The sequence below is a fragment of the Dreissena polymorpha genome, chromosome 4 (assembly GCF_020536995.1).
Source record: "Dreissena polymorpha isolate Duluth1 chromosome 4, UMN_Dpol_1.0, whole genome shotgun sequence".
NCBI classification, from domain to species: Eukaryota; Metazoa; Mollusca; class Bivalvia; order Myida; family Dreissenidae; genus Dreissena; species Dreissena polymorpha.
Window position 1 is genome coordinate 4,447,043 of NC_068358.1, and position 287,500 is coordinate 4,734,542.

A 287,500-nucleotide genomic window follows, 5' to 3' on the forward strand; every position below is an offset into this window, starting at 1 on the left:
ATTACCATGAATTTATATGAAGTAAACTTTAAACATCAAGGTAATAGTCGACTGAAGCGATAACACATATTCATATTCTTTTAATATTTATAGTGTCAGCTTGATAAACCATCCCCATTAGTTATAGTTGTACCACTTGCATGTCAACTTACATGACTTACAGTCATAAAAAGCACTCAAGTCAAGGCGAACAAACTGTATGTATAACATAAGGACAACATTCAAGACATTTCAAAAGCTAAACTACGTTTTACACCAACACAGTATATGTATCCATGATACATTAAGATAAATACGTTTGAAATATTAGAGTTTCATAGTTAAGGTTTAAACTTCCTTAAGCTATACTAACACTATCCATCAATAAGTATTTTATAGTGGGTTGATTTTCAAGTCTCGTTTTTATCAAAGCTAACTGAAATATTATTTATACAAAAAAAAGTCATTAAGAAACAGTTGTCATGGAAACACTTCAAAAGGTCCTTTAAATAAGTGAAAATAGTGCAATTGTTATACTAAAGTACCCCTACACGAACGTGCACTTTTAATAACTGTAGTATTGAATAAATCTCTTTGAAGCGCGGGATGTTTGTAATATATCTCAATAGCGAATTTTTCAAGTGTTATCTCATATTACACTAGAGGCGGAAAATATGTTTTATAATGTACATGTTTTTCTTTATGATTCATCAATATACCATTTTTACCAGATACATTTATACATGAAAAGTGGAATATGGATTATGCTAGTACATCTAATATGTATATAAATTATAGCTAGTAAATAAGGACTTCCGCACATATACGAAGGTTACCTCATGAGATACACTTCAACGGTTTGGCCTTGGTCGTTGATACCAATACATTTATGATTATAATTATGTTGTTTTTCATTCTTTGCTAGTCTCACACACAAAGCGAAAGGTAAACTCATATATAGATCGAATAAGCTTATATTGATGGTCGTCATCGTAACGCTGAATTTTGGGTAGTACTTTTTTTCTTGGCACAAACCGAATACATTTTATTATAATTGAGACTGGGATTATGACTCCAATTTGTCAGTCTTTTGAAATCTTGTTTGCATCTCAACATTCTTGAGTTTGTTGGTTTATGATTTTAAAACATCTATGCCCGTGTCTATCCTAATTGTTAATTTCTGGGTTAATAATTTAGAAAACTAAATTGTAAATAAAGAAATTTAGTATTTACGTGCGTACCTCGCGCTTGGCGCTTGTAACATATTCTAATAGATGTTGACAAAATTTAACACAGAACTGATACTGTCAAATAAAACATTATATTAATTGTTTTGCTATACACCATATGTGCATGTTCTAATTGTCAGAGCCTCTGAATATTTCGTGTGTGTTTAATTTTTCAAAGATAAGGTAACGGATATCCTTCAATAAAGCTATTACATTGAACGACACATATAGTGTTCATAGTAAGTGTACACAAATCAAACAAATGTCACATTTAATAATCCTTTGTAATCCTTAAAGGAAAGCATGACACAAGTAAATTTATCAAGTACAAATGATTATCATAAAAGCACAAAGCAGCTGGTATGATAGTACTTTATATTACAAGTCAGTTAGAAGGAAATAAGATTATTTAAGTACTAAACGACATATTCGGAATTGATGTACGTGATGGCTTGATCTGGCGAGGTTTATGTCCTGCTCTCATTTATATACATGTATTAGTATACACACATAAACATTTACATGGTGGTACAAGACAATTGTTAAAATATGCATTTTTTACATAAGGAATAAGAAGTTAATTGCTTGCTTTGAATGTGGATGTAATTATCAAACATGCAAAATTGTATGAATGAGCGCGTATGAGTTGCTTGTTGTTAGGTTATATGTTTATTAAATAATACGTTGTACATAATTATATCTGGCGATACATTGTCAAACAACGTAGCTTCCAATGAAAATACTGATTATATGCGTATGGAGAATTTTGAAAGTTACAAATCAATTGATATTAAATGAGGTTTATATAGTTTGTTTACGCGTGTATTTGTTTACAAGTAACATGATATGTCTTTGATACGTATTAAAACATTTCTAGCGGGATGTTCGGTATCTTGAAATCCCGGATCTCATTATGTACTATCTACAATATGTGCAATAAGTATTGCATAAAGTGTATTCACGCTACACAGATTTATGAAACATGAATACAATGTCGATGCATAAGAAACTTCTTTTCCTTCATAATACTTGCAAAAGGGTTTTTTATAACGTTAAATATTTTTTGAAATCAATTAAAAACAGAGAAAAATATAAGCAATTGGGTATAAAACACAACCACAATTCTTAATTCTTAATACAGCAATATAAACAATACGGTTAAACAATTGAAAATCCGCAATTTTTGAAACTCATGGAAAATTAGTATTTTGTTTTGTATGATGAATTAATTTCTTGAAGGCTTGCAAGTCGGTTATGACAATTATATAGTAAAATAGTCACTCTAAGCTCAGTCGACTTCGCCGCTAATATTTCTGCTTTTTATGAAAAGAATAACTAATTAGTTTCCACTTGTGAATAAACAACAACATGAACAAAGTGACATACAATCGTGGGCTCATCGTGAACAGTATGTTAGTATCGATTTGTGTCAGCATCGTCATTGTTATTTGTGCCACGCATATAAGCAAAACACAAAAGATATTTAACTATAACATTCAAATTACTCTCTAAACAGATCATACATTTTTTTTTAAACTTCGTTTACAAGTATGAAATTGTTTTTGTATACGAAAACCTACTGCTGCAAATGTGCCTTCCCTTAATCTAGAATGTGAATTTCTGCAGCAGATATTATCTAAAGAAATCTTTGGCAAAAGTGAGCCTAAACAACTACTTGAAAATATGCACGGCGCAGTTTTTAAATCCTTCTGTGGTCTATTTATATATTCATAATGTATATGTTTTAATAAGGGATTAAGAAATAAAAACAGGTATATTGAAATATGATGTTTTTTATTCCATTTTAATTCAAATGACGGATACAATTTACTTCAAAGTCTAACTCGTTCTTGACTAGGTGGCATTACTGTAACCCTGAAAGACAGACAGAGAAAATCACACACACATGAAATAGTTTATACATATACAACATGCATGTATTTATTTCAACATGCATGCATATATTTTAATTTTTTATCGAGACATGCTTAAAAAATCAACCATGTAAAACAGTTATATCTCTTCATCACAACATACTTTAAATATGCAGTTAAATATAATTCAACTTTCTCATCATGCTATATTTCAAATAGGAATGTAGGGGGGAAAGTAATTGGTATTTTGTAAGCAAACTATAATCACTCTAACATTAAGTGGGAGCGTTTCTGCGATGCAGTCCACCGTTTTGTGTGTGAACTGTAAAGGCAGTTCTTTTGTAACACTGCTGATTGGTTCTTTCACTTCCTCAATCCACGAATCGCACAAATTGACCTTCAGGCGTTTGTTAGCTTCATCGATTAAGTCAGCAATATTGAAACTTACACCACATGACATTTCTGACAACATGTCATTAATACAACAATTATATTTATTATAGAACTTGCAAATGTGAACAAACTTTAACACGTGTGGTAATCGATAATAGACGTTATTTGTTGGATTTGGTGGAATATAGATTTTAATTCAAAGTGATCATACAAAAAATACTTTCACTAGAGGCGAATATTTTTTTCTGTGATCATAAGTAATTTAAAAGCGATATTCCAACACAATTTCTATTATTGTATACCTACAAATGATTATATTTGTATTTTAATCATGCTACAATAATGTCGTCATAACATAGCAAAACAACGTCATTTCACCGTAAAGCAGTGAAAAGTATCGATAAAAACATTGAATTATCAGTTTTAATTCACTTATATTTTTCTCTATAAACCTACGCAAAACATAAAATAAATCTTTAAAAAAACGTAAAATCGCAAAATATTGCTAATTTATAGTAAAACGAAAGGTGCAAAAATACTGTGAAATTTGAAAAAAAATTCATCAGCAGCTAAATAAAAACGAAAATAAATATCAGTATTGTTCCGTATGTTTTTACCTTATTGCATTTCAGAGCAAATTCGGCTAAGCGATAATGAATAAATGTTATTGCATGTAAGAATCCACAATAAAACATATTCGTACCCGATATGACGTATTTTTTTCCTTTTTCAAGGGTGACTCCAAAAGCGGCACTGTTGTTAGCTGTATACACTTTGGTGAGATTTATACCTGCATACGCACCTTTAAACTGAATTATAGACAAATAATATAAAGGCGTATTACTTAAAGTGATATTATGGGCATCTAATAGTATATAGGTGTCTATCGCAACCGTTGTTTATTTTTGGTGTTTTCACTTCATATATACTTATATTTGTTAATGCAGCATCAACATACTAAAACAATATCCCGGAAAGGGAAAAATAATCCATTTGAATATCAACCGTACTTTCGTTTTGACAACTTTTGACAGAAAAGATATTATGTACGATGCGAGTCTAAATGCAGTTTTCATGCAGATTCGTTCATATGACACAAAGACACAGTTTTTTTTACGGATCATTTCGGCTAAGAGGACTGGGTGATTCATGTAAAATATCGACAATAATATATATTATTTATAAACAACTGGTAGCAAGATGAGTTGTAGATAATTGGTCAGTTACCACATATTTAACTATTTTGACCTGTTAATTCTTTTCAGTTCAATTCAACAGTGAAAAATGCCCATAATATCATTTTAAGTTCGCTAAATCACCTAAGGCAAGATTTTTCCTTAAATTTTCATCCTCAAAATTACTTAGGAAGAAGATTAGGTACGTTTTTGTCTCGTGCTTATTTTTTCCTCAGTCTTTTATTTCATGCATACAATGCTTGTGAGTTTAAGCAGCATTAAATGCCATGTTTTATTTGTCATTCCCCTATCGGCGTTTGGGTCTTAAAATAGCACTGAAGCGAAACCGGATGCTTAAAGCAGACGGCAAATGTCAAAACTGTCAAAAAAAATGGAAACGTAATCCGTACTTTTTAATACAAGATTCCTTGTTACTGACGAAGAAAATGGGGGAGACACATCCCGATTTTATAAACATGTCTATCCTAGTTTCTCAACTTCTTGGTAAATCATGTAGAAAACTAAATTGTAAGTAAATAAATTGTATATTTACGCACGGCTTTGTGTGCGCACCTCGCGCTCGCAACATATTCTTATATATTTTAACAAAATGATATAAATTTAATACGGATATCGAGTAGATAATTACAAATGAAAAAAATAACTGATACTGTTAAATAAAACATTTGTTTACACAAATATGTGCATGCTCTAATTGTTTGAGCCGCTGAACCTTTCGTTCTTTGAAAGATAATGTGGCGGATATCATTAAGTAAAGCTATTACGTTGAACGACAAAAATATTGTAAATAGTTAGTGCACAAAAATCAAACAAATGTCACATTTTAAGGAGCTTTGTAACTCTTAAAGGAACACATCGCAATAGAAAATTAACCAAGTACAAACAATTATCATAAGAGCAGACACCAGCTGGTGGATGAAGTACTTAATATCACACGAAAATAAGAGCATTTAAGCACTTAACGACATATTCGGAGTTAATGTACGTGATGGCTGGATCTTGCGAGGTAGTTGTAATGCACTAACTTGTGTAGATGTATAAATATTCACACATAAACACTTACATGGTGGTACAAATACAATTGTTAAAATAGGCACTTGTTTACATTCGGAACTAGAAGTTTCTTGTTTGCTTTTAATGTGAATGTAATGATCAAACATTCAAAAGAGTATGCACTAGGTCGCATGAGTTTTGTGTTTTAAGGCTTTCGGGAGACACATTGTTAAGAAACGTAGTTTCTTTTGAAAATACTAATTGTGTGCATTTGGATGGAAATGTTGATTGATGTTGAATGACATTTATATAGTGTGTTTACGTGTTTCTCCGTTTACAGTCGACAATAAGTCTTTGCTAGGTATTAAAACAGTTCTGCAATGGTAAACTGTTTATTAAAGAACCCAACGGTATACACTTTTGAACATATATAAAGAAAATATTTCCTCTAAGATTTAATTTCTAACTATGTCCAGTTAACTTAATATACAATATAATACACAGTCGGCGCATGAGACTATCATTTTATACTATATATACTATTATACTTTATATTAGTATATACTATCTATATAATAGGTGCAATTAGTATTGCATAAAGTGTATTCACGCAGATAAATGAAACATGAATACAATGTCTATGCACAGGATACTTCTTTTGCATCATCAAACGATTTTGATTATTATCGTAAATATATTTTGAAATCAACAAAAGACATTGACAAAATATAAGCAATTGATGATAAAACACAACCACAATTCTCATATAAAGCAATATAAACAATACAGTTATACAATTGTAAGTCCACAATTTTTTAAACTCATGGGTAATGAGTATTTTGTTTGTAATATATTCGTTTTAGCGCAATTTTGTAGGATAAAGTGATTTTTTCAAAGGTTGCAAGTCGGTTATGACAATTATATAATAAAATATTCACTATAAGCTCAATTGACGTTGGTGTTAATATTTCTGCTTTTAATAAATAGAAAGCCATACATTTGAGCGATTATTCAAATTTATTATTGATATTGAATCCAAAAACGGGGAAAGGGCTAATTTAAGCTGTGTGTGTCGGCTTGAACTCTCATACTTAAGATTTGCCTGATTTTGTTGAAAATAAAAATATTATTAATATAGAATTTTCCCGGACGACTTTATATCTGACGTTTGTATGCCTCGCTACTCGCAAGATAAAGGGCGGATAACACATATGGTTTAATTCTTCTTGGTTTGTGTCAAACAAACGGGTTTGCGTGTACATAATGGTCGAATAGATAAAGATGTGCCCGGTAAATATTTACTAAGCCGTATTTATTTCAGTATATAAGTACATTTTGTGTGCATGATCCAAGTATTTTATCTAATCATTGTTTGGTAGATTTGTCATGGTCTGTTAATTAGCTTGTTAATAGTAATTCATGTTTCAATGTTGATCAGAATGAGGCACATAGATACGTTTGAAATAGGAAAAATAAGGATAGTTACAAAGAAGTGTTGTCATCTGAGTATGTCATTGATCAAATGAGTGCATGGAATAATGCTGATAGTAGTTGCAGTTCTGCAAATAATATAGATTCGTGTATTTTACAATGTAGTGATATTATTTACGAAGTTGTTTCCATTTTATTCAAGCGCAAACTGAAAACACTAAATGCATATTGTGTCGGTTCATGTCCTAGTATGATTTACTTATGAGTGCTTTAAAAAAAAAGATCGACTTGTTATAAACATTTAAATTTATTTAGGAAGAATAACAGATAAATATCGGTCGTCATTAACTAACAGTAGAACTGAATATACAAATTTTATTAAGCAAGCTCAACTAAAATACGGTAATATCAAACGCAAAAATTGTTAGATGCAAGATGTTAATCTGCCAAATTGTATTGGACAGTATTAAAACAGTCTGCTGGCTCACAAACACCAAACATAACGATGGGAGAATTTTCATATTGATTTGAAACTGTATAAAGGAAGTTTCAAATGTCCTCTCTAACGTAAATATGATAAAGCAAGGCTGAATGTAGATATGAAGTGATGTTCACCAATTTGGGAATTAAGTGAAGAATACCCAGAAGTGCATAATTTTATTGCAAAACGGGTTTATTGCAAAACGGGTTGTTACAAAGCACTCCATGAAAATTATTAACTAAATATTAAATAATAGACTGCCTGAAAATACCTGTGTATATATAATATGTAGAGGCACAGGCGGGATTCAGGCCTCACATGAGTACAGTGTGAAAAACTTTGTGTTAAGTGGACTCATAGCTTACATTTCAAATCATGGTTAACAGTTGTATTGTGCTTTTATAAATTTTACTAAGGCATTTGACTATGTTGTCCGAGCTAATCTATGGTATAAATTGATACAATTAGGTATTCGAGGTCCAACACTGGATATAATAAGGTCGATGTAAAACGCAATAAAGTCCAAAGTAAAAGTAATGGAGATAGCTACGAATGCATGCTTGGAGTGAGACAGGGTGAATGTTTGTTTCCATTTTTATTTTAATGTATTTAAATAACTAAGAGTGAGAATTGCATCATAAAGGAATAGAAGGCATTGATGTTTATGCTTTTAAAATGTGTCTTTTACCTTATGCTGATGATATGATTATTTTCGGAAACACGACAGAAGAATTACAAAACGGCTTAAATTTACTTTAAAATTATTGTCAGCGTTGGAAACGTATTGTAAACACTGATAAAACTAAAATTATGATTTTCAGGAAAGGTGGGCGATAAACTTTTTCAAAACGGTAAACTGATTGATATTGAAAGCAAATTGAAATATTGCGGAATCGTTTTAACGCCAGGGTTCCTTTTTGGAAGCAGAAACTACGCTTTCAGCACTAGCATTAAAAGCAATTATTAACATGAATTAATATTTGTATAAATTTACTGATATCTCTGTGAGCTACATATTAAATCTCTTTGATAGACTTATAAGTCAAATTTTGAAATATGCCAGTGGAGTTTGGGGCTTTGTTTATGGTATGTCCGCTGAGCGTGTTCATGTGCAATTTTATACAAAATGACTTAGTGTAAGGTGAGCTTGGTCGTCTTAATTGTCCATTTGACAGATATATTAAAATTATTAAATATTGAATTAAGTTGATAAGAACATCAGAAAATATATTTACTAATTAAGTTAATTTAATGGCGGTTAATGATTGCAATATTCTTCCTAATATAAGCAACTGTAGCCATTGGTATCAATCTTGATAACTCTTATTCAGCGGTTAACTTATGGTTATCTTTTCATGAAAAATTAAGATAACCAAAAGTTATCCGCTTGATTACAGTAATCCGATTTATACAATTGGCTACAGGCGTTCGTTATTCAAGATGTCGGAAATGATACGGATTTTATCTCGAATGTTAGATAAAGATTAAATGATAATTTTATTCCAAATTTGAATGAGAGTTTGTTCAACTCAAGCAGAAAAAATTGGTATAAAAACATCCCCACTTTTAAATTTCAGCTTTTTTGAGATATATGCTTTTCAGCTAGATTGTTTGTAGATCGTGGAAGATGGGCCAATAAGCGAAAGATAGTGTTATGTGTGTAATATATAAGAAGATGAATTTCACTTTGTTTTAGAGTGTAGAATGTATTCTGAATTAAGATCTCGGTATATACCGTTTTCTTTTATACCTTATGATAAAGTATGACATTTCTGCAGTAAAATAACAGCAGTGAAAATAAACGAATTATTATTTTCACCGGTGAAAATAACACATTTTCGGAGGTATTTTTTCTATTTTTAGATTATCATATCAAGATATACTTCCATTGTTTGACCCACTTAATATATATTTTTCATGATCACGAGTGAATTAAAATCGTTATTCCACCGAATCCAACACTTCTTTTTATTTTATGCTTTTTTTTCACCGTTTATTTACATTGTAAAAGAGTTAAACTGGAGAATTTCGCTGGAATAATGCGGAGGATGTTGCAAGCACTGATGAAGTCATTTTGTGTATTGAAATTTATTAAGGCAAGCCACGGGAGAAAAGGGTAACTTTTCAGCGAAAGGGAAACAGCTGTAAATTATTTTCTTGAAAAAGTGGCATAAAAGTGCGCCACTCGTGAAATTATATTGTCTATGATCATTCGTGAAATAACAAACGATCTTACACTGACATGAACAAATCTCCTCTACTTATTACGGACATCGACCTAACATGCACAATTTAATTGAATTACTAACGCTGAATGGGTCAAGGTCCACCCGTGAACTTCTTCCCTGTACCCTGGGTATTTTGAAGTATACTTCACCGTACACCGATTTTCAAATAATACTTTTGGGTACCCCGGTATACTTACAGGTACCCCCATCTTTCCAAAAAATGCGTTTGAATCAATTTGCGATTATAGCGCTTGTTCCCGATTCTGTACATCGTACCTCACGTAAAAAACGAAATAGTTGTCAGGTATCCATTTAAAATGAATAATCGGAATAATATTTACTGTTGAAACAGCGTTATTTGAAATTGGTACGCGCAGTAAATACATATCCCACTAAGCGTTTACCAGTATGTGTAAGGCATTTTTTCTACCATATATTATGGTCCTTTTGTAACCGTCCATTCACGAAACGAATATTTAGTTTGGTAGCTTTGCATATATCAAACAAATAGTCTCCAAACAGGTTGTCTCGAAATAGATTCGTGATCGGGTCACTACATTGATTCGTAACCGGGTCACATGTTGAGCGTGAGATAAGGATTTCAATATCTGGGTCAAAATCAGTATCGCGTATCTGCATATCATTTTGATGTCATCGTTATCTGAGACAGCACCATTCAGAACATAAGTTTCCATGCATGATTGCTTTATCGTTTGTTGCATTAAAGTTGGTCAATGCGAACTATTTTTATATACTGCAAACTACCTGTTTGTTGTTTGTGTTCTATATGTTGTGTAAGAGTGATGCTTACATTGACTTGACTGACCAAAAATGAAGTCTGGAGCTTGCACATTGTGTAAGCCTAATCCTAATACAAATCTCGGTGCATTATTGCATTCCAAACATAATTTATTGAGCTAAAACTACTAGTTCTCCTCTTAGAAACGGCGAACTAGTACTGAACACAAATTATAAAAAATAGTTGCAAACCAAATATAAAAGAACACAACTCAGCTTACAAAATTAGTTGTATATAAACTGTAATTGTTGCTCCAGAAGAATCCATTGAAAGTCATTGATCTTCATTTAACTACTGAAAATATATACTAACGTAAGTAAAAAATAATATAGCTGGTACCAAAATAAAAGTTAAATACATGTAGTTTAATATTGATCGTTAAGTTAAGATCGTTTACATTCAAACGCTACTCAAACTCAAACTCAAACAATTGTATTTATGTAAATACAGAACACCGGCCCATAAATACACAATTTCACTTATTTTGCACCACTTAAAATGTTCACATGGGTCAATTGCTTGGTATTGGGGCCTAAAGTTACAATATATAGCGACCTTTTCAATATAACTCGCAGTGTGATTACAATGTATATTAGACGATATATGATAATCAGGACATAAATTGAACGATATATATCGACTACCCTTTTAAACATGGTCAGTTAAAGGTCCCTAGCCTCGTTTGACAATTGCATCCGTGGATGGTAAAAGGCAATATGCCGTTTCCGTTGTTCATACTCGCGGATTCATTGAAAAACACAGTTTACACGTTACTGTTACGCAGACGACACCGTCGATAGCCCTTTTCTTGCCGCTGACGCCTGTTTTGAAAAAAATATACACATGATATAAATAAATTGGACTCGGGTGATTATTCAAGTAGTAATGCTGACGTTTGCATCAAACAATACATGTACGTAAGCCATATGCAGGTGAAAAGGTTTATGACCCATCTATGATATAATGCCTGTATTGAAATACATGTATATGTTACTTATTTATTTTTACACTTACGATACGGGTTATTGCCCCTTGCTTCAAACTCGTGTCTCCATTTAAAAACACGTACATGTTACATATTCGCACCTGACGCCGGTGATCGCCCCCAGCTTGCGGCTCATGTCTACATTGAAATACATGATAGCATTACGTATTTGAATCGAAATGAACACTAACACGTCTAATATATGTAAATATACTAAAACAGGTGAGTTATCCTGAATGAAAGCTTACCTATGAAACGATAAATACCAACATTATATACATAACGAGCCCAAATCGTTAGTGTTTCTTTTTTTTTTGCAAATTTAGATATATGTTTCAATATAGTGACGCTTATTATAGTTTAGAAGGTATCATGAGCAACCGTTTTTATCTTAAACCATGCCTGTCAGTGAATTGCGCTTTGCTGCAATGCGTAGAATAACCAGCACGGTTTGAATGTCGAATTTACTTAAGGCACTATACAACTAACAACATCATCCAACAAAACGTTAAAGTTTTGAACTGTTTGAATTCAAATTTTGAGTTCATGTTCAACAATCTGAGACATGTATTCATGTCCTCAAGGAAACTTCTTTTATTTAAAAGTGACGAGTTAGGATAATTTGTAATCGTCACGGGAATTGTTAGATGTGTCTCTTCAGTTAACATTGAACGTTCTGTGTCGATGTTAACTGTTTGTCTTCTTTAGAAAACATATTGGTTAACAATTGTGGTCCGTTTAACCTTCATTAAACACGTGTTTAAAGCGAAAAACATGTGATCAGTTTCAAACACACGGGGCTTTCGTGTTTATTTTCAAGAATAATATGAATTTTCATTATTGAGTTTGCTTAACCTCTTAGAAGTATTAGTTGCTTGTGGTAAGCATTATCTTTTTTCGTCCACCCTATTATTGTTTGGATTGAATGATGAGTCAAAAAAGGTTTGTTGCAAACGATGTTCATAACTCATTGTCTTTATTTTCACATGACATCCAGCAGTAGATGATACAATTTTTTAATGGTGTTCATGTTCGCAAATAATATTAATTGAATTATGTATTAATCTTGAATATCGGGTTTAAGTTCTAAAATGTATTTTGTATTACGCGACTAATATTTCGTTGGCTTACGTGATATCATATACCTACTCAATATATAAAGAAGTGAAACTCCAGCTGCTGGAGCAGTATTGAATTCTCAGTATACACAATTAGTTGGTCCTTTATTTAAGGCAAGTTATGGATAAACCATTAATGTAGATTGATTTATTTCAAAAGTCATAATATCAATACCGTTGAAACATATGTACTTGGTCTACATGTGCTCGTAAATAAAACATTGTATATGGGTAAGCAATTAATACACTGATATGCATTATTTCGATATACTTAAGAACAGTTTATGTGCCCACAAGCATTGTATCATGTTGATTTGTTGATATTTTTTTTTAAACAACGTACATTTTTACAGATACAAATTCGGAAACTGATTTTAATTCTAAAACGTATTTAAACTCTAAATTAGTAAAAAACGTGTTGTTTTTGGAGATAATATAAGTAACATGAGTATCGTGGTGTAATCATGTATAATATGTAGCATATATAACAGCAACATCAGGTCTTTGTACCGAAATAGCGATCGCCTGAAATAAACATTATTTTTTATATTTTTGACATTAATGTGGACCCAGTCCAATACAAGCACGCAACTAATAAAGCACGTGCCTTAATCAGAATTGTCACCAATCACACGTAGAAATGCTAATTTCAAACAGTACTAATAATGATTCAAACAACACATCAGACGAACGTTTTTTATTGTTTGTTTATCAGCTTGTTTTCAAACAAATTACGGTAGGAGGGGGTTATAAGAATAATTTTCTTGCAATTTCATTGTTTTGTGCCCTTGTCACTCAATCAGTTACTTTGATGTAGAATAAAGTCTATAAAAATGCAAAATAAGTGAACAGTTTCAGTTGTTGTGTGCGCTTGTTAGAACATATTTGTTGTATGGAAGCAGAAATTATGTTCCATGTAAGTTAGTTTCAAACCGCGTTTCACAAAACGAACACATGATAAAAGTTGATAGATTATATATACTATGCACATTTACGTTAACGTTAAATAGTCGATTGGCATGTTGTATCCCCTGGAGAGCAATTGTTTTCGAAGAAATGTGCATGATTTTTATAAAAATAAAAATTCGAGGTTTTGGGATATGAATAAAAAAGTTTCGAACATAACTTAATTTATATATAAATACCCAGTCAGACCGACTAACGAATATGTAACGGAGAAAAAAGTGACACAATAAGCAGATTATGGTTATCCGGTGATAAAATTTACCTGCTCTGCCGCTCAAGACTCTCGCCATTGGTGTGTGAAGCGTAAGAAACACACAATGACCGCACACGTACCGGTGATGTAACGGGAAAAAACGTACGTTTAACGAATATGTACCGGATAATTAACGGTCGGCTTACGGACTTATACCGGATACAACGGCAGTGTAACGCATTAGGACAGGACAAAACGTTCGTTCAACGTGAGAGGAACGGAAATGTACCGAACTTCATCGGATGAAGCACCACGGCCTCCAATGTCAGCCTAGACGAACGTGTAGTCAGAATCCACCAGAGCTAGCAGGACAACAGAAAAGTACTTCTTTTAGTTAAAATACGTAGACCCGGACCTGGACATTTGCAGGCAATAATTATTTTGCCATTAATAGCACCAAGAGTATGGGGGAAATTCCAACTGTCCCTTAAGCCGTCCGCTATTCGCGTCCAATGGGCAGCTGTTGTTGGCAATGGCATCACCTCGTCAGCATACTCATCTATTACTGCTCTACAAACCTGACGTGTTAAAGATAACAGTATGATAAGCTAGCGTGGATTATAAAGAGAATAATAGGTAAGTGTTGATTATAGATCAGGTTAATCATGCGAGGCTTAGAAAACAAAAAGCACGAGCCTTTGCGAGTGCTTTTTCGTTTTCGTGCCGAGCATGATAAACCTGATCTATAATCAACACTAACCTATTATTCTATTTATCCCACTTTTTATTCGGTAAACCTTTTTATTTAAACAAAAAATTAGTTAACTGGATTATTTCGCATTTTCACGAGTGTTTGTCGTACTTTGATAATGACTGTAGTGTAACCAAGGTCAGTGTATTACTCCGCGTTCCAAAAATAACCGCTGATCAAATTATCTTTTTTTTTTAAATCAGAATATCGTTCACTGACAAAGAGTCGTGCGCTATTAATTAAAAAATTTTCATATTGAATTGCAAATCTAAAAGTTTTATAACATCAATATAACATTTAGTTGTTATATACAAGGAACTACATTTGTTTACAATGTAGCCTAACAACGTAGCACGTGCCGTTGATTATACCAGAAATTTAATCAACACGGTTTTAATCAACCGAATCGCTGTAAAAGTGGGATTAAGTGTATGACCCAGCAGATAATACATTAGGGAAAAATATACTACTTGATAAACAGTGTTTATAACTGGGTGCATTTCAAGACATGCGCACAAGACAGTACTTATGGTAATATTCAATTTAGGAGGTTAGTGTTGTAGTGTGCGCACTCATCTATTTGCCTTTTATCCTATACCAATAACTAAACACACTGCAATTCATATAAAATAATGAAAGAAGCAGGCATTAAAATGTATAAATATATAAAAATGACTAACAGAAGCCTTTTTAAATTAATTTTAACACAAAAGTAAATTAAGCGGTACTTACTTCTGCCACGAGAAGAGAAATAGTATTGCGGGGTACCCTCCAGCCGAATCGCTTACCACGGTACTTTGAACCAGACACAAGATGCCGCAGCGCAATTGCTAGCTTCATCCCTGGTTCAATTGGAAGTCTATAGTTGTTGCGCTGTTTCGTTATCCTTGGGCCCACTCGTGCGAGAATCTCATCAAACATCTCGGGTGGCATTCTCATGAAGTTGATGAATGCGCGTTTGTCCTCTCGTCGTAGTTCGACCATAAGTTGGTCATACAGACCGAACTGACGCCTCCGCTCGGGGCCCAGCCAAGCCCTGATCCACCAACTGCGCTGCCTCCGTTTCCTTGCTCTCTTTTGAGCAAGACGAGGCATGGCCAAATTAGCATCCAAAAGACCAATCTGGTCCTGCACGAGGATGGCTTGACACTCTAATTGAATGCGAACACGAGACTCAATTGCACATGTCCTTCTCACAAGGCGTACCAAAATAAAAGGATTTTTCGACACACAAGCTAATAACGGTTAAATGTATTTTAACAGTTTTGTTTCGCTACACTTCTCGCACTTTTGTATACGTTAGCTGTCCGTTATAATCTGTTGAGCATGCGTTAGGTGTCCGGAACGGTGCCGTTTATCCGTTGCAAGTCTGGTATTAGTCCGGTAGTTGTCCGGTGGTGGGCCAGGACAATCGGACATTAACGGACATAAACCGGATACGTACAGAAGGTGTAACGCACGAGTTCCGAGCAAACTGTAAACTAACGTATGAAGACCGCGCATCAAACGGTGGTCTCTGTCCGTTTTATCCGGTGGAAAATTTTTAACATGCTCAAAACTTCCCAACGGACGGAACGGATTCACCGGATATGAAACGGACATTAAACGGATAAGAACGGACACGAACTGATAAAATGATTTTATGTCCGTTTCTCGTCCGTTATCTCGGTGTGAGCGGGCCTTAAAACGTTGGCTTAGAATTTATTAATCTTACATATTATATCTCACCCAGGGGCGGGTGATTTAATGTCAAAGCGCCTCAAGATTCTATCGTTATCAGAAAAGCTTATTTGTAAGTTTCAGCCTTGTCCTCAACGATGTTTAACCGTTTCATTAAGTGAATATCGTAGAAGGTTTTTACTTTGTTACTGCAAAATATGTATGATCTAGAATGTTCATAGATTTTAATCTTCATGACGTTCACACTGTCACTGGCTTACATATTCTTAAGATGTTTCAAGATGTTCGGAAAATATATGAGGCCCAAAGAGTTTGTTCGTATTCAAGCATACGCTCGGCAAAACAAGGCATTCACTAAGCGTATTATGCTCAGGTAAGATAAAGAGCATCGATGCAATGTTGATCGTTTCGCCAAAGGTATATGTTTGATCAGATTGCGGGCACTTTTGGTTTCGTGATAAAAAGATGACAGAGCTCAATGTTTTGTCAAATGACTTTTTAAAGACAAGTTTCACATTGATATACTAATTTATTGCCGACGTCCGAAGTCGTTAATGCTTTAGATACAATCAAGCATAACACATCTTCATCTCGAATCTCGATCAACTTATTATATCATAACATTGTTCATCCTCAAACATGACTTTCTCTACTGTACAAGTATATTTAAGTACAGTTCCGTCAACAATGTTGTCTTTCACAACACAATCTTGTACACTAAGTACTATTTATCACTAAAATTAACACAGCCTTTCAATGACGAAACGGAAAAATCTCTTACATTCCTTGACCTGTCTGATCCTGAAATTCGTTCTGAATTGATTTCAATTGTTAGTCTTCTGACAGAAAATTAGGATACACCCCAGACACCGAGACAAAAACTTGAAAATACCCCTTAAGACGATAAAAATATCAGTGAGTTGTTTCTGCTTAAAACATCGAAAAAAAAGAAACCAAAATTAATGCCGACAGGTTACTAGTTTTACAATTTTTACTAGCAATGACATTGCTGAAAATATTCAAATTTCCTTTTTCAAGAAATACTGCACACAGAAACTAAAATGTCTGCAAAAAGAATACAAACTTTAACGAACAAAAAAAAACGTTTGGAAATTGTAAAGAGATCCATTCATAATCATGGCATTTGTTAATTGAAGGTGCTTTACAGTATCAGATTATCTTTCAAGACAGGAAGATATATAAATAGAAAATAGAAAAAGAAAAACGGCTCGACAATAAACAAGTGTATGCGTGATTTGAAAACAATCTATTTTGACATAAACAATCATAGTTGACTAACACCTATAAAACATAATAACTGAATAATATTGGTTCTTAAATTTAAACATTTTTTTAAACCGCAGAACCCGCTTCTTGCATGTTTGGTATGCAATATGAGCAAGAGGCCGTCTTTCAATTAGTTCACCTCGTGTCGAAACTTCCCGGGCAAGGGGGTCCCCAGTTTTATATATACTTAAATTATGAATACATCAAAAATCTTCTTGTATAAACTTGTAACTCAACCGGCTTCATGTTTGGTTTGTAGCAGCATCTAGAGGTCCCTTACACAGTTTTGTGAAAGTATTTCCCTGGGGAATAATATTATTAGTATTATTTATAATATTACTGTTATAATAATAATAATAATAATAATTATTATTATTATTATTATTAGTAGTAGTAGTAGTAGTAGTATTATTATTATTATTATTATTATTATTATTATTATACTAATTAAAGTAATAATAAATAGTATAGCTGGTTTGGTGGTTGCCATTTTATGAATTTTTATTAAATATTGAAACAGTAAGCTACCGTCAGAAGAAAACTTTGTTGATTAAACTCAATTATACATGTTTATTAGCGCCAACACTTTTGATCAGTATTTAAGCAAAACCGGTATAGGCATTGAAGTGATTTATTCTAAATCTGATTTCGCAGTGATCTTTCTTGCTGACAGTTTTGTCCTCCATATTCATGTAGATCGTAATTGGTTCGGAAACAAATTAATTGATCATGACTGCCGAATTCAACGAAAATAGAGCTGTTCATATGTAGCGCACATAAAGCGGTAATTATATGTTGCTGGTATATTAACTTCCCAGTTACAACGGTATTTTCCGTTTACGATGGCTTTCTCAGCATACAATTTGAATCCTATTAATTACCATCTATCAATTGATATGTGCGGATGTCTCGATGGAAAACGCTAAAGATGACAATGACATTATTTGGAGTTATTAGTGTCTTTATACTGAATCATGTCGCTGATGGTACGTAAATGTATTACTTTTACAGATAATAAATATGCAGGACATTAACAAATACATATATTTCTTAATCTTTTTTTTCATCGGAACTCTGTCAAGGAATATCATATTTGTTGCTTTCCATAGTTGCGTTTTAAATCATTATACAGCAGGAAGTTTTTTTTCAAATACAAACGTATACATTCTGCGCTATTTAGCTGTGTGTTGTTTGTAAAAAAAGTAGTATGACACCTAAAGCTTGACTTTAAATGATAATCGCTGATCTAATCAGCGATGCAAAACTAAACTTGTACACATCTTAAACAAGTCCCAAACCAAAGCAAGGCTCCACTAAAATAAAGTTTGCATTTAAATTTGGCAACTACTAAAAAAATATGTTTGCATCATTGTTTATCAGTCAGTGAACCACTCTAAATTGTCTGAAGGTTGCTGTACAAAACTCCGTCTAAGATCATCGTGATTTAATTCCATAAGTATTCTAAATCATAGTTTTATTGAAAAGAAAATTAATACGAGTTATAGTGACAGAATTAAATGCATTTTCGATGGTGCTTTTCTTATTGATCTTATTCAAAAGATAAATGATTGTGTTCATCATTAATTAATGACACACGTTGCTCAGCATATCTTGCATGTGTATACTGCTATATTATGAGGTCACACTCTTCTGTTATATAGACTTTATTTTGAATTGTTGACGGGTAGCTTCTGTTAAAAAGTAACGTTTTATTCGTTCTGTCAGATAAACAACAGTAAATGGAACCATAAAAGTTTATCATGTCATGAAATATCTATAGCGCACTAGATAGATAATTCATCCCAGCACGAGATGATTGAATGCCTAGTTCAAAATTCTCGTTACTCGTTACTGAATGAATCCCTCCCAGTGTTCAATCAATACAGGTTAAGAGCACTGACTTATATGTATAGCCGTATGTTTGGCTTCTAGAAGAATTTGACTTTTATTTACCAATTTATAAATTTATTAGCTTTATCCAAATACTTGCAAAGAAAAAGAAATGATTTCAAGTATACCAGTGCGGTGCTTTAGCTATAAGCAAAAAAGCGAATATTTCGTATGTGTGCGTTTTAAACTTAGAATTACAATAACAACAGTTATGATATTTTACTCGATATAACAAAACATTAAAATACATTGCGGCAATGAAACGACTTGAATATTTCAATGTCATGCAAGTGTTTATTTAAATTGATGATGGTCCTGTCTTGAAGAAACATATGTGCACTAATGAAATATTCTCAGAACATTTATCCCAATTATATCTCGGAAGTGTCTAATGGGGTCAAAATATGTCACTTGGTCAATAAAAGTTAAAGCTTGTGAAATCTAATATAAAATATTTTTTAACAATGGTCAAAACATTTCTCCAAAATGATATCTCGATCGAATTTTACACTGGGGAATGTATTGTCAAACACAAGAAAAAAAAATAATAACGTTTGAACATGCTTGACACCACAAAAATCGCTTAATCTTCATCAAAACAGTTGGCTAAGTTTGAAACTTGATCAAGTAGGGTCAATAACAAGGTACTATGTATTTACCAATCTTCATGAAACCTGGTCAGAACATTTGTTCCGCTATAAAATGTGTGCTAAAAAGATAAGATGTGTATCAAACATATTATAAATTTTATATAAGAAAACTATGTGAAGCTCTCTTCATGCGGTGCGTAAAGGATTATATAATCCAATAAAATTCTAAAAAATACGCAGTTATCTTAATACTTTAGCGTTTGAATTACCCATGACAAAGTGTATTTCGAAAAACAAACAAACTGAAATGCAAACCGGCCTCTGCAATGTTAATTGTTTCATGTCGCAATTATTTTTCTTCTTACACATACATTTGCCAAGACGAGGAAAGATTTTTTTCAACAAGGGATATATATAAATAGCTCGTTTGAGCTATTGTAAGACCTAAACGTATTATTTATAATTTTAGTATTCAACAAAATCAACATACTCATAATACTTATACCCGTATCAGTGGTTGATGAAATTAATGTCGTTATAATAACTAAAATTAATTAAATTGAACTTGAGAATTGTCTCTATTGTATTGTTAATTAAGAAAATATTCGAACTACTAGAGTGTTGCGCAAAACACATTATCAATTCTCTTTTGTTTGCTTAAATAAAGGCTTTTGGTGTTATCTTTCAAATGTGTTAAAATAAACAATGCATCATATGTGTTGATTGACCGATAGATCACTTGTAACGTATATGAATGTTGATCCATGTGTTGCGCTCGGACAAATTCAAAGTAAGGTCTGTTCTATACTTAATTTACATTCAGATGCCTTCTGAAGTGAAAGCGTATGGTTTAAGTTGTTCTAAATATTAAGCCATGTTTTATTCAAATAAACATTTTTGTTAAATTTGCAGAATTTCGCATGTTTGACATGTTTAAAGTTGTTGAAACTTTCTCAGAACGTTAAATATAAAAAATAACTACAAATAAAAATAAAAATAAATGAATTAATAAATAAATAATTACATAAATATAAATATAAATAAAAAATATATTATATAATTTAGAAAATAAATAAATAAACATATATAAATATATTAAAATACATTATGTATATATACTTAAAAATATATATATATTTACTTTTTAAAAGTGTTTCTTTGTGTAGCATAAGTTCTAGTATTATATTAATAAAGATTATAATAGATTTGTTTGTGTCCATAAATGTTGGGCATGAGGCTTATTTTTCTGTATTTTATAGACTGAAAGTAAGACATTATTAAGAGTATTAAACATTCATTGAATGCATTTTTTTCAATTAATTGGTTGTTTACCTAATTTTATTTTCCAAATTTATGCGAAGGAATTTCGGAATTTTGATATGCAGACTTCAGTCTGATGAACAACATTGCTTTTACATGGAACATTAAAGCTAGAATGTATTCAATTTCTAAGACGTTTTGTAATGGTCACTTTCAGAAACCTGTCTTTAAATAATTTAATATTCAGACTGGAGGAGGATATTTTATAGTGATAGTGTTATGTGGTTTAATAAAGAGGCAAGTATGCACACTTCAACCACTAATTAATAGCAATTAGTGACATCCTTAAACAGGACATATTTAGGCTGGCTAGTTTATTCATTATTAGAAATGTTCATCTGACAGTACTTGATTTCTGAAGGACGCACTCAAATAAACAATACAATTCTTGGGACTAATTACTTAACGAAGTATTTTTGTATAGAAACCCATCAATGGTTAAAGAGTCCACAAAATAGGCTGTTCAAAGAATTTGAATTGTCATTGTCTAACATTTATATTTTGTTCGTACACAACAATGTATACTTAAGAATACACTTAAGTGCTTTGTAACATCCTAGTTCATAAATTTATAGTACATGCATACTGTTTCATACACAAATTGTATCATTATCTTTCAATACTTCCCATAAATCAATATAAGCAATTATGTCCACTTTGCCTTATAATATTAACTTGGGTTGCATTTTAGTCCAATCTATATATCTTTTATTGATTTTAATTGGTTCACTATTCAACAACGTCCAGCATCATAATAAACTTAAATTAACGCTTAAATGATGCATTCATTCTGAAAAATGTAACACCCTCATCATTACTAAGAAAAATAATCCTCTTCTCCTACAAACTACATCACCACATTCTTGAAAAAGTAAACAACGTAAAAAAGTTAGCTCTTACTACCCAAAGTAACCTCAAATGGGATAAACACAATAATTCATTTACAAATAATACAAACCAGGCTTTAGGATTTCTTTGCCGCAACCTCAAAATGAACTCATCAAAATTAGAAAATTCCTTCACTGTCTGGGACCCAAATACATAAGTTCCAATAAATCTACTGGACAAAGTACACAGACGCGCAGCCATATTCATAACAAACTTGTACTACAATACGAGTTCATTAAACAATATGATAAACACCCTCAATAAAGTTGCCCTCCATTGAAACACGTAGGACAAAATTCCGTCTCACCATTCAATATAAAATTATGCATCATTTATTGCCACCACTCCTCTCAATAACTTGCTCCTCAGATCTCAGCTCAGCAGTATCCACTGATTTAAACATGTACACAACTTAAAAGTTTTTTAACATTTTCATTCTACCAGAGACCAGTCATTTAACAGAATTAACTTCCTCCTCACATACATAAGCCGGCAACAATCGAGATTTTCAAAACTCTTACTCCTGTGTTTGTCATTGTCCGCCTCATCCACGTGTAGGTAAATGTCATGTACATAATTAAGTGCATATAAACGCCAAACTGAGCACAATTGTATAGTTGACACCTCTTAACAAATAGGTGCCGGCATCAAATCTTCTATTTAGAATGAGTATCTGAAAAAGAATAAGATTTTAATCTTGAACGGAAGAGTGAATTTCCCAAAAACCGTCGACCTACACAACAAAAAAACACAATCGGATGTTAAAACATGCAATGTATGACCAGTTAGATTCTTGACGATGCTGCGAAGTATCGTCTAAGTTATCATATCATAAAAAAAATTCTTCACGATGGCAACCTGTGTAAAAGACCGTGCCGGTCCTAATCGGCATACCTCGCTGATTATCATTGATAAAGGTATAGGAAGCTCAGCTATAAATAGGACAGCATATTCTGTGAAAATATTTAATAATAGTTTGAAAACGTTAATTTTAAATCAGTTATATTCAATCCAAAATATGTTTATAGATCAATGAAACAATTATGCATTTTCTGTATTGTATTTGACATTTGTCGTGATTCAGTAAATACATTACGAATTAAAACGTATATAATTAACTTTCAATGCGATCATGAGTGTAAATAAAACGAATTATTTCGAACCTGTCATTTGTAAACGTTGTAGCGACTATGGTATATAAACAGCATAATAGCCGTATCATATCTGCGATACTCGCTCTTCTGCGTGCTTTCTCAATTGCCTATTTTATAAACTGTTCAAACATAAATTACAGAGCCACATCAGTGCACATACTATGTTTGACAATTCATTCGTTTGTTGGATATTGTTTGCTGTTTTAAACACATATTAGGTCATATCGCGGAGATTTAGTTAACCTTACCATGTGTTCATGGGCGAACTCACGTATTCAAGTGCTCTTACGACTATGTGCTCATACCCACTTTCGATCGGGAATCATCATGAAATTATTGCCGTACTTAACGAACAAACATGCCTAAGCGTTTTGAATCAGAGAAAAAGAACAATAATCAAAAGAGAAAAAGTATATGTTCATGCACATGATATTGTGAAATCACGTCCGTACACATAACATCATTAACTTAGGAAAGGAGACAACGAAATATAAAGTTTGGTATGATATACATGTGAAATTAAAGAGCATGGTGTCATTAAAGAGCATGTCAAGTTTTGAATTTATATGCTGAAACGTAATGTTATAACCCACAAACGTTTTACTCTTACAGACAGTTTTTTTAAGATAAGTGGTACAGAAAATACACGTCGAATACCTTTTTAAAGATATTTCTTGTTATATTTGATCGAGAATGTAACCCGCCTCCCAGTTTCGCTGAAAGGATCAAGTTCCCCACGGGTACTACTTCCCCGTACCCCCAATTTATTTTTCGTACCCTACATTTTTCGTACCCAATTGTTTTCGTACCCAATTTTTTTTCCGTACCCAAATTTTTGCTCGTAACCAAATGTTTTTTCGTACCCAATTTTTTTCCTACCCAAATTTTTTTCGTAACCAAATCTTTTTACGTACTTAATTTTTTTTGCATAATTGTTGTACCCCAAACTTTCGTACCAATTTTTTTCCTACCAAAATTTTCGTACCCACATACACAGTTGTGGTGATGTAGATAAACTTAAATAGATGCTTTTATATCAATCCTGTTCAAAAGCATCGTCACACCAGTACTGTCAGTACTTTGATTTTTAATTGCAATAAATGCCTTTTCTAAAAGCATATTTATTCCGAAAGTGAACTCAAACATAAACTATCACGCACTTTCGGACAACGTTATACTGGTATTGGATAGAAATAAATTTACCATGAATAAACAAATTTAAATGAATTAAAATAAAAGTCATGGTCATCATTAACAACGAAAGTGATGTAATTGATCTTATTGGTGTGTGAAGCAATTTTACCCAGTAATCTTTTTCAGCCAACTCGATGACCGTTGTGTTTTTCATCAGTCTTACACTTCGTTTCTAGGTGAAAAATCAGACATAATTAAAAATGATGACACTTTATAGGTTTATCACTTTTTACGAGTTATATCTCTGTCTTTAATTTTAAAACATAATACATTGACTTTGTTGTGGGCAAAAGCAGATTATTCGGTAATTCCGAATCAACGAATTCTCAGGAGTCATTACCCTTGGGTAATGATATGAAAGTTTCATTTGCTACCGCGTAAGACTCAGGAACTTCCCGTTATAATCCGAAATTTAAAATAATATATATGCAGTACCTTTACAGCTTATCTAGCTCGCAGTTTTTTGGTATTATGCTCTATAATTTTCGGAGAATCATTGCCCATTGAGTAATCATTAGTTTCCGCGTAATATTTCAGATACTTGTGATCCCGTTTTTATAAAATCTTAATATTATGACCTTCTGATAGGTTAAACATGTTCGTATTGCTTTATTGTTCCGCTTAATTATTTATTCAGGAAATCATTTTAATTTAATTACATATATTACTTATATTTAATATGTGGTTTCTTCTCGAACTCGGAGCGTATTATGAACCCAAATTGTAATACTTCAAATTCTGACCAGTAATATGGTTGACCTGCGCATATTGCCATGCTGTTCCTCATTGAGATGTTCAGGCACTTACTAATTATATGTAATTAATGAATAATTACAACGGTTAATTGTAATGAGATTATTTCTAATATGGTGAGAAAAGTGGGACATTGAGGTTAAAAAAGTCAGAGATGTATAATTTTACGTATAAGTTATCACTTGTACTCCATATATTTAAGTATGTTTATCTACAAAATGATACTATACTAGACCTTTAATAAGGTCAACATCCTGCGAAATTCAAGTTTTAGCGAACCTGAGCACTTGAGCTTTTGTGAACATCTTTTGTCCGTCCTTCATTGCGAGTTGTTTAACGCGGTTGTCAATATTGACATTGTGAATACAATAAAGAATACAAATATTGTCCAATTTTCAATGAACAGTGTCAGAACATTTTCCTCGACAAAATTCGAAACTAGGTCACGTGGTGCAAAAATCAAGGTTGCTATCTGTTGTAAAAAATTGACTTCAGGGTGCGGGGCAGTTGGTTATATTTGGCCATATTTAAACTTTGTCTGCACTCCACAGGTCACATACTGAGTCAAATCTTTATGATACTTGATCAGAACATTTGTTTTAATGTCATAGTGTAACATTTACAGTTACAGTGTTTTTATAGTCGGTCGATCAAGGCTTAAGATCAATTTAACAAATCATCATTCCCCAATACTAATCCCATTGTGATCAGCCTGTAACGCATGAGTGAACATACCATGACCAATATTCTTCATAACACTTTATGAAGTTGATGAATAAAGTGATCCCCATGTGTTACAGGTTAGTTTTACTCTTTATAATTAGTTATCATATCTTTCAGAAATGTTTATTAGATATGTTGTTATATTACCATATTACAACAAGCTTTAATTTGTTTATTACCAGTAATCATGTATAAATGTATGAATAGTTGCTATCTAGCTATGGATTATAAATAACAATATGAAATGTATAGATTTTATATATAAATAAATATATATATATATAACACTTTATGAAGTTGATGAATAAAGTGATCTCCATGTGTTACAGTTATCCTTGATTTCCCACATTACCGAACCTAAACAACAAGAAGAAAAAACCCATGACATTAATGATACATCGGCCGAGTTCGATAATGTTCCCAGGCCGTTGAACAAATGAGAGCTAGTAAACATTCTTAAAGTCACATTTGGTGTTTAGTCTTCATGAAACAAAAGCAGAGACTGACTAAATTAGGTTATTTTATATGCTGAGTTAATACTTCCCACAGCTTTAAAATACTTGACCACTAGGATGTTAGCAATGTTCCATATAAGGCTATAATGAATACATAAGAGCGCTCTAGAAGTCACATGTTTTGTCCGATCATCATGAAAATTGACACAGGACCTTTGATAGTATATTATTACGGTTGAGTGTTCCGGTTTACTATAAAACATGACCGCCAGGGGTGGGGCCTTTATCCTGTAATATTCAAAGTGAACCACAATGAAAACTCTAAATGCCACATGATTTTCTTAAATTTCTTGAAACTTTCTTACAGTTGTTGTTCTAATTATTTTGGGGCAGATGCTTGCGGTCATTTGTAAAACATGGTCGCAACGAGGATTTTGCCATTTTCCCCAGATAGATGTAGTAAAAGCTACACGATGTGTCAAATTTTCGCGTAACATGATCCGAATATTGTTTTTCGGACAAGTTTGAAAAGGGTGCTGGTCCTTTAAAAAAAAATGGCTACAACAGACTGGACAATATCCTTATCACGGTGTAGAAGCATATAGGTCGCCTTTCTGTGAAAATGCTGCCTATCTGTGCATTCTTCGCTGCCTCTCTGTCATAAACAAGAAAAACTGATGCTCGGAATTCACAAAAAGTAAGAAAATCTAAAATTAAAAACCGTAAATAAAAAGAGGTGGTACATGAGTTAAAGCATATATCCAGCTCCAGGCTCACAGTATTCCGCAGGTCCTAATTTATTAATTTTTATTTATGTTTTCCGATTTTTAGTCTCTGTTCGTTTCGATTACACCAATCGTTTATTCTACTTTTCAAGCGCCCTTGATACTGGTTTATAGTTATATGTTCCTTTAATAATATTTCGCAAATATGTATACGTTTCTTTAAACTCCATCAGAGCTCAAAGATAATTATATTCGCCGCCTATTGATTACTACGCCATGTTTGCATTATATGAAAATCGGGTGCTTCTGAATTATATGCCTATGACGTGTTTATAGGCGCTTGAGTAAATAGTGTTTATTAAATTCGTACTACAACATGGCTTTAAATAATTTATTAATGTTGTGCTCTTCAATGAGTGGCTTTATGTACCAATATATCATTTAAACTATACGGAGATTTATTTAATTTCTTTACTTCCGAGAGTGATCCACTACTTCTTAAGGACAATGTTTTTCATAGTGCAGATTCAAATACATGTTTGTTCACATTTGATAAATACCATAAGCCCATTAAAACAATAATGGAATATTCTGAGACAGCCATGTTATTCAAATATTTCAATGCATTGTTATTATACAAAACAAAACAATGTGCAACATCACCAAATGTTTGTCTTTATATGGGAACGAGGAACAAGTCCATATCGAGCTAGTAATAAACAATCCTCATTAACACTTTTGAAAGACTAAATAGTATTGAAAAAAATGCGTCTTATTAATTGCACGATTACTCTACAAACATGGATTAAATAATGTGTATTTGTAATTACCAACACAATCGTGAAAATAAAAACTCAAACAAATAAAAAACAAAAACGCAAAGGTCGTTTTTATGACGTGACCATCAAAGAATTAAAAAAAATCCATATATACGACCGCTTTATTGTTGTTCCAATCCCAAACTGTTCTTTTTGCATTCCAAGTTGAGTTTTCGATCAATTATATTTTTCTTATTATCTTGAATAATTATTGAAGTAGCGATACATTTGTAACATTCTATGGCATTCTATAAGCTGAAGAAATAATAGTGATGGAAATTTGGATTATTCTGCATGCAATCGGAAACATGTATTTTTTAATAAAAGGTTGAAATCGTAAAAAATTAAATAAAACTGTAATGATACAAACGCGAAGCCGATCTACTTATCCTACTTTTGGATTTGCTTGTGAAAATATACGTTAACTATTACGTTAAAATGTTTCATTAAACCGTATCTTCATCAAAAAGTGTGTTTTTCAATTGAGAAAAAATCTTTACCCAAATGAAAAAACGCGTTATTTGCTTTCAATTTCACTTAATGAGTCGATAACAAAAAGATGATACATTACACACAATTTCAAAATACTTTACATTATATGAAATAAGATATATTATATAAGAAAATCAAATGAAACATACAATTTAACTTATTTTTGAAATTCGATAAGTGGAGGAAGGGCTTTCGCAAGTTTAGTACGTGGACTCGATTACACGTGACTGTTGATATTGTTATAATAATGTCCTCCGTAATATTTAACAACCATGTATCCAATTATATTTTTGTGTTCAATATTAAACATACATTTGTTTAGATATGTGCATTTTGGGGAGTTATACACTAAGGTAATAAATCAATAACGTTGATGCTTGTACTAAACAATGTTTGTGAATAAATGGAGTATTTTTCGATAGTTTAAGAATGATTTTACTTATGACATTACTCTTAATAATTTATAAATAACTACAAGTAGTGTTTTCATCCGAATCTGTGTATTCTATCCCACAATTCATAATTTAAGTACGAAAAGCTGTTCTCAATAGTTTTAGTGGAACAGATTTCAACCGAAATCTGAATCTTACGTTTATTAAAATTATGAAATAAATTAAACTATTTTAATGGGCGCTTGTATAAGGTGTATGTATTTAACAACTACTTTGCAACGAGGTTTGCATACATGGGGCCCGAAGATTAAATATATCATTTAAAGAAAACATTGCACAAACCAATATATAACCAAATAATTATTTAACACATACTAAAGAACTACGATAAATTTCAAATACAGTAGATTAACCGAAGTATAATATCGCTGAATTTAAATTGAACATACTCAAATTATGAAAAATGTTAAATAGCTTCAAACGCTGCTTAAAGTATGTCAGTGTAGGTAAATAAGAAACAGATACTACTAACTTAATGAAAACTTTCGAAAGACATAAACATATTTTACTGGAGATTTTTATTTTGTTCATTGCTTTAATATAACAAAGATGTGACAGCGAGGTCTGCATACATATAATTGGTGTGGAACAAATAATTATATTTGAAGTATGTGGTATTAATTTGTTTATATTCATTTCAGTATTTGTAGCATAACAATCACATTCATAATATAAATATTAATATTTATTGTGTTTATATGATTATCTGTGTAACTATGTTGAATAGAAGTCGCATGTGTTAGGTTCGTAATTAATCGACGCTGATACACGATGTCGTCGAGAAAAAAAGTCGTCTTCTCTTTAATTTAAATGCATAATACATAACTAACTTTGAGTCTAGAATATCTATATAAATTAAACAAAAGTATTAATGGTCAACTTTGGAATCAATAACATATATTTAGATACACCAAACGCACGCGTTATCTTGATTGATTATAAAAAGCAGTTTATGAATAGCTATACATGCCCAGAAATATCGCATACACTGGTGTCAGACGTGAATTATTTATGACAAACCTCACACAAATAGTATTGCTACAAAATGTGTACATTGATTTATCCAAATGAACGTAAATGTTTGAAAAATAATCTGTAATATGTCTTCAGCTTAGCATGAAAAGGAATCACTTTCAAGATATGGGTACTGTGACTCATCTTAATCCACAGTTACAAGGGTTATCTTTATACAGTCAGGCGGATTGTAATTCTGTATTACAATTATGATAAATTGCTGTATAATAAGAATACTTTGAATTATAAAATAAAGAAATAGTGCACTTCACACTGATTAAAAATCGTTCAATTTATCAAATTCATTAAGAGTACGTTCTGGTGACTAAATGCATTTGATACGTAATAACGTAATTGTAATTTTCATAATATGTTAAAGAATATACTTTACTTTCATTTAGACTCATTTGTACATTTTCGGCAACAACCCCGTTGATTATACGTGTCAACGGATTCTACAAATTCGTCTTATTATAAAAATGGTTTTACTCATATATATATATATATATATATATATATATATATATATATATATATATATATATATATATATATATATATATATGCTATTATATTATAAACGGAGGAAATTGTTCGCGGTATAAAACCCAGAAACTCTGATGCCCGCACTTTGAAATAAATATTGTTTATAACTGATATTGTTTATTATTTAATAACAGAAAGGCAATGTCACCTTCATTTTTCACACATGTATGATCTAGTGAACGATGATTAGTTTAAGTTAAGCTTACCACGGAACGTTCAGGGGTTTGCGCTATTAACTTGTGTAAAGAAATCACATTCAAATGAATATTGTGTTAGCTCTTTACAATAGTGTGTATATTATCCAATGAAGAGTTTAAAGATCATTCAATTTGACCTTGTGATAACCTGAGTCTGCGTTCAAAGAGATTTATACGTGAAGGGTGTCGAAAGATTAAATCAATAAAAAACTTAATTTTAACAAAAGATAAAAATACTCAAAATACAAAACAATTAGTAAATACATAATAATCAGACTATTACAATTGATTATAATTTAGTATTATATTTTTATTTAAGACTGATATATGTAACACGAAACCAAGTTATTTAACAATTTCAGTGGCACTAACAGCTGCTTGCAATATTTATAGTGGCTTAGACCAAATTAAAACCCTTACCAGTGATTTTGTTTTACTTTCAACAAGTTTGAAGTTTTCATCAGTTATGTTCTAATTCTTTATAAATGGTATTTCTTTAAACAATAAAAAGAGAATTTAAAGACCATATCAATTTTTATTTCCACATATAGATTTGTATCATCCGTTGTATTTTTATAGAAAATAAGTGAGAGGCGTCCTAGCATACAAAAATGTCAACCGCAAAAACGGTTACTCTTATCAATTGTAAAGTCCACTACAATCTGCAAGTTAGTAAACAAAAAGCTCGTTCTGACGAAGCAAATCAATCCAATTAAGGCAATTAAAAATGGGAAATCTTGGTAAACAAAGAATTAGAAACAAATCCATAGTTTATTCAACCATTTAGACTGTCTTGTGGCACAAAGCTAGTAACTTTCCAGCATAAATATTACATGCGAATTCTTCAAAACAATAGTTATTTATTACTGTGTGGCTTAACACATTCGAATATGTGTAACTTTTGTAGTATGTAAGAAGATTCATAATATGCATATGTTTTGGGAATGTCCCTTGGCACGGAGCAAAGGTGTATATCGGGCAAATTGCGAATTTTCCGAGCATTTTATATTTTGCTTATGTAACTATGCACTTTGTAACGTGGCAGTTGGTCATTCAAAACGTCACAGAATGTTATTGGTATCACTTCGTGGTCATAATTATACATTTGTAAGAGATAAGTATCAGAACTGATTACCCAATATAATTAATTTTAATACAAATATTTAGAATAGGCTTAAAATTGAGGAGATAATTGACTTCAGTCAAGATCAAATATACACTTCAAGTACAATGTGAAAAAAGCTTTTTAAAGAGAGTATGCACGATTTTGTCAAATATTTATGAATTTATATCAAATGTGTAAAAAAACATATTATACACATATTTAAATATAAATAAAAATAAAAATTAAGTAGAACATGTGTCGAAAAATGCGAAATAAGCCAGATATTTAATTTTAAAATCGAAAATCGACCCACGAACACTTACTCCGATCCTAATAAAAAGACGAATGCTTCGGTTATTGTAGGAAAATATGTACGAAATATCTTCGTCACAATCGGCTCGGGGGCTTATTTGTCTTAGCTGCATTTTATAAAATTCGTCTTCAATGTATAATTGTTTTTGCCTATATTGGGTTATTGTATTATATTTTAATAAATATATTACAATTTGACACATATACAAATCGTATAATATCACTTTAACATAAATAAGTATAATTGTTTTTTCCTACACTAGGTTCCTTTGTTAACTTGCAGAAAAGCGATTTCGATTAGACGTATTTTGATTATGTTTTGTTTGTCAGCAAATGCCTTCATGGTCATGAATAATTATTTAAAAGGAGCAAACTGAGAGAAAGCAAAAGAAGAACACTGTAATCCAATAATGGCATGCCTCGATGAGTGTCAATTTTTACCATAAATAAAACATAAAACAATAGAGCAAAAAAGAGGTAATACATATTTGAGAATGATACGAACAATGTAATAACAAAACCGTCAAAAAGCAATAAGTTTCCTTAAACGGTATATATAGCTTAATGTAACAAATGTATTTTTTATGTAAATATGTTAAAAAATAAATAAACAATGGAACTTGTTTGACAGAAACAATAATTATTGCGAAGAAGTACAAAATAGATCCTGAATTAAGTCCCTATCTCCGCTGAAGAGAGTTCAATGACTCCCTTGTGCGCTGTTATGTTGCGTATTGCTCAAACCGGAAATTGTCAATAACATTTATTTGTTGTTCTTATCGAGTTTTATCTAAAATATATTAATAATGACATGAAACACAATTATACAACCATATATTGTTTTAAGTAATAATTCATAAAATATGTTAGCTTATATCAATACTTTCATTAATACAGCGTCGGGCTAGCGCAGTGGTTGGTACACTCGCTTTTACCGAAGGCGACTCGGGTTCAATTCCCGCACCTGGTTGCATGTAAGTTTTGTGCGTAATCACCATATCGGACAAGTAAGGTGTCTTTTGGGTACTCCGGCTTCCCACCACACATCACATAACCGCACTAAAATTAAAAAGAGCTGGAAATTGCAGCTATAAGAATCCACACATAATGTAGCGTCTGTCTCAGAACGGATCTCATATAATTCGAAATACATATAGACATTCGTAACAACAGCATGTATAATACAACATGGAATGGCAAGTTACGTATTTTATTATATTGAGTCAAGCATTATGCACGTGATAATAGAAGAGCATTGTAAGATATTAACACATAGTTTTACGCCCAAGTTAAATAAAATAATGGTTTAGTACGAACAGCTCAGTAAATTCCTTAATATGTGTTTGTCACTAGAAAATACAGAACGTCAGTTGCGTTTGCACGTGTTGTATATTTACTACGCACTAAATACTCTATGCTCAGCGTGAAATATAGGAAGCATCAATAAATCAATTAAGTAAAACATATCGTGTCGTTAATGTATAAAGCAAATGTGTGAACTTATAAGTACACACATTTATATCAAATGGGAAAATTGTAATTGTGACAAAAGTTTGTACCGGTTACATCATTTTTTGTTCAATATTGTTAAAGATGTTAATAGCAAAGAGATGTTTGAATAGCTTCGTCGTCACTGGTCCATATGATATATTTATTATAAACATATTTGCACTTTGAAAAACGGCAAAGTATTGTATAGCCCGGCGCCAATGTTTATCTACCTTTATGAATTAATATACTAGAGTACCTTAACATAGAAAAAATAAGTTTCGTACTAGAATTGATTTCAATCGGTACAATCGTTCCTATAAACGAAGTATTGTTTTGTCTCACTAAAGTCGTGCAAACAACCAAATGAAAATATACACACAAAAACGATGGTTTAAATTAATGCTTATGAGTTCAGACGGGCTAGGTCAATGTTGTCAGGCTATAAATAGCGTTAAAAGTAAGTCAATCTGTGGAATTAAATAAAATATTTATTTTTGTGTGATGACATGTGCTTTGGACCACTACCATCATACACAAGCTTAGGATGCATGAAAGCAATTATCGTTTGATGATCAATGAGAAATAAGCCGATAATCATTCACAATCAAAGGTATGATATTCCATGGAAAAAGGCGACAATCAGTGGTACATAAAATGCCTAACCTGACTGTGTAAAATAACGTCACAACGATAAAGCATGACCTTTCGTCAGTGAACACGCAATGGACTTAATTCAATTAGATTTACGGTTATAGGAAGACTTACCAAACAAAAGTGAAAGCTAGATTAACACTTCTAAATATAGTTTCATAAAAGTAAAATTGGTACCTGTAAGGACAGTAAACAAATTAAAAACGGACAATATAACAGCCGCAATTATTTTCATGTTTGTTTAAATTTATGCATTTTAGAACTTAAGATGTACATCCATATATAGGTTCATATGACATAAATGTTTCCAAATGTTGCTTCAAAATGTATCTAGCCCATTACTCTACAGGATAAATTTATATGCATTATGTAATGATGATGGTACAACTAAACAAATCCATTATACAAATAAAGCAAGACACACAAAGCTGCATTATTGTTTATACTATATTTGAGATTGTTTGCGTTGATACGTTTGTCTAAAGCCGAGCGAGAACACGAACACACGAATTGCAGAAAACACTTTGTTTTGATTACTTAAAGGTGCACTGCAATACGTGTAACTGATGCGCAAACTCTACGAGCATCACAAGTACATTTGTTTTTGCGAAGACCTCAAGTGAACATCGCATTCTTCCTATGAATTCAGCTTAACAAACATGCGTGAGAAATTGGCCCACCAAAAAGAACCAAACGTAACTAAAATAATAATGATGTTATGAAGTAATATAAAAACTCTTCTCCATGCACAATAAGTGATATACAAGATGAAGATTGTGTGCATGGAATGATTTGTATTGATTATATATTTCAAGTTCAGGTCAACTTTTTTCATGTCGTGTAAACATTGCATTCTGATTGGATTATCTGCCTTGTTACACGGATTTTTAGTTTAACGAACTATGTATGCATAGTTAAACGTAAGAGTGTTAAGATTGCGGCTCAAATAGTTTTGGTCATGATATAAGTGTATGAAACTTAAGCATAATTTCCAAAAGTTAAAACCCTGCTTAAATGCAGAACAATTTTGTTCAATTCTTAAGTAAAACAACTGACACAAAGGGCCAATAGTTACATTTTCGATTCGCATTTTTAAAACTTACAATACAAGATTTGTCGTTGCTTTACCTGGTCAAACAAATGGTTTATAACCTTTTCATACATTGCGGACTTTGAATAATGTGATCATATGTTTAACAAACAAGTTAACATGTCTGTGAAGTGTCTGGTGTGTCAATATCGGTCGTGATTACTTATGTTTCCACTCAACAATCTCAATCTATTAAAAAGACCTTCTTCTTATAAACATAGTTAAGTCTGTAATATATGATCACAGTTTGATGATCGAACAAATAACTGTAGGAAAACTATATATAAATGGCAAGGTATGTGTCCTCTTTATATTTTACACAGGAAATATTTTTCGAAGATGTTTAACAAGGTCATTGAAATTTAATTTAACTATCTAAACTAATTGTATACGTTCGGTTTATAAACATAACCTCTATTTATGTGGCAGAACTAGTTCGTTTTATTTTGGTTTTCTATGATAAACTTTCGTTAGAAAAGAACTAACATAATTTTTTTGGTGTTTGGTATTTTAAATATTTTCTAGTGTATGTGTGCCTCATTCAACATGTATTTACAGCTATTTGCCATTTGTTCATTCAAATGTTCTGTTCAAAGTTTAGACTGTGAATTTAACCTCATGCAATCCGCACTGTTGTGAACAGGTAGGTGTTGGCTAATGTGCTTCATTGTGCGCAGACCAGCACAGCAGAAAAGGTCTCACTGGGAAATTAGTATTTCGTTTCATTTTTTAGCTTTGTTTAACCCATAATAATCAAACTATAGTCCTGATTGTATGTCATACAATGTAAAAGATAGATAAACTGACCGACTTGCTTGGTCAACTTTGAATAATGTGTTCGCTCTACGACCCGAGACTAGTCGCTCTCAAACTAAGATAATTGTCAATGATAGATGTTTGGTGGTTTGTAACCAACACGATTTTGTATGTAGGGTAGTATAACATTTCTCGCAAGATGTCGATAAATAGACTAAATTGTGTAGCACAAGTACCTGCATTTATTGTTCGTGTGCTTTTAATAGCGATGAAGAATAATTTGTTTCTTTTCAGTTCAAAAATTTTATGGTATGTAATCAAACAAATTGTTTAATTCTTCAAACAAATATATTGACATTAAATTGTTGAGCTGTTGCTTAACGTAATATTATAAATGATTTGTCTTTGTCTTTTACTGGAATAACATACTCAAATAATGATAAACTGTTTTTTAACAGTACACACTTTTACATAATACAGTCATTTATTGGGTTTCGTATCCTAGGAACTATCAGATGATATTACAAATTAAATGTAATTGAAATACCTTATAAGCACTTATATAAAGATTTATGCTTTTCAACTGAATTTGAATAATGTTTTAATTGCTTAAGACATTTCATGGATGCTAAAATGAGAGAATATTCTTCAGCGTCTTTTGTCAAGCAGTTTAGCATATTTCTATTGAAAATTCCCGTATACGGATGACGAACACGGAACAATCCGCGTTTTCCTAGCATTTAATACATGTGGTTGATTTTATTTATACCTAGCTATCAAAGAAAATACAAAATTGCGTAACAAATAAGCCAAACCCAAATCGGGTTAGGTCGGACAGGACATAACTGGGTCCAGCTATAAACTTACCATAGGAAAAAATTTGACAACATTTTTATTTTCAAACTTCAGAAAAATATGATTAGTATCGATCGCCTGGTACCTTGGTACTAATGACCAATTAACAAAAGAATAACATGACATAAGTAATATTTTAGATGCGTTTATCACATTAAAATGTTATTGCGCAATATGGAGAAATAAAATCAATTAACTTGCAAACATAATAGAAAACGATCTACATACGCGTGTGCTCGATGAAAGAACGTTCATGCATTTAACCTGCCGAAGTTCGTCATTTTAACATTTCTTTTGTTTTCGTTTACTTGTTTAACAGCGAAATGTGCCTCGCGGAAGCATGTACAAATGTAAATGGGAAACAAAATATATGAAAGAAAATTCAGGTGTTATTTTAAATTTGAAATTGATTTCAATTTGAATAATGTGTATTCTTATTGAACATCTGCTTTTTGGGCGGAAGGGAAATTAGAAGTATTTGCAGATAAAATTATGTAAATTATATACTACCTTTATTTTTTCTTTACGTTTTCTTAAATGTTTGTATCTTAGTATTACGCGGACCTTATGTAAAGGTTTAAAATAAAATTTTGTTTTGGTTTACTTGTAAAACAGCGAAATGTGACTCGCGGAAGCATGTAAATGGGAAACAAAATATACAAAAGAAAATTCAGGTGTAATGTTATTTTAAATTTAAGATTGATTTTAATTTGAATTATGTGTATTCTTATTGAAAATCTGCTTTTGGGGCGGAAGGGAAATTAGAAGTATTTGCATATAAAACAAGATGTGTTTGTGAAACACTATGTCCCCGTATATGACGTTTGACCTTGAAGCATGACCTTGACCTTGACCCTTCACCACTCAAAATTTTTAGCTCCATGAGATACACATGCATGTCAAATATAAAATTGCTAGCTTCAATATTGCATAAGTGACATTACATGAGCAATTTTGACCCATATATTTGACCTTGAGGGATGACCTTGACCTTGACCTTTCACCACTCAAAATGTGCAGCTTTATGAGATACACATGCATGCCAAATATCAAGTTGCTATCTTCAATATTGCAAAAGTACTCATAAAATGAGCGATTTTGGCCACATATATTTGACCTCTGACCTTGAAGGATGACCTTGACCTTGACCTTTCACCACTCAAAATGTGCAGCTCCATGAGATACACATGCATGCCAAATATCAAGTTGCTATCTTGAATATTGAAATATTGCAAAAGTGTACATTAAATGAGCGATTTTGACCCATATATTTGACCTTTGACCTTGAAGGATGACCTTGACCTTGACCATTTAACACCCAAAATGTGCAGCTCTATGAGATACATATGCATGCCAAATATCAAGTTGCTATCTTTAATATTGCAAAAGTTATTGCAAATGTTAAAGTTGGCGCAAACCTACAGACCAACCAACAGACCAACAGACAGGGCAAAAACAATATGTCCCCACTACTATAGTGGGGGACATAATTATGTTAACTATATACTACCCTTATTTTTTCTTTACGTATTCTTAAATTATTGTATCTTAGTATTACGTGGACCTTATGTAAAGGTTTAAAATTAAAAAAATTAAAATACACTATGCCAGTGCATTTACTCGTGTCATTGAACAGAAGGTATTCATATAGTGAATGCATATCCTTTAATAAGAAGGTCTTACATAAAGTTGTTACTTGTTTGTTTTATATCAATTTTCATCATTTTATACAGATTAATTAATAATTTGGTTTTACTGCAGTTATTAAATACAAAACATATGGTCATTCTATTTCATATTACTGTCAGCAAAAATTTATAAGTACTCAATACTGAAGTAAAGTCAAAACTGTTTTTCTTTAGTGGACCTACATTGAGGAGAGTATAAATCATCCTGTAAAGACATTATATTTTTCGTACTTTGTTGGAGATTTTTATTATGTTCACACATTTAAAGATTGTAATTTTTTTAAGATGAACAATTAAATTGTTAAGAGTCATCTTCGTAATACTTAAATTGTATATGTTTTACTCTTATTTTGCTCAGGCTATTTGAGAAGAACGTTTGTGCCTCCGTCAGTGTATCCTTGAGCCTTTACTTTTAACGTAAACGCTAGGAAGAATTTGACGAAACTATGCAGAAATGATCATTGCGTGGTCCATTATAAAAATCTTTCCAATTGTGTCAGTTGGTTGATTAATAATATTACGGGTTCCAAGACTCAGTGTTAACAATGAACAATAAAAACGTATTATCATCTGAGTTCTTTAAAAAAAAACTTCAATAAGTATGGAACCGTTAAACATATTTCTTTCTCACTTTGCCTGTGTCCTCTGCAAAATCTGTTCATGTTTAATGCCTGGAGTCAACATAGGTCTCGCCAAGTGTGTTAATACGTTTACATTTATTTGTATGGGTAAAATGTCTAAAAATATTATTAAGTGCAAATTAAAATGTCCCTTTCCCTTTGAAAGAAGAATCATGTAGATGTTCAGGGTTCACAAACATTACACAAACATATAGCATAATTTTTATAAAATTTATGAAACAGCAAACCCTAGATGATATTCAATACTAATAACCAGCCAGAAGTTATCCACAAAACCCATACCTCTGTGGTCAAAACTGGCCGAGACACAGGACTTTAATTATTTATAAAGACATATATATATATAGTTTAATAACGTGTGAATCCTCTGTAATACCAAGGCTCAGGGGTGTTTATATTGCTTGGTAACATTGTATAGGGGTCAAAGCTAAGTTTCTTCAGTTGTTAGCTCTGTCGTCAAAAAAGACCCAATTCAAATGTTTTTCAGAATTATAACTTGTTATTGTGTTTATATATTTATATTTGTATTTTCAAATGTATCATAGGAGTATATATCTTTGTCCTCAATGTACACCCAAGCAAAGGATTATCTGTAGCCAAAGAAACCTTATGATGTCGGAATTTCTTTAAAGTGTGGTTGTTGTTATGAACATTATTGTTTAAAAATTATAGCCATCTACAACATTATATAAGCCAACTATGCTGAAATCTAGTCATTGGTTAATAATTTTGTGAAGATTAAATGTGTGTCCGTCATTTCGTATCATCTTAGTGAATACAACATATAAATTGTACAATTTTGTTACGTTTAAGGCATGGGGCCTAAACAGACAGCAAAAGTTCCGTTTTGGGCCAGACGAACATTCGTTTGAACTGCTTGGGTGTATTTCGATGATAAACCGAATTTGGAATCCAGAACAAAACAACATCAAGTTTTTTGTATTAAATGAAGTAAAGTAGGCGTGTTGATAACCGTTTAATATATGCATGCATCAATTGCTGAGAGTACAAATTAATTAAGTGTTGTACTCGTATGCTGTTTATGGGCTTTTTTACTATTATATTGAATGACAAAATCAAGAATGGGTTTGTATATGTAAATTATACATTAACATTTGTTTTGTTTTTTATAAAATCAAAAAAGACCCTATAATTTTATTGTATTTCATTTTATGGGAAACAAGAAAGGAATTAAATCGGTATTTTTTCCCGCCATCATTGTTCAGTAGTATTCATATATTGATATATACACCTGAACACAATAATTTTTACAATTTATATATTAATGGTAGCTACTCAGAATAAGTTACAGCATACTAATGTTAAATCATATGTTTTATTGGTTTTACATGTGTTTTTTTATGTTATAACATTAAGTGTTCTGTCAAATGGACACAGTTTTAACATTTACATTTAAAACATATTTTATAATACTTCTTACTTACTGTGTTTTTACAATGGGTCGTTTTCATACATGCACAGTATACACTTATAACAATATACATGTACCATGCTCTTACTTTTAACGAAAAGCTGAAATATTAAAAGCACATTTTCATAAGAAAACCTTATAAAGTGGGTATTCACGATTTTGTCAAATATTTATTAATTTATATAACATGTGTAAAAACACTTATTAAACATTTATGTCAATATAAATTAAAATATAAGTTAAGAAGAATATGTGTCGAGAATGCGCAACAAGCAAGATATTTAATTCTGGAATTGCAAATGTCTGTACAGTCGAATTCACTCTTATGTATATAATGCATGTTCGATGTGAATCTAAATTTAGATTTACGAATCATTTTAATTTCCTGCAACGATATCTATTCATACGACACACGAACACTAACTCCGATCCTAATAAAAAGACAAAGGCTTCGGTTTTTGTAGGGAAATATGTACGAAATATCTTTATAACAATCTGCTCCGGACGCTTATTTGTCTTTGCTACATTTTATGAAATAAGTCTTCAATGTATAATTTTTCTTGCCTATTTTGTGTTATTGTAACACATTTATCAATATATTATAATATAATACAATTAAACACATAGCATACCCCCTTTAACGAAAAAAACATTTCCCCTAACCTTTTAATGTTTTAAGCTGGAAAAAACAATTAAACAAAGAACATGCTTTTTGGGGGAAGTGAATGCTTCTGAAAATTACAGGCTAAATGCTTTATATAGAGTTATTGGTACACAGTGTATAAACCAATTGTATCATACCCGGATGTTGCGATGTGATTGCCATGGCGAAATAAATATTTGGCATACGTGCTTTGCTAGAAAAGTAAATTATTTTCCCCTTTTGTCATTGTGATGGTCTTCAAACAGTTATTAATATTCGAATTTGAATGCAGATTTCTCAGGCATGCTGTTATGAAATATATAAATTGAAAAAAGGATGAAATGCGTTACTGATCACCGAACATCTCGTCAAATTGTCATGATCTAGTTTTGAAATCTTTGTTGTACTGGCGTTTTAACAAATAACAAGAACTATTTATACATCACATGTTATATTAAGAATGTGCACTTTCGATCAGAACAACGTATTTTTAGGGATTCTTTCTAAAATCAGATATATACAATTAATACTTCACACGTGTGCTTTTACTTCTGTATCAATTATTGCATAAACTGAATCAATCATTTGTATGATTATAGCGAGTATTATGTATCAATTATTGGGATTTTCAATATGTGATTGAAGTTAAAATGTGATTATTTCGTCCTCCTAAATGTTTTAAACAACTACGAAACAGTTTCATTCACTTCGTTGATTACATATGTTTAACACTGGCGGTTAGTCTTGGTAAGAAAACAACGTTAGAATGGGTTATCTATAAAAATATAGCTGGCACACACATGCATGTACAAGTGTTGGATAATAAAAGTGAAGAGACTATGGAGATTTTGTAATACTCTTTCCGGTTTAAGGAATATAATTTGCAGGTATTTCTGTCCGTTATTTATTTCAAATTTATTTTAACGGAAACTTCGTTCTATTAATAATATGCATTCATGATATAGCCACTGTTGCATGGCCTATAGTAATACGGGATTTCAGTTATTCGCACACGTAAGTGTACATTATATACATGTTCCTATGTATTGGAAAAATAATGCACATTCTAAATCATCCAAAATCAAGGTTACCTTTTCATTATATTAAAAGTTGAATTCTTAATCATCCAAAATCAAGGTTACCCTTTCATTTTAAAGTTGAAGAAAATATCGTTTCTTGTTTCTCTCTCAGGTTGTAATTTAACACAGATTGCCAGTACGAACAGTTTATGCGGCTGGTGGTGTTGTTGTTGCTAATGATGATACCAACTTTACTGATGATAACGATGATGATCATCATCATGATGGGAGTGATAGTAATGATTATTGTGGTGATTTATATGAACTCTCTTCATTTCTTGGGAAACATTAATATAGAACTAAATTATTGCTATTTTACAGACACATGGCGGAAGAGTAATTAAAAGTTCTTGGCTTGAACGGTAGTTTTGCTTCGGTAAATTGCACGTCAACCCCTATGAAAACTATCTCTACTGAAACACCACTAAAAATGCGTAAAAACATGCCCCCATCAGCCCACCAAAGGACAGCAATAACCAATGTGCTGGACATGAGTTACAACGATGATTTAACTGGAATAAGTTTAAGCTCTCAAATTAACCACAATCAATGATACAAAATCTGCAAAATCGGCATAGATTTATCGCAATAATTGATACAGAATGCATATAATGTAATCGCTATCAATGATATAGTATCACTGCAATATAGGATACAGTCATTTTAAAAACAATCTTGTTTATTGTAATTTATATCTTAGTATATTCAAAATGTCGATAGATTATATGCATCATAACAGTTATTTGACTTCAATTGCAATATATTACATACAAAAATATTTATACTTAGAAACAGATTTTAGACAAAAAAGGATATTTTGGCATAGAGCAACATGTGTATTCCAGTTTTCTTCGGTGATTTTCAATGTTTTCATAAACAACAATTTCTTCTAAGCGGATTATACGTTCTAACGGGAATCTTATCTACGACATCTAAAGAACAGAGTTTACTTACTTGATTGCAGTATTAATCCATTGATTTGTATCAAAATTAACAGCGATATGTAAATATTGCCGTTACGCCATGGCAATCACATCGCAAAATCCGGGTATGATACAATTGGTTTATACACTGATGGGGTTAGCAATTTAAATCTTGTTTAAAATATGATATGAGTGTTTAATCAGCGTGATCATGATACCTTCTTATGGATCCAAAATAGTCTATGTTACGCGTGTGTAATGATTTGCGTTTGGTTGTGCAACAACAGCAAAGTGTAATCGTGATAGCAACTACTTTCTTAAGTAGCTGATGTTCTGATTACATTGTTGTCAATACATTAGAAAATATGTTAATGTATATTAAGTCATACCGTGAATGCAGTCAGAGATTCGGAATTCCTTAAAGAATGATAAAATATTTACTATATAAGTCAATGTATGTCTTCTAAAATAGTTATATGCATTTTCGAGGATGCAACATGCAAAACAAATCTACAACCCACTATTACAGTTTCTACTGATCCTCCGTGCGACATCATTATGATACGTTATCTCATGTTCCAGGCCTGAATATTCGACTAGTAAATGGGACCAGACCAAGCGAGGGGCGTCTGGAGGTCTTCTACAACAACACGTGGGGTACAGTGTGTGATGACGACTTCGACAGTTTGGATGCAAAAGTTGTTTGTCGCATGCTTGGATTCACTGGGTTTGTAAAATTACTGTTATAATGTTTTTGTCAGCTCACCTAAACATAAATTGTGTATGGCGAGTTATAATTGTCCTGTGTCATGTGTTGTGTGTCTTCAACAATTTGATTCAAACAACATATTATTCTTTAACGCTAGCAGTTTTAAATAGCTGTTCGAATCGTTCCGGTAGGTCAACGGAGCTACAAATATAATATTTTATTTCAAAAAAATATTTGACATATAACTATGTAGTTCCTTCAAAGTTTGTCGAACTAATTGTGCTGGTATTGTTCATCGGTATTTATTTCAAACATAAAACAAAACCTTCTAATATGAAACGAAACAGTTTGAAATTGTTTTATTTGTAATGCACCATGATGGTGTAGTCTATTTGCTTCAAATAATGCATTCATGTTCAAAATCGGCCTCGCCTTCTTTGCAACCTATTGTCGTTATGTTTATATTGAAATAGTCAAAAGATTAGTATTTGTTATTTACAATCATAAGATGGTTCTCATCCAACTTTTTACCATTATTCCCTTTGGATAATAATTTGCCATGCCAAGAGGAACATTAATCCCTATCATTTATCTACAAATTAATACACATAGTACTTATACTGAATAATAACGCGCAGAGTTTGATGTTTGTTATTGAGCAACCAACAGTGGTCCTGCACATGTTTTTTTTTATTTAATGCTCCTGGAAAACATAGTAGCTTGCAAGACACTAGGGGTTACAAAGTTGTGCATTCAGAATTCAATAGAATTTTCACGTTTAAAATCTCTGAAACCACGAAGATTAGAGGTGTGTACAATCATATTTAACTTATTTAAATTTAACGTCTGAATTTATTTCAATCTTGAAATTAGGTGTAAATTGGCCCTCCCAGGGTTAACTGGCTTTCTTAATTGTACTTAATAAAAAAAATTAACTGCCAGTGTAGATTTTCTAACATATGAATATGAATTCAGGTGAGGAACTGTTAAAATCACCATGACACTCGTGTTCTTGTTGCCAGATTTTTTTTGGGATTCTGGCAACAGGAGTGTATCCTTTGTTTGGTTAAGTTTTATTTATTTTGTTTTAAAAGATTGATACCATAAACTGAAACATAAGACCAGTAGTACATTGCTGCTGATTGCTGTTCTGCTTCTGTCCTTCTTTCCTGTTAATGTTGCCGCATGTGGACAATACACGTAGCAACATTTTATGCTTATAAATCAAAGGTCTTCCTCAATAGATAATTGTAGCAGCACCCACGCTGAAGCTGAATAACGTAAATCACATTTAATAAAAACAATGTCTACGGTATGTATGTTAAGTTTATGAATGCATACACATAAATTATACATAAAATATAATTTAGAAAACACCAAATAACAATTACAGCTGTCTTCGATGAACATCATTTCCCGATAACATTTCAGTCAGAATATTTTCTTATCGCCAATTCTCCTTGTATAAGTACTATTTTTGAAGAATCATCCGTTGATTTTGTGATAAAAATAAATGATTATTGACAGTTACTTTTTTATTTATATAACTGCGAAATGCAAAAACGGAATTATTCATATCATGTTGCAGAACTACCCATTCCAAAACTTTCTTTCCTAACAGTTTTCACTTTAACTGAAAACATAACCAATAGCAGGGTCATATTGTGGAGGTTAACAACGCGCCTGGTTCGTTATCCAATCGAGTATCTGTAAATTGACTAGTCCATTGACTAAACAACAGAATGGCGTGGTTAAATATTTGTGTCAACTGATTCTTACATCTCAGTGATATCCTAAAGTTCTAGTCCGAAAGATCAGCATTTGAAACTTTGGAACAAGGCTCGCTAAGAATTTTAGTTAAACATTTACAGGCGTGTTAAATTTTCTTGAAATTACGTAATAATAAAACAACTTGAGGATGATCTGTCGATTTACTTACTGAAATGACTGCTATTTTGGTAGAAACTTGATCACAGCTGCAGCCAAGCCTGGGGCCACTTACGGACAGGGTACCTAGTCCAATATTGCTGGATGATGTGACGTGCGGCGGTACCGAGTCGAGTTTGTCCTACTGCCAGGCCAACTGGGGCACGCACAATTGTGGTCATAGCGAAGATGTTGGAGTGGATTGTAGTGAGCTTCTACATTTGTTTTTTAAATATTGTATTTATGTAGCGAAAACATGAAGGAAAACCTGCTTTTCTCATTTAATCTATTGAAACTACTGGTTAGATAGCAATTTTAGATTTACCCTGAACGTCTGTTCGTTATAGAATATGCCAAACATTATTCTGCTTAAGTGTATGAAGCAAATATTTTGCCCGTAACTTGTTGAAGAAATTTAATTAATTCGATGAACACTGACAATAGTATTATATTTTACTTTTAATATTTACGAATAAATTTACGTATCTAAACTCACTGTGCTTTCATAATTGACCATTAAGACAGATGTACAATATACATTTTAAAGCAAAGCATACACTTTACATTAAACCCTCAAGTTAATGTTAAAAAAAACATTTTAAACAAATGAAGCAATCACTTTATTGTATATTGCTGAACTATGATAATTTTGTTAATAAAGAATAAGTTTGTGAGGCTCATTTGGGTTAAGTTACTGTTTCTTAAAATGAAATTCTACTAAATATAGTAGCATTAAGGTTCATTGTATAGCTATAACTGTGTGTATTATGCAACAACAGACATATTATATTGTGATAGCAACAAGTTCCGTCTCATCTGATAACATTATAATCAAAACACTTTGATTTGTGAACAGGTAGCTGTTTATGGCTTATGTGCTTCATTGTGCGCAGACCAGCACAGCAGAAAAGGTCTCCCAAGGAAATTAAAAATAGAATTTCTTTTCATTTTTTAATCTGTGTTTACTTAGTAAAGTGGTACTTTAGAGGCCAAAAACGCATAATAATCAAACTATAGTCCTGATTGTATTTCATACAATGTAAAAGATAGATGCAAATCGTAAACTGAACGACTTGCTTAAGATAATTGTAAATGATAGATGTTTGGTGGTTTGGCTACATGTCGATAAATAGACTAAATTTCGTAGGTAGCACAAGTGCCTGCATTTATCGTTCGTGTGTTTTTAATAGCGATGAAGAATAATTTGTTTCTTTAAAGTTCAACAATTTAGGTATGTAAGCAAATAACTTGTTGTCATTCTTCAAATAAATTTATTGACATTTAATCTTTAAGATGTTGCTTAACGTAATATAATAAATGATTTGTCTTTGTCTTTTACTGAAATAACATACTCAAATAATAATAAACTATTTTTTAACAATACACACTTATACATAATACAGTCATTTAATGGGTCTCGTATCCTAGGAAGTATCGGATGATATTACAAATTCAAATGAAATGAAATACCTTTTAAGCAATTCAATGAAGATCTATGCTTTTCAACTAAATTTTTATAATGTTTTAATAACTTTACGACATTTCATGAATGCTTAAATTTGAGAATATTCTTCAGCGTCTTTTGTCAAGCAGTTTAGCCTATTTCTATTGAAAATTCCCGTATACGGATGACGAACACGGAACAACCCGCGTTTTCATAGCATTTAATACATGTGGTTGATTTTATTTATACCTAGCTATCAAAGAAAATACAAAATTGCGTAACAAATAAGCCAAAACCAAATCGGGTAAGGTCGAACAGGACATTACTGGGTCCAGCTATAAACTAACCATAGGAAATATTTGACAACATATCATTTCAAACTTCAGAAAAACATGATTAGTATCGATCGCTTGGTACCTTGGTACTGATGAACTATTTACAAAAGAATAACATGACATAAGTAATATTTTAGATGCGTTATTCCCATAAAAATGTTATTGCGCAATACGGAGCAATAAGTTCCATTAACTTCAAAACATATTAAAAAACGATCTACAAACGTGTATGTCAGATATTGCTCGATGAAAGAACGTGCATGCATTTAACCTGCCGAAGTTTGTCATTTTAACAGTGCCATTGTTTCGGTTTACTTGTTTAACAGCGAAATGTGCCTCGCGGAAGCATGTAAATGAGCAACAAAGTATATAAAAGCAAATTCAGGTGTTATGTTATTTAATATTTTAAATTGATTTCAATTTGAATTATGTGTATTCTTATTGAAAATCTGCTTTTTGGGCGGAAGGAAAATGAGAAGTATTTGCAGATAAAATTATGTAAATAATATACTACCTTTATTTGTTCTTTACGTATTCATAAATTATTTTCCATTAGCATTAAGTGGACCTTATGTAAAGGTTTAAAATTAAAAATTGAAAATATACTATGCCAGTTCATTTACTCGTGTCATTGAACAGAAGGGTACATACAAGAAACGGTATAATATACTATGATGACTTAAACACAATCTGTAAGGTATTTTATCTAGTGGCCCTATATAAACAAGAGTATGAACAAATCACGGTTGCAAAGGTACAATGCTGATCAAAAGGAATCATACGATCAATAAATTTAATTTAAAATTAATTAAACACACATAAATATATATATATATATATATATATATATATATATATATATATATATATATATATATATATATATATATATATAATAAGATATATAAGTATTCATGTAGTGACTGTATATTCTTTAATAAGAAGGTCTTACATAAAGTTGTTACCTGTTTGTTTTATATCAAATTTCATCATTTTATACAGATGAATTAATACCTTGGTTTTACTGCAGTTATTAAATACAATATATATGGCAATACTATTTCATATTTCTGTCAGCAAACATTAATAAGTACTCAATACTGAAGTAAAGTTAAAAGCTGTTTTGTCTTTAGTGGACCTACATTGAGGAGAGTATAAATTCAGCCTGTAAAGATATAATATTTTTCGTCTGAAATTGTTGCAGAATTTTTTATGTGCACAAATGTACAGATTGTAATTTTTTAAGATGAACAATTTAAGTGTTAAGAGTCATCTTCGTAATACTTAAATTGTATATGTTTTACTCTTTTTTGTTTAGGTTATATGAGCAGAACGTTTGTGCGTCCGTCAGTGTGTCATTTAGCCTTTTCTTGAAACAAAAACGCTAGGCAGAATTTGACGAAACTTAGCAGAAATGATGATTGCGTGATCCATTACAAAAATCTTTCAAATTATATCAGTTGGTTGATTAATAATGTTACGGGTTCCAAGACGCAGTGTTAACGATGAAAAATAAAAAAAATATTATCATCTGAGGTCTTTTAAAAAATCTTCAACAAGTATGGAACCGTAAAACATATTTCTTTCTCACTTTGCCTGTGTCCTCTGCGAAATCTGTTCATGGTTTATGCCTGGAGTCAACATAGGCCTCGCAAAGTGTGTCAATACGTTCAAATTTATTTGTATGGGAAAAAAATGTCTTAAAATATTTTTGTGTGCAAATTAAAATGTCCCTTTCCCTTTGAAAGTAGAATCATGTAGATGTTTAGGGTTCACATACATTACACAAACATATAGCACAATATTTATAACATTTATGAAACAACAAACCCTAGATGGTATTTAATACGTATAACCAGTTAGAGGTTATCCACAAAACCCGTACCTCTGTGGTCTAAACTGACCGAGACACAGGACTTTAATTATTTATATAGACGTATATACATGTTCATAGTTTACTAACTTGTGAATCCTCTGTAATAACAAGGCTCAATGGTGTTTGTATTGGTTGGAAACATAGTATAGGGGTCATCTTCTAAGTTTCTTCAGTTTTTACCTCTGTCGTCAAAAATAGACCCAATTCCAAGGTTTTTGAGAATTATAACTTGTTATTGTGTATATATATTTATATTTGTATTTTCAAATGTACCATATGAGTTTTTTCTCTTAATCCTCAATGTTCACCCAAGCTTAGGATTATATGTAGCCGAAGAAACCTTATGATGTCGGATTTCCTTTAAAGTGTGGTTGTTGTTATGGACAGTATTGTTTTAACAATATAGCCATCTACAATATATTATAGGCCAACTTTGCTGAAATCTGGTCATTGGTTAATATTTTGTGAAGAGAAATGTGTGTCCGGCATTTCGTATCATCTTATTGCATACAAAATATAAATTGTACAATCTTGTTACGTTTAGGGCATGGGGCCTAAACAGAAAGCAAAAGTTCCGTTTTTGTCCAGAAGAACATTCCCTTGAGCTGCTTGGGTGTATTTCGATGATAAACCGAAATTGGAATCCAGAACAAAACAACATCAAGTTTTCTGTAATAAAATGAAGTAAAGTAGGCGTGTTGATATCCGTTTAATATATATGCATGCATCAATTGCTGAAAGTATGAATTATTTAAGTGTTGTATTCGTATGCTGTTTATGGGCTTTTTTACTATTATATTGAATGATAAAATCAAGAATGGGTTTGTATATGTAAATTAGACATGAACACTTCTTTGTTTTAAATAAAATCAAACAAGACCCTATGATTTTATTTTATTTCATTTGATGGGATACAAGAAAGGAATTAAATCGGTATTTATTTCCCACCATCATTGTTCAGCATTATTCATATATTGATATATACACCTGAACACAATAGTTTTTACAATTTATATATTAATGGTAGCTACTCAGAATAAGTTACAGCATATTAATGTTAAATCATATGTTTTATTGGATTGGTTTCACATGTGTTTTTTATGTTATAACATTTAGTTTGCTGTTAAAATTGACAATGTTTTAACATTTAAAATTACAAAATCTTTTATAATACTTCTTACTTACTGTGTTTTTACAATCGGTCGTTTTTATACATGTACAGTATACACTTATAAGAATATAATATACATGTACCATGCACTTACTTTTAACGAAAAGCTTAATATTAAAAGCACATTTTCATAACAAAACATTTTAAAGTGGATATTCACGATTTTGTCAAATATTTATGAATTTATATTCAATGTGTCAAAAAACTCCGAACCTTGAAAGCGTCATACGACAACATACAGTGCAAAATACACGTGCGTGGCTCCACATCGGAACCTATTAAGGTAGTACGCAGCGTAAGGCAAGGAGGGGTACTGTCAACATTTTTCTACCTAGCCTATATAGATGAGCTATCACGAGAACTACAGTCAAGTTCTTTTTGGGGGCAATAGTACTAGGCATAGATGCGGGCATTCCAGCGTTTGCCGATGATGTCACACTGGTCGCGCTTAACCCTCTTCTACTCCAAAACCTCGTAGATATCGTTTATCGGTATTGTAGAAAATGGAGAATTGATATGAACGTCGAAAAATCAAATGTTTTAGTTTTTCGAAGCGCCGTCAAAGCCCGCAAACAGGTATCTTATACGGGGTCGAGTATATAGAACAAGCCAGGTCTGTCTCGCACTTAGGTATATTACAAGAATATGACCTGAAGCTACATAACCGCATCGAAGATAGACTACATAAAGCTAAAAAAATCATTTTTTGCTATGGCAAGTCAGGGTCTCCACCCAAGGGGTGTTAATCTGATTGTTCCAGTAGAACTATACAAAAAAATTATTTTACCATGCCGCTTTATATGGCGCCGAATTATGGAATGACATGACACAAAGATACATACTTAGTATAATTCGCTTCCAACATTTTATCGCCAAGCAGATTCAAGGACTACCCACGAGAACACGCTCAGATATGGCCGAACCGATAATTGGTCTTCATAAATTATCAGCAGCTATTGAAATAAAGAAGTTAATGTTACTACATAAGATATTGTCACTACCCGATGACACAATCACCCATAAACTTTTTATAAACAAATTCATATTGTATAAGTCTGATAATTAATAGGTGGAAATGGGTTTTATTCCGGATATTTGTAGTCTTTTAAGAAAGCACTATCTCTATTTTATTGTTCATGAATGTATAGAACATGGATTGACTTTGCCTCTAAAATCAATTTGGAAACGCGTTGTGAAGCATTCTGTTCTAAGGCATTAATACAAGATGCAACGACTCTCCAGCGACAATGAATTCCTTTTTTTTCGTGTTTTACACCCATTATTTAAACCGGCCGTCTTATATTCTGTTTCAAAGACGTTCAGCTTTAGAGAAACGCTGACTAACTATAGCAAAACTGTGGTGTAGGCCCTTTCAATTGGCCATGAACACATGTGATCTATGCAAACACATATATTACGACCATCTGGCACATGTGTTTTGCGAATGTGAAGTGTCGTCCTCGCTGAGACACAGTTACTTCGACCAGATAGGCACAGCTCTCGGAAATGACGTTAAACATCAACTCGAATCAATGAACAGTATAGACATGAGCTTGAGAATGCTCGGGGCTCCAATAGAATCCATACTAGGAGTAAGAAAGAACAATGTATTTCTGAAACTGTCATACATTTTTATTGTAAAATGTATAAGATATTGCTTGTAAAATATGTCTATGTTAAACGTCCTTAACAAGTACTAAATTTTGTAAATAGTATTCATGGACTTGAAAAAAAAACGCACTGTGTATCTATCATACACTTCAATTGTATCACATGCAGATGTCTATTTATAATGCACTTATATCATAATTTGTAGATAACTGTTATTATAACATGTTCAAAATCTCCATTCTGGGGGAAAGGAATTTGACTTTGACTTGAACTATAGAATCGAAAATGTCTGTACAGTCGAATTCGACAGTATGTATTTTATGCATGTTTGATGTGAATCTAAATTTAGATTATGGATCATTTTAATTTCCTGCAATTATATATATTCATACGACACACGAACACTAACTCCGCTCCTAATAAAAAGACAAATGCTTCGGTTTTTGTAGGAAAATATGTACGCAATATCTCTATCACAGTTGGCTAATTTGTCTTTGCTGCATTTTGTGAAATTAGCCTTCAATGTATAATTGTTCTTGCCTATTTTGTGTTATTGTAACATATTACAATACAATTACAATTTAACACATACCATACCCACTTTAAAGAAAAAAACATTTCCCCTAATCTTTCAACTTTTAAGCAGAAACACAAACAAAGAACATGCTTTTTGGGGGAATGTGAATACGTCTGAAAATTAAAGGCTCAATTCTACCAACTGTATAAGCGTTTATGTTTATTATATAGAGTCGTGGGTTGCAACTTAAATCTTGTTTCAAATATTTTATGGGTGTTTTATCACGTGATCAAGATACCTTATAATGGATCCCAAATAAGCTAGGTTACGCGTGTATAATGCTATGCGTTTTGGTTGTGCAACAGCAGCAAAGTGTAATCGTGATAGCAACTACTTACTTAAGTAGCTGATGTTCTGATTACATTGTGGTCAATACATTAGAAAATATGTAATGTATTTAAGTCACACCATGAATGCAGTCAGAGATTCGGAATTCCTTAAACAATTATACAATATTTAATATATCAGTCAATGTCTCTCTTTTATAATAGTTATATGCACTTTTGAGGATGCAACGTGCAAAACAAATCTACAACCCACTATTACAGTTTCTACTGATCATCCGTGCGACATCATTATGATACGTTATCTCATGTTCCAGGCCTAATTATTCGACTAGTAAATGGGACCAGACCAAGCGAGGGGCGTTTGGAGGTTTTCTACAACAACACATGGGGTACAGTGTGTGATGACGACTTCGACAGTTTGGATGCAAGAGTTGTTTGTCGCATGCTTGGATTCACTGGGTTTGTAATATTACTATTAAGTTTAAATCGGCATCTTATAATGTTTTCGTCAGCTCACCTAAACATAAATTGTGTATGGTGAGTTATGGTTGTCCATTGTCATGTGTTGTGCGTCTTCAACAATTTGATTCAAACAACATAGTATTCTTAACCGCTAGCAGTTTCAAATAGCTGTTCAAATCGTTTCGGTAGGTCAACGGAGCTAAAAATAAAATATTTTATTAGAAAAACAATATTAAACATATAACTATGTATTTCATTCAAAGTTTGTCGAACTAATCCTGCTGGGATCAAATTTTTTTTGTAATTTATTTCAAACTTTAAACAAAATCTACTTTTCTGAAACGGCACAGCATCTAGATTTTTTTATTTTTAATGCACCATGATGGTGTAGTCTATTTACTTTAAATAATGCTTCTTGGTCAGAATCGGCCTCGTCTTCTTTGCAACTTATTGCCGTTATGTTTGTATTGAAATAGTCAAAAGATTAGTATATGTTATTTAAAATCATAAAATGGTTCTCAGCCAACTTTGTTCCATTACTCCCTTTGGATAAAAATTTGCCCTACCAAGAGGAACATTAATCCCTATCATTTATCTACAAATTAATACACATAGTATTTTCCTGAATAATAACGCGCAGAGTTGAATGTTTGTTATAAGCAACCAACAGTGGTCCTGCGCATGTTTGCTTATTTAATGCTCCTGGAAAACCTAGTAGCTTGCAAGTCACTAGGGGTCACAAAGTACATTGAGGATTCAATAGAATTTCACATTTGAAATCTTCTCTGAAACCAAGAAGAATAGAACTGTGTACAATCATATTCAACTTATTTAAATTTAACTTCTGAATTTATTTCAATCTTGAAATTAGGTGTAAATTGGCCCTCCCTGGGGAGAGTAACTGGTTTTCTTAATTGAAGTTAATAAAATTAATTAACTTGTGTAGATTTTCTAACATATGAATATAAATTCAGGTCAGTGAATATTAAAAGTACAAAGTACATTAAGAATTCAATAGAATTTCACATTTGAAATCTTCTATTAAACCACGAAGATTAGAGGTGTGTACAATCATATTTAACTATTTTTATTTAACTTCTGAATTTATTTCAATCTTGAAATTAGGTGTAAATGGCCCTCATAGGGGGTAACTGGTTTTCTTAATTGTACTTAATACAAAAATAAATAAATGGTGTAGATTTTCTAACATATGAATATGAATTCAGGTGAGGAACTGTTAAAATCATCATGACACTCGAGTTCTTGTTGTCGGATTTGTATTGTGATTCTGGAAACAGGATTGTATCCTTTGTTGGTTAAGTTTCATTTATTTTGTATTAAGAGATTGATACCATAAATAGAAACAAGACCAGAAGTACATTGCCGCTGAGTAGTTGTTCTGGTTCTATGCTTCTTTCCTGCTTAATAGTTGCCGCATGTGGACAATACACGTAGCAACATTTTATGCTTATTAATCAAAGGTCTTCCTCAATATTAGATAATTGTAGCAGCACCCACGCTGAAGCTGAATAAAGTGAATCACATTTAATTAAAACAATATCTATGGTATGTATGTTAAGTTTATGAATGCATACACATAAATTATACATACAATATAAATTAAAAAAAAACATCCAAATAACAATTACACCTGTGTTCTATGAACATCATTTCCCGATAACAAATGTTCAGTCAGAATATTTTCTTATCGCCAATTCTCCTTGTGTAAGTACTATTTTTGAAGAATCATCCGTTGATTTTGTGATAAAAATAAATGATTATATTGACAGTTACTTATTATATATTTAATACGAAGGGCAAAAACGGAATTATTCATATCATATTGCAGTAAATACCTAATTTCAAATCTTTCTTTTCTAACACTTTAACTGAAAACATAACCAATAGCAGGGCCATATTATGGAGGTTAACAACGTCCCCGATTTAGTATCCAATCGAGTATCCGAAAATCCATTGACAAATAACCAAATGTCGTGGTTAAATATTTGTGTCCACTGGTTCATTCCATCTCAGTGATATCTAAAAGTGCGAGTCCAAAAGACCTGCACTGCTAACTTTGGAACAAGGCTCGCTAAGAATTTAGTTACACATTTACAGGCGTGTTACATTTTCTTGAAATTACGTAATAATAAAACAACTTAAGCAATGCTGTGGCGATTAACTTACTAAAATGACTGCTGTTTTGGTAGAAACTTGATCACAGCTGCAGCCAAGCTTGGGGCCACTTATGGACAGGGTACCTAGTCCAATATTGCTGGATAATGTGAGGTGCGGCGGTACAGAGTCTAGTTTGTCCTACTGCCAGGCCAACTGGGGCACGCACAACTGTGATCATAGCGAAGATGTCGGAGTGGATTGTAGTAAGCTTCTTCATTTTTTTTTTTAAATATTGTATTTATGGATCGCAAAATGTATGGAAAACCTGCTTTTCTCATTGAATCTATTGAAGTAAATTTACGTATTTAAACTCACTGTGCTTTCATAATTTACCATTTAGACAGATGAACAATATACATTTTAAAGCAAAGCATAAACTTTACATTAACCTACAAGTTAATGTTAAGGAATGCTGACAAATAATTTTTGTAATAATAAAACATTTTAAACAAATAAAACAATCACTTCATGGTATATTGCTGAGCTAGGATATTTTGTTAATAAAGAACAAGTTTGTGATGCTCATTTGGGTTAAGTTACTGTTTCTTAAAATGAAATTCTACTAAATATAGTAGCATTAATGTTCATTGTATAGTTATACCTGTGTGCATTATGCAACAACAGACACGTTAAATTGTGATAGCAACAAGTTCCGTAAGTAACTGCTCACCTGATAACATTATAATCAACACATTTGAAAATGTAATTATGTCTAGTTTAGTAACACCCAGCATGCAGTTAATGATTTGAAATTCTTCAATCAAGGGTACATTTTTAGTTGTTGAGTCAATGACTTTCTTCTAAAATTGTCCTAGGCAGTGCAGATTATGCCACGTACACAACAATGCTCAGAATCCACCATTTGTGTTACTAATGCTCTCACCAGTATAATTTTCATAGCGATTCCACTTCCGACATTATTGAAATGCATCTTCAACAATTTCAAAATTCGGCTTGTAAATGGTTTCATGCCTATTTGTCGAGATATAAGTGTATGCAACTTAAGCATAATTCGAAAAAGATAAAACCCTGCTTAAATGCAGAACATTTTTGTCCAATTCTTAAGTAAAACAACTGACACAAAGGGCCAATAGTTACAGTTTTCAATTCGCATTTTTAAAACTTACAATACAAGATTTGTCGTTGCTTTACTTGGTCAAACAAAAGGACATATAACCTTTTCATACATTTCGGACTTTGAATTTGTGATTATATGTTTAACAAACAAGTTAACATGACTGTGAAGATTGCTGGTTTGTAAATATCGGTCGTGATAACTTATGTTTCCACTCAACAATCCCAATCTATTAAAAAGACTTTTATTTTATAAACACAGTTAAATCTGTAATATATGATCACAGTTTGATGATCGAACAAATAACTGTATGAAAACTATATAAATGGCAAGTTGTGTCCTCTTTATATTTTACACCGGAAATATTATTCGAAGATGTTAAATAAGATCATTGAAAGTTAATTTAACTAGTCTAAACTAATTGTATACGTTCGGTTTATAAGCATAATCTCTAGTTATGTGGCAGTACTAGTTCGTTTTATTTTTGTTTTCTATGAAATACTTTCGTATGAAAAGTACTAACATAATTTGTTTAGTTTTTTCAGTTTAGTATTAAAAATATTTTCTAGTGTATGTTTGCCTCATTTAACATGTACTTACAGCTATTTGCCATTTGTTCGTTCAAATGTTCTGTTCAATGTTTAGACTGTGAATTTAACTTCATGCAATCCACACTGTTGTGAACAGGTAGTGGTTTATGTCTTACGTGCTTCATTGTGCGCAAACCAGCAGAGCAGAAAAGGTCTAACAAGGAAATTAAAATTTGTATTTCAATTCATTTTTTATCTGTATTTACTTAGTAACGCAATATAATCAAACTATAGTCCCGATTGTATGTCATACAATGTAAAAGATAGATGCAAATCATAAACTGAACGACTTGCTTGGTTAACTTTGAATAATTTGTTCGCTCAACACTGCCCTGTATGGCGACCGGAGACCAGTGGCTCTCGAACTACGATACTTGTAAATGATAGATGTATGGTGGTTTGTTACCAACTCGATTTTTGCTGTAGGGTAGTATAATATTTCTCGCAACATGTCGATAAATAGACTAAATTTTGTAGCACATTTGCCTGCATTTATCGTTCGTGTGTTTTCAATAGCGATGAAGGATAATGTGTTTCTTTAAAGTTCAACAATTTAGGTATGTAATCAAATAATTTGTTTTCATTCTTCAAATAATTTTATTGACAATATATTGTTGAGCTGTTGCTTAACGTTATATAATAATGATTTGTCTGTGTCTTTTACTGAAATAACATACTCAAATAATAATCAACTATTTTTTAACAATACACACTTATACATAATACAGTCATTTAATGGGTTTCGTATCCTAGGAATGTATCGGATGATATTACAAGTTAAGTTTAATTGAAATACCTTTTAGGCACTTAAATGAAGATCTATGCTTTTCAACTGAATTTAAATAATCTTTTAATTGCTTTACGACACTTCATGAATGCTACAATTTGAGAATTTTCTTCAGCGTCTTTTGTCAAGCAGTTTAGCCTATTTCTGTTGTAAATCCCCGTAAACGGATGACGAACATGGACCAATCCGCGTTTTCCTAGCATTTAATACATGTGGTTGATTTTATATATACCTAGCTATCAAATAAAATACAAAATTGCTAAACAAATAAGCCAAACCCAAATCGGATTAGGTCGGACAGGACATTAATGGGTCCAGCTATGAAATTACCATAGGAAATATTTGCCAACATTTCATTTTCAAACTTCAGAAAACATGATTATTATCGATCGCCTGGTACCTTGGTACTAATGAACTATTTACAAAAGAATAAAAACATGACATCAGTAATATTTAAGATGCGTTATTCCCATAAAAATGTTTTTGCGCAGTACGGAGCAATAAGTTCCATTAACTTGCAAACATAATAGAAAACGATCTACTGCTCGATGAAAGAACGTTAGTGCATTAAACCTGCCGAAGTTCATTTTAACATTACTATTGTTTCGGTTTACTTGTTTAACAGCAAAATGTGCCTCGCGGAAGCATGTAAATGGGAAACAAATATACAAAGAAGATGCTTTTTGGGGGAAGTGAATGCTTCTGAAAATTAAAGGCTAAATGCTACCGAATGTATAAGCATTAATGTTCATTATATACAGTGGAGTAAGGGATTTTGTTCCGGGATTAATCATTTTATATCCCTAAAAAATAACCCTCATTCAGCCGATTTTAGGGATAAATCCGTTTTCACCCCGTGTCATCCGAATTCATCTGTACTAAACCTTTTCCAGCGGTTTTTCGGTATAAATTGCGATGAATTAAGCCCTTTAAGGGATGAATTCATTGCAAGGGATGAATTCATCCCTTCAAGAGATGAATTCATCGCAATTTTTAGCAAAGAATTAATTCATCTCTTCAAGGGATGTCATCGGGGAATACGGATGAACAGGCGGAGTTATTCACTGGCGTAAACGACTAGGCGGGGCGTAGACAACTATTTTTAGATAAGGATTTAATTTGGTCGGTTTATGCATAACACAATTTATTAATTGTCTACCAGTGCACATTAAGGTCTCATTGGCCATCGTGCACTGGTCTATTTTGATCAAAAGTATTTCTTTGGTGAACACCCGGGCAGCCGAGGTGAATTTGACCAGCTTTTGCTCAAAATTAATTATTTTCTCCTGAAAGGGCACAAACTGTAAAACACACACGCATAATACAAGTTATAAGCTGCCTACAGAACAGTGTTTCATAGCCTAAAATACACGTCATTTGTAAACTCAACAAAGAATTTGTTTGTAGTAACACCGGAAGAATCGAAAACGAAACTGTGTGTGTTTGTAACACGGTAGCAAGTTGGATTATACGTAATATTTGCCGTGCTGCAACAAAGATTCGTGTCATTGCGGCAACCGATATTTCAGTCAAGTGATAAAGATGACGCATCCTATCGTTATAATCTTATCTACACATGTGCCGGCATGTGGTGTCACAGGCATACCAGTAAACGTTTAATCAGAACGGGGACATTCACCTTGAAGAGAATGCTTGTACGCCTCTATCGCAGATTTGAATTCAAAATCTTTATTGTCTTTCTAATATTATGTGTCCTGTAATAAGTGAAAGCAAATAATGTTTTATATTTACCGTTAAATAAAAATTTATATATTTTATTTGGAAAATTTAATTAAGAAACAGATCAGTTTAGAAATATAGAGAACATTGCCTGACAGTAAAATATCAATAAATAATTTTTTGTTCAACCTTAAGATATATATATGTTTTTATCAGTCGGGGATCTTGCCCGATTGGGAAAGTTGGGAAATCCCCTTTTTACTTTCCCGATCGGGAAATATTGATTGAAAAATTGCCCGATCAGGCAAGAAAACAACCATTTTTCATATACCTTGGCAAAACGTGTTCGGGCATCACACAACTCATCCAAAGAACAACTTAAATAACTGAATCCAATCTAAAAACAATTATCTTAAATTTGACCGTAGCGATTTTTTTTTAATTTCGTTGTTCGTCAGATATTCAAGCCCACAGTTGAGCAACTTTTAGCATCTAACAACATTTTCCGCACTTGCATGTTTTGAACACAAACTTGCCAGAAGGAGCAAGTCGTCGAAGTTACATTATTTCATCTCTTGCCCGTTTTGAATTTGAATTTGATGAACGAGCAATAGAATGCGCTCTGTTTTCATGTGGATTGGTGTATAGTGATCAGGCATGACAGAAAACACCAAAGAATCGAATTTAACAAATGAATTCAATCTTAAAATAATAATCTAACATTTTACCTTCGCGATTTTCTATAAGTGCTGTTGTTTTTCTAATTGTCAAACTCAAAGGTGAACGATTTAAGTATTATGCGGCACATTTAACGATGTACTTGAATGTCTATTTAACTATGAACAACCTGTTAATGTATACACTCTTATATTGGATCGATTTTCGTGAATATACTTACATCTCTTATAATTGTACAATCACTTATAACTCGTGACCGAATAAACACAAGAACTCTTTCAAGCACGTGGCAAATACTTTGCAAAGATAACGAACACAACGATGAAAATAAATGCATTTGGTGTCTTCTCGTTTAAATATAGAATTCTTTTGCGTTTCGTGCGTGCTAACAAGAACAAGATTTGGATTCCACGGATGCCTCCTTCGGAAAATCACTTATTTGATGGCAATCAGGGAAACCCGCTCCATTTCATGATCTGTTTTCATAGCTATATTGAACTACAAAAACTCTGTTGCAACACCTTGCTATGAAGCACTAAAAGTATCCACGATTGAACAGATAGTAAAACTCAGTATGCTTAGTGTGAGGTATAATGTGTAGGTGCATATAAGACCAAGAAATGCACTATATGTATATATTATAATAATATCACAGTATAATGTATTCATTCAGACAAAACAATTTGCCTAGACCCCAATTTATGCCAATCCCAGTCGTCAATCCTGTTTGGCAGCAACTCTGATATATTATTTAAAAATGTCCACTATTATCTCGTCGTCATTACTTTCGTCTGCGGTTTGAATATTTAAGTCGTCTGCTTCATTGAGAACGATAAGTTTATCTGCAATCAGACGCCTATCTCTCGTAAAAGAAATATTAACGGATCAAATCATCTTCGCGAATCAATTGTTATCGTGTGTGTGTTTTTGTCTTTCTTTTAAAATTGGATTTAAATAAGATCGCTCTACCAATTTTTTTCAATGAATAATGTAAGCTCACCTGAGCACAGCTTTCTCATAAGTAAGCTATTCTTGTCAGTCGGCAAACGCTGTCGGTCAACAATTGACCGAAGCTGATGTTGCAAAATTTATACAAATTGTGCAGACATGCATCTGGAATAATACTTTAAACATGTGTTCAACATTCGTGAAATGTGTTGTGCGCTTACATTTTTTTAATTAAATCAATATGATTAGCCAAAAAAATATGGCGCAACAGCGTTGTATCAGTTTGCATTGTATGGCATTATTAACATCATGAACATTTGCTTAACTTAAAACGTTTACCCCGAGCTGTTTACTTTATGATTTTCATATTGCTTGTATTTATTTTCATTGTCAAAACAAAAACGACTTTCAGTGGTCCAACGTTGTATTGCAAATATTTGTTTGAAACAATCAGGTGTCATTTTGGTCTTAATGTACCAAATATTGTTACAAAAGACAAACTACTTATGCAATTGAAATTGGCAAACGAACATTACGTTTGATTAGTGCAGCATGAGCAAAACATAATTTTGAATGTTTGTGAATCAACTTTTAATTAGTTCGTCGTGCGTCGTAAATATTTACCTTGTGGACACTATAGGCCATATTTATTAATCACTTTTCATGACATATTGCAAAAAAAATCTCAATAACATCAAGGCCGAGTTCAAAATTAGGTCACGTGTGTTTAAATACTTGGTCAAATTGAAAGCAACACCTGAATGGTCTAGCATTAATATTGTTTGTCCGATCGACATGTAATGTGCTTAGAACATGTGTTAAGATATATCGAAAACGTTACCAGTCGGTCTAAAACATAGCCAACAGGAAACGGTTGTGTTTTCGTTATATGGCTACAGTGAATCCATAAACAATCTAGATGTCCAATCTTCATGAGAGATACCCAGAACATTGTTCTCATATTCTTGGCTCAGTTCAAAAATGGTTCCGGTAAATCGGATAACAGGACCGCCCCTTGACAGAGCAATTTCCATTATATGACTATAATGAAACGGTGTGAACCTTCTCAAAGTCACATTTGTTTAATCTTCATGAAACTTGTTCAAAATATTTGTTATAATGATTTCTCGGTCGATATGGAAAACTGTTCCAGTCAGTTAAAAACATGGCCTCAAGGGTTGCGATGTTATCGCATTGCTGTTTATACATCTACAGCTACCGTAAAACTTTTGAACACTAGAGCCATCATTTTTGTCTTAATGAATCTGTTTCAGAATATTTGTTCTAATATATCTAAAATATCTTTGTTGATTAAAATGTGACCACGTTTAATTTAAAAACATACCGGTAAGGGTACGGGGCATTTTTAGCATAGCTTTAGAAAAACATTGTGAACAATCTATAAGTCATATGTTTATCCAATTCGAGATAGACAAACAGCTTACCCCCAAAAAAAATTCTAATGATATCGTAGGCAAATTCAAACATTCTGGGTAAAAGCCATGTGACATTTATAACACAACGATCACAGACTCTTCTTAGAACAGTTAAGTGTTTTCGATTCTCAGGTGAGAGGCCCGTCACCCTCTTGTTTGTATCATATCATGATTTATTTATGTTTATTTATTTCAATGTAAGAAACAATTTTCCGGCATAATAATTTGTGGTGTTTGCCTTTGCTAAGGGTCTTGATATGTATATATATGCAATACATATAACAACGCGCATAACACAAGCCAATTCGACTAACATTTGAATGAATATGTTTATGTCGAATTTACGAGTAGTAGGCGTCTATTAAAGATTATCGTTTGATTCCTTGTTAAAGCAGACGTCTAACAATATGCTTACCACAGCCGTGATTTAAATGCAAATGTTTATTTTCATGTTATCTTGATAATGACGGGTTTTTCGTTTTATAAGCATCCTAAACAATGCCAATGGAACAAAACAAGTTGTTGCCGATTTTAAGTTTTTTTTAAACTCACGTTATTAAACAAACACGTTTACGTTTTAATTAAACTTTTTATATCATGATTTAACTAATCTGGTGTTATTGTTTGATATTATGATAACGTTTCGAGAAGATATACGTTCCGAGAAGAAAAGTATTACCGTGTAACAGATGCATCTTTTTGGTTTTCGCAAAAAGGAGAAAATATTAATTTGAGATTGACCCTGATAAATTTGACACTGTGTCGTTCACAAATTCAATGGACTGAATGAAGGTTTCGTTTATATATATCTAAGTAATGTACTTCACAAACCGAATAGGACGTAGAATTCAATGGTGCAATGATTGATGGGGGAATTCAGTTGTAACCCATATTGCCCAAACTAGATAAAGTAAGTAATTCGCGTCTTTCAAGGACCTGAAATGACATATTATATGTTCCGTCATTATTTTAGTCACTCAGATTTTTGTCACACCTAGGTGTATTTGCGTTTATCACAATATTTTATTATCGACTTATAATATGTTCATGTCTACTTTGAGTTTACTTTATGACCTTCCGACTTTTATTTAAATATCATGGTTTGGAAGTATGATAACGGGCTATATGATCTATTGGTCAGTAATATCATATCCACAAATGGACACCGCATAAACCTGTTATTGCCTGATGCATGTTTATAACCGTAGCGTGGACGATTAGAAGTTTATCCAACTACGACAGGTGTTTCCACGATTGACACCTGTTCGTATTACATACGGACCTGTATGTGTCGAATTCCATTTATGACCATAAAGTTAAATCTTTGTGATGGAATTGATTGACGATTATCCGTGCTCCCAATATACTTTTTGATAAGATGTCAAGCACTGATTGTATTTAGACTTTTCTTAACAAAAGTCACTTTGTCTCCTAAACCATTCTATAGCTCGTTCAGGAAATTCAAATTCAAATCAGGTAAGAGATTAAATTATGTAACCTTGACGACTTGCTCCTTCTGGCAAGTTTGTGTTCAAAACAGGCAAGTGTGGAAAATGTTGATAGATGCTTAAAGTTGCTCAACTTTGGGCTTGAATATCTGACGAACAAAGATTTTTTTTAATCGCTCCGGTCAAATTTAAGATAATTGTTTTAAGATTAGATTCAGTTATTTAAGTTGTTCCATGGATAAGTTGTGTGATGCCCGGACACGTATGGCCAAGGTATATGAAAAATTGTTGTTTTCTTGCCTAATCGGGCAATTTTTCAATCAATATTTTCGCTTATTCTGTGTGTGTGTGTTTTGCACGACAATCGTTATTCTACTGTTAGTGTGTTTTTTTCGGGTGAAAAAATCGTGCGGAAAGGGAAACAAGGGTCTGTTCGGTTTTGGCAAGGATGATGTTACTCGTAAGAAATGGATTCATAATATATTATACGCATGTAGGTATTAACGGCTTAGTTGCAAAAATAAATAACAACCATGCTCTTATTATTAAGAACAAATAGGTTTATCAGTGGAACAGCAAAATTCAAAATGACAAATACATTTTATTTGATAAATAAACAAACAAAGCTACAGCTAAATAACAACAAAGTACCAAACATAGCATTCTTGTTCTGATATTGAACTCAAATGAATTACTGTCTATTAGACATACTATAAAAAGCCATTTTAAAATTGAATTGGAATGGTATTACTTAAAATAGTAATATTATTTACTAACATCATCCATTGTTATATTCAAATATTCATATAAAAATGTAAATTGAGGAGGGTTTGTGCAAATTGTAATTATTAGTACAATTTATTGATTTCATAAACAATAACAGCTTGGAATTCTCTGTAATGGGTATCCGAACAATCGCTCCCACAGACAATCGATCTAACGCTAAGTTTGGCAGGGCGGACGTTCGCTCTTATATAATTTGACACCACGGCCATTGTTCCATACAAGTAGATGAAAACCTTATAACATAGTATACGCCGATCAAAGGCTAACACCTATAATTAGTCTGTTCTGTTCTTTGTTCTGTTCGGTTAACACCTATAATTAGCCGAAAATTAAATTTACTTTGTGCGTATTATCATAAATACAAGTTGAACACTATTTCAACTTCTCAATCGTTTTTTGTAAACAATGTAAACAATGTAACGATCTAGAAGATCACTTTCATTTTTTACTCGAATGTCCAGTTTTTAATAGCCTCAGACAATAGTATATACATAGACAATGATTGATTTCTAAGTTTCTTATGTTTCAAGAGTTTCCATGGCTACCAGTCAAATTGACCCCAGTTACCATTGTTGTGTATTAGTCCATACAAAGTGTCATGGAGTTTATGGCTATTTGGCTGATGAGACTTATATGTGGATATATCACAGTTGATTATTGCAGACACAGCATGATTTTAGATAAGAGATAAGCATAACCCCAATTATATCAACAAACAATCATAACATGTATTTCTATCAGACCAGTGGTTAGCTAACCAAGGGGTGCAGTTCCATGTCATACAAAAGTCCCACTCTGTCCACTTGGGCCTACACCATGCTATTATTTTGATTGTCATGTGATTCTAACGAAAGTTGTATTTATCAATGAATTAATATAATTGTTCACACTTACACTCTTTTATTGTAATTAGAAATACTAACATTCCTTCCCATTCAGAACCGGTGCAAGTATCCGCTCTATTTAATTATTATTTACCAGTGCTTTGTGTAACCAAGTCATATTCAACAAGCTTGTACTGTAGAATAACAATCAAAACATTATTTTTCCCCCGACACGTGCATGAAACACAGTTATGAATTTCTAATCCGTGTTCCCAACACGATAATTATCTTGAGCATTGACAAAATAAACCTCGCTGTCCGAGTCAGAATCATAAAAAATCTGACAAACTGTCGATTAATTATGACTCATACATGCACGGTTGAACGGAAAACTCATCATAATCTCTATTTTCCATTTTCCATCAATTTTTCTAACTTAACTTTCGAGAGATAATACATCCTTTCGAGAGATAATTCATCCGAAGCTATATAGTACCGGTTCGTTATTGAGTGCACGTGACGTCACTCCCGGTTTGAATGAAAATGGCGAGAACATCGGAATGTGTGAAAAATCGCGACTTTGATCTATTCGTTCTCGCTTCTAACACCGTATTTGAAATGAAGGGAGGTGCGAAATAGTTTAGATATGCACTAAATTCGATAAATAAAGGTGTTTTACGCGTGAACTTTAAAGTCGACAGACAACATAAGTTCAAAGAGGGAACCACCATTTAAAAAGATCCATTTTCGCATGATACTTGTTGTATAGTAAGCAATACATTTATTACTGACACATTATTCTAAAAGTCGACTTACAACATAAGTTCAAAGAGGGAACCACAATTAAATAAAATCCACATAAGTTATAGCTTGCATTAGTTGCAATAATTTTGTTATGTGCGCGTGCCATTGAACGTTGCGTTAAGTGAGAGGTGTGTATTAAATTACACATAATTAAAAACTATTCTGTCAGCTTGTATTCTCACAGTTCACTGGTTCCTTACCGCTGTATTGATGCAGTTGATAACGAGCACCCTGCCGGAACTACAGTAGGGTGCTATTACACACGTGTATCGTGTACAATTCCCGATCCATGCAGCAACGTGTCAGAACGGGGATTTCGGTACCTTTTTTTTAAAGATGCGCTCGCTCGGATATCGAACTCACCGTTACTCCGATAAACGATCATAATAAGGCGTATGTATTAAGTTATAGGACAGCTGAAAGTTTCCATTTTTTTAACAATAAGTAAATGTTTGCATCGAATCCATGAAATCACGAGTTAGAAAGGGAATCTCGGTGATTCTACATTTTAACAATACTGCTAGTTGTCACTACTATATTATGCCAAAGCGATCATATAAATACTTATTTAAATAGTTACAATACTCGTGAAAGGTTCATTTTAATCAACAGAAGACAATTTTAGCAATTGTTGCCATGAAACCCATTTTACCCTTTGAGGAATAAACATGGGGGATTTCGGTACTCGGCGGGCAAATGTTGAATTACCGAAATCCCCGCTATAAGTCATTATTTTTCAAGAGAAGTTAGTAACTAGGCGTATTTAGGTGGGGGGCTAGGGGGCTAAAGCCCCCCCCCCCAGCTGGCTGGCTAGATATGATTTTTTTTTAAATGAGCCCCTTACAGTTCCAATCCATTTGTGTATTTCCTGTCATATGCCCCTAATTAGGCCATTAACAGCTGTCAATTTGTGTGATTAGCCCCAGGCATGTGTACAGACGATCTAACCTTCGCCAGCTAAACTGCACGCTTCATTGATTGATAAACTGCGCTATTTGATTGGCTGAAGGAGATACATTCAACTTATGAAATTCATCGATACATTTAGCTATAGGTTAATGTTTACAAATGGCTGCCGCATGGGACTTGTGAAAAACAATATCCTCCAATTATCTTCAGTCGAGCGGTTAAGGAAACAACTAAAATAATTTCTGAATGAATTCAAACATTGCCGCAATAAACGATGTACCTAAAAAGATTTATTTAATTCCTGTTAAATCCATGTTAAAATTGTTTATTTAGAGCGTGTTTAACCACAAACAGCCGATAGTTCCACACACATCCGCAAATGACATACACTTCGCGCGTTGTTTACCTTGAGTCGAGAGGTAACATCCGAAAAGCGAGAGTTCTCGATTGCAATAGACATGAGGTCAACAAAACTTCGAAAATTCGATTTACTGAACAAATTTAGAGAAACCGAAAGATTAATTTTACTTTTTTTATAACTTTTATTTACCATTTAACAAGTTTCTGTTTTAACGGTCGATCTTCTTTTGAGCAACATTGACATGAAAAAATGCTCAAGAACTGAAAAAAAAACGTTCGCAATTTGTTCCAATACAATTTCGGCATATATATTACTATTAAAAGATTTGATAAAATTATCATCAAATTGGGACAGGGTATACCCACTGAACATGTGAATATCGGCATGTCTCATATTTTCGCGATGTGCGCGCACATTTTTTTTCCATGCAACAATTTCTGGGAATGGTGAAAAGTAAACGAATTTTCTTAAAAAAAAATCAAAAACTTGAAATTATGTGTTTACACTAGCGCAGTGGTCTGCAATTTATGCGCATGTTTAATGAAGAGTACCGAAAAAATGCATCGAAAAGGCATAAATTTGGACTATTTCAGTTGAAGTAAGATTTTTAATGCGATTAAACTGTTGTTTTTTTCTTATTTTAGTCGTGTCTACAATTATTTTAAGCGTAGTAATGTTATTATAACAAAATACTGGTTTGAGAGACATTTGATTTACCCCTGTGTGTCTGTCTGTCTGTCTGTCTGTCTGTCTGTCTGTCTGTCTGTCTGTCTGTCTGTCTGTCTGTCTGTCTGTCTGTCTGTCTGTCTGTCTGTCTGTCTGTCTGTCTGTCTGTGTGTCTGTCACACTTGATGTCTAAACTCAAGTTCTTGTTTTACATGCACTTTTATCATGCAAAATGCTGATAAGATAACATGAAATTGCATCAGTTGAAGGTACCATTAAAAAAAAAAATCAACGACGGAAGGGGACACCCCTCCCGCACCCTCCCCAGTTGAGCCCCCCCCCCCCGGAAAATATTCTGGATACGCCTCTGGTTACCAAATGGGAGATTGTAGGTATCCCTGATTTCTACTATAAAAAGCACTATAATATTATTTTTTTTTTCACTTGAAGGTGTGTACAGCGGTGATTTCTGTACCGGAGCGCGTTAAAGGTTTTGAATAGAATTACCGAAATCCCCGCTAAGAGGCAACACATGCTTGCTTAATAATTAATATTACTATCATTATGTGCACATAAACATTCATGCAAAGCCAAAAACCAATCACATCAATTGCCTTTTTTACCCTTTAAGGTGATTCATGGGGTATTTCGATACTCTGCGGGCGAACGTACAATAACCGAAATCCCCGCTATAAGTTATTATTTTTATTTGAGATGTTACCAAATGGGAGATTGTTGTTAGGTTTTTATATGTATCACTGATTTCATCTATAAAAATAACTATAATGATTTTGTTGACACTTGAAGGTTTTAACAGAAGGGATTTAGGTACTGGCGCGCGTTTAATTTCTTGTGTACAATTACCGGAATTCCCGCTAAGAGGCAACACATGCTTAATAGTTACCAAAAGGGGAGATTGTTGTTATTTTTTGTCTGTATCACTAATTTCTACTATAAGAAAGCACTATACTGATTTTTTTACACTTAAATGTTTGTACAACGAGGATTTCGGTACCGGCGCGCGTTTATGTTCTTGTGTAGAATTACCGACATCCACTCTACGAGGCAAAGTATGCTGTCAAGAGAGCTTAATAATTAATAGTAATATCATTATTTGCATATTAACTTTTATGCGATGCCTAAAACAATCATACCGATGACATAGTCACCCTTTAAGGCGTGAATATGGGGGATCTCGGAACTCGGCAGGCGAATTACGGGGATTTCGGTAATTACGGGGATTCCGGTATTTCTACGCACCGGAGAAAGTCGATTGGTGTATTTGTAATTAAGTCTGGAGCAGCTAATTTTTCTTGATTATTTTAATTAATCTTTTACCTCATATTAAGTTTCAATGTGGTTTTTTAAGGTTATGTGTTTTATGTTTGAGACTCACACTTCCTGGAGTATACTTCCAGCATATTTATTGAAATATTGGTGTGTTTAAATGTCAGTGTTATAATTTTTTGTTTTCTTACGTAATACACGTTAAATTTTCAAAGATGTTCTTCTTTTTACGATTACTTATTTTTTTCGTTTTGGTGTAACTGGTTAGATGTTGACGTAGGTTAAGTATAGCTGTTAAAAAATTTCGTCATATGCAGTTAGGATTGCGTATCCCGCACGCGGTTTTACCTGAATCGTTCATTTTTTTCGATTATTGTATGGGGTGTACGTGACATCATGTGCACTTCTCTTGATTGGTGGTGGTGGATGAATCTTGCAGATAATAGCAGCTTCTTGAAACAAATTAATGTTTCACAACTGTAACCTTCCGTCGAACAGTTATGAATATATTTGTAATTTTCATTTGAGCGGTGCCATTGAGGTCGATCTCCGTTGGACATGGAACACATACGGGCGTCAGAAGAATTGTTTTTTGCATTTATATGTCGAAGTCCTGTCAAATACAAGCAATCATTCCTATTTTGTATTTGGGTTATTATGTGTACGATAATGATAATAATGTTGATAGGATGATGATGATATGGTTGATAAAGATGAGGAGAATTTAATAGAATTTTGCGTAAAGAGAATAATAAATTTACTCATAACTTTGAGTAAATTGTCACAAGTAACATTTACAGCTTGTATACACCAATTGTTTGCAGTAAAAAGGTGTGATGATGATCAAAGATTTATAAATAAACAAAGATTAGTGTTATTGGGTATTCACGCCCGGCGACGAGAATTCAATCATCCTATCGTGACAATCTTATCAACAGATGCGTAGACATGTGGTGTCACATACATGAACACACTTAATCCGCATTGGGGACATGGTCTCTTTTGAAGAGTAGTCTAATCAAAATGTGTATTGTCTAGTTAATTATTTGTACGTAATAAACGAAACTAAAATGAATATATGTGTTGCCTGTTTTATAGTTTATTCTAAAATTAATACTTTATTTGGAAAATGTAATGAAGAAATATATCAGTTAAGGAAATAGAGAGAACATCACCAGAACAGTTTAATATAAATAAGTTTATCTTCGGCCATAGCTTTTTATAATATGATTATAGGTGCTACCTAATTTACGGGCAAAAGCTTTTTAAGTTTTTTTTGATAACCATGCATTTTTAATTAATATATGGACATGATTGTGTTCAAAATATTATAATTGTTGCAATAATTAAGTAATGCATCCAAAAAAATCAATCTTAAAACGAGTTACATGTTCCAAGCTTAAAGATCTAGCATCTTATATTTTTTTTGTTTTCTAGCCACAGGAATATATAGCTGGTTCGGTGTCTGTGGTATAGTGGATGGGGTGTCTGCTAACTGGCTTAGTCTCTGGGAGGTCTCTGTATTGATCCCTTAAGTGGGAGCATTCTTTAGATAACCCTAAAGACATACTATGGCGTACCATTGGGGTTGAAAGTCAAGAAGACCTACAAGGTAAAAAGAGAAATGTACGTCGAAGTACAATAATTGTACGCCAACATAAATATACAATACACTTCGAAGTATATAATTGTACATCAAATGACAATATGTACTTCGACATACATGTTTGTACTACGACGTACACATTTTCTGAACAGCCAATCAAAACACTTGTCCTTTGAGCCGCTTTTCCTTCAGATTTATTCATAATACATGTTTAAAATCTCTTTTTAAATTGAGGACAAAATGAATAAAAATATCAGAATGACAAAAAAAAAACAAGTCATAGAAGTTTCAAGTATTTAATGCATTGAAATAGATTACATAGAAGATTCAATTGTTACCTTTTTTAAATTAAAATTATTCAGCATATTGTGAGTATTTATTGATCACGCGGGGCGGAGTATCACGACCGTCCAGCGCATTACTGTGTAGGAAATTCCCAACGGTAACCAAACAGTTGCCAAGCATTAACGAGATAAATAATGTATAATAACCTCCCCGTTGGTCGTATTTTGTGATAACCATAACTTGCATAAGTCAGAGGTTAATTCCACCACGCCAGGTCAATAAATACGCACAATATCTATGAGTTAGCGGTCGATAGTCGCATAATTTGGTATAAATTATAATAATAATAATGTTTAATAAATACGCACAATATCTATGAGTAAGCGGTCGATAGTCGCATAATTCGGTATTAATAATAATAATAATAATAATGTTCAATGTCAAATATCTCTAAAAGCAACAGACGTAAGGTGTCTTCTGATTGGCTAACACTCATGGATTAACACGTAACAACCAATTTATTAATTACACAATAGAACGGAAATCATATTAATTGCATTATGCATTTACCAAACAAGCCATTTGCTACTGTTTAGAATTACACTATCTTACTGAAAAATGATCCCAGGTACTTAGTGCTTTTACATACTTGTGGTAAGTTTTGTTTTACTAGTTTGACAATTATCGGCAGACACTTGTCGATATACAGACAAAATTTGCATGGGAACTTTCATATTTTTTTTCAGCATAATTGCCTTCAAATTGTTAATATAACAACCCTTTGACATTGTTTTGCACATCTGATCTTATTATACCATAGCTGATTTTTGTTTATAGATAGACATATATAGACTTTTCAAAGTTCTATAAAAGTTCACACATGTTCCATCCAAGTAAACAAACAGAACCAATAAAGATCACCACAGATAATAACTGTGTGTATAGCTTGATATTTTGATAGTTCAGGAATCCCTCCTTTGTTGATTTCTGTAAACCAAAACAGTCAGTTTTGCTGGATAGAATGGCTTGTATGATGCCCAGCTCTTGCCTTGGCAGAACAGCTTCTAAAAACGGAAAACCAACAAATATCTTAAAATATGACCAATAATGCCGACAATTTATAAATGTCTTGTTTTTTGTTGATTTCGATTCTGGAAGATTTTTTACGTAAGATTGTGGTACGAAAATCCAACGGTATCGGATTTTGTGGTTTTAGGCCTAAACTAATTATAGTGATATGTAACCTTTCGGGTTATCGGTAAAGTGCGAGCAGACAAGGTGTAAATACGTTAAAAATTAAAGCTAAAAGACTAAAAAGTTAGATCGGAATATCTTTAAATTTTTTGAATATATGTGTTTCTGGTGGATAACAACGACAACTTACCAGAATATTGCTCATGATCACACGTAAAACTTCTTTCTGAGAGCGAATGAAAAATGCGTCACAACTTCTGACAAATAAACAGTAGGGTGTCGTTATTAAAAAATACCGCGAGAATAATTGAAGAATAGAGATGCCAACTATAATGTTAAAAACAGATATTTTTTTTACAAGCGTTTGTGATTTGTCAGGATAATAATAACAATAAGATATCGAAAATATCAAAGAAAATAAATTCGACAGAAATCTGAGATTCGGCAATATATTAAAGACGGGTTATGTTCACCTAAATTGTGTTTGGTAAAGACTGTCACTATATGTAGTGAACCAGTCTTCGGCTTATAACCACTGAAGAAGAGCATTCAGGGGAGAAAATTGAGTAATGACTTAATTCTGGAACGGTTGCGAAGAAAAACAAATAATGCGAGAATATTTAGTGCAATACGCTACACAATTATGATGTCATTGATATAATTTTTCCTGAGGTATGCATTTACATGTGATTTAGCATATGTCAAATCGTTTTTGATTTGTTCAAGGTCAGAAATAGCATCGCGAAAAAATAAGTCGCGTGGCAAATTTGTTTGAGACGTATCCCTATATGGTATTCTTATGTAACTTTATGGTCTAAATTTCCATATGTATGAACGGTCAACGCCCGCTTCGCGGGCTTTTGCCCGTATAACCTCTAAATGTAACAACATGAAATGTTAATTTAGAAATAGGAAAGTTTTAGGCAAAGGCGGATATGTACTTTTCAATAAGAAAAAGCTGCATCGGTAAAGAATATCTCCAAGACTGTTCACGTTAAAATATAAAAAAAAACTTAGTCTTTTACAGTTTATATTACCTTTAAAATTATATGTACATCGGAAGTATCTATATGCTTTTAAATAGTCCAACTCGGCCGATAACCTCTCAAAGTATTGTTATTTAATATCCGCGAAAATATTAAAGTTGAAGTTATAGACTGTTTGAGATCACTTTCATACCTATTCTTAGTTCATTATTTCCAGAAGGAAATAAATAAGTTTACGGCAATTGAAAGGTGTACTGTAAAAAAGCTAACTCGCCCTAAAGTACCATTATTACGTTTCATTACTTCCAATTGGTTCAGAGACGCATATGTTTTGAAATGTATTATGTTTTATTTTAAATCACGTTTAATTTATCAACGCTGCTATTAATAGACAATTTTTCATGTTTAAATAGTTTTCAAATATATTGTGCGAAGTAATAAAATGTTGTGTAATGGAATCAAGCGGGCAGACACGCTGCAGTAGCGAATGATAACGCCAGATAACAGAGTGAGAATAGCGGCTGCTCGATTGATGTCACGTGATATTGATCTTGTTTTCGTTGTGCGAATTTCAGATACTTTCCATTGGTCCGAATGGATGTTTCCAATCTTTGTTTATTTATATATCGTTGCTTTAAATACATGAAAGTACTGCGCATGCATAGGACTGAAAAGGCGTAGTTATTATCGCGAGTTATAGCTGTCCTAGCAAAAGCTCACATTCTTAACTCCGCCTTTTATCCCGTACGCATGCGCAGAGTTCTAGCATCTCTATTCAGCCCTTACAATCCCAAATAATCCGTTTTCAACCCCAAAGATCCCTAAAAAAAACAGAAGGGATTGTTATGGATTAATCCCTAAAAAAACGGATTGTTGGAGATTAATCCCCAAAAATATTCATCCCTTACCAACCCCTCATTTGCGGAACAAAATCCCTAACCCTATTGTAGAGTCGTGGGTAAGCAACTGAAATCTTGTTTAACATATTTTATGAGTTTTTTTTATCACGTGATCAAGATACCCTCTTATAAATCCAAAATAATCTAGGTTACGTGTGTGTAATGCTATATGTTTTAGTTGTGCAACAACAGCTAGTTATCGTGATAGCAACTACTTACTTAAGTAGCTGATGTTATGATAATATTGTGGTCAATACATTAGAAAATATGTTAATGTATATTATGTCACACCGAGAATGCAGTTACAGATTCGGAATTCCTTAAACAATTACAAAATATTTTTTAATTTTTAAGTCAATGTCTATAACTGTTATATGCACTTGCGAGGTTGCAACATGCAAAACAAATGTACAACCCACTAATACAGTTTATACTGATCCTCCTTGCGACATCATTATGATACGTTATCTCATGTTCAAGGCCTGAATATTCGACTAGTAAATGGGACCAGACCAAGCGAGGGGCGTCTCGAGGTTTTCTACAACAACACATGGGGTACAGTGTGTGATGACGACTTCGACAGTTTGGATGCAAGAGTTGTTTGTCGCATGCTTGGATCTACTGGGTTTGTAATATTACTATTAAGTTGAAATCCGGCATTTTATAATGTTATTGTCAGCTCACCTTAACATAAATTGTGCATGGTGAGTTATAGTTGTCATGTGTCATGTGTTGTGTGTCTTCAACAATTTGATTCAAACAACATAGTATTCTTAACCGCTTGCAGTTTCAAATCTTTCGGGTAGGTCAACGGAGCTAAAAAGATAATATTTAATTTGAATTTGTTTTATTCTGTAACCGAAACGCGCAGAAATTTTAATTTGATATTGAACTATGTAGTTCCTTCAAAGTTTGTCGAAATTATTCTGCTGGTATCAACGTTTTCCTGATATTTTGTTATAGTGATAACTTTATACAAAATCTACTTCTCTGAAACAAAAATGCACGAAATTGTTTTATTTATGCACCATGATGGTGTATTCTATTTACTTTTAATAATATATTTATGTTCAAAATCGGCCTCGCCCTCTTTGCAACTTATTAACGTTATATGTTTGTATTGAAATAGTCCAAAGATTAGTGTTTGTTATTTAAAATCATAATGGTTCTCCTCAAAATGTGTTCCATTACTTCCTTGTGATATAAATTTGCCATGCCAAGAGGAACTTTAATCCCTATAATTTATCTACAAATTAATACATATAGTATTTTCCTGAATTATAATGCGCAGAGTTGGATGTTCGTTATTGAGCAACAAACAGTGGTCCTGCACATGTTTGTTTATTTAATGCTCCTGGAAAACATAGTAACTTGCAAGACACTAGGGGTCACAAAGTACATTGAGGATTCAATAGAATTTCACATTTGAAATCTTCTCTGAAACCAAGACGAATAGAAGTGTGTACAATCATATTCAACTTATTTAAATTTAACTTCTGAATTTATTTCAATCTTGAAATTAGGTGTAAATTGGCCCTCCCTGGGGGGAGTAATTGGTTTTCTTAATTGAAGTTAATAAAATTAATTAACTTGTGTAGATTTTCTAACATATGAATATAAATTCAGGTGAGTGACTGTTAAAGCCATCATGACACTCTTGTTCTTGTAGCCAGATTTTTATTGTGTTACTGGAAACAGGATTGTATCATTTGTTTGGTAAAGTTTTATTTATTTTGTATTAAGAGATTGAAACCTTGAAGAGAAACATACGACCAGTATTACATTGACGCTGATTGTTGTTCTGATTCTATGCTTCTTTCCTGTTTAATGTTGCAGCATGTGGACAATACACGTAACAACATTTTATGCATACCAATCAAAGGTCTTCCTCTATATCAGATAACTGTATGAGCACCAACACTGACGCTGAATAACGTGAATCACATTTTATAAAAACATTATCTATGGTATGTTTGTTAAGTGTATGAATGCATACACATAAATTATACATAAAATATAATTTAAAAAACACCAAATAACAATTACAACTGTCTTCGATGAACATCACTTTCCGATAATAGAAGTTCAGTCCGATTATTTTCTTATCGCCTATTATTTTTGTATAAGTACTATTTTTTAAGAAACATCCGTTGATTTTGTGATAAACATAAATGATTATATTGACAGTTACTTTTTATATTTTTAATTGCGAAAAGAAAAACACGGAATTATTAATATCGTATTGCAGTAAATACCAATTACAAATCTTTCTTTTCTTTCACGTTAACCGAAAACATAACCAAGAACAGGGCCATATTGTGGAGGTTAACAACGCGTCCGCTGCATTATCCAATCGAGTGTCTGTAAATCCATTAAAAATAACAGGATGGCGAGGTTAAATATTTGCGTCCACTGGTTCATTCCATCTCAGTAATATCTAAAAGTGCGAGTCCGAACGACCTGCACTGCTTACTTGGAACAAGGCTCGCTAAGAATTTTAGTTACACATAGACAGGCGTGTGACATTTTCTTTAAATTACGTAATAATAAAACAACTTGAGCATGATCTGTCGATAAACTTACTAAAATGACTGCTGTTTTGGTAGAAACTTGATCACGGCTGCAGCCAAGCATGGGGCCACTTATGGACAGGGTACCGGTCCAGTATTGCTGGATGATGTGAGGTGTGACGGTACCGAGTCGAGTTTGTCCTACTGCCAGGCCAACTGGGGCACGCACAACTGTGGTCATAGCGAAGATGTCGGAGTGCATTGCAGTGAGCTTCTACAAAAAAAATTATATTGTATTTATGCAGCGCAAAAATGATGGAAAACATGCCTTTCTCATTGAATCTATTGAAACTACTCGTTAGATTGCAATATTTAGATTTACCCTTAACGTCTTTTCCTTATAGAATATGCATATCACTATTATGCATAAGTGTATGAAGCAAATATTTTGCCCGGAACTTGTTGAAGGAATTTAATTAATTCGATGAACATGACAAAGGTATTCGATTTTAGTCATCATTTTACATTTAATATTTTAAAAAAAATGTACGTATTTTAACTCACTGTGTTTTCATAATGGACCATTAAGACAGATGTACAATATACATTTCAAAGCAAAGCATATACTTTAAATAAAACCTACAAGTAAATGTTAAGGAATACTGACAAATCATTTTTGTTAATAATACAACTTTGTAAACAAATAAAAAACAATCGCTTCATTGTATATTGCTGAGCTAGGATAATGTTGTTAATAAGGAACAAGTTTGTGATGCTCATTTTGGTTAAGTTACTGTTTCTTAAAATGAAATTCTACTAAATATAGTGACATTTACGTTCATTATATAGTAATGACTGCGTGTATTATGAAACAACAGACACATTTAATTGTGATAGCAACAAGTTCCGTAAGTAAATGCTCATCTGATAACATTATAATCAACACATTTGAATGTAATTATGTCTGCTTTGTAACACCCAGCATGCAGTTAATTATTTGAAAATCTTAAATCAAGGGTACATTTTAAGGGTTGAGTCACTGATTTTCTTCTAAAATTTTCCAAGGCAGTGTAGATTATGTCACATACACAACAATGGTCAGAATCCACCATTTGTGTTACTAATGCTCTCATAAGTTTTATTTTCCAAGCGGTTCCACTTCCGACATTATTATAATACGTCTTCAACAGTTTCAGGCTTCAATATTCGGCTGGTAAATGGATCCAGGCCTAGCCAGGGGCGTCTCGAAGTATTCTACAACAACACCTGGGGTACAGTCTGTGATGATGACTTCAACAGTTCGGCGGCAATAGTTGTTTGTCGCATGCTGGGATTCACCGGGTTTGTTACATGATTGTTGAGTTCTATCCGGCATCTGGTGATCTTACTATACCTTACATGAAACCAACGTGTATATGGTGATCGATTGTGGTAGATGGCTGTCTGGCCTTTGCGTTGCTAATGTTGATGGTCACACAATCTAAATAAGAGTTCAAATTTTAAATACGAAGGCCAAATGACTATGTATTTTGTATGTTACGTTGTAAAGAGGTACAAGTATTTTCTGGTTATCAACATTGGGCTAGGGAAAACTAATGTTCCTTATATGAGAGAAATGAAAAAAATAAATTATCTTCTTCTACTAAACCCTAAAGCTCAGAGGTGTATTTTTTAAAATATAACATCATATTGTGACCACCGATCAAATTACGTCAAATGTGTTAATTTTCGAGTTTTAATTTGATTGGCCTTCGGGTAATTTGTGTCTCTTTTAGTTGTGTTGTTTTATTTATTTTTTTAACATCGTGGAATGATTCTCTATCAAATGCGTTCAAATAATGCCCTAGGGTCACAATTAGCTGTCCCAAGGGGTAACGTGTTACTGTTTTGAGTAAAGCCTGAACACTCTAAATAACAAATCTTATTCTCTTAAAACCCAATGCCCAGTGGTTTCATGGTGTATGGTATAGCCGTTTTGTTTTAACAAGTGTCTTCAATTCTGTTGTTCTCTTAGTCGAAACAATACGCTCGTTTGAAATCACACTGTCCAGAGGCTTATTATTGTTTCAACATCGTAAAGATTCATAAACTAAGTTTATTCTACACATGTCACTGGCGGCAACATGACCCACCTTAAAGATAACGTTTCTGACTTATATGTAAATAGTTGAACCTACAAAAATCGTCTTATCTAAAAATGTTTGGTCCAGAGGTTTTGCTTCTAACACGTTTGCTAAAATCATGCTCAATGGGTAAACGGCCCCAATAAGTTTGGTATTATTTATATGATGTGGCGATATTCCCCAAAGTTGATACAAAGCATGCCTATGCTGTCAGAAATGGTCCATGTAGACTACAATCCATTGCGAGAAACAATATGGAGCTATGTTCTCAGAGAGTAGATGTATGCGATCATGCTATATATTTATATATTATATATAGTTGATCTGACAATGACGAATGCCACTTTTGTAATGCTTCGTTCCCTTGCAATTATTTCAACGGTAAAATGATAATAAAATAATTGCATGTTTTATATCTCAACATTAAAATGTTACTTTATCTTTTAAAGTTATAGGAATTACATAGCCAAACATATTCCAAAATGAAGCGTATGCATTTCAATTCCACACATAATGAATACGTGTACAGCAAATTAGATTCATATAAATATATTGGAACAACAATGTATGGCCGAACTTTATTGAACAGCTTTATTTTTATTATTCAAAGATCCATATTGTTTTACGATAAACATGAGGCACAAACCGTTAATCTCATAACTTGAAAAAAAAATGTTATTATAGCAAACCACAATTGCAGCTCAAACTGGTGGTTTGAAAATCTCAAGAGAGCGGAAAAAGTATTTTCTGTAAAAAATAAAGTTTTGTTTTGTGCATATGTGCCCATACATGATTTTAGGCTTCCGTATTAACAAAAAAGTCATTCTAGTGCTTACAGCCTCTAAGACTGAAATATGAAAACACGCACCTTTACAGAGATATGAATACATGCAACCACACTGCACAAAACAAACTATTGCGGGATAAAAATAATAAAAAAAGAACCTCAAGCATCAGATATAGATCATCCATAGTACCAGACTTTGAGGTCTTTTATTTAATGCAAGTACTTAAAACTGAGGTCACCACTTTAAAAAATGCATTCGTTTCAATGTATTGACAATAACTAATGGTCAGTGGTAAGGTTTTAACCGTTTAAAGAGGATTGTTTACTTCTAAGCCACAATAAAACGAAAGAAAAACACATCGTCCACCAAGAAAGAAAGACCGGCTATTGGCAGATGAAATTTTTCAGTATAATACATAAGCTTTAGCGTACTGAAATTGAATTTTGATTTTGATTTTTTTAATTTCGATTTTACGGTCCGGTTATTGAATTATTAAAAAACTATATTAAACAAACAATGAATTCGGAAACCCAAACTTTGTATTATGTGTAGCATTTTGTAAGTAGAAAACAGTTGAATTGGTTTACAACAAAGTTTTAAGTTCTCCTCTCAATCGTTTATTAATCAGACGCGTAGCCTCCAAATAAACAAAACAAGTGCCGTCTCTAGTTTTTTCTAAAAAGTAAAAAAAAAGAAATAGTCCGTAGGTTTTTTTTGGTTTTTAGCAAAAGTTTTTTTTTTCATTAAAACAAAATTTGTCATAACAATTAAAATAGATTAAACGCTTAAAAGTTGGCTTTATTATAACTGCAACTTCACATACTGTGCGAATCACAAAAAATAAAGTTTGTTTTCATTCCAAGAAAAACACAATATTTGTTAAATGCAACTGACTAACATATCATTGCTTAAAAAAAATCGAAGTTGTTAACGTTTTGGTTTTGTCAGCGCCCAATTATTCTGTTCAGCTTTATATAATTGGTTCATTTTTGTATTGAAATAAAAACGTGGGTGAAACTTATAAAATAATTATATTACGAGGTTTCTTTTTTAATTAACGAAAACTTCGAAATTACACGCGTTATAAAGTATTATTGACATGGTGGTATCGGTTTAAACACTCACCTCTCATATATGGGACTAGAAATCAATATACGTACATTATCATGCATTTTTTCAATCCTAATATAACAATCTTATGATATGTGTCGACACAATACAAGGTATAACGATATAAATCAATCAATAAAATGTCGTAAATAATGTCTGTAACATATTTATACAGGTGTGTTTATCTACGAACAAGAATTCCATTTGAGATATCAAAACATATAAAAAGCCGTCGTTATGTTTAAAAAGGCTTTCCCCCAAAAAATGTTGAGCACGGAATTATTTGTATTTTTATTATATATTACAAACATATCTTGTCTACACCATTTACATTCGTACCACCACCATTTACGTAGCTATGCAGCTGACGGCAGCTGTTTCCGACTGAATCCTTGTTCAATGGATACAATAATATGCTCATTTAAATGCAATTATCGCATTATAAGATCAACTCTTTATTTAAAACAATGTATATCTACCAATTTTTTTTTTAATCCCGTCTTTCGGGCAAAGTTGTCCTCACACTGTGATAAACTGTTTTCTTTATATGTAAAAAGTAAAAACTGATTAATTCTTATCTGAAACCGAAATGCCTAAAAGATGAGTATTTTATGTAATATCCTAGGATTTTCGTCTATCAGGTTTGTTCCAATAATACCTTGGGGTAAAATTATTCTTTCCCTGGAATAGCGAGTTTCCCTTATAAAAATATAATTAAAAATTAAAGAATAACTTCCAATTAATGAAAATATTTAATGCATAGGTATTTGTAGCAGTCCTAAATAAGTTTATTCAAAGTATGTTCCTGGGATCCAAACTTGCAGAACATCTATAGGGGTCACACAGAATTGTACGAGATCAATAGAAGTAATGACTTGTAAAATCGTCATGCTTTATTTCGCGAGGTGATATTCGTTTTGTAGAAGATAGTCAATCGATATAATTCAAAAACAAACATTAGTCTTTAAGTACAATAACACGTATTCTTTGTCTTCTTGGTATTTTACTTGTTTTGTTTCCAGATGGGACATAACACGTTAATTATTTATAAGTATTTTTGTTTTCTTCTAGTACATTATTTCTAAATATATTAATGAAATTATTTGTAAGTTATCAATATAGTATTATGCATATTAAGTTTATTAGTGTATAAAATGTAATATACTTAGAGGAAATCTTATAAATAACTTCCAAATAACAACTGAAAGCAGGTTTTTAATGCACCGCACCATATCCCCAAACAAGTCCAATTGAAAACAAACGAAAAGACGTGATTTCAATTTATCTACGGGTTATTTTCCCATCGATGCTTTTCAGGAGCACGGGCCCGTAAGACATTCACCGGTAATTTAAAACCAGGCTTGCTCAGATGTTCACTGATATACAGATCGGCTTAAAACGTTGACATTACTAGTAATTATTGAACATGTAAGGCCTGCTTGGTCGCAATTCGTATAGCAATCACTCTCTATTAGTAGGAATCAGTTCGCAACCGCAGCCTTGAGTTCGGCCACGTATGGACAAGGTAAGGGTCAGATATGGCTGGATGACGTAAAGTGCAACGGTACCGAATCGAATTTGTTCAACTGCCAGGCCAACAACTGGGGCGTGGGAAACTGTAATCATGGCGAAGATGTCGGAGTTGACTGTAACACTAGTGAGCATTCTATGGTGTATTATTATTATGTTTTCTCTATCCAGCACAAAATAGATTAAATAAACATTAATTGAATAATGAGGAACCCTTCATTTTAATGTTTTATGTATCCTACGATTGCCTTATTTCGAGCGTAGCCTAATTTCGATCACTTTGTTTACATTTAGATTGTGGCTCTCGTGATTACGTCACACGCATGCGCTCCGATTATTTTGTTTCATTAACATAACTACGCTTGAAAATAAATATAGACATGACTAAACTGAGTTAAAAACAACTGCAAATGCATTTCAACGTCTTACTTCAACTGAAATAATCCGACGTTAACTCTATTTCATTCATTGTTTTCGGAACTCTTCATTAAACTTGCACATAAATTGCAGACGACTGCGCTAGTGTAAATACAACACTTTCATGTATTTGATTTATTTTAAACAAAATTCTTCACTTTTTCACGATGCTCAGAAAATTGTGTTGTGACGTCTCGATACCAGGTAAACAGCGCGCATACTGGAAGTAATTTGAGGCAGTATACTTGTTTCCTTAACCGCTCGACTCAATGTAATTGGAGGGTATATATACACGTTTAACTGCTTATGTAATTTATATGCATGTTTATAAATATCATGGACTAGTTAATGAAGGAAACATTAAAATACCAAGAAAAAGTAACTGAAAATGTATAAATAAGATGTTATTACGTCGTACGACAGCGACACACGTTGACAATACATCTTTTTAGGTGATGTTTTTATTAGAGTTATATTTCAAACCTTGCAGATAAAAAGTGCATAAGCGCCATTGCATGAAACAAAATGCCTAAATACATATTTATGTGTATATATATTTCATTATTGCGTATGTATGTTTTAATTAAATGGTGAACCGATGTGAATTTGCTTCACAAGTGGGGTTGTTTAGAAGATAACAGATAGTAAAACCATTTATGAAAATACTATGCTTAAGTTGAATTATCCAATCGCAATCACGATTTTTCATGAAAGGCTCGCATTTGGTATATCTGTCAAAACTTAAGAGTTGCATAGCTGATATAGTCTTGGTCTCGATATACGTATATAAATTTTATTTTCCGACAGTTTATACATCGATAAGTTGAAAAAAGTGCTTTGATGTTTGAGTAAAACGAATGTCAAAAACAACAAAAGTAACGTTTTAATGCATGTTTGTTTGCAAATGTGAAAAAAGCCACAACAAAAATATCTTGAGTCGCAGTGATTTTTGTCGAACTATTTTGTCGAACATGTCGCCTTCTACTCTCTCATCTCTCTCGCTCGTGGTGTGTGTCTGTATATGCTCTAATGTTACTGTCAATATGGAAATAGCGGTTTTCGTCTATGGGAGAAGAGAGTCTCTTAGGTAGATCAGCAGTGGAGGATAGAGGAGAGAGACGAGAGAGAGGCGAGAGAGAGAGAGAGGTAGATATAGTAGGTGATATAGAGATGCGAGCGCTATCGAGCAGCGAGAAAGATCGATAGCGCGATATGATCATCTCTCGATAGAGACTAATCGAGTCGATAGCTCTCTCTCTCATCTATCTATATCTCTTATCGATCTCTCTCTACTCTCTCTCTCTCTCTCTCTCTCTTCTCTCTCTCTCTCTCTCTCTCCTCTCTCTCTCTCTCTCTCGCTCTCTCCTCATAAATAAATTTTTAAAAACAATCATCAACCCGTACACTTTGTGTGTGGACATTTTAAATTTTCACCCCCATTGAATTTCCATTTTTTGTAAGCATGTATTTACAAGTTTCTCTCTCATTAGTCAAAATATTGAACAAACACCACTAGTTTTAGTATGTATTAAAGCATAATATATACAATAGTGATAATTTATAACATGTGAAAAAATGATTACAGAAAATATAAACAAAGTTAAATGGTCAAAAAATATTCAACAAATAAAAACAAGGAAAACCTTATAATTATCTCAAAAACATAATTACATACATACATCTCATATCATGTGTGACATGGAACCTACTCAGTGTAGTAAGATATGCTAACATAGTTTGAAATTGCATGGGAAATGCCTTCATCTATAAATAACACTTGTAAATGTTACAGGTAAATAAGAACACTAATTGAGTACAAGGCACATTATATCATCCAACCATACAAGTTTAAAGGAAAAAAGATTCAACAATGAGAAGTGAAAACATTAAACTTATAATGACATACATAACAAATACATGATTGCAATGGTCGTTTTTTGAAGAACACCAACAGGTTGAAATAATTGTCCCCAACAACCTCTACGAGTTCGAGAAGTGTTTTCTTGTAGTTTATGTTGGCAAGTAGCCGTTCGTGGTCATTTTTCGTCAGTAGGCAACCTTTCCCAACAAAATTGTACATAGTTAACGAAAATCGACCGCCATTTAGGCACTTAATGGCTTAAAAATGTTGGTGTAGGTGATTTACCTGTGTCAAGAGATACCTACCTTGTATATATATATATATTATATATTATATCAGATTTTTTTTTGGTTTCGTCAAAATGATGAAAAATGTTGTTTTATGACATATTGATAGTGTTTAAGTGACTTGGCCACGCACCCAATACCTGAGGCTACTACTAATGACAAGTTGTACCCTAACACCGGTGGAATTGAAAATGCGTTGTAAAATGTTGAATTGTGATTCGTCAACATGTATTATGTACAATTGTAAAGTGTACACTTGTTAGATGCTAACTTGTAGTGGATTACTAAAACCGATCGTAAAATTAGAAAATATTCAACATGCTAATGTAGTTTGTCATCAACTTACTTTCAGTTAGATCTATTATCTTTTATTTATTATTATGACTACAATATAAGGTATATGAAGATGTAGACTTTATATATTCATTATCTTCATTTTCAGATCTGTCGATTAAGAAGTGAAATGTTTGTTTTTAAACATTTAAACATTTTGTAGAATAGGAACATACAACATTTTACACTTTGCAATTGTACAAAACAGATATTAAAAGGTTGCAATTTAAAAAAATTCTGTTAGACAAATGAGCTGGCAATTAATCACGTGCAACATTTCTCGTGATGAATAATATTGGCGGTCTTTCCCTTCCAACGAAATAAGGCGATATTCCACGAAGTTCGTTAGAGAGTATTAATTTCTTAAGATTTTTACATCTTCTATCGTTTTTCAACCTACTGTGTTTTCATAATGGGTCAATATATATCTAACTTTTATGTTAATTTATGTTCAAATATATGTTTTATATATTTTTTAACACATTTACATAAATTCATAAATATTTGTTTAAATCGTGCATACTCGCTTTAATTCATGGAATGTTATCGGAAACACGAATTTGAATTAACATAAAACTAGTTATTTGTATTATATGTTAGTACCAAACCAAAAGGTGAGCCATTAAGGTTACAAGAAAGATTGTTCACATGTTTATTTCCAGGCTGCCCACTTGGAAGTTACAGCGTTAACTGTTCCAAGCAATGCAATTGCCGTTTGGGCCCATGTGACGGTGTTACTGGTGCATGTGAAAATGGTGGCTGTAAAGACGGATGGACAGGAATAGCGTGTAATGAAAGTACGTTTTCAATCGCTATAAATAAAAATCAAAGAAACGAGAACAACACAAACACAAATATCTTATATGTGTTAATATCATAAGGTAGCGTCAGCATATAACACTCTACAAAACTGGCGACATGTTGACATCTTTAGATTATTACATTTGAAAAGATATGTATGAACACATATAGTTTGTGCAGTGATTTCGGTATTGATTTGGATTTAAGCGGATAAACGGAAATCTCACGCACAGTGTTATTTGTTATCATGTTTTTGCAAAGTATACTTACCAAAACACGCTTGCTTAATTAAGTCAATACAATTAAATCAACGATTTAAACATTACGCAAAACTGGACACTTTTGAAGTCCTTTTTATTTAAAAAAAACATACATTAAACCCAAGTTACAAAAACGTTTCGGATCATTTGTCTAATAAGATGTAAATATGAAAAACGGGACGTTCACACATGCATAGGAATATGTGTTAAATGGCAACACCATGCCATCCATGCACATTTTGGGGTAGCTGCCTCTCTATATGATCACTCGATTATATAATATGCTTCCATCTTTATGATTGTTCCGCAATAATCAATGTGCATATTGATGGACGCAGCTGCAACGCATTTACGTCACCGTACGTAAGCGATAAAATACAGTCATATAAGGTAATCTTTCTCGCCCGGTAATTTTGCGCATTTCACAGTTTTACATGTTAGTAAACTTCGTTTTATTTTCTACATTAACTGTTGTTATTCATGTTATCGACGAATTTCATTATTATATTTCAGAATTCACTACATTGTTCAGCAATAATTACTATTTGAACGGAATTTACTTTCTCAAAATTTGTAAAATAATATCATATATTTGATAAAAATGTTTATATTGCCTGACACAGTTGTTATTAGTAAATCGACTTGAACTGAGTTATAAACAGAGAACGTGTGCATTGACCTTTTACCATAAAATCCAAATTATTTTTTTAAAGTCTGTCATACGCAAAGATGGCACTGGTTTATCTATGGTGAGTCTGATAAACGAAATACATATAAAATGGTTAAACATATTTCTTCGAGTATGTTTGTCTCATAACACTTATGTTAAATAACTGATTGAGGTTTAATGATCAAACACAAGATTAAAGACCATCATCAATCAATCAATACAGACCATCGTCAAACAATCAAAAGCATTAATACTTTGCAATAAATGAATTATGCCGCGATGGAAAAATGAACACTAAGTTACTTATAATATTAAATATTTCAGATAAATAAGTTTATTTCAGTCAAAGTATTTTACAGCCTTTAAGTAAATATTTCAATATTTTTTTTCATTAGTGCATTAGGTTACGAGACAATAGAATTGTTTAAAAAATGTGTATCAATTTAATATGCATTCGGATAGCGCTTGATTAAATGTTGGAGATACGTTTGTATTTTTAAAAGTCGATCGGAATTATATATGCTCAGTAAAGCATTACATTATAATATGGTTTCGATCTTATGTATATACGCCTATTAAGTGCACACGAATACCGGACAGCATCATACATTGGTTTCAGAGTCAACATTAACATTTTCGCAAATCAGACTTGTTTAGCTTAATGTTCAATATTTACGCTACAGCCTAAAATGGCGTCCTCAGCGCGAGCCCTGCACAGATCCGTTACATCGATGTTCGCGGGAACCAAGGATCGCGATTACGATATAACTTGACAGTTCATTTTATGTAATTATATAGGTATACGATTTTTTTTCCGTCTCAAACACGTGTTTATCCACCTTTTTGGTTTTGCATGAAAGGTTATATCCATATTTTTTTATTGTTAAAATAAGATATTTGTTCATGTAAGTATTTTCAAATGCGTGTTATATTCAATGTTTGAAATGCAAAACGTATTGCCGACGCTTGTTAATCTGACGTTAACCCATTGTATTTACAAATAAAAAGTCGCATCATTCTCGCAAAGAGCGTTGGATTCAATACTTGATTAAATATTACTGGCACAGTGAACGTTGAAGTCATTTTCTCTAAATAAAAATAAACTCCATTGCTGTCTAATTTGCTCAAATGCTTATTACAGGTCAATATTGATATATGACACGTTCACATGTCCACGTGTATACATTTCAATGTGAACAATGTAGATTTGGCTGATTAGCCGATACGATTATGCAGCTGAAAAGATTGCAGCTAGCAACATGCCAAATTAAAATACAGACTTTTGTCAAGTGTGGCACGCACATTAAAACTGTCATTTTTCGTTTGTTTGTCGTACTACACAAGCATGATACATACACAGACTATCAAACTATGAATACATAACGCGTTGTTTGAGTCAGTATTCGCAATCGCAAGTTACAGCGTAAACTGTGAGCGATATGTTACATTGCGGTTCGCGGGATCCATAGATCGCGATTACGATATTGCTTGTAAGGTCACTTATGTAGTTATTTATGCATAAGCTTTTCAGTCTATCAGAGGTACTAGAACCACTGTTTCAGTCGCAGTTGTGCCATTATGATTATGCTTTCAAATCGCTATGCATCTCGATTATATCCCTTAGTAAGTGTTTATGCTTTAGGACGGAATGAGATATTTAAAAAAAATCCTATTATTCAGCTATCGTGTTGTCTTTGCTGAAGGTTAGGGTCAGATATAACTTCAAAGACACACGCAAATAAACAATGAAGAATACACGCTTTTGAAGCTAGTATGAAATTTGCATTCTATAAGTTTCACATGGTCAGTTGCTTCTCGTGTGGTATTTTCTTTTTGGTTTCGGGTTGTAATCGCTTTGCATTTAATCATATCTCTTCGTAACTGTTTACGTATGAAAACAGAGTGACCTTTACAAAACATGTGTAGTATTCAGCTATCGCATTGTCTTGGCCGCTGGTAATGGTCAGATAAAACTTCAAGAACTGGTGCCGAGATAAAAACAAGGCAATCTTACATTGAACATAGATAATAACAAGAATATTAAGCCTCGCTATGTAAGATATCTATGCTCTCAATTTAAGTACCCGAAAGGTCGCCAAGATTCCTCTATTAAACTGGAAAGTTTTTTTTAAATGACTCTTAATTTCAATTTATGTTTTAATAATAAATCGGTGCACAAACGCACTCAACTATTTTGTTTTCTTCGTATATTGAATAGTCTTAAAACGCGTTTCCTCGTATATTCCGACAAATGGTTTGTCCGGCAATCTTGAACCTTGATATGTCCTAATGGGTCGTCATGACATACAAAAGGCCCATGGTCGCGATGATGACCAGCCCTACGCTGAAGTTAGCTTAACAAGTTATTATTCCACATTCAATCGAAAAAACGGGTTATAATTTTACCAATATTAGATCGAAATAGTTTTCAATATATATTTTAAAATCCAAACTACATATAAACAATGATTTCCATCAATATAAAGTACACTTTTGTTCATTTTAATTTCCTTTTTTATTATACGCATACCGAACGTATTTGTTTTGAAAAAATGGATCACAGACTTTTTTCAACAGCGATAAAATAACACCCCGCAATGTGTAATGCAATTATTATTATAAAAAACAACAACACATTAGACAATTTATCGTTATACATAAATTAAACGTGTTCGAATTGTTTGACATCCACTTTAATTTGTGATTAGATGCATCGTTCATATTACTTGGGTACCATTTGATGATTTAAGTACAAACAAACAATTGCTAATTTGTTTGAAAAAGGAACACGGAACTGGTTCCTTTTTCAGTATTCGTTAATTTATTAATCAATAAAACAACGTCTTTTTATTTTTGATTTTCTTAAGAAGTGTCAGTAGTATTCACCTGTAAAAACTTTTATCATATATGATGCGCTTGAAAAAAAGAATATTAAACTAGAAAAAGGAATCCACTTATGCTTTATTTATATGCATGGCCTTTCACTGAAACCGCGATGCCATTTATTGCAGTAAAACTGTTTCTGAAAACAAGGTTATAGATGGATCACTACTTGATCGTTTATAATTTAAAGCGAGTATGCACGATTTTTATATGTGTTAAATTGTAATATATTGATAAAAATATGTTACACTTACACAAAATGGGCAAAAAAAAATATATTGAAGACAAATTTCATAAAATGCAGCAAAGACAAATTAGCGCCCCGAGCCGACTGTGATGAAGATATTTCGTACATATTTTCCTACAAAAACCGAAGCATACGTCTTTTAATTAGGATTGGAGTTAGTTTTCGTGTGTCGTATGAATGGATATCGTTGCAGGAAATTAAAATAATCCGTAAAACTAAATTTAGATTCACATCGTACATGTATGAAATAGATGCTGGCGAATTCGACTGTACAGACGTTTTTGTTTTCAGAATTACATATCTGGCTTATTTAGCATTTTTCGACACATGTGCTTCTTAACTTTTATTTTAATTTGTATTGAAATATATGCATAATAAGCTTTTTACACATTTTATATAAATTCATAAATATTTTACAAAATTGTGCATATGCGCTTTATTTCATGGAATGTTATCGGAAACACGAATTTGATTTAACGTAAAACTAGTTATTTTTATTATATGTTAGTACCAAACCAAACGGTAAGCCATTCACGTTACCAGAAAGAATGTTCGCATGTTTATTTCCAGACTGCCCACTTGGAAGTTACAGCGTTAACTGTTCCAAGCAATGCCATTGCCGTTTGGGCCCATGTGACGGTATTACTGGTGCATGTGGAAATGGTGGCTGTAAAGACGGATGGACAGGAATAGCGTGTAATAAATGTAAGTTTTCAATCGCTATAAAATATAAAAAACATAGAAACGAGAATAACACAAATATCTTATATTTGTTAATATCATTAGGTAGCGTCAGCATATATCACTCTAGAAAACTGGCGACATTTTGAACTCTTTAGATTCTTACATTTGGAAAGATATGTATGAAGACATATATTTTGTACAGTGATTCCGGTACTGACTTGGATTTAAACGGATACAAGGAAATCTCATGCACAGTGTTAATTGCTATCATGTTTTTGCACAGAACAAAAAGTATACGTACCAAAACACGTTTGCTTAATTAAGTCAATTCAAACAACGATTTAAACATTACTCAAAACTGGACACTTTTGAAGTCATTTTTATTGTATAAAGACATTCATTAAACCCAAGTTACTAACACATTTCGGAGCATTTGTCTAATAAGATATAAATATGTAAAAAGACATACATTAAACCCAAATAACAAACAAGTTTCGGAGCATTTGTCTAATAAGATATAAATATGCAAATGGGGCTTTCACACATGCATTAGATATGTTTTAAATGGCAACAACATGTTAAAGCGATGTATTCTACGGTCAGATCTGTAGTGAAAAACAATAATTATCTATCTGATATCCTATACTTACACCAAGGGGTAAAGCAAGGCGACGGCGGCTCATCGCTACTGTTTATGATGTTCGTGATCGATATTTTAAACAATTTCAATTCGAATATTGACAATGTATTATCCATCATTGGAATAAAGATGTTTCTAATACTCTATGCAGACGATCAAGTTTTATTTGCGACTTCACCCGCCGCGTTAAAATCTTCGCTAAAGAACAATGAGATATACTGAAATACATGGAAATTAAAGATAAACACCTTAAAAACAACAACATGATATTTAAAAGAAGCAACCGATATACGAATATTTATTTTTTCTTAAACAACGAAAAGCTCGAAGTTGTCATTACCTTTAAATACTTAGGGGTTTATTTCTTTTAAAATGGAAACTGGAACAGAACTCAAAAGGACATCTCAGAACACGCATCAAAAGCTATGCATCAATTATTTTCCTTGTTCAATCAATATGAATTTCAATTAAAAGAGAAACTCAAATTATTTGATGTATTAATATCCCCAATTCTCAATTATTCTGCTGAAGTTTGGGGTAATCATATAACAAAAGACATCGAACTAATACATTCAAAAAACAATTGCAAATTATTATGTGTAAAAACATCAACCAATCTTGTATGATTATACGGAAAATTAGGTAGAATCCCGATGCATGAACACAGAAAAATTATTATGTTCCGATCTTGGATAAAAAAATAATTGAAATGAAAACAGTATTCTTAAACAAGTGTATCGCTGTATACTATCTTATACTTTTTTCATGTATGCAAATAAATATGTAATGAACATCAAACACTTACATTACCATCACGATCGTTGACCTGTAATACTAATTTCTTTCTTCCTCCAAATTCAACTAACAATCACAGCAATCTTCACCTGACGAATTACCATTTGCTATTTCCAATTGTAGGCTAGAAGCTTGTTTGTAGCTTAATTGTCGAAATAAATATTGTTGTTGTTGTTGATGCTGTTGTTGTTGTTGATGATAAACCAACAACATATAAAATGGTTAAACATATTTCGTTGAGTAGGTTTGTTTGATAACACTTCTGTTAAATAGCTGATTGAGTTTTTATCATCAAACAACAGATTGAAGACCACCGGCAATCAATCGATACAGACCATCGTCAAACAATCAAAAGCATTGGTACTTTGTGATTAAAGAATTCTGCCTTGATGCAATTATGAACACTAAGTTACTTATAATATTTAATATTTCAGATAAATAAGTTTATTTCAGTAAAAGTATTTTACAGCCTTCAAGTAAATATTTCGATTTTTTTTTCAGAAATACGTTAGGTTACGAGAAAATAGCTTTGTTAAAAAAATGTGTATCAATTTAATATGCATTCGGATAGCGCTTGATTTAATGTTGGGGATACGTTTGTATTTTTAAAAGTCGATCGGAATTATATATGCTCAGTAAAGCATTACATTATAATATGATTTCGAACCATTGTATATACGCGGGAACCAAGGATCGCGATTACGATATAACTTGACAGTTCATTCATGTAATTATGGTATTAGCATAGTTTTTTTGTCGTCTCAAACACGTAGTTACCTACCTTTTTGGTTTTGCATGAAATGTTATATCCATATTTTGTTATTGTTAAAATAAGATATTTGTTCATGTAAGTATCTGCATGTTATATTCAATGTTTAAAATGCAAAACATATTGCCGACGTTTGGTCATCCGACGTTAACCCATTGTATCTACAAACAAACAGTCGCATCATTCTCGCAAAGAGCGTTGGTTTAAATACTTGATTAAATATTACTGGCGCAGAGAACGTTGAAGTCATTTTTTCTTAATTAAAATAAACTCCATTGCTGTCTAATTTGCTCAAATGCTTGATACGGGTCAATATTGATATGTGACACGTTCACATCACAACGTGTTTACATTTCAGTGTGACAAGGTAAATTTGGCTGATTAGCCGATACGAATATGCAGCTTAAAAGATTGAAAGCTGGCAACATGTCCAATTTAAAGACAGACTTTTGTCAAGTGTTGCCCGCGCATTGAAACTGTTCTTTTTTGTTTGTTTGTCGCACTACACAAGCAGGATACATACACAGACTATCAAACTATGAATACATAACGCGTTGTTCAAGTCAGAATTCGCAATCGGAAGTTACAGCGTAAACTGTGAGCGATATGTTACATTGCGGTTCGCGGGATCCATAGATCGCGATTACGATATTGCTTGTAATGTCACTTATGGAGTTATTAAAGCATAAGCTTTTCAGTCTATCAGAGGCACTTGAAACAGTGATTCCGTAGCAGTCGTGACATTATGATTATGTTTTCAAATCGCTATGCACCTCAATCATATCCCATAGTAAGTGTTATGTTTGAGGACGGAATGAGATATTTAAAAATTCCTATTATTCAGCTATCGTGTTGTCTTTGCTGAAGGTTAGGGTCAGATAAAACTTCAAAGACACACGTTAATAATCAATGAAGAATACACGATTTTGAAGTTAGTATGAAATTTGCATTCTATAAGTTTCACATGGTCAGTTGCTTCTCGTGTGGTATTTTCTTTTTGGTTACGGGTTGTAATCGCTTTGCATTTAATCATATCCCTTCGTAACTGTTTACGTATAAAATCAGAGTGACCATTACAAAACATGTGTAGTATTCAGCTATCGCATTGTCTTAGCCACTGGTTAGGGTCAGTTAAAACCTTAAGAACTGTTGCCGAGATAAAAACAAGGCAATCTTGCATTGAACATAGATAGTAGCAAGAATATAAAGTCTCGCTATGTAAGATATATATGATCTTAATTTAAGTACCCGAAAGGTCGCCAAGATTCCTCTATTCAACTGAAAAGTTTATTAAAATGACCATATTTTAATTTTTGTTTTAATAATAAATATGTGCTCAAACCAAACGTACTAAAATATTGTGTTTTCTTCGTGTATTGAAAAGTCTGAAAACGCGTTTTCTCGTATATTTCGGTAAATTGTTTATCCGGGAATTTTGAACCTTGATATGCCCTAATGGGTCGTCATGACATACAAAAGGTCTCGATGATGACCAGCCCCACGCTGAAGTTAGCTTAACAGGTTATTATTCCACATTCGATCGCAAAAACGGGTTATAATTTTACAAATATCAGATTGAACTATTTTTCAATAGATATTTTAAAATCCAAACTTCATATTAACAATGATTTTCATCAACATAAAGTACACTTTTATTATTTTATTATACGCATACCTAATGTATATGTTTTGAAAAAAATGGATCACAGACTTTTTTCAACCGCGATAAAAAGAAGTGTGTGGTCATAAAATACTACCCCGCAAAGTGTAATGCAATTATAATTATAAAAAAAACAACCAAACATTTACACAATTTATCGTTATACATAAATTAAACGTGCCTGTAGCGTGCTTAAATGGAAGCTGGGGCGAAGGCTGCAATCGACAATGCGGTCGTTGCCAGAGACCCGGAATATGTAATCCGCGGACTGGAGAGTGTCCTGGGACGTGTGAGCCTGGTTATCAGACAACACGTTTATGTGATACGCGTAAGATGTTATATTTAAATACACAAATCCATGTAAAGTGCATTAAAGGCATTTGTACTTTTATAACAATGAAAACATCAATGATTCTTCATCAGCAGTTTACTCAATTTATTATGTGTTTCCAATTACTTAGTATTTTGGTTTTTATGTACGAAAACCCTTAGCTATTATCATCAAATCAAAACTGATGAATGCACGATCTAGTGAAACGTACTCGGTGTATAATATTGTTTTCTTCTACACAGTGCATTGAGTAAGAACATCTTATCGAAATTTACGCAATCTTAGTATGTAACAATGAAAATGTAAAATAATAAAGGTATCAAGCGATTTGATTTTGTAGTTAAAACATACTTTTATCAGTATATAAGATGCGTTGCTCGTGTTATTTGCGCGGCTGACAAATTATGAACATCAACACATTTAATTGAAAATTACAGTTTTGTTTAAATTTGAAGATTCGCGCGTATTTCGGATCTTAAGCTCTTTGATCCTGAAATCAATTGTTTGTTGTATTATACTTCAACGTTCGTGTAAAGAGTGTAAAGAGACATGTTTTCACTGCATAGCATCTAAATGGCTCATAGATGTAAATCTGTGTAGATAATTTAGTAATTTGTTTGCAGCGTTCTTAAATGGAAGCTCGGGAAAATTATTGTATAAAGATACATTTTTGACTGCATAGTATCTAAATAGTTCATATTTGTAAATCTGTGTTATATGTAATTTGCCTGTAGCCTGCTTAAATGGAAGCTGGGGCGATGGCTGCAATCGACAATGCGGTCGTTGCCAGAGACCCGGAATATGTAATCCGCGGACTGGAGAGTGTCCTGGGACGTGTGAGCCTGGTTATCAGACAACACTTAACTGCGATACACGTAAGATGTTATTTTTAAATACACTTATCCATGTAAAGTGCAATAAAAGCATCATTATTTTATAACCACCAAAACATAACTTATTATACGTAAATAATTGACTCAATTAATATTTGTTTAAAATTACTTAGCAATTGGGATTTTTTTATTCGAAGATCCTTAGATATTAGCATCCATTCAATGTTTGCGAATGCACGACCTAGTGGAATGTACCTGTTGTATGAAATTGTTTCCTTTAAACTTTGTTTTAACAAAGAGTATTGCAGACCATTTATGCAATCATAGTTTTGTAACAACCAATATGTAAAATTATCCAGATGTTATTATAAATTTTATCGAATTCCATTTTTTTAGGCAATAACTACAATAGATGACAATAGATATTTTAGTAATTTAGATGTTTTATAACAAAGGAAGTTCGCGAATAGATTTTGTTAAATGTATGTGTGTATGTATGTAAATATTGGTACACGTATAAAGCCTGTTGCGAAATAATTTAGAACATGAACATATCCAAATTTGAATAACTTTCACGTACAAATTAGCAGATTCGTGTGCATTTCGAAACGGAAGCTTTTTATCCCGAAATAAATCGTGTTCTTTGTTGAATAATAGTACATAATTAATGAATAAAATATATGTTTTACTGCATAACATTTGAATGATTCATATATGTAATCTATTTGGAATGTAATTTGCTTGCAGCGTGCTTGAATGGAATGTGGGGCGAAGGCTGCAATCGTCAATGCGGTCGTTGCCAGGGAAACACACTATGTGATAAGCGGACTGGAGAGTGCCCTGGAGCGTGTGAGCCTGGTTATCAGACAACACGTTCATGTGATACACGTAAGATGTTATATTTAAATACACAAACCCATGTATAATGCGATACAATTATCCTTATTGTATAACAATCAAAACTTCACTGATTCTCCATCAGCAGTTATTTCAATTTATTATGTGTTTCCAATTACTTAGTATTTTGGGTTTTTATGTACCGTAGCTATTATAATCCAATCAAAACTGATGAATGCACGATCTAGTGAAACGTACTCGTTGTATGATATTGTTTTCTTTAGCACTGTGTATTGAGTAAGAACATCTTCTCGCCATTTACGCAATCTTTGTATGTAACAATAAATATGTAAAATAATTAAGCCAAACTGTTTGTTGTTTTTCCAATTTAAAGTTTGTAGATACATAGCTACTTTACTTGGTATTAAATATTTAAGTATTTAAGATGTTTTATAAAATAGTAATAATGCGATTTGATTTATTGGCTAAAACATACTTTTATCAGTATATAAGATGCGTTGCATGTGTAATTTGCCCGCCTAACCAAGGGTGAACCAACACATTTAATTGAAAATTATAGTTATGTTTAAATTTGAAGATTTGCTTGTATTCGGATCTTACGCTCTTTGATCATGAAATCAATTGTGTTATCTTGTTTGTTGTATTATACTTCACCATTTGTGTATAAAGAGACATGCTTCACTGCATAGCATCTGAATGGCTCATAGAAGCAAATCTACGTAGTATGTAATTTGCTTGCAGCGTTTTTAAATGGAAGCTGGTGAAAATTATTCAATTAAGATTAAAAATTGACTGCATAGTATCTGAATTTTCATAAATGTAAATTTGTGTCATGTGTAATTTGCTTGTAGCGTGCTTAAACGGAAACTGGGGCGATGGCTGCAATCGACAATGCGGTCGTTGCCAGAGACCCGGAATATGTAATCCGCGGACTGGAGAGTGTCCTGGGACGTGTGAGCCTGGTTATCAGACAACACATTTCTGTGACATACGTAAGATGTTATTTTTAAATACACTAATCCATGTAAAGATCAATAAAAGCATCATTATTTTATATCAACCAAAACATAACTTATTGTACGTAAATAAATGACCCAATTTATATTTGTTTATAATTACTTGGGATTTTTATTCGAAGGTTCTAAGATATTAGCATCCATTCAATGTTTGCGAATGCACGACCTAGTGGAATGTACCTGTTGTATGAAATGGTTTCCTTTAACACTTTGTTTTAACGAAGAGTATTGCAGACCATTTATGCAATCATAGTTTTGTAACAATCAATATGTAAAATTATCCAGATGTAATTTTAGGTTTAATCAAATTCCATTTTTGTAGACAATAAGCTACAATAGATAACAATAGATATTTAAGTAGTTCAGATGTTTTATAAAAAAGGAAGTCCGCGAATAGATTTTGTTAAATGTATGTGTGTAAGTATGTAAGTATTGGTACACGTATAAAGTCTGTTGCGAAATAATTAAGAACATGAACATATCCAAATTTGAATAACTTTTACGTACAAGTTTGCAGATTCGCGTGCATTTCGAAACGTAAGCTTTTTATCACAAAATAAATCGTGTTTTTTGTTGAATAATAGAGCATAATTAATGAATACAATATATGTTTTACTGCATAACCTTTGATTGGTTCATATAAATATGTAATATATTTAGAATGTAATTCGCTTGCAGCGTGCTTAAATGGAAGGTGGGGCGTAGGCTGCAATCGCCAATGCGGTCAGTGCCAGGGAAACACACTATGTGATAAGCGGACTGGAGAGTGTCCTGGAGCGTGTGAGCCTGGTTATCAGACAACACGTTTATGTGATACACGTAAGATGTTATATTTATATACACACACCCATGTATAATGCGATACAATCATCCTTATTTTATAAAAATCAAAACTTAAGTATTGCAGACCATTTACGCAATCATAGTTTTGTAACAACCAATATGTAAAATTATCCAGATGTTATTATAAAGTTTATCGAATTCAATTTTTTGTAGGCAATAACTACAATAGATGACAATAGATATTTTAGTAATTTAGATGTTTTATAACAAAGGAAGTTCGCGAATAGATTTTGTTAAATGTATGCGTGTATGTATGTAAATATTGGTACACGTATAAAGCCTGTTGCGCAATAATTTAGAACATGAACATATCCAAATTTGAATAACTTTCACGTACAAATTAGCAGATTCGTGTGCATTTCGAAACGGAAGCTTTTTATCCCGAAATAAATCGTGTTCTTTGTTGAATAATAGTACATAATTAATGAATAAAATATATGTTTTACTGCATAACATTTGAATGATTTATATATGTAATCTATTTGGTATGTAATTTGCTTGCAGCGTGCTTGAATGGAATGTGGGGCGAAGGCTGCAATCGTCAATGCGGTCGTTGCCAGGGAAACACACTATGTGATAAGCGGACTGGAGAGTGCCCTGGAGCGTGTGAGCCTGGTTATCAGACAACACGTTTATGTGATACACGTAAGATGTTATATTTATATACACAAACCCATGTATAATGCGATACAATCATCCTTATTTTATAACAATCAAAACTTCACTGATTCTCCATCAGCAGTTATTTCAATTTATTATGTGTTTCCAATTACTTAGTATTTTGGGTTTTTATGTACCGTAGCTATTATAATCCAATCAAAACTGATGAATGCACGATCTAGTGAAACGTACTTGTTGTATGATATTATTTTCTTTAGCACTGTGTATTGAGTAAGAACATCTTCTCGCCATTTACGCAATCTTTGTATGTAACAATAAATATGTAAAATAATTAAGCTAAACTGTTTGTTGTTTTTCCAATTTAAAGTTTGTAGATACAAAGCTACTTTACTTGGTATTAAATATTTCAGTATTTAAGATGTTTTATAAAACAGTAATAATGCGAATTGATTTATTGGCTAAAACATACATTTATCAGTATATAAGATGCGTTGCACGTGTTATTTGCGCGCCTTACCAAGGGTGAACCAACACATTTAATTGAAAATTATAGTTATGTTTAAATTTGAAGATTTGCTTGTATTCGGATCTTAAGCTCTTTGATCATGAAATCAATTGTGTTATCTTGTTTGTTGTATTATACTTCACCATTTGTGTATAAAGAAACATGCTTCACTGCATAGCATCTGAATGGCTCAAAGAAGTAAATCTACGTAGTATGTAATTGTCTTGCAGCGGTCTTAAATGGAAGCTGGTGAAAATTATTCAATTAAGATTAAAAATTGACTGCATAGTATCTGAATTTTCATATATGTAAATTTGTGTCGTGTGTAATTTGCTTGTAGCGTGCTTAAACGGAAACTGGGGCGATGGCTGCAATCGACAATGCGGTCGTTGCCAGAGACCCGGACTATGTAATCCGCGGACTGGAGAGTGTCCTGGGACGTGTGAGCCTGGTTATCAGACAACACGTTTTTGTGACACACGTAAGATGTTATTTTTAAATACACTTATCCATGTTAAGTGCAATAAAAGCATCATTATTTTATATCAACCAAAACATAACTTATTATACGTAAATAAATGACTCAATTTATATTTGTATATAATTACTTATCGATTGGAATTTTTTATTCGAAGGTCCTAAGATATTAGCATCCATTCAATGTTTGCGAATGCACGACCTAGTGGAATGTACCTGTTGTATGAAATGGTTTCCTTTAACACTTTGTTTTAACGAAGAGTATTGCAGACCATTTATGCAATCGTAGTTTTGTAACAATCAATATGTAAAATTATCCAGATGTAATTTTAGGTTTAATCAAATTCCATTTTTGTAGACAATGAGCTACAATAGATAACAATAGATATTTAAGTAGTTCGGATGTTTTATAAAAAAGGAAGTCCGCGAATAGATTTTGTTAAATGTATGTGTGTAAGTATGTAAGTATTGGAACACGTTTAAAGTCTGTTGCGAAATTATTTAGAACATGAACATATCCAAATTTGAATAACTTTCACGTACAAGTTTGTAGATTCGCGTGCATTTCGAAACGTAAGCTTTTTATCCCGAAATAAATCGTGTTTTTTGTTGAATAAGAGTACATAATTAATGAATAAAATATATGTTTTACTGAATAACATTTGAGTGGTTCATATATGTAATATATTTAGAATGTAATTCGCTTGCAGCGTGCTTAAATGGAAGGTGGGACGAAGGCTGCAATCGCCAATGCGGTCGTTGCCAGGGAAACACACTATGTGATAAGCGGACTGGAGAGTGTCCTGGAGCGTGTGAGCCTGGTTATCAGACAACACGTTTATGTGATACATGTAAGATGTTATATTTAAATACACAAACCCATGTATAATGCGATACAATCATCCTTATTTCATAACAATCAAAACTTAACTGATTCTCCATCAGCAGTTTACTCAATTTATTATGTGTTTCCAATAACTTAGTTCTTTGGTTTTTATGTAAGAAGATCCTTAGCTATTATAATCCAATCAAAACTGATGAATGCACGATCTAGTGAAACGTACTCGTTGTATGATAGTGTTTTGTTTAACACTAGCACTTTACCATTTCGTACATTCTTGACTACAATAACCGCATTCGTCTTTTTATTCGGATCGGAGTTAGTGTTCGTGTCGTATGAATAAATATCGTTGCATGCTTGACATACATGCTGGCGAATTTGACTGTACAAACATTTTCGATTTCAGAATTAAATATCTGGATTTTTTTTGCAATTTTCGACAGATGTGCTTCTTAACTTTTATTTTAATATATATTGAAATAAAAGATTAATAAGTTTTTACACATTTTATATACATTCATAAATATGTGACAAAATCGTGCATACTCACTTTAATTCATGGAAAGTTATCAGAAACACGAATTTGAATTAACGTAAAACTAGATATTTTATTATATGTTTGTACCAAAACAAGAGGTAAGCCATTCATTTACCACAAAGAATGTTCACATGTTTTTTTTTCCAGACTGCCCACTTGGAAGCTACAGCGTTAACTGTTCCAAGCAATGCCATTGCCGTTTGGGCCCATGTGACGGTGTTACTGGTGCATGTGGAAATGGTGGCTGTAAAGACGGATGGACAGGAATAGCGTGTAATGAAAGTGAGTTTCCAATCGCTATAAAATAAAAACCAAACAAACGAGCATAACACTAATAACTTATATTTGTTAATACCATAAGGTAGCGTCAAAATATAACACTCTAGAAAACTGGCGACATGTTCACCTCTTTAGATTCTAACATTTGGAAAGATATGAATGAACACATATATTTTGTACAGTGATTTCGGTATTGATTTGGATTCAAGGTAGCGCACCCCTTATGATTTCCCGCGATTTCTTCGAAGATTGAAGAGCCTAATATTAGGTGCCGTAGCCTAGTGGTTAAGGCGATAGACTAGAAATCTTTTGGGATATTTCCGCGCAGGTTCGAATCCTGCCGACGTCGTATACTTGTTTGCGACGCGTTTTATGTCTTTTCTATCGTAATTTGATTTAATATAACATATAAGCTATGTATATTGTTAAATATGTTGCAATTTTTATGTACATTCTTCAATTTTTAAAATTAAAACAACGTTATGGCTAGATTGGGTGATTTACTGCTGAAAATACGAACCATGCATGTTGCATTTTTAACCAGGTTTTCCGAAGGAAAAAACTGGTTATTAGATTGGCGAATGCGGGCGGGCTGGCTGGCTGGCGGGCTGGCTGGCTTGCTGGCGGGCTGGCGGGCTGGCGGAATAAGCTTGTCCGGGCCATAACTATGTCGTTCATTGTCAGATTTTAAAATCATTTTGCACATTTGGTCACCATCATTGGACGGTGTGTCGCGCGAAATAATTACGTCGATATCTCCAAGGTCAAGGTCACACTTTGAGTTCAAAGGTCAAAAATGGCCATAAATGAGCTTGTCCGAGCCATAACTATGTCATTCATCGTCAGATTTTAAAATCATTTGGCACATTTGTTCACCATCATGGGACGGTGTGTCCCACGAAAGAATCACGTCAATATCTCCAATGTCAAGGTCGCCACGACTAAAAATAGATTTAAAAAAAAAAATACAAAGGGGGTTAATTTTTTTTGGTCATTTCAAAAGTTCAGTTTGAGTTTTCTCCCTTTATCAGATTTTTTTTTCACAATGAAAACCTGGTTTTGTGACAATTTTGTCCCTTGTTATTTTTATTTCAAAAAGTAAACGGTAAATCTGTCTATTTCTTGGTATTTTTGCTGTATATAGTGAATCTATAAAAACTAAGTTCAAAATATTACTTTATTAATATGACACTTTGTTTTTAACCAACCCAATTTCTACTTGCCTGAAACCACTTACATTTCATGGCGCTCTTCCATAGATAACAAGTTATAAAAAATAAATGTCTGCAAAAGAAAACTTTTTTCATCTTTTTTAAACTTTAAACACATTTACTGCATCTTTACACACCAACTGCATGCCAATATTTGGAAATCTGGATGAATTATGGAACTTTCATATACCCCAGGGGTGCACATAAACTGGACAAAAGCCGAGTGTGGGGGTGGTTTTGAAAAAATCAGTATACTTTTTTTTAAGCATAGAAAGACTCCCTAAAAATGTGCATGTAGTCCAGTGAAATAATGCTGATTAAGAAAATAATAGATTACATTATTTTTGGATAGGTGCCCATTACGGGTGCGCTACCTTAAGCGGATAAACGGAAATCTCATGTACAGTGATATCATGTTTTTACACAGAACACACCGTATACTTACCAAAAAACGCTTGCTTAATGAAGTCAATGCAATAAAAACAACGATCTAAACATAACGCAAAACTGGACACTTTTGAAGTCCTTTTTATTGTAAAATGACATACATTAAAAGGGCCGTTTAACTTTTTGGTAAATTGACAAAATTAAGAAAGATGTTTCAGATTCGAAAATTTTTGTTTTAGTTATGATTTTTTTTAGGAAATATTAATACTGACCATTTACCATGCTCTTAAATATCCATAATAAGCATCTTTTGACGATTTGAAAACCTGAAAATTATAAAGCGTTGTGCGACGCGAAACGATTGAATAATTCGGAAAGTTCTGTTGTTGTCCTTATATTTTGGGATACTACGAGGATTGCTTATATAGTTAAAAAAATACATCCTCTCTAAGCATGAACATTAATGGTCGACTGGTCTAGGCGGGCGGCTTTTTACTCCTGGACTCCAGGGGTCAGTGGTTCGAGCCATGTTGAGGGTTACTTTTTTTACTTTTTTAAAATTGTATTATTGTTTATTTACTTAAGATTTTTAGGTATAATGTTTAAATTTATCAATATTAAGCATTTAATGACCAGCTTCAATACATGCCAAAATCTGTTAAACGGCCCCTTGAAACCAAAGTTACAAAAACGCTTCGGAGCATTTGTCTTATAAGATATAAATATGCAAACGGGGTGTTCACACATGCATACGATTATGTGTTAAATTGCAATAACATGCCATCCATGCACATTTTGGGGTAGCTGCTCCCCATATATGATGTCTTGACTATATAATCTGATTCCATCTTGATGATTGTTGCCGCAATAATCAATGTGCATATTGATGGACGCAGTTGCACCGTACGTCACCGTACGTAACCGATTAAATACAGTCATATACGGTACTCTTGGGCGCCCAGTCACTTTCCGCACTTCACAGTTTGGCATGTTAGTAAAATTCGTCTTATTTTCTACATTTACTGTTGTCATTTATGTTATCGACCAATTTTATTATTATATTTCAGTATTAACTACATTGTTCTCTCGCAATAATTACTATTTGCAATCGGAATTTCAACGAATTATTATTTCTTTGTCAGAAGTTTTAAAATAATATCATATATTTGATAATTATTTTGATATTTCCTGACACAGTTGCTATTAGTAAATCGACTTGAACTGTGTTATAAACAGAAAACGTGTGCCTTGACCTATAACCATCAAAATCCAAGTATGTTTTGTAAAGCCTGTCATTCGCAAAGATCGCACTTGTTATCTACGGGGAGTCTGATAAACCAGAAACATATAAAATGGTTAAACATATTGTTTTGAGTATGTTCGTCTAATAACACTTCTGTTAAATAGCTGATTGAGGTTTTATGATCAAACAAAACATTAAAGACCATCGTCAATCAATCCATACAGGCCATCGTCAAACAATCAAAAGAATTTGGTATTTTGTGATTAAAGAATTCTGTCGTGATGCAAAAATGAACACTAAGTTACTTACAATATTCAATATTTCAGATAAATAAGTTTATTTCAGTAAAATAATTTTATAGCCTTCAAGTTAATATTTCTTCTTTTTTTTCAAAAGTGCGTTAGGTTTCGAGACAATAGAATTGTTAAAGAAATGTGTATCACTTTAATATGCATTCGGAAAGCGCTTGATATATTGTTAGAGATACGTCTGTACATGTATTTTTAAAAGTTGATCGGAATTATATATGGTCATTAAAGCATTACTTTATAATATGATTTCGATCCAATGTAAATACGCCTATTAAGTGTTTCTAAAAGCATGGTTATAGATGGATCACTACTTGATTATTTATAATTTAAAGCGAATATGCACGATTTTTATATATGGTAAATTGTAATATACATGTATTGATAAGATTATGTTACAATAATACAAAATACGCAAGACAATTTATTCATTGAAAACGAATTTCATAGAATGCAGCAAAGACAAATTAGCGCACCGACCCGATTGTGACAAAGATATTTCGTACATATATGCCTACAATAACCGAAGCATTCGTCTTTTTATTATGATCGGAGTTAGTGTTCGTGTGTCGTATGAATATATATCGTTGCAGTAAATTAAAATGATCCGTAAAACTAAATTTAGATTCACAGCGTGCATTGCATTATATACATGCTGTCGAATTCGAATGTAAATACATTTTCGATTTCAGAATTAAATATCTGGCTTATTTCGCATTTTTACTTATTTTCTTCAGAACTTTATTTTAATTTATATTGAAATATATGTATAATAAGTATTTTACAAATTTTATATAAATTCATAAATATTTGACAAAATCGCTTTGATTCATAGAATGTTATCGGAAACACGAATTTGAATTAAAGTAAAACTAGTTATTTTTATTATATGTTAGTACCAAACCAAAAGGAAAGCCATTCATTTTATCAAAAAGAATGTTCACATGTTTATTTCCAGGTTGCCCATTTGGAAGGTACGGCGTTAATTGTTCCAAGCAATGCCATTGCCGTGTGGGCCCATGTGACGGTGTAACTGGTGCATGTGGAAATGGTGGCTGTAAAGACGAATGGAGAGGAATGGCGTGTAATGAAAGTAAGTTTTAAATCACTATCAAATATAAACCAAAGAAACGAGCTTAACACAAATATCTTATATTTGTTAATATCATTAGGCAGCGTCAGCATATAACACTCTAGAAACTGGCGACATGTTGACCTCTTTAGATATTGACATTTGGAAAGATATGTATGAACACATATATTTTGTACAGTGATTTCGGTATTGATTTTGGATTTAAGCGGATAAAGGGAAATCTCAAGCACAGTCTTAATTGTTATCATGTTTTTGCACAGGACACCGTATACTTACCACAACACGCTTGCTTAATTAAGTCAATGCAATTAAAACAACGATTTAAAAATTACGAAAACCTGGACACTTTTAAAATCAGTTTTATTGTAAAAAGACATACATTAAACCAAAGTTACAAAAACGTTTCGGAGCATTTTTTTAATAAGATATAAATATGCAAACGGGGCATTCACACATGCATTAAATATTTGTTATATGGCAACAACATGCCATCCATGCACATTTTGGGGTAGTTGCTACTCTATATAATGACTCGATTATATAATATGCTTCCATCTTGATGATAGTTGCCGCAATAATCAATGTGCAATTTGACGGACGCATCTGCACCGCATTTACGTCACCGTACGTAACCGATTAAATACAGTCATATATGGTAATCCTGAGCGCCCGGTTATTTTGCGCACTTCAGAGTTTGGCATTTTAGTAAATTTCGTCTTATTTTCTACATTAACTGTTGTTATTCATGTTATCGACCAATTGTATTATTATATTTCAGTATTAACTATATTGTTCTCTCGCAATAATTACTTTTTGCAATCGGAATTTCAACGAATTATTTACTTTCTCAAAATTTGTTCAATAATATCATATATTTGATAATAATTTTATTATTACCTGACACAGTTTGTATAAGTAAATCGACTTGAACTGAGTTAAAACAGAGAACGTGTGCTTCAACCTTTTACCATACAATCCAAGTAAATTTTTTAAAGCCTGTCATACGCAAAGATCGCACTTGTTTATCTACGGGGAGTCTGATAAACCAAAAAGATATAACATGGTTAAACAATTTTCTTTAAGTATGTTTGTCTCATAACACTTCTGTTGAATAGCTGATTGAGGTTTTATGATCAAACATAAGATTAAAGACCATCGTCAATCAATCCATACAGACCCTCGTCAAACAATCAAAAGCATTGGTACTTTGTGATTAACAAATTTCAGTCGTGTTGCAAAAATGAACACTTAGTTACCTATAATATTTAATATTTCAGATAAATAAGTTTAATTTAGTAATGCATGTTTAAGCCTTCAAATAAATATTTCAATATTTTTTCAGAAGTGGGTTAGGTTACGAGAAAATAGAATTGTTAAAGAAATGTGTATCAATTTAATGTGCATTCGGATAGCGCTTAATTTAATGTTGAAGATACGTTTGTATTTTTAAAAGTCGATCGGAATTATACATGCTCAGTAAAGCATTACATTAAAATATGATTCGATCCAATGTATATACGCCTATAAAGTGCACACGAATACCGGAAAACATCATACATTAGTTTCAGAGTCGACACTAACATTTTCGCAAATCAGACTTGTTTAGCCTAATGTTCAATATTTACGCTATTGCCTCAAATTGCTTGCTCAGCGCGAGCCCTGCACAGATCCGTTACAACAATGTTCGCGGGAACCACGGATCGCGATTACGATATAACTTGACAGTTCATTCATGTAATTATATAGGTATTAGCATAGTTTTTTTCCATCTCAAACACGTATTTACACACCTTTTTGGGTTTTGCATATAATGTTATATCCATATTTTTTTTGATTGCTAAAATAAGATATTTGTTCATGTAAGTATTTTCAAATGCGTGTTATATTCAATGTTTAAAATACAAAACGTATTGCCGACGTTTGTTAATCTGACGTTAACCCATTGTATTTACAAATAAAAAGTCGCATCATTCTCGCAAAGAGCGTTGGCTTCAATACCTGATTGCATATTACTGGCGCAGAGAACGTTGAAGTCATTTTCTCTTGATTAAAAAATAACTCAATTGCTGTCTAATTTGCTCAAATGCTTAATACAAGTCAATATTGATTTGTGACACGTTCACATCTCCACGAGTATACATTTCAATGTGAACAAGGTAAATTTTGCTGATTATCCGATACGATTATACAGCTGATATGATTGAAAGCTAGCAACAGATCCAATTAAAAGACAGGCTTTTTTCAAGTGTGGCCCGCGCATTAAAACTGTTGTTTTTTTCTGTGTCGCCCTCATCAAGTGTGATACACGCACAGACTGTACTGTCACGATCAACGAAGGTTGTCAGCAGATAACCATTTATTCATGTGATGACGTTATACGAAGAAATGTTGTGGTAAATTTCTGAAATACACAACAGCTTGAATTACTAATTTGACAATAAAATGAAAATGTTACAACTAATGATGGTTTCAACTTTTAACAAAATGATACAATTCTCTCTAAATTATCTCTAAATGTAACACAATACTTATTATTTATCCTATTCCAAACATATATTTACACTAAATGTGTTTTAACATATCGAAGTGAATACATGAAAATACTATTCATAAAAACCAAGAATATTAAGTGGTTCGAAATAATTGAGCACGAAACATTTATGACAAAATCTACGAAATGCAAAGACCTTAATCGAAATGCGATAAGATATCGACAGAAAACATAATACACAACTAAATAAATGTAAGTTTCATAATCAACTTACACAGTGGGGCTATGAATGATTGTTTTAATTACGAAAACAAAGAAGTGTCTTCCAAACGACATGTACGAGCGAATACAGTGCCAAAAGTAAATCTAACAAAAAGAAAAATAGGGCAACAAGCACACTTAAAAAAGCGCAACGGGCTCCGATAATTCCCCGTCAGATATGTTCTAAAAAAAAATATCCACACAAATCTTAACATAAAAGATGGGATGTGTCACCTAAAATCAAAATAGGGATGTACTACCTTAAACACAATTGGAATCTGCTACCTTAAAGTGATATTATGGGCATCTAACAGTTTATAGGTGTCTATCGCAACCGTTGTTTATTTTTGGTGTTTTCACTTCATATTTACTTATATTTGTTAATGCAGCATCAACATACTAAAACAATATCCCAGAAAGAGAAAAGTAATGCATTTGAATATCAACCGTACTTTCTTTTGACAACTGATGTACGTTTTGAACCTAAATTTAGTTTTAGTGCAGATTCGTTCATACGACACAAAGATACAATTTTGTTTTACGGATCATTTCGGCTTACAGGACTGGGAGGGTCGAGTAAAAATATCGAATTTAAAATATATTTGTATAAACAACTGGTAGCAAGATGAGTTGCAGATAATTGATCAGTAACCACATTTTAACTAACTCTTTTGACCTGTTAATTCTTTTCAGCTCAATTCAACAGTGCAAAATGCCCATAATATAAATTTAAGCAAAAGGTTTCATGTTTTAAACTTAAAACTACAATTTGAAGAGCCAAATTTTATCAAAGTGATATCCAAAAAACGTTTCAATATCTCAAAACAAATGACAAAAAATTGAACACATGAACTTCAGGTCTGCATGTATAGAACATCTAAAATATTGAAACGCTGCATAAAGTTTACACTTTCTAAAATGAAACTTTTAACTTTCAAACAAAAGAACCCCAAATAAAGCAATTAGATACTAACACATACAAGATATGAAGACACAATTATCAAATCATAGTAATAAAAAAATAACCAAGAATCTGAATTCATATATAAACACATAAGTACATGAAATGCTCAAAACAAAAATGCAGGAAAATTACATGAATAACAACAATGCAAACACACATCTATGCAAACATGTTTAAAGAAATGCATCTATTTACAGAGTACTGTCCATTCTTCCAGTTTCATGATTTCGCATCACGACAATGTTCCAACTGAAATGTTAGGCAACTTTTCGGTACACGTTTGACGAATTTGCAAGGAATGCAAATAATACCGTTTCCATCGAATCCAGAATGCGTCAGCAAGGGGTCGTACCCGTAACCCTGGTAAACATCCTGTTGACATTCCTTTAGAATGACCATTTCTGCCTTTTCAAGTGACACAATAACACCTTGGGTGTCGATTTCTCCCTTTGTTGCTTTTCTAATAAGCAGTGCTTTGTCTGCGATGAGTCTCTTCCATGATAAAAATCGTTCGAATCTTCCCGAACCAAGACTAGATTTTTTGTTGGTACTTGTATGACATTGGCCTCTTTTTTTCACTTCATAATAGTCTTCTGGACTGATTAAAAGAAAATCGTGTGAATTTCCGTTGCCATTTTTACAGATTACAGAGTTTGTAGGTCCTGTATACCACAAACTTCTTTGCAATTTGTCAATTTTTATGCTTCGAGATCCCACATCTGCAGTGTTTGACTCTATCGGAACGTATTTCCAATGCTCAGGCGAGGTACTCTTCCGAATGATTTCTACATGATTGCTTACATAGCGAGCAAAACATCTTGAGGTACTGTGAATGTAACCTAGCACTATTCTGCTATCTGAGAAGAATCGAACACGATCAATCTTGCAATCAACGTTTTCTTGAACCTGCACAGATAACGCAGCTGCACAAAGTTCCAGTCGTGGTATGGTGTGCCCATTCGATGGTGCGACTTTGACTTTTTCGAATACAAAACTGATTTCATGTCTTTCTTGTTCTGGTTGTACCACTAGGTAGGTTGCTGCAGCTGTTGCAAGTTCTGGAGCATCACAACATAGCAGTAGTTCTACAAAAGTCGTTTCACTTTGTAGGACATTTGAGCAAAACTTTGGTATTCGTACAACTTTCAACTGAAGTAGTGAATTTTTCCAGGATTCCCATTAACCAATCTCGGACGAAGGTAATTCTGCATCCCAGTCACCGCTGTCTTTCATGAGTCGTCTGAGGATTATCTTCCCTTGAACTTTCGCTGGAGCTATGAAACCTAATGGTCAAAAATGCTGCTTATAACAGACAATACGCCACGGCTTGTGAATGGTGTGGCACTGACAATGTTCCATTGTAGTCCTAGACTTCCTTGAATGAGGTTGTTCTCCTTGATGTTTATATCTCTCCGACTTTGGGACAGATCTTCTGAAAAACATTCTGCTAACACTATTTGAGTGTTGGAGGCCATCATATGTAAGATAATGTTACTCTATTTCAACGTTTCTTGAGTTCTCTTAATAAGATCAACAGCCTTATTATCAGTATGACGCGATGTCAAGGCATCATCCACATAGAACTAATTGTTAACGAAACTTTGCACATCTTCATCGGTTTTTCACAGGCAGTAGGTTGTTATGGCTGGATAAGGGCTATTCCCGAACACATGCACTGTCATTCTGTATTCTCTTAGTGGGTTTGATGGGAGATTGTCGTCATGTCACAAAAATCGCAGGTAATAACGATGATCCTTATGTACTCTGAAACAATGGAACATCTGTTTGATGTCAGCAACAACTGCAACTTGCATTTTCCTTAATCGGAGTAGAATACCTAGCAGACTATTTATCATTTCTGGTCCAGGCAACAACACTATATTGAGTGATGTGTTCTCAAATACAGCAGACGAATCAAAGACACAACGCACTTTGCCTGGCTTTTTAGGATGGTACACACTAAATACAGGTAGGTAGCAGCACTCTTCAGACTCTGTTAACTCTGGGGCTTTTTCAGAATGACCATCATCTATGAGACTTTTCACAATTTTAAGCACTTGCGCTTGCTTATCGGGATTTCTCCTCAAACTTGCACTGAACGACTTGGACCTCAAAACTGTATTTTCGAAATTATTTGGCAAGGGTTTTCTATCTAATATGAATGGAATTCATTTTCATTTTCTTTTGTATTTGCCATTTTCTTTTGTAAAATTCTTGTCCATAATTTCAAGAAAATAGTCTATTATCAAGTGAATGGGAGATTTCTTCGTCATCATTTTGTGTCAGAGTCACCGATGCACATATTTGATGTTTGGACAAGGCTAGATGCACTACCATTTGGCCAAAGGTAAGTTTTAATCACTGATACAACATTGGGTGTGTGTGTTCAAACAAATACTTCACCGATGATAACCAAACCTAAGGGTAGCTTTTGAGCGTATGGTGCTCCTATTTGTCCAAACTTTTGATCCAGAACATGGTGCGCTTCAGTCAGATCTCGTCCGAAAAGAATGAAAATCTGAGCATTTGGAATTTGAATTTGGAATATCGTCACATTCACAACGTTTTATCACTACATCTTGACCCGACAATACAGTCTGCAACTCTACAAAATCTTAAATTGTGTCCACTACAACTGTTCATTGTATACTCAATGCCTGAAACCGGCAACTGTAATGTCTGAAAAACGACTGATTTGGTCAGAGACCGATTGCTCTGATAATCAATTATGGCATACGCTAGGATCGATCTGCTCGAATCTTTACATGACAAGCGAACCAAACACACTTTTGCACATGATCGACCCGAAAAGTTTCCATTTCCACAAATCTCTGTACAAGTCGATGTAACATGCGGAGAAACAGTTCTCAATGGCATCACTTTCTCCCCGCCATGCACAGGTGAAGGACTTGTTACATTATCTCTATGCATAAGATTGGTGAGTGACACATTGTGTACACTTGACTTGTTCTCTACAATCTTTAGAGATATGTGTTGGCTTAAACACTTGAAAAAAAGTAGATAAACTGTCTTCTTTCAGTATACATGTAGTTCTTTGCACAAATTGTACGGCATGATTCAATCGCATGGCTATTCTTTTCAACAACACTAGTCTTTCTGTTTGAGACTGACACAGTAGGTTTTGGTTTTGCTTTTGTTTCTTGCGTGGGATTCATGTGGCAAAAGCTTGGGTCATTTCTTATTTTTGCCTGGGTTTGGATGAAATTGACAAACGGGAGAAATACTTGTTCATGATTTTGTTTGTATCTACTAGCTTTGTTTATCTATTTGTGTTGTAAGAAATAGGTTAGTCTATTAACAATCGGGTTGACGCCAACACTAGTGTCAAAATTTGTGAACGCCAATTTGTATACATTATTGGTCTTAATTCCCTTGATTTCTCCACGTATGTCTAAGAGGTCGTACAATCTAGAACTATCCTTCAGAAAAAAATGTTCGGAAACTTTTGTAGTCTTTCTATCACAGACTTATACACGACCTCCACCGACCCATAGTGTTCATCAAGTATTTCCCATGTCTTTTTCAGTCCTGTTGAGTGATCATGTGAATGGACTAAATTGATAAAAAAATCAAAATGTAACAACTATTGATGGTTTCAACTTTTAACAAAATTGTAAAAACCTTATAAATATCTCTAAAATTGACAAAATAATTATTATTTATCCTAGTCAAAAATATATATACTTTACTTCTAAATGTGTTTTAATATATCAAAGTAAATACATGAAAAAAACTATTCATAAAAACCACAAATATGAAGTGGTACAAAACAATTGAGCCTAAAACATTTATGACAAAATCTACAAAATTCGATGGCCCATATCGATAATGCGATAATATATCTAGAGAAAACAGAATACAAAACTAAATAAAATAGGACAACATGCACACTTAAAAAGCGCAACGGGTTCCGATACACCATCAAACTATGAATGCATAACGCGTTGTTTGAGTCAGAATTCACAATCGCAAGTTACAGCGTAAATTGTGGCCGATATGTTAAATTGCGGTTCGCGGGATCCATCAATCGCGATTACGATATTGCTTGTAAGGTCACTGTTGTAGTTATTTATGCATACGCTTTTCAGTCAATCAGAGGCACTTGAACCACTGCTTCCGATGCAGTCGTGCCATTATGATTACGTTTTCAAATCGTTATGCATCTCAATAATATCCCGTAGTAGTGTTAATGTTTGAGGACGGAATGAAATATTTGAAAATGCCTTATATTCAGCTATCATGTTGTCTTTACTGAAGATAATGGCCAGATAAAACTTAAAAGACAAACGTAAATAATCAATAGAGAATACACGCTTTTGAAGCTATTTCGAAATTTGAATTCTGTAAGAGGCACATGGGCAGTTGATTCTTGTGTGGTATTTTCATTATGGTTACGGGTTGTAATCGCTTTGCATTTAATCATATCCATTCGTAACTTTTTACGTACGAAAACAGAGTGACCATTACAAAACATGTGTAGTGTTCATTAATCGCATTGTCTTGGCAACTGATTAGGTTAAGATAAAATTTCAAAAACTGTTGCCGAGATAAAAACAAGGCAATCTTACATTTAACATAGATAATAACAATAATATAAAGCCTCGCTATGTAAGATATCTATGATCTTAAGGTCGCCAAGATTCCTCTATAAAACAGAAAAGTTTTATTAAAATGACTCTATATTTTATTTATTTTTTAATAATTAGTATGTTCTCAAACGCACTCAAATAGTGTGTTTTCTTCATATATTGAATAGTCTGAAAACGCGTTTTCTCGTGTATTCCGACAAATGGTTTATCCGGCAATCTTGAACCTTGATATGCCCTTAGTTGTCGTCATGACATACAAAAGGCCCCTGGTCTCCATGGTGACCAGCCCTACGCTGAAGTTAGCTTAACATGTTATTTTTCCAAAATCGCAAAAACGGGTTATAATTTTTCAAATATTAGATCGAAATATTTTTCAATAGATATTTTAAAATCCAAACTACACATAAACAATGACTTCCATCAATATCAAGTACACTTTTGTCCTTTTTAATTTACTTTTTATACGCATATCTAACGTATTTGTTTAAAAAAATGATCATAGACTTTTTTCAACCGCGATAAAATGAAGAATGTGGTCATAAAATAACACCCCTCAAAATGTAATGCAATTATATTTTTTTTAAACGCATTTACACAATGTATCGTTATACATAAATTAAACGTATTCGAATTGTTTGACATCCACTTAAATTTGTAATAAGATGCAACTTTTATATTACTTGGGTACCATTTGATGATTTAACTACAGACAAACAATTGCTAATTCGTTTGAATAAGGAACACGGAACTGGTTCTTTTTTCCGTGTTCGTTAATTTATTAAAGGGGCCTTTTCACAGATTATGGCATATTTTGAAGTTTGTCATTAAATGCTTTATATGTATTAATGTAAACATTGGATCTTAAAAGCTCCAGTAAAAAATCAAGAATAAAATTAAAAAAAGGAAAAAAAAGTAGCCGGTACCAGGGCTCGAACCAGTGACCCCCGGATTCCTTGCGTTAGTCTGAAGTAAAAACGCATTAGCCCTCTCGGCTATTCCGACGAGTTAACACAGCTTCAGTATTTTATACCTTATATAAGCAATCCTCGTTGTTTCGTATATTTAAACGACAACAACAAAACTCCAAATTATTCAATCGTTTCGCTTTGCAACGCTTTATAATTTTTAGGTTTTCAAATCGTAAAAAGATACATATAATGGCTATATTGGACTATGGTAAATGTTCAGTAATACTGTTTCCTCACAAATATCATAACTAAAACGAAAATTTGCGAATCTGAAACAACTCTTTTCAATTTTGTCAATTTACCAAACCGTGAAAAGATCCCTTTAATCAATAAAACAACGTCTTTTTGTTTTTTGATTTTCTTAAGAAGTCTCAATTGTTTTTTCCTGTAAAGGCTTTTATCATATATGATGTGCTTAAAAAAGGATTTTAAACTAGTAAAAAGGAACCTACTTATTTTCTATTTATATGCATGGCCTTTCATTGAAACCGCGATGTCATGTATTGCAGTAAAACTGTTCCTGAAAAAAGGTTATAGATGGATCACTTCTTGATTATTTATAAGTTAAAGTGCGTATGCACGATTTTGCCAAATATTTTGAATTTGTATAAAATGTGTAAACAAAATTTATATATATATATATATATATATATATATATATATATATATATATATATATATATATATATATTTCAATATAAATCAAAATAAAAGTTAAGAGGAACATGTGTCGAAAAATGCGGAATATGCCAGATATTTAATTCTGAAATTAAAAATATCTGTACAGTCGAATTCGCCAGCATGTATATCATGCATGTACGATGTGAATCTAAATTTAGTTTTACGGATCATTTTAATTTCCTGCAACAATATTTATTCAAACGACACGGGAACCTAATAAAAAGACGAATGATTCGGTTATTGTAGGAAAGTATGTACGAAATATCTTCGTCACAATCGGCTCGGGGCGCTAATTTGTCTTTGCTTCATTTTATGAAATTCTTCTCAATGTATCATTTCTCTTTCCTATTTTGTGTTATTGTAACATATTTTTATCAGTATATTACAATTTATCACATATAAAAATCGTGCATACTCGCTTTAAGCATCTTAGCACAACGAAGCCAGAGATTGTGTAGTTGGTAAATTGATTTCGATACATTCATGTAGTTTAGGTTTATTCTTATTTTATTATCTGCCTGTGTACTTTTGCACTCAGTTTTTTTTTTCCTATTTTGACAAAAATAATAACATTTATTTAAGCAATTTGCCATAATGTTCATCTTGAATAGTATTGTGGCTTGTTCTTCAATGAATCCATGAAAATATACGCTTATTATAATGCATAATTCCGATTAATTTACTTAAGGCGGATACAAATGGATGCCAGCTTCTTGCTGATTTACTATTAAAAACTTCATTCAATCGAGTGTAACAAGATTTCTAAGCATTCAAACTTACAATCCTAAGTCAAATGAAAGCTACGAGCATTTTTTACTAAGTTTAGATTATAAAAAATAGAAAAAAATAATAAATAAAACTTCCTTTGAAAAAGCATTCCTTTATTGATATCGAAGTTTTGCACAACACATATTTCATACTTATATGTTCCGTAGTCTCTATGATACAAATAATGCTTCCGGGCGCATGTAACACTATTGAATGACATTGCAGATTAATAAATTAGTTAAAGTCCGCATTCACTTGATGCTCTAACTGTACTACAGAGAACTCGGTATTCAATGAATGGTCATATAATAATATGTTGATAGTTTATAATGGTGCTTTAAAAATAAAACGTTAAACAAAACGCTGTGTATCAATATTTTAATTCATAATATTTAATATTTATTTAAATTGTTATTTGCAATTCAACAAGTACTAAATACAAAATACAAAAATTTGCAATATTCATGTTTTTTTTCACCTACTCCCGACCGTTACATTCGATTGTGTTAATCCATTATGTTTAGAATTCAAACATTTTTTACAAGTTATTCTTCGCTAAGTTACAGTTTCAAATCAAATTTATTATCAATATCCATGTCAATCATGGTTTTCGAATTCTCTTTTAAAACGTAATTTTGATGTATTTATTTTCGTGGGTAGTTTCTATGACGTAAACTCACATGCAAACGAAATATACACACACACGCTTGCTTAATTAATACAGTATTGTTGGAACAATGATCTACATATTAATGAAACGTAAATTATTGAACTCCGCTGTTTATAGGCGCCTATAAACAGTGGATTATTTAAATATAAATCAGACCGACAGGATTAATGCTTATTTGGAAAAACTATTATGTTTGCATAATACATTTAACTGAATTTAGTGGATGCAAATATATAAAACAAAATATATAGCAATACAGATTGTTTAATTGAATTTTACTTTGAATCTTTAAAGGCTCAATTTATTTGATTTTAGCTATTTAGATCACTTGCTTTTACAGAGTGTGGCGGGGTCCTGACAGATCCGATCGGCGTCATTACGAGCCCCAACTTCCCGTACGATTACAACAACAATGAGCGATGTACCTGGGTCATAAACGCACCAGAGGGCAGCCGGATCAATGTGCATATATTTTTATAATTGTTAATCAACTACAAATATACTTTATATGAATTTGTGTATGCCTTGGTATAAAGAAACTGGATCATATTCACATCACATTTGATCTTTAAGATCAATCTAATAATATATATTATTATTACAGTGTTACATTTAAAATTAATACCAGTAATTTAAAATGTGTCATCCGATGTTTCATATGTATAACAGATATAAAAGTTTCACCACAATAAATCCACACTCATGTACTTGCCTCTTGTGTTTTCAGGTGAATATAACAGACTTTGCAATGGAGTACCATGTACAGTGCAGACATGACTATCTAGAGATCTTCAACGGACCTAACTTTGACTCTTCGTCAATCGGAAAGTTCTGCGGGACAGCGCCACCTGATGGATTTAAGTCGCAGACGCACTCTGTCAGTATTTTCTTTTTCACAGACGCAGTCAGTAGTGCGAGGGGTTTCAATCTGACCTACACATTCTCCATACAAGGTAGGAATCATTATAAGAATGCCCCCGTTTGCGTGTCATTAACAAACAAACGTTATACATGTTCTTATTCTCAATCTGGACTTCTTCAGAGCTATGAAACCACACAACTTTCCTTTTATTACAGTTATTTTTCTCTTATTTATTTAATAAAATCCATATGCACAGATTCGTTAACTGGCGGTTCGCGGGATACAGGGGTTGCCAATACGGTATAACTTCTAGGGAAATTAATGGTCATTTATATGAATAATATTGTTTGTTTGTCTCAAACACGTATTTATCTACCTTTTTGATGTTTCTTCAAGTGTTATTTTGATATGCTTAAACTTGTTCAAATAATATTTTTTCCTTGTAAGTATCACATACCGTTACTATAAATAGTAACAAAAAAACGTCGCGAGCGGGCCGTTATTCGTATCTAGCGGGTCAATATAAATTATATCAGCCCGCTGAGCCGGGCCGATGTTTCATATCAGAAAAGAATATGATCGCGCGGCTTATACGAAAAGCGATGGTTTTTTTCTTGATTACTTAAATAAAAAGATGCAAGTTGTATACGCGATTTGTCTTTCATAAAAAACGGTAATATTATATTGTATTATTTATTTCATAGCCAAGGAAGATACAAAGAAATCTAGGACAATCATAAAGATTGCAGCGTCTTCGGGAGGTGGTCTTCTGATGATAGTTACCATCACAATCATTGCGTGTGCGTGCAAAGGCAGGAAAAAAAGTAAGAAACATCATTTGATGCGCTATATGTTCTGAAATCTTGTCAACAAGCAGAGATAATGATGATAAGTGAATTTATGTCATAATTGCGTTTATCAACAAATTGTAATTATGTTAATCTTGGATATTGGAACCGTTGAATTATTAACTTGCAATGCATTGGACGTAAGACTTTATTTTATTGTTTTTAAGTGTAATAACAAATATATGCTAAAAATGTTATTTAACAAATGTGTGTTTGTGGTTAACATCGAGCTTAGTTTCAGGTGAGTTTAACTACAAACCGATTTCAATCCCGAATGTTTCGGAATAATTGTTCCACAGCCGTGACCCAAGTATAAATCCGTGTTGTTTTACATGCATCATCGTGCATTGTTAAGGCAATTGTAAAATTAATGAATAGTGGAGGTTATAGAAAATAAAACTCATATAATTATTTTTTTGTTCATATTATAGACGCTTGCTGTAACAACACAGTATCACGTTTGACCTATTTCATAATATATACTTTTCATTAAAACTAATCATTAATAAATATGTGGTTAATCTAACTAAGGTAAGACACTCGTTTTATTTCAAATACAGGGAAGAGGGATCCAAACGCCGTTCAACTGTAAGTACTTACGTTTCACACACATTAATTTTCGTTCAAATAAAAGTGTGAATATAAAATTGTTAACGCATGTATTTAAACTACCCTTATTGATAACAGTTTATTGTTTACAATGATAACTGTATTATTTCATGTTTAGGAATGAACTACAATCATCGAACAGTCCCCAAGGTGAGTGATTGATATCATTCAACTACCAAGTTATATTTAATAAATAATAAGACATCCCTAACTTCTTAAATAATAAACGCTTCCGATAATTTATCTCACGGTGTATATGGAGGTTTACTCTTTGGGTTCACTAAATACAGCGCACACATACTTTAATTCACAGGGTAATATAAAACACACAAATATTTACATACATGATGTGTTCTAAATCTCACCATATTCAATGACAACTGTGATACATTTTATTTGCAGAATGGCATGAAAACAACAGAGTTAATGTTGAAGGTTTACCTGACGACGACAATTACGATGTTATCGGTCCGTGTGAAGAACTGGTTAATGACGAACGAAAGTGCGACGGTCAAGGGCAGACAAATTACTCAGACTTCGAACTGTACGAAAATGACTTCAGGGGATAAAATATAAAGAATACGCAAACGAAGAGTAGTTATTTGTAATAAATAAAAAAATTACGACCAAAAACATGTTTTGATATAACTTGAATTCTGCGAGTGTTGATTGTTTAATTCCCCAACGCAAACTTACATGTTAGTTTTGCAAGTATTTATATTAACCTCCTTCATTGGACGTGCTTTATAGAAATAAACGTGCATGAGATAAACTGTATTATTTGAGCTTTTCCGGGATGATTTGTGACGCACAGAAGAAGGACGTTATTATATCAAATGCCGTCAATTGATGTTTATTGTATACGTTATCATTTATATTTCTTAGAATATAGCTATTTTCGCACATATATTTTGTACGGAGAATGTATCGAAAACTACAAAAGATATGCATTCGTAACTGTATAGATATACTCATTTCAACGAGTAAATGAGAAGTTCATCATAAATCGTGTCTCCCTATTTTTTAAGTATTTCGCCTTGATCACTGGCAAGTGACCATGTTTGTAGTATAAACGTTTTGCATTTCGTGTGTTATTCTCTTTGCCTGATAGACTTTGACGTGATATATGTTATCTTATACAAAGCAATATATTTATTGTTTGCTGCCAACATTTTGACATAATAACACGTAAGTGTTTATGCATGTGATAGATTATTGATTGACTTGTTGATAAACATCAATTTTAAATGCGATTGTAGTAAATTAACGAAGAAAACATGTCTCGAAAAATTTGTTCACATTATTCACCTGATTTAGATATAATATTTCTTGGGATACGAATATTTGTTTCGCCGTATAGCATATCATTAAAATTCTCGTCAGTCTCTATCTTATTATTTGCGTATTGTGTTTGAGAATCATTATTAATGTTGTGTGTTGTTATTTTCAGATTCTTAAAAACAGTGATGTAAAAATTTAAAGCATGCATGTTTTGCTTCGAACATTAATGAATGTGTTTTATGCGTATGAATGGTTTCTGAAATATAATGAAAATAGACGTAAGTGAACATTACCATTACGTGAACAATGAAATAGTGTGTGTTTTTTAAGTCAATTTGAATGTATTTTAGCTAATGTGGCAAGAAAAACGTTCCAATAACATACATTTACATAAATATTTTGCCGAATAGATGATACTGTTCATTTGTTTTTAATGATTCATTCGTTATGCAAATAAACTTACATTATCTTTACTGCATTTTATACGTGTTTTTTAGCTCGGCGTTTTCGGAGAAAACTAGAGGTATTGTCATAGCCAGCTCGTCGTCCGCCGTTCGCCGTCTGACGTCCGCCGTCCGCGTCGTGCTAAAACCTTAACATTTTGTTAAGGTTTTGAACATTGGCTCTAAAATCAAAGTGCTTCCACCTACAACTTTGACACTTCATATGTAGATGCACCTTCATGAGTTCTACACGCCACACCCATTTTGGGGTCACTAGGTCAAAGGTCAAGGTCACTGTGACCTCTAAACAAAATCTGACAAGCTTTCATTTATTCAAAACTGCACCCGTAGCCGAGCGTGGCACCCGTTATGCGATGCTCTTGTTTAAATAAATTGTTTTTGCCTAAAAAAAAACAAAATTCTGTATATTTCTAAGATTATATTGATCATTATTCGTATTTCATTTTAAGATTTTTGACACCATATATATGTTCCTTTTAATTAATCGATCTGTACCTGTCATAAATAGGTTTTTGACTCTGGGAATGTTTTTCGAAATATGCTTCATTACGTTTTATATGTCCTATAACACATTACTGTAAAATATTACACATCTTTGTAAACGTATATCATTAAATGAGAGTGAGCTATGTTTTTTATGTTGTATTGTATGTTTGAAAATAAATTCATTCGAAAATCTTTTGGCAAGATTCTTGTTAAGTATTCCCTCGTCAAAGAGCAGCTTATGACAACTTGTATTGGTTAATTTGTTGTAACTTTAGCGGGCTCGTTTTTCTTTGTATGTCTGAATTCAGACTAGTCCCCGTTTGGTCTATACAAAACATATGCTATATTTATTATTTTCCATATAAGATATGATATATTTTATGTTGTCTTCCTGTTCGTGTATATATAAGTACGAAACATAATATACAATTTTAATATGATTTGAAAGACATTCGTCACGTTATATATATGTTTTAGGTTTTATTTCTTTCATCATAATAATCAACCGGAACAGAATTGCTATATTATACGCGGCATCATCCAATATAACCTAGATTTGTTATATATTCGATACTACTGTCGTAATCTTTGGGTATACGATGACGATGATGATGATGATGATGATGATGATGATGATGATGATGATGATGATGATGATGATGATGATGATGATGATGATGATGATGATGATGATGATGATGATGATGATGATGATCATGATGATGATGATGGTGGTGGTGGTGATGGTGATGGTGATGATGATGATGATGATGCTGCTGATGATGATGATGCTGCTGCTGCTGCTGCTGCTGCTGATGATGATGATGATGATGATGATGATGATGATGATGATGATGATGATGATGATGATGATGATGATGATGATGATGATGATAAAGATGATGATAAAGATGATGATAAAGATGATGATAAAGATGATGATGATGATCATGACGACGACTACGACAATTACGATGACGATGATGATGATGATGAAAATAATATAGTAAGTTTAAAGTTCAGTGTTAATATGTAATGTACTTAACTTAGAGAAAGAGATAAAAGTGGGAGTGTTTACGAATTAAGGAAGTTGCGTTAAGACGAATAGCAGGTGTGTGATTGGGCAACGTTAGCAGAATACGATCTGTTTATGAGATAAAGTAACGTTAACATCTTTGACTATTTCGGATGAACAACTAAACAAGTTTGAATATCAATGAATTTGCTATAAATTATCCGTCTTCATCACCGAAGAGAAGAAATTGCAAAGGTATGTGTTTGAAACTGGTGACGCAGTCAAATAGAATTGCTTTCAGCATAAATTTGATACATGAAGATAAAGTCATATTTAACTTCAATATCGCCATATTAATAATATGTTCTATTTTTCACGTACAAATGTTCATTGAAGTGGCTTCAATTCATTCTCAAACGTTTGTGAACTGAAGAATATTAGACATAATACTAATACATGGAATTATTTTTGTACTTTTGTTTTGATTTGCAATGAAAGCAGAGAAAAGCAAACAATCTTACAGATTCCGTTAGTGTTCGATAAGTTTATAGTTGATGGTAGGAACAAATCGTTGATCGTGAACAAAGTTGTGATTTACATGGAATGTTGCGAATTGTGTCAGCATTACGAATGGGATAGGCCGTTCTTTCATCCAAGCCTGGGCACAAATACGCGGTTGAATAATAAAACTTGTAAAATAGGGTCAGTTTATGTTTTGTTTTCCATTGTTTTTACGGTTCGAGAGCTAATTTATTATACAGATTGTGCAATGATGCTTAATGATGCTAAACATATTGCCACACTTATCACCCTTGCTGCTTAATTTTGAATCTTTTCAAGCTCTATTTTATCGTGTAAACATGCAGTGATATCGTCCCAAACTACATTGGCGTATTCCAAATTTAGTGTTATACATGTCGTGTATATTGATGAATGGGACTTTCTAAAAAATATCTTCAGATTTATTCTGAGTCATGCTTTATTGCTCAATAATGTAATGTACTCATGCCGGGCATATTTATACATCTCTGTAGCAAAACGAGGAGAACCCCGCACAGTATTAAATAATGAAAACAATGCATATTCTTTATACTATAATAATTAACAATATGACGTGAATGTAATCATACAAATGGGAACAAGAGATGAATGTGACAACGCATCCATCAACAAATTAATATTTGATGTCAACTCTCTCCCACAATGGGTGTTGTTAATGAACATATGCAATTCCGAAAGGTTTGGTTTGATTTAGGTAACAGATTTTCTATTAGTAACAAAAGATGAAAAGAAGTGCAGATATATTTGAAGGAACACTAATTATTATTATCATGCTAGATGTGTTTAATTTTAATATGTATTATAGTTACCCTAAGAGTATAGAATTATGTAATTTGTAAGGTAATATAGTTTGTAATGCATAAAACACTGTTTTATTTGCTTTATTAAAATTGCGAAATCGCGTCTAACGCCCGATTTGCTCGATAAATAAATTGCATTTAAATGCTATTAACTGTTTACTTTTTTATGTGTATGATCTGAACACCAGATATAATACGGAGCTACAAAACGCACTAACCTTTTGAAATGATAAAAGTCGTAATTATCAATTTTCGTACTTAAATTGCTACTGTTTATGCTATGCTACCGAAAATAATATCCACCCGAGATATGTTGCGCGCATTATACAGCATAGTTTTCACAGATAAAAATATCGTATGGTTCTTTTTATTTTATTTTTTTTACTTTACTTGAAACCATTTATGTAGATAATAATAAATTTCGGCTTACCATGAATTTATTTGAAGTAAAATTTAAACGTCAAGGCAATAGTCGACTGAAGCGATAACAAGTATTCATATTATTTTTATTTTCATATGTCAGCTTAATAAATTATCCCCATTGGTTGTGGTTGTACCACTTGCATGTCAACTAAAACGACACACAGACATCAAAAGCACTCAAGTCAATGCGAACAAACTGTATGTATGACATTGGGACAACAATAAAGTCGATTGAAAAGTTAAACTACTTTTGTTACGCCGATGCAGTATATGTATCCATGATGAATTTAGATATATACGTTTAAAATATTAGAGTTGCATAGGAAAGGTTTAAACTGCCTTAAGTTCTTGTAATAATACTATCTTTCAATAAGTATTGTATTTGCAAGTCTCGTTTTTATCAACGATAATTGAAATATTATTTGTACAATTTGAAACAGTTGTTATGGAAACACTTCAAACAGGTGCTCAAAATAAGTAAAAATATTACAATTGTTACACTAAAGTACCTGTATTTAATAAATCTTTTTGAAGCGCGCGCTGTTTGTAATATATCTCATCAGCGATTTTTGTAAGTGTTATTTCATATGACACTAGAGGCGGATATCGAACAAAATATGTTTTGTAATGTAAAAGTTTTTCTTTATGATTTATCGATTTACCATTTTAACCAGATAAATTTATACACGAAAAGTTGATTATAGATTATGAAAGTAAATCTAATGTGTATATAAATTATAGCTAGTAAATAATGACTTTCGCACATATATGAAGATTACCTCATGAGATACACTTCAACGGTTTGATTTTTGTACAATATATACTAAGTATTAAATAATGTTGATTTGTTAAATATTAAGACCATAATTAATAACACTTCAATTCGATCGAATTGATGTTTTCGTGTATTTATGTTTAATTTAAATTGTAAAAGAGATAAAATAACGTTTAGTTCCAACATGTATTGGTGCCATATTTGTGATTGACACCAGTAGTTCACAAGGGTTTCATTCCTGGAACCCATATAAGTGCATTATGGGTTGCATCGGGACTCGTATGGGCTGCATACATACCGTTCATTAGCTTTTCGGCATAAAACTTTTTTTTTCAAGACTTCCAACTTCATTTATCAGCAACATATAAGATACATTATCTGCTTTAGCGTTACCGATCGCCAATTCGCATTTTGAGATTAAAATTCCTGGTTGGCGGTAAAAAAAAAACAATTTTCATGAAATTGGTGATTGAAAAAAATGGACTCTCTGATTATCAAATGTACTCTCTAAATTTATGTTTTCAGGCCGTATAAATCGCCAGAAACATCGAGATGAAAACACAGATAAAAGGCCGGAGGTGATAATGACACTCGCTTTGTTTATGTCGATAATCAACATGGTTTTTCCCTTAATTACGCTGACCCATTGAAACAATAGAAAAAATGTCACTTTACTAGTTATACATTGCAGTAGATGAATTCCTAAAGGGCCAAAAAGCACCAGACTAGGTACGTAGTTTGACAAGCACGTTCGTAAAGTATTGGTGACAGAGAGTAGCGTAGAGGAGTTAACCATTACCATCAATGAAAATGAATGCATGACAATGAATAAAACTGAAATAAATGTATAAACATGAAATGAAGCATTTTATTTCAGATGAAAAATATTAAATATTTTATTTGAATGAGGTTGGCTAAATAGTTTAACACAATGCTCGTTAATACCAATACATTTATTATTATAATATGTTGTTGTTCGTTCTGTGTAAGTTTCACACAAAGCGAAAGGTAAACTCATCTTTTGATCAAATAAGCTTATATTGATGGTCGTCATCGTAACCGCCGGGACGGTTTAGGAAAGTTTTGGACCGTTCGTGCGCATAAACCGTCCGGGACGGTTTAAACTGTCCGATACGGTGTTTTTGCTGGACAGTCTTTTTTTTCAAAAGGATAATACTTTTTCAATTGACAATTGACAAAAATACCGCAAGCAAAGCCGGGGATTGAAAAAGTTCTGAATTAGTAAAAGAAATACTGTATTTTTTACATAATTGATTTTTTTAACTTTGTGATAAAAATGTACTGGACCTAACAGAAATTAATTTTCATCATTCTTTTTTGTTTATTTGTTTTGAAATTCTAGCAATGACAAGGAAGTAATTAATGGTTTTTCTTCTCTACTTGTTATTTGCACTTTTAATTGGTTTTAAATTATTTGTTCTTTTAAATAGTACATGTATATCATCAAAGTGATGTAATCCCTAATTATGTCAGATTCTGATTGGTTGATTGACTCCTCTTCAAAACCTATGCCGTACTATAATTTACGCTAGAAAACCGTCCAGGACGGTTTCCTAAACTGTATCGGACGATTTCTTATCCACAAAATAAATCGCCCGGTTCGGTTTTCAGATGCACAAGCGAGCGGTTCAAAGTATGTAACTGTCCGATACAGTTTAGTAAACCGTCCCGGACGGTTTAGAATAGTTTTGGACCAGTTCGTACACCATAGAAATTTGGCTTGTACTTTTTTTCCTTGGCACAAACCTTTTGAATTTTATTGTAGTTGAGACTGGAATTATGACTCCATTTTGTCAGTCTTTTGAAATCTTGTTTGCCATTCAATGTCTTGAGTTTGTTGGTTTATGGTTTTAAAACATACATATCCATGTTTATCCTTGTTTGTTAATGTCTGGGTAAATATTTTAGAAAACTAAATTTTAGCTAAAGAAATTAAGTATTTATGCGCTTACCTCGCGCATGGCGCTTGCAACATTTTTTTGTTTAATTTTTTCAAAATGAAACACAAAATTCATACTGTTAGATAAAACATGTTATCTATTGTTTTGCTACACGCCACATGTGCATGTTCAAATTGTCAGAGCCGCCGAACATTTTGTGTGTTTTTTTTCAGTCGATAAATCGAACTCGCGGAGAAAAAAATAGAACCATCTGAATTGTATTTCGTAGCTCTCTATTTAGAAAATAAATATTTGAAACTAGTTACACATGCATAAAACGAATGTCATAATATGTATAATACATCAGCTCGTTTTTACGAAGCACATTCACGGCTACTTTTGAGTGTAGTTTATGAAATGTCGTCGAGTCACGATTGTTTCAAGTTTAATTTGTTGATGATATCAGCCTTCGCATTCTCATTGACGTATTTTGCTCGAATCAATCTACGATTGCGTCGATGACAAGTCTGCAATAACTGTGACTTTGATTTTAGCATGGCACTAATACAGCGCTCTTATTCGATTAACATCTTTATTGGACTCGAAGCGAATTCGATCCGAACAAACAAAATGTGTAAAAGTGTTACCGGTACTTTGAAAGCACGCATCTTGCCTTCCTAAAAGTTGACATTCGCAAATTCGAGCCAAGCGACAAAAATTTCTATTAATGTGTAGAAATAAAAAAATAGTGCTTCGAGGTGACTTCGGGTCAAGCGAGTTCGGGCCATCTGGCTTTCACTGCTCTTACTTTCAAATGTAACGTGTAGTATAAAATACACACATTTTGTCTTATCTTTAATGTACAATCCCAAATATTCCATTATCGTAATTCAATTGATAATACTTTTGGAGACGGTATTTCCAGTGGGTTTCCAGACATTACATACCACAACTGATTCACTAAATCAAAGTCATCCCATATCAAAACGTCATAAAATTGATCTACTTCATAGTATTTACAATTTGATAGAACTGTTTTTTTTAAAGCGAGATTATACGATTTCGTCAAATATGTTTTAATAAATATTAAATGCGTACAAAAAACGTATTAAACATATATTTTAATATAAATTAAAATAAGAACATGTGTCGAAAATGAGAAATAAGCCAGATATTTAATTCTAAAATTGAAAAAGTCTGTAAAGTCGAATTCACCAGCATGTAAATCATGCATGTACCATGTGAATCTAAATTTAGTTTAACGGTTCGTTTTAAATTTCTGCAACGTTATCTATTCATACGACACACGCACACTAACTAAAAAGACGAATGCTTCGGTTATTGTAGGAAAATATGTACGAAATATCTTCATCACAATCGGCTCGGGGTGCTAATATGTCTTTGCTGCATTTTATTAAATTTGTCTTAAATGCATATTTTTTATTGCCTATTTTGTGTTATTGTTACATATTTTATCAATATATTACAATTTAACACATATACAAAATCGTATAAACTCGCTTTAATGTAACGTAATTCTTTTTATCTATGTGTCCCATACACCACAATACAAACCAATATCACGAACGCGACAAAGTGCAAATCGTGAATTCCAGTTTCTTATCCTTACTTTCTCAAGAATAATCGTGAGTACTTTATCAATAATTGAAATACATTTTAATGCTGGAAATGGTTAGATAAAGACTCACTTGTTTAGAATTCCGATTAATGGTATAATGCACATTATGTTTGATTCCAATTTGTACTGTCGTGTGATTATGTTTTGCATTTTACTAAACTTTTTTATCTGCGTGTGCTTATGAATAAAATGAGTTATTATTGTTTTGATTGATGTATTCTTAATCTCCAGTTACACGCTCAATGCTATGTTAATTGATTAAGTGTTTGTTACATTTGTAATGTTAATGATTTCATACATATTTGTTTAATTGCAAGTGCATTACCTCTGGGACGGATCCATCAACTTTGACCACGATATTGTGACACAGTATTATATGTTTAATGTGTTAAACATTGAACAACATAATGATATAATAATCTTTAAGAAACATGTATCCTTGGATAATCTTTTGTAAGATATTTGTAAAAACAAGATTCAAATTGCTATCTAATACAATTACGATTGCACAAAAATAACATTTTAATTTAATTCTCAAGGAAGCTATACAACAAATAAACATCACGTAACGAAAGCATATTTCAAGAATTAACACCAAAAAGCTTACTTATATGAACTTATCTGGTTACTGATACGGAAATATCAGAATGGTTTTAAAAGAATGGAAACTTACTACTTAGTGCATCGTGCCGGACGCCAAATGAAAAAAAACGTCTTCGAAGATACTTAAAGAAACGCGAGCAAGTTTTATCAGCGCGTGAAAAATTGCAGTGCAGTATTCCTCAACAGACACTTCACGAAACACAGTTCAATAAACATCGATCATACTGCAAATTGCTAAATATTTTTGGTTAATAAATTAACAGAGGGGGTAATCACGTGACAAACAAAATTCGACGTCCATGCCGAAACCGGTATATGTATTTTTCGCCGTTTTGTACCTTTTATTTCATTTATTAATAGTTACAATCCTGCCAACTTCCAGCCATATCGGCATGAGAGTGACTAGTTTTAATATCTTTTTAATATTTGCTATATGTCTATACTCGCTGCGAAATTTCTTAGCGACATTTCTTAGCGGGTCACAAAATTACAGCTCCCACTAAAAAATCTCGGCGAGTTAAGTCGAGAAAAAGAGCGAAAATAATACTATATAAACGCTTATCACGTTCTTGCTGATATGGCTGGAAAGTGAGCGGAATATAAACAATTAATACAAGTAATATAGAGTATTCAACGGTGAAAAAAAACTGTCTCGGCATGGACGTAGCCATTGTTTTTGTCACTTGCTTATCCTATCTGTTTAAGTAATAAAAATATAAACAACGAACTAATTTGTAAAATAACTAGTCTTTTGTCGCCATTTTATATAATGTGATATCAGACTCGTCCCTTCACATTATCCTTTTTTCTTTTTTATTTCTTACCATAAACGTACACATTACAGATATTGGTCTTTTATGTAAAAAATCTAATTAATATTTGTTAAATTCATCTAAGAGTAAATATCTTCAAGCGCATTCCTTTACACACATCATTTTACTGCATTCGTTTAAAAACGTTTATAAGCATTCAGATATTATCACAAACCAAACAACGTTTATAATACTTAAATAATATATTTGAATATACATGAATTGAAAAGCATAAAATTAAATTAAATTCTTTATTGGTAAGTAGTAAGCTAAAAAGAATTTTGCAATAACAATCAATAGAGGTACACAATAGGTGAAATCATGCAAACATGAAGTGGTGTATACTAGTATATATTTGTAGATATTAAGAATTACCTTCCTCATTACATACAAACGCGGACCAATACATCAATTGAAGATAATTTGAAATTTAAAGCATATGGCACTCCAGCGCTAAAGACAATGAAAAAGCTCTTATTTACATATAATATGTTTATTTTATACAGTGGCTAATTCTGTTCCACAGTGTTGCAATACCAGACATAACCAATTTCAAAAGTAGTCTGTAAATAATAATTATTGACTTTCACCTCAATGAAAATGACAGTTTACTTGTATGCAGACGTGCAATAAAAACAATCAATATAAACACAAACCTATGAACACGTTTTAAACAAACAAACTACACTAGTTTCAACTGTCAACCTTCAAGTACCATACGGTTTTAAACAGGACTAACGCTTACGGTTGCTTTTCCGTCAGTCTTGACGGGATTATCAATGGATTCTAAATTATTTTTTATACTACTGGTTTGTCCGCCAGAAGTACTGGTTATTGTTACGTTTCCGTTCGTTCTTTTATTTGCTGAAGAGCCAACATAGTTATATAACGTGAGGAAATGATTGGCAAAAAGAGGCACTGTAAGAGCAAACATTAAAACTCCGGATAAAGCGCATAGACACGCAATAAATCGCCCAACAGCGGTCTTCACAGTGATATCTCCGTAGCCAACTGTCGTCATTGTTATGATAGACCAATACCACCACTGTGGAATGCTTCGAGTATTATCATTTCTTTCGGCGATGAAGACAATACTTGCAAAAGTACACATTCCAGCAATCAGAAACAAGGCAATAATGAACAAGTCCTTGTTGTTTGCTTTAATGGTATACATTAACACGCGACCCGCACGCACATTGCTTACAATGCGGAATAGTCTGAACGCTCTCAGCATTTGCATGTACTGCAACACATCAACCCAGTCCAGCTCGAACTGTTCGTGTTCAACAATAAACAATATCAGCATATGCACATAGGCCGCCAGCAAAGCAACTGTATCAAAAATGTTGATAATTGATGCAAAGTATCGTATCAGACAAGGGCACGAACATACACGAAGTACAAAATCTATGGTAAAGAAAGCCAATGTTATTGACTCCAAAACAACAAATGTTGTAATTCGCACTTTCATATTGGGAATGCGAACGATATGCGAAAATGTTGACGTTCCCTTTAAAAGCCTGGTGTTGTTGAAATCTTGTGAGCTGTTTCGTAGCTGATTATCTTGTACTTTCAACTTGACAAAGCCGTCATCAGTGTCATCACTTTTCTTTTTTAATAGTGGCAAATCCGTTGGAACAATTTGGGATTCACAGTGATTTCTTAGGCGTTCTGCAATTATGTAAGGTGGTTATTCTATTTAAATGGCAGTTAGTTGAGTTGTTCTAAGAATTTAAAAATAAACCGTCTTAATCGCTGCTGATTGTATTTACCAAGAAAAAGTAAGGGGTTGTATTAGTTAGCACATTGAAGGAACAATTGTAATTCTTTTATTCGTCCTTTACAATCATATAGAAAATGACAATGAGCTTGACACAAAAACTTCGATTATGAGCTAATTGGTCAAACAACTTTTGGCAATCTCGTTGCAAAGTTCATAAGACAGCTCATATTTTTAGCATTTGAAACCAAGTTTTTTAAACTTGTAAAGGGGTAAGACATAGCTCTCTTTCAATATTTACTTATCTATAAACATAACCTATTGATTCTCAAAATACCTTCAGTAATGATTTATTAACTGCAAAATTCTTTGTATCGGCAATCCTATTCATTAAGTTAATGTCATATACTGTTCATAATAGTAGTGCCTTCTAGCATATATCAATGGAATGTAGACACAATAGAGCTTAGAAAATCGTTCTGAATATGTCATATAGGGCAACCCAAATTTTAGGCGAAGTTAATTCTTCCGTAAAGAAATGTGGCAAAAAACAGTAAGCACGTGTTTATAATAAACACAACTATCATGTTTTTACTTAAATAAATTTACTAGAAGAGTCCACGGTGTTTGTTCTAATAATAATTATATTGTTTTACAGAGTGTAATTACCATTGGCTTTTTTACCATCGAACGTTTATTTAAAGTTCATATCTTATGTATTTCGCACATTTTAAAAATACTTTCCCGTTGTGCGTGTGCCTTCTAATAAATAGAAATATGTAATATTGCAAGATATTGGCTTTTCAATTGGTGTATATCTAGTGTATATGTACATAAGGCGTCAAAGTGGCATCCGCAGACAACTTTATCTTGTTTTTTGCATTGTATTATGTTGTTTTAAAGATTTATGGCATATGACTGTTTTTAATTCAAATAACCTATTAGGTTTTTCATTATTTTTTTGACTTGTAAATTTGTAAAAATAAATCCGACAAATTGTAAATGGCAAAATAATTAAATCCCCAAGAATGCTGCAGACGATTGCTTATATATTTAGGTAGAACACTTATAAAAGATATCTAAATGTCTACAGAGTAAATATTACTGTTTTTTTGAACAATTAAAAGTGTTTACCTCAAAGACACTATTGGTTACAGCATAACTCGTTCTTTTCTGTGTCATATATACCAATTAGAATTTCAAGCTGAACAAATAATACGGAAATAAACCTTTACAACATAAATGGCTGTTGTACATTAAACGGAACACATTAATGTGAATACTATCCTTCTTCAACTTGAAATTAATGATCGTCATACCTTCAACTAACTGCACGCCATCCATGTTCTTACTGCTCATGTACTCGAGACGCTCACAGTTGGTCATCGAACGTTGAAAGAGCGGGTCAGTACCATAGGCAATGACAAATATCGACAGAAGGACAACCAAAAATGACACGACCAAGTAAGCCTGTAAGGTATGGTATGTGTAATTAGAGCTATATTAATGCCTTACATATAAAGATTGAAGTATTCACAGTATGATTCTCGGTATCCATTTATTTATGGAAAATGGTGTTCCAGTCGTTTAACGGTTTTCGGAATGCAAAGTAAGTCGAATAGAAAATTCAATTTCAAATGAATTAAACTATGATTTATTTAAATAAATTGTAAACCTTAATAAGATTTGATTTTTTTATGTTGTTTAAAAATTCGCAACACTGTATTACTAATGTATTATGACTCTGTTGATTAAGTTTTTCTTATCTACCTTTGCAAAGAAGGTTGACTTCCCGTACCCGCATACACCCCAAACAGATTCTCTAATTTTTCTCAACGATTGGAATGTAGCGAATGAATATTTTGTAGGGCTCTGGTCCACATAGCGTCTCTGTGCGTGTTTGAACTCTTTAAGTGTTGCCTGCTCGGATAAGAAGCTCTGCAGCCTACAAAACAAAATACAGGAACTAATCTGAAAAAAACCCTGAACGTTTCATTAAATAGCTTAACTTAACGACAGTAAAAGGTGGGGAAACTTATAGCCATTTTAATTTAACGCAGGGATAATACAACTAAAATAAGATTATCTTCACATAAATTATCGGCTATACAATATATATTTACAAACAAACCAACAAAGACAATTGAATATTGCTGGGGTCGCCACCTTGGGAAGGTCACAAGGCATATAAAAATTGAAGCCATGCATATTTGAAAAAGAAACAAATAACAATTTTTGTTTAAAATCCAGGAAAGCAATATACAATTTCATAGATATTTCATTAACTTGGGTCGAATTCCGTCAACCATGTATAACTTTACGGTTGTTGATGTGGAATTACCACTTGGTCGAAACAAATTAAATAACAAATAAATTCTTATGCAATTATTACTTCAAACAAAAATCAGTTTTTGTATAACCAAGAAAAATTAGAAAACATTTAATATGTACGAATTGGTTAAGTTCATCCATTTTTTCTAATTGTATTACTTGTACTACTGCTGTACTAAAAATGCGAACAAAATATATTCAATGACTCTCATTTTGTTTTAACGTTCCTACCGTAATATATCAATTTTAACATCGTTGTGTAGAAGGGAAATATAAATAACTTGCTTCATTAAAAAAAATAAAGAAAAACAGTCGACTCATAACCTGATATAAAGAATAAAAATAAATAAAGAAACTAAATTAGAGAACACTCACTTACTTTATAATAATGTAATAAAGAACACGACATTGTTTCTGTATGAGTATCTGATATGGATACACGTGAAGTAACAACTGAAAACACAAACCTGTTATAACAACAATCCGCCATTAGAGAAATATCAATTTCCCAAAACTCCAGTTCATTTAGGAACGCCAGCGGACATGATCCTTCCGGTATGTGCAGCTCTCCAGTCTGGTACAAAGCCAGAATGCCCTTGAAGAGATAAGAAGGTCTGTCCACTTCAGGTGTAGGATATTTGCAGAGAGTTTTCAGACGCGAAGGAGGTCCACTTTCGAGTTTCTCGGTAGATATTTTAAACATCTTCCCTCCGACTTCAACCTGTATTGATGGAATTGATTTCATATTTAAAAAGCTATTGATAAAACGTGTGTTTATACGTGTGTTTTGGTTTCGGCACAAATCAACGAAATAGCACAGCCATTATTCTTGCAAAAAGAATATCCGCTCATTCCATATCAACGCCGAGGTATTGAGACACAGCTGTGTATGGTTATCAGGAAATAAATTTTGGAGCAGTCTACATCTGACTCGCTGTATTTGCGAAGCCTTTGTGTGTAGTTGTTTACGCTAGAGGCATTGCGGCTGATGAAGTTTTCTGTTGAAGATTGCTTCATTCGAACGCAGTATGCTGAATATGCAGTATCAAAGAGATTCGAAATGGAACGAGAAAGTTCCTCTTTTCGATATATGCCTATCGCTTGTCACTTTAAACTTTAAAAACAAATGCGCAACCAAACTTATGCCCTTGGTTGATGATATAAGGGTATGTTATTTTATATAAGGTGTATGTTTCAGGAACGAATTCCTATTTCTGCTGCCACATACATTTTTAAGCCACACAATGTTTAAAAACGATTATTCTTTAGAAATGCGTAACACAAAATGTGACGAAAATTGTATATTAGTAATATTCACAAATGCTAGATATTAAAAACAAGAAAGAAACCAAGTCAAAAACTGTTTTAAAGATTAAGCTCTTTAAGGTAGCGCACCTCTTATGGGCATATATCCAAATGTAATCTAATTAATTATTTTCTTAATCAGCATCATTTCACAAAACTACATGCAAATATGTTGGTAGGCTTTCCACGCTTTTAAAAAAAATATACCGATTTTTTCAAAACCACCCCCAAGCTCGGCTTTTGTCCAGTTTATTTTCACCCATGGGGTATATACAAGTTCAATAATTCATTCAAATTTCCAAATATGGTGTTTACAGATGCAGTAAAGGTGATTAAAGTTTAAACAAGATGAAATAAGTATTCTTTTACATTTAAAGGGTATGTTATTTTATATAAGATGTATGTTTCAGGAACGAATTCCTATTTCTGCTGTCACATACATTTTTAAGCCACACAATGTTTAAAAAACGATTATTCTTTAGAAATGCGTAACACAAAATGTGACGAAAATTGTATATTAGTAATATTCACAAATGCTAGATATTAAAAACAAGAAAGAAACCAAGTCAAAAACTGTTTTAAAGATTAAGCTCTTTAAGGTAGCGCACCTCTAATGGGCATATATCCAAATGTAATCTAATTAATTATTTTCTTAATCAGCATCATTTCACAAAACTACATGCAAATATGTTGGTAGGCTTTCCACGCTTTTTTAAAAAATATACCGATTTTTTCTAAACCACCCCCACGCTCGGCTTTTGTCCAGTTTATTTTCACCCATGGGGTGTATAACAGTTTCATAATTCATTCAAATTTCCAAATATGGTGTTTACAGATGCAGTAAAGGTGATTAAAGTTTAAACAAGATGAAATAAGTATTCTTTTACAGACATTTATTTTTTACAAATTTGTATCTATGGAAGAGCGCCATGATATGTGAGTTATTTCAGCAAAGAAACAATCGGTCGGTTAAAAACAAAGTGTCATAAAATTCAAAATAGTATTATTTAAGTTATATTTTAAACGTAGTTTTTTTATAAAAACACTATACACAGCAAAATACCAAGAAATAGACATATTTACCGTTTACTTTTTGAAATAAAAATAAAAAGGCAACATGCATAATTCGTATTTTCAGCAGTAAATCACCCAATTTAGCCATAACGTTGTTTTAATTTTAAAAATTGAAGGATGTGCATAAAAATTTCAACATATTTAACATAGCATATATGCTATATTAAATCAAATTACGTTATAAAAGAAATAAAACGCGTCGCAAAAAGTATGCGATGTCGGAGATTCGAACCTGCGCGGGAGATCCCAAATTATTTGCAGTCCTTAACCACTCGGCCACGACAACTTCACATTTGTACTAGCTTAAATTACATATCCATAAGTATTTTTTCAGATGATATTTTGATCAAAGTCAATAATTATTGTTAAAATAATGAATTCTAAAGGCAGTACGTAAACATATATCAAAATTCGAAGTTTGAAAAAAATAAAATGCATCTCTCGGAAATAACCGATCATTGAAGATCGGCAATGATCGTAAAATAAATCGCGGTAAATCATAAGGGTGCGCTACCTTAACAATAAACGTTAATATCCTGCAAAATGGTCAAATATAAACGATGAACATTTGTATGGAAACGTATGTAATTGATGATTGTGTACTTCTGTCTGACGAATGTTTTAAGATTTTTGGATAGTGACAAGAACAGACATGTTATATGAGTACTAATGCGTCAATGGATTTCACGATAATGTTAACTTGCGGAACTCCAGTGATGTTATATGCATTCGAATATTGAAATGATATGTATCGCATCTACTTAGTACCCTTATAGCGCTTATAATCTGATAGAAAATTTAATGCATTACTTATCTTCTCAAATCATGTGTTTTTGCAAAAGATACACGTTCATTATAAAAAAAATCGTCAAAATATATTTACAAGTGCATGCACGTTTGTTTGATTGGTTTGTTTAAAGTTTATATTTTCGATTTTATTTTTACCGAAAGTGCCTAAAATTACGGTTTTGCAAAAAAATGAAATTTGTAAATATAAACACGATAAATGCGTTCTAATTTTAGTTCGATCATACACATTTAGTATGTGCAAAATTAATAATAATAATAATAATAATAATAATAATAATAATAATAATAATATTATTATTATTATTATTATTATAATTATTATTATTATTATTATTATTATTATTGTTGTTATTGTTATAATTATAATTATTATAATTATTATTATTATTATTATTATTATTATTATTATTATTATTATTATTATTATTATTATTATTATTATTATCATTATTATAATGATACTGATAAAGCCAGTCAATTGAACAAGTGTGTTGATTTAAAATGTAACATTTAAAGCTTCTTAATTAACCCTCGACTAACACAAGTAAAGAAACAATCTAGGAACGGTGGCACTATTCATTTTTGTTTTAAGGGGTATAGATGTGATACTTTGCACAAAGAGATTGCGCTATTCCATATTCTGTTGTATTGAATGCGATAATTTGAAAAGGAACTAGAGGTCTATTTAAACTCTCTTTGATAAAACACATTTATATCTTAAGCTGGTATGCTTTAATGTTATTCGCATTTGGTTTGTGTCGGATAACATCGAACTGTTCAGACAATTTCGACATCGTAAGTAAAAAAAACACATCATGAAGTCGTTCTATTAAACAATTATATAATGCAGCAAATAAATGTTAAATACATTTCTGACAGCAAGTCCTATAAATGCAAAATGTGGTCAAAAACTGTATTAAAGCACGGCCTCGTGCAACTGATAAACACACCAACCAGTCACAGATAAATCGTCTTCAATAATTGATCATATATATACTAATCGAACGGACAGGGTAAGTACTACTTATGTCCCACAATTATCTATAAGTGACCACTATCCGATATGCATGACAAAGAAAATTAACTATCAAATCTCAAAACAAGGCACTCACTCGAATATCAGATATAGATGCTTTAAACAGTTTGTGATATCTGATTTCCAATTTGATCTATCGGTTTCGCAACAAAATTTAATTGAAACTGTTCACGATCAAAATATTCCCCTTCAATCTTTATATAGAATTTTAAATAGCGTTTTAGTAAAGCACGCCCCTTACAAGCAAACGAGAATAAAAAGCACACATGTGCCACAATGGATAAACAAAGAAGTTATTAAAAGTATGCGCGATAGAGATCACTTCTGCAAAATAAAGACAGGGACAATAATTAACTGTTACGAAATAAAATTACTGCATTAATTCGCATAGGAAAGAAAGAATATTACAATGATGCTGTTAACATGGTACTAGTACGTCACATATTTGCAAAAAATTGAAAATGATATCTAATTATGACAATGATCAAAACTGCGGAATGAGCTTGCAAAATAAAATTTGAATGAACGATGTGTATGTTGTGGGCGAAAGTAGGATCCTAATAGCTTTAAATGAGCATTTTACAAACATATAAAATATTGTTGATAAGCTGAAATTTCACGAAGAAAACTTTGCTTATTTGAAGTAATACCTCGACAAATCCTTAAAACAGTACGGATTTTCTATAAATTACCCCTCTCGAAGTAAGTAAACTAATTGGCAATTGAAACGTTAACAAGGCTACGGGAATCGACGGGATCGGTACAAATATTATAAATAAATTGTGGAGAGCATATTGTTGTACCAATTACCTCGATAATAAATAATAGTAGTCGTACAGGAATTTTCCCAGATTTGGTAAAAGTAGCGTATGTTCTTCCAATATATATAGGCTCAGACAGAGAGGACTGTAATAACTATCATCCGATTTCAATTCTGCCATCGATATCCAAAATATTCGAAAGACGTATATTAATTGAATTTAAAGATTTCTTTCGTTAAACAAATGTGTTGAATAAACGTCAGTTAGGGTTTAGAAAAAAATCATTCTAGCCAAACAGCACTGACTCGACTCATTGATGAAGGGCTAAAAGATTTAGATAATGGTAATTGTATTTGTTCTGTTTTGATTGACATGAAAAAAAAAAGCTTTTGATTTAGTAGACAACGATTTAGTAGACAAACTAAAACTTCATCATTTTTCGGATGGTACCTTGTCCCTTTTTCATTCTTATCTTAGACAACAATGAGTTAAGCTAGGGACTAGTTTTTCTACTTTTCTACCTATTAAAAGTGGTATCCCTCAAACTTCTATTTTAGGACATCTCTTGTTTCTAAATTATATGAATGATATTGGATTATTACTTAACCAATCAGACATAGGCTTGTATGCTGATGACTCGACACTATATGCTACAGGGGCCAATCCTTCAGAAATTTAGACTAACTTACAAAATGATATTTATTCCATACAAAAATGGTGCACCCTCAATAACATGATGATACACCCTAATATATCAAAATGCATTCTTATTGGCTAGAAACAAAAAATTAAGAATAGCAACCTCATTCTGAAAATATATAATTATGCTATTGAAAATGTCACTAGCCATAAGATTTAAAGACTAAATATCGACAAACATCTGCAATGGAAAGTACACATTGAAAAAAACTTGCTCTAAACTAAGCAGTAAAATAACTCTGCTTAAAAGATATAAAATAATCTCACTTTTGATATGAAGACATTATTTTATAATTAATATATTCTAACCAATATCGATTACTGTTGTACAATCTGTGGCAACGCTAATAAAACCAATTTAACAAAAGTGAATGTTTTACAAAAACACACAGCGAAAGTCATTCTACAAAAGCCAAAAAGAACACCATCCAATGAATTGTTTTTACCGCTTAATTGGCTCTCGTTCAATAATAGATGTAAATATCACACGGCAATCTTGATATATAAATGTGTCAACAATCAGACTCCAGAATGTTTAAATGATATTATAACTTTTCTCGAAATAACAAATATAACTTGAGATCTGCCACCCATAACGATATTGTTAATACCAAAGCAAATACCGGTTATAACAAACGAGCTTTTTCATACCATAGCATGGATATTTGGAACAGTATACCAATTGGAATAAGAATGGCATGCTCTATCTTTCCTTTAAAAAGGCAATATAAAACACAATTATTTTCTAATCAATGATATGTCATGTATTTTCTAATTAATGTTATTTCATGTGTGTCTGTCTAAAAGGCAAGATGTGTGTTATGTAAGGGTGTAAAAAATATTGTGTGAATGTTTTACTTGTTATAGACCTATATATGTATTTTATTTTAAGAAGGCCATATGGTAAAATGTCTTGATTTATCTACATAATATGTATAATGTGTCATTGTGTTTACGTGTACCCTTCTGTGAATGAAGCTTTTATTATTAGTTGTAGTAGTATTAAATCATATAGTTCTTGGATTTTTGCCATATGGAATAAATGGCCAACAGTTGAAACTTGAAATTAATCATAATTTCAAGAAAAAGCATCATATATTTGACCCGTTTATGTATATAAAAAATGCACACTCATGTTGATATAAAGGTCAACATTACCCTGACACTTGTATGCATGCATATATAGATTCCGATTACAGCGATATAAGAATATTCCTCAAATACGGTCGCATGGATGAAACATGTGAATCTTTTTTGTATGTCGCTACAAAGACTTAGTATCTTAACTTAAGTCGTGGGAACTATATAACTTACTCGAACATAAAAAGTTGCTCGAAGGACTTTCTAAACCGTGGGAAAGACTCAGTAACTCGTGGAAAGAAAGTTAACAACTCGTTGTACCGAAAAGTCGGGTGAAATGGATACGAAATCGTAATAACAACAGACCTAATGAATCAGAATTATTGTTGTGTAATGTTTGTTAAATAATGGTTGAAACACGTTCGGCTTACATATCTCTTATGATTTAAATATAATAGATTAAAGCGTTTAATGCTTTAAACTGTGCGTACTTTGATTAGTAGAATATGTCGTTGCAACAAGTTACGCTTCTCGTTCAAACGAGTTGGATATGTTGTTCTTCGAATGAAAAAAGTCATTTCCAAGAGTAACTTACTCGTTCCAACGAGTAATATATATCTTTTCCACAAACCAATAACTTGTGAAAACGAGTTACAAAGTCGTTGCAACGATATCAGTGCCAACATACACATTCATTTACTGTGCCATGATACTCTCTACTATGTTATGTTGTTATTTTATATTTTACAACGCTTGCACAAACAAAATACCTTTAAATCGTCTCATAGTTGAAATATAATGTTGAAAAGCATCAGTTAATTTTAGCGAGCTTTACCTGTTTATATCCAAAATCCTCGTCCATCACAAATTGATGAATAACGTAAGCTTGTTAGAAATGAACAATATTACACAAAGTAGTATGAACACGTATGATTTTTATAGGAACTGTTTTCAACTTTCGAACACTGGCTAATAGAGCAGCTTTAATTTAATATGTTAACTATGGACTGTTAGAATTGGATTAGAATTGTTTTGTGCATTTTAGTTCTGTTTTGATTCAAGACAACACCCATGAATTCAACATCGTAATAAAGCACAATCCGTGCAAAAGAAACTTCAAAATACACAACCGGATGGTCTACAGACACACACGATTTGAGCAATTAACCTCGTCAAGAGCTCTATTTCGTAAAGTAGTAATCTCTATTGCCCAGATAAGCGAAGCATCTGTCTGCAGTTTTATGTTTTAACTTGGTATTTCACCTGTGTACGCCTCATTCCATTAGCAAGTTTTTGAGCACATAAGAATAGATTATAAAAACAGACGAAAGGCTCCCATGGCCATATACAATTTAAAGATACCGTCAATCACGAATAACGAAAAAAGAAAAGTTCTAAAATACCGTATTTTTTACAATTATTAGTTTATATTGATTAAAATATCACGACTGGTATATTACATTACTTGAAAAAAAGTTGGTAAGTTTTCATATTTTCAGTATATTCGGTAATTAATTTTACTGGATACCGGTACCAGGTAACTACCAGCTAACACCAGTAGATTAATCATCATCGTCACGAGGTAAACACAGGAATGCAAATTGTGCATGCCAAGTGAATTGTACATAATTATTTTATACATAAAATGATCAATCTACTTGCGTTATTTATAGTGTGTATATCGTTATGTCACATATTTTTACGATGTACTTTCGATTTCGCATCGCGAAATTTTATAACCGAATATACTGAAAATATGAACTTTTTTCAAGTAATGTAATATACCAGTCTTGATATTTTAATCAATATAAACTAATAATAATTATTGTAAAAAAATACGGTATTTAAGAACTTTTCTTTCTTCGTCATTCGTGCTTGACGGTACCTTTATTCGCAAATTATCACAATTATTGCAAATGTTTTAAATGGTAGAAGATTTAAATCACTGTGCATCACTTCATCACACCACAGGGGATCAGCACACTATGGCTAAACAAAGATATTCAATTGAATAAACTGTTAATGTAAATGAGACCATATTTGTTCTGTACGTTATGTATTTCGTGCAGTTTTGTTATATTTCACGAATACGGAAATTCCATGTATTCTGCCGTACCTACTGGTTGGAAATTTCGCAAGATTTTTTACCATTACAGTGGTCGAAAATGAGCAAAAGATGGCTTAGAAAGTTACGCAGAAAAAAAGAGCTATCACCTTTTTATGAGCCTATTGAGTTGAAACTGGTAACCGCAACTATCGTGCGCATTGGTTAACAAGTAGTTAAAACGATCAATTTAATGTGTAATTGATAAGCATGATTTTACAATAAAGGGCATATTTTCAAAAAACTTACACATGGCGTAGATGCATTTTCAACAGCGCCATGTGAAATGTAATACACGTATTTTCTGTCACGTTTTTTATTTATTTTTGAAATTTGAAATTTTTATGCTGCAACATCGTTTTTTTACTAGGAACAATTACATATTCCAGAAAAAACACACTTCATGCAAATAAAAAGATTACGAAATGTGGAACTAAACATATCATTTAACTGTTTATTAATGATCAATGTGTATCTACGGAAGATTAAAACTTACACATACGGAAGTATGTCATATATTTCATAGCCACAAAAAGCCGAATAACGGTTATACAAAAACGAAGTTAATTTTGACCAAAAATAAACACACACATTAAGAAGGCAAACATATAAACGTCTAAATGGTGTATTCTTCTCTTTTGGGTTTTCAAGTATGTTGAATGATGTTTGAGGAAAAATAGATTTATGGTCGTGTTTTTTTTTTGAATGTTGTAAGAGTTATTAATAGACGCAAGTACCAGCGGATTAGGATAACGCATGCGTTTGCCACTATTATACATGCATTCAACGAGATACATTAATACCTCTCAAATTCGTTAAACTACAGGTAAACACAAGCATAATGTTAATAATGACACATTATAAGAAAGAGGATATGGTTTTCTGCACCATAAGTCTTCATGGCAATAACAAGTGTCCGCATAAGAAAGTTGTTAGCCGATACACTGTTTTAATTAAACAAGTAAATCTTAAAAGTATTGTTAACGAACTACAAGCATTATAGATGAAATCTTGACGACATGCATATACAATTAACATGTATATCTTAACTAAGACTAAACTTATCACTTAGGCTTTGATACGTTAGTTTATTATATATTCATTACCGTGGCCCGATGACCATAAATTAATTGAAATGCCGTGCTAGTGTGCGTGTTGGATAACTGATGCAGACGCATGGCGGCATGAGCTTCGTCTGTTTATAGTTATAGCACGAAATACAAAGCTGTATAATTTCATGACGACATACAGAGTTGCTTGGTGATAGGCTTATGTCATATAATAATAATATAACACAATTGTCTTAATTCCTATTGTTTTGATAACCGCACACGTTGAAAATATATTTCAATAAGATACAAAACACAATCATCATGAGAGATGCACGTTTAAGTAAATACGTATAATATATAAATATAATCGATATGAATATATTCATTTGTAGTAAGGAGGAACAGTACAACGCATACAGCCGGATATGGAAGGCACACATTTTTTTTTGTCGCGGAGCGGCTCCGGCCTAACGCCGCATGTATCTTGTAGTAAAGAATATTTTGAGGATACTGGAAAGCGCTTGTGCAAGAGTAAAATCAATAACAATAAATCACAATTAAAACTGAAATGGACTTTCGCCATTTATCGGCATTGAGATGAGTAGCCGCATCATGTGGAGTGTCGTCTGTAAAACAGTCGTACTGGACAGTAAATATCTCACTCAATTTGTCGGGCTAATGTAGACACACAAGTAATTGATCACTTATGAGTCAGACTTGTAGATGGAGATTAAAACACACTTTCTTCTATAATTCGGACCCACAATACCACTTAATCGGAGCATATTAGTCTTTTAACAAGAATTATTGAATACCACTGATTCGGATTTATTAATTAGTCTATGTGCCATACTCTATGAAATGCTCTAACCTCTTTACCGTCATCAAGGGCTTTATAATACCAGTGATATACCCAGACAGGTTTAGTGAGAGGGGAATCTTTTTGTACGAAACCTGATTGATATGGGATTATAAGTTGCCTATTATAACAGTGATATTAATTGCCACTCCAATATCAACTAGCAGCATGATAATATCTTTACCCGAATATACAAATAAAAGCCCTATGGTACTTGCCATTCCCCTAATGCACTAAATAAATTATTGCAATATACATAAGTAAAATGTTGTTTATGAAACCTGATATAAATAAAACATTACGGTTATAAACAATGGTGTTATTTCAATACATCTGTTTATGTTTGACTGCCTACACAATAGTACTGCTTTGTAAATAACCGTGTCTGTTCATAAAACAAAAGTTAAAATGCACGCGCAAATTGATATTATTTAAGATTATATGTTAATTATATGTTAATTATATTACATATTATTGAATTATTTAATCGCATTTAAATTAATGTCACCATATACAAATACAAGCGAAATTCCGATGATTGTCACAACACTCAACCTATGTCGATAAAACTGCAAAAAAATAAGTTGCAGAGGTTCATTATCTGATTAGCATCAATTTAAATTTTCACCAATTTAACAGCAATACTTTAGTTCAAAAAGCCCATAATAAATTGTATTGCTAAAATGTTCATACATCAGCTGATGCTTGAATACAATTGCACCAAAACTGCACGAGTTAAAATGCTGACTTACATATATTTACAAATTCTTTCTAAAGAGTGTTGGGTCATTTTCAGCAAAATACTTCGCTGATACCGAAAAATATTGCTGCCAAGATCCTTTAAATACATTTATTTCCTTTGACTGGAAATTTTATGGATTCATACAAATTGACATGTTTTCATTGATCTCAAGTTTGTGAAATATGTTAATGTGTGCCTAAAACATTTAAACTTGAAAGTTTTTGTCATGCAAATAATTTTCGCTTCATACTTCTCAAATTATCAAGTTCAGATTTTCAATAAAATTTTGTTTCTGCTAATTGGCAGCAATAAGTACTTTATTTACGCGTGATATATAGAGACCGACGGACGGATTTGGGTACAAAACAAACTGCATCAACATTTACGTTGACAATGTGGAATATGACGTGAATACAATCAAAGAATGGTTTCTCTAGATGATAGCGACAACAGTTTAATCACATTCCGTCAGCAGGAAAGCTGGATGCACAATCTGAAAGAGTGGACATCCCTCTTAATGGAATAATTACTCTCCATAGCACACAAAAGACATGGCTGGAGAAGGATATCTGTATCGTCGTCCATCATTTCCCCTCACGGCAAACCCGGTCAAGAGAATGATAATGATGATGATGATGATGATGATGATGATGATGATGATGATGATGATGATGATGATGATGATGATGATGATGATGATGATGATGATGATGATGATGATGATGATGATCATCATCATCATCATCATCATCATCATCATCATGATCATGATGACGATGATGATGATGATGATGATGATGATGATGATGATAATGATGATGATGATGATGATGATGATGATGATGATGATGATGATGATGATGATGATGATGATGATGATGATGATGATGATGATGATGATGATGATGATGATGATGATGATGATGATGATGATGATGATGATGATGATGATGATGATGATGATGATGATGATGATGATGATGATGATGATGATGATGATGATGATGATGATGATGATGATGATGATGATGATGATGATGATGATGATGATGATGATGATGATGATGATGATCATGGTGATCATGGTGATCATGATGATCATGATGATCATGGTGATCATGATGATGATCATGGTGATATGCTTGATGATGATGAGATGATGATGATGATGATGTGATGATGATGGATGCTATGATGAGATGATGCTGATTATATGATGATTATGTGCTGCCTGCTATGATGATGATTGATGCGATGATGCTTGACTGCTGATGATGCTGATGATATGCTGTGCTGCATGATGATGGCTGGTGATGGATGATGATGATGATGCTGCTGCTGCATGTGCTGATGTGCTGCTGCTGCTGCTCTGCTGATGATGCTGCTGCTGCTATGCTGCTGACTGCTGCTTATGATGCTGATGCTGCTGCTGCTGATGATGCTGATGGATGCTATGATGATGCTGACGAAGACGAAGACGCCGACAACGACGACGACGACGATGATAATGATGATAAGAAATAATGCGATAAGTTCACATTCATCAGCGTTTATGTGTTATGTACTTAACTTAGGAAAGAGAAAGAGATAAAAGTCGGAGAGTTTTCGGGTAAAGGAAGTTGCGATAAGACGAATAGCAGTTGTGTGGCTGGGCATCGTTATCAGAATATGATCTGTTTATGTGATGAAGTAATGTTAACATCTTTGACTATTTCGGATGAACGACTGAAAAAGTTTGAATATCGATGAATTTGCTTCATATGACCCGTCTTCATCACAGAAGGGAAGAAGTTGCAGAGGTATGGGTTTGAAACTGGAGACGCTGTAAAATAGACTTGCTTTTTGTTTTCATCATAAATTGGATACGTGAAGAATAAATTATATTTAACTCCAATCTAACCATATTGATAATATGGACTTTGAAGTATTTTTTACGTACACATGTTCATTGAAGTAGCTTCAAATCATTCCCAAACGTTCATGAAGAATATGAGACATCCACCCACCATCATAGCAATACATGAAATTTAATAGTGTACCTTTGTTTTGATTTGCAATGAAAGCAGAGAAAAGAAGACGATCTTACAGATTCCGTTAGATTGTTCCATAAGTTTATACTTTATGGTAGGACGTATCGTGGACAAAGTTGTCATTAACATGGAATGTTGCGAATAATGTCAGCATTACGAAGTAGATTTGCTGTTCTTTTATCAAAGCTCGGGGAGATTAGCGTGCACAGATATGCGGTTGGATAATAAAACTCGTATAAGAGGGTCAGTTTATGTTTTGTTCTCCTTGGTTTTACTGTTCGAGAGGTGTTTAATGATAAAGATTGTGCAATGATGCTAAATGATGCTAAACATGTTGCCACACTTACCACTCCTGCTGTTAAATTTTGAATCTTTTAAAGCTCTATGTCATCATGTTTAGTTATTTCGTTCCAGACTACATTAGCGCATTCAACAGTTGGGTGTTATTAATGTCGTATAAATTGATAAAAGGGACTTTCTAAAAGATCTCTTCAGATTCATTCTGAGTCATGCTTTAGTCCTTAATAATTTAGTATACCCTTGCCGGGAATAAATATAATTATATCTTCACTGTAGCAAAAATAGGAGAGACCCCGCTGAGTATTAAATAATGCAAATAGAGCATATTCTTTATACTATAATAATTAAGAATAGGGCGTGAAAGTAATCAAACAGAGGGGAACAAGAAATGAACGTGACAACAGATCCATCAACAAATTAATATTTGATGTCAAACTTCTCTCCTGCAATGGGTGTGATTAATTAGCATTTGCAATTCCGAAAGGTTTGGTTTCGATGTAAATAACAGACTGTCAATTAGTGACAAAAGATAAGACAGTGTGCAGTAATATTTTTGAAGGGACACTTATTTGTATTTCTATGCTAGATGTGTTGAATTTTATTATTTATTATAGTTACCCTAAGAGTTTACAAATATGTAATTTGTAAGGTAATTTAGTTAGTAATGCATAAAACGCTGTTTCATTTGCTTTATTACTATTGTGACATCGCGTCTGACGCCTTATTAAATCGATACATAAAATGCATGTTACTTATATTTACTGTTTACTTTGTATGTGTATGATCTGAAAACCAGATACGATACACAGCCTAAAGAACGCATTAACCTTTTGAAATTATTAAATGCGAAATTAATCAATATTTATTTTTTGTTGGTTCAAATTGCTTTATGCTATACAACTGAAAATACTATCCTCCATAGATATGTTGCGCGCATTATACAGCATAGTTTTCAAAGATAAAAATATCTCATGGTTCTTATTAATTGTTTGCTACTTAACTTGAAACTATTTATGTAGATAATAATTATCATGAATTTATTTAAAGTAACCTTGAAACGTCAAGGTAATTGTCGACTGAAGCGATAAGCGATTCTTTTTATTAGCATAGTGTCAGCTTAATAAACAATCCCCATTTGTTATAGTTGCACCACTTGCATGTCAACTAACACGACACACAGACATAAAAAGCATCAGGACAATATCTATGCAAGTTAAGACGAACAAACTGTATGTATGACATTGGGACAACAATCAATTCTATTCAAAAGTAAAACTACTTTTTTACGATGACGCAGTGTATGTATCCATGATAAATTAAGAAATATATACGTTAGACATATTATAGTTGCATAGCAAAGGTTTTAACTGCCTCAAGTTCTTGTAAAAACACTATTATTCTATAAGTATTTTATTATGGGCTGATTTTGAAGTCTCGTTTTGATAAGCGCTAATTGTAATATTATTTATACAATTAGAAACAGTTGCAATGGAAACACTTCACAGAGGTGCTTAAAATAAGTAAAAGTAGTGCAATTGTTATAATAAAGAACCCCTACACGAACGTGCACTTTTAAAGGGGCCTTTTCACAGATGTTTTGAAGTTTATCATTAAATGCTTTCTATTGATAAAGGTAAACATTTGGTCTAAAAAGCTCCAGTAAAAAATCAAGAATAAAGTTTTAAAAAAAAGAAAGAAAGTAACCCTCAACAGGGCTCGAACCACTGACCCCTAGAGTCCTGGCGTAAAAAGTCTCCGACTTAGACCCCTCGACCATTCTTCCGCATACAATTTCGGATGTATTTTTAACTATATAAAAGCGCAATCATCGTAGTTTCACAAAATATATCGCCAACAACAGAACTCTTCAAATTATTCAATCGTTTCGCGTTGCGAGGCTTTATGATTTGCAGGTTTTTAAATCGTCAAAAGATGCATATAATGTCTATATTAGAGCATGGTGAATGTTCAGTATTACTGTTTCCTCACAAATATCATAACGAAAACGAAAATTTGCAAATCTGAAACAACTTTTTTAAATTTTGTCAATTTACCAAAACGTGAAAAGGCCCCTTTTAAAAAAGGAACTGTTGTATTGAATAAATCTCGTTGAAGTGCGCATTGTTTGTGATAAATCACATCAGTGACTTTTGTACGTGTTTTCTCATATTCCACTAGAGGCGGGTATCGAACAAAATATGTTCTGCAGTCTTTTTCTTTATGATTCATCAATAAACTATTTTAACCAGACGCATGTACGCAAAAAAGTGGAATATGGATTATCATAGTACATCTACTGTTTATATCAATTATATCTAGTAAATAAGGACTTCCGCACATATATAAGGTTATCACATGAGATGCGCTCTTCACCGTTTTAGAATTTGAACAAAAGATACTGAGTATTAAATTGCTTTAATTATCATAATTTTGATATGTTTCATATTATGACCATGAGTAATAGCATTTAGATCGAATTGATGTTTTCGTGTATTTTTGCTTAATTTTAATTGAAACATAGATAAAATAACGTTAAGTTCCAATTTGTATTGGCGCCATATTTGGTGTTAACACCAGTATTTCACACGGGTTCCATTTGTGCAATCCATATGAGTCTATTATGGGTAGCACCGAGTCTCGACATAAAACAAAATATTTCAAGATTTCCAACTACATTTATCAGCAACATATAAGATACATCCATCGTAGTTGAGACTGGGGTTATAACTCCTTTTTGTCAGTCTTTTGGAATCTTTTATGCCTTTCAACGGCTTGAGTCAGTTGGTTTACGATTTCAAAACATGTATGTCCATGTCTATCCTAGTTTGTCATTTTCTTGGTAAATAATGTAGAAAACTAAGTTGTAAGTAAATAAATTTTATATTTTCTCTAGGCTTTGCGTGCGTACCTCGCGCTCGCAACATATTATAATATATTTTAACAAAATGATATAAATTTAAAACGGATATCGGGTTAATACATTGCAAATGTAACACAGAACTGATACTGTCAAATAAAACATTTGTTTACACAAATATGTGCATGTTCTAATTCTTTGAGCCGCTGAACCTTTCGTTCTTTCAAAGATAATATGGCGGATATCATTAAGTAAATCTATTAAATAGTTAAATAGTTAGTGCACAAAAACACACAAATGTCACATTTAAAGGAACTTTGTAACCCATAAAGGAAAACATCTCAATTGAAAATTAAATAAGTACAAAAAATGAGAATCATAAGAGCAGACACCTCTGGTGGATGAAGTACTTAATATTGAAGTACTTTATTATCGTGTTGCTGTGTAGAAATGAATTAAGCTATGTCTCAAGTAAGTACCTTGTAATGATTACCTCTGTAATATTTTACCATATTTCCTTGTTTTAATGTCAGAAATTCATTCATCACGTAGACTATCTATGAAATCCATGTTGTGTAACTATGTGACGAAGTCAGCGTTCGATTCTCCGCCATTTTGTATCAATGGCCGTTTTTGGCCGATCTAAGGCCTGTCTGAGGCCGTTTCTTGGTCGGTGGCCGATTTATGGCCGCGGCCAATTTTCTGCCAATTTTCGGCCACAATTCGGCCAGTTTTCGGCCACATTTCGAACGTTTTGTTGAGTTTCTATTCATTCTTGGTTTTTCACTGGGTAGCCAGCATTAAAAAACGTAGCTACTTTTGAAAATACTTATTGTGTGCATTTGCATGAAAATTACATGTTGATTGATGTTGAATGAGATTTATATAGTTTGTTTACGTGTTTGTTCGTTTACAGGTGACACTATGTCTTTGTTAGGTATTACAACATTTCTGCAATGGTAAATGTTGTATGAAAGAACCCAAAGGTATACACTTTTGAACGTATAGAAAGAAAGTATTTCCTCTTAAAGATGTAATTTAAAATAAACACTCTCTCCAGTAGACATAATAAACAATATAATACACAGTCGACGTATGAATTAGACTTTCATATAGTGCTCAAAATGAAGTGAAGGAGTAGCGGGATGATCGGTATCTTGACTTCCCTGATCTCATTATATACTATCTACAATAGGTGCCATTAGTATTACATAACGTGTATTCACGCTACACAGATTAATGAAACATGAATACAATGTCTATGCATAGGATACTTCTTTTGCATCATATAGCATGCAAAACGGTTTTGATTATTATCGTAAATATTGTTTTTTAATCGAAAACAATATATAAGTAATTTGGTGATAGACGCAACCATAATTCTAATACAAAGCAATATCAATAATATGGTTGTAAAATTGTAATTGCACAATTCTTGAAACTCCTGGGCACTGATTATCTGGTTTGTAATGTTTTCGTTTTAGCGCCATTATTTAGAATACACTTATTTATTCAAGGGTTGCTAGTCTGTTAGGACAATTAGAGAATAAACTAATCACTTAAATCTCAATCAACGTGTCTGTAAGTATTTGTGCATTTTATTAAACAAATTACTGAACTTCAACTTTATAGTTTTCACATGGGATTAAACAACATCATGAACAAACTGACAGGCAATCGTGTGCTCACCACGCACAGTATGTTAGTATAGATTTGAATCCCTGAGTCAGAATCGTCATTGTTATTTGTGTCACGCCTATAAGCAACACACAAAATTTATTTCATTATAAAATTCACATTACTCTCTAAACAGAACATGCAATATAAAATTGAAAAAAAATCCTCGTTAAAAGTCTGCAACCGTTTTTTTTATATGAACAACCAGTGCAGCAAGTCTGCCTTCCCTAAATCTAGAAAGTGAATTCCCGCTGCAGATATTATCATTATCTAAAGACATCTATTGCAAAGGTTAGCGTAAACAACCACGCAAAAATATGCACAGCGCAGTTTTTAAATACTTTTTGTGGGTTATGTATATATTCATCATATATGTTTTAATAATGGGATTAAGGAATACAAAATAAAAAGGTATGTTTTATTCCATTTTTATTCAGATTACGCATAAAATGTAAAAAGTCTAATATGTTCTTCGCTACGTGGCATTACTCTAAACCTGGAAGACAGAGACAATGTTTATATATTTTTTTTACATATAATACATGCATGTATATATTTTCATTTTTTCATTTAGACATGCTTAGGAAATGAACCATGTAAAACAGTTCATCACAACATACTTTAAATATGAAGTTAAATATGCAGTTAAGTATAGTTTACATTTCTCATCATATCATATTTCGAATATGAATTTTGGGGAGAAAGTAATATATATTTTTTTATTTTGTAAACCAACTACACTCATGCTTACATTTAGTGGAAGTGTTTCTTCGAGGCAGTCCACCGTTTTGTTTTTGAACTTTAAAAGCAGTTCTTTTGTAACGATGCTGATTGGTTCTTGCACTTCCTCAATCCACGAACCGCACAAATTGGCCTTTAGGCGTTTGTTTGCTTCATCGATTAAGCCTGCAATATTTTAACTTACACCCCATAACATTTCAGACAACAAGTCATCAAATAATAAAATCTTCAACGAACTTGCCAGTATGAAAAAACAGAAGCACGTTTGATGGTAGATAAATGAAGGATATTTGATGGCGTTGTGGAATATAGATTTTAATTCACAAGTGATCATAGAAAATAATGTTCTGACTCGTGGCGAATATTTTTATTTATCCTGCCTCTGTTGCAAAGATTGACCAAATAAAGCAGGGTCGGATAAACTAGTCGATATCCGGCAGCACATCACGTGACCGTGATCTAAACGTAAGTATGTATTCCTACGCGTCGATTAACATGTTCTAATATTTGACCTTTGAAATTTATTGAGACGCATCATGAATGTTATCGTTATATTATATATCATTCTTTTTCTTCTTTAAAATATATTACCAAACCAGCTTTCCGTATTTATCATTTTTATTTACTTGATAACGCAATTTATGACGTATTTATTGTGACGTCATTTCGCAGACAAAACATACTACCTAGTTTCTTTAAGGATTTAATAGGGACAACAATTTTGACGCTATGGTTTTAACAGTATTTTTTTTTATATTTTAAAGCATCGAACGAATCATAAACGTATTTAGGATTGTGTGTTTGTCATTTTACAGTGTTAACTTCGATAGGAATAAAATAATTCGCTACGACAGGATTACGATTTCGTAAATCGGGTTTTGGGTCAGAATGGTTAGATTCGATACAAACGCTATAAAAATAGTGTGGTTTAAAATACATTTTGATAATAGAGATGCATAAACAGAAAATGGATTTCGACAAAGGGATGGACGAACACACAACGGATGTGTATATCGTTGTAAATTTATTGTTATAAGCAATGCATTAAAGTTGTCATTAAGGTAAATAAAGTTTAGTTTCTGTTTTGCTGCTACATTTCGTTTTCATTTTTACCAAGAAAAATATCACATTCTCGATTCGTGTTTTATTTCTTCTCATATTTTCAAAAGAAAAGTATTAAAAGGAACAGTTTAATGTGGAACTATTTTTTACGTGACACAATCGGTAGTTATTCGGTTGACAGGAATGTAGAAGGCCCGACAAGAATAAATATATTGTTATGTCAATTAATCATTTGTCTTTGATAAAATGTGTCAACGGCATGAAGCAGGATAAATCGAATACATGGTTGGTGCCAAGATGGAGAAAGTTTATCCGGTTCGGCCCGAAAAAGAAAAATAGGGCGAGCTTTATTTTCTTTTTCTAAGCCTCACCGGATAAACTTTCTCCATCTCGGCACCAACCATGTATTCTCTATATTTGTATTTAAACTGATGACTGCTAAATTAATGACGGCATAACCTAAAAAACGTCATTTACAGTAAAGCCTTGAAAATTATCGATTCATGTCACTGTTAATTTTTACTGTTTAATGCAGTGAATTATCAGTTTTAATAAACTTATATTTTTTTCTATAAACCACCGGAAAGCATAAAATACATCGTTAAAATTCGCAAAATCAACATTTATAGCTAATCGATAGGCAAACAGCACGTACAAAAATACTGTAAAATTTGAACAAACTTCAGCATAAGCTAAACGGGCACGGAAATAAATATCAGTATTATTCCGTATGTTTTTACTTCATTGCATATCAGAGTGAATTCGACTTGGCGATAATGAATGAATGTTATTGCATGTAAAATCAACACTAAAACATATCCGTACCCGATATGACGTACTTTTTACCCTTTTCAAGGGTGACTCCACAAGCGGCACTGTTGTTAGCTGTATACACTGTGGTGAGATCTATTCCTGTGTACGCGTCTTTAAACTGAATTAAAGACAAGTAATATAAAGGCGTATGTTACTTTCGTAAACGTCTGACCATGGGACACTATCGAATTGTTGAAATTGCATAAAATGCAGTTCAACTATCACAATATGCTCTCGGTATACTCGCCTAACAAAACGCGTTAGCACTTAAGTAATTACAAATATTTAGTTATAAAGAAAAATTGTAATATATATTTATTCACAGCAAGATATTCGTTGTATTGATAGTTGTTTTAAGATTGTCTATTTTTGATAATACGCACAATTCCTGACTGCTTACCTTGTATATGTGCTTGTTAGAAGGTTCGAATATCTGGTAGAAGAATTCATCGGGGTCTGGTGATGACCTCAAATGGGATGTTATTTTTGTTTTTATAACTGAAAGCAAAAGACATGTGCGCAATAAAACTATTCACTTTGCAGGCACATCCATAAATGCATATTTTTATTTAATGCTTTCCGGTGGTTTATAGAGAAATATCAGTGAATTAAAACTGATAATTTCACTGTTTCAAACAGTGAAAATTATCAGTGAGAATTATCGATAATTTTCATTGTTTACTGTGAAATGACGTCATTTTTTTGACGAAATGACGTCATTATCCCAGGAAAATTCGTTAGTTAAACTCTTGAACAATGTTTATAAACTGTGAAAAATGCATTAAATAAAAAGAAAATTTGTTGGATTCGGTGGATTATCGACTTTAATTCACTCGGGATCAAAGAAAACATATATTTTCACTCGTGGCTGCGCCACTCATGAAAATATTATTTTCTATGATCACTCGTGAATTAAAATCGATAATCCACCGGATCCAACAAATATCCTCTTTATTATATTGTGGCGGTATGATATATTGTAAATTTGGAATCGTTTATATTCGCCTACAACTATGTTTATACATATTTTACGCAATGTTGTTATTATCTTTAAGTTATTAATAAATGTTTTTTTAATCAAAAACATTTTTTCTATTGAATCAACGTCTTTTTCATTAAATATATTTTTGGTATTATCGAACTCATTAACACATATACAATCTGACTAATTATTACCCACCCAAAGTTAGTACCACTTTTTGAATAAACATAATATAACCTTAGTTTTGTTCTAATAAAAGAACAAGTTCTCAACTTTCATGAGAATAACATGCATTTAATATATTTAACAATAATTTCCTGATAAAATAAAACGTACAACTGTCAACAAACCATGTTAAACATTACACAAAATTCGTATACATACTGAAGTCACTTCTGCACCCTTTGTATGCGGTGGTTAACGGTGCACACGAGCATCCGTCCGTGTAAGTATAAATCCCAGCGATGAAACAAATTGCCAAAATAACCTTCATGTTGCCAACACAATTTCTCAAGCCACCACTGACGTATCTAAAAAGATAACAGTTTATGTGAAAAAATAACCCATAACACATATATAATACTTAAAACACAAACGATGGAACATCTGGCGGTCGAAGCAATTATAAAACAAATGTTACGTTTAATAAGCTTAAATTGTATTCGTGTTTATGCATTCATGTGTTAAATCTGTAATAAATGCATTATGTATACATTATCTATCAACGAAAACAGTGGCACCACTTGAACTAAAGAAATAGTAAGTTCAGGGATGTTAGTGGTAGCTAAGAACAGTAAGCGTATTTTGTTTCGTTTAATTTTAAACGTTAACAAATATCTCTTCCTATCATTTTCATTAAGGTATATGTTTCGAATTTAATCACATTTATCACAAACAATAGAAACCGTTATGGTGGATTAAGTAAACATTTTTTAAACTCAAGAAATATTAATTAACAAATATTGTGGTCGGCACAAAAATATGGTCGGTCGGGATAGTGGAAACAAACACATGTAAAAACATTTTTGTGCGACCCGCTATTTTATTTTTCCTCTAATGCACACTTACGCTGAAGACAGTTAATAACAGTTTTACAATTGACCGATAACAGAATGGACTCCACCAGTTGTCTGTGATACCAGAAAACTGACCAATAACACACTTTTAGCACCGCCGCACCATTTAAGATTACTGTGTGAATCAGCATAGGCTATGTTTTTGTAGAAATATCGTTAAACCAGTAAATACACAATCGATCTTGGAAAGTGATTTGAAATGTGTTGATGAATGTGGGATGATATTTTGCATTTGAAATCAGCCTTTCATGTGGACTACACTCAACTCTCTGCGTGTGCTTTTAAATAAAATGAGTAATTCTTCTTTGTATTGATATATTTTTAATATCAAATTACAAATACAAGTTTTATTTACAAATTTAATGTACGTTACATTTAATTTTTAATGGTTTCATACAGATCAATTCTTAAATCGCAATACAATTGCCTCTGGGAAAATTCCATCAACTAAAGCTTCGTAATAGTAAACCTGTAGTATATGCTTAGTGTGTTAAACATGGAAAAATACGAGATGAGAATAATCTTTAAAAAAAGGATGCATCCTTTGACAATCCTTTGTTGTGACAATGGGATATAAATAAATGTAATAACACTATTTTTTTCCAATCGCTTTCTTATAAAGTAACGATATCCAAAACAATAACAATAAATGCAATTCTCCTTCAAACCATAAAACAAATAAACACCACGTGACGAAAGCATACTGAAAGAATGAACCCGGAAGAACTATGTGATATGAACGTATCGGGTTAATGATACAGAAATCAAAATGATTTCTAAAGAACGGAAATTTACGACGCACTGCATCATTACGGACGCCAACATAAAGAAAACGTCTTCGAAGATACTTGTTGAAACTCGTTTGCAAACTGTCATGAAAAGAAGCGCTGAAGTGCAGTAATCCTTAACAGAAGCTACACGAAACACAGTTCAATAAACATAAATCAAGTTCAATGTCATTAGACTGTCTCACTTGCATATATTCCTCCAAATCGCGACATGTTTAAGGTAACTGTTTCAATTAATGAAAAACATTTTTAAACCAACAAAATAATTTGCATTATACAATACCTATCTTTATGTCGACATTATAAATAATTTAATATCAGAATCGTCCCGTCGGCTTTTCCCTTATGACATATGGGACTCGCTTTATATGACATCATCCATTTGTCCTCTATAAATTTTACCATAAACGTATGCATACAAAAACACGTTTTTGATGTCAAGATTGTAATTTAAAATTGTTAAATACACCTTACAGAGAATATGTTCGATTGCAATCCTTTAAAGTTTAAACATATCAATTTAAATACAATCGTAAAAATGTCAATACCCAGTAAGCATTCACAAATTATCAAAAGCAAACAACTTTCTTATAATATATTTGAATATACATTTATTCATACGCACATTAAGAATCTTATTGGTAAGTAGTAATCTAATAAAAATTTGTAATAACAATTAATAGAAGTACACAAAAGGTAAAAGTACGCACACACGAAGCGGTGTATATCTATTGGTAGATATAAAGATATTTCTAGCACTCATAACGTATACTCGCGGAACTATACGAATATGGAAAAAAAATGCAATGTAAAGCATATGACATTCCAGCGTTAAAGACATTGCAGAAATTGTTTTTACATAAAATGTACATGTATTTCATACGATGGCTAATTATGTACCACCGTGGTGTCATAACGGACACCACCAAACCCCAAAGCAGTATTCAAAATCATAATTATGGACACCTCACCAGAACGAAAATTACAGATTACTTGTATGCAGGTATGTATTAATTAAATCGATTTTAACTCAAAGCTATTTAAATGTAAAAGAAAACTACACAAGCTTTAACAATTATGTCAAAATTCAAGTACCACACGGTTTTACACAGGACTAACTCTTTCTATTGCTTTTCGTCAGTTTTGAAGGGGACATTCATAGATTCTAAATTATTTTTGATATTACTGTTTTGTCCGCCAGCAGTACTGGACACAGGTTCGATGCCATTCGTACTTTTATTAGCTGTAGAGCCAACGTAGTTATATAAAGTGAGGAAATGATTTGCAAAGACAGGCACTGTAAGAGCAAACATTAACACACCAGATAAAGCGCAAAGACACGCAATAACTCGCCCTACATCGGTCTTCACAGTGATATCTCCGTAACCAACTGTCGTCATCGTTATGACAGACCAATACCACCACTGCGGAATGCTTCGAGCATTATCATTTTTTTCGACGATGAAGACAATACTTGCAAAAGTACACATTCCAGCAAGCAGAAACAATGCAAGAATGATCAAGTCCTTTCCATTTGCTTTAACTGTATACATTAACACGCGACCCGCACGCACATTGCTTACAATGCGAAATAGTCTGAATGCTCGCAACATTTGAATGTACTGCAACATATCAACCCAGTCCTGATCAAATTGTTCGTGCTCAACGGCAAACAATGCCAACATATGTGTAAAGCCTGCCAGCAAAGCAACTGTATCGAAGATGTTAACAATTGATGAAAAGTAGCGTATAAGACACGGGCACGAAAAAACACGAAGACAAAAATCTAAGCTAAAGAACACCGATGTTATAATATCCAACGTAACTAATGTTGTTATTCGCACTTTCATATTAGGAATTCGAATGATGTGCCAATATACGGACTTTTTTAACATAGAAGGCATGGTGTCGTTTGAGCCATTTCGAAGTTGACTATCTTGAACCTTCATATTGACAAAGTCGTCACCATTGTCATCTCTAGTCCCCTTTAAAACTGGCCAATCCGTTGGAACAGTTTGAGATTCACACTGACTTCTCAGGCGTTCTGCAATTGAGTAAGTTTTTTTCTATGAAAGGGAAAGTTACTTAAAGGCACGCATACAAAGAAGGAATATCAAGAAATATGTTCCGATATTTAATTATTTGTACAAAGACAAAGAAGTAATACAACATCGGTAACAGGAAACAGTATATATCACTACTGACTTTTTTTATCAAGATCAAGAGAGGGATTGTTTAAATAAGCACATTCAAGAAACAGCACAGAAACTAATGCTCCTCTCATACAATTATAGAAATAAGGGCAATTAAAATTAAGTTTTTTTTAATTTTCATGATAAACATATTGGTCATATATCTATTGATAATCCCAATGTACAGCCCTTAATGAGCTATCCCTTTAAGCATTAAAAAACAAATGTTCTAACCGTTTAAAATATATGCAGTACTAATGCAATAACTGCACAAGTGTTTGTATCGGGGAGGCGGAAAACTACAACGGGCGAGGCATGGTATGGTATTACGCAAGGAGGGGTTAGAGGGTTAGGGTTAGGGTTTGGGTTAGTGTTAGGGGTCGGGTTAGGGTTTGGGTTAGCCTATACCCAACCCTAACCCTAATCCGACCCCTAACCCTAACCATTACCCTAACCCTTTTTTGGGGTTATCACCCCTGACCATGCCTCGCCCGTTGTAGTTTTCCGCCTCCCGTTTGTATCGTGCTTCTCTTCCAAAAATGGACAGAAAAATCCATTTGCATAAAACGGTGCTTTTAAATGGAGTTAATAATTATAGAGGGATTACTTTAGTAAGTTTTCTTAATTATTTTCCACAATTTAAACAAAAGCGCAATGACACTGCTTTTAAATTGAAACACAATTATTTCGAATGCGCAGCTGGGATTTGGGAGAGGTTATTCAAATGTTGATTATATACACATATACACATCCATGGTACACATATATTTGAAATAAAATAAACGTATTAATGTTACCTACTTCGATATGTTAAATGTTTTTATAATATACTATAATGTATTCTGTTTGAAAATGTTTTAGTCTGGTAAACCACTCAAATTACTAAGAATAGTGAATAATATGTATTCGAATGAACTTAACCTACAAGATATAACTAACTCTAGTTTGAGTATAAATGGTATTGTGTCGAAGCGTAAGTCATCCAATCACATTTAGATTCATTCTATTTATTAGGCAATGCGTACATAAACTTTAAAACTGTAATATCGAAAATAATGTTATTCCGGAAAAGTGGACGATTAAAATGAAAAGTGGTCATACAATGGTCATACATATTGAAGTTGTTGATCATTATGCACAGCGTTGAATTATACTTAAAGTTGTTCATTAAACCAAGAACAATTTGTTGACAAATCTCTAATGCAAATTAATCCCTTATTGATAAAATGCCATGACTTTGACATCATAACACCAGGCGCATTAGGAGATTGCCAAAATATTGGACAACACACTTTTGAAAGATACCTAAATGTTAAAAGAGAAAATATTAAGCTGTCTCCTTTAAAAGAAACGTGTTTTCTATTAAGCCATATTATTTGATTCGACGTAAACATTTGTTCTGTTCTAAATCATACACATCTGTCATACATTCGGACTAAACAAAATAATAAAGAATTAAGACCTTCACAACAAAAATGGCCCTATTTTCAACATGAAGCCGAACACAGCACTGTGAATACTATCCTTTTGCAACTTCAATTTTACGCTCGTCATACCTTCAACTAACTGCACGCCTTCCATGTTCTTACTGCTCATGTATGCGAGGCGCTCACAGTTAGTCATCGGGCGCTGGAAGAGCGGGTCAGTGCCATAGGCAATTACAATTATCGACATAAGGATAACCAGGAATGACACTGCCAGGTAAGCCTGCAATGTACATTATGTACGATTTTAGCAATATATATTTCGTACATTTGTAGGACGAAGTATTATCAGTTTGATTATGTAATGCATTTAAATGTTGCAAAATGCTGTTCCAGTCGTGTTACTCATCTCGTTATGCTTAATAAAATGTTAAAGCAAATTCCGTTTTCAATATAATATACTTAATTCAATTTCAATTTATTTTAAATCTTTAAACGATTCATTTCTTAAATACGTTTTTACATTTTCTAATTAAAAAAATGACTTTTTAGAGTTTTATTTTTAAACGTACCTTCGAAAAGACGGTTGACTTTCCGTATCCGCATACACTCCAGACAGATTCTCTTAATTTTCTTAACGATGGACATACGGCGAGGGAATACTTGGTGGGGCTCTGGTCCTCGAAGCGTTTCTGTGTTTGTTTGAACTCGCGAAGGGTTGTCTGCTCGGATAAGAAGCCCTCCAGCCTAAAAATATATTACGGATGTTTTTTTAATGCTTGTGTGAATAATTTGCCTGACGTCATGACAGTAACACAGTGGGAAAACCAATAAGCATTTCAATTCAGTCTAGGAATAATAAAACTAAAGAAAAATTATTTGGAGAGAAATTAATAGTAACCGATAGTTATTTGAAGTGTCATGAATGACGTTAATGTCAAGTTTTGTTTCAAATCCACGAAAACAATATTCAACATCGCATTATTTTATGCTTATTTTAAAAACGTTTTTCAGTTATATATATACGGTTATTGATGTGGAAGTACAATGTGGTCGAAATTAACTTCATAATATATTAATACAACTATTATTCAAAGAATACTAAAACCAAACCTCAGCATTTGCATATCATATACGATAAGAAAATATTGAAATGTATGATACTTTTTTCACTTTCAGGTAATTCTTAAACAGTTCAGTATTTCTATTTCACTGACTATTCTACCACGATGTCTCGCTCGCGAAGTGTCACAGAGACGACTTTTATAGTGATTTCCTAAAAAGAGACAAATCCGTGAAAGGTATATTCAATAACTTAATGTTAAATAAAGTCAACAACGAGAAACGCATACTGTGATATTATGAATAAGTACAAATAAAGGAAGTATAATAATGAACATTCGCTTACTTTATATGTTACTGTAATTAAGAACGTGAAACTGCTTTTAACAAATATATTATATAATTACATGTGAATTAACAAATGACATATTGCTTTACTTCATTTCGAAACCACGTACCTGTTATAACAACAATCCGCCATTAGAGAAATATTAATTTCCCAAAACTCCAGTTCTTTAAGGAACGCCAGCGGACATGATCCCTCCGGTATGTGCAGTTATCCTGTCTGGTACAAAGCCAGAATGCTCTTGAATAGATAAGAAGGTCTGTCCACTTCAGGTGTAGGACATTTGCAGAGAGTTTTCAGACGCGAAGGAGGTCCACTTTCGAGTTTCTCGGCAGATAGTTTAAACATCTTCCCTCCGACTTCAACTTGTATTGATGGAATTGTTTTCATGTTTAAATAGCTATTAATAAAACGTGTATTTATACGTGTGTTTCGTTTTCGGCACACATCAAAGAAATAGAACAGCTATTATAATTGCACCATGAATATCCGCTCACTCCATAGCAACGCCGAAGTTTTGTCTATTGAGACACATCTGTGTATGATTATCAGGAAATCAATTTTGTAGCGGTATACATCTGACTCGCTGTATTTGCGAAGCCTCTGGGTGTATTTGTTTACGCAAGTGGCATTTTGGCTGATGTAGTTTACACTTTGAAGAACGCAAAGAGCGCATTATGCTGAATTTGCAGTATTGAAGAGATTTGAACTGGAACGAGAAGGTCCCTCATTTTATATATGCCTATCGCTGATCACGGAAGCAATTTAAAAAAAAACAATTGCGAAAATAAAAATAATGCCCTTGGTTGATGATAAAAAGGTATGTTATCTCATATAAGGTGTATTTTTAAGTAAATAATTCATATTTCTGAGTTCACATGCATATTTTTAATCACACAATGTTAAACAACGGTTAATCTTTAGCAGTGCGTTACACAATTACGTGACCTAAATTGTATAAAGTAATACTCACAAAAATGCTAGATTTTAAAAAGCAAGATAGAAACAATTTATAAACCCGTTGAAAAGATTAAGCTCTTTAACAACAAACGTCGATACCCTGCAAAATGGTTAAATATACACGATGAGTATGTGTATGGTAACGTATATAATTCATGAGTGTGTACTAATGTCTGACGAATGTTTTAATTATTATGATTATTTTTATTATTATTATTATTATTATTATTATTAAAAAAAAAATTAGTATTATTATTATTATTATTATTATTATTATTATTATTATTATTATTATTATTATTATTATTATTATTATTATTCTTTTATTATGATTATTATGAAGATGATTTTTATTAGTATTTTATTATTATTATTATTATTATTATTATTATTAGTAGTAGTAGTAGTAGTAGTAGTAGTAGTAGTAGTAGTAGTAGTAGTAGTAGTAGTAGTAGTAGTATTAAAGCCAGACAATGGTACATGTTAGTTGATTTAAAAATGTACATTTAAATCTTCTCAATTAAACTACAATTCACAAAATTAAAGAAACAATCTACGAATGGTGGTACTTTCAATTCTTAATAAGTATAAGATGGGATACTCTACACACATAGATTGTGTAATTCCATAATTTGTTGTCTCAAATGTGATTCTTTAAAAAGAAACGAGCAGTCTATTTAAACTCCCTTTTATTGAACATATTTGTATCCTAAGCTGGTCTGCTTCGATGTTATTCGCATTTGGTTTGTGTCGGATAAGATCGAACTGTTCAGACAATTGCAAAATTGTTAGTACAAAAACATCATGTAGTCACACTATTAACCATGTGAGTAAAACAACAATTATGTTATGCATTAAATCATATTGTAATTAGATTTTTGCAATATGTGATAAAATACAAACAGTTGATACTTTAATTGTGACACGCTGAAATTAATCATAATTTCAAGAAAAAGCAACATATATTTGACCCATTTATATTTAAAAAATGAACACGCATGTTGACCTATACGATAACATTATCCTGACACTTGTATGCATGCATATATAGATTCCGATTACAGCGATATAAGAATATTCCTCAAATACGGTCGCATGGAGGAAAAATGTGAATCTTTTGACGTTTTGTGTATGTCGCTACAAAGACTTAGTACAGTCAAATAACCATTAACGGATCATTACCAATAGCGGATCACTTTCGTTTTAAATAATGCGTATCACGATTAATAGTTATTATTCTTAAAATATTTTTGCAGACAGAATATTCAAGGCATTTTGTTTAAAACGCGATTCTTTTTCAAAATCGGGCACCTCTTTGTCAACAATTTCGGTGTGTTTTGCTAACATGTACATACGACTTTGTTTACTTCCGTCTCCTTTCGAGAACGAGGTTGGACATTTAGCGCGGCCACATTTTATAACTTCGTTGGTAAGAAAGAAATGTATGCATACATTTAAATGTCATTTAGGAGTTTTTCTGCCTGCAAAGCACCATTTCAGTTTTGTTTCGTTTTTAAGATTTTGCAGCATCGTTAAGAGGATAAGGAATACCGGATCAAGCGTGTCCCGTGTACATGAGTAAATGGGGATGTCCCAAACGTTTCAAAAGCCATCCAATTGTGTTACTGACATTAAAATTACGTGTAAAGGGTGTAAGGGGATTGTTTAATGTTATCTTATGGAGATTTAAAAACAAACAGCTTAATGTGTATGATATATATTGACATTTTTATTATAAAACTATAATGTTCATTCAAAAATTTAAAATGCATAACATTCAATAGATTTATTAATTGCAAATGGTTTCATCCCTAAAAACATAATGCATCTATACAACTGATGTTTGTATGATATCTATTAATGCCTACTTATTGAACCTTTTAACAGCATCAACATCTACTGTTTATTTTGAATATATTGCCAAAACAAACCCGTGTTTGGGTGTCGGCATAAAATGTTAGTAGTATGTGTAGTGAATTTCATCAACATTTCCAAAGAGATTAAATTGAAACTTCACATACATGTATGTAATCAACATGAATTGTAGGTGTGAAGGACACTTTGCATCCACACATATCCATTAGTATTTTGTCCTTGAACACGGCTAATAAGTGTTAGGGTATAATTCATGTTGTACAAATCTATTTATATTGATTATTAAAAGTATATGTTTTTGTCTGTTTCAGGTATCCACTGAAGAAGCTGAGGGTTCAGTTTTAGCCACAAGTAACTCAAGCACTTTCCATCAACATCAAAGCATTCCAGCAACTATCATGTTTGACAATTCAGTTATTTAGGGTTACCATGTGTATAAAATTAAACCCCCTGTCAAGACTCTAACTTTTTTATTGACCGGGAGCATAAAAACATTGAAATAAGAATGCTTGTCTAGTGTTACAGATCCCTGATATTTATTAATGTGATATATATTTACATTTAATGGTCACATTAAAAAGTCATTTGAAATTGTAAGATATTGCTGACTTGCCTTTAAGCCATATTCAAGGCATATTGTCTGGCCCCTTTATTACAATATTGAACTTTGGACTCTATATACGTATGCGATTGTTACAGGAGAGCCTTGTATAAGCGTCCCACTATGGCATGGCCCACATGAGACATTGTTATACCTCATTGATATGTTGTTAATGATGCAGAAAGCAATTTTGCCATTTCAACTGAAACAGGTTCCGATATGATTTATGGCAAAGCTATCAATTATCAATGCTTCCATCAGTTTCATTTTTGTATCCTCCTTTGTATGATATAAAGTCTCAAGTGTGCGTAGCATATACATAACATTAGTACTAATATAAATGGCCTTCACTAATTGAATTGCTACGATATTAAAAGTAGCTATAATGTGTTTTATTTTTCGTTGATAATAACATTATTTTTGTTTGCAACATTTGGAAAAGTAATTTACTATCAAGGGATGTTTTTAGACCAAGACTGTAATTCAAACCTTTTACGCATCAGTATCAAAATTAGTCATAAGCCATTTTTCATTTGAAACTTTCAGCTTTTTGTTGAACTGAATAATTAATGTTAAGTCATGATTACATGCAGCATTTTTATAAGTCATAATTCTTTTTAAATGTCTTATTTGAAATGATGTTACTTTTTTTTAAATCAGTAATTCAATGCTTTAAATTGTAACATGTGCATATTATAATCAGTTATCATTTTTTATGAATTATATGATCAATATTTGTAATGATGTGATGCTATTTAACATTGATATTTTTGTATTTTGTGATGTTATTGTAAGTTCTTGTGTTCAGTTGTTTTAGTTTTGTTTTGCTTGCTTATAATTTACTGTTGTCAATGAGGATTTAATTTTAATTACTTGTGGTCCCATTTATTATATACACATTAATGAAACTGTATGCAAATCTAACGCTGCATGTTTATTGTAGTTCAGAATATTTTAAGGACACTGGAAAGGGTTTGTGCAAGAGAGCGTCCCGGCCTAATGCCGCATGTATCTTGTAGTTTAGAATATTATAAGGATACTTAAAATAGTTTGTGCAAGAGAAGAATCAATAACAATAAATCACATTTAAAATGTACTAGCGTACTTCAATGTGTCACTTTGTTACAGTTTAAATAATATTTATTTATTTATTTAACCGTGAACACATGCAACAGAATACAAACATACATACCACTTTTGAGAAATTGTGCAAACCAGATTTACGATTGCCATAATGCTTTACATAAGGACTGCAATGCATTATTTAAAGAAATGAGAAAAACCTCAAAGCTTTTGCCATGTCTATCTCATGTATGTTGAAAGTGCCGCTGATATTGTGTAAACTACTGGACTTGAAACTACACTGTATAGAAATGTCAAAAATAGGAACAATATTAGAAGGTATTTGTATACAGTATTGATAAGGGAAATTTATATACGTTATATTACAAACAAGTGTAGCAGAACAATGCAGAAAGCGAAAACAAAAACTGCGAGTTTACCATCAGCACCATCGATTTGCTAAATGTGTATCGAAGTATGAACGAAATGAGAGAGAGCTGCCTATGATTACGGCGTAATTCATAGCCACTCCAATATCAACTAGCAGCATGATAATATCTTGAAATAAATATTCAAATAAAATCCCCATCGTATTTGCCATTCCCCCAATGCACTACATTAATTATTGCAATACACATTGGTAAAATGCTGTTTATGGAACCTGACATAAATAAAACATTGGTTATAAACAATTGTGGTATTTCAATAGTTCTGCTTATGTTTGACTTATTACACAATACTACTACTTTGTAAATAACCGCGTCTGTTCACTCAACACAAGTTAAAACGCTTGCGCAAATTGAAATTATTTTAGATTATATTATAAATTATTGAATTATATCATCGCATTAGAATACATATCACCATAATCAAAGCAAACAAAAATTCTGATGATTGCCACAACACTCAACCAATGACGATAAAACAGCAACAAAATCAGTTGCAGAGGTTCATATTCTGATTAGCATCAATTGAATAGCAATACTTTAGTTCACCAAGTCCATAATAAATTGTATTGTTAAAATGTTCATACGTAAGCTGATGCTTGGATACAATTGCACCAAAACAGTATATTGCACGATTTAAAATGAGGACTTACATATTCATACAAATTCTTTCCAAAGAGTGTTCGGGTCATTTGCAGCTAAAATACTTCGCTTATACCGAAAAACACTGCACCAAAATACTTTAAATTCATTTATTTCCTTTGACTGGAAATTTTACGGATTCATACAAATTGACTTTTTTATCATTGATCTTGAGTTTGTGAAATATTTTAATGTGTGCCTAAAACATTTAGATTTAAGTTTTTGTCATGCAAATATATTTCGCTTCATACTTCTCGTGTTATCAAGTTCAGACGTTCAATAAAATTGTGTTACTGCTAATCGGCCGCAATAGCTACTTTATTTACGCGTGATATATAGAGACCGACGTACGGAGTTGGGTACAAAATAAACTGCATCAACATTTACGTTGACAATGTGGAATATGACGTGAATGAAATCAAAGAAAGGTTACTCTAGATAATAGCAACAACAGTTTAATCACCTGCCGTCAGCAGGAAAGCTGGATGCACAATCTTAAATTGTGGACATCCCTCCTAATGGAAGAAGTACTCTCCACAGCACACACCAGACATGACTGGAAAAGAATATCCGTATCGTCGTCCCACATTTCCCCTCACGGCAAACCCGGTCAAGAGAATGATGATGATGATGATGATGATGATGATGATGATGATGATGATGATGATGATGATGATGATGATGATGATGATGATGATGATGATGATGATGATGATGATGATGATGATGATGATGATGATGATGATGATGATGATGATGATGATGATGGTTTATGTACTTAACTTAGGAAAGAGAAAGAGATACAAGTGGGAGAGTTTTCGGGTTCAGGAAGTTGCGATAAGACTAATAGCAGTTGTGTGATTGGGCTTTGTTAGCAGAATATGATCTGTTTATGTGATGAAGTAATGTTAACATCTTTGACTATTTCGGATGAACGAACTGAACAAGTTTGAATACGATGAATTCGCATCGCATGATCCGTCTTCATCACCGAAGAGAAGAAGTTGCAAAGGTATGGGTTTGAAACTGGAGACGCTGTAAAATAGGATTGCTTTTTGTTTTCATCATAAATTGGATACGTGAAGAATAAATTATATTTAACTCCAATCTCACCATATTGATAAGATGGACTTTGAAGTATTTTTCACGTACAAATGTTCAATGAAGTAGCTTCAAATCATTCCCAAACGTTCATGAAGAATATGAGACATCCACCCACCTGTCGCGTAATCGTTCATAGTTCATTGACGACACATAGTTACTAACAATGTTCAATACTCTTAAATTACCAGTGTGTAGCCTATCATTCGATATCTCGTCATGCGCATAATGCCAAGGTGACGAGTTTTGCATTAACTACCATTTTCTCGTGCCGCGCATGGGACCAGTCGGTCCCTCTCTATTTATGTTAATTTCTCTGCATAATATAGGATAAAATATTCAACAACACCATATATCAGTTTCTAGTCCAATTTAATGTCTAACATACTTAATATTTTCAGTTATACAAATACGTTGTGATTGCTACATGATTGTGTCTTTCTCGATCCGTACGTCTCCAAGTCTAAACGCTAACTGTCTTGTTTCCCTCTAACATCTGGCCCGTGAAACTCAGTTATGAATCCCATTGGTCAGTGTTCTATACGTGCTTGTTCCTGATTGGTTGAATTTCAACCTACTGGAGAAGTCACTATTCAAGTATGCACACGTTAATGAGCGTTGTGGTACAAATAATAAATAATGCAAATACAGCCTAAGGCTTGTGTCAACAGCATTGTAACCCCTTTGTTGTTAAACACACACCAGATCCAAATATTTAATCTTTTGACCGTCATGCATACTCGATTCTGATATACCTGTCAATATTTCGTACATAGAGAAAACCCAAATATTTCACCCAATTTCTCATCATTATTTGACACAACTTATCCTCTCAATTTGATTTTTATGTATTTTAGGATACAGAAAAATCTTTAAGAATGTTAGTATGGAAGTAAACGAAAACATATTAATACATACGATGTAGAAAATCAAACACGCAAACATGAAAACATCAGTGACTAAAACATATATATGATGAAAATCTGCAAATTATTAATGAAAGTTTTAACGAATGTTTCTGCTGAAGTAATAAAACGTCAGAATATTTAAATAGTCAATGTCAATCACAATGACGTGGAATGCGTCACTGATTTGGGAAATCCAATACGAATAGTGTCCATTTTTGACATCTTTGCTGGAGGCGAAGTGGCGTATGGGTGGAGAGATGAGACGTCCGGTTAGAGAGTATGTGACATCTGGTTGTAGATGGTGACATGCAGTCGATTGAAGACGGCGGCTTCCGAATGAAGACGATGATTGTCAGTCGGAGAAGCTGTTGGTCCTCGGTTGTCGCACGATTTAGAATACTTCAAACGATTATTATAAAGAGTTCTGAAGAATGACTGCGCTCATGACTGTAGCATCATAATAATTGTTTATGTACACGTAATTAAGGTAACACACACACATATATATATATATATAGACGATAAAATGTTCACCTAATATATGTACAACGTACGCGCGATTTTTCATCATCAAGTCCATTCATATCATCGTATTTTTTAAAATCATTTTTGACGACGTGTGAAATGTCCATTAACAGTCCACTCGTTGCATGGTACTGATGCTGGTTCACAATTTGGATCAATGTCGACAATGTTGATCCTAATTGAAGTCGTCTGTTACGTCATCTGATTCTCGACGGATACATCGTCGTCGAAGATATCTGTATGTCGATGACATATTCTTCTTCTTTGTCGGGGTGTTAAGATCTGATCACGATCTCAAATGCGTTATGAACGCATGTTGCTGCAGGCAAACCACGCCAACGATGTCAGGAGCGCTGCTTTTCTCCTTAACTTGTATCGCATTGGCAAATCTTATAGGGTCAATTACATGAAATGATAAACGGGCCTTTTATTTACATATTAATGGAATTTGCTATATAAGCACTCAGATTACTATTCACACCTATGATAAGATATACCCAAATAAAATGAATGTGCTAAAGGAACGCGATTCTCATGACGCAAATTTATGATGTTTTATTTAAACTACACGCGTTTGTCTATTCAATGAAATGCATTGTGCTTTAGTATGTTTTATTTACTTTGAGAACAAAAATTTACAAACAAAATCTCTTGTCTTAATGTTGTTATTCTTATAAAGAAACGAAAAAGAATAAACTACATATTCGATCAGTATCAAATTTTTAATAAATCATAGCACTATAGTTGTATCTTTTACATTGTACTAATAAAAGATCCACTGCTTTGCTTTTAAGGATATTGACAAACTGTATTAAAATGTTATTTATGCCTAAATGGTGTTTACCTGAGCGCTGTAGGGCATAAGCTAGCGTTGGTTAATGTCGTTGTCAAGTGCGTTGTCATAAGCTTGTCAAGGTAAATAATACAAAATGAATATTTCCTGAGAGAAGGCGAGGTCCTGTCTGTCTATTTTGAGGGTTATTTATACCAATTTCGTTACGCACTCGCCTAATTTGTGACCCACGCCTGTCATCAAGTAATGGGCGTCAAACGTGTGTATCTTGGCGTTCATAGACAGATGATATACCATCCCTACGGATTGTACGCCTTCTGTACTCGCGGGTCTCCATTTAATTTGACAAGCCAATTTGTATTCACACCTGGAAAACGTATCGGAATGTCGCTCTTTCCCGCTTAATGTACTTACTAATTGTTTATATGCATTTTGCGAGTCACGATCCTTATATTTTACGCATCGGAATGTCGCGTTTCTTCCCGTTTAATGTACCTACTAATTGTTTATGTGCATTTTGCGAGTCACGATTTTTATATTTTCTGTTTGTTACCTATTACTGAAATATATCTATTATATCACCCGTAGACTTAAATATGACATTTTCATTTCATTCTAAACCCGTAAATCAATGCTTATGACGATACATTATCAAAATCGGACGATTCCGTCCTCTATAATCCTGTTTTTACATATCTACTACATATTCCTTCAAAACATATTCCTCTATTTACAAAAATCTGGGGTCTTTAAGTCTCGACATCTATCTCGCTTTATTTTGTAGTCCATTCACATGTGTTCAGCCATTGTCTGAAGGCAGGTGAAAATTGCTTTCTTCGTGACGTTATTTGAACGTGAAGTCTTTTTAGTTAATTTTCGTTTTTTGTTTCTTAACGCTACCGCGTCAATTTGCATCTGATCATCTGAAGAATCATTTTCAACTCTACGTACAGGTGAGTTTTGTGAATTACTGTTATCGGAATGCATCGTATCTGATTCACTGGAGCTTGACTGTATATCCGCGAATTGTTTGTTTCTCAAATGTTTTTGCAATTCAGCAAGCGGAATGTTTTCCTCGTCATCCGTGTTATCTCTAATCTGTCGGGTCTGTTGCGTAATTACAGGTAACCCATGTACTGACGTATTTGAATCGCTATCAGAAGATAATGTGTCGTCCGCAAAGGCTAAATTTGCTTTTCTAATCGGGCGCGCTAGTGGTTTATTTATCATTGGCCATTCATCGATATTTGCGTGCCTTATTTGATCAGCGTGAACTTTAATAGTTGAGTTGTCTAACTGATTCTTTATTACGTATGTTAACGGCGACTTTTGTTCGATTATACGATAATATGGCCTCCATTTACTGTCTAATTTATTCGTTCGTTGAAAGTTTTTGTAGTAAACGGGGTCATTGATTTCGAATTTAATCTCTTTCGTATTTTTATTCGCATAATCAGCTTGTCTACGTTTCGATTTTTGAATTTGGGCACATACCTTTTTAAATGATTTGTGTTGTTCATCTAATATTATTTTATGATAATCTTCACCGTGATATTTACGTCTAGGCTTTAACAAGTCGTCTATTGGAAGAATAGGGTCTCTATTAAAAAGTAAGAAGAACGGTGTGTGCTTCGAAGTCTCGGATGTACTAAATCTCATTGCCGCTAAAGACATGTTTAAATGTAAGTCCCATTGTTGTACATTTTCTTGAACCCGTTTTGATAGTATATTGTTCATAGTCTAATGTGAACGCTCGTTCATGCCATTAGACGCGGGATGATATATTGTCGTTTTTACGTGGTCAATGTTCATTGATTTTAATGTTTCCGTGAACGCTGTGCTAGTGAATTCTTTTCCGTTATCAGTTATAATTCTTATAGGATAACTATGACGGCAATAAATTTCGTTCATTAACAGGTGTATTACGCTATCAGAAGATTTATCTGGCGATGGAAACCCTTCTATGTAGCCGGAGTATTGATCTACGAAACATATTATATATCTATTTCCGGAAAGCGTTTTCGGATATGGCCCGCATATATCTATGGAAACAACTGAAAACGGAAACGTCGGTATTGAGGTATCCGACGATATGGGAGCTTTAATTGCTTTTAAATTTCTACTTTGACATATAATGCACTTAGATACATAATCATTCAATTCTTTGAACATTTTAGGCCAGTAATATTTCTCTTTTAGTGTCTGAAAAAGCCTTTGAGACCCAGGATGCCCGTTTTCATCATGATATTGCTTGACAACTGAACCAGTCAGGTGTTTAGGTACAAAAAGCCTGAGAGTAGGTTCCTCATCTACGTTTGATATGTAGTACAGTATGCCATCAACCGTTAAATATCTATCATCTTCACTCTTGTTCTGTTTCCCTAATTTTAATCTCGCTTTAATATCAGATATACGAGGGTCTTTTTATTGTTCTATTTGCATATTAAGCCCTGATATATTATCGTTTGACGCTGTGTCGTCGACTGGGATTGGCTGCGGGGTAATAATATTATCAATTATTTGCTTGTGGTCAATGTTTGTGGAGTCGATTACATTAATTTCGCGTGTTTGGTCTTGTTTATTTATTTGCGAATCAATCGTAAAATGTTTATCGTTAATATCTAATTCTAGTTCTGTTTGATCGCATTGATTATTCTTTATTGTGGTTTTTGGAGGTCGGCTTAGAAAGTCGGCAATAATATTCTTTTTTCCCGGTATATATTCAATTTTGCAGTTGTAACCCGCTATACTTAAGGCCCATAATTGTATTTTCTTGTTTTGCATCGGACTTTCCAAAAGAAATTTCAACGGCCTATGATCCGTCTTGATAACAAATTCGGCGTTGTGTAAATATTGGTGTAATTTACTTAGACTGTAAAATATGCTGTAACATTCTTTTTCAATAGTACTATATTTGCATTGTGTGGGGCTTAATCTGTGCGATATGAAAAATATCGGCTTTTCGCCCACATAATCCCCGGTCTCGTTATTCCCACATTTTTGAGTTAAGCAAGATCCTATGCATTTATCGGATGCATCAGTATACAGTATATAACCTTTTTTCGGATCAGGGTATGAAAGATAAGGGATTTGCGTAAATGAGTATTTTAATTGTATGAAACTATCTTCACATTGTTTTGACCATTTAAATGGGACATTCTTTCTCGTGAGATTAATGAGAGGCTCGACTACTTCTGAATACGACGGACAGAATCTCCTATAAAATCCCGCTGCACCTAAGATAGATCGTACATCGCGCACGCACTTTGGCCTAGGGAATTGTCGGATCGCTTCCACTTTTAACGGATCCGGCCTTATACCATTTTGATCTATGATGAAGCCTAGGTATCTAGTCTCTCTTTGTAAGAATTGACATTTTGATAGTTTTAGCTTTAGGTTATGTTTACTGAGACTCTGTAGTACTGTATCTACGTGTGATAAATGAGATTGCAAGTCAGGTGAAAATATTAGTATATCGTCTAGATACGCCACAGCGAAACCCTCACAACCCTTGAGTACTTTATTAACCAATTCTTGAAATATAGCACCGGCAGAGGAGGCACCGAAGGGCATAACATTAAATTGAAATAGACCCCTGAATCCCGAAGCAAAAGCCGTTTTTTCTCTGTCCTCTTCCTTTATAGGTATTTGCCAATATCCCGAAATCAAATCTAAACTGGTGAAATATTTACTTTTACCTAATAACGCCAATATATCATCTATTATTGGTAATGGATAGGCAATTGGTTTTGTAATTTTGTTTAATTGTCTAAAATCAACACAAAACCTTTTCTCGTCTTTATTATCTTTGTTTGAGTCATGGTTATTTTTCTTTTTATCTACTAAAACAATAGGGAAGCTCCACGGACTTCTTGATGGACTTATTATGTTTGCGGCTAGAATTTCGTCGATGGCTTTATCTATGAATACCTTATTGTTTAATGGTGTTCGATACGGTTTCAATTTAATGGGTGGATGATCCCCTGTATCTATGGCAAATTCTATTGCTGAAGTTTGTGTTAATTCTCAATTATTTCTTGCGAAAAGAGTTATGTGTTTTAAGAGTACCGGTAGAATATTTTCTTTTTGATTTTCATCTACACGTAAATCTGATAAGATTTCATCTTTAGATAAGCCTGATTTCGGCTGATTATTTTTGATAACTTCTTGTACTGAGCATATTTCATTATCATTTACCGATTTTATTCGCCCTATGGCACAGTGTCGTCTAAGTCTTATTGTTTTGTGCGTACTGTTTATAATTAAAATGGGAAATTGTCTATCACGCGTTGTCTTGACTACTGAATTAACAATTGTTAAACCAGGTTCATTATCAAAGAAAGAATTGCTTATTCCATTAAATTCATAATTTGTATTTGAACGTATGCAGTTTCTTTTAGCTTGAGCAAAGAGTCTATATGCAGTTTGTGGTTTTAACACAGTATGTCTAGTTAATCTCGCTATCGTTGAAAGATGTACATCTTCTTCTAGAGGTACATAACAGTTATCAATCCTCAAACATCCTAAATCAAAGTATAAACGGACACCATTATCTTGTAAAAAGTCTCTTCCTAAAATAACATTTCTATTAACGTTACTTACTACAAAAAAAACATGTGCTCTTTATATATGCTCCCTATTTTGAATCTCAATTTTACACATCCGTGGACATATAATGAATTTCCGTTTACCGACTTTAGATTTACTTTTTTAATTATCAGTGCGTGTTTTTGTTTTAACATATCATAAGTACGTTTGTTTATCAAGGATACTTCAGCTCCACTATCTATTAAGCTCCTAAATTGATAACCACCTGTTGAAATAACACAAGAATTTGGACTACCACACAAAGCGATATTATATGCCTCGACTTTTTCATTCTTACCATAGACCCCTTTTTGGTAAGAATTTCCTAGTTTTTTCGATTAATGTACGTTTTTCTTTGAGTACATTCTCTACTAAAGTGTCCTAATTTACCACAGTTCCAACAATCAATTTTATCTTTCCAATTTTTGTCATATTCTTTCTTGCGCCTTTTATCGTTTTGATCTATCGTATGACCGTTCCGCCCTACCGTATATGCACTTATCTCGCGTTGCCTACGGCGACAGATTTCAATAGAATGACCGTGTATCTTGCAATATGTGCAAACAATAGATGACCTTATATAATCGATATCTGTCTGAATATTATCGGTCGTAATGTTATCAAGTCCATTTATTTGTGATCGTAACTCAAACCTAGCTCTGACACTTTGCTCATGTATAGCGCTTTTTAAAGCATTTGACAACGTTGCATGATTTTCGCGCATTAATTTAAGTCTCAAATAATCGTGCGATAATCCGTCGATAAAAATTTCTACTAACTGTTTTTCTTTATAGTCTAAATTTCCTTCAATATTTTCGTATGCGTCAGTCGCAAGAGATGAAAGTCGCTCAGCGTATATTTGAACATTTTCGTCGGTCTTTTGTTTAGTCGTCTTTAATAATGAGAAAGCGTATCGTGGGTCTTGAATTTCTGCAAATCTTAATTTTAGCTGTTCCTTTAAATCTGTCCACGTCCCTGTCGGATCATCAGTCAAAAAACGATGTTTGTAATCACTAACAAGCCCTTTACTAGATTGGTAAGCAACACATTTTAATTTATTCTCATCTAAATTGGTAAGCGTTCCATATTTTTCTACATTTTTAATCCAATTTTTAAATTCTTTTGAATTTCCATCAAATGATTGTACAACCTGTGAAATAGTCTGAGTGCTTATGGCGGTTTTAACATCTTTAATTTGTTCATTTAAATTTTGAAATAATTCAGGGCTTATTTGATTTGCCATTTTGATACAAGCGTTAGGAAATAAAACAGTCACTCACCGGAAGTTGCAGAATATGTGCGGTATGATGTCGTTGTTCCCGGCTCACGGTTGTTGTTACTGGTTACAGAAGTTGCCGAAACGAAGTTTCCTCGCGTTGTTTTTCATGGCTTCGTAATCGTAAGTGGTAGTATTTCTTTGTTCGAATCCTTGGTTCACGAGCACCATTTAACGTCCTGTGTCGCGTAATCGTTCATAGTTCATTGACGACACATAGTTACTTACAATGTTCAATACTCTTAAATTACCAGTGTGTAGCCTATCATTCAATATCTCGTCATGCGCATAATGCCAAGGTGACGAGTGTTGCATTAACTACCATTTTCTCGTGCCGCGCATGGGACCAGTCGGTCCCTCTCTATTTATGTTAATTTCTCTGCATAATATAGGATAAAATATTCAACAACACCATATATCAGTTTCTAGTCCAATTTAATGTCTAACATACTTAATATTTTCAGTTATACGAATACGTTGTGATTGCTACATGATTGTGTCATTCTCGATCCGTACGTCTCCAAGTCTAAACGCTAACTGTCTTGTTTCCCTCTAACATCTGGCCCGTGAAACTCAGTTATGAATCCCATTGGTCAGTGTTCTATACGTGCTTGTTCCTGATTGGTTGAATTTCAACCTACTGGAGAAGTCACTTTTCAAGTATGCACACGTTAATGAGCGTTGTGGTACAAATAATAAATAATGCAAATACAGCCTAAGGCTTGTGTCAACAGCATTGTAACCCCTTTGTTGTTAAACACACATCAGATCCAAATATTTAATCTTTTGACCGTCATGCATACTCGCTTCTGATATACTTGTCAATATTTCGTACATAAAGAAAACCCAACTATTTCACCCAATTTCTCATCATTATTTGACACACCATCATAGCAATAAATGAAATTTATTAGTGTACCTTTGTTTTAATTTGCAATGAAAGCAGAGAGAAGAAGACGATCTTACAGATTCCGTTAGAGTGTCCCATAAGTTTATAGTTGATAGTAGGACGCATCGTGAACAAAGTTGTCATTTACATGGAATGTTGCGAATACTGTCAGCATTACGAAGTGGATAGGCCGTTCTTTTATCAAAGCTCGGGGAGATTAGCGTCCACAGATAAGCGGTTGGATAATAAAACTCGTATAAGAGGGTCAGTTTATGTTTTGTTCTCCTTGGTTTTACTGTTTGAGAGGTGTTTAATTATATAGATTGTGCAATGATGCTAAATGATGCTAAACGTGCTGCCACACTTACGACTCCTGCTGTTAAATTTTGAATCTTTTCAAGCTCTATTTCATCATGTGTAGTTATTTCGTCCCAGACTACATTGGCGTATTCAAAATTTATTGTTAAAAATGTCGTGTATATTGATAAAAGAGACCTTCTGAAAGATATCTTCGGATTTATTCTGAGTCATGCTTTAGTCCTTAATAATTTAGTATACTCATACCGGGAATAAACATAATTATATCTCCTCTGTAGCAAAAATAGGAGAGACCCCGCTGAGTATTAAATAATGCAAATAAAGCATATTCTTTATACTATAATAATTAAGAATAGGGCGTGAAAGTAATCAAATAGAGGGGAACAAGAAATGAACCTGACAACACATCCATCAACAAATTAATATTTGATGTCAAACTCTCTCCTGCAATGGGTGTGATTAATTAGCATTTGCAATTCCGAAAGGTTTGGTTTCGATGTAAATAACAGACTGTCTATAAGTGACAAAAGATAAGACAGTGTGCAGTAATATTTTTGAAGGGACACTAATTGTTATTTGTATGCTAGATGTGTTGAATTTTAATATTTATTATAGTTACCCTTCGAGTTTACAAATATGTAATTTTTAAGGCAATGTAGTTAGTAATGCATAAAACGCTGTTTCATTTGCTTTATTAAAATTGTGGCATCGCGTCTGACGCCTTATTAAATCGATACATAAATTGCATGTAACTTATATTTACTGTTTATTTTGTATGTGTATGATCTGAAAACCAGAAACGATACACAGCCTAAAGAACGCAATAGTCTTTTGAAATTATAAAATGCGAAATTAATCAATATTAGTGGTTAAATTGCTATATGCTATACAACTGAAAAGACTATCCTCCACAGAAATGCTTCAAATTAGTGAAAGTATTGCAATTGTTATAATAAAGTACACCTACACGAACGTGCACTTTTAACAAAGGATATGTAGTATTCAATAAATGTCTTTGAAGTGCGCGATGTTTGTTGTATATCACATCAGCGACCGGTGTACGTGTTATCTCATATTCCACTAGAGGCGGATATCGAACAAAGTATGTTTTATAGGGTACATGTTTTTCTTTGTGATTCATCAATATACCATTTTTACCATATATATGTATACATGAAAAGTGTAATATGGAGTATGATAGTATATCTACTGTGTATATACATTTTCTTGTAAATAAGGACTATCGCATGAAAGTTAACTCATGAGATACACTTCACCGGTTCGGAATTTGAACAATAGATACTGAGTATTAAATGATTTTTATTATGTTGATTTGTTAAATATTAGGACCATGAGTAATACAATTGCATTGAGATCGCATTGATGTCTTCGTGTATATATGTGTAATTTTAATGAAACATAGATACAATAACGTTTAGTTCCAATATGTAGCCATATTTGGGGTTTACACCAGTATTTCACACGGGTTCCGTTCGTGCAAACGACATGAGTCTATTATGGGGAACATCGGGTCTCGTATGGGCTACATATAAACAGTTCATTAGCTTGTCGGTATAAAACAAAATATTTCAAGATTTCCAATTTCCAAACTGTTTGAGTCTGTTGGTTTACAGTTTTATAAACATCTTTGTCCATGTCTATCCTAGTCTGTCAATTTCTTGGTAAATAATGTAGAGCACAAAATCTTTAGTAAATAAATTTTATATTTACGCAATGCTTTGCGTGCGTACCTCGCGCTTGCACCATTTTCTAATATTTAACAAAATAATATAAATTTAATACGGGTATCGGATAAATAGATCACAAATGTAACACAGAACTGATACTGTCAAATAAAACATTTTATACATTGTTTTACAACACATCATATGTGCATGTACTAATTGTTTGAGCCGCTGAACTTCTCGTTTTTCCAAAGTTAATGTGGTGGATATTCTTTAGTAAAGCTATTACAATGAACGATACAAATAGTGTACATAGTGAAACAAAATCAAACAAATGTCACATTTAAAGGAGCTTTGTAATCCTTAAAGGGCAGCATGACAGTAGTTTATTTACCTAGTACAAATGATTATCATAATAGCAGAAACCAGCTGGTGGATGGAGTACTTAATATCACAAGAAAATATGATTTTTTAATTACTTAACGACATTTTAATTAACGAATTAATGAACGTGAAAGCTGGATCTTGCGAGGTAGTTGTCTTGCACTTACTTGTATACATGTATAAACACATAAACACTAACATGGTGATAAAATATGCATTTGTTTACATTCGGAATGAGAAGCTTATTGCTTGATTTTAATGTGAATGTAATTAGCAAACATATAAAAGAGTATGAATTAGCTCGCATGAGTTTCTTGTCGTAAGGTTTTGTGTTGTACGTATTGTTTGTACATTATTATATCGGGCGATACATTGTTAAAAGACGTAGTTCCACTTGAAAATACTAATTGTATGCATTTGGAGTTTTTGAAAGATACATGTCAATTGATGTTAAATGAGATTTATATAGTTTGTTTACACGTGTGTTTGTTTACAGGCGACACTATATGTCTTTGTTACGAATTAAAACATTTCTGAAATGGTAAAATGTTGTGTTTTTTATAAACTCAAAGGTATACACGTTTGAACATATATAAGAAAGCATTTCCTATAAGATGTAATTTCAAATTAGCACTCTCTCCAGTAGACATAATAAACAATATAATACACAGTCTGCGTATGAATTAGACTTTGATATTTTTATCAAAATGAAGTGCAATAGTAGCTGCATGATCGGTATCTTGACTTCCCGGATCTCATTATATACAATATACAATAGGTGCCATTAGTATTGCATATAGTGTATTTATGCCAAATAGATTAATGCAACATGAATACAATGTCGATGCATATGATAATTCTTTTCCGTCATAATACTTGCAAAAAGGTTTTGATTAAATCGTAAATATTTTTTGAAATCAATTAAAGACACAGACACATATAAGTAATTGGTGATAAAACACAACCACAATTTTTATATAAAGCAATATAAACAACACGGTTATACAAGTGTAAGTCCACAATTTTTGAAACTCTTGGGGAAATTAGAATTGTGTTTGTACTGTATTTGTGTTAGCGCCATTTTTTTAGGATACACTTATTTCTTCAAGGGTTGCTAGTCTGTTAGGATAATTATGGAATAAAGTAGTCGCTTAAAGCTCAATCGACGTGTCTGTAAATAAGTATGCGTTTCATAAAACAAATCAATGATTTTCAACTTTATAGTTTGCATTTGTGATTAATCAAAAACTCGAACAAACTGACAGGCAATCGTGTGCTCATCGCGCACAGTATGTTAGTTTCGATTTGTGTCCGTGAGTTAGCATCGTAAATGTTATTTGTGCCACACATATAAGCAAAACACAATAGATGTTTCATTATAAAATTCACATTACTCTCTAAACAGAACATGCGTTTTAAAAAATGTTTAAAACATCCTCGTTAAAAGTCTGCAAACGGTTTTGTATACGAAAAGCTAGTGCAGCAATTATGCCTGCCCTTAATCTAGAATGCGACTTTCCGCAACAAATATTATTAAACAAACTTTAATAGATAATAAAAAATATTGAAAATTATTTTATGCAATATTGCACAAATATTCCTTCATTTTAACACATTTTTGGCGTGGAAAACAACAAGAACATAAGAATATTGTGTCTTAATATTTTGCTGAGAGAATGTATAGCACAATATAACAGTTAAACGTGAATGTCCAGCGTTCTTTTTAATATGACTGAAACTACACCATGACAAAAAGTAACGTAGAGGCAAAATAAGTGTTTAATGAAATTATGCATTTTGTTAATGCTAGTTGCTGCCCCTAACAACACATTTCAACATTACAATCTATAAACACAATTTAGCAAAAGATAACAGAAGGCCAGATAAATAATAAAAAAACAAACAGAAAAAACATTTATATCAGTAAAAATATGCATACATATGAAATAACATTCTGACGTTTCAATGTTTTGGACAGACATATACATGTAGCATATAAAACTATAAAAATATAAGACGATTGAATATCCTTGAAAAAATAAATTAATAACAAAATGAATGTATATATGAAAATTTCAGTTAAATAGTATACATTTTATACAAAAACATATTCAAACAGAAATTATTGCCACATTGGAAAATTAATTATATACTGAACAACGTATATTTTTACACATCATAGTGTTAAATAATCCATTAAAATACTAAAAGATAAATATATGTTTTTTCTAATTTTCTATTGACCTAACAAATATTAACAGCAAAAATTTCAAGCAGGATCATGTAAACAATCGGTGGTTTAACCAAAATAAAGAACTTTATTTTAGTAAGCTTCCATTTGGTCCAGGAGAAATCATAAAAAGTAATTCTTTTGGGGAATGTTGTACAATCATGGAGGTAATTGGATAGCAAATGTATAATCAAATAGTGAGTATATTTTTTTAAACAGCATGGAAAGCCTACATAAAAATTTGCATGTAGTTTAGTGAAATGATGCTGATAAAGAAAATAATACATTAGATTATATTTGGAAAGGTGACCATCACAGTTGCGCTACCTTAAGCAAATTAGGTCGTTATATAATACAACCTCAGGTGCGGAAGGGCATGATAAATTTCGAACTTCACAAACATACGTTCACACATACACTTATTCTTGTCAAACTCAAACGGGATTTATTTAAATGATAATTTGTTATATTATTATTAATTATACATTAATTGCATTAACTATACCTGCTTATTGTCATTTAAACCTATTTAATTACCATCACCTATACCAACGTGCACTGAACATATCAAGGCGTGTTTCTTTTGTCAGTGTGTTAATTTATTGAAAAGTCATAATATCGTTATATTCGGCTCTGAATTAGTATCAGTGTAGCCCTGAAAAATAAAAGTGTGCGTCTTAAATGTGATTTTATTTCTCAATTAAACCGTCATTTGAAGTTAGTTTTTGAGAAACTATCCATAACCTAACATGAACACCTTAACAATGTGGTTGTAATTATTCGTATAATTCATCCGAACTGGTTCTTCCGCATTCAATATTTCTATGGTATACCCATTTACCCGATGTAACTTTCTGTGGCACAGTTTTGAATTTTCACCTGAAAGTGAAAGTATTTCTTAATGTTACTCATAGATGAAGACCGTCTACTCTTTATTGTAATATACTACTAATTATAAATTGCTTTCACCACTGTAACTACATAAATTTTGAATAATTCATTCTCAAATTATTAACATATAACGACCACAAGTTTGTAGTTGTTGTATCCCTACAAACGTTACATAAAGCCAAGCATATGCTATGAATGAATGACGTTATTTTGACGTCAAATTAGTTTACAAAACTGTACCAAAATGACTTTCTTGAAGTAAAGGCAACAGCTTGACCATCATACATACATTAGTCAACAATAAAAAAACTTAATGAACAAATGTAATATTAAATTGATTTAGGATAATACAAATAAATCAAATATTTCACGGATACAGATGTCGGTACAGATCATACAAATCAAAATCATAAACAAAAGATCATATCTTTTTCACGTTAAATGGTTAAAAAAACTTTACATATCCGTGTTTTTTTAATTGACAAATTGATGAACCACTTGCGTCCTAAGTGAGGTCAAATTAATGACCGTTGCATTTCATTAAATATAAAAAGTGGTGATCGAGAAATCCGCGATGTTATCGGACTGTACCGGACTGATTGAAAACACTGATTATCTCGTATAAGTGGTATGCTTTTTAAGGGGAACGAACTCATATAATGTGAATGATCGGTGATCGAGAGATCCGCGGTCTTAGCTTGCAAACCTACATTAAACTGAATAAGACATTGGTTATCTCGTAAGTTATCGAATGTATATAAATATAAACAGGATGTAAACAGGATGTTTCCCAGTATGTCCATCCTTCACCAAATTGTGTTTGATTTCGCCAATTGTATTTGACCTAGACATCACACTTGAGAGATGTGTTTCTCCAATCAGCCAGCAAGGTCTGTTTGTCTGACAGCAATGACTTGCAAAACTTTCCACTTGTCTAAACGAGGATGGAGGATGTTACATGTATACTTCACCTGGTTTTAGGACCAGGGCGAAGCAGCTGTATTGTTTATTGTTCAGTCCCGTATTGATCTGGAGGGGCAAAAGATGGAGAGGATGAGAACGTGTTTACGATGACATTTGCAATGGCATTTAAGACAATTTAACTAATTTGAAACTATTTAAGTGTGCTATTTTGTGTGACAAAAGAAAGGCATTCAGATCCAAGCTTTGTTATTTGGTCGTATAGCGGCTTCTATCTGCATTGCACGTCGATGATCTAAATGTAAATACTAGATGTTGGTCTCTAAATCTTTTTGATAAGGACGAAATGTAGATGGTATTCATTTTCTATTCATTTCATCGTGCCTCAAAAAGTTACGGTTCTGGTGCTGTAGCCTGTATATAGTCATTAAGTATAAGTAGTTAAATTGAACTATCTGCCCTTTTATTGCAATTTACTTTAAATGCTAATGAAATGCTGTTAGGTTTATGGACCATTATATGTTCGCTGAATACTTCTGGACCAAGTGTGAGGCTTGGAGCTCCTTTAATTTAAACCAGTTTAAGCCTACATTAACCTTTCTAATGCGGAGACCCCTGATTGATTGATTTTTTCGTGGTTTCGTCGTATAATGTTTTCCGAATTTTTTATTGTGTAAATATGCAAAATATGTGAAATGCGTTGAGCTAAGTGTGAGGTTTTGGAGCTCCATAAGACCGTTCCAAGGCGGAAACCCTATATTTGTTCTTGTTTGTGCGGTTTGTTATGTGCACGTATGTCTTGTCTAGTACATTTGTCTTATGTCTCATTTTTCTTAGCGCAACCGATTCCTTTCCATAACTAAATGACCGCCATATTTCCATAAATTAAAGCTTGCAATTTATAATAAGGGTTTCTCTGCTGATGGTGCAGCTAAAGACGCAATTTTTCTTTACTTTTAACCCCCGTTGCTATGATATACTATCAAATGGTCCTTCCAGGATGTTCAACCCACTTGTAGTAATGATTAAATGATCTCCTTGCACTGATCTTTCAAATATCTTCAGTCGGTTACAGGATAAGATAAGGCTGGCTGGTATTAATTCTAATAAATGTAACACATATTGATTTGTAAAAATATTACACATTTTAAATAAAAGGAAGTAGTAAAGTAAACGACAAATCTAGAAGTTTAAAAAACAACATCAACTTTAAAATTATGGTAAAATCATGTTTTTTAAGCAAGGTTTTCTTAAAACCAAATCCACATTTTTAGTAATATACACAAGCTGGTGCAAAGAGATTTTTGCATTCTTTATATTTCAGCTAGAATGCTATTTAATACACTTTAATACTTAAGCGACATGTTTGGTCAAATAACTTTTGACATGACAGATAAAGATAATGGTCACGTGTGATCATTCTTTATTGCAAGTAAACATCTTAAGTCCTGTGTCCAAAATATGTATCACAATAATTGAAATCTTCAGGATAAAAACATATTTAGATCCGTGGGTGAATCCTGGTATGGTTTATTATAGTCTTCGTTTTGTTTTGAAATCGTGTTTCGTTTTTAACAACCAGTGTGTTCAAGTACGTATTAAATTCAAGTAGCAAAAACATCAAACTGAGGTCAGGTAAAGAAACAGATTTATCCTCGTACACTACTTCAAGGGTCTAACTACTTATTTAACTCATATTAGATAGATCATTTTGAGATAATGAGATGGCTATTATTTATATTTATATTTACCAAACAAGAGCTATGTTTGTGAAACACAATGCCCCCCTACTGCGCTTTTAAGCCATATATTTGACCTTTTACCTTGACCTTGACCTTTCACCACTCACAATGTGCAGCTCCATGAGAGACACAGGCATGCCAATTATCACCTTGCTATCTTCAATATTGCAAAAGCTATGACCAAGGTTAAAGTTTTGGACAGACACACACATACAATGACAGACAGACAGACAGACAGACAGACAGACAAGCCATAAACAATATACCCCCGATCATTCGATCCGGGGCATAAAAAGAGTCCTTATAAAGTACATCTGCAAAAAATAAACCACTTTTAAACATGCGTAATTAAGGAATAAAAAGACGACATTGGCCTGTTTTTTGTCATCCACGTCAGAGGACTTCTGGCTTAACGGGTTAACACTTTATGTTTATTTGTGTAGCGTATTGGTGCTTTGATTATTTAGATCATATATCAAAAAACTATTATTTAACTTGAAAATGCTTGAGCGCGTATGTCGAAATTTAATTAATAAATACTAGTATATTCGGAATTTATTAAGTTATTTACCTTCGGGATATCGATTTAAAAACATTGCTTGCACAAGACTATCTTTATAACCTTCAAGTCACAAGTGCAAAAAAATGCACTATGTATCATTGAGCATTATACATACTAACATATACCGTATTAATTCTTGGTTGGGGGAATGATGCCCAAGTCAGAAATGTGTCTCTTTCGCAGATGAGTTTCTCATCCTTGCTTTTCATCAACATTTTCCGCGTTTAACTTTCGAAACATATATTCAGTAACATGGAAATAAATATATCAAACTGAAGCCGTAAAATACAAAATTGATTCATTCCACTCAATCGACCAACATTAATATTTTGTGCCAGTCCTAAACCTTTTCGGTTTTTAAGTTTTTATTGTCAATCCTTTGTTTTTGCTTAAGTCGATCATATTATCTTGAACTTATTATAACTTTTTATTATAAAAAAACACAATGCTGTGAGGAGATTTGTTAATGTAATGTAAGTTAATAACCATATTAACGTGAGATAAAATCTTATGAAAATTTACACGACCTATGTACAAGATTGTTTGGAAGATGTTGATGGACACCAACAACATATAATTTTTGGCTAAGTGTTCTTTTGTCCTACGGTTGTTTTTTTTACACTATGTCTTTATTGCGGGGTAAAATCGTCTGCTAAGGTTTGCGTAAATCCTACAGCATATGCGGTACTATTGAAAACTCTAATTGAGTAAACCGTTATTGAGTTGATACATTTGATCACCAAACCTCGTTAAAAATACATTCTCTTGTAAAATGAGACACACATACTAGTACTCAAATAAACAACTTATTATTTTTTAAACATTAAAGCATTGAATGGCTTATGCGCTTTGAAATATTGACCATTATAATACTCTTTTAGAATTGATTTTCCTTATTTATTTTCAACGCCAATAATTGCAATCTATTTCGACGATTCAACATGTATAAAATGCAAATATGCAATATATACTGCTTATTGAGCATTTACCTTTATGAAGCCGGAAACAAAAGACGACACTTGCAACAAGGAGGTAAATACTGTCCACCATGAGGGTAACGCTGCTCTCTTGGCCATCGTTCTGACAGCCTCGTTCGGTAAGTTCACACCCATCTTTTCTCTTGTATTAGCTTGTTAGTCATTTCAAAACAACCGGAACGAATAAGAGTATACCATAATGTGAACATAGTAGAATACGTATATCTTATTTACATATGAATTATTTAACTTTTCTTAACAAAAATCATAATTTAATGTGAAAATAAAAAGAGACGTCATTCCATGAGCATTTACTTTTCACCAAATTCTGCATGATTGGGGACTAACTGTAATATGGTTTTGCTGTTAAAAATCACTGAAATCATAAATATATAGCTTAAAGCTTAAACTTGTAAGAAAATGGATGAACAATATTGAATGTCATCATTTGCGCTTTTCTTGTTTAATATCAGCATATGTTGTTAACAAAAGTCATAATCACTTTGTTAAGAAGCATTGACACGTAAATGGTCCATTTGAAATGCTGATATGACCCTCAAATACTTCTCAAAAACTAGATTCGTCATACTATTTGTTCTAAACAAGTTTTAAACGTAACTTTGATCAGGCTGTTGATTCAAATACCAATACCCATACAGTATCATTAACGCCAAATATATATTTGCCAATAATTAAGCCCCATCAATGGGAGTACCTGTAGCTTACATGTATGTCATGATTAGAGTAATTTTCATTAATTTAAAATGTTCCTATTCATTAAAAAGGTAAAGAGGCGGAATAAAGCGAATACAGTTTGAGAAAGTTTATCCGATTCGACCCAAAAAAGTAATAGGGCTCGCTTAAGAATGCCGTACTTGCTTTTTCTAGATTACGAATAATCTCGTTACCAACCATGCATTGTCTATATATAGTACACTATGTAATACATATGTATATAATAAAGCAGTTTCATGCTTTCAATAACTTCTGTATCTGTAGACCGTTTTAATCAACCCCTGAATGCTTATGTCTGATTCAAATAAGTTGAATTGCTTTTATTAACGCAAAATGTTTAGTGGCGAGAGACGCAACTGGCTGACGAGTCGGCATACGTTGATAGGTATTGCTTACAAACCGTTATATGTTCCTTAATATAAAATCTAACTCTAATTCGGATAACAATGTCGCACTAACAAAATCGTTCAAATGAACCACTCATATAATATTCAGTCTGTTACAAGTTTTCTGTAATGGAAAAATGTGATGGTGAGAGACTTCATTAAATATCATCTTTCAAGACAGTGACGTTGTTTTCGATAGCACAACACAGTGAATAACTAACACATGACCCATACACAATGAAAACAAAAGATCATAAACCGTATTCAAGTTAAACGCATAGTACAGGAATATAATAATACGTTCAGATACTGCTTTGCAAAGTTATTTTAAAATGACAAAGCGGAAGCCCTGATTTGAATTTTGATATTTTGTAAGTTTCATTGCCATCGAGCTTTGCACGTACGTGGTGATCTAAGAGACGCAATCAGCGACGGACAGACCATATTATCTACAAATAATATGTGTCCCAAAAAACGTGTTATATGACCAACAAAGGGAGGGCAATGCCGTCGTCATTCCTGAAAGAGTTCGAAAAAGTAATAGATTAGGGATGGCAAACCTAAGCAAATCTGTAACCGGTTAATCTGTTTCGATATTCGAGCGGTTAACCGGTTATCTGTCTTGTTGATTGTCTTGTTACCTAATTACTGAAACCATGTTATCAATTAAATACTGTTTTTTACAAATTGTGTTGGTCCTTTAAATTGGGAATATACATTTGGAATCCAATACTTAGTCATTTCTGAAAGTGACTTCCGACATTGTTCACATGCTTGTCGGTGAACTGTGATGTTTCTCTGTTGTAATATTACCTTCATGTCATTTACACATAATTATTGTTCTACACCTTGACCAATAAAAGCTAGTGCAGAATTCGAATTACGTTGTGTTTTATTAACACTCATTATCCTTTAAGAATTACGTGCATGTTTTTGTTTGTTTGCATTAACAGTTTGCTGATTAATAACAATTGTCAATTAGCGTAAATATATTTTGCAATGGGCATTATGGTTTCCTAACCTCTGTTGTTAAGGTCTATTTATACTCAATGTCTTTATAAGGGTGTTTAAGTTTGCAATAGTTGTTAAAATAACAGCGATCGGGTGTAATCACAGTGTCCAGCTTTATTGATTTTATCAAGCAATTGTCGTCAACACACTGGCACAATAAAACCCGTTCATTAATCATCTGCACCCCGATAGTTTACAACTCTAATCGCATTTGATCCGCATGGGTCATCACGATAATTTGCGATACGATAAGCGGATAAGCCAATACACTGAAATGAAGTTAAATAAAACTAACGATTTGATCCTGTATTATGTTTTCTTAAGAGTAACCGAATATTAAATTTAAGAAACCGTTGCCATCCCTAATAAAAACATAGTATCAACCATCCCCGTTGGAATACAAAATAACATTACAATTGGATATCTGTCAATCAAAAGAAAAAACGTTGGCAAATGCAGATATAATAACAAAGAAATATATCTTTTAAAAGATATTCGGCGTTTATTTTCTGTACCAATTATCGTAAAAAAACGTTCTTTTACAGTAAAACGTTTTTGGGATTTTAACATTACGTTTCAGCAGATATATTCAAAACTTGGCATATGCCCTTTAATTACACCATGCTCTTTAATAACACATGTATATCATAACCAACTTTATAGTTCGTTGTTTCCTTACCTAAGTTAATGATGTTATGTGCACGTACGTGATTTCACATGCCCATATGCATAAACATATAATTTTATCCCTTTTGAATATTATTTTTCTCTAATTCAATGAGCTTAGGCATGTTTGTTTAGTACACCAATAATTTCATGATGATTATCGAAAGAAGGTATGAGCACATAGCCGGACCCGTGTCGAAAGAGCACTTGAATACGTGAGTTCGCCCATGAACACATGGTAAGGTTAACTAAATCTCCGCGATATGATCTAATTGTATTGAAAACATCAATCAATATCCAACAAAGAATGAATCATCAATTAAAGTATGTGCACTGATGTGGCTCAGTAATGTCTGTTTGAAAAGTTTATTAAATATGCAAAATGAGTAAGCACGCGCTCTAGAGCGAGTTTCAAAGAATTCAAGTATGTGTTATTCAGAGTTTATTTACAGGTCCATGCGTGCCTCTTCACGGGGTAATTTTAGCTGGACCTGCCACTGTGACCTTTAAGGGGAAAAATATTAATTTTGAGCCAAAGTATGTCACATTTACCCCGACTGCCCGGGTATTCGCGAAAGATATAATTTAGATCCAAATAGACCAGTGCACGGTGGCCAATGAGACCTTAATGTGCACTGGTAGACAATTTCAAGACAAATTCATGTCTTGACGCAGCACCGCCAAGGGACTGCAGCGCACAGCTCTGCCTTTATGGCCACTCTAGTTGTCACCGGCCGCCGTCATCATCCCCGAGGCGATTCTTCCCAGTGCGTTGAGCGTACTGAGTACCGCCGCCCAGGGGTCCCTCTCTAAGGCCACCCCCTCGATGTGCTTGGGACTGCAGAGACCCCCAAAGCAGCCCCATGTCCGCCCCGTATGACCTTCACACTGGTAGGCCCGCTGTTCCCGGCCCTCTTCATACGGGACCTCTGGCAGGTCCGGGCAAGCGAACTATCGACTTTAAACAGCGTGTGACAAGTCCGCTGCATCTTGGAGAAGACAGCGAACCTAGCAGTGTAGAAGACGTCCGGCTCGACGACGACGGATTTAGCTGGATTAGCAGAGCCGCCCGCAGAAGTTCCCCTCTATAAGGAAATATGTACAGGTGAGAGAATCTTCTGTGGGTGACTCTCGCCTCGCGCACGCTCCAGCTGCTGACCGAGTTCAAAGAATTCATCAGATTTTATGCTGCTTATATATACCATGCTCGCTATTTATAGTCTACAAATGGCAGGTTCGAAATAATTCGTTTTCTTAACACTCATGATCGCGTTAAACGTTAATTATACACGTTTTCATTCGCTATTTATTTACAGAATCACGACAAATGTCAAATAAAATACGGAAAATACATAATGGATTGAATATAACTGATTTTAAATTAACGTTTTTAAACTATTATTTAATCTTTTCCCAGAATATGTTTTCCTAATAATAGATGGCGATGTTCTAATTATTGATCTTACACGGTCGAGAAACACAAGCAACGCCTCTACAAAGAAGGCTGTTGGGAATCGTGAATGCGTTCAACGTATTATATCTATTTCGAAGTGTGGTCAATGTTTAATGGGGCTTTCTATAAATTTGCCAATGTAAAATTTGATTTAATTCATTCGGACCTACAGGTGGGAAATTTCTTTCACATTCGTTTGGCTCTCTGTGAAGGTCATGAAAGGTCAAATGTGACATTAAACAGCTACGCCGACAAAATCGTCCTTACGTTTGTGAGTCTAGGAAGTTTATAATACAAAATATATTGAAGTATTGAGACAATCCGGTTTCTGGAGTAATGTAGCTTCAGTGACCACTCAAAGAGCAACAGAAAGATTCCCCGCTGCACATGTATATGTGGTAATTAGTAGTGATGGCAAAATTATTCGAATATTCGAATATTCGATTGAATTGCCAGTATTCGAATATCAGAATTGATATTCGCATATTCGCATTTTTCTTCAAACATAATTGCCCTTATATTAAATGACCTGCGAGCCGCTTACTTATTGGGTTTGATGTGACGTTCTTCGTGTCAAACTGCGGCCCGTATCAGCGTTGGTGTACGGAACAAACACCCTCCGGAAGAAACACCCTTCCCTAAAAACAGCATAGCGGAAGAAACCCCATTTTCACATTTTGCATACGCGGAAGTAACACCCTCAATAGTTTTGCATAATGCGGAATAAACCCCCTTTTATATCGGAACAAACCCCCTTTCCATATTGTACTAACAGTTAAAATCACAGATAATAAGCGTCTACGCTTGTATTTGTGGTTCGTTTATTCGATAGCGTTGGTTTTTATTAGTGTTTGTTTTTTAGAAAAGGTGTCACACTCAACCCCAGATATTTTATTCATTTGAATCGAATGTAAATATAAAAGGCTATAAAAAAGGTTAAGCAACCATTCAGAATTTCCTGGCCAATAATGGTGTACAACAATTTCGTAAACGTGATTTTTTGCGATACGATCTCAAAACGTCCCCAAGCAGAACTCAATACATGTGAATATGGAAAACATATTAATGCCGATCAACACTTCATATCTAGAGCGAAATACAGCATACTGTAAAATGAACTGAATGGTTGAATGATTTCGTTTAATGAATACATGCAGTCAACACACGCAAACACTTCTTTATGACCCAGAGGACTGACTGGCTGAATGACTGGCTGACTGGCTGACTGACTGACTGACTGACTGACTGACTGGCTGACTGTCTGGCTGGCTGGCTGGTTGGCTGGCTGGCTGGTTGGCTGGCTGGCTGACTGACTGACTGACTGACTGACTGACTGACTGACTGACTGACTGACTGACTGACTGACTGACTGACTGACTGACTGACTGACTGACTGACTGACTGACTGACTGACTGACTGACTGACTGACTGACTGACTGACTGACTGACTGACTGACTGACTGACTGACTGACTGACTGACTGACTGACTGACTGACTGACTGACTGACTGACTGACTGACTGACTGACTGACTGACTGACTGACTGACTGACTGACTGACTGACTGACTGACTGACTGACTGACTGACTGACTGACTGACTGACTGACTGACTGACTGACTGACTGACTGACTGACTGACTGACTGACTGACTGACTGACTGACTGACTGACTGACTGACTGACTGACTGACTGACTGACTGACTGACTGACTGACTGACTGACTGACTGACTGACTGACTGACTTATAATATTATAATAATAATAATAATATTAAAAAAACAGTTTCTTATTTGGTCTTGTTAAAATTATATCCCAAAATGAACATTTATTAACAAATTCTTTTTTTTTTCAATTAGGTGCCAATTAAGGGCTTCAATTGACTGGCGACTAAAAATTAAGTTTCTGTGATCACAGTTTAAAAAGGCATTAAAATGTTTCTTTTTATAAACGTACATGATATCGTTATTTTAAAATTTCAAATAAAAATAAAATTCTATAACATTATGTGTTCCTTATATTTGTTCTTGAATATTTGGTGTACTGTGCATGCCTTATTAAAGTCTCTATAACGCTCAAAATCAACGAAGATTTCGTTAAGTATTTCGTAAAACAAAGTTAACACCTTAACAATCAGTATTCCTTATAGCAATAGCCAAAATTTCAACGCTATATGTGGTATGATTACATAGATTTTTGTAGATACAAAATGCTCGTTTTTATTCATTTGTGGCCACAATTAATTCCCGCGAATATATCTATTCATACGACACACGAACACCATTTTAGTGTTCATGTGTCGTATGAATAGATATGCAAAACAATAATAAAAACGAGCATTTTGTATCTACAATCATCTATTTTACCAGACAACATCTGGCGTTGAAATTTCGGTAATTGCAATAAGGAACACTGATTTTAACTGGTTTAGTTTATTTTACGAACAATTGTACGAACTTTTCGTTGATTTTGAGTAGTAATGTTACTTTAGTATGTTTCTTTATATACACGTGCATACTATCGTTACTTTAAGATCTAAAAATTAAATAACATTCTTTGACATGATGTTTTCCTTCTATATGTGCCCGATTACAGTATCGGTCATAGTTAGTATTAACCGATAGCGACACACTTATTCGATAGCAACGTTAATAAACAGCCTCGTATTCAGCAAACGGATATAGCTTACAAAACAATGGAGGTTAACACAGAACAAGTTTCACTCTTATCTGATATATTTCGTCTAAATAGGCTTTTTAAAAGTTTGATTTTACAATTCAGCTACATTTTCTTCCTATTTCTCAACACCACAATTGTATATTCAATTTTCTGTATCAATTAATATTGATTATCCCTACCGGATACGAATCTGAGAAATAGAAGTTCAATCAATTCAGCCGTTTTATGCGAATATTCAAATATTCGATTGAATGGATTTGCGAATATTCGAATACCGATATAGGTATTCGATGCCATCACTAGTAATTAGTAGTGATACATTTTTAATCGTCGGTATAATATGATGAAAAAAAGTTCGCTTTGTACTCCTGTCAGTTCGGAGTATGTCTGTGTCTCTTTTCGTCGAAGAACTGCATATAAGGAAAGATGTGTCGATCTGGCCAATGTAGAAACCCATGTCTTAGATTCCGTCACTGTTATATCTGGTTCTTTCACACTGTGTTGTTGGCATTTGTTCTAAAAAATGTAAATAAAACATCCGTAAATGTTAAATTGTTTGAAAATTAAACATATGCGTATCAGACTTTGTGTCATGAACGCTTGTGCTACGTGAGCCGTTTTATACGTGGACAAAAAGGTTATCACGAGCACACTTCTCAACATGTTTGTATTTTTTTATCATGAATGAAATATTGTCATCCCTTAATTTGTCAGAGTTTTGTTTTGTTCCAGAACATAAATCCTGCCTATGTGCCATTGAAACAAATCGCCACATACTAATGGGTATTTCCCAACTATACACATGTCTGGTAGACCTGAAAGAGTTTTATGGTACAGTAGAAAAATATTTTCAATTGAATACAACTCTATTTCCGTTTTTTATGTACCTACTTCCTCTGAAATAGTCTAATTTTAATTCATCAACGTTAATGTCATAAGATCGCATATACTTGCTTTAAGCCTGATCATTAACTTAAATTCGCCCTGAGGATATGCCCTATGGCACACGATATAGTATGAGGAATGCAATTAAAGAAATTAAATACATGTATACAAAGTGATGTCGTTTCAATAACGTAGTGTTTACCGGGTCGGATATGTTTATTGCAATTTTCGATATCAAAATTGACCTTTTTAAGCATGTCTAAATATTCTGGAAACGACAATCACTTTAAATCCTTGAAATTATAATGAGCATAAAGCTCTTGTTGATAATTGGTGTCTAGCTATAGTTTCATACCACTGAAAGTTGTAATGTGTAAACATTATAAACTTTTAAAGATGCGAAGCACATCAATTAGACGCACATTATTGCATCATTCAGTAAATCATTGTGACATAAGCAAAGATCAGGAACCAACCTTTTCACAAAGAAGTCATCGAAGTTAAACTTGCCAATTGTTTCGTAACCCTTACTGCGCATGACGGCCACTATTTCGTTTCTAAATTGGAATGTTTCAATTGAAAACACATCAATTGTAATTTTTGGCCAATCGATTGATTCCAAAATTTGAATTTCCCCTCCTTCGACGTCAAGAGAAAAGTAGTCCACATGGTCGCGACCAAGCGCCGCCATGATATCCTGGAAAGAGTAGCACTGCACCGTAATGACGGCTTTTGATTCGACATTGGGGATGCGCTTCCGATGCTCATCCGTCATGGAAACGTTCGAGCTCGTGTACTGATCTGCAATGGTGAAGTCCATGGCACGAAGTTTGTTGCTGACGCAGCTGTTCAACATGAAGCATTTCCGGTCCTTTGTTACCATGGTGCCGTACGAAGTAGGATCGGCCTCAATAAAAATGCCGGACCAGCCTCTGTGCTTCTCAAAGAAGAGCGTATTTGACGATGTTTCCCCGTTGAAGCCACCCAACTCGACAAAGAAGCCGTCGCGGCGCTGCTTAAGTAGGTCATCGACCCGCTTATCCTGCCCATACTCCGACCACGATCCACGATTCCCGTTCTTGCTATTCAAATTGTATCGTCCTGTTCCTTTTAATATCCTTAGATATCGATTTGCAGTAGAGGGATCAACAGCGACGGGTTTACTTGGTGTTGTGACGACTCTAAATGAAGACAAATGTGGTGAATGTAACCTTTCCTTTTCTTTGTCTCCAAAAGTCTTGTACGTTAGTCTTGAAAGCACAGTTTTATAAAATAATCCGAACATAACCACACACAGCGCACGTCCTATGTCGAAGAATTCTGTTCTGTTCTGTCGTGTAGTTTCCCCCAATCTGATTGAGGCACTCCTGGCAGGTAGTCCAGCCAAGATAGGGTTAAATCCAATTTCACGTTTAGATCCAATAGTGGATGCACACAAACACATTGAATTTTTCACAATGCCTTTTTACATTATATACAGCACTTAAATCAGAAGACCGTGTCTCAGCATTGGTTTAAACTGCGGCTTAATACAGGTTTATTACGGTATAGGGATAAATATATCATTTAGCCTGAAATATTCAGTCGCGTAGCATTATTTAAAAGTAAGTAAAAAGTTATAAACGCTTGACATTTTATGTCTGTCTTATCTAGTGGGGTTAACAAAGGGGCCAGGTGTAAGCAATTGCACTCTTTTATTGTGTAGCATTGGCTAGCTCTTTCTATACGGAGTTGTAGCCGCATCCATGGGTAGTTGTATGATACGTTTAATATTTTTGTGGGAGCAGTCCATAATAAGTTGGGTAAGGTCCTCCCTGGTGTTGAATAGTAAGAGCCCAAGGGGATGGATCTCTTTTATGATTTCAGCTAACATTTTGGTTCCAATTTTTCGCGTTCCTTCAAGTTTTTCGCAGTCAAGCAGGAAGTGTTGCAGTGTCTCATCACCATTTCCACACATCAGACATGTTGGACTGACCTTGACTTTGTTATATTGGGCTGTATTGGATTGGAAGATATATGTTCCTGTTATTACTCTTGCCTTGATCTCTGCTTTTCGAACATCATGCTCCACTGGGAGAACCGACCTCCAGATGTAATGGGCTACTTTTGTAGGGTTGTCCTGTACTTGTATGCACTTAAGTGTAGATTTATGATCAATTTCTTTAGACCACTTCTGATGCCAATATTGTTTGATGGCTTTGTCTATTATGGTTTTCCATTTGGGGTTTTCATTCGGATGTTCAAAAAAGGTATCTCATGTCTGGGAGGTTTGAACTTTTCAAGTGCCTTCCTGGAGACTGAAGCTTATGAATGGCTGTCAAAAGAGGCCATGGTAATTTATCTAGAAAGTATATTGTACTCTGCTGAGCCTTGGAGTCTTGAAATATTGGTGAAAAGACAGATCATTCTCAAATGACTATGCTATCATTGAATGTATTATAAATAGCAATAGTGGGAAAAAGTATGGCTTACCAGGTGGGTAACCACTGTCATTGCAAATTTAAAGTCACTTTGGTATAAACTAGATACACTTTCACTAATATATAGAATACATACCAGAACTAAATATGCAGCATATTTCACAATCGGATATAGAATCAGAAACCATGCGGAACTATGTGAGACATTGCACGAGTCAAACGAACATGACTAAAGCTATTTTTCTTCAACTTGTACGAAGTCGATAGTAGATGGTTTGTTTTAAATATCTCAATGTAACAACACTCGCCGTTCACAAACACAACACGATACCATTGGCTGAAACGAAGCAAATAATATGCCTTCTAAGAGGTCCAGACTTTTCCCACCATCAGAGGGGTATGCTAGTTTTCCACCGCGATCTTTTTTTTCTAGTGGCGTTTTTTGTTTGTTTAAATCATTGATTGGAATTTACCCGAAAATGTATTAGTCACGTTGAATTAAAGGGCAAGCATCATCATACTGGGGTAAGCGATTCTGAGAAGGAAGTACCAAGTACGGGAATGAAGGGAGGAAGAGGGCTGACCACTGGCGTTTTTATCAGAGAGTGGATACGGGAGACACCAGTGACTTTCACCGCCGACACCGGTGCTGCGAGAACGATAGTGTCCAGTCGCGTGTATGACCAGCTGAGCACCAAGGGCAAGCCGGTCCTTAATGGGTCAGTCAAACTGCGTGGGGCAGGCGGTTCACCATTACGTGAGATGGGGATGGGCGAATTTGATATGGTATTAGGCCCAGTAAAGGTGACCTGTCAAGCAGTTGTGGCCGACATAGATGACGAAGTGCTACTATGGCTGGATTTGTTGGCTGGAGCGAAGGGCAGACAGGCGGACGTATTCCTAATCAAGAGTATCATCAAGCTAAAAGGGAAATAAATCCCATTTATATCCGCTACAAAGATGCTACAGAAGGTCACCGTTGAAGATGTTGCCATCTCGGGGCTCTCAGAAGTGGTGGTTGATGTTTATGTTGACCGCGATGAGGCAGATGATAAAGGTAAGAAGAAAATTTCGTTATTGAACCCGCGGAGGGTTTCGTACAGCGTTTCCCATTGGTAATGGCGGCAACGTTGAAGAACGTAAACAGAGCCGTCACCTGTAAGATAAACGTTTTGAAACCTCTCTCATCGGGCGTAGCGTTGCGGCACCATGCAGAGGTCGTAAAAGCCGAGAGGACAGATGGTTGTACAGGGGCTATAGCTAATCACGAAAACGAAGTTGAGCGGGTTAATATTATAACAGTGAGAATAGTGCAGCTGAAGACAGCTGAAACAGACAGCAGTGTTAGCGACTTACTGGTTGCAAATGCAAATGACTTGCCCCCACACCTGGAATCATTGTTGGAAGAATCAGTTGTCGGCATACGGAAGAGCAACAATCCGTTATAGTTGGGTTGGTTCCCAAGCGAGGAATTGGAAAGGGATCCGAACTTAATTACCATGTAACATTTCCAAAGGGATTTATTGTTGTTTTACTGTTTAAAGTGACAGTGTTTTTACTTTAAGTTTATCTTGAACGATTACGTTTATTTTTTATATTTAAGCAGCCCTGATTTAATTTGCATGTGAACTTATTAATTTCACAGAACAGAAAACAAACAAAAGACATAGCCGTTTAAAAACATTCCAACCATCAGCTGCAAATTCCACTTTCGTTGTTGTTGTTGTTCTTTCTGTGTTTTAACTTCAATGTCTAAGTTTGTGCGCATTGTAAGCTTCTTATAACGTTTAGTGACTATACCTTTACATCTTCGCTGCATATCTATTTTAATATGCATACATTAGTACATTTTTCGTATGTTATTTGCAGATCACTCACATTTCTGATCTAGTCGCAGCCATCTTGTCGCGTTGTGGTCAAATTTTAATTATTTCTGGCAGCGACTTAACTAAGCATGAAGCATTTTTAGATATGATGAAATCTCTGTATTATTCTCTAGATACAAGAGGTTAATAACGCTATGAATTACATAATTATATTGATGAAATAGTTTCTATTCAGCATGAAATACAGAAAACAAACACCTGCAATGAACTGTTTATCAATTATTTAAATCTGAAGATTCGAATTGAAAGAGACATAGCCCAAAACAATGATTATTGCATAAACTCTATTTATAATGCCCTCTGGCGGGATGCAGAAACTTGGCAAAAGGAGGGCTTGAACAGGAGAAATCGTGTATAAACAAGGCGATTCACGTGCAGTTCAAGCCCTGTTATGTGTTTTTTTCATATCCATAAACTGGTCCACGCGCAGTTACTTCCCTCAGTAATGGCTGGATTCAATAAAGTTTTTATGATCTTTGTTAATAACTCCAGCCTTCGACGACTTCCAAGAATAAATGGGGAACTGAATAAGCATTAGTTTCCTCATGCTTGTAGGGATAAAGGCAATGAATATTTAAATCCACTTTTCAAATTATACCATCTGAACTCTTTTGAAAAAAGCTTCATTTTATTGGCAACCTCAATGAAGTTAAGGTTATTTACTCAACACTTTCAAAAGACTATGCTGTAAGTGTAAGTGTTTATGTACCTTCAACGTTCCTGCTGTATGCTTGAAATACTTCAGTGACAATAAGTTGACAGTATTAATTGTTAGAAAATTTAGTTGGAACGAAATAAGATAGACCTGTTCGAAACTGTCGAAAGAAACATGTATGAAGACAATGACTTATTCTGAAGATATATTTATCCGCCACGACCAGTAAATTCCAAAATATTTCCTCATTTCTTACTTTGCGCGGCTGCATTTCAAATTAGCATTGATCCACTGTTTAAACACATTTTAAATCGAAAACTTACTCGTTATTTCTGTTGATGACCGAGTGAAGCATATGTAAAACGCAACATTTAACTGTATGACGTCATATGAAATGATCGAATTATTTTACCGACGTCGAATGAACAAGACATATTGTTTTAAATGTTATTCAATATTATTTTATTTTTTTTTGGTATGTGTGAATTGTTTATGCAATTATAGCTAAAATACATATTTTCTCTGACATGATCACCTGCGGGCCCTCTAAAAATCCGTTCCGAACGGATTATTCGAGCGCCCGCAGATGATCATGCCTTCAAAAACGTGTATTATCCCTATATACACTTCATATATTTAAACAAAAAATGGAAACACATTAAACTTTCATAAACAAGTCCAGTATACTTTCTACCCACTTTATGCAACTCATCCTTATTCATAACTATTCTGTTGTTTTCCTTGTAAAAATACATCACAAACAACCAAAGAAAAAAAACACATTATAAAGATGTTTAGCTCACCTGATTGCTCAGGTGAGCTTTTGTGACCGGTCTTTGTCCGTCGTCCGTCCGTCCGTCGTCCGTCCGTCCGTTAACATTTGTTCGTAAACACTCAAGAGGGCGCTTTTCTTTTCCGATCTTCATGAAACTTGGTCAGAAGCTTTGTCCCAATGATATCTCGGTCGAGTTCGAAACTGGGTCATACCGGGTCAAAAACTAGGTCACTAGGTAAAAAAAAAGAGAAACCTTGTAAACACTGTATAAGTCACATTTCATGCCCAATCTGTATGAAACTTTGTCACAATGTTTGTCTTAATGATGACTTAATGATATGTTGGTTGAGTTCAAAAGTGGTTCAAGTCCGTTGAAAAACATGGCCGCCAGTGGGCGGGAGAGTTTTCCGTATTTGGATATAGTCTATAATAGAGATACCTTGTAAACACTCTTGAGGCCACATTTTTGTCCGATCTTTTTGGGTCACTAGGTCAAAGGTCAAGGTCACTGTGACCTCTAAAAATATATTTATCTTCTGACAAGCTTTCATTTATTCAAAATTGCACCCGCAGCCGAACGTTGGCACCCCCTATGCGGTGCTCTTGTTTTTTTATTATCTTGCATCGGACCCCTGTTGCAGTTAGCTCTTTATTTTGTCTGTTCAAGAAATTCGCGGATATGTTTTTTTCATTGCTAATATATAGTTCTACCTTTGTTCGAATTCTGAATCCCGACGGCTTTTATTGTAAATACATGTACCTTACTGCTTTCAATGATAATGTACGCCCACTATTGATAATATTTCAATGAAATTACTTTAATTATGAACGTATGCATTACTAAGTAAAATTGTAGACATACACTTTATTTATAATTATTGTAAATTGATAATAATAATAAAATGGAATAAAAAATATTCGGGTTACAACTGCGTTAATAAAAAGAACTTGGCAAACACACTGAAACTGAGTACGTTTAATACGATTTGGTTGCCATCTCTCAATATCCTGGAAATGAAAAACTAAATACATTATATTGCGTAAATATTAACGTATTTTACACTGCTTTCAATAAGACATGTATGTTAACGAAATATTCAACGTTTATGTTTTATTGAATACAGCGTCAATGCCTTGGTTATTCTACTAAGACTATTCTAGTATTGACACATAGCTTGCTGTTAGCATAATATTCATGTTTGATATGGAAACAATATATGTCGCAGTTCTATCAACCCTTTTCTATAATGTTTATACAACTTTAAATGTATTCCGTAATAATGAAATCGTAAGGTCAAATTGCATAATCATCGTTGCTATTTCGGTTTACAACTCATTAATCGGGTAACTTCCGTTTCGATTCAAGGTATAACGATTTGAGCAGATTTATTGGAACACATTATAAAAACACGGTTCGTTTTTAACGTGTTTAAAATCTATTATATTCTAAACTATAATATATCATTCATATGATATTGCAATTAAAAACGTCAGTAGGGTCGAACAATTAAGAGGAGTTTGTTCCTTTCAGAATGACATCTCTGGGTACGTGGGTGCCGTTAAATGATTTCAGATGCCCAAGTAAAGGATGCCCATCAAGGTAATTCTATTTTTTATTTGTTTGTAAGATTTACAGTTTTTAAAGGCCGCACACTGTGGTTACATAAATATCTTGAGATTTACTTATTTTCTTTTGTATGTTAAAGCATGCTCTGTATGTTCTTATTATAACTTGGGCAATGCAGGTGGGTGTTTACAATAATACACTTATATAATGAATTTATGTAAAAATGGCTGTATAGTTGTCAAAGAAAGTCTCTGTGATTGTGCGAAATACTATGTGGGCCGTTATGAAATTAAATATTTACTTTCTAGCAAGACTATTATAGGGTGATATTATACTCATTAAATTTCAAAGATGTTTACTATAAATGTCTTTCGGAATTTTAGCGGAGGCAAATCATGGGTCTGTAAGAAGGACAACACTACAGTTTATATCAATGCCCTCGGAAAAATGGAATGTGAGGACGGCTCACACACTGGTAATGTATATTTTGATTGTATTTCATAATTGTAGGCAATGTAACGTACGTTCCGCAATACATCGAGTCTTAGACTTATTAAACATGACTTCTAAAATACACGTTTGGATATGTTGCATTCATGAATTCAGCTTAAATCATGGTATGTTTAATGCTGTGTGTTTTGCATAATTCTGTATCATATTGCATTAGATTACAATAAATAGCACTTCTCTCTTTACCGTGTTTTTGGGGTATAATTACTTCTTTATTGAAAATGTAGCCATTGTTTAGAATAATAGCTGCGTGCTTTTCAAACAGGAAATATATGCACGTGGGGTTGGAATTGCAGCGAAAGCTATCACCAAGGACAGACCTTTCAAGCGGATTTGGAAGGGTTTACCTTCGCAATGTCCCAAGCCGTTCAACTGATGAACAAAATGGGGGCAACCTGGTGTGCGGCCCTCATGACATAATTAGGGAAACAGTATAGCAAACCATGGTTGGTATACAACAGCAGTTGCTTATATATGAAGTACTTATGAGATCATTCGAAGGTACTATAACAAAACCTGTTCGACATTAAATTAAATGTGTTACAATCTTATCGTTTCAAATAATGTTTAACATCTGTTTTAAACATATTGCAGTTTCTTACTTCGTTGTGCTATTAGCTTATTATTGATTTATTTCAGATCGAAGTTCTACAAACACGTTAATGCAGAGAAACACCAGTGCAACTACTTACAACTACATTTACACATGTGCAACATAATTTACAACATACACTTATCATTTTCACTTGAAGGAAAACAAAATCTTTAATTATTTGTATAAATATTGTCGTCATATATTTTTTATTATATTTTTAAACTGTGAAAAGTTATACGTTAATACTTCGTCTTATCCACTAAACTATTACATTAATAGGATTGATATGGGAAGCCTTCGCAAATGACAGTATTTGTAAGTAGATACCATATTTTTAACGCCATAATTCATTGTTAAATAAATTACATGTATTGTTTGTTGATATAAGATACTTTTTTTCAGATTTCGTTGTCTGCTTTGTTATAGGGATTGCTTTAACCACACTGTATTACTCTTTTCATTCAATTAGGTCTTGTCTTATTCATTCACCAGACTCTAACGTTGTATTTTATGTTCTATTCGCGTGTTATGTTGTATTTGTTTTTCTTATCTGATTTCATCAATTATTGTTCTGTGTGATATGCGTTATTTAGCAGATGCACGTATCATGATAGTTTTAAAATAGCATAATAGGCATTCATTTTTTCATGAAATAGATAAGTTAAAATAGTGAAAATTTCAACTGTTTTTGCGTTTCAATTTATAAACAATGTATATTATCAATCGCTTCACATTCCTTAAACTTATTATGTACTGCTTTGTGTTGTTTTGTATTAGTTACATGAACATAAGTGTAGCCCTTTTTTGAAAAAATATTCCGGGCTAGACATTTATTTTTCAAATGATTTCATTTTCTCTGGCATTTAGTTGTTCAATTACTGTCTCAACGCAAAAAAGTAACTTGACTATACAAATAGTATAATAGGTCTTCTATACGCGCGAGGTCCTACATTAAATTATAATGCTTGTTTACTCTATATTTTATAACGCTCAGAACTTTGTCATTTTATATTTATTCTACATGTATATATCAATAAAGTCTGAAGTGGACAGTGTATAGTTCAAACATATTTCTACACGGTGTATAATTTGATACATTATATACCACTGTATGTGTTAGTGCTTCCCTTGCGTTTTGCTATCCATGCAAAGGTTTCAACACAATGGTTTATTCTTGTCGTAGATGTTAAAATATAACAAGAAATACAGTTATAATATGCTATATGAAAAGACAAGAATTGCTTAACACAAACAATAAAGTACTCACACATCTTGACCGAGATATAAATAAAAAAAGTTTTCAACAATGTCATGGTGATATGCTAAAAAAACATCAACCTGAAACTGACTTGTCTGCATGATATTTTAAATTACTTAAACGTTAAATATATCAAATAAATATAAATATATATATATGTATTCAAACACGTGCACGACAAAACTGAGTAAGAATATTGGATATAATTCAATGGGGTAATCGATGCTTATTTAGTTCGAGCTGTACCCGTAAAGAGACATCTTCGTTGTACTGTATGTTTAAGGCTGTCCGGTAAGCGCAGGGGTTGGTGCTTAAGCTTCTCACCAAGGCGATCCGGATATGTCCCCGCTCGTAGCGCATGTAAGCTTATGTTATGGTTGCCGGACAGATGGGGTTTCCAGCCTTCCCCACAAGAGTACACCAAAAAATAAAATCTTTAATTAAAACATTAATAACTGGGTATTGCGAATATATTTTGTTTTTAAATAGGTAAGAGTGCTGTGAAACACTCCGGGCCCATACATACATTCCCTTTAACTTTGAAATACACAAACGTATTTTTTTTACTCAATAAATATTAGTAAATGGCGTTTTTTTTAAATAAAAGCATAACATCGCGAAATGCTGAGAACAGTTGTATATTGATTTTGAAAACCAAACGATGTGCAGTAAGGAAAAGGTTATGGATTAAATACACAAATGATACATATATAATCCTTATCTTGGCCTAATCAAATTAACTGCTACAATATATGGAATACAAAAGGTTTTGGGACAGGTTCAAAGCGACGTAATTGCAACAAGAATACGAATATATAAAGTGTTGCCTTATATGAAAAGATATGAAAGAAAGTCTAGATATGAAACCAATAGGCTAGCTATAAAGCTAATATAGCGAAATATTTCGTTAAACTAAAACTTTGTATTTAAAAAAAGTTTAATATACTGTAAGACAATATGTATACTTGAACACTTGAATAATACAAAACAGAATTCGAATATTTAAAGAGGCCGTCAACCAGATTTCACGAAAACAGAAAAGTTCTAAAATACCGTGTTTTTTTTACAATTATTAGTTTATATTGATTAAAATATCACATACTTCGAAAGTAGATACTAACCGTTCCATGAATTGACACGTTCTAATTCTAAATATAGCCATGCATTTAATCAGTTTTTTAAAAATTATATCGAAAGTAAAACTGTACGGTTCCATGCATTTTAACTTCCGCCTAGAGATATAAAACAAACAAAATATCTGAAATTATTTAAAGGGGCATTTTCACAGATTTTGGAAAATATTGAAGCTTGTCATTAAATGTTTTATATTGATAAATTTAAACATTGGACCTTGAAATCTTAAGTAAAAAAACAACAAGAGTACAAATTTAAAAAAATAAAAATAAAAAAAATAACCCTAAACTGAGCTCGAACCACTGACTCCTGAATTCCTGGAGTAAAAAGTCTCCCGCTTAGACCACTCGACCATCCGAGCTCATGATGTATTGTTTACTTGTATTAGCAATCCTCGTATTTTCCCAAAATATCAATCGTTTCGTGTTGCAACGCTTTATAACTTTCAGGTTTTCAAATCCTCAAAAGATGTATATAATGGATATTTTAGTGCATTGTGAATGTTCATATTACTATTTCCTCACAAATAGCATAACTGAAACGAAAATTTGCAAATCTGAAACAACTTGTTTTTAATGTTGTCAATTTACCAAAACGTGAAAAGGCCCCTTTAAATTAAAAATGGTATAAACCTTTAACTTTTAATTTATGTAAAATGCTCATAATTTAACAAATTCATATAATTAACATTGTATGTGGTTAAATATTTAAATGTCACTTTTTTCCAGGGTAAAGGATTTTAGCTTGACTTTCAGATTTTCTTTTTTATCCAACATGTCTCCATTTTGGACTAGATTTGGGTAATAATTCTAAAACATTTTGTAACCAAATGTTACCATTCACTCAGATAGTATATACGTATAATGTTTGGATTTATTTTATTTTGGCGACAATATTTATAATAATCAGCATTACTGATGGAAACGTTTACTTTTAATGAAACAAATCAAGATGGTGTTATCCTGGCTATTACATAAAACATTATCTATATGTGTTTGTATCCGTTTACATTTTAAATGTTGTATATACATATGTTTTGAACCCAAACACAGCTAACCATTGCCGTTTGAGATCACCCGATAACTTACTCGCTGTGTGGTTTTGTGATCACGTTTTGTCCGTTGTCTGTTGTTTAATTACATTTAAATTGTTAGCACACTATATGCGACATGTTAACATTTTACAAAAGCGCTTCATTTTCTAACAACCGTTTTCATAAAACACATATTTTTGTTATGTATATTTGCCGAGTTATCTGGGTCTTGGCGGCTGAAAATATACAACTATTAGAAAAATTGATAAGAAAATGATTTCATAGATTAACGTCCGTAAACAATACACTTAGATGTGCGACACTGACACCAAAACCAATACACTCCTGTCTGATAAATAGGAAACAATATTTCAGTGACAACTAGTGAATACCCTAAATTTGTTTAATGACAATGTAGTATCCTTGAGTATAACCATAATGACTTATGATCATATTTACAATATTCTTTACCGAGTAATTCTTGACATAAAATATCAAATAGATTTAGCAAATTGCTTTTTCTTAGTATGAATGTTATCCTTATTGTGTTGTTGAAACCAAATAAATTATACAGAAGATAGTAAACTTTAAATAAAAAAGGATATCCACTGAATTTTTGTTCTATCAAGTTATTTAAGCTTGATTGGTGGACCGGTGGTTAACTGTTATAAAAATTGAATTCCTATAGACTGATATGCGATTTTAAAGTGAAACACGTTGATTCATTTCTGTTCGCAATTTTCATAAAACATAATTGTAAAGGTTTCTTTATTTGTTCGTGTTATCAGTGTGATTATAATTAAATATTAGCTGAAGCGACGTATATTTTTGTCAAACTTCGACAGGAGCAGAGAACTTGTTATTAATATATATTTACAGGCAGTCGGTCAAATTTTGATAGTAGCCGCTATAGACTTTGGTACAACCTATCCTGGTTGGGCGTTCTCATTCAAGCATGAGTACGAAAGTGACCCGACTAAAATTTTCACCAATATTTGGACCGCATCGCAACTGTCGTCTTACAAAGGTATAATGTGTTCAATGTTCGCGACTGTTGCGTTGCATTTATTCACTGAACTTTGTATCAATTTGGATAGAATATTTTGAATGGCCAAATCAATTGTGTTTGCGTGTTTGCCATCATCGGAAAATAATAATCGTTTTCTTAAAATTCATGTAAACGATTAAACAGTTAAACTCTTTAAATATATACATATATGTATATGGATATAAAAAATAATAATAAATATTTTAAAAAATTGAAGATTTGTAGTCCTAATGGGTATACTATATATATTGGAATACATAACAGCTTGATATCTTGACATTTTACGTACGTGTAACCAGGACATGTATTCGGTACTTTATTGTCCTAAAAAAATCGTACAATGACAAACGTATCCTGTTCATGTCGTGATTTCATAAACCTCATGTTTACCGATAGTTTGCCTTTAGGCAGTGTCCTATTGACAGGTTTTCGCCTAAAAAAATACGCACATTATGAAAAGACAGACTTGTTCTCTAAATTAACTAATCCCATAAATGTAATGCAATATGCATTCTTCCACCATGCGTAAATGGTAGGCTCAATTCTATGCAATAAGCATTCTTCCAAATGGTAGAAACTAATAAATCCATCTTATAAATATAATGCAATATGCATTCTTCCACCATGTATAAATGGTAGGCTCTAATAAATCTCTGAACCTATAGAGCTTATTCTAAAACAGAAATTTAATGCGCATCTATCAGTATATTATAATTGCACAGTATCCGTGACAGGACACATTAAATTCTGATGTCAAAATTCACAAGACCTTCAATATGACCGATACCTTACATACATCTGCAATAAACACAATGGTGATGATGATGTTTATACATATGTACACCATTTTTACTTCTCTGTCCTATTCATATTCGCAATAAACATTACTGTCCTTATTTCTGTGTACATTCATAATTAATTGTATTCTTATAATTTCCCATTCTTTGAATATTCGTTTTAAATTGTACTTTCCTAGTGTCTGTATTTTACAATACGGAAAACGTATTTTTAATAATCTTATGTATTTGCCCTTTTGTAGTTTCTTTTTCATAATAATAAACAAATCCCAAACATATTTTCTTTATTATAATAATAAACAAAACTATTTTAAACATTCTATTGTATGTGTACATTCTTTATTTCTTAATTTTGATAAAGTATAAAACACTGTAAAATTAGTAAATTATTCTGGTTTATTTGTACAGCTCTAACTTCTCGTCTATGTGCATGTCCATATTTCTTTATTGTAATATTAAAACGTGTATGTAGAATTCTTTAATTTTGCTTAATCATCTGTACATCGCACATTTATTTATTTCCAGAATGTCAAAATTTATGGAACACTCTTCAAATACTCGTATTTTCTTGTACGTTTAACTTTGTCAGCATATATTGATTTGATATTTCAATACTTCTATTTGAAAAACATGGTCTATAAAAAGTGTAAATAAAAATAACAGTTTCAAAATCAATAATTTTTTTTTTTAACAAACTGTTCTTTACATATAATAATGTAATATTCACATAACATGATGTAATATTCATATCATATTACGAAAACATAAGTACATTAATTCTAATGTGACGAGACTTGAATATTCATATCATATTACGAAAACATAAGTACAATAATTATAATGTGACGAGGCTTGAATAGACATATATTAATGTAATATTCACATAACATGATGTAATATTCATATTATATTACGAAAACATAAGTACAGTAATTCTAAGGTGATGAGACTTGAATAAACTATTTCATCAATGACCCCGTTATCATCTAAATATGGTGATAATAAGAAAAACGAGTGCAGAAAGGAAAGCTAACTCTTCCAATCATTCTAACAAGGAACAGAAGAGTTTTCTCCCTTTACCAAATGATCTATTCATTATACCTAAAACTGCTAGTCTTAGTTGATATGGTTTAATATTCAAGATTCAAAATAAAATATTGAAAATCTTAATCACCGATTGTAATCTTTTGTTGCAATATACAATATACACTTAACAGAAATAATTGATCTTGTTTCATCCAATAATGGATCTGTCTTTTACATGCATATGATCCTACCCCACTTATATTATACAACATGTATACATCACCATGGGTAAAAAACGATTCTTATTTTATAAGTCCCTGTGTGCATAGTTTAAAATTTATATGTAGTCATGTAATACACGTATGACGCTTAATACTTTGGCTTTATGATGTCTGATAAGTATTTCTGCATATATTTGCAATGCAGAGACCCCAGTTACACCCACAACGATTGCAATTTTGATATACGGGCAAGTCAATCAGGACACTGAGGGTGAATTATAGTTTATATTATACAATAAACAATATAAATATTACTGCATTGTATTATGTGCTTTTCTCAGTTCGAATGCTTTGCTTACATATACAGCTAGGTTTCGTAATATTTCACACTTATCATTTGTAATCAGCTCGACAGTTTTAAACATATTTGGTCTATGACAGTAATTATGCTTAAGATATTTTCCTCGTACACTATCATATAACTTACACTCAAAAAGAAAATGAAATTCGTCCTCTAATTCATTACATTTGTTACATAGCCTTTGTTCCCTTGGCGTTCTATTCCATCTACCTGTTTCAATATTGAATCTGTGTGATGACATTCGTAGCTTTGTAAGAGCATTTCTATAGCATTTAACATTTACATGTTTAAGATATGGTTGAAATTGGAAATTACAGAAAGTGTTATAGAATATCGCTCGAGATGAATTTTCCAATCTACTATGCCAATCCTGTACAAATATGTCCTTAACACGTTGTTTAAAAGCACTAATAAACTTGTTATTATTTCCAACACTCTGTTGCAGCCATACATGATAGAAACCTAAGCTACACAATGTATCTTTAGCAAGTGAAGCCCAGTTTTGCTTACGTGGATTATAATCAATATCATTTAACATAGTAGTGTAAATACATGACACATATTTTCTATCACTACAGCCAGTGATCTTCAACCAATATTTAATAATACAAACAAGCCTCTGGGAATGTAAATCAATTCGGCCAAGATCAACATAAATAAAATCGTTTTGAGTGTTACATTTAACACCTAATACAGACTTGCAAACTTTGTATGCACTCTTTCAATCGGTGTTGCTCGAGCAAATCCCCAAACCTCAGCACTATAAAACAGTATTGGTTTAACTATCTTTTCAAAGAGACCTAACATATGTTCGACAGTGATATTAAAGTAACTGTACAAATATTTCTGAGTTTAAATATCGCTTTAAGAGCCTGACCAGACAATGTCCCATGTGCTTCCGTGAATGAACCTCCTGGTGTAAATTTTATACCGAGATACGAATACTTATTCACAATTTCTATGTGGTTTCCATCATAATAAAAGTTTAGATTATTTGGAAGTCTACCACCTTTTCTAAATATAAGTACTTTGGTTTTATCTCTATTAACAGTTAATTTCCATCTGTTACAATATGTCGATAAACAATCTAAAATTTTTTGCAGTTCTTCTGCTGAATTTGCGAAAATCACAATGTCATCTGCATACATTAACAGAAAAATCTTTAAAAAAACCAATATCAATACCTTCAGCGCCTTTTAAGAAAAGTTCATCTTCTAGATCATTTAAATACATAGCAAAGATAAAAGGACCTAAACACTCGCCTTGACGTACTCCTAAAAAGCTTTCAAACATCTCTCCAGTTTCACAATTTAGTTTAACATATGAGCGTACTTGCTTATACATAGATTTGATAACATTAAACAGCTTGCCTCTAATACCTAATTTGCATAATTTGTACCAAATGTTTGGTCTAACCAGATAATCGAACGCTTTAGAAAAATCAATAAAAACACAAAATAACTGTTTGTTTTGATTAATTATATGGGTAATTAAACCATTTAATACAGAGATATTGTCCCTAGTTCCCATATCAGCCCTAAAATCAGCTTTTGCTTCTACATAAATATAGTTTTCCTCTGCCCAATGTGTAAGTCTAGTGTTTATAAGTCTTGTAAATAATTTTCCAACAACACTTAGTAATGTTATTCCTCTAAAATTCGTAACATTTGACACACAGCCTTTCTTATGGATAGGTTCAATGTAGCCTTCACTCCAACATGAAGGGAAATAATTTCATTCTAAAATCCTATTAAACAGTTTCACAATGCTATCAACTAATACATTTTTTCCAAACACTAAAAATTCATTTTAAATACAATCGGGCCCTGCACTTCGCCCCAACTTTAGTTCTGAAATACCTTTCAATACGTCTGCCTTTGTAAATGGCACATCCAACTCATTAAACATAAGTTTTAATTCATCTTCGGCAATTCTATTTGTGAAATCAATTACATCTTCGTCTGCTTGAAAAAATATACTATCAGGGTTGTTTATAGCTCTAAAATATTCAGAAAAAGTGTCTAAAGATATACCTTTCGGACCCTTAGGTACATTACATTCTTTTAACATTCTCCAATATTCTTTGGCATTACTGAAGCGTGGAGACAATAACTTTTGTGTTTAATGTTATCTTGTTCATAGTTAAATGATCTAACACTCTTTTTGTATACACTTCTAGCTCTGACCATTTCAATTCTATTAACATCGCTATGTTTTTTTCTATAATGGTCTAGTTTTCTATAAAAATCGACTCTGTTAGCCTCACAAACATCATTACATAAATATGACGGTGTAGTAGAAGCTCCACTGACCTTAAGATTTTCGTTATTATTTTGCGATGTATAAGTTTTACCAAATAGTGGTTTACATACATTATCCATACACGATACAAAGCTATCAATACAGTTATCAACATCTTCAATTGAGCTAATACAATCAATATAGCTATTTAAATCCTGAAGTTTACATTTGAAACTATCACTGGATATTGATTCCTGAAAAAGATCTTTTTTATCTGCATTCCATCTATAATAAAAATGTAAATGTGTATGAATATTTGTATTTTTAGTTGGAACATTACAATCAATATCATCAGGATTTATTTGCCCTTAAATGGCAAATTGTATGATACAATGGTCAGACACAATATTAGGCCCATGTATATACATGTACAAGTTTACAAAAAGTGGTAACATTTTTTCACTTACTATACAATAATCAACTACACTCGAACCTGTACTGCCTACATATGTATAAGCACCTGTACTATTACAGACTCTACCATTTGCAATCCGTAGACCTGTTTGCTTGAGAAAATTAAGTAATAAATAATATTATACCTTTATTTTGACACTGTGATCTTAGTAAAGTGCGTTTTTTACTAAGTCGCATGGACGAAATGATTTCCGAAAAGCATCTCATTGATAGATCAATTTTTGTACTGTTTCTTTTCCGATTTACAAACTAAAGATTTATGCCCTGTTACTTCAAAACCGATTTGCCAGTATTAAGGAATGTATTATCTGCAATTATTGAATATATGAACACATTTCTGAAACGAATCTTTCGCAAATTACTATTTGATGTCATGGCTGAAAGCGTGCTGGTCTTATTTGGAATATTTCCGATACAAATTGATCACAAGGTATGTACATAAAGGAAAATAACGCAAATTATACAATATATATATGTTTCGTTTCTAATTAGATAACCAACATACTATTTATCATAAAATGGTGTTTTGAAGTATGTTTATATATTATGATGTATGATCAATATTGACAAAAACACTTTGGAAGGTACACATGTTTAGTGCAGCAAGTTCTTAATACTACAATACAATTGGCGTTTAATTTTTGTTGTTAAGGTTATGAAAGATAACAGTAAAAAATATCAGTGTTTGTAATAAATGTATATTGTCCGATTTTCTCTTCAGCTATTTTAAGTTAATTGAACGGAGCACTTACCATCATTATGCAACGTATCATGAACAGCATAAGAAAGGTCTAAACTGTCTGGGTTTTTTCCGACCAAAGATTGGGTGAACTTTTCCTACCCGGCCGAATATACCGATTAGCGATCCCTTAATTATAGTCTGAAAACTACGTGTACCGCGTAACTGGCACTATGTATTAGTATATATATATATATATATATATATATATATATATATATATATATATATAGTGCCAGTTACGCGGTCTTGGTAGTTTCCAGACTACACTTACGCGGTCAATATAAAAAACGGGGTCTGTATACGACCGCGCGTTCTAGGCACCTTAAATTACTTTGTGGGGTGGGGGGGTAGGGAAGGTTATGCAATCAAATTTCACAATAAGGTCTTAAATCGGTAAACACAATCACGTCTTAAATTGAAATTGTATATACCTCGCAATTAATTTCGCTATATATTTCCTTGTAAAATACTTTATATATATATATATATATATATATATATATATATATATATATATATATATATATATATATATAATATAATATTATGTACCCCTATATACCTTAATTCGTGTTTATATCGGATAAAAAGGGTATGGAGATACATGTATTTAAAGTGGGAACCCCATAACCTAGAGACCCCGAAACTGGCCATATGTGTGAATATATATATATAATAATATGTTGATGGACACGACACCCCTTTCATGTCTGTTTTTAAAATAGTCTATAATATTATATATATATAATATTATAGACTATTTTAAAAACAGACATGAAAGGGGTGTCGTGTCCATCAACATATTATTGGGAGTAAAACAGCAACACATTTAACTGTTAATCAAATCATTTGGAATTAACTAGCCTTTACTAAAGTACATGACATATAATGCATGTGCTGTTTTTGTCAGTTGTTTGATATGTCTACAGGTGCAATCAAAAGGCTCAGTGCATATGGGGTCAACCAAGGGCCGTTGAGGTCATGGGTTCAATCGCCAAAGTGGCACCGTTCTTTAGAATTCCCCTTAAGGTGTCAATTACTGGTTCTAACCAGGAATTGGACTCCAGATACTTAAATAACCAAGCTGAAATAAATTGTTTTAAACTTTTTAGGAATTCTTTTCAAGTCATACTTACAAAATGATCACTATTTTTTTCTAGCCATACTTACAAAATCATCACTATATCAGATGACTGATAATTCTGTAAATTATACTCCTTTTGTACTAGAAAACAGTGGAGTGGTCCCCTAACTATAGGTAGACCTGCCATAACGGCATTCGTGATCTTAACGATAAACAAAGCGATCGCTGTTGAAAACACGCCGAACATCTTTAATTATTAATGTGATTTCAAATTGCAAACTTTACATATGTCTTGAGATAGATGGTTTTAACTGAAGCAAATTTGAAGTAATGAAACGTCCCTCGTCATTGGCTTATACATGTATACGCCAACGATTAAACACAAGTACTTCACTTTTAATTGCCTTTGTTCACACAACAAAAGAAAGACGCGCATCGTTATGCATGATGTTTCTTCATTTGAATAAAATGGGTCAATATTTCGTTAAAAAAAACTCCGTTTACATGTAATAGGTCCTGTTCACGAGTCATGTTTTAATTTAAAAGGTTACCTTACCCACCAAACATTATGTTAACATTATAATTAGATATTACGTATTTGCTATTATTTCGAATTTTGTTCAATATGTAAGAAAGTTTGTGTTTATTGGCGAATGAACAACTATCTTTATTGGCTGGCTGTTGATTTTTATGTATCAGATCTCTAAATCGCCGTAGACAGTTTTGGGCTAAAATTGAAATGAAAAAGTAGAATAAGTAAAGCATATCGGAACTATTCGTAGAATTTGTTTTGTTTTGTCAAAATAATACTATTTCATGGTAACCATTAAGAAATGTAACTCCAAAAATACAAATTGCCGCTACCAAGGAAAAGCATTCTCTTCAAAACAAATATCGTCATTTCTTACAGGGCAGATAGCCTCAACGACCAAACCTGTTGACATGTCTCGCCTCTTCTTCGGCCACTTCCGCCAGGATAATCTGAACTTTACCTGGGCAAATCTCTACGTAACTTAATTGAAATTTGCTCTGTATCGTGACAACCGCGAGGTTGGATACGTCATCTTTGATGCACATGAAAGCAACTACACTAACTGGTTCGCCAAAGTGATGGTCCTGGAAGCAAGCTGGTCGGGTCTCACACAGGCAGCCACGTATAATATCTTCTCGATTGTCGGCGATGTTCGCTCGAGTCTTGAACGTCGCTTTCTCATCAACACACTGTATGGCGAATGTCCCGGGGATATCGGACATGTTGCTTTCATTGAAAGGGAAGGGCACTGTTACATGGACAAACATGCCAGGTACCCGCACCGCAGGTCGTCTATGCTGATATCAATTCAGCAGGCATGTGGCAGAAACAGCAGTTCGGGCGGGCCGATAACATGGCAATTGTTGTGACCCATTATAACAGTTTGATCTATTTATATTTGCACGTATCACTTTGTTCTTACTACTATGTTATTAGTTGTAAAATTGTGATCAGCAACACGTTAGCAAATTAACAAATGCATCCTTCAATAATAAAGTTTTAAGTTAATTGATATGATGTGTTTTTTTCTACTTTCATTGGTTGCATTTGAAACATGACACTGTTTGAATGAAGATTTTTTTTTATATGTTTAAATTTATTGAATATTTGTATCAGTCATTTATTGATAATTAGTATTACACGTGTGCATGATGAATAATTCGTATCAGAAACGTGTATTTAGAAAACTGAAATATTATCAAAAGACTATATCCGGTTATCTATATTTAATGATATTTTAAGCAGGACAAGCCATGATAAACAAAAACGTCAGCTGTAACTAGCGGACACTCATTACTTATTATTCTTCTAGTTGTGATAAAACGTTGACACGCATGATCGTTCATAAATATAGATGTTGTGTGTAAATATCCCGTGTAGACTTACGGTAATTGCGAGATAAATAGAGAATACTGCCGAATAAAGCACACTTTATTTTGCGAGGCTTAGAAAATCTGAACCACGAGCCTTGGCGAGTGGTTCTGATTTTCGTGCCGAGCAAGATAAACTTTGCTTTATTCGGCACCGACCTAGTATTCGATTTATCCCATCAATTTTCTTAGTTGTAAATTATTTCTTTAAAAATAGATTAGGAAAATAGAACTAGACGGAAAATCCCAAAGATATTTTAAGCAAACATTGTTTCATTTTTTTAATCGTGTCGAGCCTAATACATTACAAAAAGATCAGTAACTAACCTGTTTTCTGTTTATCATACCTCTACGTCCCCGATTTTTAAGAAATAATGAAAAAAGACACTTAACAACTGCATCTTAAGCGTGAAACAACATGCATGGTGTCGTATGACGTGTTAATAATGACGTCACGAGTACGCGCACTTAATATTTATAAATAATGTTAATTTGCTTTTTGAGTTGCATTATGTGTTAAAAATATATTACATCTTGGTATCGAATTGTTTGTTTTGTTGAATCTGATTCGATTTTACTAAAAATGATAACTTTATAGTTGATTCCGAGTAATATGAACATTCTTCGCCGCGCGTGACAGCTATATTTCAGCACTGCTGAAATACAGGAAAATTTATTTCACAGTGGTTTATTTCGACAATGCACGTCTGATGATGGGATAAATATGTGTAAAATAACGCTCTTTGCCTCAGGCTGTAGAACTATGGTTTAATTAAAAACCTTATTTTATTCATTTATCATCAACATGTATAGACTACGTAGTTTAACGTTTACAAAGTTATGGCATCATACGCGCATTAATAATTGTATGTATGCAATATCGGTTGGTTCGTATTATGTCATCAGCAATCTCCAGGTAACTTATAATAAAATATCTAAATCATCACCAGCATATGGCAACATACAGGTCGTAACATACAGATAATAATGATACTGACTAAGTAAATTCCCAATACGTTATGGTTTCTTGTATGGAAAGAATCGATAAATCTCGTGAACGTTATGATTGATAGTAACGGTTTTGTATACATGCAAACTGAAAAGAAGATATTTTTTAAAAATAGTGTCAATTATATATAGTATGAAGAAAAATATGTAGACATCATTATGAATCGATTTCACTGTTTTTGTTGGAGAAAAACAAAACAACAACGCTTGGATAATAATGCGCATTTGATGTCTCAATGAAATGTCGTGACACTATTATGAGTCACATTTACGCTTTGTACTGTTACAACTTTAATTCCTTCTACCAGAAAGCGTATTACGCATCGCTTTATCCCAAACCAAACATCACAAAAACATCAAAACACGAAGGATATAATCAATTTATCAATCCGGGATATGGGAGGATGAAACTAAAGACAACGCGTCAGTCAGTTCAGTACTTAGTTGCTCAATGACGTCTTACATCTTAAAACATAGATTCTATTCTTGTTCATTCTGATTCAAAAATTATTACAGTAAATAAACATCTCAACTAGTTCGTTTATTCATACACTTTGTGAAACATTATCGGATTTAAATAATAAAATTGTGTTTATAAATGTGTGTTCCGTGTTGCTCTGCGTAAAATGTAATATTCATACAGGTTATAAAAATACATTGAATATCATTAAAAACAATATGGGCGCAGTTCGTTGTTCATGATAAGAACTCTTAATAGATGCATTTAATTCACATGTTTGATTGTAATGCGTCTCTAATCCGATAAACTCAATGCATTCAATTAAATTGAGCACATAATTTAAAAAAAAAATATTTTTATTGAAAAATTGCATGACATTTAAAGAATATTGTAAAGACCCTTAATATTTCAATAGTTTGCTAAATTTAACCGCAATCTGTTTGGACTTGAGACTTAAGGTTAATTTGTTTTAAAATTAGTTTTTAATTGTTTTAATATGCTTATTGGTATATAACAGCATACTTTTTGAAGTTCCTTAATCTTGTTGTTTAAATATCTCGCATACTCATACACATTAGTTAAGTACTTTATGTTATTTCATCTGTATAAATAGATATACTCTATTAATCACAATGTTATATATGAGTCTCAGAACTTACCTACATAACCTGCAATTGTCTGTATGACATTAAAACGCGATTCAATCGTTCGTGTAGCTTGTTCTTCTGTTATAATTTACAATAAAAAACGATGTAAATGACACCATTGGATTATCTTTATACACTCGTAGTAAAAGCCAGATTTACAATTAAATTAGAGCTGACAAAAACCTTTTGATAAAGTATGAATAGATTTGCATCAATTTGCCATTACCGACATCATTCTTATATTATGTCAGCTTTATAACTAACCATCGCGACCTTTTTTTTGTTTTATATAGTAAGCCATGTTGATAATGTGTTCGGCAGACATGCATTTCTGCAGTTTTCAATAGCAAGTACATCACCGTTTGTTGGTGGCGATAATTTATTGTGCGTTTAAAATATATATATTTGCACAACAGTACTAGTTATTTTGTGAGGAACACATCAATGTGGTTATGCCATCAATCAGAAACGGGTAACGTAGTTTGATATACTGTCAGGATGATTTCTGTCGAAAAAAAACTGGATATATGTCTCTTACATATACTTTGTTTGCCATATTTATGAGACATGCACGCGATACAATGAATTTAATATATGTCCTTTTTATTTAAGCACCATAAACATTCAAAATCATAATAAATATTTTGTACAATATTTTTTTGAAATAAATTAAATCCATAAACAGTCAGTTTTATTTACAAAAATAGCCAAAATTTCAACGCTAGATGGTAAAAAAAAAGTTAAGTAAGTCATGGGAACGACTTTGAAAGTCGTCGGAACTGCTATGTTAGTCTTGAGAATGACCTACTAATCATTTTATTGACTTAATTAGCCGTTGCAACGACATAGCCTACTCTTCGGAACGACTAAGTAACTCGTGGGAACGATGTAACTAACTGGTAGTAACGACACAATCAATCACTTAGATTATTCAGAATATTAATTCGGATTAATTTCATCCAATATAATGTTATCCTCTCTTATATAAGCCATTGTGTTACAAGCGTAACAAGCGTAAACAACGTCTATTTCCATTGTTTGCGTATGTTGTAAACGCGAAGTACTTATCTTATTCCTCCGAGTCAGAAGAACGTTCCCACTTTGCCGGTTGATATATTTGTCCCACGATTAACTTAGTCTCTCATATGGCTTACTGACTCGTTCCATTACTAACTTAATCGTTTTAACAGGTAAAAAAGTCATGGGAACGAGTAACTTAGTATCGGTAACCACTTTATTAAAAAAGCAAATGTCACTTCTTTACAGCCGTATGCAACTGTTGCTATGGGGATCCGACACGTTTTTATAACATATGGATAGTCAGTATAATCTGATTAAAACTATCCCTAGTCAGTCGCTTTTATAATCTTCATTAAAAGCTTATAGAGCGAACGTTAGATTTAATGTTTATGAGAGTGTAAGCCAATGGGACTTGTTGTGCGATTTTAATAGCTACCAAATTTTGATATAAGTGATGAGTATTAAACTATTATGCTTATGTTATAAAGCATGCCACTGCACCAGCGGCAATAAGCAACTAGAGTTGGACAACTGTTGTTCATTCCAGTGGATAGAGATTAAGACTTCTAAGCTCTATGGCCATGCTAATTTGGCTCGTCTAAAGGCACATAGAAATGAGGCACAGGCTTACAGGAAACCAAGGTCGTCACATATTAATATAATGGTCTTTTTCAAAATGTATGTGGCTATTTTAATGCGTTCTTTCACATGAACTGTATGTATGCATCGATCTATAAGTCTATACTCTCACAGTTAAAGCAATAAAAAAGTACAAAGTTGGAGTTTGCTTAAATAAAGGATTGTCAATGCATGTAATTAAAATATGGGGCGGTTAATACACGAAATTTATCTGCTTTATTAGAGGGCTATGTGGTAAGTTTCGAAATAACATAAGGCTAGCATTTTTGCGTTAAGTGTAACGCGTAAAGCCAACGTTTGTTATTTCTCTCTTCGCGTTGCTGACTGAAGGACGCAAGGTCGGATGGACGATTAATATGTGCATACACTCAGTGATCATAAAAGCGTCACAGTTAAAAGCATAACTATATTAAGACGGACTGACAGTATCCGACAGTTTCCTCTAAACTAGAAACATGTACGTTTTGTAAAGTAGTCTAAGCGACATTTGAATGTATGTGGTCAAGGATTTAAAAAACATGTATGCGTTTGCCAATTAATTAAATAATAAAGTCCAAAATACTAGGAACTTGTATCAGAAAATAACGTATTAGATTAAATGAGGACGTGAGCGTTTCAGATGAACGGTTTGAACCGTTCTTTTGCGTAGTTCTTTGGACATTCTGATGTTCAAATTAAAATTTAAAAATACGAATAAAAATTATTACTTATATTTTTATAATTGTTGACCTGATTTTAAAGGGCTTGTTCAAACATATTGGTATTTTGTTAAATTCGTAATTTAATACTTTAAAATGATTCATGTCAATATCGGAGTAACAAATGTTAAATTTTAAAAAAGAAAATAATTCAAGAGAGACAACAAGTGTGCTCCCCCTGTGCTCGAACCATTGACCATGGGATTAAAAAGCTATTTCTTAAATCCCTCGTTCTTCGGATCTGTTACATTCCGTTTGCATGTCAAGCTCTATATAAGCCCTACAAAGTAGTGTCAAGACAAATAAATCACACAACAGAAATACTCAACATTATTTAATCGGGCCGCGTTTGTAGCGTTTTATATTCCTATTTATCTCCAATGACGATTATTTTTAAACGAAATGTGTATGTTCAGTGTAAGTTTACGTCATGAGTGTTATTTCTCTCCTTGATGTTCAGTGTCGTTGTTTTTTAGTCTGTGACAAAAAGTACGAACATTTCCGTTTTGACAATCTGTGAACAATTCCTTTTAACAAAATAATAACAATAATATCAAATGTGTACAGGCAAATAACTATTGTTTACATGTACTCATCTCGCAATGGCGTTTTAGAGACCTTTTTACGTTTTGGTTAATTGAAAACTTTACGTTGTTGTTATGATATTTGCGAGGAAACATTAATAATTAACATGTACAATGGTTTTATATAGCCATTATATGCACCTTTCGACGATTAAAAAACCTTTCAATTATAAATCGTAACACACGCAAAACAACTGAATTATTTGGAGAGTTCTGTTATTATCGTTTTATTTTGAAATACTACGAGGATTGCATATATAATATACAAAATACATCACTATCTGTATGAGCACGGATGGCAGAGTTGTCAAGTTCGATAATTAAACTCTAAAGTCCAGTGGTTGGAGCCCAGTTAAATATTCATTTTTTCATTCTATAATTTTACTATTGTGTTACTGGAGCTTATCATTAAAATTGTTTGATTGTATCAATTAAAAGCAATTAATGACACACTTCAATACAAGCCCAAATTTCCGAATAGGTCCCTTTAAGCTTACCGTCGACTACGACTGCTACACGAAGTAAGTGAATATGTAGGTTTCAACACTGTTGACGCAACGTCTACATTTCTATACTTCTTAAGAGTGTACATGTTATATCACAACTAGGAGAATGATAAGAAAAAAAAGTGGGCTAGTGACAACTGACATTTTGATCATGGCCAGGTATCATTACATTTACAGTCGAAACCCTATGGATCGAATTTCAGGTTGACTTGAACTCTCGATTTGCTTGAGCATCGATTTTTTATTGCTATCTATTCAGACAGTTTTCTGTAAGATGGCTCGAATTCGCAAGGGTCAGATAATCGAATGGCTCGAACTGTTTTCACAGTCCCGTTCAAAATGTTCGCTTGTTATTTTGTCATCAACTCAATCGTTACTTGTTAATGATGTGAGTAAAATATCAAGAAGACGTCACACCAAACCCACCATCGAAGACGTCCGCAAAGTCAGCCATGGGAGCGATAAATGTAATCAATTAATATGTCGATGAGTGCAATGACTCACAACATCTATATTGTCAACTTGATGGAATAAACAACTTCGTATATCGATGAACACAACACAGACTTACATATTAGCATTCTTTAAAAAAAGTACATGTACATGTATTGCTATTCAATATTTCAGCGATGTCTATATTGCTGTTCAATATTTCAGCGATGTCTATATGGTGTTAATGCATATTTTGTTTCTGAATGCCGTTTCTTACATGTACCCCTACATGTGCAACGTAAAAACATGAAAATATAACATATTTTGATTGTATGTGTAACTGTTAACAAACATTGTTATATAAAACTATCTAGCATATATTTGATTCGTTAACATTCAATAGCATTAAGTAGTACGGAGTTTAGGCAGTATGAATAATCTTCAAGTGGAGATGCAAATATATTGCAAATTCATGTTAGTAAACAAAAGTATAATACAAATCGGTTGGCTCGAAATCCGGATGGCTCGAACTTTTTTTATTTTCGGTCCCCGCGAGTTCGAGCTATCGGGTTTCAAATATACATTAAAAACTGATACACGGATAAGGTATTATGCTTATATAACAGTTTTCTTATTTACGGCTAATGATCCGGATTCTTCCCTTCACACAAACTTTTTAATACTATTTGTCAACAAAAACTATATTCAGTAAATTAAAAAAACCGATTCCTTTATTAAATGAATTTTATCATTTTATTTAAGCGTCTTTTTTATCTTCATAAAATCAGTTTCATGATTCAAAATCAACCAATGAAAGTAGGAAATCTTCAAATAAATTAAGAATTTTTTTTACTATAATTCAATGTTTGTGTTTATTTGCAAAGGACTGCTTAAAAGAATGTCACAATTACTTAAAATGCGTTGAAAACGCAGTGACACGTGCCTATATAAATAGGTCAATCAGTTCTAATTGCTCACAAAAATCGCCATGTAATCGGCCCGCCCGAACTGCTGTTTATCCCACATGTCTGCTGAATTGAGATCAGCATAGATGAACTGCGGGTACCTGGGATGTTTGTCCATTTTACAAGGCCCTTCCCTTTCGATGACCGCAACATGCCCGATATCTCCAGGACAAGCGTTATACAGGTTGTTGATGAAAAAGCGACGTTCAAAATCCGCGGTGACACTCCCGACAATCGAGAAGAAATTATACGTGGCTATTTTTGTGAGGTCCGACCAGCTTGCGTCCACGATCCTACCGTTAGCGAACCAGTTGCTAAAGTCGCTTCCTTGTGCGTCAAAGATGACGTAACCAACCTCGCGGTTGTCACGATACAGAGCAAACTTTACGTACTTGGCGTTGAGGCTTGCCCAGATAGCGTTCAGATTTTCCTGGCGGAAGTGGCTGGTATAGGAGCGCGACATGTCAATCGGTTTGGTCGTGGAGGCGTTCTGCCCTGTAAGAAATGACGACATTTCTTTTGAAGACAATGCTTATCCCTGGTAGCAGCAATTTGTGTTTGAAGTTAAATTTCTAAATGGCAAACATGACATAGTAGTATTGTTTTACAGAATATTTGAATCAAATATTAATATCATTATTTGTCAACCAAAACAAATTCTACAAATAGTTTTGATATGCTATACTTATTCCTGAGTTTTCATCTCATTTTCCGCCCCCAATTGTCAACGGCGATTGAGAGTTTTTATACTTGTGAATTAACAGCAAGCCAATACAATAAGTTTTTCATTCGCCGAAAAACTTACACTTTCTTAACGATTTGGTTTGAACATGTATCATATGTCATCTTTAGCTTAATGGAGTTTTTACCTTGTGTATTATCTACCATATGACGATAATCAACTGTTTGTTTTTTCCTATCAACTATCGGCAAGTATTAAATACCTTCAAAGTACATAAACAATAAGCATTTAAGGATAAGTCAAAAAATGAAAAATTTAAATGAAACAATTTAAATCACATTTTAAACAAAAATGCGCTTATCAACCACTTTCGCCTAGTATGCAAAACGTACGTTGAGAAAAGATACATATGAATCTTGACTAAATCAGCATATTTATTTCATTCACAGTGTGAAATGTCCATCCTGTCCGAACACGTATTGTGCACAATGCCTTTAATAAACAAGAAAAAGGTTTGAGTTTAATAAACGTCATTTAACTTCATAAGAGCTTTTTTCCAAGATGAGATCCTTCCATGGAAGTCTTCAATTAAGCAAAAGTATAACACACACGATTATCAAATGTAGTCAAACAAATAGAATTCGAATATAATAGTCATATATTGTTGAGAACTTGAACACACCTGTCATCCATGCGCTGTACACGTTTTTCCCGTTACCGGATGTAGCCCTGAACACCAGGTTCCAACCGTTAATCTCGAGCTCTGCAATAAGCATTGGTGCGGTCGCCTGGGCTGTAGGTGGGCCTGCTACAACGACGTTCAAGATATGTGCGATAAACAGAGCGATTGCTGTCGAAAACAAGTCGAACATGTTTAATTATGAACGTAAATTTAAATGTTTAACTTTACGAATGTCCTCGGTATGATCTAATTTTAGCAATAGTAAAGAAAAGTCCCTTGTTGTTGGCTTATATACACAAACGATGAAACTAAAGTACTTTATATTCATATTACGGGCCGTAAGCGTTTGTTGAAAAGACGCTCTCCACGAAACACATAAACATGTTGTTTTACACGATTGCTTAGAGGTTAATACCTCGTTGCTTGAGGGCCAGAAGTGATAATCGGCCCCCAGAGTGAATAATCGCCCCGAAGGCCGTAGGCCTGTGGGCGATTATTCACTCCAGGGCCGATTATCACTTCTTGCCCTCAAGAAACAATGGTATTAACGTCTTTAATACTTAATGCCCGTTAACTGTACTATTTATTACAAAACCAGCTTTCAGAACTTTAATTTTAATTCAATTGATCACACAATTTATGACGTATCTCATAAGACGTAATTTCGTTGACGAAACACAGTTTTAGCTAGACTTTCTGGATTTTAGGGACACAAATTCCGTCGTGGAGGATTTATATTTAATAGTTAAATATTTTTAAGCATCGAACGAATTCAAAACTTATTTCGGATTGTGTGTTTGTCATGCATTATTAGGAATCAATTTTGTATAATCTCTCCGACAAGTCATTCGATTTCGTGAAATCGTGTTTTTGGTGAAAGTGGTAAGCATTCGATAAAATCGTTTGAAAAAAGTATGATTCAAAGTTAAAAAGTATAATTCAAAATCAATATAAAATAACGGATGGAATAACAAAAAAGAACGGAATAGCACAAAGTTGTTTTTTTGTTATTATAATCATCGCATTTAAGTAATAATCTTTAAATTAATCATCATATTTTACTTGAAGGCATGTTTACAGTGTATACACATGACTGTTCTGGTTTCATCTGATGGAGCACAGGAGTTTGAAATTCTATCCATAAAACTCATCAAACGGCTAAATAATAAAAAAGACCCCTATGTAGTCTATATACTATATAGGGGTCATTTGTTTTATTATTTAGCCATTAGTTAAGCTTTATGGATACAATTTCAAACTCCTGTGGTTGGGGATTTTGATCGGATACTTACCCCCGCATGATGTGAAACACTGAATTCATTTAACAGCTCGCACAAGATCAATTTACCGATCTATAGCACACCGTTAATGTAATTAAAACGCCTTGTAACGATTAATATATTGCTATAAATGTTTCACAATCTTATATCTATTCTTGTATTGTAGATTGTTTAAACTAGTAAAATATTATGAAATGATCGATTTGCGATATTTGGTTAAGTAAATAATATTGCCATCGCCAGAATGAACTAGTTACCTGCCACACAGGTCGGGGCTACGTCTGACCATCCAGCCTCAAGGGCACACGTTCGGGTGCTTACTCCACTCAGCTTGAACCCCGCACTGCATGTGTAGGTAGCAACCGAGCTCTGAGATGTACCCTTTATGGAAACTGTTCCGTTTTTGGGATTTTCCAAATCACCCGTGAAACTGCAGTCTATAACCACATAATACTAGTAAACACGCTTGTTTTACTTAATGGGGATAAAGTATTGGTCATTTCGTATAAATGTTATTATTTTAAGTACAGATAAGTTGACAATACTTGTTTATTAACTTGCCGATTTGTGATTCTATTTTATGATTTCAAAAGGGATTACTGATTTGTATGCACATATATCTATCAAATTAGTTTAAACGAATCACTAGAGTACAAATGTTCATGACAGAAATATATTCAACTAAAAGTAGATATTTTTATATTTGATTTACAGTTAAACGTATTATTGATTCAATTATATCAGAAGATATTCGCTGACTGCTTACTGACTGTACATTTTGTTTTGAATTTCGTCTTTAAATAATTTTACAACATAGAAATTCCATAATACACTGTTACGAAAAGCGCGCTGATGTGTTCAAAACCTGAAATCTCAAAATGTTTTGTACTCAAACGATGCACATCTACGTCTTTCAAACATAAGATTATCTTTCCAAAATTGTTTACTCAATGAAGGGTTATCATATAATGTTTGTTTGTATAAACGCCACAGACCGTTTATATTAAATTTTATAATTAAAACATGTATAAGAAGATTTCACAGGGACACTTCCGATAGCGCGAAAAATCAGCAGTAGTAGTAAAGACGATAAAAATCAGATATACATCACTATTGGAAACGGCAATAAAGCAATGAATAAATGTGCGACATTTGTTGGCTTGGTTTCGAATACCACTTAACCATTTATTGAAAAACTTTATGTGGACACATGCGTTGTACATATCTTTTCTTAACAATTCGCACTATACCATTTTTTTCTTTAGATAAATACACGTGTAAAACGTGGGAATATGAATTGTTTCAAAGTGTCTACCTTTCAAGCTATATACTTGAATGTAAAAACAATATATATATAATACACACACCCAAGTGCTGACCCTTTATGGACAGCAAATACATTTTGTGGATACTCTACTAATAAGTTATGCAAATGAAAACTACCCAACACCTTCTGTGAAGCGAGCCACCAAAATACTCGGTAAACGTGTATTTGTTATACAGCTGTAACAAAAATATAACAAAACATGTCCCAACATATTTATGGGGGCGGTGTTTGTTGTGGTATGTTGTTGTAAACACAAACAACAAAGACCAGAAAAAATAAGGACCCAGGACTGATACAAAAAAAGTAAAACAAGTCACCCCTGTTGCTGTAGACACTGATCCTCAAGTTTCCTCCACATTTCTTTTGCTTGTCACCGGGGCACTTCAAATTGCACTCTGACTCGGGCTTTTTCACAAGTGGCAGACGTAGTTTGTTTCCACAGAAGCACCATTTGCCGAACTACATTTGAAATGGGCACATTTATCCTTCCACACGTGTACGTTAAAATCATAATGTATTTATTTGACGTATACTATTTTGACTACTTAGGTTTCGATTGCTGTTGTCAATATTTTCTAGTTCTTTTTGAAGCATTTATTCCGCAGCATAGAACGATAACTATATATTATTATTTAAAATAGATGTAGGAAACGAAATTGTGACAACGATATTCATTTGTGTGCTATTAGTAGATTTTAATATATGGATGCCGTTGTACTTACGCAATAGTGTACGCATTTTCTACTGCAAACACATTTTAACATATTATAGTATTTTTTGGCTGGTTATGAACAAAGAACTTATCTTTGCATTGTTGCTTTTTTTAAATAATTAATTTGTATAAACCACTTATGAGATCCACCAATCAATACAATATAATCATTATTTTAAGAGTTTAAAAAATGAAAATAGGCTAGAAATGCTGTAATAATTTAAACATATTTATTATAAACATGAATACATTTAGCTGAAACACGCACACATGTTTATAATAAGTACATGTTTCTATCGGATTAAAACGTAAGGAAAATTATTCTCCTGAACGGAAAAAAAAACGGTTGCTTAATGTCGAAACGTACCTATTGTTTTTTTTTTCAAAATTGAAGAGAAAAATTCTAAAATCAAACTCCATCAATTAAGCTATTGATAGTTCGTCTCTTAATTAAGCAAATACTGAAATTTACTTGTTAAAGTTTGTTAAAAAACAATAACCATTTTATACTGTTGACAGTAAGGTGCTCTCTAAAAAATGAAAGTATCAGGATGGTGCTCTCCAACCATCTATTACATGATGCTAGTTAGAGATAAGATAAATAAAAAGGCTCAATGTAACAAAAGCAAGGACTTGCTCAACGCTTTCAAATTTTGTAATACATACCCGATGTTGCATATTCTGAAAACGCTAGTACTTTACCGGTCATTTTGTGTAAAATTAGAAAAAAATAAATGTAATAATTCATAAATAGCAATATTATTACATATACGGTTATATTAACTCATTATAAATCAATGGCTTTCTCTAAAATAAAAAACTAATTAACATGCATATTGCTGCCGATTTTGCCATCTATATCTATACGGTTATCTAAAAGTATCCATATATCACATTCGCTTATCAGGATACGGATTTTGGCATCCTTTGACAGCCCTAGTTTTATGTATTTAAACGTCAATGGATAATAGTAAATGCGCTAAGTCTGTTAAGTCCCTTAGTTGAGTACAGTCAGCTAAAATACAAGCGGCATTTGTTTGATTTTTTTTCTTACTCATCTTTTACGTCTTTGCAGTAATGAAAAACAACATCCAAATATCCCACAATTGGTCTTATTAACAAAATACATATTGTTTCAGTAGATTTCCTATCAAGAATTAATGTTAAACGACGCATAATATTAACACGTTTAAATGCCTTTTTTTTTTTTTTCTTTTAAAAACGCCATTATATGCCATTGTATGGAATGCATTGTATTACAAGATATATTTACCAAGCGTGATATCAGCATTCATTCCGATTTAGGGAATTAGAATATACTTACCATTTATCCGAACTGTTTCAAAGTTTATCAATGTCCGATTGCAATTTAGGTGCGTTATTTCAGTTAATAAATAAACAACTAATGTTAATACCAGTATCATCAGTAAGCAAAATGATTTGAAATGTATGTCGTTGATTATACCATTACTTTACAATACCGGTAAGAGAAGTCGACTTAAAATAAAAAATGTAGGACCGTGGTTAAAATAGCACCTGACTTGTCTCGATGCGAAACATAATTACATGTATGTTTTGGCCAGAAAGGTTATTTGATAAGAAGGGTAACAATTTACCTCGTATGTCCGCTTGCTGTTGAATGAATTATAAACCTTTGTGCCATACTTTGTCAAATGCGTTGCTTATAATTCTTCAAGAAACTAACTGTACTTTGTTTTTATGTATTTTAATTAACTAATTTACTGTCAAATTGCCAAGCAAAACAAACTGATTGTGTAAGTACGGTCGAAGTGTTTTAAATATATCTTAATGTATGATTCTTAAAAAGACTTTCGGTGCTATTGAACAATGATATTGATCAGTAATACGTTGCTAGAGCTGGACCACCATCTTTTTTTGATTTTCCAAAACTTTATTAATTTCCATCAAGAACACATTTTGCTTGCAGTTTAACATGAATTGAACAGCTCAAAAAGGGGATGAATATGATGATGCATTGATTAAGGGACGTCAGGAGTTTAATCAGGATCGGATGAGCCGTGGTTTTGCTGTTTTCTTCAAAGATGTCCGATTGCTCATCGAAAAAAGGTGGACGTTTTTTATCGATGTTTAACCGTTAAGTTTGCGTAATTTGCTTGTAAAACAAAATCAAGGTGATGTAAGACTTAATACTCATAACGACCTGTCAATTTAAATGTTTTCAAAAGCATTCAAAAACGTTCTACTTGATAACAGCATTTATGCCTTAAGATTCAAACTTATAAACAATTAATGTCTGTTAAAAGATAAACTATATATGTGAGGGAAGCAATATTTGCAATCCGATCTTATAAAAAAATGTGATCACCAACTTAATCAAATTTAAATGGCAGTAGTTATTTGCTAACCTGTACGCCGGCAAAATTGTAGTCCCTGCATCTAGAGGCACACTCCAACGGCGAGTTTGAGGTCGAGTCGGGGTACCTGACATCCATGATGCTTGTCTTATCATCATAGCATCCGAGGTATCGGAAAGCTGTAAGTGAGAGAACTTTGACTATTTTGTATTTAAAAAGTCATATCTCGCACCCTCCTCTTTTGTTACATTATTGATGCGTTTAAAACTGGGCAAGATAAGTACCGCATAACGTTGTTTAATATATTTTAAATTTATATTGTTGGACTAATTCCCAGATGGCATGTTTAAAATCATTCGTTGTTTACACATTATTTGAGGAGATTAATCAATAGTTTCAAACGTATGTATACATCGTACATTTTCTTTCGAACCAGATGCCATAAAAAGAGTTATATTTCCGATCGATTACGCTACATTAAATTAAATAAATAACTTACGTGTCGAGCAGTTGGGTCCGTCCCATCCGGGTGCACACTTGCAGACAACGCCTTTAGTTTTGGTGTCAGCAATGTAAGTACCGCCGTTAAGGCAAGAATTGGGAACAAAACTGGCGAACGCGCTGGCCAATATGTAGGTTGAAACAATGACGTGAGTTAGCATCTTGAGCCTGAACATAATTTGTTAATTATTATGAATTTAACTTGTTTGCTGTGTTTCGAATTCAATTTATTTCAATACACACTCCCTTAATTGTTGTCACAACAATACGGAGTGTTTTTGTGTGTAAATATCTGATAGTTATATCATAGCAGTTTTTATTTTTTTAATGTTTGTCATTTATTCGTCCAAATATTACGACATATAATGATTTATGTAGAGATCAGAATATATTGCTTTTAACCTAAAAAACAGTTGAATGAGTCTATTACAAATTAAAAATCAAATAGTAAATTTAAAAAGTTAAAACTAAAATAAACGTATGCACTGTATTATTAGTAATGTGTTTTGATACAAAACCACTTACCTCATACTTCACAAGCAATTTGTAAGAGTTTACTCTAGTGTAACTGATGAAGATCAATATATACACCTCGATAAACATCAACGACAAATCAGCAACATTCTTTCAATAAATGGATCTTGATTTTTAAAGGATCGGTCTACACATTACGCCTTCCGACCAATCAAATATCTGTACACGTGTATATGTGTATGTTGACGCATTGTGTGGGCTGCTTTTTGTGATGCAATTAAGTTTGTAATATCAGTTAAGTTAACAATTGCAACATGTTGTTCGTCAACATAATAGGACAGGGTTAATATTTCAGTATGATATCAATTAAATTCTAAATAGTATTGTTATTCAGACAGCTATTCATGCCTTTTCCTATTGTCAAAATGTGTCAGCTTGTCGAGATAGCGTTTCGTTTCAATTATTGCCATGCGTTGAATTACTTTGCATCCGCATACATATGTTGCAAGATATAATTGCAGCGTTACATATTTCGCAAGATATAATATATAGCATTCATTGTAATTTATAGCATTGTCATTTGGCACAGCTGGTCATGACTTTTCCTATTGTAAAATTGTGTCAGCTTGTCGAGTATAGCGTTTCCATTGTTGCCCGGCGTCGAATTACTTTGCATCAGCTGCAATCATGTTGCAGCGTTACATATGTCGCAAAAAGATATCATCCAATGTAATTTATTATTATGTCAGTTGTGACTAATTTTTGCCAATCGGCTCTATTTACGAGCTTCAGCTATTTTTACCTCAACAGTGTGATGATATAATCAGATTGATAAAATCTTTTTAAATAAATGCCCTGGATTGCTCTTGTGTTACCTATACTATGAGGAACTTTGACGGGATATAAATATTTCCTAGCAATTTAAATCTCTATTAAACCCATCTTCACTTTGTTTCTGTTCTTTTAAGCTTATATCAGTTCAGAAGACAATCAGATAACTGTTGTTAGGGTAAATGCCAAAATTTATCCGACCCATGAGTACGCAAACTCCCTTCTAATTGCTTTTGTTAATTAATAATGTAACCTTCAACGAAATAAGCCAATATGTATTTATATTGACAATGATACAAGTATGATCTGTACTGATACTATTTTGAATTAACACACTTAAGTCCATCATAACAATATATTATGTTTTTTATCGTTAAGTATATTTTGTATTGTCAAATTTGATTCGGAAACATAGCTAACTATACACAAATATTACTTCAATTGTCAAATGTCAAACGACGGTTATTTTGTTGAATAGTTTATCAACTGAACATTATACATCTCTTTAAGCGATTCCAGTTTCAACATCGTTAGCCATGTTCTCAAATCATTTATCAAGGCTAGATTTGTTTGTTTTTGTGTTTCAATTATAGATTGTTACACTGAATGACACCTACTCAATGTGGTCAGGGACACAAATAGAACAAATAAACATTTTACTTCAAACATATTACAAACAAGCTTCCCCTTGAGTAGGGCCTATTTTGATCCTAGGGTATGATTTGAACTTAGCACCAAACTAAAATGCGACTGTCGCTCGTCAAATATTAAACCCTTGACCCTTTCGATTTCTATGAGACCATGCGGTGATCATTTTCGGAAAGTTGTATTCAAAATGTCCTTTTATTAAATATGATGCTACCTGTACGAACCATTTTGGGCAGATGGCGACCAGATTATATCAAGCATCAAATTTAAAATGAGTTGAACCAGATTTATATTTATATATTTTTTTCAATATTAGACAATGTACGAAGTATGTACAGATAACGAGATTCATTTAAAAATATGATTAAAATAAAAATACAATAAAGATTTAAGGTTAAAAAGCGAACATAATTTTAATAATCTTCATTCGTACAAGGCATATTATTGGCACTCTTCATTTGAGATTCAGAATTCCAGTACTTTGTACAAACATGATATATGAAAATAAAAATAGGTAAAAAACTAAACATAATTTTTATAATCTTCATTTTAACAAGGCATATTTTTGGCACTCTTCATTTTAGGTATAGATTTCTAGTTCTTGGTACAAACATGATTTAGAATGTTTAAATAAAACAAAACGATTGATAAACAATGTTAAAATGATATAAGAAACAGACTTATGATTCTAATTTCTAGATGTTTCAACTGACCTTGCAAGCTTCAAACGATCTGCATGTTCGATGCTTCTCCAGTTGTTTTGCGTGTCAATATGAACTCTTATATGAGTCAGTTCACAAAATGACATTTAAACTTATGTATGTATAAACAAAGTAATTCAGTACTGCAATGCGTAATCAGAGAACCATATACATAAAAAGGCCCAGCTGCTGATACAAAACTGCTTTTGTAAAGCCGTTACAAAACACCTGATCTATAGCAATTTTTTAAAATGACATATGGATATTGTACCAACTTCAAAAACACTCAGTTTACCGTCATATCTCTATATCTCATCTGGTAACAGTTTGAAGAGCAACCGTGAAGCTAATGGAAGTATAGCATAACCTATTGCATCACAAAAATGTTTTGTTTATATGAAGACGATATACCAGATGATATTATGATAATATGGCTTATCAATATAAAACAAAGGCTTTTATATTTATAAGATATGCAATTAAAAATTAAAAATTGCTAATGCCTCGACACATTTGTGAAAGATACGATGACAGCATATTGAAACAATCATTTATCTAAGCATGTAGTGCAGATTGATTTCGCAAAAACGAATTTACTAATTCTCTTTTATGGAATGATACATGTGTCAATATAACATACAAACTTCATTCAAAATATGTCTTCAATATATGTTCTAAGCTTGTCTGCTTAATTTATTCTATAAGCTATTAGTTGTTAATTATGCTTTCGTAATCTATCCTAAAACATCAATGCACCTGCATTATATGTACTTGTTTACCTGTATAATTTGTAATGTTTGTGTGTATATGTTTTTATGTTTTGATCATGGCACTCAGTATTTATGTATCGATGTATACAGACATGATTTGATATGTAATAAATCTTCTATGATTTTTATCTACATTGTTTCAGTATTTTGAGTGAGTTGCAATTTGAGAGCTGTTACTCAAATAGAAGAAACTGCTTATACCACCTATCATTTATACTTGACCGTCGGGGCACGAGCTGGTCGGCAGCCATACAACCCAATAGCCCCTCCGACAATTGCCCAATCTTATTGATAACTGGTCAGAATATTGATAATAATGATAACTAGGTTGAATACAAACCTTGCTTGTGCACACTAGACATAACCTGTTTCCCAATAATCATTGAACTTGATCAGAACATTTGTTTTAATGATATTTCAGCCAAGTTTGGCAATAGCTCCAATCCATTTAAACACATTGTAGCTACGGGGGAGGGTTGTTATATTTTGTTTCGTTGTTGACAACTTTTGTACACGCTTGATGTCACATTTTATATCATTTAATCCTGAACTTTCTCAGATTATTTGTTATAATAATACCTCAGCCAAGTTCTAAAATGGCTCTGGAAAATATCGAAAGCTGCTCACAACAGTTCATTTCTTTCAGGTCTCAGGCGAGATGCTCTTTTGCGTATAAATATACGCAACGGTAGTAAAACATCACAGGCTAATTGAACATGATTGTCAATTGTAAACGCATTTGTTGAAGATGAATGTAACATTTTTTGCCGACAAACGTACTATCGGACAATAGAACTCCGTTTTAGAGTCAAATTTATCCATTCAGAAAATATAAAAAAATGCGGCTTGTAGCTTGTCGAAAACCGGGCAGGTGGGCGATTCGACGTCGCTTAGGTTCAATTCGTTGGAGTTTGTTTTTGCATAATTTTATTTTCTCATTACATACTAATGTACAAACATGGTATGTACTTAGTATGTTAGGTACAGGAACATACATCTAGTTGTTAACATATATTCAGATAAAAACTTTAAAGATAAGTCTTTCAAGAACAATACCAACACAACTAATTTGCACATGCATACTATAACGTTTAAGTTGTAAATATGTATGTATTTTATGTATAAAATATTGCATATAAGAAAGGTTACTTTATTGATGATTGAATTGTTTAAAATACATTAATAATGCATACTTTACAAAATACTCGTGTAATATCTATATTATTTGTTATGATGAGTAATATCATAATTGGAAATGTCTATTAATATTTTAACAACGGTCCCGTCTTTTAATTGTTCATCTGTTTAAATTGCTGTTTTATAATATTTTATAATGGCTTTCATACTAGTTACAGGTCAAAACGTTGAAGGGATTCTGTTTTCCCTTTGGTAATTTTAGATTCACCTTTACATGTCTACCCATACAATGTTTACATAATTTATTTTTGGGGTCTAAATTCCAAGTATAAGTATCGGATATATGTATATTTAGTGCATATACGTTTTTTCCAGCCAATATTTGAAGTCTGAATTCACTTTTGCATTACAAGCTGTGAGTCCACTATTTTGATTAGACTTTTATAAATATGTTTTCTTCTTTAAGCTGTTTGTTATGTTCTTTATGAATGTTTTAATATAAGACGTTGAGTTTATTGTAAAAATTTGGTATGCCTTCCAAATTTTCAGTATATTTACCTACTATGTTAGTTATTCTATGGTGCAATAGGAAATGTATGTTTTTTTCCAACATGTTTGTCCACAGATTGTGTGAAACAAGACACGTACTTTCTATCATAGTATCTTTCACCAAACGAATACCCATTTCATTTAATCTTTTAATATACATATGGCTTTTGTTTATGTTTATGGTTGCCAAAATATGGGAATATCCAGAATAGCAATACAATTTATTGTTGGCGTTGTTCAATTTACCATATATAGTTTTTAAGACATATATCCAGTTCAAACATGTATTCTACAAATGTAAACATATTTAGTTAATGACAATTTCCTAGGCCTGACACGAATCTTATAAGCCATACTATTTTCATGTACTTTTCAAAAGAACATGTATTTATCATTTAAAGACCATCTTTGTTATATTAATTAACAATTACAGTAGCTTTTACTGTCCTTGTTGTTGAAAGTGATACAAATAAGTGAGTAGTTAATGTTAAAGAAATAATTTGTCAATAGTTACCTTTGCTTATGGTGTAATATTTATACGATTCCGATAACTCACTTTTCAACACTTTCGATTTTGCTCTGAAAATTTAGGTTAACGTAAAAATCTGTCCCAAGAACATTACAAGTAGCCGCTCCATATGTCAGTTTGTATTTAGTTTGTATAGATAAAGTAATATACTTCATAGCTCCTATCCAAATTAAATGTGTTTATTAATAGTTTATGTTTAGTCCAGAGTATCTTGAAAATTCATGAAGCATGTCGAACGCACAATAAAGGGATGGCTCTGATCCCTCGAGATGTAAAGATGTATCATCATATCTAAGTTGTGTATTGTTATACCTTTTATATCCTTGCTTTCCTTTATTTTAATAGCAATAATTTATGCACATATATAATGAAAATGTAAGCGCTGAGTGGGTCCCTTGAAGAAACAAAATTCTTTACAGAAAGTGTTTGACAATAATCCATGTATTTGTATGGAGGCCATAGTATTATGCAAGAACATAAGACATCCATTTTTTAACATGGGTTCAACATTTACCAAAAGCTAATAGTTATTACTTAAAAATTGAAAAATAATGTATCGAATGCTTTTTATCGATTATCATAAGTAATCCATGAAAATATTATCTTCAGCATATTTAAATAGATCGTAAAGTAATATAGTTTTTTCACCAATAAATCTTTTATGAAACCAATTTGATCCATTGATATTGAAATATAAAGTACTATTTAAATCTATTTGCTATAAAGCCTAATGCTGGTTTATAAGCAACATTTAATAATGTTAATGGACGTATGCTTTTCAGATATCATTTCAGACTGTTTCCTTTTCGAAAGCAATTTTTTATTTTATGTTTTTGTGTTATGGACACGAACTTTATACTTACTATGAAGTGACATAACGTATTCCAAAATGTCTTAAAGAATCCAGCAGTGAATCCATCAGAGCCTGTACTTATGTGATGTTTCGTATTTTTAAGCGTTATGGATAGTTACTTAATATCAAGCAGTTCTGCAATAAATCAGATTGAGCTTCATTCAATTTTTATACTTCCATTTGATAAGCTTTTATATCGTGTTTTTTTTTCGTTGTCATTTTTTTGTATACTAGTGTTTCATAGAACGAACCAGTTTCATTAAAAATATCATTATGCTCACTCAACTTAGCTCCTTTTTCTAATACAATCAAAGGTGTGATTCAAATGAGCAGCCTTATTAAGCGGGATATTCTCCCATCTTCTATCCTTTTAGCTTTCGAACGAATAAGAGATCCTTTAAGTTTAGTTTCTCTTAATTTTTCAAATTCATGTTTAAGTCTATAAGTCGGTCTTCATGAGTATTATTTAATTATTGCTCAAGTCGATAAATTTCCGTAATTAAATTCGATTATTTGTTTTTGTTTAGTTTAACTTGATATGATGAAAAAGAAATAGTGTTTTCTCTAATTTCCATAATGTTTATAGAAATAACTGATAATTAATTACAAACTGTATGTTTGTGTTGACAATGTTTTCAATAGTTTCTGTTGTATAGTGAAATACAATATTGTTGTTTAAAATTGTCAAGTATTTATCAAAGTATATATGCAGTGTAAATATGCATTATTCTTTATGAGTGAATTATAAAATATTCATAGCCCATTTCCATGTGCTATATTCTCAAAGCTTATTTTATATGATCTGAATCATATCTTAAATCCATAGTAGATTTTATAATTTGAGATAACAAACTTTGAGAAGTAAGAAAACAATCAAGTCTAGCCTTCTACAGTTCCATTTAGATATACAAATTAATTGTTATACTATGATCTCGTATAGTATGTTGAGTTTTTTTTTCTTGAATTGTTATTGTTTAGTGAAAGTATAATTCATTTAGTCCAAGTCTCATGCACAAATACAATCTTTACATGTTATATATTCATCAGTTTAAATATAAGTTTTTTATAGAGGTCTCTATACAAGATGGGCGTATTTTTATTAGGCCCGTGTAGTGTGATAACGTAAAATTGTCATATATGTCAAATCCAATAGTACGTAGTTACCAAGAGATTCGTTTTCAAATATATTTACCGTGATTGGTAAGTTTTTTCAAACCAAAAATCAAACAACTCTTTAACTTGAATTTCCAAAAAATGGTTTTGAAGTACCATTCACCGTTCCATTTTGATTATAATTTATTGTTTATATCAGGAGTAAAATGGTGGTCTTGGAAACAATTAATATGTCTTTCAAAAAATCAAAGACATCTCTACTTTTTAAATGTTATTGGGACCCCTTCATTTGTATGAGGTCAATTTAAGAGTATCCATTTATATATGGATATGATAGAAAAAATGCTTAACAGAAAATTTTTATCTTTTTAACTTCTTAATGTTATAATGCAAGCAATTCAGCAAGTTAAACACACACATTCAACGAAACAAAAACAAAATGTACATATGACCGTCATATCTTAAAATAGAAATTTGTCTGAACGCAATGTTTGTTCTTTCTATAAAGATAGATTTGAGAATAAATTCACATAAATGTTCATACGTTGGTCTTTAACCAAAATTATTTGAAACGATCCGTTCCGGTGTACAAAATGGCGGCGTTTTATAAAATATAACTTGAGTGAAAGGTGTGTATATTCGATTTATTTCTTTAGAAATCTTGGCCAACCATCATGAAAATGAACACAAATGATCATTGGAAGGTCCTCTTCCAAACATGTGCAGATGGTTCCACTTTACCGCAAGATATGGCCACCATAGCTTTAAATATTTCTACACACCATATTTTTCTAACCCAATCGTCACATTGCACAAAACGGTTGCTTGAGCTTAAAATAGACTTTGCGTTAGAGTTTTGTGTATCTTACATGTTTTTTTAACTTCTTGTCTAATGTTCGTAAACATGACGTCTTCCAATCTTTCCAATCAAACAATTTTACACACATTTTTATTAGATGGTCCTTTGCCAAAATTATTCAGAAAGATATCGCTCGATGGCACAAATCAGCTTGACGTAAAATTGTATTTGTCATAAAAATAATTAAATATTTGTTTCTAATCTGATGGCTGGATACATTCCAATCATTTACTCAAATGGTCATTAGGTGATGATCTACCAAAACGTTTTGGATCACTACTGAATAAGATGGTTTCAAACGTCCTTACTGTCTCTCCGACCTGGACATGTACCCTTACTGGCAACATAAAAAACGACTCTAATGCGGTTTCAGCATCTGTCTCTACTCTCTAGTATAAATTGTAATTTTCGAAAGATTTAACTCTTATACTTACACCATGTTTTTCAAAATTTTAATTGATAAAATGCAGTCAAAACATAATTATACTTAATTTGTATATCACCATACATAATTGCTTGCAAAGGAACAGTATGCAAAGGAAATAACTTTGGCTAAAGAATTTTAAAAGCCAATCCACACATAAAATAATACACAGAAATCTGTAAATTTCCATCCTTAAATTTCAAAAGCAATTTAGTCAAATATATACCACAACTATCACATACATGAATGGTCACTAACTTTACCCAGGTGTACTCAGTTCACACATGTAATGAATTTGGAATATAATTGTTTTGTTATTGCATGTATATATTTCAATGATGTAAGAATTAATATCAAGCATAGTGGCTGGATTGTTTCATCAACCCCAAGTTTAAACAGATTCAATTCGGATTCATGTCACAGATCTATGAATAAAATATATATTCCGTACATTTTTTTATCAAAACATTTGTATATAAATTCCACAAGCTACTATTTTGAAGTGACAAATCAATTGTTAATAATGTGCGTAAAGTTATTTTAGAAGCGTTCGTAAAAAGAAATACAATTTCTTAATAATACTGTTCAATAAACTTCAGTTCCGTCGTGATATAACCTACGTATTCTTACCATTGATTGTATTGATTGTTGAACTTTAATGACTTTTATTTGTTATCAAATATTATGTTGTGTATGCCCTGTTACAGGACACAGAATATTGTGTGTATTTGAACATGAAGACCATGTTCCATTTTTATAAAGAAGTTAAACTCCAGCTGCTGGAGCAGTATTGCATTCTCATTAAAAACAATTAGTTGGTCCTTTATTTAAGGCAATTGACCATTCGCCAAAACAGTACGAAACAGCACAATACGAAACAGCATACACACATAGAAGAATCAACTGGGGTCACAGCCTGGGAACGGTCAATGCAAAGCATTGGGGTTTATAAGTCTAAATACACTGTCTGTCTGTCTGTCCGTCTATCTGTCTGTCTGTCTGTTAGTCTGTCTGTCTGTCTGTTTGCGTGTGTAACTGTATAAATATAAATGCAACAGCAACTTTTTAATTAAGGTTTACTTTTAAATAGCACATTCATATATCACATTATTGCATATTTAAAAATCTTTAAAAAAAATGATCAACCACAAAACACCAAACAACTGCCATTTATTTATGCAATTGTCATTATTTATTCAGCTGTACCAAAATGCCGACAAAATATAGTAACGTTTAAAATACAAATACTCATCGAAAATCGGAAATCATGATAAATAGGTAAAGAAATGAAAATATTATATAGTTAGGATGAATATTTGACACGTTTAGTTGCTCTCCTTGTTACATGCACTTATGATTCACAATAAATAAACGTTTAAATACGTTTCTTGATCTGAAATAATTCAGAGAATTATGTCACTACCTCTTAATGACTTCGTCTTTTGAACTTAAAACAACACTTATAAAATCGTTGAGGCCTGAACAAAAATGATATTTGATTTGAATCGATATTATATATTTCTGAAACAAATCATAACCAATATATATAAATATATTTATTTTTCAAATTCATTGCATGACAACACGTAATGCTTTTTACAATAGATACAATATTGTAATGAATATTCAATTATGTGCATACTAATTAAAAATGTAAACAAAAGTACTAATGCATAAATCGATGTACGATCATGACACTGACATATGCTGATCAACATGTATACTCTATCAATTGTACAAAATATAGATAAACTATTGCGCCATGACTAAACTTTCTATGCATACACAACTTATATTCGAAAGCAAATGTGTCTTTTCATGACGATAAATAAAACGCAACTGCCTGTATTTGAATTGTAAATTTGTTATTTTCTGTATTCTAACGTTACAACGTTAACGAAGTGTCTGATATGTTATTAACCGGACGCTTGAATTCTGGTAAAACCCTTACACTCCCATTCCTCAACATATGAGTTTTATTCATTCACATTTTTACATCAAAATTGACCTTATCCGGGTTGGGTATATATGCACCGTTTTGTTGTTGTTGTTGTTTTTTTTATCGAAAATTGATATTTCGCATTCGTAACAACACTGAAGACTTCCATAACCTCTTAAAATAACTATTTATGAATTATTTTTCGCGAAATTGCAACAAACGCTGATGAACGTAAAACCAGCTCTTAATCTAAACAAATACAATCATTGATTCCAATCAGCGGGGATACTTCTTATGCTGAAATAGATGCATACACGTGTGCAAAAGGACGCGTTAAGAACGTTTTATTTACGTTAACGCCAGACCCAGTTTGTAAACGTCAGATCCAGTTTGAATTATTGACGTAGCTGGAAAAAAATGATTTTATAACAGCTCCATATTGTTCGTTGCATTTTTAAAATCAACTTTTCTCTCACATTCATTTCATTTTATTCCGATAAACCATGTTTGCTTGATATTTCTTATATTTCTTGATCATTTTTCGTATTATGTTTTTTCTGCGATTATTGTACCTATGAGGTATGACACAGTTATATTAAGAAAACATCTTTTAAAAAATCCCATAAAATTGGATTGTCTAGTACACGAAAGATAATTCCATTTATTGTGCTATTCTTTCTATCAAATTGCACATAACGTGACACGTTCAACAACACAAAAGGGGTAGTGCTCAATTGTAAAGATATTGGGATGGCTAGTATTGATGTACACACATGAAGTAGCCATTTATTATCGTTACTTTCCCTTGTTTTTCCCCTGTTTGTAATTTTTTATTTGTTTGACCCACTACAGTTTTCTGCATCTTTTCATTATAAAGTATTTATGGCATACGTTTAATTGACTTACCCAATCCGTTTTTTATGTTAGATAGAAAACAGTTTCTTTGAGAATATAAAACAATACCTTGACCCTAATCAGACCAATCTGAAAACCCATATTTTTAAGGTACCTGTTTGTTTGCTTTTTTTCATTGAATTTAGATACATAAAATAGAAATGTTCAATACAACATGAGGAATAAATTGCAAATATTAATAAAATTCTGGAGTTCGTTATGCTATAGGAAAAAAACTTCAATGTTAATTTATTTACATTCGTTTTTCGTTGTGGTAACAATACATACGATTGCAAAAAAATTACTTCGTACATCATACGACCTTACGAGCCACAGAATGTATGTGGATTCAATTGACTAACAAAGCCATCCAATCATGGTAATTTCCTTTCCACACTCAATGCAGCTACAATTCTTTCACTGGAAATAATCACAGTGGTTCTTATCAAGTTGGTTGTATTTTGAGATTTGGTCCAAATTGATTTTGCCGAGGTTATTAAACAGGTTCCGGAATATTACTCACTTCACCGCTATTTAAGTGAAACGAACAACGAACCACACACATATACCAAATATTCATTTTATTATTTATCGTCTAGTAAATTACTAAGTATTCATTTGGTCCAAACTACATTATGATTTCCCTTGGTCTGACTGATTCCCTTTGTGTTGTTTAACTAAGTGCGAGTCTTGTATTATCACGCAAATAGTAAACTCCGTTTTAGGTTTTATGACAGTCGGGCATTTTCACAACAAAATGAATGCTTGCGCAGTTTCTGCCGCGGTGTACACATTTAAGAATGTGATAAATGTCGTGTTACCATAAACATACTGCAACGTATTACTATTTGATTGTTGTTTTGTATAGTTTGATATGTAAATTACAGAGTGATCATGATAAACAGAATATAAATACGGAAGACGATAATTTTCCTGTGTCCATACTGATGCTCCATCCATTGAGTAATTGGCATTATGCATATTATTCAATGAGGCGACGCACTGAAGTACGGCGGTCTCTTTGGAATAATCTTTTCATTTTGTCATGCAGATGCTGTGTTATTATTTAAAACATTGTATTAATGGATTAATGGATTTTTACAGTATTTGTGTATTTTTGCATTTTTTAAACAATATACTTAATGGATATCTTTCTAAAAAAAGTAATTGTGTTGCGTTTTAATATATATTTAAAGTCCAGCAAATTACTAAGAAAAATATATAGGTCGCGCTGTGTGTTTACAACATGCTGCAAACAATGTCACAAAACGTTAATAAATTCGCCGGGCTCAATCGCGTTTTTTTGTAGATACAGAATTATAATGGATGCATTTGCGACATCATAACATGTACGGCATGTACAATTTCAGCTTGATGGGATACACAACGTAATATTTACACAACAACACATGAACAAAACACAGACTGACATCATGTCATTCTTAAAAAATACATATAGTGCGATTTGTATATAGTACTTATCGTTGTACTGTTTCTTAATACTGTTTCTAACATGTACCCGTAAATAGTAAATATGCTACCTTAAAGCTGTTTTAATATACATTTTATACAATATTTGTTAGAATGTATGTGAAACTGTTTTAAAATATTGTTTAATAAAAATATTACATATATATTTGGTTCTTAAGCAGAATGTAGTACGTAGTTAAGACATCATGAATACTCTTTAACTGGAGATCTAGCAGATTCACGTAAGTAAACATAAGTATGTTAGAAAACGGTTTGCTAGAATTCCTGATGGCTCGAACTTTTGTTTTCGAGCCCGGAGAGTTCTAAATATCGGGTTTCTATTTTTTTTAACCTATTTATTTTTGCTCGATAGCATCGAAAGCCTAAGGCTTATATAAATGCTCTCGAGTCCGTTTCCTGGGCCTAGAACCAGTACTTGGTGTCTTTGGGGGAGATCTAAAGAACGCTCCCACGGTGGGGATCGAACCCGTAACCTCCCGGTCGCTAGGCGGACACCATATCCATTACACCACGGCGACCCTATCGGGTTTCTACAGTAGTAATGCACATGTGTCAGGTGTACATTTAAGTAAGAAATTTAAAATGATAAAATAATACAGTGTTCTTACCTCATGTAAAACAATCGTTTCATGAGGCACATGCATATGATACTAATAAATATATATAGCAGTACGCACTTGTTTGAGAGATATAGACAATTATAGAGTTACTTTCGTACATAAAGCTTTCTTACAGATAGCTGTATTTAAATGCATGTCATAATAGTTCATTTATATTTAAATATACTTGATTTTGCGCATTACGCATTTTGTTTCTATATACCCTTTGTTCAGTTTGTTTGTTTTGTGTTTGTAAATACAAACACATATCAGCTCAAAATTAAATATATGTTTACTGCAATGGACTCTCACGCATTTCAGAGTTTGAGATTGTTTTTAAATCGAAATTATATGCTGATGTTTTCTGCAGAAAGAGAAAGAACTAAGTTGAACTTTTATAGTACAAAAGTTGGTTAAAGAACAGTACATATTATTTCGAATTATGGCCCGCGAAAAAACTGTTGATTGCTTCATTCATTTGTATGGTTTTATACGCATATGCAGACACAAGCTATGTTCTTACTAGCACCATAGCAACTAAAATGACAAGATACATGTATAATTGTTAATTATCGTGTAATGACTATTTGAAACAAGTGCTAACAGTACTAGAAATGTAAAGGTATATATTGGTTTGAGAGAAAAATGCTTTATAACCTTCTATAAAGGACTGAAAAATAATATGTGCTAAGCATTGAACATTCAAGCTATTGAAAAATATCAAGAAAAGAAACAACTTTACTGGTCTAATGTAATTATTTGTAGACCAATAAACATTTTTTTAAGTACGTCGGCTTTTTATAGTAAATACAATGGGTAATTTATTAGTATATGAATATTCATTTTTTGTAGAAACAATTTTATATTCTCAAAAACGAAGTTGTAAACTAACAATACATTCAGGTAATAAACGTTACAATTATATAAATATTGGTGAAATCATATCATGTATCTGAAATTAAGTTATTTTTATTTCAATAAAAATTGTTTGTTTTAGAGTTATATTCCTACGATTCTTGATCATTATTCGTATGATGGCTCTATTGCCATTATACGTGCAAATGAGATATGAAATAGTTTAATTTAATTATAGTTCTCCATCTTATCTCAAAGGGTTCTATACACTTACATTATCTAATACACGAAAAAAAAACATCCCATTAATTTTGATCATTATTGTATTAGACTGCATCCGGCGTTACAAGATCAACTGAACGTAGGTTTTTTCATAAGTGTTACCATGGCAACAATTCATAAACCTATCACATTTTACAAGTAACACTTGTGTTGTTATTGTCTTATAATTATTCCAGAAAATGCTATTTAAGAACATTATCATTACATTGTATTTTTTACCTCAAAATATGACAGGTAAAACAAACCATAAATATGCATTGAGTGACTTGCTTTAAATGAAACATGCTGTAGCAATTCACGTTGGTTCTTTTCTCATCGTTTCACAATTCACATGTGTAGTAATCATTTCTTTAATTTAACTCGCAATCCGATTCAATGTCTTTCTTATATGGTATTAATATAATGCATTTTCTTACCCAAACCCTTCTTGTTTATGAATAATTCATACGAAACTGTTTTTTAGTATGATAAGACTGTTAACATGCCATTGACGCCGTTCATACAAATGTAAAGCAAATTAATATTTGGCTCTAAATTATACCTACACGTTTGAGCATGATTCTTTTGAAATTGAATTTAAATGATATACAAGTATGTACATTTATTTTTATGCCCCCCTTCGAAGAAGAGGGGGTATATTGCTTTGCTCATGTCGGTCGGTCGGTCGGTCGGTCGGTAGGTCGGTCGGTCTGTCCGTCCGTCCACCAGGTGGTTGTCAGACGATAACTCAAGAACGCTTGGGCCTATGATCATGAACCTTCATAGGTACATTGATCATGACTTGCAGATGACCCCTATTGATTTTGAGGTCACTAGGTCAAAGGTCAAGGTCACGGTGACCCGAAATAGTAAAATGGTTTCCGGAGGATAACTCAAGAACGCATACGCCTAGGATCATGAAACTTCATGGGTAGATTGATCATGACTCGCAGATGACCCCTATCGATTTTCAGGTCACTAGGTCAAAGGTCAAGGTAACGGTGATCCGAAATAGTAAAATGGTTTCCGGATGATAACTTAAGAACGCATACGCCTAGGATCATGAAACTTCATGGGTAGATTGATCATGACTTGCAGATGACCCCTATTTATTTTAAGGTCACTAGGTCAAAAGTCAAGGTCACGGTGACCCGAAATAGAAAAATGATTTTCGGATGATAATTCAAGAAGGCATATGCCTAGGATCATGAAACTTTATAGGTAGATTGATCATGACTCGCAGATGATCCCTATTGATTTTCAGGTCACTAGGTCAAAGGTCAAGGTCACGGTGACCCGAAATAGTAAAATGATTTTGGGATGATAACTCAAGAATGCATATGCCTAGGATCATGAAACTTCATAGGTAGATTGATCATGACTCGCAGATGACCCCTATTGATTTTGAGGTCACAAGGTCAAAGGTCAAGGTCACGGTGACCCGAAATAGTCAAATGATTTTCGGATGATAACTCAAGAACGCTTTTGCCTAGGATCATGACACTTCATAGGTACATTGATCGTGACTTTCAGATGACCCTTATTGATTTTCAGGTCACTAGGTCAAAGGTCAAGGTCACAGTGACAAAAGTCGTATTCACACAATGGCTGCCAGTACAACGGACAGCCCATATCGGGGGCATGCATGTTTTACAAACAGCCCTTGTTTATAAAATCATTATTAAATTGCAAATATTAATTTAATACAAATGTGAGTATTGGATTCAATATTTATGTCATGATAAATATATTCCTGTTTGTTTTTCGAAGCGATAACGAAAAGTGCACCAACAGAACAATAATTGAATACATTCCCTAAGTTGGCAGTACATGTATGTGGATGCAATCACCGAAAAAGCCATCTCGTTATCGAACTTTTACTTCCCCACTTAATACAGCTCGTTAACTAGAAATGCACTCACTGTTGCTTAGCAATTTGATTGTTTTTCGAAGTACAGTTCAAACTTATTCTGTCAAGGTTAAATAAATAATCCAGGGATATTAAGCACTTGAGCGTTCTAAATTTAAAAAAAAAACAACAAGCTCACATATTTATCAATTGTGCCTTTTAATAAAAACATAATTTCGTCTGGTGTGTCAATATGTAATCATGTGGTTCAATTTACATTATGAGAAAACTCGACCTCGATGTTTTTTCGTGTGTGGTGTAAAGCAACATACACGTTTTATATGTATTAACACGCTGATCAATATTTTAAGTTTTAGGCCGAATGATCTTTAAGTTTAAACGCATGTATTTTCGCTCGATTTCATCGAAAGCCAAAACGCTTATTAAAACGCTCTCGAATCCATGTCCTGTATTGAACCAGTAAGTGGTGTCTTTGTGGTGATCTAAAGAACACTCCAACAGTAAAGATAAACGTGGTCGCTGGCGGACACAATAACCACTAGGCAACGGCGGTTTGATTGTGTTCCATAAGCACATAAAACAAATACATTCTTAGTATACGTCTCGGTTTATGTAGTATATATACCGTACCGTATGTATCGTATCGTATCTCTGTTTTACTGGTTTCGTATGTTGTCGGTCATATAAATTAAATAAGGAAGCCAGCTGCCATGATGAGGAAGAGGGGTTTCAATAATGTGTTTTTTAAACGTGTTCTTACTTGAGCTATCTATAACATATGTGATTATGCATTATAAGATTTTTTATTTAGTTCCACCTTATTATCACTAACAATTGTATCATGTCATGTTTTGTATACGTTTTGCACATTCGTTATCGCGAGTGTCCTTTATCTTCCATAGTACGATACCATGTGTTTAATTCTGGTAAATGATAGCTACACAAACCGATATAATTACTTTACTTGTTAATATGACTCACGACGTGCATGCAATAACATATTTTTAAAAGTGCAGTTCAATTAAATTTGCAATAGGAATTCTAGACATTCACATTCGATATTTGATTTTTATGTCTACAAATGAATTAAAGTGATTTCGATACATTTTCCAGTAATGATTTGGAATATTTCCTTTGCGAATTTGCTTACCTTGTAAACGTTGTTTTAATAATAACCAAGGCATATCATGAACTTGAAGATTTGTTATTGTTGTTTGTTATTTGCAAGCGTGTACTCTTTTTCAACAAAGCTCTGCCTCAATACAAGTGAAACAGGGCATTCGGCTGTTTCAACATATATATTATAACAAATACTTATCAGGGTAATATCTGGACGTTTTTTTATGAGCAATTTCAACGACAAAACGTTGCACTTATTTTCTGGGCATCTCAACTCCATTGCGTATGGGAATATTTCTAATTTCTTGTATGCGCCTGGGCAATGCAAATATATCGAAAATGGGGCACATATAACACGTTTATTGTATAAATGTTCGCCATTTTCAATCTTAAAAAATCAAATAAACAATAATTGCTTTTTACTAATTTTGTTCATAGTACAGCACAGACAATAAAGAATTAATGTTTATTTTCTTGAAATAAATATAAATCACATGATAAAATACAAAAAAAAGTAAAACGTTGAAGATTTTTGCCAACTTAATCTAGACGGTATTCGTTATAGTTCAAGTAGCACAAACATTCTCAAACGTAGCCGGTTAACACGTTGTCTGCAATTCTGCTGTTAAAGCAGGTGGCGACTTCCAATTTAACCTCAATGGCCGAGATTAGAGGTTTGATTACGCACTCGCACGAATTATTAATTTAGCACGTAAATGTTAGTCTACACACGTTTCTAACAAAAAAAAACAGTTTTTTTGTTTGATACCTTCAAGAAGATTAATTAGGTAAATGTGCATTGGTATACAATAGTAATTAGGAAGTGTTTTTTTACGAAATACAAATAGTGACAATAAGTCTATATATGCCACTGTTTGGACAATATTAAAACACAGCGTAACTTTTGAAACAATATATGTCAGAGTCGAATGCATTGTTTTCTAAATTTAACATTCAGGACAAGAATCCTAGTCTATCACCGCCTACAAAAGAACATTGGCACGTGAATAAAAAGCTTGTAAAGGCATGCAGCCTATGCAATTAGTATTGATGTTCTGTTATTTTGGTGTTAAGACGCCTGAACCCTGTTTCACATTGTCGTTTTCATGGCAATTAGCGATCGGTTATTGGCTTTGTTGGCACGAAATGTCCATGCATAAAGCCAGATGCACAATAAAATGGATTTCAGATGTCTCAAAATGTAAATGCAAATGGTGTCTTTTGTTTAACAGTGCTCTTCTGAGTAAACTACCTCAAAGCTGACTTAAAGCCTTAGGCAACCTTTAGTCCTTTATGCACATAAACACTTTTGTCGCTAGCTAAAAAATTTGTTTTAAACAAGGATAAAGCTGAGATTTTTTTTACTTAGGTTAAATTGACTCCATCGGGCTCTACGTTCTCTCGAAGTCCACATTTAAAAGGATTTTCAATTTCATATACGTACACAATAATGCGTGTTTCATTTATCCAATGTATTAAACATGTAATTATTGGAATATTGTTTCACAGTGAAACATTTGTGGTTAACATGTATAATAAAATTCCATTCGGCATATTTCAGTCAGTGTTTGTGTGAGTTTTTGTTTGGAAAATATTTATGTCTGCATCATCATGTGCAATTCTATGCATAATCATTATGAAATGTGCAGAAAACACAACACGAACACGTTAATCGATGCACGGTGATGATGAAGACATATGTTATCAATTTGTAAAATAAAGTAATACATCTTGAATATGTACACACTAGCGCCATTACTAACATTTTTTTGTTAATTACCATACTGCTTTGTACAATAATTGAATTCAAATTTGTTTGTGCGTGACAATGTTTGCTTGCAAGAGATGTTTCTGAGATTGCTGGAGAAAATTTGTCTTATGCCCCATTACAATTATTTTGAAAATGCGCTTAGGAATAGTTATAATAAGAGCACTTCTTTCCCTTTTCGTTTCGTAAACAAGTGAATTATCTGGTTCATGGAACCGATACCATTGAACGAGGAAAATGTCGATTTATTTTTCGGGACTTTTGTTTATTCCAGAAAAAGAATACTTTAGCTCATGTTAAAGTGAGTGTAAAATGTGATGAATTGTCTTTTGCTCCCAAACATGAGAACAAAACAAATATAGACATGTACCCACTGATTGCTGAAAAGAAAACATTAGAAAGAAAGACGGTATCTCATGATGTTTCGGTAGTCATATTATAATTTGTTTAAGCGTAGTAAAAATGAAATACAATTGTTTAAAGGAACGAAATAGTAAATGGTAAATAAATCAATTTGCTTGTTGTTATTGATATACGTATATTTGTATCACTCGGTAGCCTAGAAATACATATGCTTGATAAATGCATGATATTTCCAGTCTTCTGTTGACATAAATGACCTGTCAAAGTGATATATATGATCCACTTGAACTGCACTTTCTCAACATAAGGTATTAATGTTCTGCATTTTATTGCACAAACCCTACGTTAGCGTTACCGATCGCCAAAATCGCCACTGGCGATTACAATTCCTGGCTTGCGATTAAAAATAAGATTTTCATGAAATTGGCGATTAGAAAAAAAATACCCTATGCTTTACAAATGCACACTCTAAATGCCTGTTTTCAGACCGTATAAAACGCCAGAAACACCGCTAAGATTACACAATCATTACCCTTACCGGAAAGGCCCCAGGGGATAATGACGACGGCCTAGGTCGATAATCCACATGGCTCATGTCTTAAGTGGTCATGCTTTACACTGCTACCAGACTTTTCGAGTATTTGGGTTACTTGGAGATTTACGTGATAATCACTGAAGCGTGCCGTGTAATGGCCTATGCTCTAGATGTTACGATTCAACGTCATCGAATCGACCAGTACGGAATTGTCATTTAATCAGATGGGCAGAGTTATGGCATTGACATAGCCACTTTAAACTAATTTCCAAAGAAACATCGATTTTGATTGGCTAAAAAAGTAGATATGAGTAACTTCCCTTTACGGTAGCTATGCGACATGAAAGACCGATTTCGAAAGCGAGTTGCAGATTCTGGGAAAAATGGATGCTGTGAACGAAAATGGAAAGTCAAAGCAACAGAAATTAACACAATTTTCAGAAAAGAAAGCGGACAGAATAATGTAAGCTCAGGAAATGACCAAATGTTAGGTTCGCGATCCGAAGACGTCTAAAATAGTGCAGACGTGAATGCAGAATCGGAAACATCTACCTGTCAAGTCTCACGGTTTCGTCGTGAGTCTCACGGTTTTTGACATGGAATGACGGTCTCATGCTGACTAAGTAATTTCTCACGCATTTCTTCAAAAACAAAAAAAAAAATGAAAAAAAGTATTGTTTGGATTTCATAAAATGTTGTATAATTACTACCGAGACGGGAGGGCTGTTTAAGTGGTTTCTAACCTAAATACCACATGTACCGAAAACTGTTTTACGGTGGTAATGTATCATTATCACTACGCCACCGGTGTCTGTGTAAACAAAAAAATCTCCTGCAAAATGTCAGCAAGTGGCTCACCAGCGAAGAAAATTTTTCAAGCAAAAAAAGGGCTAATTTCAGACAAAAATAGTTTTAATTTTGCTCAGGAAATTTTCAGGTGGGGCATGCCCCCGGACCCCCCTAGGTTTGGCGAAAAAAAAAATTTCCTTAGCGCCAACCTAGCAAACCTAATAATTTTTCGGATAACCTTGACTATATTCCGAACTATTTTCAATCCAATATTCTTCATTAATGGAACCGTTATGATGTCTTCATTTTTCTTTAAATTGGGAAAAAAAATTAATGTACGGTACAATAAGTAATAAATAACTGCAGTACGTGGAAGTATCAAAACACGTCATGGCAATAAAACTCGTGTTCGTTCATTTGCGATATTAATAAAGGCGGGTGCAAAAAAAACATATTCCGTACATAATACAACATTGCAGGCTTCAGTAGATCATTATGGATGCAATTGACCGACAAAGCCGTCCTATCGTGGTAATTTACTTTTAACACTAAATACAATTTTATAAAAAAGAAATAAAAACGTGGTTTTGGCATCTATGACGTACGGGGATACATCTTACATGACCGTTACAAAAGAACGAACAAACACGCAAGTTACCTTTGATTAATTTTATTAGGACAGTATTTCCTCAGTTAAACCATTACAATTGTATTTATGTGGATCAACCGCTTAAAAAATACTAGAAGTCGGTTGTATGCCTAATGATCGTCTGCGCAAATAATATACACATGAAACACATAGACACATTTTACGTCTCGCTGTAGGTAATATCTACCGTGTCGCGTTGTTATTCTATTAAGTTGATCATCTGCATTATAAGAGTAATCCAGAGTAACAGTATATTGGGAAGTGTGACGATAACTGTATTTAAAATGTGTTCATACATTTGCTTAATGCTTTTTGACTTGCATTTGGTTCAATAAAATAATATATTACTTTTGATTGCACATTTGAGTTCACGAATATTGTTTGTACATAAGGTGTTTTCGCGATCATTGTTAAATACTTTAAAAATCTTATCACGCGGTTTCTGTCGTCACCGACGGGTAATGAATCTAGGCAGTAACACACACATAAACATGTTTTTCGTGAAGATCTCCAAGGCACAATGATCGCTTCATTTTATTACAACTATTAAATGTATATTCGAAGAAGTCTTCAGGGATATATATTGTACAATATATTTTTATTTTCTTCACGATTGTTATATACGTGACATAAATATAAACTATGCAATATAAGCTGAATGTTGCACTTTGAGCCTTCCGAGTTTGGTCGCGGTATTTTATTACTAAAATTATGGCTGTTCGCTGTACTTTTACTGCGATTTCATCTTTTGACGTCTGTGTTCACATTGTAAGCGAGTGTTGCTTTTGTGTGGACGTTTTTAATATGAAAAAGATAACTTGTACGGAAACCGCATTCGCACTATGATTAAATTACTTACCGTAATTACTCTATGTTTTCGGACACTTATAAATAATAATAAAAATTCGTGTCCGAAAACTTAGATACGAAAAATATTCACAAAATACAGGTGTCCGAAAACTTAGCGTCGAAAATTGAAGTGTCCGAAAAAGCGTCAATTGTATCAACGACTACGGGTAATAGCACGCGCTTATAAAATACCATGCCAAATAGTATAAATTACAGTTATATGTGTTTGCACTGCATTTTAAATAATTTTGAATGCTTAATTTATTTGACAGATCGTTACTACAAGGTTGTACTTTGACCAACGAGTTCAAAGATGAGCATGTGATGTACCGATACTCGCTAGTATGAACCTGTAATTAAAGCAAAAAAAGCAAACAATGAATTCTTTGTCTGTTCATTTCTGATAGTTGTTGTCTTACACCTTCCATTGTTCGTAAAACTTGCAATTGGGAGCATCACATTTTGAAGCGTTTAGTTTTTGTCACAGTTATTTTACTGAGAAGGGGAAGTACCATTGCGGTAGATAATAGCACAGTTCTGCTGTGACGTCACTAATTGCTACTGACCGATACATAGGTCACGTGGTTTAACCACAGACAAAGGATTCACTCATGTGGATTCACTCATGTTAATTGGCACTACCCCTGGTAATTGTCATAACGCTTATGCTATCGGGCGAAACCATTGTTTCATACCGGTTAACAAGGTTATTTAACCCATAACGCAAATGTAATGGTCCGTTGCCCTCAGGCATGCACCTGTCATGTTTTATGATGTTAATCTGGTTGTAAAACCCCATGATCGAAGTGTCATTAGATATCGAAAACAGGACCGAAATTTGGTAAAATAGCGCTGTAAAATATACTGTCCGAAAACTAAGAGACATTAATTATGGACGAAAACTCGTGTGTCCGAAAATTAAGAGTCACGAAAAATAATTATTTTTGTCCGAGAACATAGAGTAATTACGGTATATCGAAAAAGATGTTTTCTGATTTCATGCAAGCTTCTCTTTGAAACCGTATCAAGTCACCATCCAAGAAGATTTCGCATGTTTTCCGTGTGAAAACGTTCATCCAACGACCTTCATAAGATCAGACATCGTTGGGTGCTACCTACAATACATTTTCCGCAAACTGGCGTATGATAATATAACAGAAATATTGTAACATTTAGTGAAACAAAACAAACAAGTATTCAATTTAGTGTTATGCTTACAGTAATGTATTTAATTAAGATAGCTTATGTTTCAAATAAAATTGCAATACATGAAATGTCAAATGTAATGAATTATTAATAATGTATTAAAAGCAAAACATTGTTTCAAAAAAAATATAGTTTAAAACAATATACCATATTTAAGAGCAAAATGCAATACGCCCAATAATACAATCAATTGTTGTGTTGTAGCATACAAATAAATTGACATACAGACGCATCCGATCTCTTACCAAATAGAACTTTAAATCTTACTATGAGGCCGGTTTTGTTCTCGTAACTTCACTTTTGGCTTACAATGTCTTCTTAGATTTGTGCGTTTTCGGGAAATCAGAAAATCGGAAAAGGTGTCATCAAGGAACGTATAGCCTTCATACATCTTCCTGATAAATGTCCCTCGACATTGTCCATGACATGTAAGGCTAGCAGAAGTGTCGTTTTCACCATGCATGTAAGAAATATGCTTTTAAAATGACTATTGTCAAAACGAGAGACATTTTAAAGACCGAAGCAATATAAAGGAATAATTAGTTACCTTTAAGTTTGACCAATATTAAGATTTTGCATTTGTTTAGATGGAGTTTATTGCGTGCCAATATACGCAGAGGAAATTAGTTTTTGCATTATTTATGAAAAAGTTTGCATGCTTTCATGAAGGCGTGACTTTAAAAACTCAATACTCTAATACTCCACAATTGGCTTGATATTAGAAAATACCTATAGGTTCATACAAAACACGCGCATTTTTAATCCTTTCTTAATCAGATATCTTATGATTTTAATGCAACCATGACTGGTTGGTTCACTGGTAAGCGTTGTTTGTACCTACATATTTGATCCAGAAAACACCATTCGAGGTCGCCTATGAAACATGCCGCACAGTATTCGAGATTCTACATTGTTATAACAAATACATACACAAATTAACATTCGTAAACTCACTTAACCCATGTCAAATTCGTCTCATGTTTATGTAAATTAAATACTATAGAAGAATTAAATCATGATGCCAGTGATCTTTGTCCCGTTTTTATCGGATGAACAAGACATGTTTATGTTTAACAAATGCCCCTGCAGTATAATACATCACATTTTAAATGCCATTTGTTTCTGTTAGCTAAGGAGTTCACTGCCTCTGGAGATACATGGAAAAATACCTCGTTTGAATAAACTCACACCGATATGTTAACAAAAGAGTTTTCGTTCAGTTGCGATGATGCACTTGGATAAACATACATGATGTCCATATCTTGCATCTTACATCAATATATACGAATATCAAATTCGCTTCATTTGTACGCGTGTGATTAATGGTCTTTGCAGAGCTCGTCGATAACACGTGGTCATTTTGCTGTTTGTATATTTTGATAACTCTACTTGACTTTGCCAAATAACTATATTTTAGTCAATTTGTTGAATTACATTGTTAATTGCGTTGCTTTGCTTTATGAATATTAAACAGTCATACAAAACAATTGAATCGGAAGTTTGTTCTATGTAATTATTTAGTATTTTGAATTGCAACGCAAAGAATTTAAAGTATTATAATACGCGTGTAATTTGTGATTATTGTTAGCCTCTGAACGCGTTTTAATATGCTGTACTTGTCCGTTCCATCGGAGTGGACCTCGCTTGAATTGGAAATGAATGGAATGTTTGATATTATGAATATAAACTGTTTTCTTTTGTATGTGAATATGTTTGAACATTTTTGCTTGTTTAAAATGGTTACGTCTTATGCAATAATCTGTCATCAACTACCAGTATATGTAACTGTTAAGGATGAAAATACGACATTTTAAAATGCTGAACTGTTTTTCTTTGCGTCGATGAAAAAAATGAAAAATATTTTTTTTTTAAAGTGAATTACAAAGCGTGCGTTTTGTTTTCCCATTTACTAATTTATTACAGATTTCGCAAACGAGTTTTCTTTTAATAATTGTACATACGAGGTGTTGTTTAAAGCTTTAACCACCAAAACATGACATGGATTAGTCTTTTATTGGTTTGTTTGTGTCAATATGTTTACTTCAGTTCTACATTAAACTTGCCTTTTAATGTCTAATTCAGCCCTGAATAATAATGTCCACAACATTACTAATTATGTTTACACTCAGTATACAAATGGAGTTTTGTTGCAACACGATGGACGCCATGTAACTAAGAAACATTGTGTTCTTTACAAAACAATTAAAACACGCGAATCGTACTCGCAAACTAATCACGAGCTGCAACTGCTATATCTATGAATAAATCAGAGAACACTCGACATAGCACAACTATATTCAACGAACCTTACCTGAGTAATAGCACTTCTTGTTCCACTCTCTTATAGCACCATGTTAGCAAGTTTTATTATAACCATTTCTTAAAAACGGTTCAAGATAACGACTCGAAAACACGAACATAGATGTTTGAAAACATGTTTAAGATGCATTTAAATAATGTATCCATTATGCTCTGACACTTCAGGACCACATGTGGGTGTGGCCTTATTTTGCTGCACGTGTAAATGGAAGTATGCGAACCCGCTTGCTTTTCATTCGCATATTATTCTTTCGTTAGGACATCATGTTCATCAACAACACGTGAAATGTGTGTGTTCATAACGCATGCATTACACAGGTATTACATCTAGCATTACGAAATTTGCTCTGAAATCAAAATTGACTCATAAAATATTATACAAGTTTTATGTGACAAGATGAACATGGATTAAAGAAACGTGATTGTAGCTTGATGAAAGCTGTAATCGGGAAAAATTCAACAGCAGTTAGCTGATATAATTATAAAAATCGGTTGAAATGATTCTGAGCAACCATGAAATGTACACATATTTAGTGCTAGTTTTGTCTGAAAGACATTTTTTTTATTTTGTAATTTTGAGACTTTTTTATTTTTCATTGATGTTACTTATTTAAAGAAAATTTATCATATCTAGGATAAACTTACATTTATATCTAGGAAATATATTCAAAGCGATGTTTGTATTATAAATCATAAAAGAAATGCACATATATCAAATAAAAAAAACATATGAAACATGTTCGTTTGCGTTCGAAGTGTGTTTGACTGTGACAAGATAGTATATTGATTGTTATTTTTGATTATAAAAGGTTCGTATATAAAGTAGCAGGTATAGGAGAACTAAGCCATTGCTCCGTCGAACATTAATTCGACCAGTTACCTAAAATACAATCACGTCAAACGCTGATTATAAACATTAACTGTTAACCATTTGTTACTTTGTTTAGTTAAGTATGCTCATTGATCATAGTATATCAATTATTCCTGATAAAGATGATGGTACCAATAATTGTTAGTGGGTGTTACTGGCTTGTTGTCGATTTATTTATTACATTTACCCGTATTATATTTAATAACAAATTGTAGCATAACACATTAACATGTTTCGATTGCTAAGATAAATGCAAAACAGAAGTAAATATATATTCATACAGTAAATCGCGCAAAGCAATTGCATTTTGAGTGAGATACAATACGTTTATTTACTCCATGTTTGTTTGTGTGTGAAGGAAGCACAACCAGGTCGGGTCAGTAATCGTTGGATTCGGAATAACGTTAGGAAACACATGTTTTATCTAGATAAAATCAAAGTCGTCTTGTTTCAGAAGATACCGTTATTTGAAGGGAAATAAATGTACAAACCGTAACGAAGTATAATTAATTGCTATTTGAATAACACTTGATTTGACAGCCCAGTAATTTATGGCTGGTTTTCTTGGGGAATCTAGACCTAATGTTCGTTGTTGACGCTAAATCAATACGGTTATTGTTCGGATCAGACATTAAACATACGACCGGAACAAACTGCACGGGCGTATTGCTTATGTACGTGTTATTTATGTAAATGAGTCAATAAACGGCAGAACCATAAACATCATTAAAGAGTTTTAACATTCGATTAAAATGCCACTATCAATGCAGCAAACAAACATGTATGCTCTTTTAATTTAAATAGTGCGTATCCCGCCTTAAAATCGTTGTTTATTTAACAATTTATTTCTGACACATACATTGGCATGTATGTTGTATCCTACTTCTGTGAGATAAATCGCTTTTTGTTTAGCTATATGTAACCCAAGATAACAATTGCAAAATGAGGTCATGTTCACAGCCCCAAAATGATTTATATTTAGAACCACATAATGTACTTACAATGAACACAGTAAAAGATCCAAACTTAATTCTCTAACGATAAGAAAGAATATTAAAGGTAAACTCCTTGCAACTTAATTTAAATTATCTTATTATGTTGCAAATTGCCTTCAAACATTATTAAATAACCTCATCCACAACGATGATTCTTGCGTCAAATTTTAAGCAAACAGACATAAATCATATCACTATGTGATTAGTATTCAAATTAAGTACAACACGTGTTTTTTTACTTTCAGCTAATCTTCGTTAATACCAAAAAGGGCATAAAACATTGCATTGTTTTTTATTACCTAACATCATTGATTCTTTAATACAACACAATTCGATATGATTGCAAAGTAATCTCATCAATTGTCGCAACACATATTTGGCGCTGTAATATCCTTTCAAAATCACAGAAACGTTAGTTAGTTAGTTAGTTAATGCGAACTATTTTTGTGGGTTGAGCGTAATAATTTCGTTTTGATCCGGAAGTGAATTAAGTGAATGCAGTGAATTGTGGATAAATAACTGGAGATAAGCTGGAGATATAGACGTAAAGACCTTATTCCGTGTATACCTGGAGCAGAGACGAGTTATTAACGTAGATTTAGGTAAACGTGTTAATAGGATGTGGAGTTTATTTATTGGTGCCAATTACTGGGCACGGTGGCTGTTCATAGACTAATTCTAAGCAAAACCAAACAAACACTACAACTCGAGCATACATGAAGCATCGTTATTTCAACGCGTTTGTTTGAAAGAGTAAAAATGCGATAAACAATCAGACCGATATGAATCGTTTCTTGACGGACTATAGGATAGAAATATGATCGTATGAAATCATACGTTTGAATTGCGTTCACAGCTTTAAGATTAGTTTATAATTGGTATGAGATTAAACTGTCTATTGATTCATTTTCACAATACATTATGCTGTGCACATCAACATGACCGTATAGAAAAGCTGATGTACTGAATAAAGGCATACTATACCAAGGCACATGTGTCGCCTACCTTTATGACTCTGAAGTGGTTTCTAACATTAGTGAACTAATATTAACTATCTCATAATGCAGTACGGTTTCCATTTCGCAGTAAGTTCAACAGACAGCTATAACACTACTCGGAAATAAAGCAAAGCTTGTTTTATTCATCTGAATTAGTATATTTGTGTTAAGTTAAAATGAATGTTTGCAGCCTATTCGTCAAAATCTTCTTGAAGTCATTTTTACCGGTTGGACGTTCTACGAACTCTTGATCGTCGAAAGGCAATTTCAATAATTGGTGTTTTTCATACTTCATTTACGCTTAATAAATATAAACAGTATCCGTACTGACAGATATTTGCGGTCTCAGCACGGTTGCTATTGGATGTCACAAACAGGCCATCTGTTATTTGCATCTGGGAAAGCAATATAATGCATGTACCATAAACTGCAGGTTAATTTACGAATATTTAAAGTGATGACATGGTTAACACTATTTGAATGTAAAAAAAAAATTGGTAATATTATGCTTTTTTCTTCGTCACAGTAAATCAATATAAACGAATACACTTGATTATCTTGTATTCAAATATAACGACCAAATAAGAATCAATCAACATGACCAAGGTCTATGACCTGACAACAAGTTTTATAGATAGTGGATCTACGCTAGACGTTAATCAGATAAAATGTCATCATATTATCTTCGCATTTTCTTTATACGTACTTCTTGGTCAGTCACACATGTTTGAAATAATTCGGAGACATATTAATGTACAGTGTATGTATAACACGTATAATAATTTCATGCTTAGAAAGTTGATGGCAATACAAATTCAATTAACAGTTTGCGTTTAAAATGCAACACATTTAAACTTTTTATTTAATACTTTCCGGTGGTTTATAGAGAAATATCAGTGAAATAAAACTGGTATTTCACTGTTTTTAACAGTGAAAAATAACAGTGAAAAATAACGATATTTTTCACTGTTTTACTGTGAAATGACGTCATTTTTCGACGAAATGAAGTCGTAAATCCAGCGAAATTATCCAGATAAACCCTTTTACAATGTAAAAAAACGGTGAAAAAAAGCATAAAATAAAAAGAAAATGTGTTGGATTCGATGGAATATCAATTTTAATTCACTCGTGATCATAACAAAAATACATATTTTATATGATCACTCGTGAAATAAAATCGATATTCAATCGAATCGAATAAATATCCTCTATGTATTTAATAAAGGTAGGGCACTTTTCTAAAAAGTCGTATACAACTCTTTTGTTCATACATAAAGTACTTTTTTCATTACTGTTCATTTATACAATGTGTTTAACGATAGTTCATGTTTTTAAATGTGCAATTGTGTGTGAGTCTGTTTCAAAGAGATGATTGACTATCAAAGAGTGGTTACGTTTTGCGAAATGCAAGCACTTACAATAAATATTGCAGAGAATCATGTTCCATTGTAAACAAGTAATTATGTTGCTAGCAATAATCTGGTTAGCAATATTCTTGGACGTTTCTGCCATGAACATTTAAATTGCAAACATATGCAGCAGTAAACATTAATTATTTCAAAACTATTAATGTAGCACAATCATTTGACAAGGTAAACTAGTGTTCCCAAAAAACATAATTCATAAGTAAACTGTGTATACAACCACGAAACAATCACTGTTTTTACTTTTAATTTATAAAAATAACGGCTGTGATTAATCCTTAGTGGGATGGTTATCACAAGAATAAGCAAATTGATGCACAATAATAACGTGGAAATAAGATGTTATATAAACACGTGTGCTATAGCAATTAAATGGATCGTGTATGCACACCTCTATTGTTAGAGAAACAATTCAAGTTACCCATCCAATTTTAAGGAACATTTCGCTTTTATTGCGCTTGGCTTTTATTTATTACAGGCAAGGGCTAATAAAGCACATTAACATGTGATTTTCGTTCCTACAAAATTTATCTTTCGGGAATAAAACAAATGTGATCACGCAATCTTTAAAGGACAATGTCTCCGATTGAACCATTTTTGTTAAAATTGCACTTAACTACTGAAAAATAGTGCGTTGTTAAATCAATTTATCTGTTCTGTTAATTAATTTCAGCGACTGACTATTTTTGTTATACTGTTTTTGTTGCTTTTTTGTTCATACTGCAATTGAGAAAATACGATAACTTGAACATAAAATAACGTTTTTTTTAAACTTCAGAGGTTCATAACATTATAAGACCAAACCACGTCTAATATAGACCTAAAGAATGTTGGCAAACATAGCAAAACGTCACCGTGTTTCTTATGTGTTTATTTTAGCAGTATTTCATTTGAGTGTATACGAATTATTGTGTTGTTAGGGAAAACAGTTTAGTAATAAATGTTAAATATATGTTGATAGTATTCCAAACTTTAGTATGTGCTAAGATGTTAAACAGCATATGTGAACTGTATTATCCCAATAATAAAACAATCCTTGTATCGTTTCATAAAAGCTTGTAATATATATATATATATATATATATATATATATATATATATATATATATATATATATATATAAAAATAATAGTGCGGTGTATGTAACGCAAAGAAACATGTTCGAGTGCCAATACGGAAGTCATGTGGAAGTTATTAGAAGTTATCTACAACGTGTCGAGTCGTAACCATGCCATGTTAAAATTTCCACATGCTGATTGACATCGATGAATAAATGCTATAACAGTTTTAATTGTATCTCAGTTTGTTGTTATTTAATGTAGTTGGCCACGTACATAAAAATTGAATGATGGAGATTTCCAGAGAAGTGCGGGTTTACGATCACAGTTCTGTATTTACAGAGTTTGTAATTTTTAATTAACATGCTATAAAGGACACAAAATAAATCAAACAAATTAATTGCAGGATGTTAAAACATCAACTATGTGTCCATTTTTTGGTTGATTTAAAGATTAAACGATGTGTAATTATATATTTTTGTATTAGTCTGAATTTATGCAAAAGTTTGTTTGATGATATGTAAATGTTTGCAAGTAAATTCGAACACCAAAATGATGAAATATGAAGATGTGTTGTCATATTAGTCATATTTATGCTTTAACAGATTTGGGTCAAATTATTGGGATATTAGTTGTAAAAATTCCTTCTCGGTATTAATTTTATCTCCTATATAACGCTGTCATATTTGTAATGACAGCTTCAGATTTTATGCCACTGATAATACTTCGTACAGAAAGGTAATAATATAAAACAAGACAGACTTTAACAAAAGAAAATGTGACGTGTTCAGTAGTACTACCTTTAAGTAGCATTAAGAAATACATAACAAAATACATATGTATCTCATATAATTATGTGTTCAATATAAATACCAACGATATACATACCCCTGCAATTAAGTTTTTTTATGACGCAGATCTAAGGTCTGTTCATAGTTTGATAATAAATATCGACTGGCATGTGTGTTCTAACGGAAGAAGTCTTCGTGTAAGGAGCCTATTTCGTATGAAGCCAAGCACACTGCTGACTTTTAATGGTTTTTATGTCATTTGTGAAAGGAATTCTGAGCAGTATGCATTATCTGCTGTTTACTAGTTTCGTATGTTAGCAATAAAGATGTTACGAGTGTGAATGCACAAGAAAATAAGCCCTAAATGGGCAAAATAAAATAAGGTCTTGTCAATGTCGATTGTCACTGTTATTCGGATGTTATGTAAACGGTTTAAGGCGAAATTATGCTTTATATATTTATTAAATTGATGATTGCAAAGCACAAATAATTTATCAGATTTGTGTGTGTCATTAAAGTACCGCTTTATCAAACGCTAATAGGGAAAATGTAAATAAGACCAGGAAAAATGCACATGCAGGATTTAGTTTGGTACTTTTTTGTTGGCGATATATAACCCAAACAACGTATTTAATCGATGGTCAGTAAAAACAATAAACCATACATTAAAAACTATTATTTAATAAATAAAGTCAACATCAGAAATGACAATTTCTGGTATTAAGCCGGTTTAGATATGCGTTTCGAGTATTTAATCGATACATTTAATAACGGTTCCAAGTCGTTTACACAACATATTACTGAGCTTGGTAAATGCATTGTTTATTGCACAAAAATGCAGCAGATTTGTAAATAGAAAAACAGAACAAAATAATGGGGGGGGGGGCGCATACAAACGAGTATACTGTACTCCCATACACCTTATATTCCCGTTAACAACAATGCACGATTAATCTCTGATACATTATTTTAATTTATTTGTCATGATGTATTTTATTTGACAAGACAACATTATAAAGATAGTAAAACATGGGGTTAATGAAATTAAAATTTTAAATGAAGCGTTACAATTTCTATCATTTTAACATTATTTGATTATTATTGCATTCATGCGCTCTGTGGTGTTGTCCACTTTAATATGATGATTTTAAATCCTGTGAATTTTGCTTGTTTCTGTGTTTATATGGAGAACATATTTGATCACTTTTCTTCTTTAAATTACTTTTTGAGTTCCAACATGTTCGTTGCTTTCCGATTTTCCATATAGGTGGCGCTTAGTACGGCTGTACATAGAAAGCAGCAGAACTATTCGAGAAGCCCACCAAAATCAACCATCTTTTATTTTACAAAAACTCTTTAAAAAGCTGGTAAGTACTTTTTTTATTCAACATTCGTTCGAAATTCGTTGAGTCTAATTAATTTATTAATTAAGAGTACCGGATCCTTTCATAATAGATATTTAGGGGCGGAAGAACCTCACAAACTTTTAAGGACACACACACGGAAAATAAACACCTTCAATAGGCAGTCTTCCTCCCAAGTGTTTAGCTGAATGGATCCACTAAAGAAAGAATTAATGACTCTGTGAACACTTTAACGGTTGATGATATCGTTGTTTCGCTTACCGCGTCATAGTTACATTTGTTCACGACTTGTTCAAAGAGCTAGCGCAGCTCTGAAGGTCAACAAGCATACAATATGCCAGGTAAATGTAGCTACGTGTAGAGTTTTATTTAAGCGAACACTAACCAAAAGGCTTCAGTATGGCAAGGAACTTCGAATAAGCGGGAGGGACTGTAGAAGGTCACCTTCAGAGGGACAACGCCTTGGTAAGCCTCGTGGAAGCGGTCACATCATAGCCAGCTTGAGAAGAGGTACATTGTAAAGCCTTAATAATTGAGGTACAATTATTTGTTTTTTCCAATTCAATATGCATCGTTGAAGTAAAGAGATACAATACATTGGTCTATGTCATGCAATAGGCATCGTTGAAGAATTAAGGTACAATAAATTGGTAATTGCAATGCAAGAAGAATTGTTGAAGCCAGGAGCCTCCGAAAAATCGATTTCGATGAAAACAAGATCAATTTAGATGCATTGGTTTGCGTCCATAAAGCCAAAGACGGCTTTGGTCATCTAATTCCGGGAGTTTCAGCGAGACATTGGTCGGCCTAATTAAAATCTTAAACCTTAACGTGCGTCCCGTGCAAGTGTATTTTACTTTACTTTATAGATAAAAGTATAAGCAAACATAGCGATTATCAGTCATGTGATGTCAGGTTTATAAACAAACGCCGACATAATAGCATCTTATAAAGGGCAATAGCAATACATGATAAACTTCGCCCATTTTAAAGGACTTATATAGCCGTTCATTTGAACCAATACATATTGATGTCACGGTGCTTATCTGCATACGCAAGTTCGGTAAATCATGTGTGTAGTATTAGCACGATATAAGCATAAGATACTAAGGAAGTGTTTCAAGTGGTAGCCTTGCATACCACATTGCTGAATATCGCGTCTTTTAATTATTTCAACTTTTAATCATAAAAAGTACTATGCTTTCATATAAAACTAAAAATTATACCAAACCATAACATAATCAAGCATCGACGATACAACCATTTTTTTAGCTTCTGCCTCTTTTTATGGCGGCCAATAACAAAACGTTATAATGTAGAGGATATTAAAGGATATTGCTAAATGGCAGTTTAGATATGTATGTAGGCATTTTCTCATGATACAAGACATTAAATCGCATTCAGATTGATCGATATTCGCTATTGTCATTTTCTGCTGAACATGCGGAAACGAGTAGGTGTCACAACTGAAAAGATCATCTAAGAAGATCGTGTTTACGGCATTCACACCATACGGAATTTCCGAACCAGACACTGTTCTTTTTTTGTATTTGGCAATCTTAAACAGTATTTCAATACTATATATAAGCTGAACAGTTATTCTACACACACACACACACACCTCACTCTAAATTTCAATAACAGTTAATCTAAATAAACACGAAATAAACACATTTCGTTAACATAGTTCGTGAGAATGGCACATGAATGGGGTTAATACACAGTAATCACACAATGTTATGCGTATAGTTTTACAGATATAGCAATAATTACATACTTCTGACCTGACAGACTCCGCACTTGCCTTGTCTTATATTCGTAGGTAATCCAAGTTTAAAATGGTACTGATATTAAAGAGAAAATAGTTAAAATATACTGTAAATGGTATTACTGACATAGTTTATTCATGAGTAACATGCTATTCACTATCCTCTGACATAGTTTCACTTGTGAAATCGTGTATTTTCAATCATATTTATTTATTGGATTATTCTCTTCTTTAAAAACGCTTGAGTTAAAGAGATAATGAGGAATTATATGCATCATCAACATACATTATCAGACATAACACGTCTATAGCGCTTAAAGTAATTTATCTGTAACAAAAGTGTCTGCTTCACTTTTTTGATTACGATACATATAATATGTTGAAATATACATTAGGTAAATTTTTCTGCGGAATTCAATTTGTTTCAAGAATAAATAAAATATTTGCCTCTCCTTAAGAGTTATCCCATGTCATTAAAATGACATGCGAAACAATATAAGTAGAATATATTGTTTCATTACCAAAAACTGGCATATTGCTAAGAAAATCGCCCCGTTTATGTTTATAGATGAGTACTGTTTATTAGTTTAAAGGGATCTTTTCACGCTTTGGTAAATTGACAAAATTGAGAAAAGTTGTTTCAGATTCGCAAATTTTCGTTTTAGTTATGATATTTGTGAGGAAACAGTAATACTGAACATTTACCATGGTCTAATAGAGCCATTATATGCATCTTTTGACGATTTTAAAACCTAAAAATTATAAAGCGTTGCAACGCGAAACGATTGAATAATTTGGAGAGTTCTGTTTTTGTCGTTAAATTTTGTGAAACTACGAAGATTGCTTATATAAGGTATAAAATACGTTCTGCATGTGTACTCGGCGGAATAGCTCAGTAGGCTAAAGCGTTTTTACTTCAGGACTCTGGCAGGACTCCAGGGGTCACTGGTTCGAAACCTGGTCCGGGCAATGTTCTTTTCCTTTTTTTAATTTTATTCTTGATTTTTTACTGGAGCTTTTACGATCCAATGTTTACATTTATCGATATAAAGCATTTAATGAATAAGTTAAAAAATGCCAAAATCTGTGAAAAGGCCCCTTTAACTTACAGCCATTCGCAACAAAGTATTGTATTATAACATTGACTGGTAATAAACATTAACATTGATGGATGAATCGGATTAAATCGATACCCTATGATTATCTTACAGAACTCCTGTGCTTAAATAACGCTTTGCTGTTAAAGAGAACTGTAGCTTGTTGTGACTAATATATCTGTATGACCAATGACCATGACCAATAATTATTCACCAATTTGCATTGAAAAACCTAACAATATACTTAAGCACATTGTAATGAATTTTATCTTGAACGAAGTCTGGTAGAGAAAAAAACGTATACAAGATAATTATCTGGACAGTTTAATCAGTCCCGTAATCGCATTTTGTGTGACGAATGTAAAAAAATATATACGGCACAATTCCATGTCACCGAGGAAAAGGAATACGTAGTTATTTTAAAATACAATTCGCTTTTTCAATAAACAATTGATATATGTCTAAACATCAAGCAAAGTTAAATAATTTCATTGTAAGCATATTCTCTGAAAAGACATCTAAGAAAAGGATTCATGAATAAGTTGGTTTATTTACCAACATTCCTTTGTACTCACTAACATGCAAGATCATGTGCCGCACCAAATCAAACAATATCGTTATATGTACATACCGATATTATTTCAATCTGTACGAAATTATTCTTACCATTTTGTATTACATCATTTTACACTCAGCATGTCAAATTTCAAGTAATGAGAATTAACACATTCCCGGTTATTGATGCCCAGTATCGCTTTCTAGCGGCTCTTATGTCATCAGGATAGTTCCTGTCTAGCGAAACGGCTTCCTACCAGACGTGTTGAGTTACACGTTGTAAAGACACCACCAGATTTATGTCGAAACGTTACCCTTTTTTTGTGGCTTTATTCGGTTACCGATGGGTGGAATCCAATCTACACGGACTTTCTACATATAAATAGCATACATTTAGGTTAAAATTCTAGCACTGTCTATTGCGGTAAAAAAATCTCATTTAAGATTCTCATATAATAATAGATATTTGCTTTGGCTCTGTGTTTCTATGTTTAGACGTTTATATTGGAGGCATTTAATTTTGTGAACATGTTTGACGACAAGTACCATGGTCTCGAAATATTAATATGTGGTTGTTAATGATAGCTGTCTTCGTTCGAGTTTCTGCAATTTTCCGAACAAAATAATTCAACTTCGCATTTAAATCCAGTGTTTCACGCGTAAGCCTGTTTGTTGTCTCACTTGTGTCAAATGGATGTCCTCTGTTCATCCGTGTGTTGTCTGTGTTTGCACTGGGAGCTGTCATGTTTTCCCGTGCTCTATCGAACAAATCTTCCTTCGACGTGTATTCGGACCTGTTTAATATTTCCGAAATAGATTCACATTCACTTGGACTGGCAAAAGTATAAACACAAAGCCTTCACCATTTACTCAACTTTAACCACTGCATGTATTCGAATATGATTTTCAAAATTTAAACACGTTACTAAGCACGACCGATAATCAAGATGAACGACGCAAATGCGAATCAATTCTACAAATTATGTATTAATATTTTGAAGTGAAAAACAAAATATTGCTGTGTTGCCTTTTATCCGGTTTGTATATAAAAGTCAATAATGGATGTGCATGTTGTGTGTAAAACCTGTCATTTTACTGCTAATGTTTATTTTGTGGTTTGCATCAATTTTTAATAATTTTGGTTAAGGTTAATCTTAAGAAAAATAATGCTAAGTTGTTTGAGAAGACGAAAGGGGCTTTCCGACGTATTTCTGTTTTTGCAAACGGCCATTTTGTTAGTTGAAGCAAAATCATGAGGACTTTGGGTTTTGTAGAGGATCCTCCAAAACCAAATTTGCGTACATTTTCATTAAGAATTGCAGTATATATATTTTTAAATATGTCAATTATACAAACATTTTAACGATAATTCTATTTTTTTTCACATAATGTTGTCTTATGCACTCATGAATATGTCTTAACATTAACTATGGTGTTAAAATGATGTTTATAGATGCTAGTATTTATGAGTTGCCTCCCTGTACACATTAATGATAAAGGACCGTTTGAAAGAGGACCACCTTATGTATACTTATGTGAATTTAAAAAAATCTAAACATGTGTTTAACAAACAAATGGTATGTAAACGTATTTCTATTTTAGCTATGGCGGCAATATTAAACCATGAAGCCGAGTTTCATGAGTGATACTAAAAACCCCGGACGATTCTTAATATTATGACATTAGTCGGTATGAAAAACCTCGTTATCTGTAATATGGTATTTGCGTCACCGGACATACATTTGTATAATGTATCGTAGATTTACGTGTAGATATGTATCATTTATTTAACGATTCTTTGTTAAGGTAACGGCATTCTTAATTGAGTATAGTTATCGTATTACTAGACCTGTAGCATGTGAATGTGAATGTGACACATTTCCCTCCTCCGATAAATGTCGTCCTCGACATTTCATACAAAATATGTCAACAATTTCAAAGCAATGTAATAGCAAATGATTTAATTATAAAGTGATCCCTCCGTTATGTGATTATATACACCACTAAACGTTTAACTTCATTACATACTTGTATTGAATATTAATGGAGTCACGTTTATAAACAAAACATTTCAATAAAATGTCAAAATAGGTGTACACTATATGTACCATAAATAAGAAAATCCACAGAACATAAATGTTAATAATTCTTAAAACAGTTGCTATATATATATATATATATATATAATCACAAGGCAGTAACAATGTCTATGTTACAAAAGCACCGGAAACCTGCCATGCTGGCGGTTTTCGTGTACGTTCAGATCGTCTCGGCAATATACCAATTTCGCCAGGTGCACGCCTTTATAATTAATAGGATTTTTGGACGCCTATTTGGATTTGGGTGTAATATAATAAACTAATACAATGAATGATGATCTAGATGTGTTCTTTGCCCCTTGAAACCCATATATAGCCATCAAAATAATCAAATTTGAGTGGATATTAACATAGTTATGATCATTTATAGATTTTGGCGGCCATCTTGGCGGCCATTTTCGACGCCATGTTAGATTTGTGAGTACTATTGTACACTTAAACAATATTTGATGATTTTTATGTGTTCTTTGCCCCTTGAAACTTAGGAATAGACACCAAATTCATCAAATTTGATTGTATAGTTACATATTTGTGATCATTAATAGGTATTGGCGGCAATCTTGACGGCCATCTTGAACCAAAAACTTTCCGATTGTGGTAAACTTTTAATATGTTTTAAAGAAGCTTCTACCCTACCAGGTTCAGTTCAAATACCTTTTGTAGAAATTTATGGTGGCTGAAGTTTTTTTTTTTAATATATTGACCCTACTATTCTGGAGGCTCGCTAGTTTTTAGGAACTTTTTTGCAATCTCATTAATATTCATAGATATGCAAATGTACTTATTTGAATATTTAAGGGCAGATCATATTAGGTAATAATCATAATCTTCATTTTAACACCAAACTATTTTTCTAGAACTAATTTTGAAGACATTTTTTAGAATTATACTAGCTAAACAAGCTATTTAGTCAAAGCCTGACGGTTGCCATAGAAACAGCTCAATAATTACTTATAGCTGCCCAACTGAGATTGTTATCACTCATTTTACTTCTTTATATTGAGTATACAATCAAGTAAGATGGGTGTTGTTTTGTCCCCCTGAGTGGTACACCCCAACCCATCTGGCTGATAGACTATCATGGAAGAAACCGCTCTCAAAAACATACTTGAGGCTGTCTATTGAGTAATGCAATTGTGCACATTGTGACACAAAAAGCTGTCAAGAGGGCTTCACGGGACCATCTTCTTGTTGAAAAGTGCATACACAGCAAGCTTTCAGCCGAAATGACCAAGGAAGATCCAGACATTCAGATGATGCTGGATCATGTCAAGGATTTGTACTCTTCCCTTTTGAGGGGCAAAACGACACTAGCAGATAATATGTTATGCGATTTTGATCAAACTCGAGAGGGCTACATAGAAGTAGAAACATGAAATTGCCCAGACCTCAAAGACAAGCATAATATGGCTGAATTATTACCTTATTATTAACAATTCAAGGGTGTTGATTAAAGCATATCGTACTGGGTATTGGTTAATGCATTAGGCAGTGCCAAATTTGCTATCCATCTTTGCTGCTACTGGATTCATTACATGCAATCTGCGTATTACTACATATATCTGCAGCAAATAAGCAACCTAGAGGAAACGCACCCGGACGTTTATCGAAAGTTCGGTATTGGTATTCACGTTGTTTGTAGGAGCCATCAGTGCTGTGCTGGGCTAGGAATTGATCTTGTTATTGAGAAAACATTGATGCTGTTTTTATAGAGCACATGTGGTCTAACTCGCGGCAGTGGAATGACTGAGGAAATGCAAACCCCTTGAACCCTATCTGCAACATCCGAGCACAACAGTGCGATGCAGGATTTCACAGACCTGACCTATACTTCAAGTCCTAAACACAAAGACTCAACTTAAGAGTGCATCAAATGGGATTCTTCTGATCTAGAGAAAATGCAGACACATATTACAACCTGATCACCATACACAGCTGACCCTACTCTCAGAAACATGGTAAATGGTATGGTGGCTGGATCACATATGAATGTTCATGCAATTAAGGCTGTTGGGAAATCGATCATAAGAGATATCATAGGAAAGTCGGTCTTTGGTTATAAATTCACGAGAAAATGCAGAGCCAAATCTCTTTGGAATAGCTTCGCTGTTTAGATCGCTTCTGACAGTGCTTTTGATCATGCTCTTCTGTACCAGCGTTTTCTGGTCGTGTCAAAATATGGAGATCCTTCCCTTGCAGTCGTATTGTCTTATTAACTGAGCTCCCATCCTGCTGCCTTCTTTGAAGCCAAGAACATACTTTGTACAACAGATAAGCCTCAGATCGCTCAGGCAATTTGAGAGTATGCTGTAGACACATCATGTTAGGCTGTGATGAACTGTATTCATGAAACAGATGCATGTTGGTGGCACCTTGCTGCAACGTTAACCATGGAAAAGGGCGACTCATATAACGCAATAGCCGACTCTTATGTAGATTCAGTGAAAGGCATTACGGACCAGCGACAGTGGGGTTCGACGTCTACGAAGACGGTGATGATAACAAAGTCAAAACGCACTGGAAACGTGAATTATACTGTGAGTTTCAGCAAAGAGACAGAATGCTCATGTAAAAAAGGAAGACTTTTGTCTCGTGACAGAAACATGGCCGGCATGATTGCTCTAATCAGCACAACTCTAACTAAAATGGGATGCTATATTGTTCTGTGTTCAATTTGTTAAATACAGTATAAAGATCCCGTCGTAGCACCACACCGTTGGTGAGCGAGGATACATATTTGCTCATCTTGATCCTACATTACTCCGAAAAGGACAACAAGACCATCTACTGCCACTTTTATGTAAATAAATAGTCAAATGAACGCAAAGTGCATACTATTAACCTTTTGAAAGAACTCGTGCTTATTCAGGCTGTAATTAATCTTCAATGATTTTCAGCAACGGTAAAAAAATCAAGTCTACAGAAGTTAGTAAAACCTGATCCTATCATGAAGTCATGTGCTGGTTCATTCTCTCTTCCAGATGTCGTAAATTGGATTTTATGAGTATTCAACTCCTTAGTGATAACCTCAATTCGATTAAAGCGTTTCTTGTCTCCTAAACTATGGCATTTTACATAACAACCATAACGTTTCAGTAACAAGTTATGGACTTGTTGTAGTCCTTCGTATTGTGTTGATGGCCATTGGACGCCGTGTTGGATTTATGTTTAACATAATTAGCTGACATTTTGTCTAATAAATGTGATGTTTATGTGTTGTTTGCTCTCTGAAACTTGGGTATATACACCAAATTCATTAAATTTGAGTGAATAGTTACAAAGTTATATTTTATAATAATAAGTTTGTTTTGGCGGCCATCTTGGCGGCCATTTTGGACGCTGTGTTGGATTTGTGAGTAATATAATAAACTTAAACAATATCTGATGATCTTAATTTGTTCTTTGCCCCCTTTAACGTATGTATAGACACCAAAATCTGAGTGGTTAGTAGCATAGTTATGATCATTTTATAGGTTTTGGCGACCATCTTTGCGGCAATCTTGGCGGCTATTTAGGACACCATGTTAAATTTCGGTGTAACATAATTAACTTACACTTTGTCTTATGATATTAATGTGTTCTTTGCCCCCTAAAACCTGGGTATAGACATCAAATTCATCAAATTTAAGTTGATAGTTACATAGTTATGATCATAAATAGGTTTTGGTGGCCATCTTGTCGGCCGTTTTCGACGACATGTTGAATTTGTGTGTAATAAATTAAACTTAAACAATTTCTGATGATCATTATGTGTTCTTTGCCCCTTGAAACCTAGGTATAGACACCAAATTCATCAAATTTGATTGGATAGTTACATAGTTATGATCATTAATAGGTCTTGGCGGCCATCTTGGCGGCCATCTTGAAAAAAACAATTTTCTGGAGGTCCGATTGTGGTTAACTTTTGATATGTTTTTAAAGACCTTCTACCCTACCAGGATTAGTTAAAATAAGTTTTGTAGGATTTGTTTGGGGGGCAAAGTGTATATTGACCCTACTTCGGTTCAATTTCTCCCAGACCAATTTATGAAAATTAAGCTGATTGAGGCCCCATCTTCAAAGGAGAAAAAAATACCAAAAGCTGCCAGTACCAGACTGTTATCAACCATTTTCAAATGCTACTGGCATGCATCTTCCGAGATATATAGGTGTAGTTTTGCCCCCCTTACTGGTACACCCCGCCTCAATTTTGGGTACTTGGCTGAAGGACTATAAATAGTAAAAAATAACAAAGCATCGCGAAATTTCTAAATAATCATTTTTATAAAGTTCTTTCTGATGTTGAAGTTAACATTCCTATATATCGTTTATGTTTGTATTTATCTGAACCCTTGATCATATATAGTTATTTTGTGTTTCGATCTTCGTATCTTAAATATGGAGGAATAATAGTAAAAGTAAATATAGATACTTTTCTTATGCGCAACATTGTTTTGATAAATGCTATACATTCTTATACATTTAATTCAAACTTTATTTAGTTTTTATGCAAAAGGTAGTTTATTTTGTACAATCCTTGAAAATTAGAATAGCACAATAATCTATGTAGACAAGTATATTTATGTACCGTACCAATCAAGAACCTGTACATGAAATGCATTGTATATAAACTGCAAAACTAATATATGAAATTCATTTTGCTATATATGCTATGCTTGTATGTTAATATTTTAAAGAGAAAACAAAATTTCGCACACATTAAACAAATAACTTTCTTGTCCATCTTGTTGCAAAATTCTGTAACCCTTTACCAAATGACAAATTTTAGCTACCCAAATTTTAAGGGGATGCAGATGGCAAATGAAATTGAAATAAATGAGGTCATCCTCTAATACCTACTTATAACTCGTTCTATATACTCCTCGTGTCATCAAAGATTGGAGAATATAAGGAATGAGTCCAATTTGGATATTGCAAGGTTGTTTTTCCATAATAGGAATGATTTTAACAATAATGTATATTGACACATTTCAAGACATTATTGTCACAATTAAGTAGCATAAACTCAAATATCGTGATTAGAATATAGACTGTAAATAATAGTAAAGTGAAAAGTCCTGATCTCCAACCGTGTATCGAACCCAAGTCTTCTGAGTTCTAACCAGAAACTCTATCCGTGTCGCTTAACAGCTAGCTAAACAGAAAGGCTGTTAGAACTGGAAGTTACCTTATTTAACAACAATAGAAGATATTTTTTACAACACTTTATTTCATTCCTTTACCAATGTCAAGATTGTTGAATGTTTAAATGGGTCGCTAGAAGCATATAATAATATCAAAATAATTGTTTACTTGCAGATTGGCATATCCTCCTTCAAGACAATATGTTTATTTTTTGAAATAACAATTGTCTGTCCCAATTCATGTTATAATTCATTATGATCTAAGACAGACAATGTGTTAAAAGTTCTGAAAGGGCTGTACAAATTAACGTTGCTTTTTCATGCTGTTGTTAAATTATTCGATGGCGTACATTCTCATTTTGAAAGATTCTTAAGGTCGACAGATCGAGTTTGGAACGATACCTTCAAGGAAGTGGTCTAGTTCTTCTTGCATTAGGAAGTGGCCTGAACAAACGGTGTATAAAACGCTGGATACTAATTCTTCCGGCTATTTCGTTTAAAACTATTTCTTTTAGCTCAATTGCATAGAAAGCTTAATGCTAATATAAATGCTCTCGAGTCCGTTTCCTGGGACTAGAACCAGTACTTGGTGTCTTTGGTGGAGATCTTAAGAACGCTCCCACTGTGGGGATTGAACCCGTGACCTCCCGGTCGCTGGACAGACAACATATCCATTACACCACGGCGACAGTCCAGCTATTTGCTCTTACCCAGTCTTTTTGCATATTTGTCCTTTGGTAATTAACTTTCTTTAGAAAATGTATGACTCTGCTGATGAAATTGTGACATTCAAATATGCAGCAGTTGTATTTTCCCATGTTTTTATATTGCCGCCGGAAGTAGGAATACCGTCCCGCACGAACGACAACTCTGTCAACACGGAATTACGAAAATCTGGAATTGATGGCACAAATCTTCTGATCAATTTTCATGAAGATCGGACAAAAAATGTGGCCTCTATAGTGTTATAACAAGGTTTTACTAAAGCCATATAAGGAAAAATGCAAAGCCCCTGGTTGCCATTTGTTTCAAACAACCGCAACCATTTTCTAACTCGTCCAATATATCATTAGAACAAATGTTCTGACAAAGTTTCATGAAGATTGGACTATAAATGTTATTTTAAGAGTGTTAACAAGTTTTTAAAATAGCCATTAAAGAAAAAATGCCCCGCCCCCTGGCGGCCATGTTTTTTAACAAACTGGTACCATTTCCGAACTCGTCCAAGACATTGATGGCACAAATCTTCTAATCAAATTTCATGAAGATCTGAAAAAAATGTGGCCTCTAGAGTGCTAACAAGGTTTGACTATAGCCATTTATAGCCATATAAGGAAAAATGCCGTGCCCCCTGACGGCCATGTTTTTCAAGCAACCGAAATCTTTTTCGAATTTTTCCTGGATATAAATGGCACAAATCTTCTAACCAAGTTTCATGATGATCAGACAATAAATGTGGCATCTAGTGTGTTTACAAGGTTTTTGTAAAGCCATATAAGGAAAAATGTCCCGCCCCAGGCGGCCATGTTTTTCAACCAACCAGAACAATTTTCAAACTTGTCTACGATATCATTAAAACAAATGTTCTGACCAAGTTTCATGAAGATTGGCATATAAATGAGAGTTTAAGAGTGTTAACAAGTTTTTTAAAAAGCCATATTAGTAAAAATGCCCCGCCCCTGGCGGCCATGCTTTTTCAACCAACCGGAACCATTTTCGAACTTGTCCAAGATATCATTTTGACAAATCTTTTAACCAAGGTTTTATGATGATCAGACAATAAATGTGGCCTCTCGAGTGTTAACAAGGTTTTACTATAGGAAAAATTCGCCGCCCCCACCCCCTAGGGCCATGTTTTTCAACCAAACGAAACCAATTTCGAACTCGTTTAAGATTTCATTGGCACGCATTGTATGACCACTTTTCATTAAGATCGAACAATAAATGTGGCCTCTAGTGTGTAAACAAGGCAAATGTTGACGCCTCATGACGCACGACGGACAAAAGGCGATTACAAAAGCTCTCCATGAGCACATTGTGCTCAGATGAGCTAAAAACTGTTAATATAATTAGGATTAAAGAAATTATTTAAAAAAAATGTTAAAAAATAGTGAGCCGATAGTTGTACTATTCTGAATCTTCCTAAGCCTTCAATGAAAATATTGACTGCATCAAACACAGCAAAATTATCTATAGGAGAAAGATTATCATCTCCATACAGTAATATGCGGAGTGATATATCCGTGTATTAATATAAAGTTCTCAATAAAATAAATCTTTAAGTTGCATGTAGTAGACAGACCAGTAAAAAGTTAGCAGTGTCTTTTTCGGATTGACAAAGTGGAGATGGAACCAGGTTTCTATCATATAAAGGTTTATTAAGAAAACTACATTATTTCTTGGACTTGTGTGCAGCACGTGTTGTCTTACCTTTCTATAATTAAACAATGGATTACTACCAGGTGGTTTATTAATATCAACAGCCTTTTTCAAATGACATTTGTTATCAACAAGCTTTGTTTCATTTGGAAGTGAATTCCAATCAACATTTGTTGATGGCAAGAAAGCAATATTGGTACAGAGAAGTCTTAGTCCAAGCATCATCTAAGTGGCATGAATAACGTAACAATTGTGCAGATCACTTGCCAATTGGTTGTGGAGACAATGCTATATCAGACGTAATGTAACACTTATTCATAATTTAAAGATTATTTGAGAAAATAAGACAGTTGTGTGACTAAATTATAATTAAAAAGCTGTAGCATTGTGGTCATGAAAAAAAATCATAAAAAGTCAGTGGAAACACATACCTTATTATTTTACAAACTGTTTCGCCAATTGAGAGTTCCTGTGAATTTCCAATAAGGAAGTTCTCTCCTCTAATTGTAAGATTTGTTCCCCCTGACATTGGACCAATTAAAGGGAAATCATTCAAAAGAACAGGGGTCTGAAATAGAAAATTGGTTCATACGTTTATTTACACTAAAAAAACACCTGCTTATTCAAATAGAATTTCCCCAACGTCAAATAAAGATTGTAGTGAGTATGGTATTTCAACTCAATAAGCATTCACAAGATCTTTCAAAGACCAAACGTTTTGTTTCGTGACATAAAATGGACATAAAAAATAAGTTAAAATAAGGGATGGGAAAGAATATCCGAATATTTGAATATTCGAAAATCGACATAATATTCTAGCCCAAAACTTCTATTTAAAGCTTAGCTTTTTTAAGCAAACTTCCAAAAGAAAAGTGTGCAAAGTCAAATTTTTGTTCAGTGCAGACGACTTTTGTGTATCATGAATTGTTTACATAACAGCTGCCATCAATGATGAGATGATAATCAGCAGGTGAGAATCAGCAGAGGGGTAATGTCTTTATTGGGGTAATGTCTTTATTGGTTTTATCTAGCAGTGTACAAAGGTTTCATACTTAATGTTGAATCTATTAACCATTTACTATAATTGACATATAATACACAGTTCAGCGTCTTGAAATTCAGAGAACAACTGGCATTGCGTTAACTTAAAATGACTAATCATTTTAATTACTTTCAGCGCTTCAACTAGCTTTCAAAAGTTCAAATTCCTGATCTTAGACTTAAATTGTGTACGACCCAGATAATACGCACTTGCGTTAAATGGAAGACGTTTGTGTTTATTTTTTTTTTTAAACATAAGCGTCAATACTGGTAATATTTTGTTTTTGAACATTGAAATCGCAATTATACTGGATAACGGGTATAGGATAGCGATATAAACTTTAAATCTTATGTTCAAAAAATGAATATTTGAATATAGTCCAATAATGAAGAACAAATATTAAAATCTCATTTTCTGTATTCATTCTCATCCGTAGTAAAATTGCTAACACAAATTTCAAATCCTGCATAACGAAAAGTCATTTGTATTTATTTTGTATTGCATTCTTACATCGACGTTAGTTTGTTTACAACACAAAAAATGAATCAAAAGTTATGTGATGCCCACATATATTTCCAAGTTACCTTGTATGTGAACGGTGTATCTGACATGACTGCGCCCACCGCGCCATACTGCATGGTTTTGGTGTCGTTCACGCTTACAAGCACTGTAAAACTGCCCTCGGCTATAACAGCTGGTGTGGTGCACTCAATTCTAAAATTACATGAACGATTTAAATAATGTGAACTTTGTGTGCAGAATTAAAATAGTCTATTTTAGATATATACAAGTTCTATTATTCTATGAAACTGCACTAATCACTCACACCTGTTGTTGTCAGTTCAACAATTGTGGTCTCAAGAGTGGAACCAAGCTTTTTTCATATTTGACAGTGAACACCTTACCCTGACTCAAAGTCAAACCTGGTCCTGGGGCCGTATCCACAAAGATCCTGAGGGAGATTTTTGCCTTAGTTTAAATATTTTCCCCTTAATTTTCGCTATTTTCCCTTAATTTTTAAGATATTCCTAAAGTATTATCCACAATACAAAATGCCCTTATGTTTTGCCTTAAGTCGGCATCTTCGCCTTAACTTTTAAGGAACCTCCGGAGGACCCTCAAATATTAAGGAAAAAACTGTCGTAGCGTCCAATTTAACGCGGAATCCTGTTTTCAAGCAGAGAAGTTACAAAATCATCACAATCGGTGGGTGTATCTTATTTCTTTCGATAAATTTATCGATAGTGCAGTTGATTTAAATAGTAATTGTTTCTACCCGTTTATATTTGTTAGCCAGACAGGAAGTTGCAATGTTTACTTCCGTATGTAAAAAAATAAGGAATTGATAACATTTATATCGAGGAAGTTTTTCACGTTGGTTTCAAGCTGTTATTTTGTTATACAAATGTATACGCTGATTTAAAAGCAGTTGATGTGAAGTGTTTTTGTGTTTATGAAAGAATCATACTTGTTTGTTTGAGTCGGTAACGGGAAAAATCAGGAAATGTTGAATTGGGTTTACGGTCATTTCGTAGCATAGCCGTTTCGTACTCGTAGTCGTAGCTACGCATTTTCAGTTATTTCGTAAGCATTAATCGATCATTTTGTAACCAAATCGGTTATTTTGTAACCAGTAATTAAAACTGATTATGTTTTCCATTATCAATTCAATTGCCATTTTTAACGTTATGTTACAAAATGACAGACGCACAATCCCCCCATTTTATTGAATTTGGAGATGAAAAAACAACATTGGCGTTTCGGAATATCCGGTCACCAAGATGATACTGTATGAAATATAGGTTACAAATTGTTCCATCTCATAATTATGTAGAAATAATGTTGTTTATACATTTGGAAGAATTTGGTCATTGAAATTACCATTTTAAAGTGTGAAATAACATGTAAAGATGAAATTTATAAAATTTATGGCGACCTACCTACCTATTTTTGTTGGCGATGTTGATTGAAATAAACACCTATTTTATTCCTTAATGCATTCTTTTATATATATAAAAAACCTCTATCAGGTGAAATGAAATAATTTCATGTTATTAGCAGGTCTTTGAGATTAAAATGATTACATCAGTCTATATGTGCATATGAACAATTAAAATAGCTTAAAACTATTTCTTACATGAGTAAATTACAATTTATTCCTGTTACGTGTAAAAATGTCAATTTTCATAATTTTTTATACTTTTACATTCAAAAACACAGTTCATTCCGACAAATGTTTGTAATGGTAAACAATTAGTTTAATATCTAAGGTACCTGTCAAAGAAATTTCTCTTTGAAAATCCATGTATAGATTTCTGTGATCCCTTTGAAGAATTTCCCATTTTTTTCTCCAAAATGGATTGCTCCCTTCTGAACTGGGCTCTGGCATTGAAGTTTTCGGTAACTGACACCCACAGTGCATTCTTTGTTGCTTTGCTGATTCCTGATATCATACATATATTCTTTTTTTACTTACATGTACATAAAATGAATAATGCTCAAGTTACTGTAGTTTATGAAATATATTTATTAACAATGGTTTTATTCATATTACTCATTGTAACATTAAGCAACTCATGTTAAATAGATCAATATTCAATAATATGCACTTATTTTAATCAAACATTTTTTTTGTTCTTTTTATTGCATTGTTCATTTAAAGTTTTTGACATAATACAATGGCTATATTTGCATATACTTACCATTCTGCTCACTGACATTTCACAGTCATAAAAATTAACACATGTCCGAATGCCCGTAGCATATAAAAAAACTGTTGGGCCAATAATAATTTTCACGTTGAATGCCCATCAAATCATGAAATGGTTATTGTGTAAGATGACAAAAAAATTTACAAGTGGAAACTGATCCTTCTTAATTGCAGAGATTATTATTGATACCTAATACTGTGTTGAAACACTGACTTTCCAACAAATCAAGAGCTTAAATAAGGCTCGATTGGTCATTGTCGGCTCGGGTACTACTTACATGTACCCCGGGTAATCTTAATTATACGAACATGTACCCCGGGTACCGTAAATATACTAAAACGTACCCGGGAAATTTGACGCTAAATCAGTCGTTGTCGGCTATTTTTTTAAATTAAATTATATTCACATTTATGTCAATTTTCTGTAAAATGACCTCTATATTATCGAAACTCATACTTAAAAGCATGTCGATGCAGTTTTTATTTAAAAAGAAGTTTGTTTAAGATAATCGGTAGCGCGTTTTACGACATCGGATTTTTTTGCGGGAATACAACTCGGGTACAGTCTAATATCGACCAGGTACGATTAAGTATATTTACGGTACCCAGGGTACATGTAAGTATACTTAAGAGTTCCCGGGGTACATGTTAGTAGAACCCGAGCCGACAATGACCAATCAAGCTTAAATAAGTGTTGTAGGAATATGTGTAAAAACATTATTTTTATTTATTTTGTTAAAAAAATTGGGCATATAAAAATATTGAAAGGCATGTAGTGAATTCTTCAGAAGCTGGCCAGTCTGGCAAATAACTTTTCAAAGCTAATTTCGAAGACTGATTGTTATGCAATCTGGTTGGTGTCTAAAGCTTGATAACAATATTTTGATACATACGATTGCTGAATCTAGCCTTATCAACCTTGTGGAAAGACATGTCCATATCATTGAAGTCGGGATGCGTCTCTCCCATTATTTGCGTAAGAAGCAAGGAATCTTGTAGCGATAAGTTGGGATTGCGTTTCCTTTTTTCTTCCATTTTGACAGTTTTGACAAACTGCCGTCTGCTATAAACATCCGGAATCGCTTCAGTGCTATTTTAAGATCCACCAAAAACCCAAACGCCGACAGTGGGAATTACAAATAAAACATGGCATTTAATGCTGCTTAAATTCACAAGCATTGTATGCATGTAATAAAAGTTAGTCCCTTTATGTATTCCATAAAAACTCCTTGTGACACGCTCCGGAAATTAAAACACGTAATAAAATTCGACCGATTCTCTTTAGACAGAGACAACCGCCATTTTTGTGTGCCGAGAAATCTCGTGGTATGTTAAAATGACGACTTCATCGTGATGCTATTTTTATGTCAGGGAACCCGGAGATGTCCCTGACAACAAACTTAAGTCACTCCTTAGGCGAATTATGTTTCACTGAGGGAAAAAAATGCACGAGACAAAAACTTACCTAATCTTTTTCCTAAGGAATTTTTTGTGTGCACAATTAAATTTTTTTTTTTAGGGAAAATCTTGCCGTAGGTGATTTATCGAACTTAAGTAAATAACTAATAAAATACCTAAGGATCTTTGTGGATACGGCCCCTGGTCTATATATTGACACGATAGACATTCTGACCAAGTTTCATCAAGCTTGGCAAAATAAATGTTGACTTTAGAGTGGTATGACCCAGATTGATTCAAACTAAGTATATATTGTAAAGATAAACATTCTGAAATATTTCATCAAGATTTATGCCCAAATTTCATTATGATTGAGATATAACTGAGAGTGATAGCAAGGTCTAAACAAGTTTTGACAGATTTACCTAGTTTTCGAACACATTGCCCTTATTCAAACTCGGCCTTGATTTGTAAAGATGAACAATCTGACAATATTACATTGAGATTGTGTAATAAATGTGGCCTGTTTAGTTAAATATATTTATTTTAGCTCGAATGAATTTTTAAGTACTACTACCTACATTAAACGCTCCTTAGCCAGATTCCTGGGACTAGAACCACTACTTAGTGACTATGGGGAAGATTTACGAATGCTTTTACAGCGGGGATTTAACCGTGACCTTCGGGTCGCTAAGCGGACACCTTATCCACTACCTCACATCGACCTTTAAAGTGCGGCCTGTGAAGTCGTAATAAGTTTCTCCCAATATTCACTTGGTGACATAAATTTGGGATACACATTACCAAGATTCAAACTCATCTTAGATATTGTCTAGATAAATATTGAGATCAAGTGCAATACAGAATTATCAATGCAGACTCTAGAGTGGTAACAAAGTGTTAAAGGTTTCATCTTGCATCCTAGTTTTTAAACACACAAGCCCCAGATTCAAACTTTTAACACATTGTCTACATTAATATTCTGATCAAGTTTCCTCAAGATTATTGTACGTGCAGCCTAATTTAATACAACAGAACTTAGGCTTTTAAGATAACACTCCCAACTACTACACTTTTCCTCTCTAAATCTGTGGTACAACTAATACTGGAAACGTTCACCAATTTTCTTAGCAATACTTACTTTGAACTTCTGCTGTTGTCAGCGTTGACCACACACACATTGCTGTCTCCTATGGTGACTTTAGGAAGGATGTTACCAAAGTTTTTGCCAATTATAGTGAGAACAGTTCCGCCTTGAGTTGGACCATTTTTAGGTGTAACCTAAAAGATAAATAGAAATAAATATTACACTGTTGACCATCCTGCAAATTTAACATGCCTAACAAATGTGATCATAGTCTGGTATTTTATTCATAAACCTTTTTTGGAAATATAACTTCTGACAAAATTATTAGTTTATAACTATGAGTATTTTATTTTGATCTTATCAATATATAGCATTTTCATAAATGTGTGGAAAAAAATGGTAACACAGTACATGTAATTGCAAGATGTATTGCTAGTTCCACAGCTTCAAAATATTATTTTACAGTATCAAAATATAAGCAGGGGTCTCCAAAACT

The 287,500-nt window shown here is 32.9% G+C and overlaps 5 protein-coding genes, 1 long non-coding RNA gene and 1 other non-coding gene across 9 annotated transcripts in view; 4 read left to right on the forward strand and 3 right to left on the reverse strand.

Annotated features, from left to right (window-relative positions):
- The first annotated feature begins 18,455 nt into the window (after window positions 1-18,455).
- Window positions 18,456-123,192, forward strand: LOC127877000 (multiple epidermal growth factor-like domains protein 10). Its single transcript, XM_052422566.1, has 27 exons — window positions 18,456-18,569; window positions 44,043-44,187; window positions 46,132-46,302; window positions 53,711-53,855; window positions 56,069-56,239; window positions 75,766-75,910; window positions 77,892-78,061; window positions 78,986-79,136; window positions 83,295-83,473; window positions 86,907-87,041; window positions 91,676-91,810; window positions 95,841-96,035; window positions 96,719-96,859; window positions 97,565-97,705; window positions 98,527-98,667; window positions 99,370-99,510; window positions 100,039-100,179; window positions 101,001-101,141; window positions 101,848-101,988; window positions 102,664-102,798; window positions 106,903-107,037; window positions 118,791-118,912; window positions 119,178-119,403; window positions 120,017-120,136; window positions 120,721-120,748; window positions 120,888-120,919; window positions 121,172-123,192. Exons 5-27 carry the CDS (start codon window positions 56,107-56,109, stop codon window positions 121,336-121,338), a joined length of 3,195 nt encoding a protein of 1,064 aa, XP_052278526.1. The 5' UTR covers window positions 18,456-18,569; window positions 44,043-44,187; window positions 46,132-46,302; window positions 53,711-53,855; window positions 56,069-56,106; the 3' UTR covers window positions 121,339-123,192.
- Trnas-aga (transfer RNA serine (anticodon AGA)) lies at window positions 103,063-103,144 on the forward strand. Its single transcript has one exon. It is a non-coding gene; the product is annotated as a tRNA-Ser (tRNA).
- A 35,881-nt stretch (window positions 123,193-159,073) lies between the features above and the next one.
- LOC127877001 (potassium voltage-gated channel subfamily A member 10-like) lies at window positions 159,074-193,490 on the reverse strand. Its single transcript, XM_052422567.1, has 4 exons — window positions 193,357-193,490; window positions 163,617-163,791; window positions 163,177-163,327; window positions 159,074-161,472 (listed from the first exon to the last, which is right to left on the reverse strand). The coding sequence occupies exons 1-4, from the start codon at window positions 193,488-193,490 to the stop codon at window positions 160,553-160,555; spliced, it is 1,380 nt and encodes a 459-aa protein (XP_052278527.1). The 3' UTR covers window positions 159,074-160,552.
- Window positions 193,491-197,083: 3,593 nt separating this feature from the next.
- LOC127880097 (uncharacterized) lies at window positions 197,084-198,929 on the reverse strand. The gene is made up of 2 exons (XM_052427327.1): window positions 198,120-198,929; window positions 197,084-197,274 (listed from the first exon to the last, which is right to left on the reverse strand). The coding sequence occupies exons 1-2, from the start codon at window positions 198,926-198,928 to the stop codon at window positions 197,250-197,252; spliced, it is 834 nt and encodes a 277-aa protein (XP_052283287.1). The 5' UTR covers window position 198,929; the 3' UTR covers window positions 197,084-197,249.
- A 5,762-nt stretch (window positions 198,930-204,691) lies between these two features.
- LOC127879377 (uncharacterized) lies at window positions 204,692-207,098 on the forward strand. Of its 3 annotated transcripts, none has more exons than XR_008049037.1 (5): window positions 204,692-204,745; window positions 204,911-204,979; window positions 205,330-205,421; window positions 205,722-205,902; window positions 206,096-207,098. It is a non-coding gene; the product is annotated as an uncharacterized LOC127879377 (long non-coding RNA). The 3 variants fall into 3 exon arrangements; XR_008049036.1 differs by having other exon boundaries at window positions 204,708-204,791; XR_008049035.1 differs by lacking the exon at window positions 204,692-204,745 and having other exon boundaries at window positions 204,798-204,979.
- A 3,317-nt stretch (window positions 207,099-210,415) lies between these two features.
- The window catches only part of LOC127876847 (heat shock 70 kDa protein 12A-like), a 99,138-nt gene continuing 22,053 nt past the window's right edge, over window positions 210,416-287,500 (forward strand). The window contains exon 1 of the mRNA XM_052422338.1: window positions 210,416-210,503. Within this exon, the coding sequence (XP_052278298.1) occupies window positions 210,432-210,503 (72 nt within the window). The 5' untranslated portion in view covers window positions 210,416-210,431. The remainder of the gene's footprint in view (window positions 210,504-287,500) is intronic.
- Window positions 225,567-234,490, reverse strand: LOC127876848 (uncharacterized). Its single transcript, XM_052422342.1, has 7 exons — window positions 234,377-234,490; window positions 233,850-234,019; window positions 233,402-233,529; window positions 230,620-230,761; window positions 229,233-229,412; window positions 227,696-227,821; window positions 225,567-226,826 (listed from the first exon to the last, which is right to left on the reverse strand). The coding sequence occupies exons 1-7, from the start codon at window positions 234,379-234,381 to the stop codon at window positions 226,333-226,335; spliced, it is 1,245 nt and encodes a 414-aa protein (XP_052278302.1). The 5' UTR covers window positions 234,382-234,490; the 3' UTR covers window positions 225,567-226,332.

Bases quoted from the DNA above. Each gene is read 5' to 3' on its own strand.
- LOC127877000 (XM_052422566.1), top strand. From the start codon at position 56,107: ATGGACAGGGTACCTAGTCCAATATTGCTGGATAATGTGAGGTGCGGC. The intron at 98,668-99,369 runs GTAAGATGTTAT...ATTCGCTTGCAG, and splicing joins AACACATTTCTGTGACATAC to CGTGCTTAAATGGAAGGTGG. The intron at 102,799-106,902 runs GTGAGTTTCCAA...GTTTATTTCCAG, and splicing joins AGGAATAGCGTGTAATGAAA to GTTGCCCATTTGGAAGGTAC.
- LOC127877001 (XM_052422567.1), bottom strand. From the start codon at position 193,490: ATGGGGCTGCTTTGGGGGTCTCTGCAGTCCCAAGCACATCGAGGGGGT. The intron at 163,792-193,356 runs GTGACAACTAGA...ATATATTTTTAG, and splicing joins GGGGATGATGACGGCGGCCG to GCTGGAGGGCTTCTTATCCG. The intron at 161,473-163,176 runs GTATGACGAGCG...ACTCAATTGCAG, and splicing joins AGGCGTGCAGTTAGTTGAAG to AACGCCTGAGAAGTCAGTGT.
- LOC127880097 (XM_052427327.1), bottom strand. From the start codon at position 198,928: ATGTTCGGATTATTTTATAAAACTGTGCTTTCAAGACTAACGTACAAG. The intron at 197,275-198,119 runs GTTGGTTCCTGA...TACATTTTTTAG, and splicing joins GATGACTTCTTTGTGAAAAG to AACAAATGCCAACAACACAG.
- LOC127876848 (XM_052422342.1), bottom strand. The intron at 230,762-233,401 runs GTTAGCAAATAA...TTTCAAATGTAG, and splicing joins ACAATTTTGCCGGCGTACAG to TTCGGCAAATGGTGCTTCTG. The intron at 226,827-227,695 runs GTGTGTTCAAGT...CATTTCTTACAG, and splicing joins GTACAGCGCATGGATGACAG to GGCAGAACGCCTCCACGACC.